The sequence below is a fragment of the Dasypus novemcinctus genome, chromosome 20 (assembly GCF_030445035.2).
Source record: "Dasypus novemcinctus isolate mDasNov1 chromosome 20, mDasNov1.1.hap2, whole genome shotgun sequence".
Lineage (NCBI taxonomy): Eukaryota > Metazoa > Chordata > Mammalia > Cingulata > Dasypodidae > Dasypus > Dasypus novemcinctus.
The window spans coordinates 46,441,767-46,730,124 of record NC_080692.1 but is presented as its reverse complement, the minus strand read 5'-3'; the positions used below and the strand labels follow the sequence as shown (position 1 = coordinate 46,730,124).

The 288,358-nt window shown below is 40.9% G+C and overlaps 3 protein-coding genes across 8 annotated transcripts; 2 read left to right on the top strand and 1 right to left on the bottom strand.

Moving 5' to 3' along the window:
• Window positions 1-17,750: 17,750 nt before the first annotated feature.
• On the top strand, window positions 17,751-66,854 carry KRAS (KRAS proto-oncogene, GTPase). Of its 4 annotated transcripts, XM_058282914.2 has the most exons (6): window positions 18,489-18,641; window positions 22,291-22,412; window positions 45,911-46,089; window positions 49,576-49,735; window positions 56,789-56,912; window positions 62,257-66,854. In XM_058282914.2, the coding sequence occupies exons 2-5, from the start codon at window positions 22,302-22,304 to the stop codon at window positions 56,906-56,908; spliced, it is 570 nt and encodes a 189-aa protein (XP_058138897.1). In that variant the 5' UTR covers window positions 18,489-18,641; window positions 22,291-22,301; the 3' UTR covers window positions 56,909-56,912; window positions 62,257-66,854. The 4 variants fall into 4 exon arrangements, with proteins under 4 accessions (XP_071066317.1, XP_058138898.1, XP_058138897.1 ...); XM_071210216.1 differs by lacking the exons at window positions 18,489-18,641; window positions 56,789-56,912 and adding an exon at window positions 17,751-17,974; XM_058282915.2 differs by lacking the exon at window positions 56,789-56,912 and having other exon boundaries at window positions 18,317-18,641.
• A 6,180-nt stretch (window positions 66,855-73,034) lies between these two features.
• On the top strand, window positions 73,035-150,645 carry DNAI7 (dynein axonemal intermediate chain 7). 3 transcript variants are annotated; one of them, XM_004479931.5, is made up of 16 exons: window positions 73,035-73,182; window positions 76,110-76,127; window positions 98,074-98,158; window positions 99,394-99,485; window positions 101,912-102,013; window positions 102,461-102,598; window positions 105,677-105,823; window positions 108,971-109,074; window positions 110,567-110,876; window positions 122,147-122,222; window positions 123,973-124,133; window positions 126,960-127,116; window positions 129,375-129,589; window positions 130,714-130,881; window positions 132,329-132,442; window positions 148,254-150,645. In XM_004479931.5, exons 1-16 carry the CDS (start codon window positions 73,180-73,182, stop codon window positions 148,527-148,529), a joined length of 2,166 nt encoding a protein of 721 aa, XP_004479988.1. In that variant the 5' UTR covers window positions 73,035-73,179; the 3' UTR covers window positions 148,530-150,645. The 3 variants fall into 3 exon arrangements, with proteins under 3 accessions (XP_004479988.1, XP_004479989.1, XP_023440814.1); XM_004479932.5 differs by lacking the exon at window positions 76,110-76,127; XM_023585046.3 differs by lacking the exons at window positions 76,110-76,127; window positions 98,074-98,158; window positions 99,394-99,485.
• On the bottom strand, window positions 144,524-275,600 carry IRAG2 (inositol 1,4,5-triphosphate receptor associated 2). Its single transcript, XM_023585047.2, has 39 exons — window positions 275,027-275,600; window positions 274,039-274,152; window positions 254,891-255,071; window positions 243,930-244,012; window positions 243,763-243,838; window positions 242,509-242,667; window positions 239,226-239,343; window positions 236,902-236,952; window positions 214,728-214,805; window positions 211,524-211,580; window positions 210,265-210,324; window positions 210,107-210,171; window positions 209,294-209,393; window positions 201,015-201,149; window positions 200,047-200,148; window positions 198,886-199,049; window positions 194,750-194,843; window positions 194,179-194,662; window positions 186,304-186,365; window positions 185,157-185,219; window positions 184,570-184,657; window positions 182,465-182,612; window positions 181,692-181,773; window positions 171,823-171,869; window positions 171,650-171,714; window positions 171,390-171,494; window positions 169,299-169,369; window positions 166,351-166,408; window positions 162,251-162,314; window positions 162,136-162,163; window positions 161,805-161,945; window positions 159,305-159,439; window positions 155,987-156,134; window positions 155,098-155,141; window positions 152,859-152,921; window positions 152,690-152,739; window positions 152,290-152,391; window positions 150,507-150,614; window positions 144,524-149,264 (listed from the first exon to the last, which is right to left on the bottom strand). The coding sequence occupies exons 1-39, from the start codon at window positions 275,598-275,600 to the stop codon at window positions 149,021-149,023; spliced, it is 4,611 nt and encodes a 1,536-aa protein (XP_023440815.2). The 3' UTR covers window positions 144,524-149,020.
• Between the last annotated feature and the right edge of the window lie 12,758 nt (window positions 275,601-288,358).

Sequence of the window (288,358 nt, the reverse complement as noted above, 5' to 3'; positions counted from 1 at the left end):
GTTTAGCTTTAGAATAGACGTCCACCCCTTCTTTCCAGGGGGCGCGTCCTTACCCACCGGCCGTCCCCACCGCTTGCTCCCTTTCCCTCCATTCCCAGCCGGGAGGTTTCATCCCAGTGGAGCAAGTGTCCTTCCATCGGTCCCATCGGTCCCATCGCCTCGAGAGGAAAATGCGCATCTCTGCGGGAGACCTGGCGTCACAACCAGCTCGTCGGCTTTTTCTCTTCCTCTCAGTCCCACCTGGTCCCTGCCCAGCCAGTACCCTGGGCCCCTCGTGTGCAGACACAGGCCGTGCCTCCCAACCCCCACCACAGCCCCCTGTCCTCTCAGGTGCCACCTTACCTGACCTTACCTTTAGATACCTGCGCCACCCTGGTCGCTTTCTAACTTTAAGAATGCCGTAGGGCCTATCTCCAGGGATTGCAGGAAAGTTCTTACTGAATTCAACATATACGTATTGAGCGCCAGGCACTGAGTAAGACTGAGCTGGAGCACGCTCAGAGCGGCTCCAGGGCCCAGATGCAACCTCAGTGTCTCTCCATCGCTGGCATATGCTCAGCATGTCGGGGTCCACGGATGGTCCATCAGGGGCGTCCAGGTGCCCGTTTCTGTAAAGAATTTTCTTATTCCTTCTTTTTCATCACGAGTGTAGGCACTGTCCTTTCTAGTCAAATATTAAAGTGAGATGAAGAAAAAGAAGGGGACAAATGGCAGTGTAAGCCCTTAGGAGAAGCAAAATCAGGGAAAGCAGGTCTAGGGGTTACTGAGTTACTTGGGCGACCTAATTTCTGAAAACTGCTCTAAATACTAAAGGGAAATTTTCCCATCAGAGAACAATCCAGAAAGTCAAAGCAGTGTTGCCAAAGCCTTTCATCTTATCTTTCCACTCGAAATAAGGGAGTGAGAAAGATGGGGACCCGGCTCCATGACTCGTGATGCCTCTACTTCACACTGTTCAAAAATAATTTCTGTTCTCCCCTGAAAACCCCCGGGCTTCAGCCAATCAAGAAAAACTTATTCTATCAGAAAGGAAAATTGCCTCCTGAAATGAAAGCAAATCATGCTACTGAAACATTAGATTACAAGTCCTTGTTCCCAAGTAAACACAGAAAAGGATTTTTTTTTTTTTAGAAAATGTTAGCTCCAAGCGTGTCTCTGACTCCCAGCATATTGTTGGCTCCCACAGATTCCTGCAGGAGCACCGCACAGATGGTGGATTGTGTGGGGATTCTTGAAGGGCCCTCTGTATGTTGATGACATTAGTTCCTGCACGTGAGTGGCAGAGCTTAATCTGCAAATAATAGACAACAGGACATTTAGTGGTAACACAGAATGCCATTTGGTCTATTAACATTTTCATTATGGAAAATGCAGAGTGGTGTGTAAAGTTCTGGGTAAATATGTTTATCTGCGTTAATGGCATGGATGCTTTGCAACAAAGACTTGCTGAATGTAAATTGAGGCTGATGGCAGTCATACATTATGTATAAGATCGAAGAGCTGTGCCACAGGAGCCTGTATTTCCTGGGTAACAAAACATTTAATATGGAGATTACACATATAATTTCTCCAGTCGACTCGAGAGGTTAAAACTGATGGATCCTACACTGAAGTAGAGCTGTCTGAAGAATTCATCCTGATTTGTTTTTCCACTGTAAAGGAGAAATGTTCATGCCTTTCATTCAGTAATGCGTTAGACTACAATTATTCGCATATTTAAGCATGGGTTAGAGCTGTTTCATGTAGCCACAAACGTTTTCTTAATATGCATGTGATAGTCATCCCTTTCATTTTTTCAGTTCAAATAGCAATGTTTCTGATGAAAAAATAATTTCAAACCACACATCTACCAAAATGATTTTGCTTCTTCTTTCATAAAATAATCATGTAGGAAAAGCAAAGAAGTCAATCTCTTTTGGGGTGAAAACATTCATACTTGAGAAGTGATTTGATAATAAAATGAGATTTTACATAACATCTTACATTTTTACAGACATATTTATTGGTGTTCTTTTGAGAAAAGAACTTTTTAAAAGAAAAAAATGCACATATCAAAGAATAGTTATGGGTAATTTGTTTTAGAGAAATAAAAAAAACTTGCTAAATAAAAAAGTAGAGCTTAACAAAAGACAAACGTGAAAGAATCAAGGTGAAGAAGTCTAGGGGGAAGTAGATGTGGTTCCGTGGTTGAGCACCAGCTTCCCACATACAAGGTCCAGAGTTCAATCCCCATTCCCGGTACCTTGGGAAAAAAAAAAAGCCTAGGGAAGGAATGTGAACGAAAATAAAAACAAAAAGGCTTTGCTTTGTATGAGCATAGGGCTGCAACCTAGAAATACAATCCAGAAGATATAAAGGAGAAAATAACAAATTATTCAAAAGGCAAAGAAAATAAAACCCAGCAAAAGCATCAGTGAACCTCTGTTTTAAAAATGGTATTTGCATCTTAATGTGGCCCATAGGATAGAAACTTTGTCCCACATTCTTGCTCCACCCCAGAAATTCTTTTCTACCACACTTAAGACATTAGTTGACAATTACTTCAGCATTTCTTACTTGTGCAGGGGCCCTACACTCTAGTAAAATCTTAGAAAACTGTTTATAATATATTTCACAGCAAAAAAAAAAAAAAAGCACACTGACAAGCTACCCCTCTCCCCACCCCTGCCTTTGGCTTTGTACCCTTTTGGACAGAACTAGGTATAAAAACAGTGCACTCTCTTTTACTCGACTGCTGCTGAGGCTAGGGGTAATACATAACCACCTTAGAGAATAACCAAGGCCAGATTGTACTCTGCAAGCGTTATGTTGGGAGGAGAGGATTTATATTTGGGGTATATAATCTGTGTGCATATCAGCATCTATATATTGGGCATCTGTATAAGTCAGTCAAAGGGGTGCTGAGGCAAAATACCAGAAATCTGTCAGCTTTTATAAAGGGTATCTATTTGGGGTAGGAGCTTACAGTTACCAGGCCATGAAGTGTAAGTTACTTCCCTCACCAAAGCCTGTGGCCGCGTGTTGGAGCAAGATGGCTGCCGATGGCTGCCAGGGTTCAGGCTTCCTCTCCCTCTTAAGGCTCTGTGGTTCCAGCTTCTTCCAATATCAGCTGTAGGCTGGGATAAGTCTCTTCTCTCTCCCAGTGTTTGTTTCTCTTTGGGCTCAGCTGCTCTGCTCTCTCCACAAGGCCAGCTGTAAACTGTCAGGTGAACAGCCCGTCTCTCTTCCTGGGGCCTCTGCCATGTCTAATGGAATCTTCTCTCTTTCCTCACATATCTGCTTCTCTGTGTATTTACTTCCTGGGGCTCTTCCTGGGGCTCTAGCTTGAAACTCCAAACTCTGTCCTCTGTCCTGTCTTCTCCCTGTGAGGCCCCACCCACCAAAGGGGCGGGGACACAACATCCTATTGACATGGCCCAAAGTCTTGATCATTATTTAATCAAGTAAGCATGAAACTTCTGAATCCAGTACAATCTAATGTACCCAGAGAAAGAGAACAATTTACAAGCATAATCCAATACCTATTTTTGGAATCATAAATAATATCAAACTGCTACAGCATCTATTCTATACCAGAAACCAAGCTACTCTCCAAGGAGGATGTAAAGATGAATGGAACACAATTATGTGCTCAAGGGGCTTACTCTCAAGGAGGGGAAAGTAAACATTATAAACCGCTATAATAAAGATGTACCTGATATGAAGCTTGGTTTGCCTAATATATTTATAGCTTTCAAAGAAAGACAGCTTAAATCGTTTCTTTTTTTTAAGCAGTTTTATTGAGATATTTTCACAGGCCATACCAAGGTGTACAATTAATGGCTTTTACTATAATCACAATGTTGTGCATTCATCATAACAAAAAATTTTAGACCAATTCCATTACTCCAAAAAGAAAAACTCCACCCTCTTTAGCAGTCACCTCTCAGTCCCACTATCCTTCCCCAGCCCTACCTAACCACTAATCTAATTCCATCTTTATAAATTGATTTATATTTACATTTTATATAAATGGAATCATGTAATATGTAGTCCTTTGTGTCCGTTTCTTTCACTTAGCATAATGTGCTTTGGTTTTGTTTTTCGCCTGATATTAACATCTTATAACATTAACATACATTGGTTCAGTTCCACAAAAAAACAGTCATATATGCAACATTACCCATATTTATATTTCGCAGGAGGTTTTACTGTGCTACACAGTCCCATATTACATTTTCTCGCCCTCCTTTTAGGAATATACATGGCTTTAGACGGTCTTTTTAAACCATTGTCATACCCATATAAAAGCCCTGGAATCGTGCGCTTGTGCATACATCCTGCATCCCATGCTCTGAAGATCAGATCTGAGGCCCACCTGTCCCCACAGGTGGTTAGGCACAGGACCTCTGCCCAGCACAGGAGCTCGAGCTGGCGAGTCACACCCTGGCTGGCTCCATCAAGTTCACCTCCCAGAAGTCTGAATGTGGGACATGCAGAGAGAATAAGTGTGCTGCTAAGGGGACTGGGGTTGAAGCAGAGATGGAAGGTTGCTAAGGCCCTGTGATAGCAGAAAACTAGAATAAGGCGCAACTGAGGGCGTGCTGCTGGAGCGGAGAGTGTGAGCTCGGCTAGCTGGACAGGGTGCTAGAGCTGCTTCTGAGGGTCGCAAGCCCTGCTGTATCCTGAAAAAACTTCTTGTTCTCCACTGACTGGGCTATTGAGACATTTGCTTGTTCTTTCTTTCACTTCCTGCAGAGCCTTACAATTAATTAGGGGGTATCCTGGGTGTGTCTTTCTTCCTTGCACACGGAAAAGACCTCTCCTGACACCAGGAAAACAAAGGAGCATTAACTGCGTGGTGGCAGAGGTTCTTCTCACTCAGGCAGTTTCCGTACCAGACGCATAGAAGAACTCAGATGTTTAAGGGAGTTTTGAATGAGAGAAATAAGTAAAGTATAATGAGAGTTAGGAGGAGTGAAATTTATTTCTCGTTGAGAGCATCAACCAGGCTTTATGGCACAGATGTCCTCTGAGTAGGGCCTCAAAGGTGAAAGGACACGTAGTTGGGGGTGAGGGGAGAGATTTCTCCCCCAAACATCGTCTCTAAGAATGGGACTTTTCAGGAAGCAGATGTGGCTCAACTGATAGAGCATTCACCTACCATATAGGAGGTCCAGGGTTCAAACCCAGGGCCTCCTGGCTCGTGTGGTGAGCTGGCCCATGCGCAGTGCTGCTGCGCACAGGAGTGCCGCGCCACGCAGGGGTGGCCCCCGCGTAGGGGAGCCCCACGTGCAAGGAGTGCACTTCTCAAGGACAGCCACCCTGTGCAAACACACAGCCCGTCCGGGAGTGGTGCCGCACACACAGAGAGCTGACGCAGCAAGATGACGCAACAAAAAAGAGACACAGATTCTGGTGCCACTGAGAGTACAAGCAGGCACAGAAGAACCCACAGCAAACGGACACAAGAGAACAAAGAACGCGGGGGCGGGGAGGGGGGAGGGAAGAGAAATAAAAAATAAATCTTTGAAAAAAAACAATTGGACTTTTCAAGTGTTTTTAGGGTATAGTAGGAAATGAGGCTGGAAAAGTAGATTCAGAGATAAATGTGATTCTGTAGGTCTTCTGTAGCCATTTACGATTTTAAATGAAAGGAAGATTCAGAATTGTGCTTCAAAAGGATTAATCTAAAAGTAGTATATGAGGTGGATTTGATGAGGGAAAAATCGTAGTTGGGAAGATCAGTTAGGAAGCCAGTTATAAAATCCAGGTGAGAGTTACTGGTTACTACTGAGTATCCATGTCACTGTTTTGCATTTACACACATCTTCATCATTTATTTATTGCATCTCTTCATGGCAGTCAGTTCCCCAGCAATACTATGCATCTCTCTTTGAAGCAATAGGATTGCAGGCAAGTTGCAAAATTCTGTCTAACAGCTTTTTCTTCAACAGGACATAAGGAAAATCAACCACTCCACACACTGTTTACTCTTGTGTAGAGATGTTACTGAAACCTAATCGGTACCAAATTATTTCACAAATAATACCTTCTTCTCAGCTCTTCAGAGAATTCTTAGATTTGAAAGAAAACGAGCAACAATCCACCTATGGATGCCGGGTGCACACGTTGATGCCTCAGTGCATAACTTCGGCCTTTGGAAATTTCATGCACTAGCATTTCCTCTGGGCCTGCATGTGTTGCTGCAGCCGATCGTCTAGCAGGGTGCTCACGACACACGGTTTTTATATGCTCTAACCCAGAAATATTTGAAAGGGATGGCCCCAGATTTTGTTAATATTTTCTTTCTTTTCTTTATTTGGCAGGATTTCTGATTTTCCTTTCAAAAAGTATGAGACTAACACTTCTCAATCTTTTTTCTCTGCGACACAAACGATCGAGGATAGCCACATTGATAATGCTGCCACGGAAACTAACTGCCTCTCCCACTTGAGAGCAGATGCCAATTCAAGCCAGCCTGAGAAGCACTGCGCTCGGGATAACCCTGAGTATGACTCAGTTGTTAAGCAATCTGAAACGCGAAGTACTCGAACGGTAGTTCCCGATGACTTGTCAATATCCTGGCTATAAACCCGCCTTGCTTCATGGAGAGCTGCTAGATGTGGTGCTGCTGTCATCACCAACCATCATTCAGAACTGGCGAGGTACACACACCACAAACCCCCATCCATCCACACACATAGTCACCTTCCCGATCTTAGATAGAGACTCATACTCCTGTCATTCTTCCTTCTGTGTTCTGAACTTTGATTTTTCAAACTCGATCAACAATTGCATACAATTACATAGAATTTGGTAGTTGATTTCATACACACACACAAGTACATTTAATCACAACAAATTTTTATTTAGGTTTGTTACTGTATTAGTCAAAGGGGTGCTGATGCAAAATACTAGAGATTGGTTGGTTTTTATAAAGGGTATTTATTTGGGGTAGGAGCTTATAGACACCAGGCCATAAAGCATAAGTTCCTTCCCCACAAAGTCAGCTGTAGACTATGAGGCTCTCTAGGCTTTGCCTCTCTCCACAAGGTCAGCTGTAGACTATCAGGTAAATGGCTCTGTCTCTTTCCCTGGGGCTCCAGCTTAAGACTTCAGCATCAAACTCCAACATCCAAATCCAACATTAGGAACCCTCAATTCTGTCCTTTGCCATGCCTTTTATCTGTAAGTCCCTACCCACCAAGGGGCAGGGATTTGATGTCCTGATGTCACAGCCCAATCAAAGCCCTAATCATAACGCTATCAGGCCCAGGTACAGATCAGATTACAAATGTAATCCAATATCTATTTTTGGAATTCATAACCATAACAAATTTCTACAATTACCAAGGGTTCAGTTTTTGTTTGCTTTGCTAAACCGATTTCAGGCTAATAGCCACTCTAAACCGTAAAGAAAAAAACAAGAAATACATTAAATATGCTCAAACATAGTTAAGTGCCTTCTCTCAGATAAAGGCAGGAGGAGAATTTGAACTCTGCTCAATTTTATCTATTATCAGAATTAATTTTGGTAATCCCATTGTTAACTTTTTAAAAATAATACATACTGCATAATATTCTCAAGCATGAGAAACAGCTGACTATGAAGTATCCATTTGTCCTTGCTGATGTAATAACTTGCTTTGGGTGATGTTCTAGAAGTACATATTTATTATATTTTAGCATATCTTCTTGGTTGGTCACATTCTTATTCATTCTGACATATCACAGTACATTTTAGGATTTCTTTATTTTTTCACTCCATAAATTCTGGGGGTATCTGCTAAGAGTTTAGTAACAGGAAATCATCAGTGAATAAAACGGACACAAATCCCAGCCCTTGTATAGCTTAGTTTCTAGTGGGGAGAAGACAGCCTGTGAAACATGTTGTGTGACAGGCAGTGATAAGTTGTATGAAGAAAAGAAAAGCAAATAAAGGGAAGAGAGAGGTCTGGAATGGAAGATGCGATTTTAAATAAAGTGGCCAGGGAAGACGGAGAAGGTAGCATTTCATCAAAGACCTAAAGAGGGCAAGGCAGCCTCCCACGTTCCGCAAATGAAAAGGCCTCGGCAAATGTGCAGGAGAGTCTGCCTGACAAGGGCAAGAGGAGTGGGAGGTGGCACTGGAGAGCCAGGTGGGGGCAGGCCCTTAGGTCACGTGGCAGGGTCTGCCTTTGCGTGAGATGGCGGGCCCTCTCCCTTCCCTTCCACATTCCCTGGACCGCCAGCTTCTGACCCTTCTCCATGGCTTTCTAGTAACAGGATCAAGAGCCGTCCGAGGCTCGAGGTGGCCACAGCTTATCTAAACATGGCGTCTTCAAAAAGTCCTGTTACAGCGAGTTCATACCCTCAGGAAAGTGGGGTAGGACGAGAGCATGTTGTTTTTTCTGGGGCATAGAATGCAACCGAGGGTCCACAATAGACAATTGGTAGAAGAAGTGATCACTCTGTCAGTGAGAACTAAGACATTCTCCCGAGTTTTCAGCACCTGATGACTGGTCTTATCTTTCTGGGACATTCACCAAGTGTGCATCTTGGCTTTCACTGGACCTTCGACAGGGCAGAACAATTTTTGGGAGCAAGAGGAGTAGGAGGTGGGGGTGGGGAAAGTGGCTTGCTTCAATCAACTGAGGACCTAGGGATTCTAAATTAGATGTTTGGTCCCAAAGAGTTAGATGCCCCTAGGCCCAGAATGCTGAAGTCAGGTACCAAGCACCTTACAACACATCCAACAACCGTGGTGAGGGAGGAGACAGAAACTAGGAAAACCAGGCTGTGATCAGTAGGTAGTCCAGTTAGCACCTCCCTGGAGAAATAGAAGGAAACAATTCTTTAAAATACCTCGGCATTCCAAAATTCTTAAAAGCAAAACCAACACTAAATGAAGTACTATTACATTAAGTAACTAGAAAACAGAAGTGAGAGACCTAAATTGACTTGCAGAGGCCTCGTTTAGAGTGGATTATTTGTCCTATTTTCTTTTTTTTTTTTAACTGGCTTTTTTTTTCTCTCCCCTTCCCAGTTGTCTGCTGTCTGTGTTCATTCACTGTGTGTTCTGTGTCTGCTTGTATTCTTGTCAGCAGCACCAGGAATCTGTGTTTCTTTTTGTTGCGTCAGCTTGCTGCATCAGCTCTCCGTGTGTGCGGTGCCACTCCTGGGCAGGCTGCAATTTCTTTCACGCTGGGTGGCTCTCCTTACGGGGCTCCTTGTGCATGGGGCTCCCCTACGCAGGGACACCTCTGTGTGGCAGGGTACTCCTTATGCACATCAGCACTGCGCATGGGCCAGCTGCACACGGGTCAAGGAGGCCCGGGGTTTGAACCGCGGACCTCCCATGTGGTAGACGGACACCCTATCCGTTGAGCCAAATCAGCTTCCCCTATTGTTTTCTTCATAAGAACTTATTAACACATCTTTAAGAGAACACTATGTGCCAAGCTTTTCCTGGGCATTGAGGAATCAATGGTCCTCGGCTCTCAAAATCTTTGTCAGTAGAGGAAACAGAGAAACAAATCAATGACCAAGATTATTTCAGAGATGGTAAGCGCTAAGCAAAGGAAGGGCCAGGCGGCTGTTTGAAAGCTCAGGAGGAGAGCAGAGGGCGGGAGCGCCGCGGTGGACTGGTGGGAAGCAGTGCCCGCAGGAGTGGTGAGTGACGCTGAAACCTGCAGGAGGGAGCGGCCGCCGGCAGTAGCGTGCCCGACGGAGGAAGCTGCCAGGGCCGGCACCTGCGACGGAATGAGCTTGGCAAAAAGGAAGTGGAGGCTCGCTGGAGCTTAGTGAGGCTAAAGGTCGTACAAGATGTGGTCGGCAGTAAGCAAAATCTAGGTCAGGCCGCCGCTTGAAGGAGTTTTGCAAGGAGAAGTGGTTGGAGAGCTCCATCGGATCACCTGATCCAATCTGCATTTTGAAGAGCATCGCTTGGGCTGCTCCACGGGGAGTGGACTGTAGGTGAACCAGAGCTGGGGCAAGGAGCTGCATTAGCAGATGATTGCAGTAATCTGGGGGATGGACTAAAGCGGTGGAAGTGAAGAAGCCGAGAAGGGGCAGATTCTATTTATTTAAAATAGTCTATGGAACTTGTCTGGTTTATAGGAAGAGTTCATTGCTCTGTTCTTGAGCACGGAGCCTGCAGAGATCCACCAAATAGTGCTAGCTCACAGGACTAGTAAATTAAGCCCGTAGGTCCTGTTATCCACTAAACCCCTCACCTAGGTCTTCTCCCCCTTCCCCTCTTCTCTGCAAATAGCTACCATTCTAATCTTCCTCAAACATTGCTTTCCTTATGTTTACCTGGCTGATAAGCACATATATGTATTCATGCAGCTATTGAGTAATTGCTGTGAACTGGGGCTGTATCGTGGGGGCAGGGTGCAGACATCTAACCCACAGCTCTTGCCTCTAGGAATTTAGAATTTAGTTGGGGAGACATGATTGACCCAAATGGAATAATAGAGAGGGAGATCAGGAAGAGATGGTGTAATTAGCAAAGTCTTTATAGAGGAGGTACGACTGTTCTAGACCTTGAAAGAGAGAATTTTAGCAAAGAGAAAAGAAAAAGAAACTGGGTGAAAAAGTGATATCCTATTTCTGTAGGACAGAGAGGGGATTGGCTTGAGGAGAAGAGAGCATCTGCTTTAGGAAGGTGGGAAACAAAGGCTCTGGCATGATGGTGTCAGAACTTGGACACTCTCAAAAGCTGGGCACCACGGATTTGAACTTGACTCAAATGGATATAAGGAATCATGAAAGATTTTTTTTTAGCAAGGTTCGGTCTTAACGAAGGCTTTCTGGTACCTGTGATCATTCCCTCCCCTAATTTCTAATTCCTTATCATCTTTAGCACTCATGCAGAGCTTAGCTTGTAACTCTTTATACCTTAAAAATATATATCCATCACGTGTGCAGTCTACCTAGAGTAGGTGCAGAGTTAAGTTTGATGATCAGAGAAACTTGTCAGGAAGATTAATTCAGCAACTGCCTATGGCCTGGATTGAAAAGCAGAAAGCCAGGAGGTGGGGAAAGCAGTGAGGAAGCTGCTCCAGAAATGCAGGTGTGAAGGAAGGACTGGAGAAGAGGCAGATATGAGAAAATACTTAGAAAATATAATCAAAAGGAATTGTGGTCAATTTGAAAGGAGACTGAGTTAAAAATTAATGTTTCCAAGTTTAAATGATTTGAAGGGCAGTTAGATGTCCTCCTACTCAAGTTAGATGTAAAAAATGGGAGAGGGAATTTGTTCGGAAGAATAAGATGGGGAATTTGATTTTGGACAAGCATTTGAGATGATGATAAGATACCTATTTAGAAATGGCCCAGGAAATTGATTAGATGAGAATGAGGTGACTATGAGAAGACTGGGCTGAAGTTTTGTTACAATTTCATTCACGTCAACAAATATTTATAGAGGACCCACTATGTGCTGAGAGCTTTGGGAATGTACAAATAGTGAACTCAAAGTCTAACAAAATGAGCGTCCAGAAAAGATAAGTCTTGGTCCCTCTCCAGGGGTACAAATTTGCCGCCTGAGAAAAACGGTTATACTGGGACATTCACAGTTGGCTCCTCCAGCTGAAGTGTCCCTTCTCTGTGTCCTGCTATTCTGTACCCAGACTGACACACAAACAAGGCAACTGTCTCTTCACCGGGAATAAAGAAGGCCCACCCCAATCAGCTGCACTGTCAAGGAAACTCATGCCCTAGAAAGGACCTTCCTCTTGCCCGATGACTGACAGAGGCAGTCAAATGCTCTCTTGTGAGCTCTCTAAGTGGTCAGTAGAAGCACAGAGAGAAGCAGAAGCTGAGACTGAAGATGAAAAAGAAGCAGAGAGATGCTGAGTCAGGAGACTAGAAACCTTACAAAAGCAGGGGCAATGGTTGCTTGCTCTGAGGGGATGAGTGGGGCAACAGAGCCTGCTCTGTTGGGGTCATAACACCTGAGTTGGTATTGGTTCTTCTGAGGGCCACAGAGACCCACAGGTTCTATGGTCATGGCAGGTGGAGTTCAGTGCCATGTCAGTTGGCCCTACTTTGGAGTTTGTGTTTCTGTGTGATGGAGCTGGACTCAGATGTGATCTTTGTTCACAAGCCTCTCCTGTTACTTTCACCGGAACTGTAGTTGGTGCTGGGGTTTAATGTATACCCAGAGGACCTGAATCTCTGGACTGACCACGTGATAGCCAGGCCCTGAGCCTCAAGAGACTTGCAGCTCTTACACTCTGGTTTTTTGGACTTACCCCACTCAGCTAACATGGAGGTGAAGAAGGTCAACCACCACACCAGGGAGCCAAGAGTGCCTATAACTGAAAGCAGGAGAATTGCATCCAGCATCCATGTGGAATCTAAGGCCCCTCTTGATATAGATGTGGAGTGGACACAACCATCCCAGGGTCCACAGGATGGAGGAATAGAGTATGGATTAGAGTGGACTTACTGATATTCTATTCATGAACTATTGTGATTAGTAATTGAAGAAAATGTGGCATTGGTATGGAGAAAGTGGCCACGGTGGCTGCTGAGGGTAGGGAGTGGGAGGGAGAGATGAGATGTGGGGGCATTTTTGGGACTTGGAGTTGTCCTTGGTGGTGCTGCAGGGACAGTTACCGGACATTGTATGTCCTCCCATGGCCCACTGGGTGGAACGTGGGAGAGTGTGGGCTATGATGTGGACCATTGACCATGAGGTGCAGCGGTGCTCAGAGATGTATTCACCAAATGCAATGAATGTCTCATGATGATGGAGGAGGTTGTTGTTATGGGGGGAGGAGTGGGGTGAGGGGGGTGGGAGGTATATGGGGACCTCATATTTTTTGAATGTAATATTAAAAAAATAAACACAAAAATAAAATAACACCTGAGTTGTTTCCTGAGCCCACCAGCGGCTCCCTGATCTATGGCGTGGTTTTCTAAACTTTCTGCAGTGCTCTGGGATAGCCCAGCATTTTATGTCCCCCAAGAGCCCAGCCGATCCAAGGGTACTCCTGTTGTTTTGGCTTTGACTGTCTCTGCAGAGGATGATGTCTATCATCTGAAGGATAGGATCGGTAGAGCTCCATAAGGAGAATCAGAAGGCTGTGCACACTGCACGTAGCTAGCTTCACACAGGACGGTCACCGTGGAGGGTAGAAGCTTCAGTTACATCTTAGGGCAACCCGGAATCCCATGCTTACACTTTTCGTTACTCTCTCTCTTTTTCCCCCCATTGTAACCATTGCATAGGACAGTGTGCTTGTCTTTGGGGAGAGCCAGGGAGGCTATTCAACACGGCGGCCAGCCTGGGGGAGAGGAGCCCCAGAAGACAGCTGCCAAGAGATGAGAATAATTTGAATATCTAGATCAGAGTTTCTCCAAGTGCAGCTTGCTAGCCAACAGTTTAGGATCACCTTAAAGGTAAAGATTTCTGGCCCCACTTAGACCAACTGAATGGAATCTCCGTGTGAGGGTCTAGGAACTCGCATCTCTAACCATCATGTCAGGTGATTCACGAAGTGCTTAAGTTAGGGAACCACTGCTCTGTGTTAAAAAAGGGAGTGGTGGCTGATATGGGCTGGGGGAGGGGGAGCTGTATGTTTCTTCATAAATAACCTGGGCTGTGCATGTAAGTTAACTATGTTCATTCAAGCTTACCTGGAATGTAAAAGATAGGTGTGAGAGGTATATGTTAATTCAAACTTACCTAGAGAGTTATGTGTTAAGTCAAGACGGGCTCTGATACTTAGAGAGTATGTGTTAACTCAAGGCCTATCTGATACTCAAATAAAGCACTTGAAGCTCTAAGAAACTAACAAGAAGTCCTTTTGCATGTAAACACCACCGTTTGACTCCCGACTCCTACATCCTCTGTGTAGAAGAACCCAAAGAGCCTATTCCGGGCTCAGGTTTTTGAGCAGGAAAGTTCCTGAGCCCAGCCGGTTGTTCATAAATTTTCCTTCCCAAAATCGTTACTGAGTCCTGGCCTTCCACAGGCGATCACTGAATCTCTCTGCTTCCCTCCTCTGAAGTATAGTCCATTGACGATTTATGGGGCACCCACTACAGGGAGAGCTCTGTATTAGCCGCTGAGAGAGAATACAAGAGCTCATCATGTACTTGATGTTGCACAAAATAAATCTGTGATTTACACTGCAAAGCAACATACAAATAAGAGCAGATTTATTCAGTTAACTCAAATCCATTGTGTACATTCCATACCCAGACACTTTTCTAGGCTCCATAGGTGTGGTTTATCAGCAAGGTGACCTGGGTGAGTTGATTTTGTACGACAAAGGTGACAGAAGATGTAAGGCACTCTTTCCCAGTAAGGGTGCGGAGTCACAGAGCTCAGGAGAGGGGTGTCATTCACTTAGTGTCCTACAACTATTTATCGAGTGCCTTATTTACATGAGAGCCGTCAGAGGCACTGGCAATCCAGCCCCAAGTAAAACAAGCAAAAATCTCTGCCCTCACTGAACTTAACGTCTGGTGAGAGAAAGAGACGAAAATGAATGTTCCATAGAGTATAGAATGTGAGACGTGCGCGGGAGAACGAGAAAGCAGGTGGAGAGCGAGGATTCAGGGGTGGGAGAGGGAGAAGCAGTAGCAACCAGGACCTTTAGGGAAGGCCTCCTTGCAGGAAGGCTTTCCAACAAAGGTTTCAAGCCGGTGAGGGAATAGGTGGCTGAACGGCGGACGAGTGCTCCAGACAGAGGGGTACGAGGGCCAGCTCCCTGCGGAGAAGCCTGCCTGGCCCAGCAAGGAACAGCAAGCAACAGTGTGTGCAGGGGGGAATAGGAGGTGAGAGTTCAGGGAGGCAAGGGGTGGGTGGGGCCACATCTCTCAGGCCTTCCGAAAGGACTTTATGTTAAGCCGGATGGAAGCCACTGGGTGGGGGGTGGGGGGAGCTGGGAGCAGAGGAGTGAAATCTGATACGAAGGATATGTCACATTTTAGCTATGCGAACTTGGGCTCAGTATTTAACCTCTCTGCTAATATGAACTAAAAATAATGAGCACACTCAGGGAGTTAAGAGCTAAAACATAGATCACAAAAAAATAGAATGAGGGGAGACAATGGGGAGCTGAGGCTTAATTTGTGCAGACTTGGTAATAGGGTTGATTGGAAATGTTTGGAAATGGGTCGAGGGGATGATAGCACATTAGAGTGAGTGGGATTAGTGGCACTGATATGTGGGTATGATTGTGGTTGAAAGGAAAGATTAGGGTTGTGCATGTCACTAGAAGAAAAGCTAAAGGATGAAACATGGGACTGTGCAGCATAGTGAACCGTATCGTAGATGATGAGTGTGGTCAGTAGGACAAATATAAGAACGTTCTTCCTTGAATTAGAACAAATGTAATTACTATTATAAGATGTTAATAATAGGGTGCTATTTGGGCAAACTATGGAATGTAGTGAATAGTAATATAGTAATATTTTCCATCAATTGTAAAAGGAAATGATGTTAATTGAAAGAAACCAGAAACAAAGTACTACAAATTGTTTGACTCCATTTATATAAAATGTAAATATAAATACATTTATAACAATAGAATTACATTAGCAGTTTTACGGGGCAGGGGAAGGATAGATGGATTGAGAGGTGAACACTCAGGGGTAGGGTTTTTCTTCTTGGAGAAATGAAAATGCTCTAAAATTGATTGTGGTAAAATGTGGTATATATATATACAGTGGAATACTATTTAGCTATAAGAAGTGAAATCAGGATGAATAGGACAGCATGGATGAAACTTGAGGATATTATGTCAAGTGAAGTAAGCCAGACACAAAAGGACAAATAATGTCTGGTCTCACTAATATGAATATAAATAGGATGAGTAAATTCACGGGGGTAAAGTCTAGATTAGAGGTTACTAGGAGATAGAATGTGGATTGAGAATGGGAGCTGATGCTTAATGTATGCAGAAATTTTTTTTTATCCTCCCCCTTGCAACTTTTTGCATGCTGTCTGCTCTCTGCGTCCGTTCGCTGTGCGTTCTTCTGTGTCTGTATTTATTTTTATTTATTTCCCCACCCCCTTTGCAGCTTGTTTGCTGCCTGCTCTCTGTGTCCAATCGCTACATGCTCTTCTGCATTGCTGCTTGTCTCCCTTTCTGTTGCGGCACTTTGCTGAATCGGTTCTCTGCAGAACTTGCAGGCCGTTGGCTCTCCAAGGAGGCCCCGGGTCGCAACCCAGGGCCTCCCATATGGTAGTCGGGAGCCCAAGTGATTGAGCCACAGCCGCTTCCCTGTATGCAGAAATTTTAAAAGGTTTATTGTAAAAGGATGGAAATAGATAGAGTTCATGTAACACATTATATTGAGAATACCTAACACTACTGGTTTATAAATGTCATTGTGGCTGAAAGGGGTAGTCTGTGGGTGTAAATGTCAATTGAAAGGAAACTAGGGAATAATCTATGGAATGCATGACATAGTGATTTCGGTGGTGGATGAAGTTCATGGTTAATAGTATAATATAAGAATGCTCTTCTTTTTCAAAGTGTTAAGAATATGGTGATATATGGGAAAATTACAATTTATTAACATAACTTATGGATGATAGTTAACAGTAATACTGTAATATTTTTGCACCAATGGCAAAAAAGATATTACATTGCTTCTAAGGGATAACAATAGTGGGGTATAAAGGGGTATGGGATTTTTCCTTTTGCAGCAATGAAAATGTTCTAAGATTGACTTAGGTGATGGCAGCACAATTCTGTCATGAAAATGAGACCCACTGAGTGTACACTATTGAATGGATTGTACAAAGCACGGGGCTGTATAACACAGAGAATTTAGTGGTGAGAGATGGACTGTGGTTAACAGAACAAATAGCATATTCTCTCATGAACTAGAACAAATACATAATACTAACACAGGGTGTTAATAATTAGGTGGGTTGGGGGAAAAATATACCAAATGTAAGATATGGGCTACAGTTAGCAGTAATATTTTGACAGTGCTCTTCCACAGTGTGTAAAAAATGTTTCACAATAATGTAAGATGGTGGTGGTGGCGTGATGTATGGGATAGGCCTCTTGGTTTTGTGAGTTCACAACTTTTACTATACACCTATTGTGTATGTATGTTATTAGAGTAAATGTCATACTCTAATAAAATTTTATTTAAAAAATTGATTGCGGTGAGGAACGCACAGCTCTGTGATTATACCAAAAGCCACTGAAATGTACATTTTAGATGAAGTGCATGGTATAAGAATATATCTCAAGAAAATTGCCTTACAAATTTAACCTCTCCGTATTTGTTTCCTCACCCGTAAAATAGAGAAAAATATTCTACACATGAGATGGCTGCAATGATTAAATAAGCTATGTGCAAAGCATTTTGCAAATACTTGTTCTAGAGCAGGTGCATTCCTTTCCCTTCACTGTCTTCTCCCAGGTAGCAGGGGGCTAGGCCAAGGAGACGGGAATGAGCCAGGCAGATTAACATTCCACGCAAAGAAGGAAGAAAAGGGTGACAACCGGTGTAAGGCCTTGGTTAACAGACAGACTAGTTAGGATTTAAACGAATTATTTTACTGGCGTTGGGCCATGTAGACCGTAGGGAGAGATCTGGAAGTAAAGACTCAAGATGGGGCGGTGGGGGGAGGGGGGGGAGGTGTCATATTAAATGTAGGTGCTAAACTGCCACGTCTCAGTCTTCAAAGTTCTCCTAACAATTTGTTTCCAGGTAGTTTATCAGAGCAGACTCTGCGTTTGTCGGCACTTTTAATTGCCCCATTGTTTAATGTGGCAACCTGTGACCTTAACTGATTAATCTTCAGTCTTCTAATTAATGTTTGAAGGCTCTCTTCAGGTCTAAAAGGTCAAGGGCACGTTTCCTTAAGAATAGTTTGTCTTCTGCTTGGGTTTTCCTGGGCAAGCAGTACATCTGAGGTCTCAGTTTAGAGTGACCTCGTGATGGCTTCAAAAATATCCAGGAAAACAATTGGGCGTTAACAGATCCCTGCTCGCTCTTTCCCCAAACGCGCCCTCCTCTCATTAAGGTTAGTAATTGAGGGGTTGGTCGAGCCTGGAGACCGATTCCCAGCTCCCGAGAGCCCGAGCAGGGAGGGATCACCCCGCGGTCGGGAAGCCCCGGGGTGGGTGGCTGTCTGCTCGTCTCCTCAGAGTCGCCGACGTCGCCTCCCCTATCGGCGCCTGCATTATTTACAGGCTCTACGCGATGGCCCACCCCGCGGCGGCAGGGTTTCGGTGGCGTCTCCGCGGAGCGACGCGCGGAGCCACCGCAGCCCCGGGCCGGGGTGAACCTGCGGCCGCCGGGCGGCTCTGCGGCCCCTCCCACCCGCCGCGGCGCCGCCCCGGGCCGCCCCGGCCTCCCCACGCCCGCCGCGCCCGCCGCCTCCCGCGCGCCGCTCGGCCCGCACCGCCCTCGGCCGCTCCCTGGCCGCGCTCGCCCGGAGAGGAGTCGAGCGCCGAGCGCATCGACCGCTCGGCCCTCCGCGGCCGCCCGGCCCGCCTCATCGGCGAGCTCGGCGCTCGACTTCGCTAGGCGGCGGCCGCGGCGGCTGAGGCGGCTGAGGCGGCGGCGGCGGCTGCTCGGCCCGGACTCCCGGCCCCCGCCATTTCGGACTGGGAGCGAGCGGCGCGGCGCACGCACGGCCGGCGGCGGCGGGGGCCAGAGGCTCGGCGGCTCCCCGGGGCGGGACAGAGGTAGGGCGCGGGGCCGCCCCGGGAGGGCCCCTGCCCCGGGTCCCGACCCTCCTCGCCGGCGCCGGGCGGGGCCGGCGGCTCCTGAATGAATGCGGGGGCTCGGGAGGGGCGCGCGGGGGGCGCGGGGCCGCGGCGGCGCGGGCCCTGGGCGGTGCGGGGCCGGGAGGGGGAGGCGCGGGGCGGCCGCCGCTTCTGCTGCTTCCTGGACGGGGAACCCCTTCCTTCCTCCTCCCCGAGAGCCGCGCCGGAGGCGGCGGGGGCAGCTCGCGGGCCGGCGGGCGGCGGGGCCCGGGGTGCGCGCCCGGCCCCCCTCCCCCTGGCCGCCTCCCCGCGGCTCCCGCACCCCTCTCCCCTCCCCGCACGCGCCCGCCGCGGCTTCTGCCCTCCCTGCTGCATCCAGCATCTCCCGGACGGAGGTGGAAACTTCTCCCTGGAGCGCAGGCTGGATGCCCGGTGGTCCCCGGAGGGGGGCGGGAAGGGGAGCCCGCGTTCTGGGAGAGCGCGGGGCAGGGCCGCGGGACCCCCGGTTCGGGTTATTGTGATGGGGAGAAAAGGCATCGGCAGCCGAGTTCCCGGCTACTCCCCTCCCCCCAGGCCTGGGCTGTGACATTGCCGCGGCCACAAAGGAGGCGGCGGAGGTAGAGGTGGTGGTGGAAGAACAGGTGGCCACCACCCTTCCCGTCCTGGACGAGCCTGTGAGCCACCGCGGGCAGGAAAAAGTTAACCCCGGCAGGTCTGTTTTGCGTCCAGTGGAAAGACGCGCAGGGAACCCGCAGAGCAGAGGCAGGGCTCCTTCCTGGCTGGCCGACGGATGGAGGCGGCAGAGCCCGAAGGGGACTCGGGGTTTGATTTGCCTCTCCTTTTCTTTCACCCCTCTCCCGCCTCGCTGACCCTCGCTCTCCACATTTGTTGTCCGTCCCGAGTTACTGCAGTCCTTCGTTTAACCGCCCTCAAGATTCTTTTTAACCGACTTACAAGATGAGTTAATCGTCCTAAATCAGCCACTGCCTGAAACCTCCTAGGCATGTGCATGTTATAGCCGAGGTCCTCAGTTAGCCTTTTTAAATCTGGCTCTCCATCGTATATAGAAAGGTATTTCTAATTTCTACACACTTTATCTGTTACGTTCCTAAGAAGCGATAAGGGAAAAAGGTCTGTTCCTGCTCATCACAGAGTTCACCATATGTGCCTGGTGTCACTCTTAGGTGACCAATGCTGCCTTGAACCTGATGGACTATAGAAATCAAATATGGTTGATTTGTCAATACTGCCCTTTGAGGCTGTAGCCGCCGTAGGCATACTTGGTTTTAAGAGAACTGGTAGATGGTAATTCTGTTCTTTGACAAGTAAAAGTGATTTTTTTTTTCTTAACAAAATTGTTGCGTTCTAGTCCCAGTTTCACCCCTTGCTAGCTTATGGAACTATGGGTGAGGGGAGACCCTTCTGGTCTGTGATCTTCAATAAGATTCCTTTGAAACCCAAGTTTGCTATGTGGATTTATGTATTACTTGGTTTTTAAAATCTGATTTGAGGATGTTTTCCCCCAGAAATAACGACTGCATAAACAAGCAGACTGAAAGGAAGTTTCACACACTCATATACAACTACACCCTAATCCAATATCTGCCCACAGGCTAGCAAACTTTTTAGTCTTATCGATGACTGTACCCTCTTAAAAATTAAAGAAGGTCCCCAAAAGCTTTGAGTTGTGTGGGATGTATCTATCAGTATGTACCATATTAGAAATTAAAGCTGAGAATTTAAATTTAATTCATTTTAAAATAGAAGTAATAAACCCAGTACATGGTGACATAAATAATTACATTGTGATTTTCAAAACAAAAATTAATGAGAAGGGTGGCATTGTTTCACAGTTTTGCAAATCTCTTTAATGTGTAACTTCATAGAAGCCATCTGGACTTATTTCTGCTGCTGCATTAAGTCTCTTGTGATCACATGTCTGGAAAACTCTTCTGAATACTTGTGAAAGAATGAGAGTGAAAGGGTCAGTAGCGCCCTGGAATATTATGAAAATGGTTTTGGCCTCTCAGACTCCCCGAAAGTCCTGAGGGATTTCTGGACCACACATTGAGAAGTGCTCTTCTAGGCTCTCCAGACGGTTTGGGGACTGGGCCTAGAGGTGCATTTTGGTAGGACTCTTCTCATCTATCCCATAGCTGTGACTTTCACTCAGAATCAAAAGCGGGGGCAAACAGTTCATAGTGACTCCCAGGTGACACGAGACAAGTAGCAAGTAAGGGCAGGTGGAGCAGAGATGGGGGCCTGGAGTTGTACTATATGAGTCTCTGAAACAAGTTTTCTGTGCTATGGTGCTCTTTGTGAGGCAGTTCAGGAATAAGATATTTTGGCAAGCCAGATTATCTTTTCGTGCATGTGTGTACCATTTTGGCTAATTCTTGGTCTTCTGTTAAATTGGCTGCTGCAAGTCTGTAGTGTTTATCTACAATATATACATGAGTGTGAATTTGGAAGTACTTGCCTTTGTACTATTAATATTTGGAAGCACTATTTGCATTTACTGCCATTCATTTTATGTTCCTTTTTTGTAATAATACCAGAGATTTATTGGGGGAAAGAAGATAAAATTCAATATACTCATTTTACTTCTAAAGGTTTGAAACTGCTGACTAAAAGTTTTACCCTAGTATCAGTAGATTTAATTTTCTGTTTTTTGTTAAACCTTGTAAGTTGTCAGTATTTATTGCACCTTTTGGGAGAGGGTGTATGAGAAGCAGAGAGTAAAAGTCCCCTGGATTACTGAGAAATATTCACTCATATCTTTTTAAAATTACCCCGTATTAACATTGTTTACCTTTAGATTTATATAATTATCTTTCTTGTGCAAATGTGCTGCTTTTGGCACTAAGATTACAGATTGTGGTTGATGATCAGATCACCTCTTCTGAATAGTTAATCCAGTGTTAATAAAGGTTTTTACACTTTTATTTTCCCCAGCAGAAAATTTACACATTAAAATACCATCAAATATTGTCTGCTGTGTGTCTACATTTTATTTCCCCATTGTGTGTCCAGCTTTATTTAACACCCCCTCTTGCCCCTATCTGATTCTTGCTACTTACCCAGAACTACTCTGCTGATGCATTTTTTAAAGTTTTTCTATAGGTTTTGGCTCCAGTAACGACACTCTTAGTATAAATACTTCTAACTTTGAGAGGCCACAGTCGACTGCAAACTGTCCCGATAGGAGTGGAGATAGCTGTCAACAAGTTTTGTGTGGGTGTGTCTACACTCTACAGGGTGTAGAGCCCTGTGCAGGATACTTGTACTGAGTGAAGCCATGCTGTGTTCTTTTGAGAGCCATTAACTGCTACAGAACAGCAGACTGGCTGTGTGGATAGAATAATCTGAATATAAGATATGAGAACTATCTACTCTGAATGCATTTTGTTCACATGTTGATGGGTGGAGTTTGTCCATGAAGTGCAATTCATTATAATACATGTCTGTAATCAGCTGAGGTTTTTGCCATTTAATTTTGTAAAGCATTTGGAAATAATTTTCGATGTAAAGATGCCTTTGTGTTAAGTTAATCAGGGTTTGGCTTATATTAATCTTATGTGTGATAAATGTTCTAATTCAGCCATGTTTTCATTATTTTTATTATAAGGCCTGCTGAAAATGACTGAATATAAACTTGTGGTAGTTGGAGCTGGTGGCGTAGGCAAGAGTGCCTTGACGATACAGCTAATACAGAATCACTTTGTCGATGAATATGATCCTACGATAGAGGTAAATCTTGTTTAAATAGTATGTATATTGATTTGTGTTAGCCCACCCAGTGGATACAAAAAGGTCACGTTTGTGAGTACCCATTACAAGGCAGTGGTACTGAAAGTAATTTTATTAAGTAATCTGAATATACTTGGATTTCAAAGCTTTAATTCTGAGGTTATATGTAACCTTAGATATGGAGAGCTATACTTCTCTTGGGAAAATATCAAGGTCCATTGTGTGCACTCTATGTCAGAATTGGTGCATTTTGATTGGAAGTGTATTTCAGAGTTTTGAGAGGGTGTAAACATGAATTTGTGTCTTCAATGTGTACCTAAAAGCCACGTGTTCATGTGGTTGTTATCTGTGCGATTCTTGGTATTTTTATTTCATGTGTAGACATTAGAATTGAATTCTACTGGTGAAATGTAATCATTTGATGGGTGATTTTAACAAATAGGTATAATTAGTAGTATTTCCCCTCAAAATTTGCCTCGGAGAGAACATACAGTTAACTGATGCATTTTAAAAAGCTCATTCTTTGTTTAGAAGTGATATATAAGGGATATAATGGTGCCATTGCCAATCTACTTTTGCTTTGAAGTCCTTTTTTAATTCATTCAAAGAAATGTTAGGGTTTTCTTTATTAGAATTTGATTAAGGAATAAGCCTTGGGCGATTTATTAGTTTCTTTTTTAGTTACATCAAAACTTACCAGAGTAAAGGTGAAACAGCAAAAGGGAAGATACCTTGAGAGAGAAATCAGGTAATATTTCCTACTGCCTTATGGCAGCACTATATTCAAATCATTCCAAGTAGATAAGTATTTATTTGATCCCAAAGATGTACAGGAGGGGATGTTCCATAACTGTTCTTGTTAACTCATTTCCAGAAGGTAATTGTTAGGATATTTTATGCATAACCTGAACCTCTGTGTTAAGTTTAACATGGGTGGATAGCACTTCATTTCATATGTTGAGGTTATTTGTTAGCCTTCTTTTATTTTGGGTTAAGCAATCCCAGTTTCTAATGTTAGATCTGATTTACCAATTTTTTTTAATTAGTTATGAAAAATTTCTTAGAACTTTCTCTAAATCCAAAGTTGTGAAATCTAGAACAGGTCAGCATGCCCTATTAAGATACTGTGCTGTGTAATGTCTTAAAGACACACTTTGCGCTGAGGTGGAATCTGAGGGCATTATCGGCCTTGGGAAGACGTTTATGCAGTTTATAACTTTGAGGATTGATTAGATAACTGTTCATAAGGAAATGTCAGATATTTTTGGTGCTATGAAAAAATGGAGAAAGAACATCTATTTGCAAAATGGGATATAAACATAGAATCAATTTTTACTTGGCTTCCAAGTTTAAGAATTTACATTAGTAAAGGGGAGCATTCTAATTGAAGTAGACAGCCTATGTAACAGCCTCTGTATATTTACTTGACAAATCATTTCAGTGCTATACTAGGTTGTTGGGTTTTTTCCCCCTCCCCTTTGAGGTGGATTGAATAGTTTACACATTTCAATTTATACTCCCAAAGCCAACATTGGCATATTCTACTATTTAAATCAGATGTAAAAGAAGTTTTAATAGAATTCAGGTTAAGCATGGAAGCTTTCCTAGGATTTTAGAAATGATATTAGCAGAAGTACTCTCCATCTTCTCTGAAAATCTGAGAAATTCCAATATACTCTCTTTCCTATCAGAGATACTGAATGCTATATGATTATGGGATAAAATAAGTTGGGAAACCTTTTGGTCAAAATTGTTAAAGTTCAATATAAATCTTGAAGAAACAAAGCTAGTAGTTAATCCTTTATTTTGCGGTAAGATAGAAAACGTTTATAAACTCAAACCTATAACTCTGAGTATCATTCTGCCAAACCAGAACGCTTAACTCTGGGAAACATTGATTACCTTTGAACTTTGAGACTGACGTTACTGCACTAGTTTAATCACCTGGGAAAAGGCATCTGTGAGTGTCTCTTATCTTCCAAGTTACAGCGCGTCTCTGAAGGAACTGAAACACTAAGTTCTCATGTAATTCAATTACAAGAAAGACTAAAGAATTTAGTAGTTCATTTTAATAGATAATTAAATGAAAATGTTGGTTCACTGTTTTTGTAAAAAAGTTTAAAAAGGAGTATAGGGGATTTCACTGTTGCCGTTAGATTTTGATTGGTGAATAATGTGGGTCAGAGGCAAAGTGAGAGAGGACATAGACTTTGCACATTTGGAATTCTCATAGGTTTTCCTGCAATTAAAACAAATGGGAAGAAATGTTATTTTATTTTTTAAATCAAGTTATGCCATATTTTCTAATGGTTTAGAATGTGTGAAGGTTTATGTTGTGAGGTACAGAAGGACGGTGGTCATTACTTCTTTCATTTTCTGGATAAAAATGGTTTCTGAAAGGTTGCAACCCACCTAGATACTTAGCTAGTAAATGCTAGAAATGGAATCTTGGTCTTCTGAGACCAACTCAAGCAGAATTTCTACTGTACCCTTGTATATACCTCTTGAAAAGCGAAAAATGCACTGTGTTTTAAACTAAGAAAACATTTACTATTTGGAAACTAATTCACATTTATCAATATACCAAAATTTGAACTTAACCTACTATCTAATTCTACTGGCATCTTAATGGCCAAGATCAAAGCCTTAAATTAGAATGTATTACAAAGGCACTACACATAGATAGAGCATGTTATATTTAAGGCTGTGCACATGATAATTACCTTTACTTCTATTCTGAAAGATTTTATCCTTATTTTTTATAAAGTCCACCAAAGAATTCCAAATAGATCGTGACAGTAATGAAATACTTAAATTAGCATGGAAAGATTATTAAAAACTTTAAGCCAACCCCCAAATACAATATATGAGGCTAGAAATACATGCTTTTATAATTTAGAGATAAAATGTTATTGTCAAAACATGTTCTCTGAAGTATTTTTCCAAGGTAAAATTTGGTGGAAAAAGGAAAATCTTGCCTTAAAGCAAAACAGGTAGTTATAGATGTAAAGAGCAGAAGGATTAGTTGATCAATTAGCAAATATATGTTGACTCTTTACTAGATAAAATGTGCTAGCAAAATAAAATATGGCAACATAATTTTCCCTAGTCTCTAATTCAATTACATGTTCCTGCTTCTGTTAATGTGACATTTATAATTTAGACAATTATAATGCACCCCTCTTTGATGAAAGTTTCCTACTTAATAAAGAAGAATGAATTCATAATTGGATTGATTTGTTTCATCTTTAGTGGGCTGTACTCACCAAAAGATTTATCAGGTTCTCCCCCCTCCCACATTAATTACTGAATTTCTTTTACTCTCAGAATAAGATATTTAGATTATGGAGAAAAAATTTGTAATGTTAAGCCAAGCCAGTTTTGCGAAGTGCTGTAAGAAAGCCTCATATAATGTTGTAAACTGCTACTTTTTTAGTTTTATACTCATGTCTCAGTAGTTCTCAATGGGGAGTAGATACTTTTGCTCCTCAGGGGACATTCAACAATATCTGGAGATATTTTTGGTTGTTATAACTGGAGAGGGGATGCTGCTACTAGCATCTATAGGGGGTAGAGGCCAAGGATGCTGTGCCTTAAGCACAGTGTCTTTCTTACAGTATACAGGAGACCCCCCCACAACAAAGAATTATCTGGCCCAAAATATTAATAGTGCTGCAGTTGAAACCCTGATATGTGTTACATAAAGCTTTAAACGTCCCTAAAATTGTCAAATTTAAGTCCCTGATATAAGGTTTATGTTAGATTTCCTAACATAGCAAAGATTTAAACTGTAATTACCTTTTGTAAACTAATAATACATAACTTACTCCAGTGTCCTTTTCAAACATTCTGTTTTAAAATGAGCTACACATGGCATTCTTGTTCTCTTCAAGGCTGTAGCCAGCCTTCCCCCCTTTCAAGTGAGTGCCCTCTACTGGCCAACTTTTATAATAAATAACAAATCCTCAATTTGGATACTTTTCAAATTTAAACTGATATACGCTATTTATAAATATGTAAAATTTATTAAAATAGTTTATTTTATATAATTAATTTTTAAAAATATATATTATCACTTGAATTCTCAGCTACAATTAATGTAAAGATTACTGTTGACTAGTTAGGGCTAGTTTTAATTTTTAACTAAAAATACAGGTGAGTATATTTAAAACTAATTAGTTATCTAGGTGAAGTAAGTAAGAAAGGAGATACAGCACTGTAGGAGGAAATTGGATGTTTCCATTGTTACTAACACTGCTGGAGTTTACTTTGAGGGAATAAAACCTTATGGTGGCTCTAAATGTCTTTGCATGTGCCCAGGAGATAAGTTACAGAACACAAAGTTTGGTATTGTTACATGAAGTACTAGGAAGGGCCTATTCAAAAGTGGCAAATTATCAGAGTTCACATTTTATAGATTTTCATGGGGCTGTGGAGTAGTGGTAGAGCATCTGATTTTTAGAATTAACTAACACAAAATCTAGACACTGTGTTTAGGTTGACTTAAGAAAAGTAAATATTAATTTAAGAATATTAAGGGGAATGGATGTAGTGCAGTAGTTGAGCACCTGCTTCTCATGTAAAAGGTTCTGCGTTCAATCTCCAGTACCTCCTAAAAAAAAAAGAATATTAAGCATTTACTTAGATGTGGATATTAAAAATTATGTGACATATTTTATTCTACCTTGGATCCATGTTTTACTCTGTCCTGGTAACAGAAATAACTGGGGAAAAAATTTTGTTTGCTATTTCTAAAGATAATTGTATCAATGCAACTAATTCCTTCATTCAGTGCCTATTTTGTGCTGTGCAGTCTTCCAGGAGATGCATTGAGAGCAAAAAGGACTAGATCCCTGCCTTCATGAAGGGTATTGGTCTTAGATGTATTTTGAAGAGCAGTATTTCTAGGCTGTGCTCCTAATTAGAGATGACTTAAGTTAGAGGCTTTATACTTTTGGAGGGCATTAATATTCTTACATCTCTTGCCTTTTTTATCTCAGTGCCTAGTTTTATGGAATGGTTACATTACTGTGATCTTAATATAATAAAATTAATAAAAATGTGTGGTAGAAATGAAATATTCGGGAGGATTAAGGAGAGATGATTACTGCCTATCTGAGGTAATTTTCCAACTTTTTATTTTGAAAAATTTCAAACATAGAAAACTAGTAAACAATGGTACAATGAATACAGGTTACATTTAAACTAGATTCATTAGTTAACATTTTGCCATATTTACTTTTTGTCTATAAATGTGTTTATATTTTGTATATATTTTATATTCTCTAACATTCATAAATGTGTATTTATTTTTGCTATTATTTATTTATTCTATTTGAGAATAAATTGCACATGTCATGACTAAGACTGTGGCCTGCTGGCCAAATCTGACCTGCTGCCTGCTTTTGTAAATAACATTTTTGGAGCACAGCCGTGTTTACGTGTTTTTACATATTGTCTATGGCTGCTTGTGCACTATAATGGCCGAGATGAGTAGTTGCAACAGAGATTCTATGACTCGCAAACCCTAAAAGTATTTATTGTCTGGCCCTTACAGAAAAAATTTGCTGATCATATTCTAACAAGAATATTTCCTTGTATGAGCAAAATGTGATGATCAAATTTAGGATATTTAACATTGAGGCAATACTGTTACCTAATATATAGTCCATATTCAAATATTGTCAGTTGTTCCAATAATATTTTAGCAAGCCCTTTTTTTCCTGCTCCATAATAAAAAATGTGTCACAGTTGTCATTTCTTAAAATCTATTTTATTCTAGAATAGTTTCTCAGCCTTTGTTTTTTTCTGACAAAGGTTGTTTTTTTTTTTTTTTTAAGAATTCAAGCCAGTTTTTTAGAATCCTCCAGTTTAAATGTATCTGTTTCCTCATGTTCTGATTCAAGTTAAACAGTTTTGGCAGGAATACTACATAAAGGATATTGTATCTTTCTCAAAGTATCACACCAGAAAGCACGTGATACTGATTTTTTCCACTATTGATGATGTTATGTTGATTATTGATTATTTGGGTAAGGTGATATCTATTAGATTTCTTTTTGTAAAGATATCTTTAGTTCCTTTATAATTGAGATATTGTGAAACTATAATTATACTGTTCTCCAGTATACTTATACCCAGTGGGATTTAGCATCCACTGATAATTCTTTCCTGAATAAATTGCTGTCCTGGTGGATGCTAAATGGTTATGTTCTAAATCTGTCATTACATCTACATTTATCTTTGTAGTCTGCCTAAATAAGAGCTCTCTTTTCTCTTCCATGTTCCTTCACTTACTTGTTTAGTTTGTTTTATTTGTTATCAGCGTGGGCTCAGTAGATTCTTTTTTTATTTAATTTGTTAAAGTCTGTTACTATAATTAGTGATTTTGATGCTCAAATTTCCTTTTGATATGGCCCGTGGAATTCTTCTCAGGTTGGTTCCCATGTCCTTTTAAAGTGCTCCCATCTGTTCTTGAGCTCTTCCTTACTTTCTGGCACATCCACATGCTCCAAGTTCACTTGTTTTTTTTTTCTTGTCCCAGACCTCTTCACCTTCCTCCATGTCTCCCTCTTCTCATGGTGAAAACTCTGGTTTTATCCTGTATAGATTTTATTTTATTTATTTTTTATTTTTTTGCTTGTCTCCCTTTTTGTTGCATCACCTTGCTGAGTCAGCTTTTCATGGTGCTTGCGGGCTGGCAGCACTCCGCAGCATGCGGCGAACCTGCCTTTACCAGGAGGCCCTGGGATGTGAACTCAGGGCCTCCCATATGGTAGGTGGGAGCCCAACTAATTGAGCCACAGCCGCTTCCCTATCCTGTATAGATTTTAATGTTAAACCTTTGATAAGCTGTGAAATAAGAATAAATTTGTCATAAATCCTGGTTCTTGAGGTAGAGCAAATTAATTTACCATTAGGTTAGCTCCTTAATTGTGAAATTGGGATTAAGTATTTTTTTCTAATGAGGAAAGTAGGAATCCCTTTTTCAATTTCAAAGTATCCTTAAACCATTTACGGAACCATTTAGGAGAAGATTGAGTTATTTGGCTACAAAAATTTAAGACATTTAAGAATAATGGTAGGTAAATGAAAGCATTGGAAAACTACTTGCAACATATATCAGTAAGCTTTTTCATATATGAATTAGAAAAAGGCAGATATCCAAATAGGAAAAAAAGTAAAAAGAGCTAAGGATATAAATAGCCAACCTATCTACTAAGAAAAAAAATAGCAAATTACTTATAACGTATTTAAAAATATGCTTACCTCACTAATTATTTTTTTCCTTTCAGATTGGCTAAGATTAGAATAAAAACTTAGTGCTAGGAAGGTAATGGAGAGTTGTGCACTCTATACTGTGGTGGGAGTATAAATTCTTACAAACTTTACAGAGGTTAATTTGGCAATATGTCTCAAAATTTAAGCTGCATGTCCTTTGACCAAATAATTCCACTTCTAGGAATTTATCCCAGGAATTTAATTGGATATTGTTTTAAGATGTATATGCAGGAATGTTTATTTGCAATGTTGTTTATAAGTTTTTTAAAGATGAAAGCAATCTAAATGTCTGAATAGGGAATATGTGAAGTAAATTATGATATGTCTTTCCAAATTATATTATACTGATGTTGAAAAGGATGAGGTAGAACTATATTGGCATATGGATCACAGCACACTGTATAGAGTATGATTCCATTTATCCAAAAAAAAACAAATGTGTACATAAAATACAGTAGGACATATACCAAACCATTAATTACTCTCCCAGTCTCTGTAAAGTTTAGACACAGAGATTAGCTTAATCTTAATGTTTAGGTTTTTGTTTTTTTTTTTAAATGAACATATACTGTTAGGGGTGAGGGGAAGAATTACTCATTCTGGGGGAAGAAAAAGTCACTAAAATGTTAGGTCGCTTCATTACTTTCTTCCCTCTTTTTAAAGCCTCAATAGATAGGATAACACAGATGTACTCTTGGGTTCAGGAAATTGGTATCAAGGCCAAATAATAATAACTGAGAGGTATATAATTAAAAACATGAAAATTATATTGGTATTTGTAATTATTAAGATCAGATCCACACTCCATCCAGCCCCACATCGTGACCTTGACATCAAGCAGTATTTTTATGGGAGAATGCCACTTGACTTCAATAGGTTACAGATGTATGCTTGTAATATCCTTATTTTCAGAATCTATTGTGTAAATTTTCCTTGATGTTATTCAGATTTTTTTACTCTTTTGGGAGTACACATTTTATTCTCTCTAGTCCTAAATTAAGATTCAACGTTCTCATAATTCCTAGTATCTAGCATTTGGTAATGAAGTCTTTGTTCTCTTTATCCTTACTTTTAATGAATGCCTTAATTTTTAACTGAAAATTCTGTCACGAGAACAAGCTCTTTAAAATCCTTGGTTACTAATCAAAGTAGAAATCCTTTATAACCCTAAACTTGCCTTAATTTTAGCTCTCAGTCCCTTTAGCCTGTTAAGCGCCAATATATTTATGTTTAAATATATCTACCAGTTTTGCAAAAGGTAGTCCAAGTCGGGATGCTCAAAGATTCTATAAGGACAGGACACTGTTTCTGTATAGTTCCTAATAGCCAGTAGCCTGTTCCCTACTTTTTTGACCTATAATGGCATTTACAAAGTAATATATAAAGTAATGGTTAACTTTTTTATAGCCACTCTCAATTTATAAAAGAATTTTCATGATCTTTATTCCTCACTGACATATCTGGTCTTATATGTTATTCACTTTTTAAAATATATATACATTTTTATTTTTATTTTTTTAAAAGATACGTAGATTACATAAGTGTTTCATAAAAATATAGGGGATTCCCATGTGCCCCGCTCCCTACCCCTGCCACATTTTCCCACATTAAGAAGATCCTTCATTAGTGTGGTAACATTTATTAAAATTGATGAACACATTTGGAACATTGCCACTAAGTGATGATTAATGTTTACATTGTAGTTTACACTCTCTCCTGCACATTTTTGTAAGTAATAACAAGATATATAATGACCTGTATCTATCATTGCAGTATCATTTAAGACAATTCCCAAGTCCCAAAAATGTCCCCAAATTACACCTATTTTTCCCTCTCCCTTTCCTCAGAACTTTCAGTGGCCATTGCCTCCACATCAATGATAAAAGTTCTTCCATTGCTAGAATCACAGTAAGTCTATTGTAGAATAACAGTAAGTCTACTCTAGTCCATCGTTCATTCCCCATTCCTGAGGATTCTGAGATGTATAAGCTTAGAGTAAATGAGAGATTAATTGGTTTGCCCAAGCCCGCAATACAAATAAGTGTAGTGCTCTGGTTGCCCATAGAGTGAAGATTTCTGAGTCCATCTTTATCTGGCCTAGACTTTTGTCCTGAATAACAAATCTGTATATTTGATCATCCCCACCACGATAACTTACAGATATACTGAATTCAACATACCTAAACTTGAATTAATCTTTTCCTCCACCCTTCACTCCCTTCTTTCTCCTTCTGTTCTCATCTCTAACCAAATAGCTCTGCAAATTTTTTTTTTCATTTTAAAAAGTTTATTGAAGTATATCATTCATACATGAATATACATAAATAAGTATATAGTAAAAGTTGTGAATTTACAAACATGCATAACATCATATCGGGCTCCTATACATCACTCTACCCACAAATACCTTGCATTGTTATGAAACACTTATAAGAAATTATGAAAGAGAATTGTCAAAGTATGACTACTGGCTATAGATTTGTTGTATTTTCCCCCAACCAGCCTTATTATTTTTGTTGTTATTGTTCATAAACCATATAATTTATCTAAAGTATACCAACATTGGCATTTGGTATAATCATCAAGTTGTGTATTCATCACATCAATCACTGTATCACTATTAGAGCATTTTCAATACTCCAACAGAAAAAAAGGAAACGTTTACAAACAACTTTTTACTAATTCTGCATTGGTGATTCTGTTTCCATTCTCTAACCACTATTTATTCTCTGAAGACTTATATTCCAGCTGTTAACTTCATGAGTTTGCTCATTATATTTAGTTTATAATAGTGAAATCATAAAGTATTTGTCCTTTCGTGCCTGGCTTTCTTCACCCAACACAATATCCTCCAGGTTCATCCATGTTGCCATAGGTTTCATGACTTCATTTTGTCTTATTGCTAAATAATATCCCATCGTGTATTATGTACCAGTTTGTTTATCCATTTGTCAGTTGATGGACACCTGGGTTGTTTCCATTTTTTGACAGTTGTGAATAATGTTACTGTGAACATCAGTGTGCAGATGTCTGTTTGTGTCACTGCTGTCAGATCTTCTGGGTACATACTTAGAAGCATAGCAGTATTTTCAGGTCACATGGTGGGTCTATATCTAACTTCCTTAAGAACTGCCAAACAAGACTTCCACAGTAGCTGTACCATTTTCCATTCCCACCAACAGTGAATAAACATTCCTGTCTCTACATCCTCTCCAGTACTTAGAGTTTTCTGTTTTGTTAATAGTGGCCATTCTGGTAGGTGTGAAATGATATCTTATTGTACCTTTGATTTGCATTTCCCTGATTACTAGTGATGTTGAACATTTTTTCATGTGTTTTTTCACCGTTTATATTTCTTCTTTAGAAAATGTCTGTTCAGGTCTTTTCCCCATTTTTTAATTGGGTCATTTGTCTTTTTCTTGTTAACTTGTAGGATCTCTTTATATATCATGAATATTAGACCCTTATCAGACATGATTTCCAAATATTTTCTCCCATTGACAGGGCTACCTTTTTGCCCTCTTCACAAAGTCCTTTGAGATGCATAAGTCTTTAATTTGACAAGGTCCCATTTATCTGTTTATCTATTTTTGTTGCTCATGTTTTGGGTGTAAGGTTTAAGGGACCCCCACCTACTGCTAGGTTTTATAGATGTTTCCCTATATTATCTTATAGTAATTTTATGGTCCTGGCTTTTATGTTTAGGCCTTTGATACATTTAGAGTTGATTCTTCTATAGGGAATGAGATAGGGGTCCTCTTTCATTCTTTTGGTTATGGATATCCAGTTCTTCCAGCACCATTTGTTGGAGAGACTGTTCCTGTCCCAGAAAAGTAGACATCATAGCCTTATCAAAAATCAGTTGACCATAGAGATGAGGATCTCTTTCTGAACTCTCAATTTGATTTCATTCATCAGTGTGTCTATCTTTGTGCTAATGACATGCTGTTTTGACCAATGTACCTTTATAAGACACTTCAAGGTCAGGAAGTTTGAGTCTTCCAACTTCACTCTTCTTTTTTTGGGATTTTTTTGTGTGGCTATTTGGTACCCCTTTCTTTTCCAAATAAATTTGGTAATTGGCTTTTCTATTTCTGTAAAGTGGGCTGTTGGAATTTTGATTAATATTCCATAAAATCTATAGATCAATTTGGGTAGAATCGAAATCTTCATGATGTTTGGTCTTCCAGTCCATGAACATGAATGTTCTTCAATTTGTTTAGGTCTTTTTCAATTTCTTTTAGTAGTGTTTTTATAGTGTTCTGAATATAGATCCTTTACATTCCAGATTATATTAATTACTACATATATGAGTCCTTTCGTTACCATTTTTTCTTGATTTTTTCAGTTTGCTCATTGTTAGTGTAGAGAAACACTACTGATTTTTGCTTGTTGATCTTACATTCTGCCACTTTGCTGAACCCACTTATTAGCTTTTATAGTTTTGTTGTAGATACTTCAGGATTTTCTAAATATGGGATTATGTCATCTGCAAATAGTGAGTTTTACTTCCTCTTTTCTGATTTGGATGCCTTTTATTTCTTTTTCTTGCTTAATGGCTCTAGCTAGGACTTCTAGCACAATGTCGAATAACAGTGGTAACAGGTAGGCATCCTTGTCTTGTTCCTGATCTTAGAGGGAAGGCTTTCAACCTCTCTCCATTAAGTACACAGTTGGCTGTGGGATTTTCATGCATGCTCTTTATTATATTGAGGACCTTTTCCTTCTCTACTTATATTTTGAAGTGTTTTTATCAGGATAGGATGCTAGATTTTATCAAATGCCTTTTCTGTATCAGTTGGGATGATCATGTGTTTTTTTTCCCCTTTGGTTTGTTAATATGTTGTATTACGTTAATTGATTTTCTTATGTTGAACCACCCTTGTTTACCAGGAATAATTCCCACTTGATTATGATGTATAATTCTTTTTATATGCTCCTGGATTCGATTTGCAAGTATTTTGTTGAGAATTTTTGCATCTTTTAGTATCTTTATCTGGATTTGCTATTAGGGTGATGTTGGCGTCATAAAATGTGTTGGGTAATTTTCCCTCCTTTTCAATTTTTGGAGGAGTTTAAACAGGATTGGTATTAATTCTTCTCAGAATGTTTGGTAGAATTCACCTGTGAAACTATCTGGTTCTGGGTTTTTTTTTTCTTGGAATATTTTGATGACGGATTCATTCTCTTGTGATTGGTTTGTTGAGTTTGCTGTATTTCTTGTAGAGTCAGTGTGTATTGTGCATTTCTAGGAATTTTTCCATTTCATCTAGATTATCTAATTTGTTGGCATACAGTTTCTTATAATATCCTCTTACAATCCTTTCTATTTCTGTGGGTTCAGTTATAATGACCCCCTTTCATTCCTGCTTTTATTTATTTGTCTCTTCTCTTTTTTCCTTTGCTAGTCTTGCTAAGGGTTTGTTGATTTTCATTTTTTCAAAAACAAGCTTTTGGTTTTGTTGATTTCTCTATCTTTTTTTTTTTTTCTCTCTCTCTCTCTCTCTCTCTGTTTCATTTATTTTTGCTCCAATCTTTGATATTTCTTTCTTTCTACTTGCTTTGGGATTGGTTTCCTTTTCTTTTTCTAGTTCCTATAATTATTCAGTTAGATCTTTGATTTTAGCTCTTCTTTTTTAATATAGATATTTAGAGCTATAAATTTTTATCTCAAGACATCTCTTAATTTCTCTGGCAATTTCTTCTCTGACCCACTGATTGTTTAGGGGTTTGTTGTTTAGCCTCTGTATTGGCAGATGTTCCCCTTTCCCACCTGTTATTGATACCCATCTTCATTCCATTATGATCAGAGAAGGTGCTTTGTATAATTTCAGTCTTCTTGAATTTATTGAGAGCGTGTTGTGGCCCAACATGTGGTCTATCGCAGAGAAAGACCCATGAGCACTTAAGAAAAATGTTTAACCTTCTGATTTGGGGTGCAGTGTTCTGTATATGTCTGTCAGGTCCAGCTTATTTACGTATCGTTCAAGTTGTCTTTTTCCTTGTTGGTCTTCTGTCTAGTTGTTCTATCTATTGATGTGAGTGGCATGTTGAAATCTCCAGTTATTATTGTAGAAACTTCTGTTTCTTCTTTCAGTTCTGCCAGAGTTTGCCTTGTGTATTTTGGGGCACCCTGGCTAGGTGCATAGATGTTTATGACGGTTATTTCATCTTGGTGAATTGTCCCTTTTATTAATATATAATGGCCTTCTGCATCTCTTAGAACTTTTTTTGCATTTAAAGTCTGTTTTATCTGACACCAAGATAGGTACCTCTGCTCTCTTTTTGTTATTGTTTGCATGAAATACATTCTTGGGTGTAAGGTGGGTATCCTGAAGACAGCATATGGATGGCCTGTGTTTTCTTATTCATTCTATCAGCCTATGTCTTTTGATTGGGGATTTTAATCCATTTAACATTCAGTGTTATAGTAAATGCTTTACTTACTTCAGCCATTTTATTTTTCGACTTTCATGTGCCATTTCTTATTTTTGCCCACCTTTTTACACTGTTTACCCTTTCTGATAGTCTTTACTTCTACACTCTCTTCCAGGCCTCTCTTCTCTTTTCTGCTTGCAGAACTTCCTTTAGTGTTTCCTGCAGATCTGGATTCTTGTTTATGAACTCTCTTAGTTTCTGTTTTTCTGTGAATATTTTAAACTCACAGTCATATTTGAAGGACAGTTTTGCCGAATTCTTTGCTGGCAGTTTTTCACTTTCAGTACCTGATTATACCATACCACGGCTTTCCTGCCTCCATGGTTTTTGAAAATATTCTTGCCTGTATGATGTTAATGCATGTTCTGTAAGTTCACAACTTTTACTATAAATGTATTGTTCATGTTTGTTCATTTATGAATGATCTACTTCAATAAATTGTTTTTAAAGTGAAAAAAAAGAAAATTCTTGGCTGGCAGTTTTTCTCTTTCAATACTGTAATTATGTCATACCACTGCTTTCTTGCCTCCATGGTTTTTGAAGAGAAATCCTCATCAAGTCTTATTGGATGTCCCTTGTATGTGATGTTTCTCTTTTCCCTTGCTCCTTTCAGAATTTTCTCTTCATCTTTGGCATTCTGCATATTTGTATCTGTATCTTGGGGTAGGTTTATTTGGATTCGTTCTAATTGGAATATTCTGTGCTTCCTGGACATGTAGATTCATGTCTTTCATGAGAGTTGGGGAAATTTTTAGCCATTATTTCCTCAAATACTCTTTCTGCACCTATTCTCTTCTCTTCTTCCTCTGGACATCCCATGACATGTATGTTGATGCATTTCGTGTTATCTTTCAACTCCCTGCTCATTTTTTTTCCCACTCTTTTCTCTCTCTGTTCTTCATTCTCTTCAACTTCAGTTATTCTTTCCTCTACACCAGATTCTTTATTCCATGATTTCAAATTTACTGTTGTGTGCCTCTATTTTATTTTTTAATCTCACTTATTGTGTCTTTCATTCCCATAAGCTCTATTATTTTCAATCCATGATTTCACATTTTTTTTTGTGCTCACTTGTGTCCTTTTTTTTTCTTTCTTTTCCCTAGTGTCGTCTTCGTGTCTTTTATCTCTTTAGCCATGTTATCCTTTCATCTCCATGACCTGATTTAGGAGATTTGTATGAACTTCACTGATGAGCTGTTTGAAGTCCTGTGTCTCATCTGGAGCTTTGATTTGTCCATTTGCCTGAGTCGTATCTTCCTTTTTCTTAGTATGGCTTGTAATTTTTGCTGATGTTTAGGCATCTGATTCTGATGCTGAGTTTACTCTGAAGTTCAGTTTCTCTCTCTTGCCTGGGGATTTACTGTTAAGTAGCTGTGTGCTATCATTGTTCTTTGACTCTTAGTTCAACTTGTTCTAGATATTTAGGATTTCCTCTGTTTAACTGCTCAAACCAGGGCTAAGGACCCAGGAATGGGGTGCAGGCCAGTTTCCAAGGGCCTTGGAGAGGATGTCAGTAAAGGCATCTGCTTGCCTCATTTATTTATTTATTATTTTTCCCTTTTCATGTACCTTTCTGGCATGGCCAGCAGATGGTATTCTTTGGCAGACTTCTTAGCTCAGACCCCAGGTGTTGGGGGGAATGCATTCAGTGTAACTCTAAGGGTGGAAGCAGTGTACAGAAGCAGTGTCCTCAGGGCTGGCCACAAGAACTTTATCAGAGGCTGTTCTCCTTTTGCAGGCAACACCCTCCCTCCTCCTGCCTCCTCAGCAACCAGCCTGGAGCAGTAGGGAGGGTGGTTGAGAAGATAAATGATCTTTAGCTCCCTGCAGGGTCTCAGTGCAAGCAGTGTCCCAGCCTCCCTGGTCTGGAAGTATGTGACCTTCCAACCAGCAGGCCAAGTTCATAGCAGACCAAGTTTGCTGGCCAAAATCTGAATTTGCTGTAGGCTGTGTCCCTCCCTCTCCCCTTTCTTGGGGAAGAGGACCCCTGCAAGCCCCATAGTCTGCAGGCTGCTGTTTGCTCTGAAGGAGGGGGAAAGGGCGCTAGCTGCTGCTTCTGCAGCTCTGCGCATGGGATTTTTCAGCCAGCTGAGACTCCTTTCCTTGGCCCCCTCTCTTCTCGGTGGTGTCTCAACTTCTCCTGGTGTCCTGAGCTCCAGAGCAGCCCCCCAGACAGTCTCCACTTGTCCTCTAGCTGTTTTTTCTGGGAGAGAAGTGATCCCCCTGTCTTTCTAATCCTCCATCGTTCTGGAAGCTACCAAATTATTTTTTTACTGATGTAGTTTGCATAGCATAAAATTCATGTTTTAAAGTGTACAGTTCAGTGATTTCTAGTAGTCTCAAGGTTGTACAATCATCACCACTAATACTAGAATACTTTTGTACCTTGAAAAGAAACCCCATACCCATTAGCATTCACTCCCCAATTACCTTGCCCCAGCCCCTGGCAGCCACTCATCTACTTTCTGTCTGTGGACTTGCTGGTTCTGAACATTTCATATAAAGGAAATGATGCATTGTTTGTGGCTTTTTGAGCCGGACTTCTTTCACTTAGGATAATGTTTTAAGGGTCATCCATGTAGCATGTATCAGTATATCATTCCTTATTGTTGTTGATTTTTTTTTGTTAGAAGTTTGCAGAAAGTACAGAATTCCTATACATATCCCCCCCTACAGTTTTCCCTATTAACATTTTGCATTAATGTGGTGCCTTTGTTACAATTGAGGAAACAGTACTATTATAAATCTACTATTAACTGTATTCTGTAGTTTAGGGTTCAGTCTTTGTGTTGTACAGTTCTAAAGCTTTTAAAAATTTTTATTATGGTAACATGCAACCTAAAATTTCCCATTTTAACTGCTTTTAAAAATACAATTCAGACTCTAGGTCTCGAGTTCGGCTTCTATGGGGTCGAAGCTGCTGAAAAAAGCTTCTGCCCTTCAGCGGCCCTCAGGGAGAAGAGCTGTGCTGTCGCCAAAAGCCCCACCTCCGCGCCGTGCTGTCTGCGTCCCCGGCCATGGGTGGCGGCAGCCGGGCGCCCGGGACTCTCTCGCTGCGTGCCGGGCCGCCCTCGGGATCCGCCCTGCTGGAGCCGCAGGGAAGGTGGCGCCCCGGCCCGGGTCTGGAGGAGTTGGCTCTGTCCGGCCCGCGGGCATGGGGAGTCTCCTCCCCACGCACTCCCTCCACTTTCTGCAGCCGGGACCGCCTCGGCAAGATGTTCTTCAAGAAGCCGCGCGGGGGCGTGAGGAAGTCCGCCCAGAGGGTGCTGGACACCAGAAGGACCTGCGCGTTGCCAGGGTTGCGGAGCGAGGCGAGACAGTGCTGGGCCTTCCCTCCCCTGGGAGTCCCTGAGGACTCTCCCTTGGGACCTGGCGCGGTGCGGGAGTAGAGGGCAGGGTGTCGCTCCTGCAAAGACCCGGGAGGGCGGATAATTTGGGGAAGAGAAAACTAGGTGATTGGGAAACACTGGTCGCCATCAACACAGTTATCTCATTTTGAGTTAATAGTCCGAAACTGGTTTTCAGAAAAATAATGATTCTAAAAACTTACATGTTCTTGAGACTTTCAAGAGACTTAGTGTTGTGGTTAATGGTGTTTATAGTATATGTTTGCCAGATGATTTTCACTATGTTCACCCGAAAAAGAAATAATTTAAAAATTCCTCATTCAGGCAATAAAAACCTTAATCTTTCATTTCAAGTTTCTTGGCTGATGAGGGCAACAAAAAGGTAGTTACACCTCTCTGGAAAGTGGGTGGTTCCCAAAAAGCTTGTGGAAAGAGCTCTGCCCCTTTTTTTTCCCTCTATTTATTTACCTTAGTTTCTTTTTTTTTTTTTGCTCGAATTTTTAAATTAAAGTTAGTAGATCACAAGGAATATTACATTAAAAAACATAAGAAAAAAACAAAAAAGCTAAGAGGTTCTCATATAACCCACTCCCCACCCCCCCATCATTTTTGAAATTATATATTTTTTGAAGATATATACATCACACACAAAAATATTGCATTAAGAAATATAAGAGGTCCCCATATACCCCCCACCCCACTCCTCCCACATCAACAACCTCCCCCATCGTGGCATACTCATCTCACTTAGTGAACACATTTTGGGGGACTGCTGCACCACAGAGATAATAGTTCACCCTGTAGTTTACACTCTCCGCCAGTACATTCAGTGGGTTATGGCAGGATATATAAACTCCAGCATCTGACCCTGCAACATCATTTAGGACAACTCAGAATCCCCAGAATGCCCCCACATCACATCTCTTCTACCCTCTCCCTGCCCTCAGCAATTACTGTGGCCACTTTCTCCACCTTGATGCTAAAATTTCTATTACTCATCACAGTAGTTTTAAAGTAGAATATCAGCAAGTCCACTCTATTCCGTATTTTATTCCTCCATATTTTATTCCTCCATTTTGTGGGCCCTGCCCTTTAATGCACCTTGTTCTTCATTAGGATCATTTAGAGGGAAAACTAGTATTTTTTTTTTTAAGATTTTTTTTTTTAATTCCCCTCCCCCCCCCCTTGTCTGTTCTCTGTGTCTGTTTGCTGCGTCTTGTTTCTTTGTCTGCTTCTGTTGTCATCAGCGGCAGGGGAAGTGTGGGCGGCGCCATTCCTCGGCAGGCTGCTCCCTCCTTCGCACTGGGCAGCTCTCCTTACGGGTGCACTCCTTGCGTGTGGGGCTCCCCTACGCGGGGGACACCCCTGTGTGGCAGGGCACTCCTTGCGCGCATCAGCACTGTGCATGGGCCAGCTCCACACGGGTCAAGGTGGCCCGGGACTTGAACCGCGGGCCTCCCATGTGGTAGACGGACGCCCTAACCACTGGGCCAAAGTCCGTTTCCCGGAAAACTAGTATTAATTATAGTTTATAGCTTCTTTTCTTCTCAATAATTGTATAGAATTCTATTTTTATTAAATTAAAATGTTCTTACCTCAGCTGCCCTCTACTTCTATTTTCCTGGCAGATCTAACAGTGCTGAGTTTATATACAGTACTTACCTGGTCCAGTGCTTGCATTTTTTAGATGAAGAAATTTGAGGTAAAGAGGAGAGTGAGGTTACCTTTGTTAATAGAGTTAAATGGCAGAACTGGGTTTAGAACCCAGGTAATTAATTCAGAGTTTGTTATCTCAAGCTGTCATCCTAGTGAGTGAGTGTTTTGGAAAGTGACGTTGTAAGTCAGTCTAGTATTTGAGGTGCATGTTTCCCAACTATATTGTTTACCCATACTATCACAAAATAACCCATACCTAAAGTTTATATAGTGCTTTACTGTTTACAAAGTGATTTTGCATAAATTAAAATTAAACCTCACAATAATTTCAAAGGTAGATATTATTATCCTCCATTTATAGAAATGAGAAAGCTGAGTTCAGAGAGAAGTTAAGTGGTTATATAGCTAGAAGGAGGCTGAGCCAGAACTGGAACCCAACTTTCCTGGTTCCAGTGCAATGTTTTTGCTGTTTTTTTACTCTTCTTACATTTATGACAGCTAATCTTTATGATACATAAGTTGAATTTATTCTTGTGGAATAGTAAGAAAGCAGTTAACTTCAACCTGGCAGTATAAAAAGCTCAGTTTTCATGAAAATAAAAATCTTCTGAATATTGTTCAGATTGTGCTGATTTTTTAAATTTTACTTGAGAGTTAAGTCATTGAATAAAAGATTTGGCTGAGAAAGTGGGACAAAGAAAGTTAAAGTTGCCCTACTTGGAGCATATTGTAGGTTGGGTAATGGCACAGCTATAAATTTGCGTTCCAGCAGGGTATTGAGATTTCTTAAGTTAACTATCATAGTTCTTTAGTTATAGGATGGTTAAGGAATAGTTTATATATACTTCTTCAGCATAGCGATTTTTTTTCCTTCAGGGAGAGATGGTCTAAATTAAGAGGTCACACATGTCATATATTTTATTGGGTCTGACTTCCTCTGTTTGAAAATGAAACAGTAATTAAAAAATCAAAAACCCTTTTGCCATTTAGTAATTTTTGGACTTTTTAAATGGAGCATATACTGGGGTGTGTATATATACATTTAAAATATCTTTAGGAACCTTCAACCAGAGAATATTGGGCTTTCAGATACCCTGCCCTTGAGTGGAGGAGGTCCATATAGTGAGATAACTATTTAGCACAGTAGTTTTCAGCCAGGGACAGTTTTATTGCTCCACTTGGGATAATTGGCAATGTCTGGAGACATTTTTGGTTGTCATAGCATGTTGGTAGTTAGTGAGTAGAGGTGAGGGATGCCACCAAACATATTTCAGGCACAAGGTAGTCCCTCAGAACAATTTCCTAGCCCAAAAAATGTCAGTAATTCTGAGGTTGAGAAACCTTGGCAGAACATAAAGTAAAAGATGGACCTCTAAATGCTGTACTTGGTTCTAATATATTAATTAAAGTGAATAAAATATTTTTTAAAATTACAGTTCAGTGGTATTTATTACATTGAATTACAATATTGTGCTACCATCACTATCATCCATTACTAAAACTTTTCCAATGCTCCAGAGACTCACTGTACCATTTCCAATCGCCACCTTACTTAATCCCTGGTAACCTGTTGTATTAATATTAGTTAACCAAAGGGGTGCTGATGGAAAATACCAGAAATAGCTTGGCTTTTATAAAGGGTATTTATTTGGGGTAGAAGCTTACAGTTCCAGGCCATAAAGCATAAATTACCTCCCTCACCAAAGTCTGTTGCCACGTGTTGGAGCAAGATGGCTTCCAACATCTGCCAAGAGTTCAGGCTTCCTGGGTTCCTCTATTCCCAGGGCTCATTTCCACACTTAGCAGCTCTGCTCATCTGTGTGCTTACTTCTCGGGTTCCAGCTCAAAATTCCAACTCCCTTCTTGTGGAGTGGTTTCTCTCTGAGTCCCTGCCCACCAAGGGGGTGGAAATGCAATGTCCTACTGACTTGGTCCAATCAACACCTTAATCATTATTTAACCAAGTAAAAGCGAAACCTCTGAACCCAGTATAATCTAATATGCCGAGAGGGACAGACCAGTTTACAAACACAATCCAATATCTATTTTTGGAATTCATAAACAATATCAAACTGCCACACCTTAATCTACATTTTCACTCTAATTTGTACATTCTAATTATTAAGTGGGGTATTTTTGCCCTTTAGTGTCTGGATTATTTCACTCAACGTGATGCCTCCTCAGGGTTCATGCATGTTCTAGCATATATCAGAATTTATGTTCTAGCATAAATCATAACTTCATTCATTTTCAGAGTGTTTATTATAGTCTGTCTTCCCCCATAACTCAGTTACTATTAAGCATAAAGCTTTGACCACCTGACTTTCAGAGTAGTGTTTTGGTGTTTTTTTAATTATAAAGGAAATAATTATGTGTTGAAAATACATTAGATTTATGAAAAGGTCTTTTATTTATACCAGGGGTTAGAAAATTTTTCTTCCTTAAATAAAGGGCCAGATAGTAAATATTTTTAGACTTTGCTGGCACATAGAGTCGTTGCCACCTGTTCTTTGTTTATTGTTGTTTGTGTGTTTTTTACAGTCATTTAAAAATGTAAAACTGTTCTTAGTCCATGGACCATACAAAATCAGGCATGTGCGATTTGGCGCACAGGTGATAGTTTGCTGTATCCTGAGCACCTCTAATCTTGGGAAAATTATTATATATGGCTAATTTTTTTTCTATCTCCAAATATTTCTTTTCTTATGGTTAACCTAAAGTTAGAACAACATCTTTTGATATATCATTTTTTTGTTGGGCTTGCTTTCTGCTTTGTCTTCAAACCTATCATTTCTTTTTAGATTACACTTTGCTGTTGAACTTTTATTTTTTTTAAAGGAGACCCGGGATTGAACCCAGGATCTTGTACATGGGAAGCAGATGTTCAACCACTGAGCTATATCCGCTCCCGTTTAATATTTTTATTCTTAAGTGTTTCCCAGGTTACACTGCCTTTTCATATACCTCAGTGACTGTGCTTTTAAAGATAAGAATTTTAGTTAAAATTAACTTTGGAAATAATGAAATTTTAGCCTAAACCTATTACTTCCAATCAGAGGCATTATTTACTAGTAGGTTTGTATGGATTACTTTTTAAAAAAACTAAATATGACTCAAAACTTTGCTTTTAATATTTTTTTAACTTGGGAAGGAAAAGATAGGAATGAGAGGTATTGGTGAATAGGGACTGCTCTTCCAGTTTCTCAGTCTCTTTGGTGGACTATCATGAAAACATATTGTGAAATATATGAAGAAACTACTAATGTTCCATCTTAGGTACTTTTGAAACACAAGTGTTTGAGAATTTTGTAAAAAGGACATTGAGGTACATTTTGGAGGCATTTTATATGGGCAGATGGTGAAGTAATCCCACAAACATGCCTTAAGTATTTAAGTAGACTTGGGTGGCTCCAAAAATAAGTTTTTATTTATTGGTGGAAATTTTTAGATTTAAAGAATAAGGAAAGTATCAACTATAAGGTTGAGTTAGTATTGAGATGTAAAGAATATGAGGTGACAGCAGTAGGTAAGGCAGAGACTTCAGTTGGTTTGGTTTACAAGCTCCAGTAGCCACATCTGAGTCCTGGGTTCACTCTTAGATCCTTTGTTCCAATTCTGATTCTACTTAAAACACTGGTTTCCAATTTATAATGTACAGGAGTTTTTATGTGTAGTCAATTAGAGGAATGGGCTAAAATAATAAAATGACATCCAAATGTTCAAGTCTTGGTTAAAGAGCTTTGTGGTTAAATTTAAAATACTCGTCCTTTTTTATGACTAGTGAAATAGTTAATTTTCATTATAGGTAATTTGGAAATGTTTAGTTTAAAAGTTAAACAAGAGATGATTCTCTTTACTCCCTCAATCAAAGGTATAGCCTTTAGCATTTTGATGTATATACCACAGTTTTTAAAATATGTGCACAGATATATTTAGACAAATGTGTACATATATTTTTTTGTATTCTCCTTATACTGTGAACTTTTTCAAATATTTTATCAAAACCTTAATTTGTCATAACCATTCTCTTTTTTTAGGATAGGATGGTCTATAAAGTGATTCATAAACTAAGTATATTTTATTATTACAGCCATGTGTGGAATAGTGCGAAATTGTGTCCTTATGCTTCCACCCATTATCAGCCCTGCCTCTTATTCCATAAGTTCACATTGCGCCATCCCCTTTCTGTATTGTTTTAGGTCTGTTTTGGCAGAGAGTGTGTGAAGTCATTTTGGTCTAAGTGTCACTCAGAAGTCAGAAGACATTCAGATTTTCATATCAAGATTCTGTTCAAGTTACCCACCCCCTTCCTTTACTCGGTCTCTTAGGGTCTTAGAGCTGTTATCATCTTTCCCTTTCCCCTTCCCCTTCCCCTTCTCTCTACCCCCTTCTCTCCCTCTCTCTTTTCAAATAGAAGCCCCACAGAATTTACAGATGAAAGAGTGATGTACTTTAGAGTTATAATGTCCAGTTGGCTGTTAGGTACTGGTTCCAGGTTTTTCAGAAGTGGATGAGTTTTTACCATTTTCTTGTATATTCCTTTGGTTTTTAGTAAAATAGGTACATGGCAATCGATTGTTAAGTTGATTTTTCTTGTCATCTAAATCAGCCTAAATAATAGAGTTGATAGATAAAACTAATTTTCTTTTATAGCCTATTGGAGTCTTTCCTTTTTGTTATTCTTATGTATATTTTCCTTGTTGAATCTATGTATAACACCTTTTTAAAAGTAAAAGGTGCACTGTAATAATCCAGACTGTGTTTCTCCTTTCTTAGGATTCCTACAGGAAACAAGTAGTAATTGATGGAGAAACCTGTCTCTTGGATATTCTCGACACAGCAGGTCAAGAGGAGTACAGTGCAATGAGGGACCAGTACATGAGGACTGGGGAGGGCTTTCTTTGTGTATTTGCCATAAATAATACTAAATCATTTGAAGATATTCACCATTATAGGTGGGTTTAAATCAAATGATCTAATTTTGAAACAATCCAAAAATGAAAAATTTTGAAGTTGAAAATTGCTTTACTAGTTTTGAGAAATAACAAATCGAAGATTTATATGATTATGGTAATTTTAGAATATTGCAAATCCCCAGTAGTTATTTCCATTGACTAGTTGGTCATTAGAAGTAAATGTCTTAAGGGGTTTTATAAAAAGCCATGTAACCATAGTAGAAAGGATATTTAACTTAAACCAGAATTGCTTTAAAACAAATAATCTTTTATCCTTTAGTATATTAGTTCTTTACTGAGGGTCTTTTCCAAATAATGCCAGAGCTCTCTTTTTGAAGATTCTAATATAGTTAATCTTGGATTAGGACCAAAGATTAGATACTTTCAGAAAGGTCTTCAGAGAATTTTGATACGACCTTCTGGTAAAGAAATGGTGTTCCAACAATATTCTCTGTAGCACAACAGTTACCTTTATTTTTGGGGGATAGGGGTGTTGAAATAAAACATGAAATATTTTAAAGAATGTGACTATATAGAAGATATTTAGAGAGTTAGGCAGTTACAATCTCTTTACTATTAAAGATTAAAAATTAAAAATTTTTTTTCAGACTTAACATACATACTATAATGTGGAATTATAAGGATTTGCCATGAATTAATTATTTAATTCACAGTAATTATAGCTAATAGTTACTGAGCACTTACTTTTATTCCAAGAAGGGTTCTAGTTTTTACGTATATTAATTGATTTAATCCTTTAAATACCTTTAGAGGAGGGAACTATTTTTAACCCTTTCCGGGTGAGGAAATAAGGGCAAATAGAACTTAAGTAATTTGCCTAACATCACACAGCTAGTAAGAGACAATCTGGATCACTTCCAGACCATCTTGCTCCAGAGTTTATGCTCTTAACCCCTTAGCAATATTGCCATCCAGAGTCTTTGTAAAGCTGAAGGTTAGGATATGTACTATAATGTATTTATATTCTGTTTTGTTCAAGGAAATAATTTTACTATTTTTATAAAAGTGCATACAATTCAAAAATATAATCTAAAGTAGTGAGAAAGATGAGGGAAAGAAAGGGTAGGGACCTAAAATGGAGCTTGGAATGCAGTAAGTAACAATGTCTATTTTAAATAGATGTGCTAATTTTAGAGTGAACCATATGGAACTGCTGGTAGTCAAGTTTTTGGTCTACAAAAATGGCAATTTCATATGATTCAATGAGTCAACCCTATGATAAAATACAAAGATAGAGTGGAAAAGAATTGAAGATCATTCCAGTTTCAGATGTTTAATTGTTGATTCAAGTACTCAGCACTTCACTATACTGCTCAGTATTTTATTGTCACATACATTATTAAAGAACAACATGCAGAAGTGGATGTGACTCAACTGATAAGAGTATCCACCTACCATTAGAGGGTCTAGGGTTCTATACGCAGGGCCTCCTCGTCCGTGTGGTTAGCTGGCCCACACGCAGTGCTGCCGCGTGCAAGGAGTGCCATGCCACGTAGGGGGGCCCCTGCATAGAAGTGCCCCCCACACAAGGAGTGCACCCCGAAAGGAGAGCTGCCCCACGTGAAAAAAGCGCAGCCCACCCAGGAGTGGTGCTGCACACACGGAGAGCTGATGCAGCAAGATGACGCAACAAAAAAGAGATGCGGTTGCCCATTGCTGCCTGATGATACAAAGTGGACGCAGAAGAACACACAGCGAATGGACACAGAAAACAGACAATGGGGGGGAAGGGGAAATAAATAAATAAATTTAAAAAAAAGAACAACTCAGAATATTAAATACAGTGAAGTTTGAATATCAGGGTTAAACTGAAGAAAAAAATAGCAAAACCTACACTGTATATTCTGTTCATTCAATTTTTCATAATGTCTGTCTGAGTTTTTCATCCTTAAAAAGGGTAATATTAATTGAAATATAAGAGCGGGAGCATCACATGCATATGTCAGAAATCATCAGTGGGTTAAAATAAATTATAAGGTGTAATACTGTATCAGGTTATAGATTGCATATAATTGACTTCAAGGAGTAATTGTAGTTTCCATTTATTGCACTGTGCATATATTATCTAATTAAAATTTTTAAATAATTTTTATGAGGTAGGAAATATCACCATTTATGAATGAGTTTCTGAGGATTTGAGCAGTCGAGTAACTTATCCCAGATTGCATAGTGGTAGGGCTGGGACTGAAGACTGTCTTTTTTGACTCAAACCCTCTGTGTTCTTAATCACCTTACTCTTGAGAAACAGGACTTAAACATTTTAGACCCATCATAAAAATGAAAAATATAAAAAATATCAAAAGCGATTTGACATGGTGGTACTCAAAAAGCATTAAAAATAACTAAGTATAATTAGTGTAAGATCTCTTGTGATTGAGTAAACATTAGCAATAAAATACCTAAAAAATTAAAATACAGCTCTGAAATTGTAAGTAATTGAATAATTGGTGTGGTAAGATTTTTTTAAAAAAGAATCTGACAATCTGCACAAAACTCCTTTTAAAATAATTATTGTATTAAATACATTTTAAATTGTTTCTTTAAGGGTTTAGAGTTTTCATTAAACTTCATATTAAACGAATACCCCTACTCGCTATGTTCTATAATATAGTGAGTTATCCTAATTAAGAGGTTTAAAACTGTTACTTAAAGTAACACTTACTACATCATGTTTACTCTGTAGTCTATAATAGAGGAAAAGAAATTTGGGTGGACAGTAGTATTTTTATAGATTAGTAAATGAGTGTAAATATGTTAATTAACTTACTAAATTTACTCAGCAATAATTAGAGGAACTGGGGATTTGAACCAGTTCTGACTCTTATCTACTGTGCTCCTTTTTTGCCTTGTTGCATCTTTGAAATTCACATAAAATTGTGAAGAGAGAGAGTTTTCACCGAAATTTAGACTTTAGGCAGAGCTTATATTGAAAAATAGCAGTATGTACCAGGGCTTTTAACAGATAAAACAGCATACTGACTTTAGTGTTGTCCTCTTGGAAATTAAAATTTCTCCACATGCCACTCACTTTCTTTGAGAAAGGAAACGGAAAATTTTGTTAATGCTGTAACTCACATCATTTTTGTAAAAATATTTCTAATACTATAAATGTATATAACATACATATATATAGTGATGTCTTAAGATTATAATTTTTGTAATTAGGCCTAGCACTTTTTCAGTCTAGAATTTTTCAGTATTTTTTTTATCATTATGATCTACCTGCATATGAACCTATTAGATTGTAGTTTTATTATATTTCTAAGTATTTGATCTTTTAAGGAGTCTATAAGGTCTCTGTTTAAAATGAAGAAAAAAAGAAGAGGAGAAGCAAGGAAAATATGATATGGTGGAAACTAAGGATTATGTATTAAAAATCTTTCAGCCAAATTTTATAAAACAAAAGTTGTGGACAAGTTAAGGATTTTACTAATGCCTCTGCTGTAACTTTTTTTTCTTCCCCAGAGAACAAATAAAAAGAGTTAAAGATTCTGAAGATGTACCTATGGTCCTAGTAGGAAATAAATGTGATTTGCCTTCTAGAACAGTAGACACAAAACAAGCTCAGGACTTAGCAAGAAGTTATGGAATTCCTTTTATTGAAACATCGGCAAAGACAAGACAGGTAAGTAAAACTTGTAACAAATATACATCTACTATTTTCTGGAGAATATATCAAGTGATTTTAATCATTGATTTTTATTTACTAATATATATTCTAATAACATCATTTTGGGAGCAGGAAGACAGGAACATTAATAAATCTATATACCTGGTAGTATATTTGACATACTATTTAATGTGATCAGTTTTTCTTTCCATTATGTCAAAATAGGATATAAAACAATGTTTATTTGATAAATCTTCTCTTGAGAATATGAGAAGGTAACACTTCTTAACCCATTATCTGGGATATTACTTTTCGCTTTGATTTTTTTCCTAAATTGGAAATTTCTCAACTCTGAACACATCTTACATTCAGGATTTAAGAAACGTGGAGATTTTTCGCTGATGTATACATGAAGGTAAAGCACTGGGAACAAATTTTGGGTTTCCTATTTTGGAAGTGCCATTAAAAGCATTCTGTTATATATGTTCATAGAATAAATTTTGTTCAATTTGAAAAATTTTACTTTGGCAGAAATATTTTTCAAAGGTATATTTTTGGAGGAGGTTTTCATTAAAGCAAGAGAATATTTTAGAAAGTAAACAGAAATTCTCAGTTATTCATGCACTGTGTTCTGACAAAAATTAATGCCAGATGGACCCTGAATTTTGTTTCCAAAAATACCTTTTTCTAGCAAAACAAATTAATTTAGGTTGATATATAAACCATTTGTATGAAATAAGAGTTTTTAACATATAGGAAAAATGCTAGAAAGGAATATATAAGTATATGATGGAATACAATTTTCATTTACTATGAGAGTGATCAATTTCTGATACATAGAAGATGAACATTTGTTTAGGGCTTTTCCTTTTTATGTATACTTATAAGCCCAGGAAATGGATCTGGTGGGATTTAACTTTTATAATGTTGAGTTTAAAAATTCTTGAATAACTTATTATTCATGAGTTAAACTCATGGTTAAAGGCACAAAAGCCAGCATTTTAGAAGTTTTATTGAATGTTATAGAGAGCTAAAAAATTTGAAAAAGTAAGTAAATCATCATTCAGCTGGTATATATGTCTACTTCTCATGTGTAAGAATATGTATACCTCTTCCCAGTTGTACAAATTTGGTACACAGTGAAGAAAAAGAATTTTATTGCTTTAAGTCTTTGTTTTGGGATTAAAAAACAGAATTTCTGTAGTTTGGCCACTTTTCTATAATACAAACATTCTGTGGCAGTTTTATTAAAACCTGTTGTATAGGTTAAAGAAAGACTTGATATATATCACATTGCTTTGCTTTAGAGGAATTAAGATTTCATTCAAATCTTAATCCCTCTTCCAAAGATGGGGAAGAGGTTTGATTTTTGTCTTGTCTTCTCTTTAGTGGTCTTCTCTGACCAGTCTCTCTACTTTTCCTCAGAAGGGGAGGTGCTCAAAATCATGATTGAAATATATATAACTTAGCTCCCAACATTTTCTTCTGAAATTTTTCAAATATAAAATTGAAAGAATTTTATAGAAAACACTTGAAAACTTACCATCTAGATTCTGCCATTAACTTTTTTACTATACTTGCATTACTTATAACTTAGAAAAGAATGTTTTTTAGACTACTGAACATTTTACATTTTATAACCAAGAGAAAAACTTACTAGACTTTGCCTCATGTTGTAAAGGGTTCCAGTAGCGCAGTAGTTCTTATGCTTGCATATCTGTATGAATCAACTTGACTTCTTATTAAAATCCAGGTTTTGCTTCAGTAGGTCTGGGTTGGAACCTGAGAGTCTCATTTCTTACAGGCTCCAGGTGATGCTGATTTTAGTGCATGGACCACACTGAGCACAAAGGCAATAGAGGACTATAAAATCTCCTGTTATTCTCACAATGTAGACTTCCACGTCTCATTTGATAAGAGCCTAAAGTAGCTATGTACTTTCCATGTTGTAGGATTACTTCTTCATAAGTGCTAATTGATTCTTGGTATTTAACATTGTTTTAAGATACTGTAGAATTCATAATCAGAAGACTATTTGGCTTCCTTTTAAAATAGATTTTGATTTTATAATGCTTTGTGACCTCATTGGGTATTTTGAAGATGTATGTATGTTCTGTGATAAAGAAATTTTCCTTGTAGACTTGTGGATCAACAAGTTACAGAAGAATATAATACCAAAGAATTCTTGTATTTTAACTTTCTAGCACTCAACCTTTCTTAAATTTAAGACCTGTTTTATTGATGTCTGTGTAATTTTTCTTGCTAAACGATAGCATAATTTCTCATCTTTGATTTCATTTTATTATTAAATGGACTTGTTGATTTGCTTAGAAATTAATTTGCTTTCAAAAAGTTTATTCATCTTCCTCTGTTGATATTAATCTGTTAAGCGCTTGCTTTTGGAAGACTTTAAAGAGGTCTTCTGAGTATTTGTAGAGATTATAAAGTGAAATGTGTAGGTTTTAATAAATTTTAATTATCCTGTTTCATGAATAAATTTTGAAGCTCTGCTTTCTGCAGAGTGTTTTCTTTGGTACCAGTCTGTTATTATGTTTATTGATTTGTTATTTGAACAAAGTAAATATGAATATCCTTGTATTTTATCAGCACCTACTAGTTTCATGTCCTATTTTTTTGTTCTCAATCATGAGCCTAAAATACAAATGCCAAAAAGTATTATATTTGGGTTAGTAGGAATAAAAATTTCATTTAGAAGTTCTTATAAATATGTCGGGCTGGAAGATTTTTTCTGTAAAGGGCAAAATAGTAAATACTTTAGGCTTTGCAAGTCACTAGCAGTATCTCTTATAGATTCTTTTTTTTATTTTTCACAACCCTTTAAAAGTATTACAAATATTATTAGCTTTGTGGACAGCACAAAAATAGGTTGTGACTGTATTTGGCCTGTGAGTTGTAGTTTGCTGATTATTGATTCCTTTGGGAACTTTACTGTGATTAATTAGATGGTAGAAGTTAGTCAGAATTTTGACTTAAAATTTTACGGGCTGACAGTAATTTTAAAGTGAAAATTCTTTATTCTGTGAAAGGGAAAAAGGAATTTTACTCTAGGACTTTAAGATAAGGATTACAGAATATATATTTTCTAACTTGATTACTTTGTAATTTTTAAAAGCCCATTATATGGCCAGAAAATAATAATTTATATTCTTTATAGTTATTTTAATCCACATCTAAAAGGCCAAATAAGTTTTTTCTTTTCTGCACTGTGCTGTATGTGGTCCTGTGTTCCTAATGTATTTTAGTATACATTTATCTTGGCAGGTAGTAACTGAAAGATTTTCTGGCCCCTCTGGGCAGTGCATGGCAGTCTTGGCCAAAAGCTATTGAAACTAAAACACTGATACCATGAGAATCAGTTGTGCATTTTCCATTCTGCAAGTTCCAAAGTGAGGAGGGATCAGTAAAGGGTATGACAACAGAATTCTCAGAGTATCTGCCACTCCTGATTCAGCTTTTTTGATTTCTATATGTCTCATTGTGAACACAATGTAAAAATTAATTTTATGAATTTTAAAATGTTGAGTGATTAATTTCCTGGTTTTGTAAATTTCTAGCTACTTAAAATTATTTGTCAGAAGACTTCCATTAAAGAACATTTCTGATCAAATTATTTTAACAAAGCAAATAAAAAAGCCACCTTATGTGCCATATGTCTACATGTAATAGTTTTACAGTTGAGTTTGTGTACATGAGATGAATACTTTGAACTTCAGCTTCTTCTGAGTTAAAAACCCATGAGACAAAACAATTACTGAGCACTTGTACACCATTCATAGCTTCCCAAGTGGTGCCTTTGGTTTTTAAAATTTATCTTGTTTCTCCCACTCATATACCCTAAAAGACTGGTATTCTTGCATCTGTATATAGTTGGGGCATTTGATGTGTTATTTTCTTGAAAGAATTTTGCAGATATTAAGCTATTGAAAAGGGTCAAAAACTTCACTAATGCTCTTAGTGAAAGCATTATAGGCACCAGGATATAGAATGATGCTATTTATTAACAATTTATTCAGTATGGAGTGTTCTTTTTCCATATTGTATTGTCAGGTAATAGCTGAGCTGAAATGTTGTCAAATCTCTTGGTTTTAAAAATACTTAAACTTGTTCTCTTTTGTTCCTACATAAATGTTTTCACTTGTTCCTGAAGATTAATAAGTGACATTTGAAAATTAGCCTATGTGGCAACAAGCCATGTGCTCAAGAATAAATCATTGCATGCCAGTTAGGAGCTTAGTGAGGGCCACAGTGGGTATTAAATAACAGTTTTGGCTATACTTGATTTTTTAAAATTACCTACAAATTTTGTAATATAAAACTGGTGATATCGCATAGGTTTATAATATATTTAGTTTCTTAAAATAAAAGCTAGTGCAGTAATTTAAGGTGCATACAAGGATATATAACAATGATTTCATGTTCTCTTGAAGTTAGTAGGACTGTAAAGCACATTATTAAGAAATAAGAATTACACTAAGTCTGAGAAAATACGGTTAATAGCTGGCTCTTTAAAATCTAATTTAAATTTTGTATTAGTAAAAATAAGAAATGGAAAAAGTCACTAAGGTATAAGTATTCTCAGTGCTAATTATATTAACCAGTCCTAACACTGAATTCTTGATGGTGGTTAGTAATCTCTTCTTCTAAATTACTGGCTTCCAATTCTCTCTCTGCATTGCTGGAAACAACAATCATCTCTTCTGGTATTGGTGATGGGGATGCTCATACTTAAGTAGATGCATTCAAATTGATTTTAGAAATAAATTGCTGTCAAAATTTGTTTCTGCTAAATTAGTAGAGGACCAATATCCTGATTTTTTCCTCCTCATGTGATGTTTTGATACTTTTACATTGACCTTGTATCTTTAGTTTAAAAAATGAATGTAAGTTTATATTCTTAAAAAATTTTAAGAAAATATGAGCTTTTACCTGGTTTATTTCTCTCTATATTTTTATTTTCTTGCATTGATTTTCTAATTGAAAGAGACTCATTTCTGAACATGGCAGCTCATACTTTAAAAAGGTAATTTTAATGCCTTAAATTATTTATCTTGCTTAATAATATAAATTTCTAATATATAATTTTTGTTCAAGGACTTACTAATAAAGTCTTTCCTCTTGAGAATTAATGATAAACTATTAAAAAACTATGGGTATAAGTGGGGATCTAATAAGTACCAATGTACTTAATGATTTCATAAAATGGCTAGAAATTTTTATTTCAGCTGGCTTAGTTATTGATCCCATTAAAAATAAGATACACATTTCTTGGGCTGTAGTGATTTTTGTTATGGTATTATATAGTTGACTGGAAATATATCACTGGATGGTATAGGTTAGTAACTTAAGATATAACCCTAATCAACACATTAAATGACTGCTTCTTAATTGAAACTTAATTTTATGAACTGTAGATCAAGGTTTTACTTTAAAGCAGGGACTCTTAACCAGGGATCTGTGAGCTTGAATTCAAATTAAAAAAAAACAACACTATTCTTGTGGGGATGTGTTGGTACGAGTGTGATATATTTATTAAATAATATACAGTATAGTGTGGACTTAGTTAGGGGTCCATTTTTTTCACCTGACTGGCAAAGGGGTCTGTGGAGCAAAAAAAGTTAAGAACCTCTGCTTTAAACATGAATTACTGTTCTGAAGCAGTTCTTAATCTACTCTTAGGATTTGTGAAAGTTAATATACCCTAAAGTATTGAGGCAGGGTCTTGTGTTTTGTTTTGTTTTTAATTGTTCTAGGCAACAGATGTAGGGATGACTTTCCTGCATGCAAAAATTTAAATTAAGCCCTAGCTGTTGGCTTCCTTCAATTACTTCTTAGATTTTCTGTGCCTGGTTAAATTTAAAACTACAAATTATACTTTTGACATATATTAGTTTTTAAGTGCTGGGTGTATTTTGTCACATTTGGTTCAATAGAAAGACTGATGTTACTAATCCCAGAGAGTTAAAATATGCCAATCCTCAAAGTAATTTATTCTTAAAATTAAAATTAGAACAGAATAAGCTTGATATTAAACATGCCATAAAACATATCAGCTTTTTAACATATATTATATGAATGAACACAAATTTTATATCTTTAAGTTGATTTGTACTACATGTAGATTAATAGTTCCATACATTTCTCTTTTAGATGTAAGCTCCTAATTTGTGGTATTTTTCTGGACAAGCTAGGAGTCCAGTTAACCAAGTACTTTCTCCCCTTTGGCTACTTCCTAGCTTTCTGGGCTGGAAGACTTCGTTGATCTTTATATGTCCCTATATGATTGTGCTTGTCATGGCTTTCTTAACATAGCCTTAAACAGGAGCAATCCCATTTGCTCCTTTAAATTATTTAAATTAGAAGGTTAGGAAGCCATTATGATTGGATACTTTATAAAAAATATTTTTAAGACTTGTAGTAAGGATACAAAATGCCTTGCTGCCATTTTGTGTGTGTATTTTAAACAGCTCATGATGTTTTTATATTTTGGTAGCCAGCCTGCATTTAATATTTTTATTTAAATAATGTAGTTATCCAGTCTTCTGACCCAACTTTATTTGGGATAATTTTTATATGTTTTGAATAAAAGTTCAAACATCCCGTTTTTATCCCCAGTGCCCCTGTAGCAAGTGGTGCAAATCAGCTATTTTCCCTAAGTGAAAGACATAATTTAAACCTATCTTCAGTTTAAACTTTGATCAAGTCCATGACTACCAAACTAGAATGAGTGCATTAATTGGAAACAACACAAATATCATATATGTAGTCTAGTTTTTCATTATTCCCCCCTAATTCCTAATTTAAGAAATATTTTTAAATCCTAAGGCCATTAAAAAACAAAACGGACTTTTTAAAAGGAACAAACCAGGATTCTAGCCCATATTTTAAAATTGCATCCTCAACCTAACATTATTTAAACAATCTAATGTCTTTTAAAAAAAAAAACTCAGGTAAAGCTCATAATTTCAGACTTTTTATACATGGCTGTCCCAATAAATCATGCTTACCAGTGAAACTAAGACTTTAAAGAAGTTGTGTTTTACAATGCAGAGAGTGGAGGATGCCTTTTATACATTGGTGAGAGAGATCCAACAATACAGATTGAAAAAAATCTGCAAAGAAGAAAAGACTCCTGGCTGTGTGAAAATTAAAAAATGCATTGTAATGTAATATGGTAAGTTCAGCATATTAATTTTGGCAGAAAGCAGATGTCTTTCAAAGGTAACATGAAGTAGCAACCATTTTGGAACTACTTAGGTATGGCATTCTAATTTGAAATCTTAAAAGAAATGTCGTTTGTTCCCATAATTAGTACCTGTATTTTAAATCTATTGGATGTTAATTATAATTGTGATAGTTTTGATGGCTATAGACCAGTAATCTATATTCCTCCTAGGGTCTGATGATTTAATTAGTCTTAAGCAGGTGAAGTATTTGCATACTGATATTTATCTTTACGTTTAAGGGAAATCAGACCCACCGTGTTGAGAAAATCAGCAGCTTTTGATTTTGTTTGTTTTTTGTTTTTTAAAGGAAGAGACTATAAGAAACAGAATAAAGTTGAATGGCCTAGAAAGGTGGGAAAAGGCCAATCTTCTGTGTTCCTTAACTCAGAGGCATAGACTTCCATCCACTTTTTTTTAAATATCCTCCCCCTTGTGGCTTTTTGCATGCTGTCTGCTCTCTGTGTCCATTCGCTGTGCATTCTTCTGTGTCTGTATTTATTTATTTCCCCTCCCCGGCTTGCTGTTTGCTCTCTGTGTCCATTTGCTGCACGCTTCTCTGTGTTCTTGTCTCCCTCTTTTTGTTGAGTCGGCTCTCCTCTGTGTCTGCGGGCTGGGTGACACTCTGGCACTTGCGGGTTGGGTGGCACACTGCAGCATGCGGGCAAACTTGCCTTCACAAGGAGTCCCCGGGACGCGAACCCAGGGCCTCCAGTATGGTAGACAGGAGACCAACTGACTGAGCCACAGCTGCTCGATACCCACTTTTTTGCCCATGAGAAATCTAGGAGTCTTAGGACGACTACTACCTTCTCTTGTCACCCCCATTTGGAAGCAGTTACACTTTGCTATTCTAACTATGTCTTCTATCACATCATTGGTTCAGGCCCCTATCATTGCTTATTAGGACTGCTATTATCTATTTGATATACCTGTTGCTGCTTTGACTCACAGTGCAACCAGAGAGAAATATTACTACTTACATGTAATTCTACTATCTTTAAATGCAGTCATCAACTTCTTGTTTCCTGTGGAATGAGATCTGTCATATATGAGCTTACCACCTTCCTACTTTTTGAGCCATTTTTGACCTTTTATTTAAAAACTCCATGTTCATCTGAATTTTTTTGTGCTTATATAAACAAACACATTAATTTGTTCTTACTGGGCCTTGAGTCTTGGCCCATACCATTGCTTTTGTTTGGAATGTCAATAATTTTATCTCCTAGTCCTATGAACAACTGCATTTAAATTTGCACAATTCTCCTATCTCTAAGAATCTTTCTTTTAAGCCATTTTGCTAGGCAGAGTGTCCCCATTGTATTCTTTCAGTATATTCTGTTCTTAACTACTATGCATATACCATGTTATATTGAAATGACCTCTTTATTAGTCAGCCAAAGGGGTCCTGATGCAAAATACCAGAAATAGGCTGGTTTTTATGAAGGGTATTTACTTGGGGTAGAAGCTTCCAGTCACAAGGCCATAAACAGTCCAACTCCAGATACCATAAGAGGTACTTTCTCACTCAGAGTCTGTTGCTACGTGTTGGCTCAAGATGGTGGGTGATGTCTGCAAGAGTTCAGGCCTCCTCCTTCTCCTGAGGCTCGGTGGTCCCACCTTCTTCCAATCCCAGCCGCGTGTATCTTTCCACATGTATCTGCTTCTCTGTGTGCTTAATCTATATATCCATATTGCTTAGCAAAGTTCCTGGCCCATAGCAACTGCCCAATAAAGGCTTTTGAGTGGAATCTCTCAATACCTCTTCCAAACCAACTCATACTAAATTGTTTTGCTCACAAAATACTCTATTCAATAGATGTCATGAAGTTCATGCCAAAGCTTAAGATTTTGATGCATATTATTTGTAATATATAGTGTTCTGTGAGAACATGAAATAAAATTAGAACTTTCAGGCTACTAAGGTATCATTTATTATACTTAATAAACTAAAAGTTGGTATTATGGTATGAATTTTAGGTTTGAAATCATTAATGTATCTCCTCAAAGTGTAAAATACACAACTGAAAAGTAGACTCAGTCCCAGAAGATATTATGTGACATACCAAACTGCTAAACTCAAAAACAGCAACAAAGCATAGCTGGCATTACTTTTTTATTAAGATTTATGAGCTCTTAATATTTTTTGACAGTCACTCTATAAAGCAATATTTCTTAAATTTGTTATTTGTGGTTAAATTTAACATAAACTTTGAAAAGTTCGACTTTTTACATAACAGTGACCATGACCAGACTTAAGTTGTGGTTTTAATTTTTAATTTTTTCCTTCTATTGTTTCACTAGTAGATGATTTTTAAAGTAGAGCTATTTAGAATAAAATATGTTTATGCTTTAATTTTCATTTAAAATAAAGCTTAAGCAGAATATACTATTTAAAAATTTCTAACTTGTGTGAACTATTTTCACAGTGACTATGCACTGTGAATGTCAAATAGTTGGACATGATTTGAATCCTTGTTTATTCAATGGACATGGATAGCATTTGTATAAAGAAAAATACTTTTAAATTTAAATAAAATTTTACAAAATTAATTTTATAATAAGTACATACAAATGGGTATTTTAGTCTTAAAAAGAATGGGTTTAAATTAAATAGTTGTTGGAATACTGCCTTTGTCTTTTACATGTGTGTATGAGGATGACTAGTTCTCACTTGAGGAAAAGTAATTAGCTACCCTATTGAGGCTAATTGTGACATTTCTCTAATCATTGAAATTACTTACTTTTAATAAGATTATATAGAAAGTAGAGTTCAGTGCAACATGAGCCTGAAGTTTTGTCAGGATCTTAGAAGAAAGTATTATCAGGGAAACGGATTTGGCCCAGTGGTTAGGGCGTCCGTCTACCACATGGGAGGTCTGCGGTTCAAACCCCGGGCCTCCTTGACCTGTGTGGAGCTGGCCCATGCGCAGTGCTGATGTGCGCAAGGAGTGCCCTCCCATGCAGGGGTGTCCCCGCGTAGGGGAGCCCCACGCGCAAGGAGTGCGCCCCGTAAGGAGAGCCGCCCAGCACGAAAGAAGGTGCAGCCTGCCCAGGAATGGTGCCGCCCACACTTCCCGTGCCACTGACAACAACAGAAGCGGACAAAGAAACAAGACGCAGCAAATAGACACCGAGAACAGACAACGGGGGGGGGGGGGATTAAATAAATAAATAAATCTTTAAAAAAAAAAAAAGAAAGAAAGCATTATCAAACTCTAGCTTACAGTGGATTGTCTCCTAAATACTCATATATTATTTTCCCCTTAGTATGTGCCTTCTCTATATCTATTTCATGGTTTTCCTTTTTATGTGTACCATTTTAGTATAATTGACATTTTTATTATAAAAGCAGTTCAGATGGAATAGGCTACATTAAGACTGTTTGATGAAAAGGAATTCATGAAGGGTAGGGAAGTTGGTTTAGATGCTCTTTTAAGATTTCATCCCATTCTCAGGTTTATGATTCCCAGTTAGTCAAGGGTTGGTGAGCTATAGAATAATTCTTTATTATTCATTGGACATTTCCCCCCTCCCTGTGTATTAAAGTTTTATTTACATATATATATAATTTTTTCTTTAAGGCTGCAGGGTGGTACCTTGATTGTATTGCTAATGAATTATTACTTTTCCTTCTTTGGGAGAAACATAAGTGTGTATGTTTGTATTATATCAGTAATGATCCTGGAAAGCAGGGAGCATCAGTAAGTACAGTTTGGAGGCTTGATTCACTAGTATTCAATCAGTAATGCTTATTTTTATCGTATAACTATTTTAAATGTTAGCAAGGCTCTCATTCCCTCTCAGTTTCTTTTAAAATATAGGGTTAGGCTTTTTTGAAGTAAAGACCTGTGAAAATTAGCTAAATATAACTTGAAAAAAAAATATCCTGAATTAATTGTTATAATTTTGAATGTAATATTAAGTAGTAGTCTTGAATGTAAGACTGGCAGATCTTAGTAATGCAGTAAAGGTGAAATCAGATCACTGTTAAAATTTTTAAATTATTTTCAAGGTAATATGATCTAATGATTGTATTTGTGTGATATTCAACAGAGGTCATTACAATTAGTAAAAACTCAATTTTTCATTGTTCTTAAAGTGGCTTGGTATGTACAACTTGTTTGGGTGTTTGATCCTAAGTCTCCCTCTAGTGTCTAGATTTGGAAGCAATGTTAGGTTAACAGTTTTGTTTTTATAGTTACTCCTCAGTTGAACAGATTTAAAAATACATAGAAGAGTATAAAATTTTTTGCTTTTTCTTATATTTATTTGCTTTTTAATAGCAGTATGACAAAAAGATAAGGATCTTTTGCAATCTAAGTATTGTATGGTTAAAAATCTATCTTGCTACCACTTTCAGAGTGCCATTTTTTCATCTTATGGATTGTTATTAGTTGGAAAATTATTTTGACTTGAAATCACTTTAACTGATTTAGATATCTTGCTTTGGTCACAAATAGATCTAAGTCACCATGAAGAAATGGAAAACTTTGAGATATGACATTTGTCTTTATATGGCTAGCTTTTGATTAATCTATACAAAACAAAAACAAAAACAATAATAAATAAAAGAAGCTCCTCCAAAATGTAAACTACAATACCAATCACCTGATTTGGTTAATTTCTCCACAAATCAGAGGTATTACAGTTTTCAGAGCAGTTTATCTTGTTTTGGCATCACTTTAAGCTTCTTTCTTACATATGAAGTTTATGAATTGAAACCGGTACCTTAATATATTATTATTTGAAAACTGTGTATTCAAATATACTCCTTGTAAAGTAATTAAATTTCGGTGAATTTTGCTGGATCCCAACTCAAATATTATTGTGGATATTTATCAAAATATAAAAATAGTATATACTTCCATGCCTTATATAAAGTCCAGAAACTCAAGGATAGTTGTTTAAATACACACAAACACAGAAATACAAATGCATTTGGATTTTGGTGACTGAGGTTTGACAATATGGAAAAATTAGTAGCAAATTACCTTCTGCTGGGAAAAAGTCATTTGTTAAGAAGCATATCTAAGATTTGATGCTATTGCATATCTTCACCTTTTGTGAAAAGCATGGTTTCTGTTTCTGTTGATAAAATATCCCTGAGAAGACATTTAAGAATCCTAAAAGTCTCATATATATTCAGTTGCCTGAAGAGAAACAAAGTTCCTTGTTCTTTTCCAATATTAATGTTTCCATTAGTAAAATATCCTAATATTTTACTAATCTTGTCAACTGTTTGCCTCAAGTCAAGCTATATATTTACATTTTAATACTTTTTATGTATTTCAGGGTGTTGACGATGCCTTCTATACATTAGTTCGAGAAATTCGAAAACACAAAGAAAAGATGAGCAAAGATGGTAAAAAGAAGAAAAAGAAGTCAAAGACAAAGTGTATAATTATGTAAATACAATTTGTACTTTTTTCTTAAGGCATACTTAAGTAAAAGTGGTAATTTTTGTATATTACACTAAATTATTAGCATTTGTTTTAGCATTACCTAATTTTTTTTTTCTGCTCCATGCAAACTGTTAGCTTTTCTCTTGAATGCTTACTTTTAAATGACAGTGGAAACTTTTTTCCTCTAAGTGCCAGTATTCCCTGAGTTTTGGTTTTTGAATTAGCAATGTCTGTGAAAAGAAACTGAATACCTGAGATTTCTCTCTTGGGGTTTTGGTGCATGCAGTTGACTATTTCCTATTTTTCTTACCAATTGTGAACTTCGGTGTGAAACAAATTAATGCAACTTTCAAATCATCCTTATTCTGTGATTTATCTAGGCACATACATGGATTAATTACTAATTGTAACTTCGTTTGAGACTTCATGATTGGTTTTACTAGAACATTGAGGGAACACAAACTTGTGGACTTCCTATAGATCCATTTTCTAGGTATGTCCTAGAGTTTCAGATAAACCTTAATGAATGTAAAGTTACACTGTTCACAGAGGTTCCCCCTTCCCCCCTTTCCATTGCTATTTGTCAGTCATTCCCCCAAGAATATTATATTTTTTCTATAAAAAGGGAAAAAATGGAAAAAAATGCAAGGCAATGGAAAATATTAAAAGATCATTTACTTTCCTCATTAGATAAATTCCTCTAAGGCTCCTAATAGCTTTTCCTGTTAATGCAGACCCCGGGTGTAATGGGAATGATAGCAACCATCTTGGGGCTATATTACATGCTATTAAATTTTTGTAGTAAGTAAAAAAAAATTAACATGTATAAAAAATACTCAAAGGAACTAAAGATAGTCTCCCTTTGTCAGAATGCTCTTACCATAACTTTAAATCTTTTTTGAACTTAAGTCTTTGAAAATAGTTTCAATTCTGGTAAAAATGTTAAAAATTGTTTGGGCCATTTAATTTATTTTAGTAGGTATTAAAGAGGCCAAGCTTGCTAGTCCAGGTCGCTGTGTCTTTGGGCTTCACTGAGTTTCCCAGCTCTAGACTCACCCCTCCAGTCATCAATGTTGTCATGCACTGATTGGTCCAAAATGGGAACTGGAGAGAGCTGGGTGGTTCAGCAGTGTACTTCTCACTGTGGAGTAGTGGTCCAGTGGTCCTGCTGACAGATCTGGAGCATCACTTTTGTTTAACAAAAGAGCAGATTTTTTTAAAAAAATGAAATGTTAAGAGTTGTGATGGGGGGAGTGGCAAGACCTTATTTTTAAACAGTGAAGAGTTTTAAAATCCCTGATTTTGGTGTGTTCTCTTAACAATGGCTAAAGTAACATTTCATAAACATTTTACAAGTCTGGTCCATCATTAAGAATATTAAATGGTTAAAAAAAATAGATAAATTAACAAAATGATTCCTTCAGTGATTCCTTTTTTTTTTTTTAATGTTAGTAATTAAAAATATTTGAAGGGGGATAGTGTGAAGTGAAAATATCTCTGGAGTAGGAGAAAGGAGACTTAGATTCTAGTTATGTGTTTTAGATCTCTGATTTTGGGCAACCACTTATTATCCATTTCTTCGTCCTAAAAGAAGCCATCTCAAAAACTCTTAGCTTTACAATTATGTGATTTACATTCATTTTACTTAAGGAGACACCTATATGTGAAGCTCAGCACAACCTGTAACTTTTACCTGTATTATCATCTTCAGTGCTGGTCTTAGGCAAAATTGTGCAAGAGGTAAAGTTTATTTTTCAATATTCCTTCTCCAGTTTCAGGATCCCCCCTTGCCATATTAGCATCATCTTACCTGCCCTAGCCTTCCAGATGCCCCACAACTTGATACTTTTTCTTCTAATACTTGTAATTCCCTTTAACCTCAAGACTTATTGCTGCTATGGATATGCCCATGAAGGCTTCCCATCAAATCACATCACAATGCCCTACATCTTATTTCCCCGGGGTTCAAGATAATCAGACATCATGGGATTTGCCTTAATAGCTTATCAGGTGGTTGTAGTAGCAATTTAATCTTGGTTCTTTCAATATCATCTTATTGCCTAGCCCAGTAGTGACTAAGGTTGGAATTTTCAAATCTGCTTTGAGTAAACAGAATCTTATCCAGTGGAAGGAGAATGTTCTAAAAGTAATCCTGAAAGAATTCCTTAAATATGTACAATTAGGACAAGCCCTGGTAACAGTGATACATTCCATTGTTTGATATTTAAAATCTTTCTCCAATGAAAAAATACTTTAAAATTTAATTTACAAAGCTTATTTTTTATCAGAATTCATTTATTCAACAAATATTTGAGTGCCTACTAGATGCCAGGCACTATGCAAGGCACTGGGGATATTATAGTATCCCCAGACCAGGGACATAATCCCTGTTCTTAAATAGCGCTTATATTCTAGAGTGGTCCATAATATCTTAGAGAGGCACTTGGCACATGACCCAGTGATAGCATCAATACATACTTTAGTTTTGCAAAGAAAGGGTTTGGTCTTTTAAGTTTTCTTCCTGTTCTAAATTTTTTTTTGTATGATTCAAATACAACTGTTTTAATCAAAATCTTTTATACAAATCACTTTATTTCATTGTTTTAAAGGCGTAAATATGATTATATTGATTCTTTATTTGGCATAACTATGTGATTCTACTGGGACAATTATAATACTTATTAAATTGTATATCAGCTAATAATATTAAAATTCCCAAATATGTAATATTCTAGTTTGTCTCTTTGTATGATTAAAATAGACTTTTAAAAAATTAAATCTTGAATTCTAAAATAGTTTCATCTGGGTACAAATAAAGAAGTGCCAAACTAATTCACAGAAAAGGAAACTTCTATTCTGTGTAAAAATCAGTATGATTTCTGAAATATTGTGCTAAACTACAGATTTATGGACACTGTCTAGGTAGGATGTTAGATTTATGCAGTACCTCCTCTTTCTTGTTTCTACACAAGAAAAAGAAATGGCCATACTTCAAGAGTTGCAGTGTGTAGCTGAGGGGATTTTAGGACTCTTGAATTTTTGATGTAGCGGGGCAATTTTTTTGTAAGGCAGTGGTAGTTGTCCTTTATTATATGAATTTTTAATGGTTTGACAAAAATGTTTGCTTTTAGTAGAGATTTTAAAGAGGGAGATAATCCTAGAAATAAAAACCATTGTATCATTACTACAGCCTTAAAGATAAAAATACTTATTGAAGTTGAAAAAATTGCTAAAATACATAGTCTTAGACATTAAAATGTTTGTGGAAGGATGTAGAAGTATATAATATAAATTTGAATGAACATTACCATTTAGGAATTGTAGGTTCTATTTTAACTGAGTCACACTGCATAGGAATTTTACAACCTAACTTACCAAAACCTTTGCCTCCATTGCACAGTTTTGTCCTAATAGATATAGAACGTTTTTGAGGCATGTTAAGTTGCACTTTGCACAAGTTCATCTCATTTGTATTTGTGATGTTTTTTCTTCTAAGCATTTTTTCAAACAATATATACACATTTAAGTTTTTTGTTGTCAATAAAAACTAAAGTCAATTTCCATTTGTCAAGAAATAATCTCTTGATAATTGTGTATTTTTTTTTAAACCTAGCAGTTATTTAAAGCTGAATTTTTATGAAATAACTTGTGTTAATATTGGGTCGCATGAATTCTGTATTGAGAAATTGAATTATATACAGCTGGTAGCTATAAATTCAATCAGCATATGAAAATTATTTTTTTTTTAATTAGAGAAATTGTAGGTTTACAGAAAAATCATGAATACAAAATTCCTATGTAAGTCCCCCATTAACATTTTGCATTAGTGTTGGTATCTTTGTTACAATTGAGGAATGAAAATTATTTTTCTCTAAAGTTATGTTCACATTAGTTCTTGAAGACTAAACTACATTAAGGTTTGTATTTTAGGTTAATAGTTCTAAGTGCCTATTTGGGATGATAGTAGGCAACTTAGATGAGTTCAGGGAAAAAAAAGTTATTACCTGCAGAAGTGTCAATTATAGAGGGTTCCTACCTCCCAGCCCTCCCTCCAAGAGCTAAATGGGTTATAGTTTCTCCAAAAGTTTCCAATTCCACTGTCTTGTGTTTTCATGTTGAAAATACTTTTGCTTTTTTCCTTTGAGTGCCAATTTCTTACTAGTACCATTTCTTAATGTAACATGTTTACCTGGAATGTATTTTAACTATTTTTGTATGTGTAAACAGAAACCTGCACATTTTGTACATTGTGCTTTTTTTTGTGGGACATATGCAGTGTGATCCAGTTGTTCTTTATCATTTGGTTGTGCTGACCTAGGAATGTTGGTCATATCAAACATTAAATTGAAAATTGACCACTCTTTTAATTAACTTTTCAATGTTTATAGGAGTATGTGCTGTGAAGTGATCTGAAATTTGTAATATTTTTTGTCATGAACTGTACTGCTCCTAATTATTGTAATGTAATAAAACTAGTTATGGTGACTATGATAGTGTCTATTTTCTTGATAGAAACTTGATTTGCCTTGCAATTGCCATGGAATACTTTAGAAGTCACAGGGTCTGTACTATACTTTTTTTTTTTCCAGATTGTAAGTTTCATAGTTCTTGATTTTTGAAGGGTGCTGTGAACATGAAAAGTTTTAAACATTTACCAAAACCATGTTAGGTTTTAGGTCCATAGTCATGTTAACTCATTTAGAAGCAGATGCAAAATAAATGTCTTGATGATGAGAGCAGAATAACTTTATTACTTTTTACCAAAGAAGTTAACTGATGCCTAACAGATGATTTAAGGGCCAAAAGGAGCCAGCAGCAAAACTGATAATGGAAATAAATAATTGAAGAGCCTATATTTATCTAATGCCAGTTACTGGCAGGGTGTTTTGAAGTCAGAAGTGAGTCTAACTCCATACATATTATTTCTATGACTGCATGTAAATCATTATGAGGTGCTATTTGTTGTGTAGTGAACCTTGAATATATACTATTAATGTACCACATTAGGTAAAAAATAAGTTAGTCCTTTAAAAGTTAAGGGGAATAAATGTTCAAGAAATTTTGCTGAGTGAAGTGTCTATTACATTACATTCTCTTGTCAATAAAATGGAGAAATGGGCTAAGAAAAACTGACTAAAACTTCATAAAGTTGAAAAAACATTGCCTTATATTTTCATTTCAAAATTGGGTCTTCATTAATAAATTTATAATATGTAGTTGGTGACATCATATAGCTAAATTAGTACTGTAGTGTAAAAATTGAGATAGTGTTGCTAAAGCTCTAAATACATAGAATTTTAGTTCAGTAAGGCAGCTCAAGTTTTTTTAATACATATATACCTTGTCCATTTTGAGTCAGTATTATTTTATATTTTGTATATATAAACAGCTGGCACTGATTTTCTGCCAAATTATAGTAATAATGATCAGTTAGTTTTGTCGACATCTGAATAATAGCGTTGTTTCATAGCTCTGTATTTCCTAAGAAAGTATAAGGCTTCTAGCTCTTTCATTACAAATTCACCCCGTCCAATCAGTTCTTTGATCTTCTCTGGGTCCTTCACATCTTTGTTTTTAAGGAAAACATTCTTTAGTCGCCTTTTAAAATAGTCCTCTCCTTTTGGATAGTCTCTTCCAAGATGCAGCAGCTTAAAAAGAAAGATTATAGATTTCTAAACAATCCATGTCATATAATAACATACAGTTGTAAATCTGGCAACATAACTACTTACATTTTTATAAAGATTCAATACTTCTCCTCTTAAAGAATTGGCCATTTTCATTTATCATGGAAAGTATCCACTTTTATGTATAACATACCTGATGAAAAGGAAAAATTTTTGCAAATGACTGCACTGTCAAAGTAAAAGGATTTTACAGATTGGGAAACTGGTAACTTTTTTACATTCAGTGTCTACTGAGCACTGGCACTGGGTTATGGCCCTGAACATGTCAGATGGAGATACCTGCTCTCAAAGAACTGCCATCTCCTAGCGGAGACATAATAAACAAGATAATTATTACCTGTGTGAAAAGTCATTTGAAGGAAATTAGGTAATGAGAGGGAGAAGATTGGAACATCAGAGACAGATGTATAGGTATACCTAGTTTTATGCCACAGAGGAATGAATCAGAGTTAAATATGAATCCCAGCTGCATAATGTTGTACAGATTACTTAACCTTTCTGAGCTTGGCTTTCTAAACATCGAAAGGAAGACTGTCTTTACCCTGCTATCCCAAGGCAAGGCTAGATAGATCATTCAGCGAACAGGGGCCATCAAATTAGCAAGATTGCTATCCTGAGAGAGGCTGAAGACTAGGAGGACCTAGCTGTGTGAGTCACGCAGGCTGGCAATTAATGGACTGGAAAGTAAGATTGGTGGTTAAGAGGGCACAGGAAAAATCCATAAGGGCTGGTGTCTATGAGCTTGAAATGAAATTCAAAAAAGCATTATTCTTGTGGGGACGTATTGGTGTGGGTGTGGTATACTTATTAAATCATTCACAGTATTGTGTGAACTTAGAGAGGGGTCCATGGAACAAAAAAGGGCAGGAACCAGTTTGATATGGTTATGAATTCCAAAAGTAGATTCTGGATTATGTTTGTGATCTGGTCTGTACCTGTGATTGAGATATGATTGGGGACTTAGTGAGGGGTCCGTGGAACAAAAAAGGGCAGGAACCCCTGTATAAGGGGGTGCATGAGGAATAGGCAACATCCAGTGGGAAAGATCATGCTTTTCTTGTGTAATTCCTTACATGCTACTAGGCAGAGGAGGTGACTTAAGGGCACCATGGCCGCCTAAACATAGAAAATAATGCGCCCTACTTAACTAGGGTAGTGGGGCTTAAATCATAAAATTCCTCACACCATAAGCATTAGTTCATGCTAGGCCCAAAGTAAATATTAAAGTAATTTATAGTCTCCCTTAAAATTCTGTAATTCCCATTTTCACCGGCAATGTGATTTAAGAAAACCATTATATACATTTTTATGTCCCTCAGTAGTCATATTTATTTTGAAAGTTTGTCTTGCAGAAAATTTGCAACACCAGTACTAATATTTTCCCTAAACCATTTAAGAAGTAGACCACTCATCCTATGGAACATAAACATAGCACTAAAAACATAGGTACACTGAAAGCTAATTTGAACCACTCAGATTACTCTGAATCGCTGGAGACTACCACAGTGATATTAAAAATGCTCCCCCCCCAAAAAAAAAAAAAAAAAAAACCAACGAGTTGGGTGTCAGGGAGGGATAAAAAAGGGGAATGAGGAATGTTTGGGGCAGTGTAGATGTTTACTATCTTGATTTTGGTGAAGGTTTCATAGGTGAATACATATAAGTTATAAATATAGTTTAAGTGCAGTTTATGTGTGCCAATTACACTTCAGTAAAACTATTAAAAAGTCACAGAGTAGATCATTCATTGCTGGTGGAAATGTAAAATGGTACAGCTGCTGTGAAAGACAGTTTGGCTTTCAAAGAACTGAAAGCAGGGACTGAAACATATTTACACACTGATGTTTATAGTGGCATTATTCACAATTGCCAAAAGATGGAAATAACCCAGTGTCCATCAACCAAAAAATGGATAAATAAAATATATAATGGAACATTATTCAGCCCTAAAAGGGAAAGAAGTCCTGATATATGCGACAACATGGATGAACCTTGATGACATGGTGAGTGTAATAAGCCAGACACAAATGTGTTATGATCTCACTGATTTGAAATAATTAGAATAAGCAAATTCAGAGAGTCAGAATCTAGAATATGGGTTACCAGGGGATGGAGTGAGGATAGAGAATGGGAAGTTAGGGCTTAAAATATCAAGTTCCTCTTTGGAACGATGGAAATGTTTTGGTAATGGATGGTGGTGAAGGTAGCATAACATTGTGAATGCATTTAACAGCACTGAAATATATATATTATCTGAATATGATTAAAAGGGGAATGTTAGATTGTATATGTGGTAATAGAGTTCAACTTTTTTTTAAATCCATGGAACTACACTACTCCGTAAACCCTAAGTTAAACTATGGACTTAACAGTACAGTTATAAAAATGTGCTATGATTAATTGTAACAAATATTCCACATCAGTGCAAAGTGTTAATAAGGTAGTAAATGAGAATTTGTTATTTTATGCATGATCAATCTGTAAACCCACAACTTTTCTAATATTAAACAATGATACACAAAAAAAGGACAAAATAGAGATGCTGGCAAAACTCTTGACGAGCTGGGCTGGGAGATGCTGAGATGCACATAGCAGTAGACCATGGGGCTGCCTGTTAGTGGGCGGAGTAGGGAGCTGAACCCACCACAAGCCAATAGCTGCACAAATATGGGGGGAAACTGGTGTAAGTTCTCATCTTAAATTTTCTTAAAATAGAGCTGAAAGTTTCCTATTGCCAGTGCAGCACCTAAGCAAAGAGCTGTTCCTTTCTTGCACAATTTCATAAATCTGCTTTTCTGGCTCCCCTTTCTTAGGAAAAACAAAAACTCTTAAGAACTAACTGCTTCCTTATATAATTCCCCTATAGCTAGGCGCTAATTCACAAGCACACAATGTAGCAGAACAAACTTTTCTTTCTGACTTCATTAGCAGCTTCTTTAGTTTTCTGGTTTTCTCCAAATTGCTTTTTTCTGCTTCTGAGCTTTCCTCAAAATTTGGTAATTCTTTCCTGTCTACTCTCAAGAGAAAAGGGACCAAAAAGCAATTGAGAAGACCTGCATACACGGTTGAAGCTTCTGGAGTCTGAGCTTCACGGAGGTGATCTGAGTGGGCCCTTTACGGTGAACTGCTGATGCGAGTATCTCGGGTCTGTTTGCCTGGTCGGATTCCCCATCCCCACAGAAGTGTGTGCAAGTCTTCTGAGGGTTTGCCTATTAAACGCCAAAGGGCGGAAGAGGAATGGGAGCCTTGCATTCAGCATTATGGATACCTAAATTTGCTTAATACCCACTTTCAGTGTGGCATGCCTAAGGATGCCATTGTTACTCTTCTCCATGAGGTCTCAGTGGCAGTAAAGGTGAAGAAAACTGGCAGAGAAAGGTAGTACAACGTTTTTATTGGTTCAGTTCTTGTAGAATTGTCTCAAATAGGTGAAGCATGTTTCTCTAAACTAGTTAAGGCCTAAAAGCTTCACACAAAAATTTATTTCAACATATCTGCCAGCACCAAGAGATTTTGCCCCTAAGGTTGGCATACTGCTTGGAAAAGGCCTGGAAGCTGTCCTCTAGAAGTGATTGGAAAGGAGATCACCTGCTCAGAAGGGGCAGGTACTATGCCTGTCTGAAGGTAGAGAGAATTAAGACGAGTCTTTTTTTACCACTTGGGAGAGGTATACCAGAGGAGAACCAAGCTTACTGGTATCACAGTGGCCCTAGAACCCAGTCCAGTCTTGGAATCTAACACACCCATAGCAGTTCGTCCTTTGCAGGAGGGTGAGAGGATGAGAGCTTGAGCAAGACCTCTCCCCCAGAGGCCCACCATGGGAAGGCAATTTAGGACTATCATAACACCTCACCCTCATTAATCCTAGTTTGAGTTGACTTAAGTTTTGCATCATAAACAAGTATTGCTGAAAAACTAATGTAAAACAAAAGCTTACCTCCATACTAAAAAGCTATGGTAAACTCAATCAAAATCCTATATGAAGTTGACATAATATTTTTATCTCATTAACAAGAATTTGAAAGTGGGATGTCATAACTATTACACAAATGGAATTACTGTTACTATAGGAATAACAATTGGCCCACAATCAAATACTAGCTCAGTTGGTACTGTAATAACAGTCAGTCTTTGAAGTTGGAAGTGACGGAGCATTACAAAATTACGATTCAAGGATGAGGATGTGTTGCCAGTAAATTTAAAAGTATTTCAGATCCTGGTATGCTAAAACAAGGCTTAGGTCCTAGAATCATATAGAGAATTCAAGTAGGCTTTGGAAGAACAGCCCACTTAACGTCTTCTAGTTTTCCTGTTGTTTTAAGGTGCCAGTGTTTTCTCTCCTGTGGGGAGGAGTCTGAAATCCTGGCGCTTATGCTATTGGTTAGTACAATGAGTCTGTGACCTTGGGCAAATAATTTCATGAGACTTGGCTGGGCCTCGGCGACCTTCACCTGTAAGGAAAACTTTACCCAGCAACTGCTTCACGTCATTCCCAACTTGCACATGCCTTGCACAAAAAGTAAACAATTCTACGCCCAGAGAGACGAATCCGAAGGTCGTGGATCCCCAAAGAACCAACCTATTCCGCGCCAACCTGCTGACCTCGTTACCTAAAACGACCACTGACTGTGAGCCCAGGCTCTGCCCCAGGGGCCTCCACCGCTGCGCCCCGGGCAGCGACCCGCCCCCTCCTCGAAACCCGCACGAAGTCTCGCCCCATCGCCCTCTGGGAGATCAGCGAGGGGAGCGCCCGTCCCGGCGGAAGACGCGAGAAACCTTCCCACTCGCGTCAGTCCTCGCCCGGGAAACCCTCAACCGCCCGGGCTCCCTGGATCCGCACAGCCCAGCGCCCGGGCCGCCGACTCACGCGCTTTCCGGCAGCCGCCGCCACCGCCGCAAAAGCCTCGGGCCGCTCGGGCTCCTCGCGACGTCAACCGCGCAGCCGGGCGGCGGGGGTGGGGAGACCTGTCAGGAAGGGGGCGGTGCCGACGGGAAGAACCCCAGCGCGGTTGCGCCGACCTGGGGCGCGAGGGGGCGGGGCCTGTCGCCTTGACAACCCGGGAGCGTTTACTCGCCCGGCTGGGAGCTGGGACCCGGAGGTGGCGGGGGTCGCTGCTGGCCGCAGCATGGTGAGCGAGCCAAGGGCGGGGGCCGGCTGAAGGGGCGAGCGCTGGTTCTGCTCCAGAGGGGTCAGGGCTCATGTTAGAGGGGGCGGGCGGGCTCCGGACAGACTCAGACTGGGGGGGGTCTGCCTCTCCTCCTTGCCGGCGGGGCTCGGGTCACGCGAACAGCGGGGAGTCCCGAACCGGTGTTGGCAAAGCGGCGGTGGCCGCGGGTATCCTACACCTCACTGCCGCTAAACGTAAAATTTGGTCCCAACTTTCAATAACAGACTTTCCCATTAAATTGCCCTTTTACCGCAACTTGGCGGAAATGAGCCTTTTTATGGTAACTCAGCGTTTAATTGAAAGCTGGTGCAATTTATTCCGCTTTGAAAAATTATTTTATATGATTCAAAGAAAAAACGACAACGCACAAGGCCAAGCTGGCGAGGATGACTTTACTCAGGGGCCGCTCTTCCAAGGAGAGAGAATTCAATTCCCTGGAAATAAAGGACAGCCGACTTTTTAAGTCCTGGGGGAGGGTTGGCTGAAAAGCCTGGAAGACGGTCAGGGGGGTGGGGATTTATTGAGGTTAGGTGAGTTTAGGACAGTTTGGTTCACCGAGATGGGTGAGGGATTTACCAGGTGTGATTAGGAACACCGGTTCGGAATTTTTCCCTTTTGAGATAATTGGGCTACCTAGAATCTGGCCACCTAGGCCCTGGAGTAGCCAGGGTTAGGGGAGAGGGGAGGAGGAGATCGGGGATGAGTTTAATATTTAGATATTTTCTCTCTCTCTCTCTCTTTTTTTTTTTTCCTGCAGTCTGAGTAGTTTTTCTCTGCCTTCCCGTGGGCTGCGCGGTTAGTTACAAGATAGGGCAGGACTGGTAGCGGGTAGAGGCACCAGGAGTAAGGCTGGCAGCTGGGTCAAGAGGAAGGAAAACAGTGTTGCTCAGTGGTCTTGTTTGGGGCTCTGAATTGTGATTCACGGTGCTTAGACTGCCCTGCATTTATTAAATATCATAAAGTGTCTCCTTTTCCTTTTTCTGCCCCAGCTCAACAGTCACATTTTCTCCAAATAGACAGGCCAACATGTAGCTATGCCATTATCTCCCTGGTCATTTTCTCATATGTAATTTCCATCAAGATTTCTTCTCATTAAAACCAGAGGTAGTGGAGAATGTAATTACTTAGTTAATTATTAATCAATTAAGGAAAAAGATGGAGTGCATTCTTTGTGCTTGGAACTGGACTGAAGCTAAAGGAAGATGACTATGGAAGCCGTGGTTATGGGAGACAACAAAACAAATTGATCACAATACGCTTTATAACTGTAACAATTGAAGTGTATATCATGGGGTAATCTAAAATAGGAAGTGAAAATCGGAGGGAAGAAAGATGGTGTTTAAGCTGTCTTAATATGCATTTGAGTTTACCATTAGTGTTGGGGAACAAATACAAAGTGGAGAGGGTTTCCGGCCAGGAGAACAGAATGCTAGTGGTCTTTAAGCAGAATTAAGATTGATAAATTGGAGAACAGTCAGCACCTGTTTGTTACTCTCCCCTGGGTTATTTAGGTTTCTTCCTCTTGGATCCCTTTACAGTATTTCCCGAAGTGTGGTCCTTGAGACATTTGCTTCTAGTACACTGGAGTACTTGTTAGACTTGCAGGTTCCTGGAACCCATTCCAGATCTACTGAATCACAAGGAGGTTGAGGAGGAAGATGTGTACACTTTGAGCCCCCCAGATATTCATTTTTAGCAGGCCTCCCATGTGACTCTTAGGGCCTCCACTTTGAGGACTACTGCAGTACGTGATGGTACGTCTGGTGGTTTACAGCAGGGCTGAGGATGTGTCCTCACCGAAGCTCATACTCAAAAGCAGTGTGTACGACAGTCAGCCCATCTTTGAAACGCGGCTACTGGACAATGGGGCAGTGCTGTTGACAAAGTCTGCCGCACAGTACTTATTTCAAGATGGAAATATATTAACTTTAATTAATAGCAAATATCATAGTAAAAATAGAACCCAAATGTATTGTCTCCAGCACTGCAGTGCCTTGTATGAAAATCATTAATAAATAGCTGTTAATGAATTAATGAAATACATGCAACTCGTCATGAAGATCTGATATACTGAATTGTTAATTTTTACATTTATATATACAGAAATGTATGGCTTGGACCAGCTTTTCTCATGGATAGCTCTTTCAGTGTGGGAAGTGTCTAATCTCATAGTCACAGATATACAAATCCCTACCAGAAATAAGAGACAGGTGGGCCTAATCAGGAAATTACAAGTGGTGGTATTGAAAAATATTTGTAATTGTAAATTTTTATTTTAATACCACAGTTTACAAAATAATTTCCAGAAAATGCAGATCTGATTTAAAATATACTGCTTAAAGAATCTTCATTTTGTTATGGCCTTGCCAGCTTTAAATAACTGATTCCTTTTCTATAAAAGTCAATCTAATTGTACTGGAAGGTTATTTCTTTATGAGATCATTCCTACACCTGCAAATTTGTCATTAGTACCAATAATTAGTCAATGATTTCTTGTTCTTTGAAAATCATTTAATCTAATGTCTTCTTGCCTGATACTCTATTTAGTGATAGGACATTTCTTCAAACATGGACTATTGGTTGATTCATCATAAGAAAAAGTTTAAAGTCTATTTATAAAAGATGCTTCCATGAATGAAATATCTTAGTTTTTCTAGATTTGTTTGTACTTTTGTCTGAATAGGTTAAAAAAACACCACCACCATTTTATTTTGGAATAATTTTAGATTTATAGGAAAGTTGTAAAGATGGTACAGAGAGTTCCCTATGCCCCTTACCCAACTTCCCCTAATTTTTAGCATCTTATATTACCATCATGCTTTGGTTAAAAGTATCTGAGTTCTTTTAAAGACTTATCAGGTTTTGTTCTTTTTTCCTCCAACTTTTAGGGTCCCAAAGCAAAAAAGGTGGGTAGAAATTATTTTCTCAAAATAGTTTCCTAAGCACTTAGGTTATACCAACAGAATTTTTAAATGTTTTTCTAATTAGTCTTTTTATAATTTATAGGGTTTACTAAGCTTACTTTGTAGACATTAATGCATCTCCACAATCATTTATTGGTTTGTCTGGACTTCTATGTTTTGCTTTGGATGGTGAAATCCTAGAAGGCATTCTTTTAAATCTGAAAATTCAGTGTTCCAAATTACTGTGGTGCATAATCATGTACATGTGGGTGCTAAATAAATGCTTTTGGATTATTCTGTTTATAGTGTTGTTTCCCATAGAGAACGGTAAGATTCTTCCTATAAAAATTGAAACCATATACAAGGAGCAAATCACGTGTTAATTATATTATTAATTTTTACTACTATTAATAACAGAGTTATTCTATTTTTAAGGATTATGGTTTCATGATGAAGTGAGTCTTTAAAGGGAATTTATAGTAAGGAAAACACTTCTTTCTGACTTTTTTAAATTTTGGATTTTTTTTTTTGAGGAAAAAACTAATGCATATGGTACAAAATTAAAAGCACTAAAAAATGGAAAATTTCTTTCAACCAAGTCTTTCCCAAAAGAACCACTTGAATCTTTCTATAAATTATCTCAACAGGAAAGGCTGTGTCTACACACATACACACCCACTCACACATACACCCCCCCACACACACACATCCTGTTTCTTTCCACATATGAGAGCTTTCAGTACCTTCCATTTTTACTTATTGTATTAGTCAGCCAAAGGGGTGCTAATGCAAAATACCAGAAATTGGTTGGTTTTTATAAAGGGTATTTATTTGGGGTAGGAGCTTATAGATATCAGGCCATAAAGCATAAGTTACTTCCCTCACCAAAGTCTATTTTCATGTGTTGGAGCAAGATAGCTGCTGACGTATGCCAGAGTTCAGGCTTCCTGGGTTCCCAGGGCTCTAGCTTAAGGCTTCAGCATCAAACTCCAACATCATAACTCCAACTTGACAAACCCTCCAACTCTGTCCTTTGCCATGCCTTTTATCTGTGAGTCCCCACCCACTAAAGTGTGGGGACTCAAAGCCCTACTGGCACAAGAGGTTTACATATAATTCCTTAAGTAAGTAAACCTATGAATCCAATATAATCTAATATGCCCAGAGGAAAAGATCAGTTTACAAGCATAATCCAATATTTTAAAAATTCATCAATAATATCAAACTGCTACACTCTACCCTCTGAATTCCAAAAAGACATTATAATATATTTTTTAAAAACTTAAATTAGTTACAATGCAAGTACTAAATCATATCACAATCAGTTTAAAGAGATACAGTTTGTGCTGGGGCAAAGTCCTGTCTGCTATAGACCTCTGAAACTTACAAAACAGTTCATCTACTTCTAATACACAAATGGACAGACAGGATAAACATTTTCATTACAATAAGGAGAAACTGGGAGAGAAACATGAGTCATGGGTCCTCTACAGTTCAGTAAACCTGCAGGGAATCCTCTGTTTGATTTCAAAGTCTGGGAGTCATTCTTAAGAAGATGGTTTCTTCTCCTTGGGGCCATATGGGGACCTACCCTTTCCTCCGGCTTGCCCAATGGTCTTTTTCTTGGTTCCACCCTCATCAAGCATCTGGGTGTCAACCAAGCTCCAGACCTCTCCCTTCATGAGTGTTGGGGTAATTGCCACACCTTACCCAATTTTGGGTTAGAGTCTTAACCCCCCTAATACAGTGAGATGAAGACAACATTCCCCCTAACCTTTGGCATACAGGCTCAATCCTCTCAGAGCAATAAGTTGACCACCTGGCCTTCCCTAACCTTTGGGGGATGGGTCCACCCCTCTCAGACCTGCGGGCTGCCGACTTTAACCACCCTAATCCTTGGGGAATGTGCTCCACCCTCTCTGTGAACTGGGGCAGCAAAACTCTCCCAGAACATCAAACAGGAACATCCACCTCTTCAACTGCTGGGGCAGACTTACCCTTTCTGTATGCATGGGTGGGGTTCCTCTCTTGGCCCAAGGTGAAGTCTTAATTCCAGATCTCAGCTTCCATGGTTTTCCTCTTAAAGCTGTTTCTCCTTCAATATCTCCTTTCCATTTCCCTTTTAGTTCAAGCTGGCAGTGGCTTTGCTCATAAAACTTTCTCAAAAACTTTGTTGGTTTAGCATGCAGGAAGCAGAGGTCCAAGCCATCAGACAGCAAGACTTTCCACAAGTCTTTCCAACATAACTGCATCTTCAATCTTGATTTACAAGTTTCAAGTCCTCCAGTGAGGCACTTTCATTTGGGAACTTGATTTCCAGAGGCTTGGAATTTCCAGAATCGGTTTTTGTTTTCTTTGTATCTGGCAGTTCAGTCCTCAGCATATCTCTCTCATCTAGCATTTTGCTATAAGCTGCAAGCAGAAGCCAAGCTGCATTCTCTGGGTTTACTTTGGAAATTTCTTGAGTTAAATGCCCAGGCTTGCCATTTTCAAATTCTGCTTTCCATGAAACACCAGGAGTTAATCTTGTTAATTTCCCTGCAACTTTAAAAAACATAGATTGCTTTTCTTCCAGTTTCCAATAATAGTTTCATCATTTACTTCTAAGGCATCATAAAAAGTCTCTTTAGCATCCATATTCTATCAACAGTCTCTTCAAAGCAATCTAGGTTTTTCCATCAAGCATCTCGCAGTTCCTACAAAAAATACCCCTTACCCATTTATAAAACTGTTCCAGCATTTTGATAATTGTGAAAGCACTACTCCACTCTTGGTACCAGATTCCATATTAGCCAAAGGGGTGCTGATGCTAAAAACCAGAAATGGATTGGTTTTTATAAAGGGTATTTATATGGGGTAGGAGCTTACAGATACCAGGCCATAAGCATAAGTTACTTCCCTCACCAAAGTCTATCGTGTTGGATCAAGATGGCTGCCAACATATGCCAGAGTTCAGGCTTCCTGGGTTGCTCTCTTCCCAGGGCTTACTTCTTTCCATGCTTAGGGTTTGTCTCTTCCTGGGGCTCTAGCTTAAGGCTTTGGCATCAAACTCCAACATCAAAAACCCTCCAACTCTGTCCTTTGCCATGCCTTGTATCTGTGAGTCCCCATCCACCGAAGTGTAAGAACTCAATGCTCTCTACTGGCACAAGAGGTTTACATAATTACTTAAGTAAACCTATGAATCCAATATAATCTAATATGTCCAGAGGAAAAGATCAGTTTACAAACATAATCCAATATTCATTTTTGGAATTCATCAATGATATCAAACTGCTACACTCATATTATAGTTCATTACTTCCGGGATACTAGTCTTTTCACATTTTCACAGCTCTGAAATTGAGATATATCTTACAGGTGATGGCATCTTTCTATCATTGTAGGACTAGATTGAGATCCATTTCTTCCAGAGAGGATATTTGCTTCTCTCAGTCACTTGGGATTACTACCAACATGATGCTACTTTATTATTTATTTATTTTCTGATATTACTTTAAATTCTCTGCTTGAGGTTTTTCAGACTACACTGAAAGTGTGAGTTCAAGCTGCAAATCCCCATGAACTGGTCGTGATTTAAATTCTTGGGGAAATTTTTTTTCTTCTATCCAATATCAAGGTTGAGACATGCAGATTTCCTTGCTCTCGATTTTTGTGTATGGGTTCATTTGTCTGTACCTATAACTAGCTGTATCCAAGCACCTCCTGTTAGACTCCCATCTGCGGCATTATTTCCTTTTCTTTGGTAGTAATAAATCAAAGATGTACCTTACATCTGATGACATCTTTGATTCTGTGGAATAAGTATAACCTTAGAGACCTTTATGCTTCAGCACATTGAGATTACTCCTTTTCACAGTTGTCATATTCCATTGAATATGTGTACCATGCTTTTTATGTTTCTATTATTTGCTCCCATAGCAAGGCAGGAATGAATTGTCTTAAAGTCTTTGTAAACATATGGAAGAATATTTACTCATCAGTTGAGCAGTATTGTAGGCATCAAGAAAACAGCAGAAAGCAAGAAAAAGGTCCTTGCCTCGTGAAGCTACAATTTTTGTGGGAAGGGGGAATAAATAACACAATTTCAGATAGCTTCGAATAAGCAGAAAATCAAGTAAAGGCTCAGCGATGAGGGAGGCTGGAGTAATGGTGATGTTCTGTTGTGTAGAGTTGTACTGCGTTGACCAGTGAGCCTGTGAGTGTGACGCTCTTTGGAAATAGGGTCTTTGTAGATTCCTCAAGTTAAGATGAGGCCATACCCTAAATCCAGCATGACTGGTATCCTTATAAAAGATGGAAATCTGGCCACAGTGACACAGATGCCCAGCGAGAATACTACATGGCAAGACAGGCAGAGGTTGAGGCACCTGCAAGCCAAGGAATGCCAAGGACTTCAGCCATCAGCAGGAGTCCCCCTTAAACCTTCAGAGGGAGCATGGCCCTGCTGACACCTGCATTTCAGACCTCCAGCCACCAGAACTTAGAATAAATTTCTGTTGTTTCAAGGCACCCAGTTTGTGGTAATTTGCCACAGTAGCCCTAGGAAACTAGCACAGTGGTCAGGGAAGTAAAATTTGAGAAGAGATCTGAGTGAAGCAATACCTATCGCTGGGGTGGGAAGGGGGGTGGTCAGCATTCTAGGCAGAAGAAACATCTGCAGCAGAGACCCCTAGTTGGGGATGACCTTGTTAAGAACGCCAGTGAGGTCAGAATAAAGGGGGATGGTGGAAACCGAAAGAGAAGATGTCCAGGTGGTAAGCAGGAGCGGTTCAGGTAGGGCCAGAGAGGCCATGGTGCAGTGTTTGGATTTTATCCTGAGCCTGATGGAAGCCTGGAAGGGTTGGAAGCAGAAGGAACGTGATTTGGTTTACATTCTAAAGGGTCCCTTTGACTGCCATGTGGAAATGAACTTCAGGGAAGCAAGAGTAGAAGAAGGAGGACCAGTTAGGTAGCTTTTGCAGTTGTTCCTGGGCAAGGGCATATTGCCTGATGACACAGAAGTCAAGGCCATGACATTGGGAAAAGAAAAAGCTTTAATGCAGGATTGACCAGCATGGAGACAGGAGCCTGACCTGGCTCAAATCTGTCTTCCCAAGTCTAAAGAGCTCACGGTTTTTATGGGATTCAAACAAAGGGACCTGTGGAGATGCTGATGTTATTTAAGTTGGTATATATATAGTTATATACATGTTATATATAAATAGTTAATAGGGTATGTGCATTTGTGGGCCAAGAAGTCCTTGAAAACTGTCAAAAGCCAGCGGGGTAAGCAAGAACTGACTGTAAAAGAGGGCAAGCGTTTGGTTACAGGGTACAACAGAGCTGTAAATCAGCATAGGATAGCAAGTAAAGGCATGGAAATAAGCTAAACAAACTGGCTGTAAATGAGGAGCAAGGAAGGCTTCTGCTTACAGCAGTGTTATAAATCCCTCAGTTAACATAAATTACAGTAATTAAGTCAGCTGTAGTCAGTGGTTACACTATCTCCCCAAGCAGGTCTTTCCTAGTCTATGGCAGAAGTGTTTACTTCTACCTACTTCTGAAAGGCAAGCACATTCTCAGGGCTACACAGAGATTCTCCAAGGGATACAAGGATGCAGAAAATTTTATGGAAATCAATTTCCAGATCATCAGTTTCCATATGTACCCTTTCCTGAGAAAATCTGCCAAGAAATCCTGCCTTTTTCGCCATTCCACAGTCACCCTTCTGCCTTACAAAGCATGAATCTCTCTCATCCATTCTAAATAAAACTGTGGTGCGTTGCCCCAGAGTGTGTGATGTGAACAAAGGGACAACTCAAAACACAGTGTTGGCAAAGCTATCCTTAATCAAGGCACCAGGGCTGCTGCTCACTGTCTTTTTGTAAGTGGTGAAGCATGGCATTAGAAGTATTGAGGTAATCTGAATTCCTATATATTGTAGTGTGGGGTGGTAGGAATGGTGATAATTTTTGTTTAGCAACACTGCACATGAGATTATCAAGCAGTGGTACAAAAAAACCTCCCAGTGTGATTTATTGATAAAACATCCAGACTCTAAAAATAATACCATTAATATTTTAATGAAGAAATATTAGGATATCAGTGAAAATATAAATGAACTTGATATTTTTGTGCAGACCTTCAATTTGCTTTGAAACTTCATATAACAATTTAAATTAGCATTGTTAATTATAAAAGCTGGGAAATTGAGTAAGACTGTAGAAATGGTTGTAATACCTAGTATACTGGTAAAAGATCCATCACCGCATTTATATTACATCAAAGTTGGCTTTCCGGCACCACTGTACTTCATAGAATACGTGAAATAGCAGAAGGTATTGATTAGATTGTGGTAAAATTTGCAGAAGGTAAGTTATGCCTGACAGATTGATGAATATGTAGATGATTTCCAGTTATTCCCAGTTAATAATTTATGACTACTATTCCAGTGAAGAAAATGGCATTGTTAAGGAAATTTTGATATGCAAATTCTTGTTCAGGAATACAATGGTGAAGAGATTTTACAAAATTTTGAGTATTTTTAAAAAACTGATTTTATTAGAATTGCTTGAAAATGGTATCCAAGTACCTCCAGGCGGGGAACTGTGATGAGTGGACAAAAGGAGGGCCCTTATTGCCCATATCTGTACTTTAAATCCTATTTTAATTTAGGAACACTACTGTTTACAGCAAGCTTTTTTCTAAAATTTTGAGTTCCATTGTCTATGGAGCATTCAGTCTTGACATATAAGTGGTATTAAGTTCAGCATGTTGAAGTTCCATCCTTTAGAAGCAATGTATGAGAAAATGGATCAACTCATACCTGGTTCATAATCAAAACTGTGATAGGTTGTGACAAGAACGGGCATGAACACATTTAGCTGAACTGAAAAATGAAGTCAGACTGTTTCTGATAAGAAAGTAAGACTGATATGGCTGAGTAGTTTCTCTTTGAAGAGTAGACTTCCCAGTTAGGTGATTGGTTGACATTTTCTATGCTTTGAATAAGGTAAAGCTCTACTGTCAAGGTTCTGATGAACTTATAATTAAAGCAAGTGATAAGATAAAGTAATTTAATCAAAAGTGTTATTTTGGTTTTTCCAAATCCAGCTTAAGATTTTTGGAACCAACTTTTTAAAGAAAACAACAAATAATGCTAACTAAAATGTATAAACAGAGATCAAAACTATCTTGTTAAAAAACACTCACAAACTGTTAAATCCCATGAGGGTATTTGCAGAACTGGGCAAAACTTGAGCTTTGTTCTTACTGGCAACAATGGAAGCCAAAGACTGTGGACAGATGTCTTCAGTGTGCTACAAAAAAAACCCCAAAAAAACAAAACAAAACAAACAACAACAACAACAAAACTACCAACCTAGAATTCTGTAGCACCTACATTTTTTATTAAAAAATAAGAGTGAAATAAAAAATGTTCTAGCAAACAAAAACCGACTTTGCCCCCAGCAGCTCATGTTATATTTGTAAAGAATAAAACAATAATCATCATAATAACATGTGGGTTTAAAAAGAGTTAAATAGCAATGCTTGACAATGACAACCCAGAGGATCGTCAACTGATGACTGGGTAAACAAAATGTGGTCTATCATACTATGGAATATCAGGCAATAAAAAGGAATGAAGGACCGATAGCTGCTTCAATGTGAATGGACCTTGAAAACTTTGTGCTAAGTGAAAGAAGCCAGTCACAAAAACCCACGTATTGTATGATTCCATTTATGTGAATAGAGACAGAAAGTAGATCTGTGGTTGCCTAGGATTGGGGGGCTCTGGGGAGATGGGGAGTGACTGCTAATGGGCATGTGATTTCTTTTTTGGATTGATGAGAATGTTCTAAAATTGACGGTGGTGATAGTTACAAAATCTCTGAATATACTAAAAGGCATCGAATTGCATACCTTAAAAAAGTGCTGTGTGTGAGATGTGAATTAGAGCTCAATAAAGCTGTTATTTTGTGTTCTAAGGATCTTTATAAGGCTAGCCAGTTGTGTCAAGGGCAAGTGACATCTGAGACATGAAAGCGCAGTTTATTAATACAATTCTAATAGCAGAGAGAAGTGGCACGCCTCACAGAGCCACGTGGAGACCATGTCAAGAGCAGGGGCTCAACCGAGTAGGCGGGGGCCAAAAGTTAGAGTGGACCTGGGAACTGTGCCCTAGAACACTGCATGGGTGGGGCTGGAGCGGTTGGTGCAGCAAGGGTGGGGATTGGGGACTTTGTGTTTGACTTAGCTGCAGCACTGACCGGGTAGGACAGGGGAGGAGAGGGAGAAGCTGTTTTTCTTGTATAAGCAGGTGTCAGGGCTGGTCATGAGGGACTTAAGAGGATCTGAGACGCTGAGGCGACGGGACAGGCTGAAGCCCCTGTGTTATTTTAATCCACCCTGTGACGCCTCCGCATCAGGGCTTGTAGGATTGAATAATGTTGGCTCTTTGTGTTGTGGAGGTGTTAAAGGTGAAGGGTATTGCTTGGTTTAGCCAGTGTATACCCATTTTAGAGTCTTAAGATTAGTATTAGAGTCTGGAATTGTGGTCGAAGCCGGTTGTTTAAGGACAGCCGAGTGAAATGCCCCGATGTGGGCACAGGGAGCCAACTTTCCAGTGCCCTGGAAGGTTGTCAACAGTTTGTATTTCTGGAGCCATTTTGGTTAAGACTCAGTTCCTTGACATTCATGCACCGTGAGGTCCAATGAATGGCATAGCGTCCCCCTTCCTTTGCCAAGAGATGGTCTAGAGCTAGGCGGTTGGTCTAGAGCTGTCCATGGCCATATGAGCCAAGGAGTCACACCGTGACTGCAAAAGGCTAAGGGGCTCGTGCGTGTTGTATATTCTGGATGGTTGTTAAGTGAACTTTTTAAGTTGAGTGTGTCGTGGTGAGGCTGCTCATCCAGTGCCAGTGGCGTCTCTGAGCGCTCCACTGAGGGTGGGGTGAACACCAAGCACGTGCGTCACCAGTGGCTGGGTGGTTCCCAGGCAGAGACTGTCGTGGGTGTGGTTTGGGCTACTATGGTTGGGTTTCTTAAGTGTCCTCCTCTGCCTCTGAGAGAGACAGGCTGAAATGCACAAGCAAGGGATTTGTTTTGGGTCACAGTAGATTGCAAAGGTAGTGTTGGAAAGGGGTTGGGGTTGGTTTGTAAAAAACCACCTTGGGGGGGTTGGTATTCAGGCCAAGAAGTGTTTATGCCTGGATGTATTCCGTACAGTTGTGGTTTGTGAGTTAAGATATTAAGCCTCCCCTATGGGTCCATTAGGGCTTTCCAGAGAACACTGTGAAAGGTGCAGTGGTGTTTGAGGATGTGGTGGTGGAGCCCATTTATTGCTTGTTGGGTGGTAGAGCATGGGGTGGGCAGTGTGGTGACAGGTCCAGCGATGGCAGATCCTAGAACCACAGTCGTGCCTTACTGCCTCTGTGTGTACCTTAGTGGTGGTGGTGGATGTGGGGGAGTAGGGGACTTGGGGGCACGAGGGTGGGCGGGGCGGAGCTCGTCCTGGCCCCTCGGTGCTGGCCGCCGTGCTTGTTGCAGAGGCAGCTGTGAGGTTCAGGGTGTTTGCATGCCGGCTGGAGGGAGACTTACAGGACAGTTCATGGGACGAGCAAGTCCTCCGCGTTGTGAGCTGTTGGTGCCCTGTGTGGTGTGGTTTTGTATATGTTGTTCGGCCTCCCAGTGCTCGTGTGCACCTCGGGGTGTTGCACTTGTGGGGCTTACACTTAGCGTTTGGTAGGCTGGTCTTGCTGCCGGGGGCTTCCTGGTGGCAGACGGCTATCTCGGGGAAGGGGAATCAGCGGGGAGGCGGGGGCTGTCATACTGGCAGAGGAGGTCAAGGGTAGGAACTGGGCTGGCGCAGCACAAGGAGGGCCTGGAAAGGGACAGTCCTAGGGGAGTCACGTCGTCTTGATGGTGGCCCATGACGAGGGGTGTTGTCCTTCCCAGCAGTGAACTCTGGGGCTGGGGTGATGCTGCCTGTGGTGGCCAGTCCGCTCAGAGGGGGCCTTCCCACTTGGCCGTCCACCAGGAAGAGGGGAGGGCCACGGTGTCCTGGCGAGGTGTATTTGCCAGGGGTGTTTGCAGTCAACCCTGCCGTTGCTGGACTCACAGATCTTTGTTAGGGTGCTAGAACGATCGAGTGCAGTCATCCGACCTCTGAGCTGCTTTTCAGTGGGTAACTGGGGGCCATTCCCTCCTGAGAGGGGCTAATTCTCTGCACATTTATACACTGCACTCACGGTGGCCTGACGACTTAAGGAAGAACAATCCAGGATTGCTCCTGCCCCGGAGAGGTCCATGAAAGCCTAGGCGTTATGACAGTGGAGTTGGGGGCAGGTGCGCCGCTAGTCTGTGGCCACTGGAGCTGGGTAGCTGTGGTCTGCCGGTTGTGGTGTTTACGCACTGATGCCATTGTATCCACTTTTTAAAAGGCTCCTCTTGATGGTAGTTTAGCCACGCCTGGCGGCATGCTGGCTGAGTAAGGTGTGAAAGCTTGCCAGCGTGTCTGCTTGGTCCAATCTGGGGGACAGCGTTGGCTGCGGGCCGTGCCGCCGCGTTTAAGACCAGTGGCTTGGCCAGCAACCAGATAAGCCACGGCAGCCGCGGCCGGGCTGAGCAGCTGTGTCCCACCGGCTCTGGTGTGATGCACCTGGCAGTTTCAGATTGCAGCATCACCACCAAGGGGGAAAGAGCAGGACTTAAATTCCTCTCTAGCTCCCAGGCTAGCCCCAGATGTGCTGAGAATGACCATGGAGTGGGCACCATTTGGGCATGGGTGGCAAATTCAAGTTTTGCTTTCACCTGGTGTTGTCATTTCCAGGTATGTCAAACATTGACCACTGTATTAGCCAAAGGGGTGCTGATGCAAAATACCAGAAATTGGTTGGTTTTTATGAAGGATATTTGGGGAGGAGCTTACAGATACCAGGCCATAACACGTAAGTTACTTCCCTCACCAGTCTATTTTCACGTGTTGGAACAAGATGTCTGCCGATGTCTGCCAGGGTTTGGGCTTCCTGGGTTCCTCCCTTCCAGGGTCCCTTCTCTCTGGGTTCAAGGTTCCTTCCTTTCCAGGGCTTGCTTCTTTCTCGCCTCAGGGTTCCTCTCTTCCTAGGACTGGCTTCTCTTTCCTCTGTGAGCTTACTTCCCTGGGCTGCAGCTTAAAGCTTCAGCCTCAAACTCCCAACTTCAAAACTCCAACATCAAAACCCCTCCACTCTGGGAAGCGGACTTGGCCCAGTGGTTAGGGCGTCCGCCTACCACATGGGAGGTCCGTGGTTTAAACCCCGGGCCTCCTTGACCCGTGTGGAGCTGGCCCATGTGCAGTGCTGATGCGCACAAGGAGTGCCCCCCACGTAGGGGAGCCCCACGCGCAGGGAGCGCGCCCCGTAAGGAGAGCCACCCAGCGCGAAAGAAAGTGCAGCCTGCCCAGGAATGGCACTGCACACGTGGAGAGCCGACACAACAAGATGACGCAACAAAAAGAGACACAGATTCCTGTGCCTCTGATAAGGATAGAAGCAGTCACAGTGCCTCTGATAAGGATAGAAGCAGTCACAGAAGAACACACAGCGAATGGACAGAGAGCAGACAACTGGGCGGGGGTGGGGAGGGGGAAGGGGAGAGAAATAAATTAAAAAAGACAAACAAAAACCTTCCACTCTGTCCTTTGTCATGCCTTTTATCTGTGAGTCCCCACTCACCAAGGGGTGGGAATGCAATGCCTTAATGATGTGACCCAATCAAAGCCCCAATCATAAGTCATACCCAGGTACAGACCAGGTCGCAAACAATCCAATATCTGTTTTTGGAATTCATAAGCACACCAAACTGCTATAACCAGGCAGGGTTTGTTTGCTCCTTGTACTGTAACCTAAACTGTATCACTGCCCCGGCCTGAGGCTTTAATTTCTTCCTCCTGTAAAGCATCAGGGAACTAGAGCGTTGTATCCATCCTTTACATCCTATATATAATGGTAAGGTTTCCGGGGCTGGAACTTCCCCGTGGGGTAGGGATGTCCAATTTTGAGCCCCTTCGGTGAACCTGCTGGGGATTGCATTTCACTCTTGACCCCATTGGGTGGCCACTGTCTGTATTGTAGCAAGACAATCGAGTGATAGAGAGGGGAGACGTGGTATTTATTGCTCTGATGAGGAGATAGTCATCTTGGACTGGAAAGAAAGAAAAGTTCCTGCGGTTCAGTGTCAGGGGATCTCCTTAGGGTGCGAGAAGAACTCCGGGTCTCTCTCGCCTAAATACTCAAAGAAATGATATGCCCCTTGTACCATCACAATTATTCTAAGCAACGACGGTCTCACCAGCTGTTGCCAACAGGCCACTGCCTTGGCAGTGGTGAGTGCCGTGGACTGTCTGCCCTTGCCCATGCCATCGACACCCAGGTGATTAGGGGAAGGGGCTGCTGGTCTTTAGGTAGCTGCAGGCGTTTCTGCTCCCCTTCAGGGGCTCCTTAACCTCCTCACGGGTCTTTTTCACGGGTTATCCCTGAGGTTTCAGGCACATCAGAGAGAAACTGAGGCTGGAAAGCTGCAGGCTCCTTAAGTAAGTTACATACTTTGGGGTCTTGAGGAAATTGCCTCATTGCAGTATTAAAGACTCCATATCTCATCTGCCTGCGTCTCTTCATCTTTTTGCACAAAAATTCTGTGTTACAGTTTCAGGGTCCTCCTTGTCTCCGGTGATCTTAAGCCACTGCATCTTTCCTGCACACACCCACGAGATTCCTGCCCATAGGCCTTGTTCCCCCCTTCAGAGGTGGCCGCCTCTCACTCTAGGGTGTCCCGGGCCCCCTTCGAGGAGTCTGGATCCCACCCAGATGGGGGGGCCTGTGCATGTTGCTGTGCAGTCGCCCTCGGTCAAGCCCAGGCACACTGTGCGGGCGTCACCCCTTCCTCAGCCATCGGCTGCCCTGCTCTGGGGTCTTGGACGTGTGCTTTGGCTGAGCTGGCCCTTACCCCGGGAGTTTACATTTTGTGCTGTGCGTTGCCATGGATGGGAGCCATGATCACCAATAGGGTTGGGAAACGGAGAGCAGCAGCAGTAAGGGGTGCAGCAAAGGGGAGGGGGTGTGCTATGATGGTTCCCAGAGAGCATGCCCTGTCACCGGTGAAAGCTTGGAGGGGAATGGGTCTAAGAGGAAAGTTGAACTTGGGCTCCTGAGCCTCGGTGTCATCCTCAGACACTGTGCAGTGCGTGGCGGGTTTCCCAGCCCTCCCATCAGATGAGAAGCGTTACCCGCCACCCATCCAGGTGCCATGTCACCTGGGGGGAGGTGGGAAGTGACTCACCTTCCTGCGCTGCTAGCTGGCAGTGAACTCCTACCTACCAGCTGGGGTTCTTTCGGAGGAAATAGCCAACAGCCTGGGCTTGGGGGCTCCTGGGGGGCCATAGCGCTTAAGCGTTCCCCTTGCCAGCCAAAGGTTCTGCTGGGCCAGGTTCTGGGCTTCCAGGGAGTTCTCGGAATGAGGCCTGCAAAACCCGCAGTTTCGGGTGGGAGGTCATGGCGACTCAAAATAGGCAACAAAATAGTGCCCAGATTGTCCACACACAAGGCGCCCTCCCAAATAAGTTCATCCAGTTGAGGAAGCTGGTATGTTACCAGGAGCAAGCGCGACGCTCGCCTGGAGTCCCCTGTTGCCACGGCCAGGCTACCCTGCCACCTACCCCCTTGTGTTAGAGGGATCTGTATGTGGGTGCGGCAAGGAGAGTGGCATCAGTGACGGATGTAAGAAGAGTTTATACAGGTCCTAGGACAGAGAGGAGTGGCACGCTGTAGCAGTTGGACATGGTTATTCCAAAAATAGATAGTGAGCTATGTTTATAATCTGGTCTGTCCCTGGGCATGATTAGGGCTTTGATTGGGCCACATTATTTGGCCCAATGACATGGGAAGAGACGGAGCCGTTCACCTCCTAGTCTACAGCTGACCTTGTGGAGAAAACAGGAGCTGAGCCCAGAGGAACCCAGGAAACCTGAACCCTGCCAGATGTCAGCAGCCATCTTGCTCCAACACGTGAAAATAGACTTTGTTGAGGGAAGTAACCTATGCTTTATGGCCTGGTATCCGTAAGCTCCTGCCTCAAATAAATACCCTTTATAAAAACCAACCGATTTCTGGTATTTTGCATCAGCTCCCCTTTGGCTGAATAACACACCTTCCTCACAGGGCCACATGGTGCACACCTACGTAGCGTGGGGCCCTACCAAGCAGGCAGGGGGCCCACGGTAACAGTGGACCTGGTAGCTTCATGTGGGTAGAGCTGTAGCAGTTGGTCAAGCAAGAGCAGGGATTGGGAGTTTGTATCTGACTTTAGCCCAAACCTAGGTGGGGCTGGGGGAGTGGAGGGAGTAGCTGTTTATCTTGTTTAAGCAGATTGTCAGGGATTGTGGAGGTTTGACATGGTTATAAATTCCAGGGATGGGTCTTGGATTGTGTTTGTGATCTGATCTGTACCTGGGCATGATTGAGTTATGATTAGGGCTTTGATTGGGCCATGTCATTAGGGCACTGAGTTCCCCATCCCTTGGTGGGTGGGGACTGTACACATAAAAGGCATGGCAAAGGACAAAGTAGGGGGTTTCTGATGTTGGAGTTTGATGTGAAGCCTTAAGCTGGAACCCCGGGGAAAGAGACAGAGCCGTTCACCTGATAGTCTACAGCTGACCTTGGGGAGAGAGGCAAAGCCTAGAGAGCCTCATAGTCTACAGCTGACCTTGTGGAGAAAACAGAGGAACTGAGCCCAGAGGAGCCCAGGAAGCCTGAACCCTCGCAGACGTCGGCTGCCATCTTGGTCCAACATGTGAAAACAGACTTTGGTGAGGGAAGTAACCTATACTTTATGGCCTGGTAGCTGTAAGCTCCTACCCCGAATAGATGCCCTTTATAAAAACAAACCAATTTCTGGTATTTTGCATCAGCAGCCCCTTTGGCTGACTAACACAGTGGTGTTCACTGGGGCCTCACAACAGGTCTGAGATGCTGAGGCGTCATTATAGTGCAAGTCCCTGTGACAGTTTGAAGTTCTTCTATGAATCCCAGAAAGAGAAAGATTGTGCTTCTGAACTAATGCATTCCAGTGGGTCTGAGGCCCTTGTGCTTGGGCTACAGGAGTGACACTGTGCCTCAGGTAGACTCTCCGCCCTCTTAATGGAGCTGATATAAACAGGAAAAGGAAGCTGCCGTGTAGGATCCTGCTGTGCGAGAGAAAGGACTTCACGCCCGGCCACAGCTGAGCTCAAGGAGAGAAGCCCCACGACATTCCTAGAGCAGAGGCCCAGGGAAGATGAGCCGTAGCCTGATAGCTCACGGCTGAACTGGGAAGAAAGTGGAGCCGTCAGGACCCGCAGAAGAGGCCCGGAAAGAGGCAGGCCCTGTGCCTCGTGCCCACAGCTGAGCTCTGGAGATGGTGACCTTGGCGGGGAAGGCAGAGGTCGGCGGCCATCTTGGCCACATGGCAGGACGCCAGGATCAACAGTAGCTGACTTTGGTGAGAAAGCATCTCAGAGCATGCCTTGGTTTGGGCATTTCACAGCCTTGAAATGGTAAGCTTTTATCCCACATTAATCCCCTTTATAAAAGCCAACACATTTCCGGTACTTGGCATTGGCATCGGCATCATCCCTTTGGCAAACTATGACAGTCACTATGTTATTTGAATCCACTACAGATAAATGACAACAATAGGGGAGGGATAAACCCAGTTAAAGTATTCTAAAGTCTTTGTGCTGTTTGGTAGGAGGATAAAGATATTGATTAACTTTAGACTTTGATATATTAGGCATATGTTGACTTTCTAGGGCATCCACTAAAATAATAGTGACAGAGTGTATATCTTCCGAACTAGTAGAGGGGAAATAGTAGAATGACAAAAAATAATCATTCAAAGATATGTTGAGAAGGAACAGAAAAAGAATGCAGGACAAATAACCCAAAATAAGATAGTGCATTTAAACCCAAATCAATAAATACATGGAATTTTAATGAACTAATTATAATTACTCTAGTTAGAAAGGTTGTCAGATTGGATAAAAAAATAAAACCCAACAATAGCCTTTTTGCAAACACCCATCTGAAGACTAGAGATACAAAAAATTTGAAAGTAAAATGATGGGAAAGGTTATAGCATGCAAATACTAGTATCAAATATAAGTTGGCATAACTATATCATTGTTAGACAAAATATACTTTAAGGCAAAGAGAACTGTGGATAAAAAGGGTCATTTTATAATGATAAAGATTTGATTACCAGGAAAATATAGTCTTAAATTTGTATCTATGTAATTAAAAAGGCTTGAAACATACAACACAGAAATTGGAAGAACTACCAGAAGAAATGGACAAGCCCTTGGTCATAGTGGAATATTACCTCTTTCAGTGATTGAGAGCAAGCATAAAAATTATCAGTATGGGGAAGCGGATGTGGCTCAAGCAGTTAGGCTCCTATCTACCATATAGGAGGTCCACGGTTAGATACACAGGGCTTCCTGGTGAAGGCAAGCTGGCCCACGTGGTTAGGTGACCCATGTGGAGTGCCACCCCATGCAGGAGTGCCAGCCAATGCGGAAAGCTGACACAGCAAGATAATGCAACAAAAAGAAACACAGAGGAGAGACAATAAGAAACTTAGCAGGCCAGGGAGCTGAGCTGGTGCAAGAGAATGATCACCTCTCTCCCACTCCAGAAGGTCCCAGGATCGGTTCCCAGAGCTGCCTAATGAGAAGACAAGCAGCCACAGAAGACACATAGCAAATGGACACAGAGAGCAGACAATGGGGGGAGGGGGGAGAAATAAATAAGTCTTAAAATATATATATACACACACACACACACACACACACACGGATTTAGGAGATTGGAACAACATTATGAATAAATATGACAAATTATACATATTTAGGACACAACACCCAACAGCTAGAGGATACTTTCTATATAAGCACACACAGAAAATTTTCCAAAATTGACAATAAAAACTATTCTTAAAGTTCAAAGAATAAACAATACAGAGCGGATATTATGACCTCAATGAAATTAAGCTAAAACTCAAAGATAAAAATCAATCTTAAACAGGAAGGCAGACTATGTTTTGAAATTTAAGAAACATACTAAAGTGGGTCAAAAAGAAACAATGGAAATTAGAAAATATTTTGAACTCAGTGATAAGGAAAAATATGAAAAATTGTGGAATGCCTCTAAAGCAATACTTAGAGGGTAATATGTAGCCCTAGATACTTATATCAGAAGAGGAAATGAAAGTTAATGAGCTAAGCATCCTCCTCAAAAAGTAAGGAAAAAAAAAACCACTAAAACTAAAGGCAAGGAAGAAGACAATAAGCACAAATAAATTAGTAATAAATAGAGAGGAACAATTACCTTATATTCTTTAAGTCTTTTCCTCAAACATCACCTGTTCCATGAGGCCCACCCTAACAACTCAATTTAAAATTGTAATTTATCCCTTCTCCAATCCACCCTCAGAATTCTGAAGCCCTCTTTCTTTCCTCTGTAGCACTTATCTCCCTCTAGAATGTTTTATAATTTACTTTTTCATTTTGTTTGTTTTCTGTCTTTTTATTTTCCTATTAGGATGTAAGTTCATAAGGGTAAGGATTTTTATCTGTTTTGTTTACCTATATATTCCAAATGCCTAGCACATGTTAAACTCTCAATATTTGTTAAAACGATTGATTAACAAGCCAATGATTTTTTTTCTCTGAAGATATCAGTAAGAGAAAAAGGGATTAAATAATAGTAGGAAAGAAACAGGAGATCTGGCTTTAATAAGGACATTTGAACAACTTTATGCCAATAAATTAGAAAACTTAGATGAATTGGGCAAATTTCCAGGAAAAAATAACTTGCATGAAGAAGTAGAAAACCTGAAAGTCCAGTAACCATTTAAGAAATTGAATCTGGTGAAAAATCTCCCCAGAAAAAAAATTCTAGGCCCACAAGGCTTTGCCAGCTAGTTCTTTATTAAAAGGCAAATAAATAATTTCATTTTTATACAAAATCTTCCAGAGTATGATAAACAGGGAATATACTTTAATTCATTTTGAGTATTTAACCTAACCTGAGGAGAGTAAAAGAAAGGGAAACTAAAGACTATTCAGGAACATAAAAGTAAAATTCCTAAACAAAATGTTAGCAAGCTAAACAAATGTTAGCAAGTTCAATATGTAAAATGATAGTAAATAATGACCCAACAAGAGTTGTTTTACTCTAAGAAATTAAATGAATGCAATTAGAATGAATTAGATACTCTGTTAATGTAATTTACCATATTAACAGATTAATATCTGTTACTCTGTACACTCTGGTAAAGGTGTCTACATTAAAAAATATCCTACATTAAAGCAAAATTACTGAAATTAAGAAGTAGTCTCGAACAATGATTGTGATACTATAAATTGGAATAACTATTTTGGAAAGTCTATTTAATTAAATTTGAAGATACATATACCTACCAGTTTTACTCCTAGGTGAGCCCTGTAGAGAAACTTACAGAAGAGCACCAGGATATATATATTGAAAGGTTTCTAGCAGCATTATTAATATCAGATATAATAAGTAAAGTTAGAAACAATCCATTATCTGAAGAATGGATAAACTAATTGGTTACAATTCTGCGGTGAAAATATACGGCTATAGCTGTATCTGTGGGCATGGACAAATGTTACAACCCAAAATGTTTTATCTAGAGAATGTAAATCATTATTATACGTAAAGCATAATTACTTTCATGTAGAATTCAAAAATAAGAAAGCAAACTGTGGCAGTTTGAGATATTATTTTATGAGTCCCAAAAAAAGAAAGATTATACTTGTAGACTACTCCTCTGGGTGTGATACCCTTTGTACTAAATTCAGCGGAGGGGCCTTTGATTAGATTACCTGTTCAGGTTAGGGCTTTTGATGGGCCTATGTCAGGGGGCGTGGCTCAGGTTGGGTCCCCGTCCCCCTGCTGGGTCTCATATAAACACGTTCACACAGACCAACACTTGGCAAGAGAGAGTGTGGTCGTTTTTGATCCTGCCCAGCGACAGAAAGGTTCCCTGAGAGTTTGCAGCCGACCTTGGGATGAGAGCAGAACAGCTGAGACTGGTAGAGAAGGTCTGGGAAGAAATGAGCCCTATGCCAGGAGAGAGACCGCAGGAGCGGGAGGCCTCAGGAGCCTGGGCCCACGGAACTCGGGAGGAAGAGGGAGCCTGGAGGGAAAGGAGAGGCCAGGAGGAGATTGCCCACCATCTTGAAAATAACTATGCAAGAGTAACTCAACCTTGAATGAATTATTTAACACTAATAAATGTATGGACACAGGAAATACATTTTTTCTGAAGTTAAATTTTCATGTATTTTTTTGTTACGTAAGTATGATAGGATTAAGAAAAGTCAAAGATATTATATTAGGATAAGATTCTGTGAGGGATGTGGAATGGAAATATGAAATCAAAGAGAAAGTTTAATATTTTTTATTGAAGAAGCATTTGTTCATATATATATATTCATTGAATGATGTTGACTAGCAAATTGCTATGGTATGTAGACTCCAATGGATATAGTTAAAAGAATGATAGCGTTAAAGAATGATCTAAGAGTTTTGTTTTACACATCATATACTGGAAAGTATAGTACAGTGGGGAGGAAGGTTCAACAAAGACATCTGAAAAAAGCGGGAACTGTGAGGGAAGCAGCAAAATTAGACAGTGGTAACCTAAAGGCCTAATGGAGAAAGTGTTTCAGAAGGAGGAAGAAATCAACTTTGTCAAATAACGGTGAAAGATGAGTAAAATGAGGGTTGGTGTTGGAAACACGGAGGTCTTAATGATCTTGACGACAGAGGTTTCAATGGAGCAGCAGAAATGAAAGACTAGAGTGGGCCGTGGAAGAGATGGGGTGGTAGAAGCGCTGGGCCAGTCCTTTTAGGTGGTCTGATATGAAAGGTCACAACTGGAGGGGAAAATGGAGAAGGCTGTGAAATCTAAGGAGCTTTGCTTTGTGTTTGTTATTTGGTATGCTGATGGAAACGATCCAGTGAAGAAGGAGAAATTGCTGAATGAGGAGAGGTGTTAACTGCAGGAGGAAAGTCTTAAATAGGCCAGAGGGGTAGGATTTAGAGTAAAGGGGCCTGTTGAGCCTTAAATAGCAGAAGGTACTTGAAGGTGCATACAGTTCTTCCATTGTGATGGGAATGAAGACAGATAAAAATGTAGATAGGTTCAAAGATTTGCTGTCTAAAGGAGATTATTCTCTTCTGCAAACTTCTGTTTTTTTCAGTGAAATAATAGTAAGGTCAACAGCTCAGAGTAGAGAATGAAATGGAAGTAAGAATACTAGGCAGTGCTTAGAGCCTTTTTAAAACTTGTGCTCATAAATTTGAGCCCGTGTGTTCTTCTCTGACAAAGCCCAGTTGCCGGGGTTACCAACCCAGAGCAGGTGTAAAGTTGAGTGTAAGTAGAATTTAGGGTTTTGCCAGCTGAGCTTCTCAGGGGATGGGGACAATAAGAGACGTGGGGATGTGTACGATAGTGATTATGGTGATGAACTCTGAAATGCAAGCTGGGTGAAGAAGAGGTGAAAGCGTGAGGGGGGTCAATGAACATAAAAACAGTGGTAGGGCCCATGGTTTGGAGATAGTAATGGGGCCAAAGAATTCTATGATCAAGTGGCCTGGCATAGGGGACCTAACAGGATAAAAGGTAGTCTTCCAAAAATCTACATCCTAAGGATAACTCCTGTTGATTCCTCTTAAGATTTAGAGGGTGCTCTTTCTTTTGTTTCTATACCCTTTTCTAGTAGAGACAGTGGAGGCAAGTGGTCATCTCCTAGGTGGCTCTTAAACCTGTGTCTGTAACCCTGACTTCTTTGCTGACCCTCAGTCCAGAGCCTGCAAGGGCTGCCTGCATGTTCCACCAGCACTTTATATGACCTATATGTAAACTCCTTTCCACAACTCATCTTTCAGACTCTTCTCTGACTCCTTCCTTTTCTTGCCTCCACTTTTAATCATTATGAAATACGTTAAGTCAGTTGGTAAGTATTTCCTGGGTCCGTTCTCTCGGCATGTCCACTGCCGTACTTTGATTTAAGCCCCCATCAGTGCTGGCCTCGGCCTTTGTCAGTGACCCCCAACATGGCCCCTTCTTCATCATCGCCTTTTCCAATACCAGGGTTACTTTCTCAAAGTCAGGTTCTTAACGGCCCTGCCCAAAAACCTTTGGGGCTTTTCCAGTTCCCTGAGAATCACGGCCCAGCTCTTCAGCATAGGCTCCAGCCTTTTTTCCAGCCTCATTTCCTTTGCCCCCTCTTTTGTAGGCGTCCTCTGGGCCCCCTGAGCTTGCTGAACTCTCCAGCCCCTGCCAGCCCTTCCTCTCCTGCCTGCGTTTCCCTCTTCTGGGGATATCTTCCCCTCATATCTGTATGTTAGAATCTTTCAAAGCACAAACTTCAATAAGTTTTTCTTGATCTCTGCTGTCACAAATAATTTCTCCTTCCTCCAAACTTGCAACATAACTCTATGTCTGCCAGTCATAGAGATGCTTTTTACTTTATAGAAATGTACAGTTTTCAAATTGCTTTTATGAATATTTCCATTTGTCCTTGTAACAACTAGGCAAGATTTTATTTAACACCTTTTGAAAGATGTAGAAGCTGGGATTGAGGGTATAAGTATGCACCTGTCACAGTTACCCTCCCTTGAGTAATGCATATGCTTGTTTGTCTTCTTTATTCCAAACTCCATCCTTCAGTGAACTGAGTCAGGGCTGTGCACATAATAGGCGTCTTACGTGATGAATGAATGTGTGAAAGATGAGTTTCATGAAAGCAAACGTGTTTTCCAAAATTGCTATTTGAGATGTTTTGCAAGTAATTTGGATTCATGTTAAGTGGATTTTTTGTGTGTGTGTTTTTTTTTTTAATGTTGTGGCTTTTGTTAAGTCTGATGGTAAGAAAAAGAAAATCACCAAAGCTGAGCGATTGAAGCAGCTGCAAGAAGAGGAGGAGAAACGACTGAAAGAGGAAGGTACAAAAATACATAGTGATACTACTGTCATACATAAGTAATGCTAACGATAGGTCAGTATTTCTATAATCCAGCCAATATTTTTTAAAACTTCTTTAGTTTTTCTAATCTAATCTGTTTTATAATACATACTTACTATTTAAAGGGTCCCAGAAAGATTGAAATTAGTGCACACCAATCACTTACAGGTATATCTTGAAGTAGAGATGCCAGATAAATACAGTATACCCAGTTAAATTTGAATTTCAGAGAAACAATGGATAACTTGGGATCATTGGTATTATACAATATTTGGGACATACTTATACTAAAACAAAAGTCCACTGTTCATCTGAAATCCAAATTTAATTGAGTGTCCTGTATTTTTACTTGCTAAATATTTATTGATGAAAATAGAGGCAACTAAGCTGATTATGAATGAAAATTCTGAAATGCAAATTCACTAAATATGGAAGATACACACTAGTAAGAAATATACATAGTGCCCAAGTTCTTTTGGTTTTGCAATGTATATTTGTCAGATTAACAGAGATCTTTTACTTGTTAGAAAATGACAATTAAAAATTAGTAAAAGTGTTGGTTAATCGAAACACCAAAAAAGTGATTTAAGAAATATGAACATTCCAAGTGGTTGTAGCTTGTAGCATTAAGAATCTCTGTGGATGAGATGCAGGTATTTAAGTCTGTCTGTCTTGCATTTTCATGTATACACATAAATCTTTTAGGTGAATCATAAGAATATCAAGATCTATATATTGGGGAATGTTTTATTATATTGGGTCAAGCTTATATTCTTTGATATATTTCATATTTTTTTTAGTAGTGTGAGCATGAGATTAAGGTAATTGCTACTAATAATGTAGATGTCACAAGACTATGACATTTTCCTGAAGACTTTAACTCCCCTTAATTATCCACAATAAATCTGTCATTTATTATTTGTTAAAATTGTTACGGAATTATTGACTCTTAACAGGTATTTGGAGAAGAGAACTATTGTCTGCTTTCTTTTTCTTTTCTTTTCTTTTTTTTTTTTGTTCCAGAAAGTGTGAGAGTTAATGTTTTTTTTTTAAATTTCAGCATTTTCCTCATTTCTACCACATAGTAAATGTTATGACTTCTATAATATATACCATTCCCACCACATCTTGAAAAAAATTTGGAATAATTTAAAGGCTTAAAATTCCAGTTGTTTAAACCCTGACAATTTTTGCTTGTTTGTTTTGGTTCTTTAGAGGAAGCCCGCTTGAAGCACGAGAAGGAGGAACTGGAAAGGCTTGAACTAAAACGTGTAGAAAAAGAAAAATGGCAAAAACTCGAAGCAAAAGTAAACATTAGTCATTTTTTAATGGAGGCTTAAACTCTATGGCTATTAGTGGCCATTAAATGTCATTCTCAGACCTATGTGGACAGTTTAACTCAATTAATTCTACCATAGAGTAAGTGTTGTTGCTTACATCACCCCCATTTCATGGTTGTGGAAACTGAGGCACAATTAAGCAGTCAGTAAGCGGCAGAACCAGGACACGGCCCTGCGCCATCTTGCGTCAAAGGCCACGCTTTTAACCATTAAACTATTTTCCCATCCTTTCTTATAGACTATTTAATAGGAACCGGAAAGAAAAATTCATTGAAATTCTACTCCTTTATTAGTTTTCCTTCTCTTTATCACCAGAATCTTCTGGCTCAGTGTTTCTCCAACATTTTGGTCTCCGGAGCAAACTCCATTAAACCATTAAAAATCCCAGAGGTCCCCAAGGCGCTTTTGTTTCCGTGATTTGCATCCATCCATATTTACTACATTAGAAAGTAAGATGGAAATTTTGAAAACATTTATTAGTTATTACACATTAAACATTGATAAGAACAAACATTAATTAACATAAACAAATATGTTCACATAACATACTTTTTAGAGAAATCACTGTTTTCAAAAAATTAGGGCAAGGAGTGGCTTTGTTTATATTTTTAAAATCTCTGTACTGTCTGGCTGAACATAAGACAGCTGGATTCTCATATCTGCTTGAGATTCCATCTGTTGCCTTGTGCTGTTTCTGTTGAAGTATATGAAGAAAATCTGGCCTCACATGGGGATGTAGCTGGAAAAAAGAGGAATATTTTAATTGCCTTTCAGATCATTGCTGAAATTCTTTTGATACTATACTAAAACTCAACCAGTGGTAGTGTCTTAATGTAGAATCTGAAACCATGTCATGAACTTGTCGTACTCTGGTGAATTAAAATCCATTATGCTGCCTTCCAGCCTGAGGAGATCTTGTATCCATGCACTACTTTGTAATGGCATTGGCTGTTTAGAAAAATTTGGTTTACTGAATTCTTTCTTTCCAAATTTTGACACGTTTCATTATTCAGAAAATCAAATCCATTAATATCATCTCTAGTCAAATCAGAAAAGTTTTTAAGTATAAGGAAACAAGTTTTCTAAAATTCTAATTTTTGCATGAAAGCTTGAATTTTTTCATTAGCAATGAATGTTTTGAATTGTTTCCTTGAAGAGACAGACTCAATTCATTCACTGTAGAGAGATGGTCTGCCAGAATATTTAAGTTTGCATGAATAACTATCTTTGGTCCATCATTCTTTCAAGTAAAAATCTGTTGCATATAAAAAGTGGCGAATTCAGCTCACAACTCAAATAATTGCCTGGGTTTTTTCTCAAGACAATGCTGTCCTCTGATATGCAGCAGAAGAGCTTTATGCATTCTTCCCATTTTATCACACAGATATTAAAAGGTTATGAGCATGAGGGTTGAGATGGAGTAAAATTAATAATTTTCACTTTGACAAGTGTGTGGCCATGAGGAATTTCACTGCTAGTTCAGTTTCTGCTTTAGCAATGTCAGGGCAAACATGTGCTCTGTGGAAAGGGCAACTAATGCCAAGTATTTTTATGAAAATAGGTTTGTTCTCACAGGTCCCCAAAGAGTCTTGATGACCCACCAGAAGTCTGCAGTTCATACTTTGCAAACCACTGTTATGGATGAATCCTTTTTTTAAAATAATTAATTAATTAATTTCTCTCCCCTTCTGCCCCTCCCCCCCATTTGTCTGCTCTGTGTCCATTCGCTGTGTGTTCTTCTGTGACTGCTTCTATCCTTAATCAGCGGCACGGGAATCTAGTTTCTTTTTGTTGCGTCAGCTCTCCATGTGTGTGGTGCCATTCCTGGGCAGGCTGCACTTTCTTTCATGCCGGGTGGCTCTCCTTATGGGGTGCACTCCTCGCACGTGGGGCTCCCCTGCGCGGCAGGGCACTCCTTGGGCGCATCAGCACTGCGCATGGGCCAGCTCCACACGGGTCAAGGAAGCCCGGGGTTTGAACCGCAGATCTCCCATGTCATAGGCGGATGCTTTATCCTTTGGGCCAAGTCCGCTTCCCTGGATGAATCCTTTTGAAAATATCAGTAGCATTCAAAATCGTTTTAGTATTCTTTTTTTTTTTTTTTTTTGAGGTACTGGGGCCAGGGCTTGAACCCTGGACCTCACTTGTGGGAAGCCGGCACTCAACCACCAAGCCTCCTTGGCCTCCCAAGCTTGTTTCATCATCTGTGTTGCTTGTTGTTTGTTTCTGTTTTTTTAGGACCTCCCATGTGGGAGGTGGGCAGTCAACCACTTGAGCCACATCTGCTCCCAGCATTCATTCTGAAACTATACACTTAGCCACATAAATTTTAGATGCTCTTTGTGAAACACAAAGCTAAAATTAAGACCAATCTATCTATCCCCATGTCATAGGATCGAGAAAGGAGAAATGAAGAACTTGAAGAACTTTATTTCTTAGAGTCGTGTTACCCTAAAGCAGAGAAATTGAAACGAGATATTAGAGTGCTTTCTCGGGTAAGACTGATTTACTTCTTCTTTTGAGCTAATGCTTTCGTATCACAAGAGTGAGTTTTTAGTTGGCCTAACTTGCCAATGGTGATTAGCAATTGGCAATAATCGGGGATGTAGAAATTAAATTAGCCCAAGGGTTGGCTTTTGCAAATACAGATGCATTAGATGATTAGAGAGGAAAACCAAACCAATTCCTAAATATTGTTTCAAAAATAAAAATATGATAGTAAGTAAAATTTCTGTTTATCTGAATTACTGAGAATTAGAAATTATTTTGATAAGAAATTTGGTTATTTTAGAGATATTTCAATTTGCTAGTTAAAGTCAAAATATGTTTTTGCCTAACTTGGGAAAACTGGGTTATGAGATCCCATAGTTCAAAAAATAGCGCTTTTTGTTCTTTGGTCGGGTGTTCATCACGGTGAGCCTTCAGAGATTCTTACTCCGCAGTGGAAGCACTACGTTCAGTGCGACGGGACTCCCGATCCGTCAGTCCCGCAGGAAGTTAATACTTTCATCAGTTTGTGGAAAGAGGAAACAAACGAGACTTTTGAGGAAGTGATTAAGAAGAGTAAACTAGTGCTAAATGTAAGTATTTAAATACTATTTAAATTACACATTGGCTGGTATTGGTTCCTACTGCTTCAGGACCCTCTGCTGAAAGAAGGGCATTTTCACTTCTATTTTTACACCTCCTAAAAGCCCCTTACCACCTGAGAAAAGGTCAGTATAAAATACTGTAAAACAGTGACTACAGTCTGTCTAATTTAAGCAATGACAACAAAAAATCACATTGCATACATTTATGTAGAGAATTTTGGGAAAAAACACAGTGGATGATTTTATCTTCAGCTGGAATTTCCACTATTCAGTCATACCGTAAATACATTTTTTTAAAAAATGTTTATCGTGTGCCAGGGACCTACTTTTTCAGACAGTGTGGTACAAAGATGAGAGCATCCTAACACCTGTTTCTGCAAATAGGGTGGATAGGCTAGCCTGAGAACCTTTCACTTTACAATGCACTCAAAAAGGCTGGGAAAAAAAATTTTTAATAACGTTTTTTTAAGTAAGTTTTTAAAGGCATTACCTGCTTCACAGGAAGGTAATGGGAAGTTTCGGCAGCCATAAAACAATTCAGAAAAGTAAGCTAAGCCAGGCACCGGAGAGTATCCATCTGCCAACTCTGGCGGCTTAACTTGGGCTTAAAAGGCCATCAGGAGGCAAAGCCTAGAGAAGCAGCAAGGTAGGGAGCTGATGGCTGACTCACATGTAGCTGGGAGCCTCAGCTGTGCTGTGGATAATAGGGAAAAAACCTGCTAAGGGAGAAGACAAGAAAACTTGTCGGACTCATCTTTAGCTTAGTGGAGGGGAAACGAAGCTATCTCCATTGAGAATTCTTAATCATGAGCTGGTCTTCACACAAGTTTGGGGCTGGAATTCATACTATCTGAATGATCCAATGATTCTAAAAGTCCCAAACCTAAAATTTAAAGTAGTCATGGCTTGCTGGTTCTCTGGCTCTGGTAGAAGAAAACAGATTCTCTCTGGAAAAACGCACCCTTAGACCCAGATCTCAAAGCATTCTTATGATGAAAGTCCCAAGAACTCCAAGCTCACAAACAAACAAAGAAAAACACTTTAGAAAACAGTCCAACCTGAATGAGCCGTGGAGAAACATCACAAAGCAAAATCTGAACTGCCAATACTGGAGACACAAGAATTATGTGAGTTTGAAATATAAATATATATTTATGTTTACAGAAATAAAGGAGGCTATTAAAAGTATGACTGAAGAATAAGATGTTTTTAATGTAGCTAGGCAGATTGACAAGAAAACTAAGTAAGGCTTATGCAAATGAAGAATTTAGAAATTAGAAAGTTGTGGCCAGGTTAAATAGCAGAAAGAATGCAGCCAGAGGAAAAAAGTAAATCAGAAGTTGGCTTGGGAGAATTTACTAGCATACGTCAGATACAGAGATAGAACATATGAAAGAACAGTTAGCAGACATATATGATAACAGACTATGACTTCTCTAAAAAAGCTAATAATGAATATATATATATATATACTGAAGAGGAATGCCTGAAGAAGATATAGAGAATGGAGGAGAGACAATATCAGAGATAATGGTGAAAATTATCCAGAATGGTTGAAAATAGAATCTAAAGATTCAAGCAGCCCTGTAAATCCCAAGTAGGAAAATTAAAAAGAAATCCACACTTAGACAAACCTACGTAATAACAGACACTAGGGAGGAATTCATGTCCCTCGTTCCTATCATTATCCTCTAATACCGTTAGCTCCTGGATCTCAATGTTTTCCTGCTGCTTTCCACTGCTGCCGTGCCTGTGAGATGAGGTAGCGCCATGCTCCCAACTCAGGAATTAAAGTGCGGAGATACACAGAGCGGGTGGGACTTAGCCGGCGCTTCTTACAGACGCAGTTCAGGTGTGCCCGTGCGCGCCGGGCACCCGGCCCTGTGTCCCTGCTTTCTACATGCATCGCCTTCCTCACCCCGGACCACAAGGTTAGCAGCTCATTTCACACGTGGAGAAACAGATTGAGCCCCTGCCTCCGACCCTGCTCGGAGCCCACCGAGGAAAGCGGGGTCTTCACCCCGACTTCCCAAAGGCCCCAGAAGCCTCCCCTGCGCCCCGAGCCGTCCCGCCAGCACCCTGGCAGCAGGGAGGCCGCTCGGCGGGTGCCGGGCCCCCCTCTGCTCTGCACCCTGCGGGAGGCCGCAGGAAGCCCTGCAGCTGGCCGGGGTGCTGGGCGCCTCCTGTTCCGAGAGCGGAGGTCCAGAAGAGCCGCGTGAGTTGGTGAGAAGGCGGAGAGGAAGAGGAAGCCGGGGCAGGCAGCCCGAGGGCAGGGGAAGAGCCGGGAGCAGGGACGGGGAGCGCGCGGGGCGCTCGCCAGGCGCGAGTGTGGGGTTTGCGGGTGCAGTAAACTCCCCCACGGCGCTTACTCTGGGCCGGCCTGTGCAGGTATCACCTCGTTTAATTTTCACAGTAAGCCTGCGAGGTGTGGAGGCAGAAGCCCGGAGAGGGTGCAGACGAGTGGGCTAGGACTCAAGGCCCCAGATCCTGCCTGAGTGCCGTCCTGCCCCCTCCCCTGCACTGCCCCCCTCAACTCAGAAATTCTCTCTACTGCTTGTGTCGGGCAGTGTTCAAAATTCACTTCTCCTACTTGCTAGCTGTGCCTCAGTTTCCTCGCTTGTAAAATGGGCACAATAGGAACATCTGCCTCATAGGGTTGTGATAGGATGAAATGAATTAAACCAGGTCCAGCGTCCATTCCTGTTAGTTCTTCTCCTCATCCTCCCCCTTCTCCTCCGCCTCCCCCTTCTTCTCCTTCTCCTTGTTATCCTCGTTGTTCCTATTCCACAGTCTTAGGTAATGGAAAGCCATGTCTTATTTGCAACTTGCTAATTACATTAATTACAGTGTAGCATAATTACAGCTCTAGTTGAGAATCCTTAAAAGGGAGTTTAGGGAGGAAATATTTCATTTTTCCATGATCTTATTAGAGAATAAATATGGAAAAGGATTTCTCAGTTCATTGAGTATCTATTTCTTAATTTAAAAATGATAGAACACCCCTCTTTTCACTTTTCCTCTGACTCTTTGTCCGAGAAGTAATGTAGAAATTCTTGTACTTTATAGTTAATTGAGAAATTGAAATCCATTTTACTGGAAACTCCATCATATGATTTGCAAGAGAAAAATATAGAGCAGTACCAAGGATCAATTCTAGAACTGCAGGAGCTCCTTCATCTCAAGTTTAACACAGCCACAGAAATACTTCTCAGAGTAAGTGTGAGATTTCGCTTATATGCTATTATTAACATATAAACGTTTTTAAATGGATGCTATATAATAAAATAATCTGGCATAATTTTTTCTTTTTGAGAAATTTAAAAGATATGAAAAAGTCACTAGAATAATATCAAGCACATGTATTTATCCAGGTGTAGCAATTGTCAATATTTTATTTTTAAAGAAATAAAACATTACAGATATAAAGTCCAGTTTTTCTTATACCTGTCAAGAGATACTAAGTTCACAAGGAAAACAAATTCACAAACCATTTCATATCAGCTAGTTGCACTACATAAATCAAGATTTTAATCATTGGTAGTCACTCTTTTTTTCTACAACTTTTTAGTTTGAAAGTTCCATATTCAACATAAAGAAAAGTTGAAAAACAGTACCATAGATAGCCTCATATACCTATACCTAGATTCAGTACTTTTTTTTAAAAAAAAGATTTGTTTATTTCTCTCCCCGTCCCCCCCCCCCCACCCCGGTTGTCTGTTCTCTGTGTCTGTTTGCTGCATCTTGTTTCTTTGTCTGCTTCTGCTGTTGTCAGCAGCACAGGTAGATTCAGTACTTTTAAAAATATATTTGCTCTATTTTCCCCCGTACTGTGTAAAAATACACTGTAGGGGAGCAGATGGTGGTTCAAGCAGTTGACAGCCTGCCTCCCACATGGGAGGTCCCGAGTTCAGTTCCTGGTGCCTCCTAAAAAAAAACAAAAACAAACAACAAGCAAAACAAACAAAAAAACCAACTCAAGGAAGCTGATGTGGCTTAGCAGTTAAGCACCAGCTTCCCACATCCAAGGTTCTGAGTTCAATTCCTGGCCCTCAGTACCTCATAAAACAAAAAACAAACAAAAAAACATTGTAAACATTGATGTTTCATTACCAAATATCTCTGCACTAATGTTAATCTCCAAATAACCACAAAGCTATTATAATACCTAAAACAGTGAGTAATAATTCCACAGTATCCTCTATATCAAGTCCACATTCAGATTTCCCCTAAGATCCCATAGATATCTTTTATGGCTGTTTTCACTGCGTTTCATTTTATTTTTTAAATCAGAAATCAATCCCCATTCATGCGTTGCTTTTGGCCATTGTGTCTCCAGGTCTCATTTGGCCTGGATAGAACACAGTTGGCTTAGTTTTCCAAGGCTGCTAAGACAAACACCACACGATGGGTTGGCTTCTCACAATTTTGGAGAATAGAAACCCCAAGTCAGTGTCCGCAGCCGCTCTCTCGTGGGGCCTGCAGCTTTGCGGTGTTGGCTTCCATGGTCCTGGGGTCACTGGCCTGCGCCCCACCCTCCTTCCCTCCCACGGGGAGCTGCCTGGCTCCCTGGCTCCTCCTGAGCTGTGACTCGGTTTCTCTGCTCGTAAGAGCATAGCTGTGTTGCTCAGCCCTCCTGATTCTATTTGGCCTCATCTAAACGAGGCCACACCATTAGCTCATAATAACATCTTCACCGTCCTGTGTACAAGTGGCTCCCACCCCCAGCACGGGGGTTCCTCAGCCCATGACGCGCCCCCAGCACAGTCCTCTCCACGGCCTTAGCAGAACGTGTGCTAATTACAGAAAGAACGCCAGAGCCATCTTACCTTCACCAAGTAAGTTGATTGTTCGCAGTAATATCGATATTATACATTTGCTACTATTTTATATATTTGTGGGAAAGGCAATTAAGGGAACATAATATTTAGTAGTCAAGATTTTCATTATAGGAGAAAAGAAATATAAAATAAAATATTAGAAAAAATCCTGAACTGATAAACTTGAATGGAAATAGCAGGATGAGCTAGGTTTCCTTTTATCCCATAATAAAGTCCCTGGACTAATTGGGGTAAATGACTGTTTCTGGGTTAGCCTCATGGGGTCACACCACAAGGGGCAAGGGCTAGCTTGAGCAGGTTCACATGGTCAAAAGTGGGGTAATCCCAACACAACGAAGAGTAATGACTGTAGTGATTGTAAATCATTGGACGAAAACATATCCATGAGTCTATAGTGGGTCTTGGAAGAAAAGTTGTTTCTAGAAAAATCATCCTTTTATAAACCCCAGTGTAATAATTGATTCAGATAAGGATACTCAACAGCTACCAAATGATTAGGTAAAAGGTTGTTGAAGACACATTATTCTCATAGTGCCGAAGTATTACCCCACAGGTGATTCATGGATTGGGAAAACCATAATTTGCAATGGGGAGACACGGTGGTCATCACCTTTGCAGCGCCACTCGTGGGCATATCATGTGCTCCCTGCTAAGATGCACTACAAAGAACATAGCACAGCCAGTGACGCCAGCTCCCAGCAGGGGCTCAGAATCTCATCGAACCCCTAGACCAGTTTCCAGTTTGAAAAAATAAGGGAGATAGAAGAGCAGGTTAAATAATACCATGAGGAAACAATCAGATAAATCCATAATAGGTTACAGTGCTATAAAACAATTTGCAAGCACACACACAAATGTGGTGAAACAATCTGTGTGTTTAAAAATTAACAATAAATACAATCCCCAATACTTGAAAGTTTTTCCATTGTAGCAACCAGTTATTGTGTTATTTAAAAACTTAAAGAGAGCTCATTTTTTGAGCAATAGACATCAAGTGATATTATTCTTCATTTAAAAATTCTTAAGAACATCCTTAAATTGTGTGTTCTTGGATTAGTAACATGCATGATTCTTCTGGAGTCCATCAAGTAGGTATTTTTGCCTTCTCATGCGGATATGTTTAGAAACAGGCTAACTTTGGCAGTATCACGGTCTGCATCTTAATATGGTAGAGATAAAGAAGCATGTGTACTTTTAGAATGAAAAGTTATGGTTCTGATGTTAAATTTTGAAACCAGTCACATTGAATAGTACTCTCCAGATGCTATCTGGGAACAGAAAGCAACTTTAGTCTTTAGATAGATTAGGAGAAACTAAGTGGTAAAAGGAAAATACATTTAACTAAGTCAATATGTTTGCAGGCTTTCACTAATTTTTAAAAATAATTCTTTATTTTGATTGAATCTTGCTACTAAGTTAGATAGTGAAAGGAATCCATACAGAAGGGATGAAATAACTTACCTAAGTTGCATAACTTATGAGGCCTCTAGCCCCTTCATAGTGTTTTCTTTTTCTCTTACAGCAGGCTAGTACGTTAGCAGATCTGGACAGTGGAAATATGGAAAAAATCATTAAAGATGACTGTGTTACCCTATACGTGTGGGCAAACCTCAAGAAGAACGCAAGGTGCTTCCGCGGGAGAACCCCCCTGTAGCTGGAGCGTATTAGAGTCAGACCGCGGCTGGGCAGAAGGTTACCTGCTCACGCCAGCAGGGGCTTGGGAGAGCCCTGGGCGGGGGCCAGCCAGACCTCGCCGTGCTCTGCGTTATCCTCAGGAAAACGCTGATGACGCTCCTTCATAGGGCTGGGTGGAGGGCCAAACGGCACTGTAAGTATACACTCGAAAAGTGTCAGGCCTTCCTCGCCTTCTCTTTTCCCATCTCCCCACTCCCAAAAAAGGAAGCAATTAGGTGCTGTCTGCATGGCAGCCTGGAACTTCAACAAATACATATTTAGCTTTGTGAACTCCTGAAGATAATTTTTGTTTTTGTGTTTTGGATATTAAGGTGATTTTTCCCAATTTTCAATCAAGCAACATCTTTCTGAAGATCGATGGCAATAATGGCAAATTCACGATCACTTGGCTGTTGCTTGATCATAATATTTCAAGTTAACTGAGTTAATATGGCAGAGAGTTTTAGGGGGAAAAATCACTCAAATAAAAGTTAGCAGGCCTAGGTTCTGGTCCCAACTCTAAAAAGACTAATCATATGACATCAGAAATGTTGTACTTTATACTCCATATTTAGTTAAAGGAAAGAATAAAATAATTTCCAGGTTTTATTTGCTACAAAATAGTCTGTGATTTTTAATTAGAATCAGAAACAATATATTACCTTTTTCATTATAAAATATATCATGTATGGAAGTGAGGATATAAAATGTATCACATTCCAAACAGTGAAGGAAATACAGTTTTAAAAGAATAAAATGAATAGCCCTGTTTTAATTATGCAGATTTAAGAAGAGAAGTAGTGGCATCTTCTAACAAGGAATAGTGAAGGTAGAAAAAGTTTGTTTTATTCTAATTAAATAGTGGTACAGATTGTACAAACGATGCGTTCAGTGTTAGACTTGCGTGTGAACTGCCTATGGGAGATCACAGTGCAACTGACTGAGGGCATTGTGAGAAACCCAAGTTGGAGGTCAGTTTCTGAGCCATCAACATATAGATCCATGGTCCTTAACTTTCTGGAAGTCACGGACTCTTCTGCACATCAAATAATTTACACGTGCTCCCACTCATGGAAGGCGTCTTTAGGTCTTCAAAGTCCTGCCCCCAGCTGGCACCAGGAAACAAGCAAGCCCGGTTAAGACACTTGGGGTGCGTGGTAGTTAAAGCAGCAGGAGGTAACCTCCTGGGAGAGCAGGTAGAGGAAGATGAGAAGAGAGCCCAGGAGGCGACCCGAGGCGCCACGTTTACGCCACGGTGGGTGGAAGGAGGACGTGCAGAGGGTTTTGAGAAGAAGACTGTCGGAACTGGGTTCCAATGCTGCAAAGAAAGCAAGTATCGCCAGAAAGCCAAAACTGGAATGAAATTAGAGAGGAATACAGATTTGCAACAAACCCAGAGTTTCCTAGGCCCTCATCTTTCTTTGTTAAAATTAATTATTAACAGGTACAAAAGTATCAGATTCTCGGAGACACAGATCGGCTTTGAGATTCCCAAGATACTGGCAACGAGCGACATAGCCCTGCGGCTGTTGCACACCCACTACGATCACGTTACCCCACTGCCCCCCGCGCCAGCACCCCCAGACGTGGCAGGTGCGCCCGCCACCCCGGAGCCGGGCAAGGATGAGGAGCAGAGCGCTGAGCCAGCAGCGGGCGCCGAGCTGCAGGAGGGGCCTGCGCCCGGAGAGGAGTCCCACACCGCCGGGGAGGACGAACTACGAGCCGAGGAGGACGGCGGTGCTGAAGGACGAGGGGTAGGACACATTTAAAGATACGTGTTTTCCCTTCTTGGAACAAGTACTATTAGACTCCCTAAAGCAGGCTCAAGACGTTCCCTCTACAGCTGGAAATCGTCTGAAAGCCAGTTACTTATCAACGGCTCACTTTTCAGTGTGTGTTTTCCTTTTTCTTAACTCCATTAAAAGTCACCTGTTGCGTCAGTTTCTCCAGTATCCTAAACTTCAACACAGGAATTGCTTATTTGTATATTAATGCTACTGGAACGCTCCCAAGCAATTTCATTTTTGTTTGTTTATTATATTTCCAGTGCACTTAAGAGAACGTGTCATTAAATGAAAACTTGGCAGTAAATACTTGCACAAACTGAAGGATTATCTTAAATTACTCTGTTACTTCCTCAGCTTTCGGTTGTGTAAGAATTTTATAAATGAATTTTCTTCATATATTACACTCCTTTAAAAACTTGACACCTTCAGATATATTATTTGTACAATTTAATAATCATATTCCTTCATTTGGTTTCTGCTCTTTTTCCTGTTTTCTTAGGATTTTATACTAATAACTTACAATATTGGAATAAATTGTCTCTTGAGAATTTAGTAACTTTCTCAGAACTAAGCAGGTTTTGCTTTGTTTCGTCCATAGCTCAATGTCACTTTAGGAGAAACTGGAAGTATCGGGTTTTCCTACAAAAGTGTTCCTGAAAAGTATTGGTTAATTTTGTTACCTTCTTTAAACACAAGTGAGGGTTAAGGATTAGACTGAATATAGAAATGAAATCAGAATAGGAATGATTAGATATTCTAAGAACATATTTGGTTGTACAGTTCCATTTAAATTACTATACCAGCATAAAAAATTATATAAAGACTATATAGCAATATAGAAAATGGTTATGACATAATGCTAAATAAAAAGAATTATATTTAGAGTATGAGTACAGCGATATAAAAATTAAAAAGGCATAAGAGGAGAAGAACCCACGATCCTGTATATAGCTAATGTTCGAGAGAAGGGAGAAAATGAACGACTTGTTTAAAAACTTGTCATTGTAGTTAAAATGTTCTTGAAGCAATAAGATAGTTTTTGGTTTTGTTCTGTTTTGTTTTGGAGGTACCAGGGCAAGAACTGAACGTGGGACCTCGTATGTGGGAAGCTGGCGCTCAACCACTGAGCCACATCAGCTCCCCTGAGTTGTTTTTTTTGTTTGTTTTGCTCATTTGTTTTTGTTTTTTTTGAGGCACCGGGAACTGAACCTGGGCCCTTCCATGTGTGTGGGAGGCAGGAGCTCAATGACTTGAGCCACATCTCCCAATAAGATAGATTTTTGTTTTCATTTTTTTAGATTTTATTTTATTTCCCCCCTGTTGTCTGCTTCTGTGTCCATTCTCTGTGTGTTCTTCTGCGTCTGCTTGTGTTATCCGGCAGCACTGGGAAACGGCGTGTCTTTTTTGTTGCATCATCTTATTGCGACAGCTCTTCGTGTATGGGGCACCACTCGGCTGTGCTTTTTTTTTTCATGCGGGGCGGCTCTCCTTGCGGGGTGCACTCCTTGTGCGTGGGGCACCCCTGCGTGGCACAGTACTCCTTGGGTGGCAGCACTGCACAGGGACCAGCTCACCACACAGGACAGGAGGCCGTGGAGATCGAACCCTGGACCTCCTATATGGTAGGCAGATGCTCTGTCAGTTGAGCCTCATCTGCTTCCCTAAGGTAGATTTTAAAGCAAACATTTTGTTTTACCTGTCAGGTAGCATGGCAGCATTCCTAGGGTTTAACAGTGTTTCTAGTTCTCTTCTTTTCCTGGACCTGGGAGGATTATGCTCCTTGACCCCCTTGGAGCTGAGCATGATTCTGTGACTTGTGTTAGCCAGAAAGATGTGAGTGGAAGTGACAAACTGATTTCTAAGGAAGGAAAAAAAATGGGCCCTGGACCTATGTTTGGTCTTGATATGATTTAAATAGTGGATAATTTCTCCACCACAAGTTCCTTGAGCATAATAATTTTTTTTTACAAAAACCCAATTGACATTTTACATAAGAATTTCACATTATTAACAAGAAAATTAGAAGATAGTTAGAAAATATATAATTGGAAATATTCCTTCAATTTACAAAGCAATTCTTTCTTATGCATGTGTGTCTTGTTTAAAGCAGCCCCAAACAGTGCTGTTTTATTGGAGTTCTTTTAATTCTGGAAATAGTTTTATATTAAAAAATATAAGGGAAGCGAATGTGACTCAACTGATAGAGCTTCTGCCTACCATATGGGAGGACCTGGGTTCGATCCCTGGGGCCTCCTGGTGAAAAAGAAGAAGAGAAAGTGTGCCTGTGTGGTGAGCCAGTGCCCTGCACAAGTGAGTCACGCAGCAAGATGATGATGCATCAAAAGAGAGACAAGGGGAGAGTCAAGGTGAAGCACAGCAGAAACCAGGAACTTAGGTCGTGCAATCGACAGGGAACCTCTCTCCACATCCAGGATCAAATCCCAGTGAATCCTAGAGGAGAGAAAATGAGAAGAGAAGACAACACAGACAGCAAAAACAGCAGGGTGGGAAGAGGGCAAGTGGGGAAAATAACTAAAAATGAATCTTAAAAAAAAAAAATCTTTAAAAATTATAAGCATATGCATCCATTCCAGTTCAAAACAGTAGAGTTAATGCATTTTTCTCAAGGTCTGTCCTCTATTACAATAGAGTTATCTCCTTCACTCCCAACCAGTGTGCCTGAAAGTACCAAACTAAACTTTCTTCCATTTGAATGGCTTTATCAATGTTTAACCACCTTTGGGTTTTTCTGTCATTATTTAGTGTTATTTTGGATAGTTTTCAACTATAATGATAACTGAAGGTATGTGAATGCTAATATTGAAAATGCAAAAGTACCAATGGAAAGCATTCCACTGGATAGTAAAATGCATGTTTTATGACATACTAAGACTGTCTTCAAAAAAAAAAAGTCTAGGAAATACAGAGAAAAATTCGCCAGGCTGTTAGTGATCTGGCATAAATAGTCTTCCTTCATGAAAGGCAGTGCAGACCTCTCCAGATCCTGGTAGGCTTGACCAAGAGTTACATGTCTGGTAAATGTGAGAACCTGGCAGGAGAACTTTATGATATGAGGGGATTTAAAAAGAAAAGTGTGTTTGCCTGAAGGATGAGAATAGCATTTAGCTAACACACCCATTTCCAGGAACCAGCCCTTTCACCCCCACTGCACAGGCTGTGCATGGAGGCGCGTATGTGTGTGTCTTTATCACCATTCCCCCCCAAATCACATCCTTCTAAGAAACCTGAGGCTAATGCTGAAGCATGGGTGGTCTGCACGGAAGCAGAAGATCCCATCCTCGTCATGGGTAGGTGCACAAGTGGAGGAGGGGCAGCTGTCTTCTGGGCTGAAGGAGGGTGCTGGGGGTGGGGGGCCCTGCATAGAGGAAAGAATCCCCCAACTCAGCCATTTGACTGAAATAGAAGCCTACACTTGCTACTAAGTCTGAACAGCGTAAATCACCTTTTAGAAGTGCCAGTAGATTGTAATTGGGGGGGCAGTGATCATTAGATTTGTAAATTTATTAGCAACTCAGAAGGGGGACAAAGATAATTTGGTGGAATTTGTGGGGAAAAAAAGAAAAGGTGGCTAGTGGTGGATAGAGCTGGGAGATCCAATATCTATATTAAAGAAGTTAAGAATGGATAAGCTAAGAATGGATAAGTAATTAAAGCAGTAATAGTACGGCAGCAAAGAGTGTCCACCTACCATATAGGAGGTACAGGGTTCAAATCCAGGGCTTCCTGGCCCGTGTGGTGAGCTGGCCCACATGCAGTGCTGCCGCATGCAAGGAGTGCCGTGCCACGCAGGGGTGTCCCCTATGTAGGAGAGCCCCATGCGCAAGGAGTGCGCCCTGCAAGGAGAGCCGCCCCGTGTGAAAAAAGCACAGGCTGCCCAGGAGTGGCTCCACACATGGAAAGCTGATGCGGCAAGATGACGCAACAAAAAGAGACACAGATTCCTGGTGCCACTGACAAGAATGAAAGCTGACACAGAAGAATACACAGCAAATGGACAGAGAGAGCAGACAGACAACGAGGCAGGGGGAAAGGGAGAGAAATAAATAAATCTTAAAAAAAAAAAAATAGAATAAAATTTCCTTGAGGTGAAAAAGAGTTATGTTTTTAGATTTAAAAGACCTGCTCAATTCAGGTGTAATAGCTTGATAAACTTCTTTTTTTTTTTTTAAGATTTATTTCTCTCCCTTCCCCCCTGCCCCAGTTGTCTGTTCTCTGTGTCCATTTGCTGCATGTTCTTTTTTTTTTTTTTTTTTTTTGTCTGCTTCTGTTGTTGTCAGCAGCATGGGAATCTGTGTTTCTTTTTTGTTGTTGTTGTTATTGTTGCGTCATCTTGCTGTGCCAGCTCTCCGTGTGTGAGGCGCCATTCCTGGGCAGGCTGCGCTTTCTGTCACCTGTACAATCCAGGTGAACAGCTCTGTCTCTCTTGCTGGGGTTTCTGCCATGTCTAAGGAGCCATCTCTGTTCCTCTGTGTCCTTCTCCTGGCTCAGGTCCTCTCTCCCTAGGGCTTGCTTCTGTGTCCTTCTCCTGGCTCAGGTCCTCTCTCCCTAGGGCTTGCTTCTGTGTCCTTCTCCTGGCTCAGGTCCTCTCTCCCTAGGGCTTGCTTCTGTGTCCTTCTCCTGGCTCAGGTCCTCTCTCCCTAGGGCTTGCTTCTGTGTCCTTCTCCTGGCTCAGGTCCTCTCTCCCTAGGGCTTGCTTCTCTTTCCTCTGTGTGCTGGCTTCCTGGGGCTGCAACCTCAAAACTCCAACATCGGGGAGCAGATGTGGCTCAACTGATAGGGCATCCACCTACCATATAGGAGGTCCTGGGTTCAAACCCAGGGCCTTCTGGTCTGTGCGGTGAGCTGGCCCACGCGTAGTGCTGCCATGTGCAAGGAGTGCCGCGCCACGCAGGGGTGGCCCCCGCATAGGGCAGCCCCATGGGCAAGGAGAGTCGCCCTGTGCTAAAAATAGCACAGCCCGCCCAGGAGTGGCGCTGCACACACAGAGAGCTGATGCAGCAAGATGACGCCGCAAAGAGAGACACGGATTTGGGAATGTGAGAGATAAATAAAAATAAAATCTTTGGAAAAAAACAGAACTCCAACATCAAAACCATCAACTCTGTCCTCTGTCCTTAACACCCCAATGATATGGCCCATTCAAAGCCCTAATCATAACTTAATCATGCCCAGGTACAGACCAGATCACAAACATAATCCAATATCTATTTCTGGAATTCATAACCATATCAAACTGCTACAACATGTCATAGAAGTTGAGCAACAAAACCCACAAACCTTATACTTTTGTCCAGGTAATTACTGATAATTTGCTTGGGAAATCTAATGCAAATATTAAGAAAAGTGCCTTAAAATAATTTAGGAACAATATTGATGTAGGCCTAAATTTCTAGAAGTCGTGGAGGATTTTAAACTGGGAAGACACTTGATGAGGTTTGCGTTTTGAAAGGACACTCTGTCTACAGTGTCAGCAGATTGGTGGGAGGTAGACCAGTTAGAGCACCCAGCTGATGGGCAAGAAATTAGAATCACCTGAGTTGATTCTTGGTGGAGGTGATGAGAAATAGATGGATGTGAAAAATGCGTAAGATGTAACATGGTCAAACCTTGGCGATAGATTGAATTGGGGGGTGGGAGAGAGATGCTAAAGCTAATTCCAAAGTTTTTATGGCTTATGCAGCTGAATTGCTAGAGATTTTATCTCTACACTTAAATGGGACCAAAGTCATCTATAGATTCAGTGCACGCCCCATCAAAATCCTAGTCTATCATTTTTTTCAATTTGACTAAGTATTAAGAAGAAAGGCATGAAAATAGCCAACTGGTAGAAAATTAGAGTAAAGGGGAGCTTTCACTATATAATTGAAAAAATAAATAGAGTATGAATGGATAGAACAGTGGAAAAGAATAGAGTTTCCAGAAACATATGATACAGGTGGCATTTTGGATCACTGAGGAAAGGATGAATTTAATAGAGTAAGTGGCACTGGAAGAGTTGGTTAAGATTTAAAATAAAATAGTTTTTTATTCTTCTTACTACCAACTAAAAATTTAAAAATCAGATAAGATTAAATATTTAAATATGAAACCAAAGTAAACTAATCAAACTTATAACAATAAAAGCCTCTGAAGAGAACACAGGAAAATTATTTTTATTTTTTTTTACTAAGCAGACCTTTCTTACATAGCAGTGTGTCAAAATAAGAAACAATTCAGGAAAAAGAGGGTAATCAGATTCAAATATTCGTATAGCCACATAAACCTCATCATAAACAAAGTAGAAAAATAACAGACTTGAGAAAAATCTTTTAATATATACAACAGTTAATATCTTAATATAAAGAACTCATATAAACCAGTAAGAAGAAAGTTCCCAATAGAAAATAAGGCAAATGATGTGAGCAGACAGTTGACAAAAGAAATACAACTTGCCAAATAAAAATATGAAGGCGAACTCAACCGTATTAGTAATCAAGTTAAAACTAACATTATATCACTCATCCTCCCCAGACTAAGTGTGTGGGGAAGGAGGGCTTTTCAGCAACTGTTGTCAGATGTGTCTTTCTGGAGGAGAGTTTGGTGCTGTTACGTGCCTATTACTAGTGATTCTTTTAATAATTTATTATTAGAAAATACAGGACAGGTAAATAAAAGTGGATGTGCCCAGGAGGTCATTGAAGTACTTTACAAACTGGTATATAACTTTACGCAAAATCCAATGTGTGTGAGAGAGAGAGAACGAGGGACTACCTGTAAGATCAGTATGCAAACACTCTACGTTTCGGGTTTACTAGAAAAAATTTCTCTCTTTCTACAACTTATTTTTTGTTGATTTGGGGTAAATTACTTACCTTTATATTTTAAGATTAGAATATTTTAATAATATATTTGTCATGGGTTACGAGTAATGCTTGATATGTGAGATAAACTTTATTAGATTAAAAATTTCAGATTTAGAAAATAATACAAATTATGTTACTTTCCTTTATCATGGGTCTATTAAGAACTTTGCCACTAGAGGGCACTTAATACCATATTTTAGTTGATTTTAATGCACAATAGTCAACTATAATAACGGTAATATTGTAGGTATTGGGTAGTATTCTCTTCCCAATTAACAAATTTTACAAAATATTTAGAAAAATCTGATTTCAGCACATTTATGGGAAAAGTGTTTTTTAAATGAGAATCACCTTCAGAAATATTTTAGTGCTCGAAGGGAATTGTATGAGTATGTGGATCTTTGAACTTTTTCAAGTTCAGAAGTGGTCTCTGTCTTTGAGATACTCTAAACAAATGAACAGGATTTAACTTAATATTAAAACGTTAGGCGCCGCTGTACACACACGAAATTATCAGCCAAAAGGTACTAAGTGCCTGCTGTCAGGAACTCAGCTTGGTCCTTGTTTTTCATGAGCTGACCGCTTTGTAGAGGGAAGAGTGACAGTTACCATACACTGTGATAAGTGCAATGAAAGAGATTATGCCTGTGTGTTAAGCGGATCAAAATGCATCTAAACTAAAAACAGGAAGTCTTCTCTGGGGAGTTGACATTTGAACTGAATCGTTTGATAGGGGAGGAGTTTAGATAAGAAGACGAGGAAGTTACTGTGGTCAGAGGGAAAAGAAGGCAGGCATGAAATAGCCTGAAAGGTTTGGCGGTCTCTTCTCACCGTGAGGGCGAGCATCGACGCTCCTTAACACTCAACACCGTTCAGCCCTCCACAAATGGACCTGAGCAGCCCGTTTTCTGGGTCGGAGCGTGGGTCGACTTAAATTTCTTTACTCACTTAAATGCCTCCTGAAGCCCTACCTCCGATGTGCAGGCACAGTTCTGGCCCAGGGACTGAGCAGAAAGGACAGGTAAGACTCCTGCTCTCATAGCTACCTCCAGGTCACGAGAACCCAAAATCGGTAAGAAAAACTGCAGTACGCCAGGTAGTAGTCAGTGCCATGAATGGACTTCAAGTTACATGACGGGAAGTGGCCGGTGGTAACGCAGCGGAAGCAGAGAGGATCCAGTGATCGCGTACTGAAGGCCAGGACGCAGGAATTCTCTGAGAAGGAAGATTTGTTACTACTGGCTGGGCCGGATGGACTCCTGTCCAAAAAGCCGAGCCCAGAGTAGGGCCGTTAGGTCGTTTTTATATAAGAGACACACGGGGTGGGGCCAGGAGAGGTTTAGGGGTCAAAAAGACTTTGTTAGTTTTTTTAGGGTTTAGGGGTTTGATTGAATACCAGCTAAGCTTGAATTAACATGTCCCCCACATTCCAGGTAAACTTGAATTAGCATATCCCCCACATTCCAGGTAAGCTTGAATTAACATAGCACCCACATTCCAGGTAAGTTTGAATTAGCATATCCCCCACATTCCAGGTAAGCTTGAATTAGCATATCACCCACATTCCATCCGGATGTAACTTCGAATACACATTCAGTCTACATCCTTTCTGAATATTCAAAGCCTATAGGGCCTATATCACTTAATTGGTTTTCTAGAAAGTAGGCACACTTAGATACAGAATTAGATAAGTTTGAGTTCATGCACAGGCTATACTAGTAACTTTAGACTGGACATTTAGGAAAGATCTGAGCGATGAGGTAATATTTAAGCTGAGACCTGAATGGCAAGAAGGAGACAGGTGCTTAACGACCAGGGCAAAGACACTCTCGCCCGAGGGCACTGGACTAGACCGCAAAGGTCGTAGGGCAAGAAGGAAGAGGGAAGGCCAGTAGGTGGAGGTGTGGTGGGCGAGGAGGGCGGGGTGGGAGACGGGGCCTGGCGAGAAGAGGTGATGGTAAGTGCCGTGGGAGGCCAGCGGCGGGCTGGCGGCGGAGCGGGACCCAGCGGATTCCGAGAAAGCTAATTCTGACTCCCGCGTGGAGAATGAGTCCTGCTGGCCAGGCGGAAGCCTGGGGGCCAGTTAGGAGGCCTGGCGGGAGGCGAGAGGCGCTGGTGAGGACGGAGGTGGTGGTAGGAGGCGTGACAAGGTAGGTATGTTGGGGATGTGGTTTAGAAGTAAAATAAGCAATTCTTGCTCTTTCTGAAATGGAGACGCAGTTGAGGGGAGCAGAGAATCAAGGGTTTTGCTCTGGCCGTGGTACGTGTAGGATACACAAAGGGAAATGTCCAGTAGGCAAGTGACTGTCTAGTGAATTCGGAGTCAAGGCGAAAGGCGGGCAAGCTGCCGTTTCCACGGTCAAGGGCAGGCTGCGCACAGTGTGTGGGGTGGAAAGAGCAGCAGCAGCACAGCCTGCACCTGCAGTTGGAGAAGGCGTATAAACCCGAGGAGAACCGGACCTCAGCAAGCACAGGATGCTGTCTGGACGTTTATCCAGAGCCAAGCTTGGGAAGCTCTATTTTAAAAACTATCTTCAATCCCTTATCAACAGCCAGCACCGGCTTTTTATTCTGAAGTGATAGTTAAATTTAAGTTATCTTTTTATGGGGGAAGAAAAAGGTTTCAGATCAATGAACTTCCTTGGTAAGGTTCTTCTTGTGATGGGCAATGAAATTTAAGACGTTCTGTCAAGTTTGTCAAGTCTTCTGTGCTGGCTCTTTGCAGATGTGCAGAGTCAAGCTTGCCTGCTTCCCCGATAACTGCTGACATCTGTCTCTTCAAATACTCACATGATTTTTTGTGCCTTTTAAATGGCTTAGTTTTCTTTTTACATTTAAATCTTTAATCCATCTGGGATTTATTTTAGTGTAAAGTGGGAAATAAAAATCTAAAAGTATTTTATTTCAAATCTTAACCAGCTGTCTCCAAACACTTAAGGTATAAATCTAAGCATTTCTCATCCATCTGAAATGCCGTGTGCTTAATTCCCAAGTGGATCCCAAGATCTGCTTCTGGAATCTCTATTCTGGTTACACCAATCTTATCCATGATCCAGGTTATGTGTTTATATCAAAATCAAGTTGCACATACTTTAGCATAATAGCCCATGTTGGCAGGACCTGCACATTGATCAGGTTACAATGAAAAGCCATTTGCTGGTGTTCGATGCGGTTCTTCCATATGACAAGCCAGTTCCTGGAAAGAGTGAGCCAATGTTTCATTGAACAGTTGTATTTTAGCTACCTTCTTTGCTTCATAGTCTGTCAATATTTCCAAGCAAACATCCCTTAAAAAATGTTATTTATCCACAAGTAAATCTGTAAATTTAGAGCAATACAAATGAAACGTCCAGTTAGTAATTTTTGAAACTTGCCAAAATAGTGTTAAAGTTTATCAAGACAAAAAAAATGTGTGGAAAAATAACCAATTTTGTAAAAGAATTACAATGAAAAAGGATTTTCATTACCAGTTATAAAACATGAAGAGAATATGAAAATAATTTTATTTTGTGTGGTGGTTGAGATGTGCAGCATGGTGGGGTTAACCGCCTTCGAGCCTCTGTGAGAATTCATGTGTAAAGTGACTGCGCTGTATCTGAGTTCAAAAGTTTGCTGGCTAGCATTCAGTTTGCAAATATTAACACACAGACCAATTTATTCTAATAACACTGCATTTATCTAGTGTTCTAGGGGTCTTTCCCTTCCATTATTTTGTTTGACCTTTTTAACAGTTATCTCCAGAAGCTTCAGTTTCCTTATCTGTAAAATGAAGATAATAACTATCTCTTAGGAATGTTTGCAACTTGTATTATACGCCTGGTGCCTCCTGGTAAAATGTTCTTCTTGTTGTTACTGGATCAGGAAGATCACAGCGGTAGGTAGTGACAGATTTAGATATCAAGTCTTGATCTTTTGGCCCTGTGTTGCAGTATTCTTTTTATTATACTAGGGTGTAATAAGATAATATCTTCTACATTACGAGGTGCCCTGCATCTTCGATTTCCTTGAGAGGCTTACCCAAAAGGAAGCTTTAGAATTACTCTTATCAGAGATCTAATTGCCCAAATCAAGCAAGAGCCACCCCTTTGCTTATACCAAAATGCACATACAAACGAAATTTCTTATAGTTTGCATTGCTTTCTGGTCTCCAGATTTTGCATTAGAGTTTTCAGCAGAGAATCTGAGCGTGCCGTTGTGACGTTCTGTAGAAATGTGCTCTCACTGTCATTGTTAAAATACTTTTGAGTTCAGTTTTACAGCAGACCAAGCCCAAGTTCAGGGCCAGGCCCGTGAAGTGGGAACTGGAACAAGAGAATGAATCTCAACTGACACAGACGCTGACGGCCCACCCCTGTGACCCTGTGTTTTTCATAGAGTTTTGTCCAGGAGGAAGCTGAAGCCACAAAATATCAAATGGAGATGAAATTATTAAGTGAAACTGTTATAGCAGGTATTCTTCTAAATGTTTTTGGAATTTAACGTTATTGGGATTTTCTGCTTGTAAACGAAATGCAGGGTCATTGTAAAGGCAAATCAGACATTGCAGACATTTTTAGTAAACCTTGGAACCACATCATAAAATGCTTTGTCGAAAAGTACTTTTTTTTCTCACCAAATAATATTTTGTGGACATTATTCTAAGTCAGAACTTTGGTAACCTCACACTTTTTAGTAACTGCGCAAAATTCCATTCAAATTGTGGAACAAAGTTATTTAAATAAGTCCCTATTGACAGACAATGAGGTTATTTCTAATTTTTTATTATTACAAACAGTGTTGCAGCAAACACACATACACACACAATGGGGAATTTCTCAACACTGAGTATTTACAAGTTTTTTGCACTGAATTTTGTTCGGGCAAGTAGCAATTGAGGGGTATCTTAGAAATTTGAAAATAATAGGGATAGCTTAGAAATTTGAAAATAATTGTAGATCTTTTGTTTAGAATGTTTAGACACCCTTTCTATTAACTTTATCATTGGGCTTCTTTCCCAATAACTCCTAAAAAAAATCTATTTTCTACATACCTGTTATCTATTTTTTACAACAGGCCTCTTGTTTACTTCTTTACTTTTCCTAACACACTTTTATTGATTTCAGCAGTCCCTAGGTTTATATTTTTTATAATTTTTCTATGACCCTTTCCAGGCAATCTTTCTGTTGGACATATGACAATAGTTAATGAGCCTCAGTTAGTGATACCTAGTTTCTCCAGATGGTGATCCCAAAATCATATCTATATCATAAACATCTAAATTTGGACACAGTGTTCCTTCTTGCTTCCTTTCAGATTAACGAGGTATTAAATAAATGTGAACACTAAAAGGTTGCAATAATTGCTTAACTGGAATTTTCATTGGTTATTTCCATTAATTTTCAGTGCCCATAAAAAGTGTTCTTCCTGGGGTTGAATGGGACCTCACATATATATTTTTAATGTAATATTATTACAAAGTCAATAAAAAAAAATACATATGTAAAAAAAAAAAAGTGTTCTTCCTTTAATGGGAGAGGAGAATTGTAATAATAAATACTAATAGTAATGTCTAAGTCTTCACTCTTTGTTTGGCACCAGTTCTGAGAACTATGTACACATTGACTCAGTTTCCTCATCCTCTACCTTCTGTAAGATAGATATGACTGTTATCTCCTTTTTGTAGGTGAAGAGGCTGTGGCTGGAGGGCTTAATCAGCATATCTTGTTCAAGGTCAAATATCCAGTCAGGGTAGAGCCAGGAGGCAGTGTGACCTCCCCCTCTTGCCCGCTCTAGACTGTTTTTAAAGGATTCTGGTGAAAGGGGCAATGCTCCCCGAGCTGTGTGACTTCAGCTGTTACTTCTGGTGGTGGGATTTCCCACAGAATCTCTAGTGAACATCAGAAAGTATTCAATCCAGTTTTTTAATCTTTTAAAAACTACCTTTAAAATTTATAATAAAAGTAACATGCTTATTGTATAAAAATTCCTAAAATGTTAATATACGAAATAGAAAAGAAGTCTTCCCTCCACCCCACCTTTACACACGCCTATTCCCATTTCCAAGGGTAACTATTAAGTTTCAAGTTAATCACATTTTGAAAAAGTTTAGTATCTAGTTAAATAAAAACTTATTTTACAGGTATTAAAATTTTTTCATATCCTTCTTAAAGTGCAAAAATGTTATGATCTATTTAGGAACTGTATTATCTGATTACTTTTAGCACAGTTGCTGCTGGTAAAGAATGCTCATGAAAAACCAGAATACTTTGAAGAGAATGAGGTTGACTTATGCCAGTTCACAGTTCTGGGTGGAGTGTACCACTTGGACATTTTGGAGCTTCCCCCACAATATAAACCAGTGAAGGGCTGGATGATGGTGGAAGTAGGTTGATTTTTTTTTTTTTAATTGAGGTGAAATTCATATAACAAAAAATTAACAATTTCAAAGTGAACCGTTAATTCAGTGACACTGAGTACCTTCACTGTTTTTGCAAGCACCCCCTCTATTTAGTTCCAAAGCATTTTCATCGCCCCCAAACAAAGCAGCGTGCCCAGTAAGCAGCTGCTCCCTCTGCCCTTTCCTGTCCCACAGTCTCTACCCTCTTTCCGATTCTGTTCTGTACCTAGTCTGGGTATTTCCTACAAATGGAATCATATGGAAACATATGACCCATTGTGTCATGCCTGGCTGCTTTCACAGTGCTTTCGAGATTTATCCCCCTTGTAGCGTGTTTCAGTACTTCCTAATTCCTTTTGCAGAGTAATATTCCATTATATGTATATATGAAGTTTGTTTTTACATTCCATAATGTATAAACAAACATACAGATGGACATTTACAGTTCATCTCATGATGGACGTTGGGCTCGTTTCCACCTTTTGACTCTTGTGAATAACGCTGCGATGAATATTCTTGTACAAAATCTTGCTCTGTTTTCAATTTGCCTGCAAGGGAAATTTCTGGGTCCTATGGTGATTCTATATTTAACTTTTTGAGGAACTCTCAAATAGTAGATTGATTCTTGAATCAAAATTTATTAGTAAAATAGTCTCTCATACTTTTACTTTATCTCTAATGATTTAACATCTAAAAGCTTTACCTCCCTTAAACATCAAGAAAAAAATCTAATTTTAAACTGCCTTTAATTTATAGGTACTGGAAATATGAATCCCATACTAGAGGAATTTTAAAATTCAAAATAATATGAATTTTAAAACTAAACTTCTTATCTGTTAATTTTATTGTGAACCTATGGTGCTGTGTTTAGATATCTGCCAATTTTGGCCTTAATGATAGTTTAGATCAGAGGCCTGCAAGTTCCTTCTGTTAAGGGCTAAATAATAAATATTTTAACATTTGTGGACCATACTGGCTCTTCGACAACTCCTCAACTTGGCCGATATAGCACAGAAACAGCCGAACGTAAACGAATGGGCATGGCTGAGTGCCAGTTAAATGGCATTTACAAATACGGTAGTGGGAAGGATTGACCAGTGGTCATACTTTGCCAACCCTGGTCTAGGCCAGTAGTTTTCAAGATGTGGACCCTTGACCAGAAGCATCAGCCTCGTCTGGGAACTTGATAGAAATGCAGATCTGTGGGCCCCACCCAGTCCCACAGAATCAGAAACCCTGGAGCTGGAGGCCCATCAGTCCGTGTTCGAGCAAAGCAGCCCCTGGAGTTTGAGGAGCACTGGCCTGGGTCCGTGGTGTGCCAAGTGTGGTCCCTGGGCCAGCGGCATTAGACGTACCTGGGGGCTTGTTAGTAAGTCATCATTTTGGAACCCACCTCAGACATCTTGAATCAGTGTCTGTATTTTCAAGAGCTCCCCAGGTGATTCCAAAGCACCTTAACCTTTGAGAAGCGCTGACCCAGGTAGTGCCAGTGCTGCGGACGCACGGAGCTCGCTCTGAGGAGCGAGGCTATTGCTGACAGCAGCGTTAGGCCTTCTTTCAAGGGGTCGTTCTCATCCGCTGTTCTAATAGTGATGCAGGCACTAGTATCGACTGGATTTAATTCAACTTTACCTCATGGTGGCTAGCGTCCCAGTGTTCATCAAGTGTAACCGTTACGCTGCCACAGTTCTCTTCTTGTCTCGTTTTTAAATTCTCTAGTACAACTTGTACACGGATTGCCAGGCTCTTTCCTACTTCCCAATTCCACCCATTAAAGACCTCTGTACATTCTTACATTAGGGCAGTGTATTCGTTTCCTGGCTGCTAAACCACTACCACACAGTGAGTTGGTTTAACATAGGAATGTAGTTGGCTTATGGTTTCAGAAGCTAGGAGGCTTGCCTCCTCTAGGGCCGGTACCTTCTGGCTGACCGGCAGTCTTCAGGGTTCCGTGGCTCTTCTGTCACCTGGCAGTATGTGGGGAGGCATCGTCTCCTTTCTACTCCACTTCCATTGAATCCTGTCTTCTGGTCGCTTCTGGTGACTCGTCTTTCCACATCTAATTCTTTGCTTACGAGGACTTCAGCCATAGTGGGTCAAGGCCCCCCTACTCAGTTTGCACACACCTTATCTAGCAACATCTTCAAGGGTCCTGTTTACAGGTGGGTTCACACCCACAGGAGCAGGGGTGGCGCCTGAACATGCCTTTCGTGGGCCTGGAGGAGGTAACTGCTCTCCATCTACCTTGAGGAATCTATTTGAATACTTCAATTATCTTTAATACTATGGGGATTCCTGCAAGCAAACTATCCCTTTGGTCTAAGTTGACCTTCAAACCTTTTTATCCGTAGAAAGGTCCTACCTGGGATGGGGTTTTCAAGGAACCATCCAAAGTGCTGCTGTTCTTAAATTTTGTCCCATGGTCTACTACCACCACCCCATGCTCTCCCGTTTGAACCCAAAGTCTCCTCCTCCTCCTCTCCTTCAACCAGAGGCCTTCCTCCCCTTTTTCAAGCCTTTTCAATAATCTCCTACTCATTCTACAATTTTGCACCATCCAATTATCTCTCTATTTTCTAACATTTTTAGTCTCCCCCTCTTCCCTGGATCTTTCTCTGCTACATTCAGAGAGGCACAGATCTTCCTTATCCCAGAAAATTTGGTGCCTGCTTAATTTATTTTCACCTATTCATTTCTAAATGGGTCCAAACTGCAATGCTTATTAAAAATAGCTATATAGTTTATTGACTGTAACTTTTTTAACTGTAACCAGTCAGCTTCTAACTTGGTATTGTTTGGGTCATTTTTTAGATACCCAAAGGAGGATTACAGAAATATGTATATCCTCCAGAAACTACAGAAGACTTTGAAACAGAAAATGTTTTTCCACCTATAGAGGTCATGCTTCAGGTTCATGAGAATGTAATATTTTTTGAAGAGCCTATGGTTGCAAGGTGGGATTCTGAAGGTACAGCACCTTTTTAAATCGTGTAATTAACAGAGGTGTAATAACATAAATCCTTAAATTGAAAGAGAAAATGCAGTGTGAAAACTGAGTTTCCAATATTACACATTTCTGTGCAAATTCTGTGGTCTCCGTTTTGTTTTTCTTGATGGAAATGGATAGGGTTAGAGTTCAAAAAAGTGTTAAATTTTATAAGTATTGGTTACTAAAGTGTTTCTATCTGTCATAGTTTATGAACAATTATTTTATGGTTATAACATGTTAAAAAATAAGGAAATGAACTGCAATATTAAGATAGTTTAGCAAATCAATAAGCAAACCAATGAAAAGCCTATTTGTTGAAATAATCAACATTTGATTATCATAATGTTAATGATTTGTAAAGTGCAAATCTTAAGTTACAAACACATATTAGGGATGGGGAAGGAGAATGGGAAACCTGGGAGGGAGAAAAACTAGCCACCCTGTGCCTTTTTATAACCATGGGAGGGTTGCTTATTCAAAATGTTAACTAAATATTAATAGGATCAGAAGTATGAATGGAGTTATAAGCTGATGGCTTGCTAATCATTAACAAATACCAAGTATTGAGTAGGCTGGCTGAAATTTGGAAGATTTCAGTCTCGTGAATTAATGTATGAAGTTTTGAGACTTCTAGTTTTGTTTTTAACATTAATTATTTTACATCCATTCATTTTGTGAAGGAATTTACATACTTAGTTATAGGTTAGGAGTAGATAGGCTCACTGACGCACAGAGGTATTACTTAATCTACTTAATTAGTTTCTGGAACTTCTTTAGTTATTGAGAGTCTTCTACCCAGAAGAGTCAATGTTTTTTTAATTTAAACTTTTTTATAAGTGCCCCAATGCTCCACATTCTTGTATAAAGATTGCGACAAGATGTTATGTATGTTCCAGAAATAGTTTGTATTTTAAAAACAGTATATTCCTAACAATTCATCTAACTATCTTCCTTTTGTGTTGCATTAGAGGCTTGACTTCTCTTTAATGGTAATGCCCCTAAATATTTATCACATTAAAAATTATTCCCACTAAATTAGAATTAAGCACAGTAAGTTTTCTCACATGATTCAGGAAAATAGATATAACTTGTTTCAAACTTGACTTTATAATTACAGGAGGAAATGGTCAAATTTCCCTGTAATTTTTAAACTACAGGGAAATTTTGCTGTGGAATACTTGAAATTTTGAGGACTTATTTATGAATTTTAAAGGTGCAGTATTTAAATGTGTTAAATAAATAGGCAATACTTAAGTTTTACTTTTACAAATTAAAATAATTTAGCTAACTTATAAACAAAAAGAGGCATTATAAATAACTTAGGGGAAACGGACTTGGCCCAGTGGTTAGGGCATCCGTCTACCACATGGGAGGTCCAGGGTTCAAACCCCGGGCCTTCTTGACCCGTGTGGAGCTGGCCCATGCGCAGTGCTGATGCGCGCAAGGAGTGCCCTGCCACGCAGGGGTGTCCCCCGCGTAGGGGAGCCCCATGCACAAGGAGTGCGCCCCGTAAGGAGAGCCGCCCAGCGTGAAAGAAAGTGCAGCCTGCCCAGGAATGGCGCCGCCCACACTTCCCATGCCTCTGACGACAACAGAAGCGGACAAAGAAACAAGACGCAGCAAATAGACACAGAACAGACAACCCGGGGAAGGGGCGGGGGGCGGGAATTAAAAATAAATAAATCTTTAAAAATAAAATAAAATAAATAAATAACTTAGTTGCCAATAAATGCCTATAATATTGAATTTAAGCATAAGAACTAGTCAATGGAAACTTCCACACGAGAAGGCGAAAGAGAGCCGGCTAGAAGTAGAAACTGTATTACGGGAAGATAGGACGAGACCAATCTGGCCCTTTGCTCTATAAAAGTGTGGGGAACAGTTAGAGCTACATGAAATAGTGGCTTCCTCTGGAGCCTTCAGCATCATGGAAGAGGCAGAAAGGAAGAGCACCCTAGCTCAGTGTGGCGAGGCGCCGTACTAGACACAAGGGGCTAGAGCCGGGCAGGGGCGCCGGCGATCTGGGGTCAGGAAGGCGTCCCAGAGGCTGGACCCCTGAAGAGGGGCGTCCTGGGGAGTTGGACTGATGCCGTAGGCAGCGAGCACCTCCCATCAGTGCCTCCTGCTTGTTGAGATTCTGTAGAGCTCCACTGATATCCATTACAACGTGGGTGAGTCCCTCAACTTCTTTTCAAATAGGAAAACCAGAAAAGTCATTTTCTTCACTTCTTATAAAGGTAAACGCTGGAGAACCGATGGCATCCGCAATGTGTCTTACAACTCAGAGGAAAGACTCGTGACATTCAGCCTGGAAGCTTTCGGCCCTGTTACCTTGATTCAGGATTCTCATATTAACATGCCATATCTGTCTTGGGAACTGAGGCCACTGCAAGCGAACGAAGTCCTTTTGACTATGACCACGGTATTTACTGAGCTCCAAATACAAATCAAGGTGAATTCTTGTTATGGGATATCATATCAAAGAGAGTGTGTCAAAGCTAGCAATCCCTGTGGATTTATATTTTGGAAATATATCATTTATCAAAAACAGAAAATGTACCATTAGGATCAGTTTTTAAATGGCGTTTTAATTGAATAATTAGATTGGCAATAACATGTAAGAGGTGAGTCTCAAACTTGTACCCTAAAGTTACTAGGGATCGATCAATGAACAAGGCCACAAGCTCACTTGCAGGATGTATCTCAGAGGTTTTGGTTCATCCTAAAGTGGCTCCCTGCTCTTTATCATGTGGCACTTGAAATCCCACTCTGAGGTTGGCCTCTGTCCCGATGCAGCCTCTACCACTCATCAGTCAGAAGTTCCCTAGCCTGAAGTTTACAGACTGACAGTAAATTAGTCGTTGCCTAGGGTGCGGTGGCAATGGGGATTAACACTGAATGTTCTAAAGCTGATTGTATAGTGACGGCTGTACCACTTGGTAGAGTTCCTAGGGCCACCGAATTGTGCACTCGAAATGATTGAACTTTATGATATTTAAAACACACCTCAATAAAGTTAAGAAAAAGAGAGAGCCTAGAATTGCTTACGAGTATGGACGAGGACTAGAATATCATCAGACTTTACTTTTAATGCCAGATCAAGATAAGAACTCGGAATACCTTCACATTGCCACTTGGCCAAACTTTAAAACTGGATAATAACTTTACACCATTATATTAAATCTTAGACGAGTTTAAAAAAAAGTATGATCCTTAAAAGTTATCATCATGATTGCTATCAAATGGCTATTTTAGCGCAATATCAATTTATGCATTATTTTATCTTAATGTATAAAATTGGGGGAGACCTGAAAAATCCTCTTTAGTCCAGTTCTTTGATGGTTTCAGGAAGCTCAGAGAGGGTTAGGTAAACTGCTTAAGGAAACACAGGACTTTGAGGCAGAACTTCTAGATTAGGCCTAAAACATATCCACCATGCATTCTTTTAAATATAAAGTGATACATGATTTTAAAAAATCGTATAATGAACAAAAAGACTGGACCTGAAATGATACTGAAGTAATAATTTCTTTACCTTTGCTTATAAAAGCTTCTCTTTTTTTCTTTGGAAACTAGGAAAACCTGTGCACATTAGCATCAATCAAACTAAAAAACAAAGAGCATTTCTCTATTTTGCAAGGCAAATGGATGACTCCTATTACTTTCGCTACTGCTTTGAAAGAAGTTGGACTGAATATCTTCCCTACTAGCCTCTCTCATTTTTATGTTGTTGTAAACAATAAGGCAAGCACAAATCTCTCCAATATTAATGTAATGGTCATTTAGAATGTTAACAGGTATTAACTTTTAAATAAATCTTAAGGTACGTCATGGGTTTTAATGTTCTTATTCGGTTATATAAGGTTATAGGAAGAAAGGAAGGAACAAGTGGCAAGCCAGGGGCTGAATCGAGGATCTCCTCATGGTTAATGATCCTTCCCTAGAATTTCATATTGATTTCATATTGATGAATAGAGCCTCTCCACAGCTGATCCGTTTAGAGGGGAGGTAGTCTGATCAACTTGCCATTTTGTATATTTTCTTCCTTCTTCAGTGACTGACCCTGTAAGATTTCTTAAAAGGGTAAATGATACCGCACTTTCCCAAATATGATAGGTCATGCAAAATTAAACCTGCTCAAGCATGACAGAGCTACAGCCTCCACTCCAGTGTGTCCCGACAGCCTCCTGATCACATTCAGCCTCGCGGTGCTCAAGGCGTTAGTTAAGATCCTTCCATGGTATTCTGTGAGCTCCTTGGGGACAGGGGACTTTTCTTAATCAAAGTCAATTCTTATAGCATCTAGCATATATTCCTGGAACACAGTAGACGTTTAGTGAGCACCTGTGATATAAGAATTAAGGTGTTTCTAATCATGAAAGATGTGTTAGCCTCAAGAACCACTTTGGCTGTCTTATAAAAGGTTTTCTAAGCAAAATAAAAATGTAATAAGTTGAATTTTAAAATGTATTCATTTTAATTAACATGTGTCTGAATATACCAGAAAATGACAATATAGGTATACATTCATGTAACATTTGAAAATAATCATATAGATAAGGGCATATGAATAGGAAAAAAATCTGGTTGTAATACCTCAGATTGCCTGTTATTTTAAAACTGCTGAATGTAGTATACTGTTCATTTTCTTCTATTCAAGAAATATTTTTTAAAGCATCTATATACCAGGCTTTGTTTTAGAAGATTAGGATGCATCAATGTATACAACAAAGACACCTGCCTTTGAGGAGCTTTGTGGAGGCAGAAATAAACAATAAACATAAACGAACTAAATAACCCAGTATGTTAAAAGGTAGTAAGTGTTCTGGAAAAAAAGGAAAGGTAGAACAGAAATAGTGGATGGGACACCTTACAATATTATCTAGGGTGCTGTGGGTCTCAGTGAGAAGGGAGGAACTGAGCAGAACTTGAAGGTCGGGATTGAGCCAAGTGGATATGGAGGAGAACAGCCTCCGGTAGAGAGAACAGCTGGAGCTGAAGCCCTGAGGACATAGCCTGGTGCACGTGAGGCTGGAGGACAGGAGGGAGGGCAGGCTGCCTAGAACTGAGACGGTAATGGGGGTGTGTGAGTAGGGGCCTCCCACACAACGTGGTTCCACCGCAGAAGGGAAGGGACGGTGGGGAGACCTGTTAGGAGTCTCTGAAATTCTCTTTGTTTTCCTACTGACAGGTTCCTATGGTAGAGATGAAAGCTTACCGACAAATGGCCCTGCTAAGTTGTTCTTTTGCATTTAGTTGGAGCAAATGGAATGTGCACTGTGATTCTAACAAAGTCATTTTTAAGGTATGGTCAAAGGAAAGCTGTACCAGAAAATGTATACTGGCAAGGGTGACTTTCTTTATAGCAGTTGGAGGGGAGAGATAGAACTCAACTCCGAGGAAAGAAAGGTCAACAAGCTCTTTCCATTTTTAAATAATAACCATTCCAACGAATGGGAGATTGTATCTCATTGTGGTTTTGATTTGCAATTGCCTAATGGCTAATAATGTTGAGAAAAATCTTTTCATGTGCTTATTGACCATTTGTATATCTTCTCTGGAGAAATGTCTATTCAAGTCCTTTGCTTATTTTTTAATTGGTTGGTTGTTTTTTTTTTGCTGTTTTGTTATAGGAGCTCTTTATATCATTTAGGTATTAAACCCTTATCAGATACATGGATTCCAAATATTTTTTCCCATTCTGGGGGTTGTCTTTTTCACTTTTTGATAATGTCCTTTGATGCACAAAAGTTTCTAATTTTGCTGAAGTCTAATTTATGTGTTTTGCCTTTTTTTTTGCTCGTGCTTTTTGTGTAAAGTCTAAGAATTCAATGCCTAATACAATGTCCTGAAGATATTATTTCCCTATATTTTCTTCAAAGTCCATTAGAGTTTTAGTTCATTGATCAATTCTGAGTTAATGTTGTGTGTGGTATGAGGTAGTCCACTTTGATTCTTTGCATGTGGATATCCAGTTTTCCCAGCACCAGCTGAAGAGACTGTTCTTTCCATAAGGAATGGATTTGACTCCCTTGTCAAAAATCAATTGGCCATAGATGTGTGGTTTTATTTCTGTACTCTTGATTCTATTCTACTAGTCTAAAGGTCTATCCTTCTGCCAGTACCTACTGTTTTCATTACTATAGCTTTGTAACGAGTTTTCAAATGGGAAATGTGACTTTATCTGACTTTGGTATAGGGTGATGTTGACCTAAAAGAATGAATTAGGAAATGTTCCCTCCTAAAATTTTGGAAGAATTTGAGGAGGATTTGAGTTAATTCTTCTTTGAATGCTTGGTAAAATTCACCAGTGAAGCAATCTGGTCCTGGACTTGGTTGATTTTTTATTTGTTACAATTTTTTCTTGAGTCAAAGTAGGTAATTTGTGTGTTTTTAGGAATTTCCCAGTTCATCTAGGTTGCCTCTTTGCGTTTCATAATATCCTCTTACATTCCTTTTCTTCCCCCTGTAAGATCAGTAGTAATATCCCGCTTTTCATTTCTGATTTTTATTTGCAGACTTTCTCTTTTTTTGGTCAGTCTAACTAATGGTTTGTTGATGTTATTGATCTTTTCAGAGAATGAACTTTTGGTTTCATTGGTTCTATTGTTTTTCTATCCTCTACTTCATTTATCTCTGCTCCAATCTTTGTTATGCACTTCTGTCGCTCATTTTAGGTTTGTTTTTCCCATCTTCTTCTAGTTTATGGGATTTGAGATCTTTTTTAATGTGTAAACATTTAGAGCTACAAATTTCCCTCTGAACACTGCCTTTGCTGTATCCCTAAAATATTGGTATATTGTATTTCCTTTTCCATGAGTCTCAAGATATTTCCTAATTTCCCCATGTGATTTCTTCTTTGATGCATTGGTTGCTTAAGTATGTGCTGTTTAATTTCCACATATTTGTGGATTTTTGTCATTGTTTCTAGCTTCATTCCATTGTCTTTGGAAAAGATACTTTGTATTATTTCGATCTTTACAAATTTTAAATTTGACTTGTTTTGTGACCTCACATAAGAGCTATACTAGAGAATGATCCATTTGCACTCGAGAAGAATGTGTATTCTGCTCTTGCTTGATGAAGTTTTCTATGTGTGTCTGTTAGGTGTAGTTGATTTATAGCAACATTCAAATCTCTTATTTCCTCATTGTTTTTCTGTCTAGAAGCTCTACCCATTTAGTGGTGTATTGAAATATCCTTCAACTAATATTGAACAATCTATTTTCTCCTTCAAATCAATTAATGTGCTTCATTTATTTTCTTGTTAGATTCATGTATGTTTATAATTTACATTTTCTTAATGAATTGACCCCTTTATCAATATATAGTACTCTTCTTTGTCCCTTTTAAAAGTCCATTTTGTCCAATATTAGTTTGACCACACCTGCTTGCTCTCTTGATTGATATTTGCAAGGAATATTTTTCTCTCTCCTTTCATTTCCAGCCTACTGTGACTTTCAATTGAAGGTAAATCTCTTGTAAACTGTCTAGATGTGTTGTGCTTTTTATCCATTCTGCTAAACTGTGCCTTTTGACTGGAGAGCTGAATGCACTAAGATGTAAAATAACCACGGATAGTACAGGATTTTCTTCTACCATTTTACTGTTTGTTTTTGGAATTCTTACACCTTTTTGTCCCTCACTCAATTCTTCTATTACTGCCTACTTTTTAAAATTTAATTGTTCTTTTGTAGTAAACCCTTCAGAATCCTTTCTCATTTTCTTCTGTGTATATTTTTTCTGATATTTTCCTCATGGTTACCATTGGGACATAAATTTAACCTCCTAAGTTTCTTTTTTGTTTTAGTTTTTTTTTTTTTTTTTAATGAGAGAATTTGTGGGTTTACAGAAAAATCATGTAGAAAGTACAAAGATCCCACTAACAACTCCCCCACACATACACACACAGTTTCCCTATCAACACTTTGCATCACTGCGCTATTTTTGTTACAGTTGATGAAACAATATTGCTATGATTACAATTTTAAAATACAGTTCACTATTTGTGTTATACAGTTCTGTGGTTTCTTAAAAGTTTTATTCTCGTACCATATAAACAAACTAAAATTCCTCATTTTAATCACTGAGCAATGGTGCTATGAACATTGTGTGCAAATATCTGTTTGAGTCTCTGCTTTCAGTTCTTTTGGGTATATACCTAGAAGTGGGATAGCTGACTCATATGGTAATTCTGTGCTTAACTTTCTGAGGAAATGGGAAACTTCATCAGAAGCAACACCATTTTACATGGCCACAAACAATGCACGAGCGCTTCAAATTCTCCACATCCTCTCCAACTCTTGTTATTTTCTGCTTTTTAACTAGTGGCCACTCTAGTGGGTGTGCATGTTATTTTATTGTGGTTTTGAATTGCATTTTCTTAATTGGCTGGTGATGTTGAGCATCTTTTCATGTGCTTATTGGCCATTTGTATATCTGTGGAGAAATGTCTATTCATGTCTGTGCCTATTTTTTAGATTGGGCTTTTTGTTACTGAGTTGTAAGAATTTTTACATATTCTAGATATTAATATTAAACCCTTATTGGATATGGGGGTTTCCAAATTTTTTCTCCCTTTCTGTAGATTGTCTTTTTGCTTTCATTAAGTCCTTTAATGCATAAAATTTTTAAATTTTGATGAAGTCCCATTTCTCTATTTTTTTTTCTTTTTATTGCTCATGCTTTTGGTGGAAAGTCTAGGAAACCACTGCCTAACACAAAGTCCTAAATATGAGTCCTTATTGTTTTCTTTTAGGGGCTTTATAGATTTGGTTCTTATATTTAGGATCTAGGTCCATTTTGATTTAATTTTTGTATATGGTGTAGGTTAGGGATCCACTTTGATTCTTTTACATGTAGGTATCCAGTTTTGACAGCACCCATTTGTTGAAGAGACTCTTCTCTCTGCATTAAGTGAACTTGGTACCCTTGTCAAAAATCAGTTGGCCATAGATGTGTGCACTTATTTCTGTGCTTTCAATTCTATTCCATGGCTATATATGTCTGGCCTTCTTCCAGCACCATGCTGTTTTGATTACTGTACCTTTGTGAGAAGTTTAACATTGGGAGGTTTGAGTCCTCCAACTTTGTTCTTTTTTCAAGATGTTTTGGCTGTTTGGGAACACTTACTCTTCCATATAAATTTGATTATTGGTTTTTCCATTTCTGCAAAGAAGGCTTATGGAATTTTGATTGGGATTGCATTGAATCTACCAATGATTCTGGTAGAATTGACATCTTAACAATATTTAGTCCTCTAATCCATGAACATAGAATGTCCTTCCATGTATTTAGGTCATCTTTGACTTCTTTCAACAATGTTTTATAGATTTCCATGCATAAGTCCTTTACCTACTTGTTTAAATGTATTCTTAGATATTTGATTCTTTCAGTTGCTTTTGTAAATGTGTTGCCAGATATTCTCTAGGTTCTTGGCTATGTTACCAAAAAGACTATTAAGTACACACCAGTTCAGTTAGGCCAGTAGTTTATTAAGGTACTCAGAGAAGAAAACTGGGGGGAAAAAATGATTATGGGTGCCTGGCATACAGGCAGAGAGAAAAAAATGGCTAGGAAGGGCTAAAAGGGCTGATGTACAGACTACAAGTCCCATTACAGATTACAAGTCCTCACTACAGACTACAAGTCCCAGGGCTACTTGCATGGTGGTCCAGGCAGGGAGAGAAAGGTCCTAACAGGCTGACTTAGCTTCCGTGCTTGCTTTTAAATCATTAATTATTCCGCCCCTTTGTTAACGTCTGGGAAGGAATTCCACTTGTTTGCTGTTTTGATTGGCCACCCCACCTGTCAATTGCCTGGGGGCGGGTCAGTGACAAGGCCCCTTGATCCTGGATGACACCCCGTTCCGAATGGGGGTCCTCGCAGAGGTCTTCCGGCGGCCATCTTGTGGGGTCTCCATGGCCACGTGTTTCACGGCCGTGTTTTTCTGCCAGCTCCCAGGTTCATCTCTTTATTCCCTAATCTGGCCTGCCTCAAATGGGTTTTTCCCCTTGATTTCTTTATATTGTTCATTACTACTGTATAGAAAATGCATGTTGATCCTGTACCTACCAGTTCGCTGAATTTATTTGCTCTAGTTCCTTTCTTGTGAATTTTTCAGGATATTCTACATATAGTGACAGTGGGCATCCTTGTCTTTTTCCTGATATCAGGGGGGAAAGCTTTCAGTCTTCCGCGACTGAGTATGATTTTAACTATGGATTTTTCATATATGCTTTTTATGTTAAGTTTCCTTCTGTTCCTAGTTTGAGTGTTTTTTATCAAGAAGGATGGTAGATATTGTCAAATGCCACTCCTCCAGTAATTACAATGAACATGTGTTTTTTCCCCCCTTTGTTCTACTAATGTATATTACATTAGCTGATTTCCTTATGCTGAAAACTATACTTAGATACCTGGAATAAATCCCCCTTGATCATGGTATATAATTCTTTTAATCTGCTGTTGCTAGGATTTTGAGGATTTTTTGCATCTGTATTAATAAGGTATATTGATCCGTAATTTTCTTTTCTCATGGTATCTTTATTTGTCTTTGGTATCAGTGGGATGTTGGCTTCATGGAATGAAATAGAAAGTGTTCCTTTTTCTTTAAATCTTGGAAGAGACTGATTCAATTTCTGTGCTTGTTATTGTATGTTGAGATCTTCTGTTTCTTCTTGAGTTATGCAAGTAGTTTGTGTGTTTCTAGGAATTTGTCCATTTCATCTAGGTGCTCTAATTTGTTGCATGTAATTATTCGTAGTATCCTTGTATTTCTGTGGGGTTGGTAATAAATATCCCTGCCCCGTTTTATTTCAGATTTTAGTTATTTACATCCTATCTCTTTTTTGTCTGCCTAGCTAAAAGCTTGTTGATTTTGTTGATTTTTTTAAAAAACTAACTTTTGGTTTTGTTTGATTATCTCTATTGTTTTTATTTTTTTAAGATTTATTTATCCGCACCCCACCCCCCGCCCCACTGCACGCGCTCACTGTCTGCTGTGTCCATTTGCTACGCATTCTTTTGTGTCTGCTTGTCTTCTCTTTTCGTCTTCTCTTTAGGAGGCACCGGGAACCTATCCTGGAACCCTATCCCGGGACTTTCCCATGTAGGAGAAAGACATTCAACCGCTGGAGCCACCTCAGCTACCTGGTTTGTTGTGTCTCTGTCTTTCCTGTATTTTATGTTGTTGTTGTTGTATCACTTTGCTGCACCAGCTCTCCGCCCTGCACAGGCCAGATCACTTTTACCAGGAGTCCCCAGGAACCAAACCGGGGGCCCTCCATATGGGAGATGGAAGCACAATTGCTTGAGCCACATTCGCTTCCCTCCCTATTGATTTTTATTCTCTATTTCATTTTTCTCTGCTCCCATCTTTATTTCCTTTCTGCTTACTTTGGGTTTAGTTTGCTCTTATCATAGTCCCTTCAGCTGTGAAGTTAGATCTCTGATTTGAGATCTCTCTTGATCCAAATTTTGGAGTGTGTTTTTATATTTTATTTCATTTATCTTGTGAAAAGATAACATAGGAACATGGGGTAAAGTATAGAAGGTACAAGCATAAGCAGTGAAAATTGTTTCCTTTCTAACCCCACTGTTCCCAACACACACTCTCCTTGAAGCAGCTATTTTTATTACTTGCTTGTACTTCTTTCCAGAGATAGTCTATGCATATACAAGCATATATGTATGCATTCTAGTGTAGCATATTAAACTTACTGCCCTGTACTTTTTTAAACTTTTAATTTGGAAATCTTTTCAAACTTACAGGGCAGTTACAAACATAATACAAACCACATTCCCTTATCTTCCCAGATATCCCAAACCACCAATTTTAACATTTTGCTCTATTTACCATATCATTCTGTCTGTGTACCTATAATCTGTCAATCTCTCCATCTATTTACGAATAACTGCCCAGTTTCTGAACACCTGAATATAAATTGTATACATCATGCTCCATGAAAATGTAATATTGCCATATACAGTTCCTAAGAACAAGGATATTTATTCACTTATGTAACTACCTTAATTGCAGTTATCAAGTTCAAGAAATTTAACATTTGTCTATAGCTTACAGACTATATTGTAATTTTTTATATAGCCCTCAAATGTCTTTTTGGCCTTTTCTGTTCCATTATTAGATCCTGCCCAAGATCACATATTTAATTTAACATCATCTCTTGCTCATTCTTTTTTAAAATTGTACGAACATATACAACATAAGCTTCCCCATCTCTACCACTCCCAAGCATACCATTCAGTAGGCTTACTCATAATTACACTGTTGCTAAAACCTTCCAATCTTCCCAGAAACCCTAACTCATTATGCATTAACTCCCCATTGCTCCTATGCTCCGAGTACTCTGTCTGCCTCTATGAGCTTGCATTTTCCCCAATATTTTCTATAGTTACCACAGGGCTTAAATTTTTATTAAAGATTTATTTAGCACATTAAATATGTCATCCTACTGCAGTCTTGTCTCCATGGTTTCTGATGAAATGTCAGCACATAATCTTATTGGGGCTCCCTTGTGCCACATGCTTCTCTTTTGCAAGTTTCAGAATTTGCTTTTTTTCTCTTTTCTTTGTCCATGGCTGAGCTTTATTATTGTCCTGAAGGTGAAGGAATTTGCTCTTTATCTTTGGCATTTGAAAGCTTGACTGTAATAACGTGGCACAGTGAGGGTCTATTTGGGTTTATTCTGTTTGGAGTTAATTGACCATCTTGGAGGTGAATTTTCATATCTTTAATTAATTTGGGGAAGTATCTAGCCATTATTTCTTTGACAATTCCCTCTCTGCCTCTCCTTCTGGGATTCCCACAAAGGATATATTGGTATGCTTGATTATGACCCACAGGTTCCTCCAGCTCTGTTCACTTTCCTCTTTTGCTACTCAGACTGGCTGATTTCAATTGTCTTATCTTCAAGATCTCTAATTCTTTCTTCTACCAGCTCCAATCTGCTATTGAACCCCTCTTGGGAATTTTCAGTTTCTGTTCCTGTGGTCTTCAGGTCTGTTTGGTACCTTTTCATAATTTTCATCTGTCTATTGATACTCTTTTCATTAATCTATTGTTTTCCTGATTCTTTTAGTTCTTTGAGCATTTTTAGGACATTTCAAGTGTCTGGGCTTCTTCACTGATGGTTTCTAATGCTTTTTTATTCTGTTCCTTTTCATAGACCATTATTTCCTGTGTGTTTTGTAATCTTTTGTTTCAACCTGGATATTTTGTTGTCTCTGGAATTTAGACACTGGGACATCTCTTCCTTATGCTTGTATCCCTCTATTGTTATGACAGAGATTTCTGTCAATGCTAGGAACATATAAAAAAAAAAAAACAAAAAAAAGAGAACACCTTTCCCAATCTTTCTACATTGGCCTGTATGAGTATTCTCCTTCAGAACTTCTCCATACAATGAATTTATAGAATCACTGAGCAAAAGCATAGGGATTCTCTGGTCTTTTCTGTACATGTGTCTTGTGCTGAGCATACAGTCCTTTGAGTCCTCTGTTTATAGAGACCCAACTATTCCTTTTGCCCCCAGGAAACTCTGCTCCTCATGGTTCTGGGTACTTCACCGTATGTCCCACAGCCAGCAATCTATTGCCCAGTCAGCTGCAAGTTCACTGTTCTCCTACAGTGCAGGGCATGTACTGGAATGGGTTAGCCCATAATTAGTGGCCTGGTTCAGTTGCACAGGCTGCCACCAGACTTGCACACATACATGTGTACCCTGTGTGTGTGCAAGGGTAACTCTGCTGTCTCCAGCACTGGGACCAGGGACCCACCCTCAGAGTGTGGGCCAGCTCTGTGACAAGCTGGTGAGAGGATCAGGGAGGAGCTAGCAAGGTAACACGAGGTTTTTTTTTAATTTGGCCTTTGTCCAGTTGCTGCAAACTTCAGCTGTTTTCTGAAGCTGGATAAAGATGTTTCTGCCAATTCTTTTTGGTTGTTCAAAGCTTCTATGGAGGGGCAGAGCCTTGGACAATCTCCCTCTGCCATCTTGACCAGGTCAGGGCCCAGCAACCTTTTTAAGTGGGATGGAGGAAAAGCACTGGAAGGTAATGTGGGCGGTTGATCACTGGAATGGGTGAGGGATTTAGTGAGGCTGCAGTTAGGAACACTTGCTTTGGAATGTTTCCCAAACCAAAGCTACTGGGTCTGTTATGGCTGTAGAGAGGAGGAGAGGACAAGGACAGTCTTTCAGGTCTGGGGAAGGGGAGGGAAGGAGACATTAGGGAGGAGTTTGATTTTTAGAAGCATTAGGGTCTAAAGTTGTCTTTTCACCCATTTTCCCTGCAGCACCACAGGTGCGATATTAGTGTCAAGGTAGTCAGGGCAGCCCGATCGAAACAGTCTTGGTCGGTATAAAAGGTGAAAACACACAAACTACTTTGTCTTCCAAAAGAAAATAAGGTATTTAAAAGCTAAGTGAATGTAGACCATGACTTCTCCTCTGAAGTGGTGGAAAAATTAACATTCAAAATGTAGTTTAAAAACTTCAAACATTTTACTTTGTCAAGAATGTAAAGGCCGTGACTTCATTGTCCATTGAGACACCAAACGCTGCTGATCTCAGGTCAGGGTCCTTATATCTACTCAAGAAAATACAGAAGCCTGTACCGTGACTACATCTGTGTTTCACAAAAGCTCTCCTTTGAAGTCTCGGCCTCCAAAACAACCTTCTGCTTCATTGACTACTCCCTGGTAAAGACAGGTACTGGGGACTTCTGGGAAGATAGAAGATTAGACAGACAACTCACTTCTCTTTGAAAGATAAAAACAGCTAGAGGACAGGCAGAAACTGCCTTTAAAAAAATGTTCTATGGCTTAAGACACCAGGGGAGGCCTGGACACCACCCAGGTGAGAGAGGGGCAAAGAAGAAGAAAAAAGAATCTTGATGGGAAAAGGCTGTGTGTAAAAGCTGAAGCTGCCAGCACACATACCCCTACGGGTGGAGCAGACAGCTTTGAGTCTTCCAGCTGATTCAGCTTTTGGCCGACAGATTTTGTGTGCTGTGACCCCCAAACTCTTCCAGGCCAGGTGTGGCCTTGCCATTGTTTTGTCTTGGGAGAACTGCAGGAACTAAAGAGACCCAACCCACTCAAGTACCCTCCCTACTGGCCAGAACTGGTTGCTGAGGATGCAGGAGAGACTGGAATTATTTCCCATCCAGGAAAAGGAAGGGTGCTGCTGGCAAAGGGAGGAGGACAACTTCTGAGAAAGTTTTATTTGCAAGGCTCTGAATAACCCTGAGGCAGGATCCTCTAACACACTGTTCCAGTCAGGGTTCCAGTGAACATATTCTGACCAGGACTTGAGAGGAGAGGTCTGCTGAAGAGCAACATTTGCTAGCAGACCAAGGAGGTGCATGCAAAGGACATAAAAGTAAATAAAAGATGGCTTTTTGGAACTTTACAGCCTCCCTCCCTAAAGCCACTGGAAGTGGGTCTTCAACCCGTTGCTGGGGTCCATGGCCCGGATTTCAGCAGTTCAACAGGGATAATAATAAAGAGCTAGAATAGGTGGTACCAAGATTCAGAGAACAGCAGTAACACACAGCCTCCTGCCACTAAATCCCTAAACAAGAGAGGAAGTGAGCACCAGAGTAAACTCACCATTGTAACCAGATGCCTAGACATCAGCAAAAAATTACAAGCCATACTTAGAAAAAGGAAGATATGGCTCAAGCAAATGAAAATATCAAAGTCCCAGATAAATCTCTTAAATCATATCAATGAGTTGAAAGTCAATATAGCTAAAGAGATAAAGGACATCAGGAGGACATAGGCAAGCAAAGAAGAATTTGAAAACCTGAATAGCAAAATAACAAAGCTTATGGGAATGAAAGACACAATATGTAAGATGAAAAACACAGAGGCATATACCAGACTCAAAATCATAGAAGGAAGAATAAGTTTTGTAGAACTCAGAACAGCTGAAATTGAAGAGAGAGAAAAGAATGAAAAAAATGAACAGGAACTAAGGGCGTTGAATGATAACATTAAGCACAACATACATGTCATGGAAGTTCCAGAAGAGAAGGAAAAGGGGCAGAGAGAGTATTTGAGGATGTAATTGCTGAAAATTTCTCAGTTCTCATGAAAGAAATGCATTTACATGTCCAAGAAGCACAGTGTACTCCAATCAGAATAAATGCAAATTGACCTACTCCAAGACACATACTACTCCGAATGTCAAATGCTAAAAATAAGGAGACAATTCTGAAAGCAACAAGGGAGAAGCAAAACATCACATACAGGGGACACCCAGTAAGACTTACTGCGTATTTCTCATCAGAAACCATGAAAGTGAGAAGACAGTGGTATGATATAATTGGGATGCTGAAAAAGAAAAATCTCCAGCCAAGAGTTCTTTATCCAGCAAAATTGTCTTTAAATGTGAAGGTGAATTTAAAGTATTCACGCATACACACACAACACAGAAACTAAGAGAGGTCATAAAAAAGAATCCAGCTTTGCAGGAAGCACTAAAGGAAGCCCTAATGCCCAAAAGAAAAAAAAACAGAAAAGTGAGTATAGAAGGGAAGACTAGTAAAAAGGTAACCAAGAGAGTAAAATGACAGATAAAAATAACATTTTACATATGAAAGCCAAAGAATGGAAGTAAATAATGCATTGACAGTGATATCACTGAATGTGAATGGATTAAACTCCACAATTAAAAAGATAGGCTGACAGAATGAATAAAAACATGAGTCATCCATATGCTGCCTACAAGAGACTCATCTTAGATCCAGGGATACAAATTGCCTGAAAGTGAAATATTGGAAAAATACACACACAAACAATAACCAAAAGAGCAGTGACAGCTATATTAATATTGGACAAAACATTTAAATGCAAAAAAAATTATTATGAGATGTAAAAGGTCACTGTATATTAATAAAAGGGACAATCCACCAGTATGAAGTAACAATCATAAATATCTATGGACCTAACAAGGATGCCCCAAAATACTTGAGGCAAACTCTGGCAAAACTGAAAGGAGAAATGGGCATCTACAAAAATAGTAGGAGACTTCACATGCCACTCACATCAATAGAACTGGACATATGATCAACAAGGAAACAGAACTTGATGAACAATATGATAAACAAGTTAGACATAACAGACTTTGTATCCCAATTCAGCAGGTTATACATTCTTTTCAAGTATTCACAGATCTTTCTCCATGGTAGACCATATCTTGGGTCACAAAGCAGGTCTCAATAAATATAAAAAGAGTGAAATAATAAAAAGTGCCTTCTGAGATCATAATGGAATGAAGCTGGAAATCAATAAGAAACAGGGAAAGGGAAAATTCGCAAATACCCTAAAACCCAAGCCAGGTAAAGATACTACAAGAAAAGAAAATTATAGCCCAATCTCTTTAATGAACATAGATGCAAAAATTCTCAAAAAAATGCTTGCAAATAGAATCCAACAGCATAGTAAAAGAATTACACACTAAAAAGAAGTGGGATTTATTCCAGATATGTAAGGGTAGTTCACCACAAGAAAATTAATGTAATACACCATATTAACAAATTGAAGGGAAAATAAACCCAAAACATGATCATCTCAATTGACACAGAAAAGGCATTTGACAAAAATCCAGCATCTTTTCTTGATAGGAGTAGGAGGAAAGTTCCTCAATATGATAAAGGGCATATATGAAATTCCCACAGCCAACATTATTCTCAGTGGGGAAAGGTTGAAAGCTTTCCCTCTAAGATTGGCAACAGGACAAGGATGCCCACTGTCACCACTGTTATTCAACATTGTGCTAGAAGTTCTAGCAAGAGCCATTAGACAAGAAAAAACAAAAGGCATCAAAGTAGAAACTGAAGTAAACTCTCACTATTCACCAATGACATGATCCCCTATTTAGAAAATTCTGAAATGCTTATGACAATGTTACTTGAGCAAATAAATGAGTTCAAAAGTGGCAGGATCCAAGATCAACAAGCAAAAATCAGTAAAGTTTCTGTACACTAGTATTGAACAATCTGAAGCAGAAATAAGAGGAAAAAATTCCATTTACAATAGCAACAAAAATACTCAAATACCTAGGAATCAATTTAACCAAAGATGTAAAAGAACTTATATTCGGAAAACTACAAAACATTGCTAAAAGAAATCAAAGAAGACCTAAACAAATGGAAAGACATTCTCTGTACATGGATTGGAAGACTAAATATCATGAGGATGTCAATCCTACCCAAACTGGCTTATAGATTCAGTGCAGTACAATCAAAACAGCCTACAGCAATATCTTCCACATCATGGGGATTGGGGTGTGGCACCACCACAATCTGGAAAATCTGCATAAAAATTTTTGGCCCTCTCTTTATAACAGAGAAGAAGTCTGAAGTTTTTCTTTTTCATTTACAGCATGTTTACATTACATTATTGTAAAATTTGGGTACATTTATGGTATTAAAATGTTGATAAACAATATTACACATATATTTTATGCATTTCTGAGTTTCTAAACTTTTTCTGTGTCACCTGCTGGCCTTTGTGTTTCATTTGCAGCTCTTGCAAATATCATCCAAAATTTTCATTTAATTTCTTATGCCAGCCCACAATATATCAAAACCATTTTTTGGAAAGTCATGATGTCAAAGAGACAAGAAATAGAAAAGGAAATTACCGAATTTATTTGGAAAGGAAAAGGCACTCCAGTAGCAACACAGAAGGACCCTCACTGCCTGACCTTGAACCAAAGCTACAGTGGTCTAAACAGCATGGTATCTGCATAAAGATAGACACATCGATCAGTGGAATAGAACTGAGAGCCCAGAAATAGACCCTCACTTCTGTGGCCAACTGGTTTTTGAGAAACCTACCAAGTCCATGTTCCCTTAGGGACAAAACCATGTCTTCAACAAATGGTGCTGGGAGAACTGGATATCCACAACCAAAGAATGAAAGAGGACCCCTGTCACTCCCTAAACCAAAAAGCAGGACCATAAAACTCCCAGAAGATAATGTAGGAAAACATCTTCAAGCTCTGGTGGTAGGTGGGGGGTCTCTTAAATCTTATACCAAAAGCTTGAGCAAAATTAAACACTATCCTCAAACACTTTTGCACCTCAAAGGACTTTGTCAAAAGGGTGAAAATGCAGCTGACTTAATGGGAGAAGATATTTGGCAATCATATGTGATAAGGGTTTAATATCCATGATATACAAAGAGATCATAGAACCCAACAATAAAAAGACAAACTAACCAATTAAAAAATGTCCAAAAGATTTGAAAAGACAATTGTCTAAAGAAGAAATACAAATGGAAACACATGAAAAAATATTCAACATCACTAGTGATTAGGGATATGCATATCAAAACTACAATGAGACATCATTTCACACCTATTAGAATGGCCACTATTAAAAAGTGAGAAAACTACAAGTGTTGGAGAGGATGTGGAGAGATAGGAATGCTTATTCACTGTTGGTGGGAATGGAGAGTGGTATAGCTGCTGTGGAGAACTGTTTGGCAGTTCCTAAGGAAGCTGAATATAGATATTCCACGTGACTCTGCAATACCACTACTGGGTATATACCCAGAAGAACTGAGAGCAGTGACATGAACAGACAGCTGCACACTGATGTTCACAGCATTATACACAACTGGCAACCCAGGTGTCCATTAACCCATGAGTGGGTGAACAATTTGTGCCGCATGCACACAATGGAATATTATGCAGCTGTAAGAAATGAAGTCGTGATGCACATGACAACATGGATGAACCTGGAGAACATTATGTTCAGTGAAGCACATCAGACACAAAAGGACAAATACTATATGATTGTGCTATTATGAACTACATGTATTGTGTAAACTCATGGAGTTAATAACTAGAATATAGGTCACCAGAAAATAGAATGTTAGAGAACGGAAATCTGAGGTTTAATCTTTGCAGAATTGGTAAAAAGGTATTTGTAAATCTTTGGAAATGCATAGAAATGGTGAAAGTATATCATTGTACCTACCAGTGCTAATATATGGGTATGACAGTGATTGAAAGGTAGAAGTCTCAGGTGATGTATATTACTAGAAGAAAAGCTAAAAAATGTAACATGGGACTGTATAACAGTGAAACCTTGTGTGAAATAAGAGTATGGGTAATAGTACATATATGACTGTTTTTCTTTGAAACAAAATCAATATATAGTAGTGTTACATGATGTTAATATAAGGCAAAAATACAACCAAAGCAAACTATGGACAGTAATGTATAGTAATATATTATTAATCTTCCACAAAGGCTTAAAAAAGGAAATATACTAAGTGAAAGAAACTAGACATAGAGTATTACATATTGATTCCATCAATAGAAAATATAAATACAAATAAGAGAGACAAACAGAAGAGCAGCTGTGTACCACAGGGGAAGGAGAGAGAGATTGAGAGGTGATTATTAAGGGGTAGAGCTTTTGCCTGGTTTTTGTTCTTTATTATTATTATTGGAATAATGAAAATGCTCTAATAATGATTAAAGTGATGAATGCACAACTCTGATTATACCAAATGTCACTGATTATACACTTTGGATGGCTTGTATGCTTTATGAATATGTACTAATAAAATTGATTTTTTTTAAAAGCAGGAAAAAAAAAGAATAAATGACTACTACTTAAAAAAAAAAGGTATCCAATTCTAAAAGCTAATTGAGAGATATTGTAGCATAAATGTGCTCCCATCGTTTTTATCTTGTTTCATGCGTTTTGCCCAGTAGAGTCTAATTAGGTCCTTCAGGACAGGGTTTTGCTCATGCAGATATTTTTGCATACATTTTCGTGTTTGTTCTTTGTCAGTTTTATCTCCCTGTTATACCCCCAGCATTTGGAACAGTATCTGGAACACGATAGGTGCTCAGTAAACGTTTTTTGAATTACTATATGTAGATAAATGCCATGGATAACAAAATATAAACAGTTTTATGGTTAAAAAGAATAATAATAATAACGGGACATTAAGAATGTTTCTTTCAACTTTAGCAATTTGGGGGACCAAGCTGGGCCTTCAAATGATATTCTATTACCAAAATACCTCACAGAAGAGAAACTGTTAACAGGCTTTTCTAAAAACTTTTTAGGTGGCGGAACACCTTTCCGAGGAGCCGATTCCACCTTCCAGCTGGGACCTTTTACTGTTCACTAGCGAGAGAGCACAAAGACTCAAGATCACCGAGTACAGCCAGGCGTACTCGGAAGCCCTGAAGGCGGGAACCGAGTTCCACTCCAATCTGTTTCACCTGGTGAAGGATTTCTCCTCTGAAGCAGCAATAGAGAAAGTTAGGAGCACCAACTGCCTCCTGATTGACTCTGTATGCCAAATGCTACTCTCTATTAGATTACTCAGCTATTCTTAATTCCCCGATCATTTCTTTTCAGCAAGAAAAATCAAGTCTCTTGAAAAAAAAGATCAGGTATTTCCTCAGTAAAGTGTAATGAATGAACATGTTTCAAAGTGACTGTTAAAACGGTCTAATGAGCATTTTACTCAAATTTTCTTTTCAACTGAGTGCTTTTCTTTCCCTATCGCTTGAGCCATTGAGAATATCAGTTTTCACTGTATGAAGATTTGAATGGTATTTTATTTCAATAAAGCTTAACAAACAAAACAATATATAATATTTCTTCCTTGGAAAAAAACTCATTAAAATATCACAGGCAGGCTTCTTCCTCGTTGTATTTCAGTTGGGGAGGTAATTGCAAAAAGAAGGGTATGCATAATAAAATAGCTTCCTGTCCCCCTGAGAACCTGGGTCCATGCTCGACCTTCCCAGCTAAAAGTGACTTTACAAAGTTCAGATACTGAAAACTTTGAAAATGAAGATACATGTACTAGGCTGCGGTACAGTCACACTGGCGGTGGCCCGTTGTGCTGGAGTCGGGTAAAAGGCCACAAGGCATGTTCCAGAGACATCCAGGAGTCCCCGTCCTGCGTGGGAGCGGCATCCACTGGTTTTTGGAAAAACCGGCCTGTAAGGAAGCTCATCAAGGCTGCAAAGAGCACAATGAATGCAACAGAAATCCAGAGCGGCTTATTAGCCTTTCTGATGGAAGTCTTGAGACTGGTTGCCCAGGAAGATACTGTGTCATAACTACAAGGAAAAAACAAACACGTAATCTGGTCATCCCATCACGTCTTAATGGAAACACCCCTTTTGCTCACAATACTAACCAAGGCTTCCGTCAGCTCTCTATACCATCAATACCACCTTAAAAAAAGCAGACAAAAAGTCATCCTGCTCTGGGCCACAATCTGTCCCCCTCATATTAGAATTAAAGAAATGATGTAGCATGACAGTGATGTGGGCTGTGAGTGGGAGGCTCTTTGTCTCTTCGGAGATAACCTAAGCTGTCTGACTTGTGGGTGTGAAACGGTAAGAGGCTGTAGTGCTGCCCTTGGTGACCATGGCAACGACTCCAGTCCCAGGAAACAGTTTAACAATGCAAGGTCTATAAACTTTAAGTATTCAGGGGAAATGCAAACCAAATATGCTAAAAGCTTATCTAGAATGTCTGAAGTCCATGCTAAAAGCTTACCTAAGATGTGGAAGATATATATGCTAATTCAAGCCTATTGGAAACTAAAACAAAAGGACCATTTAACCTTTCCTCTCTGTATAAAAGAAACTCGAAAGTCTTGTTCAGGGCTCAGATTTTGCAACAGGAAGCTCCCGAGTCTGGCTGGCCGTCAATAAACCATTTTTCCTTCTCAAAATCATTCCTGAGTCCTGGCCTCTCTATACGCAAATAATTGAACCTCTCTCAAATTCTACAACAACGAGAATCTGAAAATAATGTATTTAGTCATTATTTAACTGCTAGCGAATTCCTACTAGTATTTATCTCATTCTTTCATTCAGGTAAGGCAACAGATGGGCCTACAGTAGAACTAAAAATTTAAACTTTTTTTTTTTTAAGAAACACCCACACACATAAAAAGTATTATAGCATCATTTAGGTCTTTGAAAATAGTTAACTTTATGCTGGACACTGCACTAAACACTTTACATGTGTGCTTCATTTCATCCTGACAGTTAAACAATGGCATAGGTACTATTTTCATCCCTATTTTTTTGGATGAAGAAACTGGTGCTCAGAAATGGATGGACTTGGCAGGGAACACAGCTGGTTAGAGGCTGGAATTTGAACCCAGTTCCTTACTGTAAACTCTCCTGCCTCCCATAACATGTTCAGGGAGAACTACTGTCGACTACACAAGTCTGTTAGTCACCTTAAACTTGACAGTTTGATAGGTCTGTTGGTAACTTGCTTAAGGTTAATACTTCCTTCCCCATTCCACCAAAATGGTATTATTTAGCAAGTGGACAACGTACACTGAAGAAACATCCCATTTTGATGGATTATTTCTCTTTTCAGAAAGACTTGGCTTCCTTGTCCTTTCTACTGTTTCTTCTCCAGGTGGTTCTGAGTCGTCTTTAGTTCTGCAAATAAATTTTATGTTTTTGAAACTAAGGATTATGTGGTATGTTTACTTATAAAATATTATATTTTACTGTATAACTCAAGAGGCTCACAAATACATTTACTTCAGGAAGCTCTGATAAATATCTCATTCAAATCGCTACATTTACATTTTTTTTACCATTTTTAGATATTCGATTTTTTAATTTAAAAAATAACTTCCTCTATTTAGAAAAATTAATATTTGTTGTAGAAACTTGGAATACTTGCCAAAGAACATATAAAAGTTGATCTCACTGCTCATAGTTAACTAATGTTAATGTTTGATTTCTTTCTTGCATCTAAATATTTTTATCCACATTTTAAAAGACAAATATGGACGCTATACTCATTTTTTTCATTCAATATATAGTACAATTTTGCTTAGTCAATATCATTAAATATTCTTCTAGAACATCATTTTTAGTATTTTATTAACAGGTGATTTTACTTTTCTGTAGTTTTTTTGTTCTTTTTTAGGAGGAACGGAGATTGACCTGGGACCTCATACATGGGAAGCAGGTGCTCAACCACTGAGCCACACATGCTCCCTTTTGTAGGATTTTTAATCGGTGCTAACGGAGCAACATCAAAAGTGTCATTTCTTCTTTCTCTAAAAATCTTAATTTGAAAAGTCTTCATGAAAATATTCTCAAAGTAAAACTAGTTAAACTAATATTTGATAATGTGGAAATAGCCATTGGACAGAGAGTATTTTGAATAAAATTTTATTATCTAAAGAAAGTTGCCTCCATTGGAACCTGTTCACTGATGAGTTCCTCGCTGGATTTGAATTTTGAATATGAGGGCTCCTAATGCCTTCACCACTGCCAAGGGGAACTCTGTCTCAAAGATTTTCTTTTCAGTCAGACCCCTAGCGGGACTTTAGTTTCCTTTGTTAAGGGCAATAAGGCTCAAAGGCAGAATCACTTGTGTTCCTGTAAAGTTCTCAGGTCTTGATCTTTTGTTTACAAAGACTTCTCAGTGGAAACCAGAGTAACAAAAAGCAAAACATTAGATTATAATCTATTGATGGAATCTGTTTTTTCCCCCTACCCAGATCAGAAAAGATCCATTATATGTTATCTATGGCTAAGAAGAGTTTGCAGTACATGTAATTGACTCCCCAAGTTACTGAAAAACAAAAACAAAAAGAAAAAAGCCCAAGGACTTTGGAGGGTAGGCGCTGTGTTCTGCTCATCTTCATCTCTTAAATTCACTGCAGTAGGCACTCAGTGATCACGTGTAACGTGAACATAAAACCATTTTGTTAAAACCTCGTAATTTTCCAGATAAGAAAACTGAGACCAAGCGAGGTTAAGCAAAGTGTCCAGGGCTGCCCAGGGGCTTTGAGGCAGCATTGCTGCAAGTCCCTCTCGTTGCCTTCTACTCTCACTGTAGAGGAATATTTTGTTTAATTTGCTAGAGTTTTATGGTTCCTTTATAGAAATGGAAGATAGAAATTATCTTCCCAAGTCTGGCAAATTCCAGCGTCCTTTCCAAACCTTGCAGTCTGAGTCTGCGAGAATTAATGCATCCACAAAAATCATTTCCATGGGCTCTTTCACAATGAATCCTCTTTCTGATGATCATACCACTCCCCGCTGTTGATGGCCCCGCTCACACCAAGGTTAACAAACACTCAGTTTCACTTACTTTGGTTCACCTTTTTCTTCCTCAGCATCTGCCCAGGAATAGGTGCTAATAAATCGATGTAGTGAGGGACGGTGCTCACTCTGCTTTGACCCCAAGATGCGCCTAAATGAAGACGATAACAGCGCCCGTCAAGGCAAGGACACTCAGCTGTTATCAGTGTATCTCCTAAGGCTTAAGTTGGTGCAGAAATTATAAGTCCTAATTGTTTTTTCTTGGCACATTCATTTGCCTCCGATTTCATGATAAAACAACCTCATCATCATATACCAATTTTTAAAATTATTCTGCTTATAATCTGTGCAAATAAAATATTACTGTATCACTTATTTCAAGCTCTCATTTACTTTAGCCCAGTTATAAAAGTTAAGTTCCCGAAGAGCACCTGTAATATCCCACTTACCAACTGCTTGATCTCCTACTGAATCGGTCATTATTTTCCATGCCAGCCATCTTGAGAGGTTCAGATGTGCAAGAAATGAAAAAATAAGAATTTAGTGGAGTTAATATTTTTCCACATGAAAATGAATTTACTTTGGACTAAGAATAAGAAGGCTTAAGAATTTACTTACCATTCCTGCATTTCCAATATTTCTAGGCAAAGTGGCAATTGTCACTCTTCGAAGAGAAGGTGGCTGCACAAAGGGGAAGAGTGTACATTTAAAGTATTCTTAAATTTTACTCGAGTGCAGCACTGATGAATATTCTTGTGCACAAACATCCATGCACTTGACCTTTGCTTAGTTAAATAGCAAGCACATTTTAAAGGTTTTTGCTATAGTTAAATTACCTTCCAGAAATTTTTTATCAACTTATATTCCACCTTCCTTAACATTGGGTTAATAAAATTTTTGCCAGTCAAATGAGGAATATATGGATTCCTGTTTTGATTTGCATTTATTTGACCTGTACTACTGTTGAATATTGTTTCTGTATGTTGAATAACCATGTATATTTCTGCTTAAGAAGCACCGTTTATTTTGTTCACGGTATTTCTGGCAGAACTTTTCTTCATTTCTAAGGCAGCAAAAATCTAATCATCTCTTCTCTTTTTCTCCTACTCTTTCATGCTTAGAAAGGTTTTCCCCAACCTAAGAGGAGGAAAATATGCATCTATGTTTATAGGTTCTTTTTTCTCATGGTCCCATTTTTTCCATTTAACACATTGAAGAATGGGCCTGATATGTTAATAAATGGGTTGTTTATTTATCAGGCTTCAGCTTTGCACAGGAAAAACCTTAAGTATTATGTGGTTCTTAAAGTTCAAATAAGAAATTTGAGTGTAAAAATATTTTTAATGCAGTAAATACACTAATATAAAGGCATTTTATAGGGAATCTTGTTCTTAAACTACCACCCATAATTATTTTCATAGATTAGTAGAGCATCAAAAATATCAAATTGGTTTTCAAAAACCCTGGGTTCTAATCATCGTTCTGCTACTGCCTGATCTCGAGTAATCGTTCAACTTCTTTGCCTCTCTGTTTCTACATCCAAAGGAAGGGTTTGAATGGAATGATTTAAAGTCACATGTGCAAAAATTTTGTACATCTGTGAAGTTCAGAGACTGCTGGTTAAAAGTCAATCCTGTTCTCTTTTTACTCTGTAACAAACCTCTTGACTTTTACCCAGGCACACAGCCACCAGTGTAAAATCTGTATTTCCCAGGCTCATTTAGTAGGCAAAGATGATAAGGAAATGTTTTGTGGGGCTTCCAGGAGGTATTTTTAGACAGAACACCTGCTTTTGCTTCTTCCTCTTTCCGGGAATACGGCTGGTTGTAATGACGTGGGGCTGGTTCTGAAGAAGCCACCTTAGACCGCGAAGTGGAAGTCAGGCTCTGAGAGTGGTGGAGCAGCAAGAGAGAAAGAGCCTGTGGGTCTTGTGAAGCTGCGCGCCCATCGCCGGGCTGCCTATTTCTAACTGCTGTTTTACAGGAGAGAGCAACCGGTACACTGGCCTCCCTGACGCTGGCATGCTAACTTAGCGGTACACAAATACAGAAGTATAAAAGCATACTCTAAATACCTGCACGCAAACATCCTCGTTATTCATAGATTCATAGGTCCCAAATTAGGGAATTGTCTACTTGCCATAAAATTTATTTGTAACTTCCAAATCGGTGCTTGCCATGCCTCACAGTCATTCGTGAATGCGCACGCACAGACCTGTGCAGAGCAGAAGGCATTGCCGTCCCAGCTCGGCCTTCTCGTTTACGCTCTTGCACCATCACAGAAACGAGCCCATTCCACTGTGTATTTAGTGCTATGTTTGAGAAATATATATATATATATTTGCATTTTTTTGTATTTTAAATAGTGAGTTCGCAGTTGAAAGTGGCCCCCAAGCATAGCGCTGAAGTGTGAAGAGTGCTCCTGAGCACAAGAAGGCTGCGGTGTGCCTTATGGAGCACACGATGAGTTAGCCACGCCCCCTTCAGGCCTGAGTGACAGGACTGCCCCTGTGAGTCCCATGTGAACAATCAGTGCTTTAAGTACGGCACCTTTAAGTAGAAACACACACAAAAGCAAGTCACGTACTGATCAGTTAATAAAAACCTTATGACCAGAGGCTCCCAGGAACCTTACCCTACACCTGCCTGAGGAGCAGTGGTTCATATTCACAACTTCAGTGTTTGCGGAGACTGCAAAATGTTACAGTAAATTATGTACAGTCAATTGACTGTAGATGAATTAAAATCCCTGTTCTGTAACTTAAATTTCAAGCCATTCAGCTTTAAACAATATGTAAAACAATCTTACTTACAAGCATTTGATGGACATTCGACTTAGGAAGAGAATTAGTAATTACCTTGGAGTTTAGAGAAGATGAACGTTTTTTAATTTGGCAGTCATCTGTAGGGAAAAACAAGTTTTAGAAATTACTTACACAACTTACATTAAAGGAATTGCCTTAATTCTTTAGAAAGAAAAGCAATGGTCAAAAAAAAGTCTTATTTAAGGTCTGAGAAATTACTGATCAAAATAAATATCTGCCTATCATTTGTTTGCTGAGTCTCAACAATGCCCGTCTGAACAGTTGAAGCACAGCGCTCTCTGCCGTTGGAGATGACCACAAAGCCTCCCAGCACAGAGGAGGCACTGAGTGAATGGCTGCTGAATGAATTTGCCCAAAAACGCAGAGCAGACGAGTATGGAACTTTTTTACTTTTCTAGAAGAGGGGAACATCGTCGAAATAGAATTCTATTCAGAAAGTGCATTCTGCTTATTTAAAATAACACTACTGTAAGGCTTGTAGAAACTATGTTCAGATATTTTCCATGGCTTAGTATTTCCCCATTTCTCCATCCATCCTTCAGCTTAAGTGCCAGGGTCACCCCTCTTTTGAGGAATACAAAATCATCGTATTCCAGTTATTTCACCTTGCTTTGCACGAGGAGGAAGAGCCAATACTAACGTTTCTTAAAAGGCCAACATAATCAACTAGATTAAATATATTCTTTCATCTCAGCCATCTAAATTGATTTAGTGCGTTTTGGGTATTATTTCCAGAGAATTCTCGTTTCCCCATACTTTCCTAACTGACACCTCACTTTTGACTATATAAATAACAGGAATGAGTTATTCTTCTAATATAACCTTAACCAAAGGATCTTATATTAAAGATGTAATAAGACTTAATAAAAGAGGATGAAGGAAAATATTAGAAAAACTATAATCTTAAACTTTTATTTATTACCTTCATCTTCAAGGGGGTTAAAAGACCTTTCATTCTGCAAAAGAACCTGTTTCAGTTCCTCCAGTTCAGCATGCTCTTTGGCATACATTCTCTTCAAATTTTCCACATGCTGAATCATCACTTCAACTGCTTTACTAACCCGGCTTTCCTAGTAGGGATGGAAAAAGAAGGGAAATTCACACTGAAAATACTGTTCTCAATACCCAGTTAAAGATGGTGATTGAACATATGCATGAGCCTTCACTCCATCTCCACATTCCATTAAAATGACAAACAAGGTGTTTTTAAAGCATGAACCCATATGGGCAAATAGAACAGAAAGAGAGAGAATAGCAATAAAACTTTGAAAGCAGGATAGTAGGAGGACTAGTGATAAATACCTTACAAGACCTGAAAAAGCTGAAACCTAGAAAACCTAGAAGCAACACCATTTACATCACAGAGAGCCCCAAAGGCTCAAGAATTAGTGGCACCAGTGCCCTGGAAGCAAGTTTGAAGGTGAGTATGGAAACATAAGAACTAGTTGAAAATCTATGTAGAAAGCAATTAGTCCCACAGATTCTCTCTTGTACGATGCCCAGTAGAACTTACCCTATACCATTTTGGCAGAAGATTAAAGACTGAATTACTGGAGAGAATTAGAGGGTCTAATGATCAGGAAATGCCAGATAGTTGAGTGCATGAGTATACCAAACTGAAAACAACAGATTTCAGCAAAAGATTCTGTGCCTACATTGAATATTGAGATCTCCCAGACTTATTCCTCCTCCTAGCTCCCAAACACTGGCAGCCAGGCTTACATCCTCCTCAAGGCATGCAGTTGGAAGGTTTTTTCCCTAGGGAATCTGACATCCCAAGAAGATAGTCCTAAAAATACTGACATTAGGGATACCCCAGTAAAACTTCCTACTGACATGAAGCTCAGTAAGAATCTCCCCACCCAACATACACAGAGCTCCATGTTAGCTGCCAAACACATCACAAGACATGGGAGGAAAGTTTCTAGCATGAAAGATGGAAACCAAAACTCAGGGTAAAAAGCAAACTGGAGGAAACAGACTGCAAGAAAATTAAAATTTCAAGGGAACTGCCAAATATCCTCAGTGTGCTAAAAGTAATTATTGCATCATTAAATAAGATCAAAATATTATTAAAAAGGAACAGAGAACAACAAAAAAAGAGCTTCTGGAAATAAAAAATATGACAATGAAAATCTCAAGAGTTTCAAGATAAAGTTGAGGACCTCTCACTGAAACCAGAGTAAAAGACCAAGTGGTAGAAAAGAGGTGGCATCCAAACAGTAGGAATTTGAGAAAGTATAGAAAACATGAGGGGAAAAATAACTAAAGAAATAATGCAAGAAAGTTTCCGGAACTGAAGGACATAATTTGCCCGCTTGAAAATGCCTGCAACAGTGGATGAAAATACATCCACAGTAAAGGAGGGCAGTAGGAAAAACAAGCTATCCTAAGCTTCTGGAAAGGAGGTAGGAAAGGCCTAAGAGTAAGAAGGGCATTGGACCTCAACAGCAAAACCAGAGCAAAGAACGAAATGCAGCAATGCGATGGAAAGTCTATGGGAAATGAATTCCAACCTAGAACCCTTCACCCAGCCAGACAATTAAGTATGAGGCTAGAGAAGATGCATTTCAGTTATAAAACATCTAGAGTAGGTCTGAGAGAATGGGAGGAGATGAATTGGAGACAGTGGCACAATTCTTTTGAGGAGCTCTGCTATAAATGGGAGCAGAGAAAGAGAATTGGCAGCAAAAGAGAAAGGACCGACAAAGGATTTTTTATGTTTATGTTTGTTTTATTTCCCATCTTAGAAACTACATATTTGTGATGGAAATGATTCAGAAGAGTGGGGAAAATTGAAGATGGAGACCAGAGGGGAGGATGGGGACCCAAAGTTCTAAGTTAGAGGGGATGGGATCTCACATACAGGTAGGATGGTTGGCCTTAGATAGGATTAGGGACAAGTCATCTTACGGGTTCAGGAGCTTGTAGGTTTGGAGCTTGTGGCAGTTGTCTTTTGATAGTTTCAATTTTCACAGGGAGGTGGGGAGCAAAGTATTCGTCGACAGAGAAGATGGGGGGGCAGATGATGACGGTTCCAGGAGAAAGTAGGAGGTGTGAACTTGACATTTAGAAGAGAAGGAGGCTGAATGATGGGAGGGCCCAGAAATCCACTTGAGGTTTGTGATGATGAATTTAAAGAGAGCTCAAACAGTACAGCAGTGTGATTTTGTTTTCCAGCCACGCAGACACAGAACAGATGGAGAAGTAGATGTAATCAGGATTGTAGATTTGTCAAATGAGTAAGACAAAACAAGAGAATAAAAAGTTTTGAGGGTGCATGCAAGGCAGTGAATGCTGTGTTTGCCATGGAATTTAAGCTTGGTAAGGAAAGAAGAGAAGACAGCAGGTTGAGGGCTGTGAAAAGTTGTATGGGGGCAGAAATTGATCAGATCACTGAGTATTCATCTTTGTAGTGGGAATTCAATAGGTAATGCCTAACACTGAAAATCAGTCACTATGTGGTGGTGGTATAAGCATGTTATTTAGAGATGTGGCTATAAAAACAAAACAAAGAAACCAACAAACCAAAGAATTGAGAGTTGTTGCTATGAAATGTGGGGAATGAAATAAAAAAGACTTTTAGAATTATTTGACTTTTTAAAATTGCATGCATAATTTTAATAAAAAGTTTTAAAATGTGTAACAAGTGTTCAACCTGAAACTACCATCATAGTCAAATGCCTCCTTAAGAAAATATCATATATTAACAAATCCATTTGGTATATATTCAAAAATTCAAGTCTCCACAGAGTAGCCAAAAAGATTTTTGAAATTTCTATTCTGTACAAATAAGTGTGCAAAGAAGTATGTACAAGGATTTCATTTAGTATTCTATATAATAGCAAAAAATCTAGAACATCCTGAAAAGATCAATTATAAGGGATTAGTTAAATAATTATCAACCAATAGAATATCATAAAATGATGATATAGGTATAAATCTTTATATCATGTAGGAAGTTGTCCATGTGAATGAAAAAGCAAATTTTAACATTGTACAGTGGGTGGGTCTAGAAGGATAGATTGCATACTTTTTTGAAGTATGGTCACTGGCTAATGCTGTTATGAGTGATTTTTCTTACATTTTTTTTTGTACATTTTCCATTTTTCTATATTCAACATGTATGTCATACTATAAACAAGTATATCAAAAATTTCTGCCTAGAACTGTAACCCATTGCCTCAGGGAAAAGAAATCCTAGTATTTCATTGAAACTAGAGAAATGGAGACAAGTTACCTGATTAATGGCACCCAACATCTCAGCCCTACTGGCCACTCGAGCTGTGCACTGGTTAAGGAACATTATACTCTTCTCTAGCTTCTTTATAATTTCCTGGGCCTGGTTGTCATCTTCACACAGAGGTGTTAAACACTGCATAGAGAGGAAGATATTAAAAGATATTGGGGGGAAGCGGATTTGGCTCAACTGATAGAGTATCCGCCTATCTCCATATGGGAGGTCCAGGGTTCAAACCCAGGGCCTCCTGACCCATGTTGTCAGCTGGCCCACGCGCAGTACTGATGCGCGCAAGGAGTGCCATGACACGCAGGAGTGTCCCCTGTGTAGGGGAGCCACACACTCAAGGAGTGTGCCCTGCAAGGAGAGCCGCCCCACGCAAAAAAAGTGCAGCCTGCCCGGGAGTGGCGCCGCACACACGGAGAGCTGATGCAGCAAAATGATGCAACAAAGAGAGACACAGATTCCTGGTACCGCTGATAAGAATGCTAGCAGACATAGAAGAACACACAGCAAATGGACACAGAGAGCAGACAATGGAGGGGGTCAGGGGGAGAGAAATTTTTTTAAAAAGGATATTGGGGGAAGCGGATGTGGCTCAAGCAATTGAGCTCCCATCTACCACACAGGAGGTCCAGGTTTGGTTCCCAGTGCCTCCTGCAGAAGATAAGCAAGACAGCAACCTGGCATGACAGGCAGGCAGAGCGAGCTGACACAACAAGATGATGCAACAAGGAGACACAATGAGGAAAGACAATGAGAGACAACAAAGCAGGAAGTTGAGGTGGCTCAAGTGACTGAGCGCCTTTCTCCCACATGGGAGGTCCCCGGTTCAGTTCCTGGTGTCTCGTAAACAGAAGCCAAGCAGACACAGAGAGTACACAGCAAAGAGAGAGCAAACAGCAAGTACAAACAATAGGGGGGCGGGGAATAAATTTAAAAAAGAAATCTTTAAAAAATAAAAAAAATAGATATCAGACCCAAACATTTAGCGAGTGATTCTAACATTAAGTTGAAAATGCAGGTGTACATTCAAATCTTGATTACCTTGGTAGAGAGTAAAAAGAAGCCACAAAGAATAATGAGTGATAATCAAAATATTAATCTTCCTTGACTGTCTGGTAGACATATGCAAGTGCTCATAAACTTTTTATACCTATTCTTGATTCCTTCTTCTTTAGGTTCCAAATTTGACATCCTTCTTTTGCATTCACATCTTTCTTCATCAGTTAATAGAATACGATGTAATTAAGTGGTGATAGTGAAGAGATTATGCTTATAAATGAGTTGGATATATTGTATAAGGAGCATAGTTTGAACTTTTGAGAAAAGGAGTGAAAATAGATGGAATTAGATTTGGCTCTGACTGCTACACTTGCTCTTCCGTCACTGACAATGATTGAGCAGATTGGTCAATTATGCCTTCATTGCCTTATGAATATTCCTCTCAAATGTGTGCCCTGCATCTAAATGATACCCTTCCCTGATAAAGAAACAACCTTCTCACTTGGGTAGATACTGAATCAAGAGAACAGCAGATTTGGAAGCAAACAATCCACCACTATTAGCCATGAGCAAATCTCCAAGTCTTGCCCAAATCTAAAATGCCACAGACAGTAAGAGATACTAAGAATGAAAAAGTGCTGACACTAAAATTATATGGCACCAATGACTGTAAATTGTATCCTCATTTCAGAAATGTTAATATATCAACCCTTCTGATTTGCTGTTTCTTCATCTTTTGGATGGAGATGATGATACTCTCCCTTCCAGGAATACTAGAGGTAATAGATCCCAAGTGCTTAATGAACGGTGACTACTTTCAAAACAGACTGATATGCTCACCAACTGGGATAACCATTGTCAGACAGTTTTCTACTGTAGTTAAAATAATCACCTCTAGCTGGGAAGGGAAGAGCAGATGTTAGTTGTTAGCAAAACCGAATACAGTTCCTCAATTTTTCTTCTCATCATCCAAAATTAACCCTCTTAATTTTCCAGCCAATATCTAAACTTATGGTAACTTCACAAGATGGAAGGATAACAGTCATTGTTACACTTCCACAGCCCCACTGAAACAATCCCGTCATCCTCTTAGGGCCCAATCGATGGACTTTTCCATCATCTGGCAAGCCTGAAATCATCACCATTCTCTTTCTTCGGTTAATCATAAAAGGAAATTGACTTTTGATTCTCCTCTCTGATGCTTAAAATTACTCAGTTTTCTGCATGACTACTCCACTGCCTGAAATCTAGTTGAAAATCCAGAGAGAAGGCAGATGATGCTCACAGTCTACCTGAAAAGGCAGCTTCTGTTTAATTGCCAATACTCTACTCTTCGTGAATCTTTTGTTTCGGCCTGATCTTGGATTTGCACTTCCTGTTAATTTGGACCAGGCAGGGCTTGGTGCCTGGTATTAGTTTTAATAATACAAGTAAACTCATATGTAATTATGAAAATATGACCAAATGCGTAGTCCCCAAATGTTCTCATTCTAACCTCCAGTAACTTTAAACAGTCAGTGATCTCCTTCTTCAGGTTTTCTTCTGCCAAGTCACGGGACCGCTCTTCAAGCTTCACTCTTTTCTCCAAGGTAAACCAGTCACACTTAAATCCCAAAGACAGTCTGAGAAATTCTGCCTGTTGTCAAAATAAGGAGAGAGTAAAGACAAAACAAACAGATGTGGTCAAATATCCTCTCTGCCCAGCCACAGAACTGGCATGCAGAGGCTTTACCTGCACCTAGTGCCAAGCCAGCCAAGCAACTATAGTACTTGGGTCTGAAATATTTTCTTATGAAATAAAGAAAAAAAATGTGCTTTACACTCACCTCCACTTCCTTCTCACTAGCAGAAATGCTGTAGGATAAAACAAAGAATTTACTCCAAACATGATTCAACAGAAAAGCAAAAAAAATGTTAACAAGCTATGTGAGAAGAGCTTACTTATCACTTTGTCTAAAGTTGACTGATTTCACAGTGGTTACGGGAAGAGGGGTAGCAGCAGAGTCTATTAAAAGACAATAAAGTATTATTTAGTTAAAAAGGCTTAACATCTAAAGGTGCATTAGATCAAATGTGCTCACAAACTTTTTATATCTATTCTGGATTCCTTCCTTCTTTAGGTTCCAAATACAAAGATATTTCGTTGAAGTAAGTCTAATACCGTAGTCAGCTAGGAATGTGCTCACTTAAATGATAAGCCAATGTTATGCCATGCTAGTGGGATCACGGTGACATTAAAATCATCAGCCGACACGCCAACATAATAGTCTTTAAGACCTGTGAATGTCCCAGAGTCAAGGGACAGTCCACACTGTTCTCCTTGCATCTGAATGTTAATTTAACTCGATCCCGTGGCTAAATGCACACCTTCCTCTAGTACTTTGGTCCTTCTTCAGATTGAGACCACAGCAGCACAGCAGGAGTAGTGGAAGTAGTAGTAGTGATAATAGCAGTTATGGTAACAATCACAATAAACATGACATTAACCATTTTTTGCTGTTTACTATAAGCCAATCCCAGAAGAAGTTTCTTCACACATATTAACAATACTCTACATGACAACTTTGTAAAAAGGATAATGGATTAGTTATTAGGAACATTGGATATAGGAAAACATGGTTTAAATCCTAGCTTTGACCCTTAGAACTCTGTGACCTTGAACAAATCACACCTTCATTAAACCATCTACAAAATAAGGATGGTATTATTTTTATCTAGTAACTGTGGTGGTTTGGAGTTGAATGTACCCCAGAAAAGCATGTCCCTAAATCTAACCCATGCCTGTGGGTGTCCATTGTAAGTAGGACCTTTTGATGAGGCTACTGCAGTTAAGGTGTAGCCCAGCCCCATCAGGAGGGCTCTTAATCCTATTACGAGAGTCCTGTATCAGTGGAATGAAATTCAGAGAGAGAAAGCCACAGGGAGCAGCCAGAAGCTGAAATTAAATTAAATGGAACCCTGAAGAAAATGGGCAGGCCAGGAAAGGCTGCTTGTGCCTTGCCATGTGACAGAGGAGCCAAGGACCAAGGATCAGTGGCAGCCAGCCCCAGGATATCACAGTCTTCATGGAGAGAGTACTGCCTCGATGACACCTTGATTTGGACATTTCCCAGCCTCAGAACTGCGAGCTACTAAATTCCCATTGTTTAACCTGAACCGTTTCCTACTACTGGCTTAACAACTTCAATAGCACACGTAACTATATTCTTATACCCCTTTGTCCCCCACCTTTGTGTAGCTCATGTCACAAATTATATATATTGTATATATATTTATACACACACACACATTATGAGCCTAAAACCATTAATTTATCATTACGTATTATATATTTGCCTTTTAGATCCTACAGAAAGTAAAAAGTAGAGTTACAAATAAAAGCTGTAATAGTACTGGTATTTATATTTACCCAAATGCCATTATCTTTATCAGAAATCTTTATTTCTTCATGTGGCTCCAGCCCACTGTCTAATGCCCTTTCCTTGCAATCTGCAGAACTCCCCTTAGCGCATCCTGTAGGACTAACCCGGTGGTAACAAAATTCTCGGCTTTTGCTTATCTGGGAATGTCTTCATCCCTCCATTGTTTTTGAGAGTTTTGCCAGAAGCAGAATTCTTGGTTGGCAATTTTCTGCTCTCAGCATTTTAAATGTGTCTTCCCACTGCTTTCTTGCCTTCATGGTTTCCTATGAGAAACTGGCACTTAATCTTATTGAGGCTTCCTTGTATGTGACCCACTGCTTTTTGCTTGTGGCTTTCAGAATTCTGTCTTTATTGTTGGTATTTAATGGTTTGATTAAGGCAAGGCATAGTGTGGGTCTATTTGGGTTTATCCTGTTTGGAGTTTGTTGAGCATCTTTTTAAATTTGGGGAGTTTTCAGTCATTGTTTCTTTGAATAGTCTCCCTATTCCTTTCTTTCTTTCTTCTCCTGGGACTCCCATAATGCATGTATTGGTAGGTTCAGTGGTTTCCCACAGTTTTCTCTGACTGTTCACTCTTCTTCATTCACTCCTCTTTCTGCTCCTGGGAGTGACTGATTTCAATGGTCTTATTTTCAAGCTCACTGATTCTTTCTTCTGTGAGCTCTGATAAGTTGTGAACCCCTCAAGGGAGTTGTGGTTTGCTTTTTCAATTTCTGTTACTGTGGTCTTCAGCTCTGTTTGGTTCCTTTTCATAATTTCCATCTCTGTATTGCTATTTTGTGTTCATCTCTCATTTTCCTCATCTTCTTTAATTCTTTGTCCATGTTTTCCTTTAGCTCTATGAGCATATTTTGGACAATTTTTTAGTTTTTGGAATGTCCCAGTTCTGATCTTTCTCATTCATGGTTTTTAATGCTTTAATCTTCTTCTTTGCCTGGGTATTGCTTCTTGTTTCTTTGAATGTTTTGTAATCTTTTGTCGAAGCCTGGATATTTTGATATGCTTAGGCATTTTTGCTGGAATTTTTAAACCCTGGGTGAGGTGTCAGTTTCTTAAGCTAGTAGATGACAAGGCTTATATCAGAGCTTTCCTTGACTGTCAAGAGCTAATCAAAAAAAAAAAAAGAGGGAAAACAAGAAAATACCTTTCCAGTTTTGAAAATTGGCTTGTTCAAGTGCTCTCCTTCAGAACTCACCCGTATAATGACTAGAGAACAGCTCCCGACCTCCCTGATCCTTTCTGCACATGCTCGTCTTGGGCATACACATGTGATCCTAGGAAGTCCCCATTTACACAGATGTGAATGCCCCCTCTTCCCTAGGAAACATTTTCCTCCGGGTCCCACACACTACACTCTATGTCCCACAGCCAGCAGGCCCTTGCCTGGGGCAGCCCGACTTGACTGCTCTCCCACTGCCTTCTGTAGGGGAGTTCAGAGAACCGCCTTCTATATGCACGGCAAGTTCTGGGACAGCAAATCCCTTAAGCCACAGATTAGATTAGACCAGACAGATTAGACCAGACACACAGGCTTCTCGCAGGTGCGCGAAGGCTGCTCTGCCCCTGTGGAACTGGGACAGGGGTCCATGCTGAAAGCACAGGACAGCCCATACCAAACCAGTGGAGGGTCGGGGAGGAGCTGGCCAGGGTCCACGAGTTCCTACCACCTGTAAGTTTCTTGATTAGGCGCTTGTTCTGTTACTCAATCCTTTGTTTTCTGGAGCTTTTAGAAAGATGTTTCTGGCAGTTCTTGCTGGTTTTTCCAAGGTTTTTGTAGGCGGATAGAGCCCTGAAACATCTTACTCAGCCATCTTGATCAGTGCAGGGCTCCTATTAGTTTTTTTTTGTTTTTTTGTTTTTTTTTTAAAAAACTCATTGTTTCCATTTTGCAGACAAGGAAACTGAGGCTGAAGGTTAAGTAGCTTTCCAAGGTTACATAGTTAGCCAGAGATTGATCATTTCTGGAGTCTCTGTAACTTCAAAGCCTTAGTTCTGCTCATCATTCTATCTTAACAGAGCTGGGCTAAGGAGGGAAGCAGATTAGTACTTATTCTGTAAATATTGGTTTATTGACTCTTTGATGAGATTCTTAAAAAGAACTCAAAGTGAAGCTTAGAATTTCAAAGCAATATTAGTTTGAGTCTTAGTTAACAATAGGGCACTAGACAGTACAAGTCCTTTGGGGTGGTGGGAGGGCAGTAGCCAAGGCAGACAGAGAAGAGATGAGTGGGGAGCAAAAGCAAATATTCCTCTGGGGTCTAATAGTCACTGCAATGTAAATGCAGCTTTTGGAAGGTGATACAGATGGAATCGGGAATCAGTCCTATTGTCAGATCTCATCCAAAGGTATAGAATTTGTAGGTTCCACATCTTTTTTAAAAAATACATTCTTTTTTTTTAAAGATACTTCATTTATATAAAATGTTACATTAAAAAATATAAGGACATATATGATATACTTCAATTAAATATATATATATATCTATATATAAGGGATTCTGAGATGCCCCATTCCCCCTACCTCCCAAGGTTTCATATCTTTACTTAGAAAGATTTCATCCATAAAAATATTAGCAGAGAGCAAAGGTCACATCGGGGTTGGGAGAGAGCATTCCTTACCTCCTGCAGCACATTCTTTTCTATGCTCTCCTATTGTTTCTGGTTCCTCTTTGGCTTCCTAAAATCGTAAATAGATTTTATGGCTGTGCATAGAGTGGAAACCATTTATAACCAATCATTTACCAACTTTCCATCTACTCCTAATCACACTCTGACAAAAATATTAAACCCTCTAAAGTAGTTAAGGAATGATACTAGGGGTAGGGGAAAAAAGACCCACTCCAGGGGGTTTCCAGTCTAGTTGAGGCAAGAAAGCACATAAATATATAAACACCTTCAAAAATGATACAAATTGCCACAAAGCAAAATAGGGTTAATTGCCAAATCAATGAGCTATAGATAAATAAGCACTCTGAATAGAAAGATAAAAGGGCATCCTCATTTGAGTAGCATGGACAGGCTCTGCAGACAAGGAACTTAAGCTGGAACTTGTAGTAGGATTAGATAAATAAAGAGGCAAGGTGGGGGTGATCTAGGGATATCACAAGCAACTTTTTAAATGGGTTGTTGGGGGTTTATTGTGGCAAAGAAAGCTGCTAGGATTGAATGATATTAGGCTTTTACTAATGAATATGTTTTAGGGTCAGTGTAGTGGATTGAACAGTGCTTCTTTACTCCCCAACCTAATGCCCTCCTGATACCTGTGGGTGTGACCTCATCTGGAAAGTCTTCAGATATAATCTAGTGAAGGTGTGGTCATATTGGAGTAAGGTGGGCCTGAACCAATGGCTGGGGTCCTTACACGAAAAACACAGGCTCACAGAGGGAGAAGCACCATGTGAAGCTGGAGGTGGGTTGGAGTGGTTGATCTCTAAGTCAAGGAACATCAAGGATTGCCAGCAAGCACCAGAAGGTAGGAGAGAGGCATGGAGCTTCTTCCTCAAAACCTCCATGAGAATCACGACCTGCTGGCACCTTGATTTCAGACTTCTGCCCTCCAGAACTGTGAGGAAATTAACTTCTGTTGTTTTAAGCCACCCAGTTCATGGCTATTTGTTACGGCATCTCTAGGTAACGAATTCAGTCGCCAGACCTATAAATGCGTCTGCATAATAAGTCACCATATTAGTAGGGTTATGCTATACCATCTGGGGGAATCTAATGGGAAAACCATAGGTATACAATCATTTTTATGATTTTATTCATACAGCATTCTCCGATTAATGGAAATATTTAGGACACTGAAGAAATTTTCCATTAAAATATAAGAGTCTTAGACAAATTTCTTGATAAAGCCACTGATGCCAAGTCAGGTAATTTTAGACAGTTGAAACTAAAGTTTTGGAAAAAAAAGAAACAAATGCAATAGTACAGGGAATAAGCACTGGATTGTTCCTACCAATACTAGAAAGTTCTCAAAATTTCTGAGTCCTCCCTCAATCCCCTGACCTAATCCAGCCATAGGATTTTTTCCTCTTCTGCCCTTCCAGCCAGGCTTCTAGCAGGAGTCCATGGTTGCTCTTTGCTATTCCATATTTCCCATTCACATTCATCTAAGTGAGCTTTCTTCACTACTCAGACACATGAGCTATTTAAATGAAAGAAACCTCACCAATAAGGAGCTGAGAAATGCCAAGTCAACCAAAAAGGGCTTGTAAAAAAAATAAAAACAAAAAACCCTCCTGATTGATTTTATTAGGGTTCTGAACTTTTTAACTTACTGACTTAAAAAAAAAAAAGAACCAAATAGTTATTTTAGAGCTTGTCAAGGAAAAAGGAATCTCTACAATCCTTGGCTAAGAATTTCCCCCACAATTCAACTACAGCCGAGCTGATCAGGGCTAGGCTAGGGTGCGTGGGGCTGTCTCCAAGTCCATCGTGAGCAAGATCCCAGTGTTGGAGCAGGGCAAATCCCTTACTAAGATACTAAGTTCTACAGGAGAAAAACCAAATCTGATGTTAATCCCCTCATAAAACTCTTCCAATGGTAAAGGGATAGAGCTTGTGGGAAGAAATCCAAACCTTTAGACATGATTTAATATGCCCTTCCTTATCTGATCCCTGCCTAATCTTCCTATTTTTTCCACCACACCCCCGCACGTAGCAACAATGCCAATAGCTAGCACGTATATAGCACTTATTCCAAGCACTTTAGACACATTAATTCATCAAATCCTACCAATGACCCCATTAAATGGGAGGAGTTATTGTCCCTGTTTTAGAGATGAGGAAATTGAGATACAGATGGATTAAATGACTGTCCCCAAAACACAGAGTTTATAGATAGAACTACCTATAATTGGATTTGGCTCCAGGGTCCACCCTTGACTTCTATATATTAATATTTCTATAATATTTTATAATTTGTCTTTATTATATCAAACTCTCAATGTACCATTTGCCCTAACCATGCCTTCCCCAAGGGTATCATGCTGTGCCCACGCTTTCGGCTTCTCTCGGTCTCTGTGCACCTGTTTGCCTTGCCTGGAACACTAGTGGTCTAGATGAGTCATATCAGTTTTCCAGCACTCAACCCACAGTGTACTGCCTCCATTACAACCTCTCTGACTGCCCACCCCAAGCATTAGCATTTTTTTTTTCGTGTCACTAATCACTCTCTAATTACTGGATAATTGTCATCTTCACCTGATTAGAATATAACTTCTTTAATAGCTATCACTGTTTTATTCGACTTTATTTATTAAGGTATTCTTTCATTTAAGCAGTCCTCTATTGGTAGATATGTAGCTTGTTTCCAGTACACATTTAATGAGTAAATGAATGAGTAAGCAAACAATCCATGTGGAGTCAGCTCTGACTAGCATCTGACCTTACATGAATCCAAAGATGCCTCAGCTTCAACTTCTTTGTGCATAAAATACTGGCATAATTAAATTCTCTTAATTTCATAATATTTTGAAATGCTATAAAGAGATAATGCTTAAAGGGACAGCTGTACCACTGTAATGTATCATTACTTTTACTGTTATCATGTGTACTTTTCTTACCATTTTTAGTACGGTTTTGTCCTCACTCATAGAGCCTTGGAGTGGAATATTCTCATGAGCTGGACTGGTGCCTATGATAAAAAGGAAACACACTAAACAGTTGGGAGAGCAGTAACAAGTAAAAGTGGAAGAAATAAGAAGGGTATCAATATGAATAGGCCAATTAATAACCCAGGCTTAACATGAGACAAATCATGCACTACAAAAATTCATGTGTCCACAGAGCAATGAAAGCTCAAAGGAAGCTCGACCATATAAGATCTCTCAGCAGACTCGAACATCTAGACGCCTTTAGATTAGTGGATTTTTTTTAAGGCTGCTGCTTTTTTCCACCAAAAATATTACTAGTGTAATAATAGAAACAGGATGAAGGAAACATGAGCAATTAGTAACTTTTTTATAGCTTGACAAACAGGTTTTTTTAAAAAATGAAATCTGCAAGGCTGATAACAAAGTATGACATCCTTCCAACAAACTGGATAAACTGTCGTTTAAGTAAGAGTACAGTCACCAAGGGCAGCAGCTACAGATAGATTTTGCTTCTTTAATTTTTAATGGAAAAACGTTTAAAACATAGATTTTTAAAAATTTATATACAAATAAGAACAAAGTGGTAGCCATTTTCTTCAGGGATAAACAAGTTTTCCCCCATGGAAATGTTTTTAGTTTTTCTTTAAATTTTAAGACAGGTAATGATTCTTATGGCCAATAATTAAAAAGTGTATGTTGTTGCATAGTGAAACTTTTCCCTCTTATCCTTGTCAGATACCCATTCTTCCTCTCCACAATGGTATTAACTTTTGTCTAGCCTTGGAGAGGCAAACATAATTTTTTCCTGTCCTTTTTTTCCACAAATTTTTGCATGTCCTTCATAATGTTCTATACCTTGCTTTTTTCAAGAAACAATATTTCTTGGATATAATTTTAAGTAAAGATTTTACTTATAAAGCTTTATGGATGCAATTAATCCACCATATAGATAGACCAAAATATATTAACCAGTCTTCTATTGCTTGATAGCTACATTGCTTCTGATATTTTGCTGTTTCAGACTACAGGGTGGTAGACTATCTTACGCGTATGCCATTTTGAATGCATGGGATTTGTGTATTTAGAAGTTTTAGAGATATTGCAAAATTTCCCTCCATATTGGTTACAATAATTTATATTTCCTACTGCAATCTATGTGAACTCTTCCCCTCCCTCCCCCCCCACAACCTTACCAACACACAGTGTAATCAGACTTTTGCATCATTGTCTATCTGCAAGGGGAAAAATGGTATCTCGATGTAGACTTACATAAAAATGTTTTTATTGGGTGTAAGGTGGTACATAGAGATTGTTCAAATAGTCTGTGGAAAGGGTTCCTTTCTGCAGTTGTGTGGCTACTCCAGTTTAGCACCTATGTCTCTCAAGTGTAAATGTCTAGTTCAAACCAGAGAATGGGTACATTACCCTGGACTGATTTGGGGAAGTAGCAAAGGGAGTCTGTGCTTCCCAAGAGTGCCAGCTGCAGCATAGCTCACTGGAAAGGTCAAAAATAACAATTTTCTTTCCAGAGGCAAGTGGCAGAAAAGAAGTTAACATACCATCTTGTTAATTCTCGTGCCTACCAAATGGACCATCCCAAACTGATCCTTCCGACCTGATAGACTATAATTAGGTTTCTGAGAAGTTCCTAAGCACGTAATGCAACAACTGTGCCACAGGTGTGACCCAGTTGTGTCAAATCAATCTCTGCCATTAGGAAATATTTAAGTACCCTTAAAATATATTGTAATATATATGGGATATTTTGTGTTTTTATATATATAAATATATATATGTATATGTTATCACAATAAAAACGAATATGTATATATTTAGTATTTTTGGCTCTCTCTAAGGAATTGAAGAGCAATACTGGTAACATCTCATTCATGAAAGCCATAGCCACCTCTTGTACTCTTTTTCTCGCCTGACTAATTAGATCTTCAAAATGCTTTTATAAAATATTATTACTGCGCTACTGAGGATACTCGCCCCCATCAGCTTACAGGTTTGCCCGGTGTTTTAGAATGGAAACTACGTTTGCACCCTTCAACAGCCTACCTTTGATCCCTGTCACGGCAGATGCTGATCTGGTCTTCTCTTTCTCACAGAGTGCTTTAGAGTCAAGGTCACCCGAAGCCATATTCAAATTTTCTGAGCCAGAATCTACCAAGAGGAAGAAACTCACTGCATGAATACTGTGCAAATGCAGAATTTGCCTGTGTTCTTCTCATTTGCACACACCTCGGCGGGTCCCAGGACATCAGGCTGGTCATTTTCATTCTACGCTCTAAGTTTCTATTTTTTCTCAGGCCACTCACCACTTGAAGTTATAGAACTGTCCATGGATGAAATGTGTCCAGGTGGTGGTAATGGGGAATATTCCCTGTCAAGAGGGTAGAAAAAATATTTTGGAGCGTCAGGTCCAAAGAATTCCCTTAAAAATTATATGTATATACATACAAATTTGCACCCACAAAACAAACAGGCCTACCTGGACTGTGGCAGGGTCTCAGAAGAGACGCGTCCAACACCATTCTCCTTAAGAAGGAAAAAAAGGAGATATAAGTTCAACAACTTGACATTTTCCATTCCAGAGAGTTTGTTTTAAACAAACAGTTTCATATGATTTTAAACAAATTCATATTTACTTTGCTCTTTTGGAGAGGATATGGGAATGAGGTGGTATAGGGCATACTCATACACGTAATTCCTCAAAGCTGTATTTCAAAAAAAAAAAATCCAATTTTAAGTATATGTACAAGCCTGCTATTTTTAAAGAAAAGCCTAATAAATTTGGGAGCAAAACAAATTCTAACCTTAAAGGGCAGCTAGAGTTTCTTTCTTGAAGTTAATCAAGTTTTCTTTAAACAGAACATTCTACATAGGCATAAAACAACATTTCTATTTTTGGAAATATTACTCACCCTAAAACTTTGAACCTGTTGATTTAAACATGATCCTCGATTTTCAGCCTAGGCAAATTGTACATGTCAGACAACTCATATCTCAAGGATCTGAAGGTTTAAATCTAAGTCGGCACCTATTACTTGGTGCTCAAAATGAGCTGAATGAAACTGTGGTCCCGGCCTGCTAAGGCAAGTGCTTGAAAGTCTCATTGGAGCCGTTCAATCTCTGCTGGGAATTCCTACTTTAGGACTTCAGGGTTAAGAAGTTCATTAAGTCTTCTTCAAAAAGTACTGTAGGAATGTAATTTTTTTTAAAATGAATAAGCTTCTTTTCATTATTACTGAATTTATTTAGGAAAAGAAAACAAATTAGAATTTAACCAATTAAAACTGAAATCATCCTGACATATCAAAAGCTCCCACAGACGATGTAAGAAGGAAGACATTTAATATTCTATAATTGAGCATAGACCTCCTTCTTTAACTACGATGACCAGCAGCAGGAGTCCGTGGAGGAATGCTGCATATCATACAAAGTGCTAGAACCTATCCAAGAAGAGACTTACAGAGTCACAGAAAGGTCAAGGTTTAAGGAGAGTGTGCTGGGCTTGTAGTTACCCAGTACTATAATCGAGCCTGGGTGTGGTTACTGTGTTAAAATAAACAAACGTCCTTTTCTGTATCATCTCAGTTAATTCTCCTGACAATACTACACAGCAGGCTTTGGTAAGAGAAGATTTGCTTACTGCAGGTAAGGAAACTGAGGTCCATGACATAATTTCTCAAGAGGATTCCAAAGAGTGGCGCCAGCCTTCACAACAGATTGGATTAAATACAATGTCCTCTCCACATCGTCGGAGCAAAAACGAATGCAGGCTAATGGATTAGACTGGTTGGTTTAAGCATAAACTTTTAAAAGTGTCGCCTCAGACATCTAGAAATATCCACAAATTTAGCGAGCAAGGTTTTACACAAGTCCCCCCCTTTATCAGGATATCCATCCATTTCCTCTCTCTTTCCATGTGGTCACTGCTTGAAATGGCTTTGGGTCAGATTACATGTAATTGAATCATGATATCAATTTAATTTAACTCAATGGGCTTCTGTCCAAGGCCCACTCTTTGCCAGAAACAGTGACAAGACACACAGACAAAACACAGGACCATCCTGGAGGAGCTCGCAGGCCAGATGAGATTAGAAACTAAGGCTTTATAATCCAGTGTCCCCCAGAGAGACCTGATGGACACAGGACAGTTAACAGATCAGGTGTATCTGCCTTAAATTCTGAAGAGTAATTAATTGTACCTTACACCTTGTATGTAGTTAAATGATGTTGGTCCTATTTTTAAAATATTTAAACAGGCTGTTAGTAATCACAATATGCTTATTTAACTATAATATGTAAACAAGAAACGAAGCTATAAAAATTGGAAAAAAATCAAATATTCTTCAGCTCATTGAGTATCATGTTTCATAAAAATCAACAAGAACTGATTCTTTAACAATTAAAAAACTGGTCCATTTAATATTACATATATAAAAATTGTCACTCTGTGCGGCTTGAAGCAGCACTATTGCACTATGACTATATAAAGCTAACTTCGTCAGAAAAGACGTCATCTTGAAGTTAGGTTTGAAAGAGAATTACAGAGCAAATTTGGCTCAATGGATAGAGCGTCCGCCTACCACATAGGAGGTCCAGGGTTCAAACCCAGGGCCTCCTGACCCGTGTGGTGAGCTGGCCCATGTGCAGTCCTGATGCACTCAAGGAGTGCCGTGCCACGCAGGAGTGTCCCCTGCCACCCCACATGCAAGGAGTGTGCCCTGTAAGGAGAGCCGCCCCGTGTGGAAAAAGTGCAGCCTGGCCAGGAGTGTTGCTGCACACATGGAGAGCTGATGCAGCAGGATGACGCAACAAAAAAGAGACATAGATTACTGGTGCCCCTGACAAGAATATAAGTGGACACAGAAGAATACACAGTGAATGGACACAGAGAGCAGACAACTGGTGGGGGAGGGAAGGGCGGGGGCAGAGAAGGGGAGAGAAATAAAAAAAAATAAATCTTAAAAAAAAAAAATTATGTTTTTATTTCCTATTTTATTCCATTAAACCAGTTTCCAGTATGGAGGGAGAGGGAACACATCATTTCTGCAAATCTTTGTTAGGGAAAAAAAAAGGTGCATGATTATTTATGGTCAAAATAATAAATACAGCAAAAATACACTTTGTCTCCATTATATTATAGATGATTCCCATATGATGTGATGCTCTCCGTGTAAGCCCTTCTTTTCTTTTATACCTCATATGTGAAATGTTTTGGGGAGAAGCCTTTTGATAAATATATTTATTAATTGAACAATAATTCTGTGATTTTGGAGAAATCTCATATATTTAGTAGCCATACATCCCTACACTATTCTAGAACAGTTGCAATGTAAGCAACTGAATATTACTTTCAAATTATTAATCTTCATAAATTTCAGTGATCAGAAAACAACCTGTTACACAGTAAACTTCAATCCTAGATTCTCATAAATTGGATCTAACAACATAATTTCCCCTTCTTACAATAATAATCAGAGTAAAGAAGCTTTGGGTTTTTTTTTTCCAAAATTAGTTTCAAATTTAGGATTACGTTAATGAAAGTTGGAGATACAGTCCTCCAGGTATGTGGGTTTGGGGTGCGGTAGAACTCGGATAAAACTTTCTACCACTGTGCTGTTTTCTTTCCAGTTTCAGAAGTCACCCCCTAGAAAGAAGAGAGAAAAAAAAATCCCCCCTCTTCAAGTCAACACCCCTGATCCACGGAATATAACCTGTGCACACGCACCATGAGACCTGGGCAGATCATGAAAATATCCTGAATATATTTTACAACCAAGGAAATAAATCAAGAGGTTGAGTAAGAGCAAGAAAAAGAAATTTCAGGTGAGAGATGTACTCACACACCGAAGCTGGCTCAAGAGCGTGCACTAGCACATGTCCGGAGCAGGAGGGCTGCGCTCCCCGGCCCCGCCACTCCAATGCCAGGCTGCACACTTGACAGGGAAATCCAGGGTCCAGCCTGTTTGCTTTTCACGGCAAGAGCCAAGTGCAGGGCGGGGCACCGAGCCATTCAGGGAACAGAGCGAGACAGATTCTCCCATGGGCTGGGCCCGCAAACGCAGGTGACACATACACAAAAGCAGTATTATTTCAATATTTCAGGAGAACCATATGAAGAACAACGAGAAGTAACTCTAAGATATTATAAGGGCAATTAGTTGTCCTAGCTCATCTCCCAGGACCACTTTATTTTTCCTCTTCTAGATAAAATGCTGCTTTAGTACAGAGATTTGAGGATAAATCCTTCCAGTCAGAAATATTCAAGTTGCCAAGGTCATTTTTACTATCTGACCTAGTTTAGACAATGTGAGTCAAATAAGTTAATATGACTTTCTGAGAACTTATTTTTATTCTCCCTTCATTGAATAGAAGCATCTATATAGGACTATTTCATTCTAATAATTTTTTTTAAAAAAAGAAGCAAAAAACCTTGACTTGACTCAGTGCCGCTTTCAATGGTCTTGGAGAGAACGCATGTCAAAGTGAACTCTAACAGATTACAACTGCTAGAACCTCAACAACTGAATTTCCTCATAGACTTTTTTTTTTTCCATTTCTAACTAAGAGCACACCACACCCTCGCATCCAGAGGCCACACCCAGCACGCTGAGGTTCATTTATAATACAGTTATCAGTCAACTTTTACACGTCCCGATTTTGCAACTGGCAATGTTATTTCTTCTCCAAGGTTATGAATGCTGCGCCCACGCACAGCCTGGGAGGATCGGGCAGGCCCTGGCCAGAGAGGCTTCCGAGGTATTTTTAAATTAATCCTGTACTTGGCCTTGTAAATCACCTCTTCCCAGTGATAGCCTATCTCAGACCCAAGCGTGTAATAACCTGACGGAGACCACAAAGGAATGGCAAGACAACAGTGGGTGTTCGTGATGTTTTTGAAAGGCCAAAGGAGAGAGAAAGTCTTCTCCTTAGCCTAGAAGGAACCCTCTGGCACTCAGGCTGCCAGCGGTTCTGATACTGGGTGGCCGTAACAGCTCCCGCTTTCTGAGCATTTGCTAGGAGCCAGGTACTTTACGTAGGTCGCAAAGTGTCTGGGTCGGGTCACGGGGGAGGGTGGAGAAGGCAGAGGGCAGCATTAGTTTTGTTGGCACAGAATTGTCATGCAACTTCTTAACTCGTGGACAATGTAGGGATATGAACAGATACCTAACCACACGTCCGGTGATGCAGACGCCCAGAAAAACCTTGGCCTAAAACTTGATTTCTGCCACAACTGGTGTTCAGACTCAAGGGTGAGAGCAGCGAATGAGGGAGAGGATGGACAGCTAGAACCTGGAGAGAGGACGCCAAGAGCGAGAAGGATTCAGGACGTGTGGGCCAGGTGGGGCCTGGGTACTGCAGGGGGCAGAGGCACTGAATTCAGTGCCCACCAGCCCGACTCCACTGTCTACGCGCCTTGAAAAGTCGAGGATAATTTAAGCGACCGCACCGCGGAGTCCACCGCACTGGCCATGGAGAGGACCTTCCCACAGGTCCAGACCCAGAGTTCCGAGGAGATCAGTCTGGCGTGGGCGGGGCAGTTGACAACAAACAGAAAGCACTGCAGAGACGGGCGTGGGAGCCACCGTCCTTTCCCCAGCGCGTGGCAAGAGAGCAGGTGTCCTCACTGGAGACCCACTGGTTGGTGAAGCTGAGGATCACTGGTGTGCGCCCTTGGAGATTCTTGGGAATACTGGGAAGAGCCCCCATGAAAAAGACAGGTTTTTCCAATCATCAGGAAGTCAGGAGCTAGAGTGTTGAGATTTGCCTTTCTTCTAAATACGACCTACTTGGACTGTCGAACTGTCTCCATGGAATGGCTGGGCCAGAACTTAGCCGTGGCACATATGTGTATATGTGTAATACACATGTGTGTACATGTATGTGTGGATCCAAACCCTCACAAGAACCCTGGGAGGCACTATTTCCATTTCATGGGTGACACGAGCAGATTCAGAGAAGTCGGGAAACTTGTCCAAATTCAAACAGCTAGTAAGAAATAGAGTCAGCAGTTTTCAAATCCTGCCTGATTCTTAGGATTTTTAGAATTTAAGAATTAGAATTCTAAGATTTCAAATATGAAACCAGACAGAATCGACTAATGAACCCTTGTGTACCCCTCACGCAGATCAACAATTATCAGCCTACGGCCAATCTAGTTTCATAGATGCTCTCACCTCTTAAACCTACTCCTGTATTATTTTTCTCCTGCATTGTTTTGAAGCAAATACAAGACATCAAAGCATTTCATCCATCAATATTTCAATATAAATCTCTAAAAGAAAAAGACGGGGGACAATGTGTTTCCTTCTCTTTCCTCTCTACACCAAAAGATTCCAAATAAACTAATTACTTGGGTTAATAAAGTAGCTCTGTTCTCCCACCAGGAATGCCCCAAACTGGACCCCAGGTTTGCTATGGGATATGGAAAATGATGGCGATTGACATAACCATTTAGAGCTCCTTTCCAGACATGAAACTTGTTACAGCCCTTGGCTCACTTAGAGACCATCTATGAACACAGATGCTCACTGTCACCTCCCACTGTGCCTGCTGACGAGGCTGAATCACATAGCTTACTCTATGGATATAGGGGAGGGTGCGAAAACAAATCTCCAGTCCTCAGGAACACCAGGCCAAGCAACAAAAGGTGGGGAAGGTCAGAAAGCAAGAGGGCAAGGCTGCTGCTTCAACAGGCCCATTGAGTGCTCCCTCTAAATCTTCTAAATGGACCTTGTAGGGAGTACAAAAATAAGTAAATAGTCAAACAACAATATTCATGGGCTAGCTACTTGAACCCCAAACCTGTGCTAGGTGCTAGAGGTTCACAGGTTAATAACCAAATATGGGCACTGTACTTCATGTTTATAATCAGCTACAGGAATAAATATAAGAAAACATAAGTAGAAGGCAGTCAGAATCCTGGTAAGAAAGGGAGGAGCAAGAATTCCTGGCCTCTAAAGGAAGAGAGTGAACAGATTCTTCTCTGAGTGGGCGAGCTAACAAATGAGAATGAGGCCCCCAAGCCAGGACTTTCCAGGGTCCCAGGGAAGCAGATTCAGGGAAGGAAATCTGTCTCCCAACTTCTAATCCAGCATGATTTCCACCTCAAGAAGGCCTGGAGAAACCTGACTGTCAAGGTTTCATGGAAGTTGGTTTTTCAACTGGGCCTTGACAATAAAATAGAATTTTGAGAAGAGCAGAAGTACACAGCTCGAGGCAGAGAAAACAGCATACACAGTATTTGCGGTATGTGCTGGCCATATATGCTCCCTCGTTTGACTGACCGGTAGGGACAACTATGAGGCAGCAATGGGGAAATAGGGGTGGAAAGGTAGGTCATGACCAAATTATGGAGGGTATGAATACCAGGTCACGTTGTTTGTCAAATATCCGATATTGTAACCAAGGAGTTAAGAAGATGCCACCATTTTAGGGCCCGCTGGGATGAACACTGATCATGGGTTTTATAATTTTTCTTTTATTTTATGTTCTAATCCCTCTGTACTTATTAGTAAGGAAAAGGCTTAGAAAAGCTGAACTTTCTATTTGTTTAGAGATGGGGATGGGAGCACAAAGGGTTGGGCAGGTGGGGGCTTGCTCAAAGGACAGAGTGGCGCGCGTAGCCAACAGGTTGCATAGTGACCTGGAGTACAAATGGGGAGACTTGGTACCAGCCACAAAGGGCAGCCAACAGAGTTCCTGGAGCCTACGGCACAAAGGTCACAGAAGGCAGCAGTGACATCATCATGGCACCCATACATGTCCCCAGAAGCTTCTGACAGGAGTTCCTATTGTGTTCCCTACTAAGCTTTTATTTCTTAATGAGTGTCAAGATCACAGACAACTCAAATTACATATCCCAGTGAAGGTGGATTAGGAGATCCTTGTTAGATACATAAGGCAGCACATTTCTTAGCTGAAAAAACACTCTCAAGTTAACTATGAGTGACCATTACACTCGCAATGTCTAAATTCTGTGTGGAAAGGGCATGTCCTTTGAGGCAAGATAAAACTGAATGTGAATCCCAGGTTTGCTACTTTCTGGTTGAGTGATCTTGGGCAAGTTTCTCACCTCCTTGAACTTCAGTTGCCTTGTCTATAAAAAACAGAGTCCATCTACCGTTCAAAATGGTGGAGAAGATTAATAAGATGACATGTGGAAATACTTTCCTACACTGTACCTGGTATACAACTGATGCTTCATTCTTTCCCTTTCTTGGTGAAATCAGTGCCAGATAAAGGGGAAACTAGCAAAAGCAAAATATCCGTAAGCTTCCAAGTTCAACCTCCTTTATTAAAACTTTGTAAGAATTGCTAAATCTTAGCAAAACATATTTTCCTTTTTCTTTCTTTTTCTTAGCCATTCAAATAAGTACTGAAGAACAGAAAATGTCAGATACACATGATTAAAAGGAAAAATAAGAACTCATACAACCCAATAATAAAAAGACAAATATCCCAATTAAAAAAATGGGCAATGATCTGAATAGACATGTCTCCAAAGAAGACATATGGTCAATAAGGACATGAAAAAATGGTCAACATCATTAGTCTTAGGAAAACGAAAATGAAAACCACAATGAGTTGCCATTTCACACCCACTAGGATGGCAATAATACACAGAAAAGAGTTGGCAAGGATGTGGAGAGACCGGGACCCTTACACTTTCCTCATGGGAATGTATAGTGGTATAGCTACATTGGAAATTAATTTGGCAGTTCCTCAAAATGTTAAACACAGAGCCATAATATGACCCAGCAGTTCTACACCTACATATATATCCAAAAGGATTGAAAACATATGTCCACACAAAAACCTGCACATGGGGAAGCGGATTTGGCTCAACAGATAGAGCGTCCGCCTACCACATGGGTGGTCCAGGGTTCAAACCCAGGGCCTCCTGACCCATGTAGTGAGCTGGCCCATGCGCAGTGCTGATGGGCGCAAGGAGTACCCTGCGACAGAGGGGTGTCCCCCCATAGGGAAGCCCCATGCGCAAGGAGTGCACCCCATAAGGAGAGCTGTCCCATGCCAAAAAAAGCACAGCCTGCTCAGGAGTGGCTCCATATACATGGAGAGCTGACGTGGCAAGATGACATAACAGAGAGATGCAGATTCCCAGTGCCGCTGACAAGCATACAAGCAGACACAGAAGAATGCACAGTGAATGGACACAGAGAGCAGACAACTGGGGGTTGGGGGGGTGGAGGGAGGCAGGATGGGGAGAGAAATAAAAAATAAATCTTAAAAAAAAAACACCTATGCATGAAATGTCCATAGCTAGCTGCATTATCCATCATAGACTAAAGAGGAAACAACACAAATGTCTGTCAATTGATGAATGAACCAAATATAGTCTATATATAGATTGGAGTATTATTTGACCATAAAATGAAGTGAAATTCTGATATTTGCTACAAAATGGCTGAACTTCATGCTAAGTGAAGGAAGCCAACGACGAAAGACCATGTATTGCATGATACCGCTTACATGGAATGTCAAGAACAGGCAAATCCATACGGACAGAAAGTAGGTTTGTTGTCTAGGGCTGGGAAATAGGGAATGACTGCTAATAGGCACAGGATTTCTTTGGGCATTGAAATATCCTAAAAGTGATTGTGATCATGGTTGCACAACTCTGTGAATATTTTAGCAACCATTTAATTGTAAGATTTAAATCAGTGAATTTCCTGGTATGTGAATTACATCTCAGTAAAGCTTTTTTTTAAAGGAAGCATGATGGCTTGCCAGATACCGAAACAAAACTGTCTGCTCCACTCGATTGCCAGCCTCAGCCTGCAGCCTGACAAAGGGCTCATTCCCAGGGGCTCTAGCTCCGTCGCCACGCCCTGGGCAGCTCCCCACGGGCCCTTCTCAGCCATGGATCCTCTTCTTAGACAGAGAAGCGCTGTTTGCACCTGCTTCCCCTACTTTTATACACAGTCAGCTTCTCCAAGATTGCCTTGACTTGCCCTGAATTCTGAGAGTGGAGGGGCCCTGCACCAGCTTACAGCTGTGAGTGAATAAGTCCCCAGGCAGCCTTCCTCTGAACAGAAAGTTCCTCTGAACAGAAAGTTCAAATCTCCATGTGGTCCTCCAGATCTCCACGTGGTCACAGACCCCCGAGCTGACTCCGCAGGAGGCACGCACACCCTGCCCACCCCCAACGGCAGGATTTTAATTCTCTGATGTCAAAGGTTGACGTTTCTCCTGAGTCCTTTTTTGCAGTATAAAACTCTTACTTGCTATAAGAGTTCCCGCAATGCTTTTTTAAAAAAAGAACAGCTGTAAAGAGAACTGGGCTCGGGGATCAGTAAAACTGAAATTGAAATCGAGCGCCGTACTCACTTCCACCCCGGGGTCATGGCTCATCCTGACGCGATCTGAAAGGCCGGCTCGTGGGTGGGGGCCTCCTCTGGGGCCTGGGCACCTGGCCGGGGAGCAGAGAGGAACCCATTTTTAGCAGATATTACAATACGACAGTTCCCCTTATCCCCACCCCGAGTTTTACTTTCTAATTAAGCTCGTGGCTTCAGGAAAAAGAGCGCTCACCTTCTCCAAGGAGAGGCCAGCTAAAAATGAAAATGATGAATTTGTAATGCAAATTCTCGCCTCTCACCCTCAATACAGAAAGGAAATTTCTTTGGGGCAGATATTGCCCCACAAGTGTCAGCTGACATGCCTGTGCCTTTCCTAAGGGAGATGGGTATACTTAAGAAAGGCAGGTGGGCACGAAGAGCCGCTGGAGAGAGTGGAGGAAACGGAGAGGAACAGGTTTCCCCAGACTGACTAGTCTTGAGTGTAAAAGAAACAAATTATGAACAAAACCTGTCTACGTTAATTTAGCAATCTGGAGTATATTCTTGAAAACTGGGAAAGAGTTTACGTAGCCTAACTTATCTTTTAATGAGGAAACTCAAAAAGGCAAGGAAACGATTACACAAGAAATGAGAAGTCTGTTTAAAATTGCCGGTTTGCAGAAAGTTAGAGAAGTTGCACAAATAAAGCAAAGATGTTGTGATGTCAGAATATCAGAATCTCAAACTGATTAAGATGTCGGGCAATGAGAGCAGGCCGCCCGTGAAGAGGAGGGCAGGTAAATTTTTGCTCCTTTAACTTACTCGTGTTCTCTTGCCACATTCAAAGTACGATCCTTTATTTCTCCATATTTGGGCCTTTCACTTGAAGCCTGGACTCGGCTGGCTACACAGGAGAAGGGTGTCAGTCCCAGTCCTGGAATCCCTGTGAGGCTGTCCAGATGTAAGGCATCTGCAACAGAGGAGATGAGAACAAAAATAAAGATTAATTTCTGGTTCCGACTATACTAAAATATAAATTCTTCCACTCTCGAGTGATTGAACCATTTCTGAAAAAGCAAAATCCAATCCAATTCTGTTAACTCCTAACATAAATCCTGGATGCCTAATTACGTGGGGAGGAAATACCAAACGTAAAAAACAAAAACAAAAGGCAACTCGAGGCCAACCAACTGCAGCTTGCAGGCCAACGCTAGCCTGCCTCCTGTTTTGTAAGTAAAATCGTATTGCCACGCAGCCACATTGCATTTTGCCCATGACTGCTTTTGCGCAAAATAGCGGAGTTGAGCAGACGGGACAGGGACCGTGTGGCCTCTAAAACCTAAAATATTTCCTATCTGGTCACTTATGAAATACGTTTGCCCACTCCTGAAGAAAAGAGAATGAGATGGTGTGATAAGAACACAGTGAAGGGGGGTGGGATGAGAAACCACTCTTATTGGGAAACTTGTTAGATGTGTCCAGAGTTTAGGAAGCAGCAGAGTTTACTGGAAAGCACATAGACTTTGGCATCGGTCAGATTTTTTTTGGTTCAAATCCTGGCTCTGCCACATATCAGTTGTGTGACCTTGAATAACTAACTAATCTACCCGGAGCCTCCGTTTCCTTCCATAAAAGTGGCACAGGATCTTGGGCTAATCACACATGCCATGTTCCTTGGAGTCTCCTCATCTCTAAAATGAGAGCGACATTAGCCTTTACCTCCTAGGAATGTGGGAGGATGAAATGCTCAGGGCACAGACCCGTGCTGGTTCACAGCAAGCGCCATTTACACCTTGTGTTTTCGTCGTTGTTGCTCGGTTGTTACTGTCACTAAGTCTTACTATGAATAAAATACCTTCTGGAAAGCACTAGGTAATTGTCTGGCACAAAAATTACCACTCCCTAAAAGGCAGTTTTCCTTCTCCAGCTTAAATGATCCATAAATCACGCCAGTTTCTTATTCCTTCTAAATTTCCCTTTTGATATTTGGTCCATTTCTTTTCAGGACCAGCTACGAACTTTTGCTTTCAACTGCATCCAGATGGCGATGAGAGTTGCTTCTTTGAGCATTTGCAAGGGTAAAGCTCATTCCCCTTGGCCTCCTGGCATTCAGTAAAAGTCCAGAATTTGAACCTCAACCTGCTTTTCCTTTTCTAAACTTATATTCTACTATAACCCAGCCCAAATGCTTTTTAAAAAAAAATTTTATTGTCTTTTTTTAAAAAGATAGATGACATAAAACATTACATTAAAAAACGTAAGAGGTTCCCATATACCACCCCACCCCTGCTCCTTCCACATCAACATCCCCTTTCGTCAGTGAGGCGCATTCATAGCATTTGGGGAACACACCCTGGAGCACTGCCGCACCGCATGCACCATAGCTCACACTGTAGTTCACACTGTCCCCCAGTCCATCCTGTGGGTTACAGAAAAAACAAAAACAACAATAAAAACAGAAGCAAGAATGCAGAAGCCTTAAGTGTTTGAAGAAGGGTCAAAACTGGACAAGTCATCTTGGAATAAGGAGAATTTGGCAGGACAGTTTGACTCTTCTTTAAACACTAAAGGCTTTTGCACTCTTGCTCCTCTGTTTTTATTGTTGTTGTTTCTGTTTTTTAATTGGCATCTTTTCCCCATTCTTCTGGCTTTTCCAAATCCAGCTGAGTTCAACTCTCACCTCTTCTATGGTTCTTTCTCTGATGACTGCCCTATCTCCCCACTAGCCTGTGAGCTTTCTCATGGCTTATTCTCTACTAAATGGAACACAATGTCTTGCACAGAGGAGGTACTCACATATATCCTGGCTGACTGGATTCAGGATCATTAAGTACTCAACAACTCTTCATGTACAAATATGACTGCAATCAATTGTTTCCCCTTTCGATTTGGTGGGGTCAGCTGTAGGAGAGGCTACCCCTGCTCACCTGGGCGCCAGCAGGGGTGGGGCAAGGTCAGGAGAGGCTGATGTATTCTTGCCTCTTGACCACTAGAGAGTTTGCAGCCACTCTGTTTCTGAAGAGAAAATCAAGGGTTGTTAGCTGTTTAAAGGGGCATAACATCACATATTTCACAATCTAATCTCATCTCCTTTAAAGGTGGAAAAATTCTCTCTGCTCTCAAATGACCCTGCGAGAGCAGTCAGGAAAAAAAAAATCAATATCAGGTAAAAACACTTTCACGGTCTTGATCAAAAGGTATACCACACAAGTATAATTCTTACTAAAATCATAGCTCAATAATTTAATAGAATTATAACGTATCATCGATTCCCAAGAACCAACACGTTGACATTAACACTTTATTGTCCCCAAGGCTTTGAGGAGAGAGGTAGAGATGGGGCAAGTTTAGCTGTAGATTCTTTCTCCTGGTGTCTACTGTTTCACCTGGAATCCCTCAAAGGAAAGGAGCACAGTGGAGAGATCTACCAGGTTATACTGGACTTAGACTGCTATTGGGGCCAGGAGTTGATGCTCAACTGGGAATTAACCAATTTCAAAAAGCTTAAACTTACCAGTTGTTCTTGAAGCAGCTGCTGGCTTTTATCAGACTGAGGAAACGCCTCATCTAAACAGCTCTGTTGTGGCAAATTGTAGAGCAGATTCAAAATCCAAATGGCGAAAGGGTCAAAGACACAGAACACACAGCCTTAAGATATACAATCCCTGAGGTCCACAAACCTGATCGCCTTTTTATCGTGTATTCTAGTTTAAGGGAACACGCTGATCATTGCAAACCTCTTGTTGCATATTCCCCCTTGCTTGACCTGGGAATGAAATCCAAGGAGCAGAAGCAAGGTGCTGGGTGGGGACAAAAGAAGCTCACTGGTGACTTAAGTCGAAAGAGTGAAAATGATGCCTGTGAAAATTTTGCCACCATGCAAGTGCGGCCTTGGTCCCAGGGATAGGTATCGATCTGTCATAGTTTTACTGTCATAGAAAATGTTGTCAGTGTTCTCAAGATGAGAAAGCATGTTTAGAAATGGGCCTTTATCCAGCTCAACTTATCACAGGGGACTTTTTAGGCGCTCTGCCTGTTTTCATCTCCCACATAAATAATTTTTTTCTTCTTAAACAGATGTGCCTTCACTGCGGTGGAAACAGACGGCATATCACGCCCCCCTTCTTTCGTCCTCCTCCACCCCCTTCCTCCAGTGCCAGCCTTCCTGTACCCTCATGTTCTTCATTTACGAATCAAAAGGTGGGAGAAATTCACCAAACTTCATAAGGGGAAGAAATATGTTCAACTCTACTGTGGATATCTTTCAGTTATCCAGATGGAATTTAATACCAATAGGAGAAAAAGAGAAAATAACCATAGCTTACTGAAGAGCACTTAAGATTTCAGCCTATGATTATAAACTGAAGGATGCATCCTGGCTATCAAAAAGGAGATGCTGAAGACGAAAAAACTTGCTCTTTGCTAAGAAGATATGGTGGCTGGGCAAAGGTAAATTCTGAAATGCTTCCTCTTTGTAAGATATTCTCAGGAGGCACTCACTAATTTTAAGTTCTCCCCATTTGTTTGGTTAAATGTTTTCAGAGCATAAGAGAACAAAGCCCACCAGCATTTGGCCTCTATGCTGGTTATTTAATTGTATGGTTAAAGGTATGCTTAGTCGACATCTTCCCCAGGTAAACACACAGGTGGCGGTGACTTACCTGAAACAGCAGGCCATGGGGTCGCCCTTCATTTAACTCCTTTCCCAGTGACTCGGTAGTTGCTACAAAGAGAATTTATGACCACCTCAATTTAACAATTTCCAAATCCCCCCTTCCCTTAGTTTATCTCATTGCTTTGTACACTTTTAACAGCTTTAAATTTGGGGCATGAAGGAAAGGAGAGGTTTACAGAAGAAGGAAAACAATGACTTTGGAGAACGGCTTTCTCAACTCATGAGAATGGAAAGGCAAGAAAACAAAGCAGCCAGGAGTAGCTGAACCGCTATTACCCTTGGCCATTTATAATTAACCTTGTTAGAGACAAGAGAATTGTTTTCCAGAAGTGGGCAGAGAATTATTCGATCTTAAAATGGGAATGCACCTTAGAGGTCATTCAGTCCAGTCTCCTTCTGGTGCAGAAATCCTCTCTGCCATAAGCCTCTGCGTGAGCTACTGGTGATAGGAACACAGCCCCGTTCATGCCCTGGAATCCTGCACGCAGAACCGAGCTCCCGAGGTTTGAAAAGCTAATCGGGCAGTCTTGGAGCTAAGAATCATGGGCCAGTGTTCAATTCCCTGTACTCTTTCATGAAAAAAATATTTTTTTGTCTTTTTATTTAACTAAATACCGCTTCACGGTAATCACCAAATTCTCATCTCTGGAATAATGGAAATGGGAAAAAAATACCAGTCGTAATTCTGAGTTACACAGTGCCATATTATTTATTTGACCACCCGTACTCTCTGAAACACAGCCAAGAACCAGAAAATAAACCCAAGTCTTTTGAACAACCAAAATAGACGCTGATGTCCATGCCCTTTATTCAAGCGGCGAATCTTCACACTTCAGCTCAGACAGAGCGCTCTGAATTTATACACAGTTCTCACAAGCTTGACTGTTCCTTCAGCCCACAGAAGATGAAAGCAAAAATTAAACAAGGAGAGGGAACTCAGCTAGATGGAGGCATATTAATAGCTACCACTAGATAAATATTTTATCTCTAATGGCTAGGGAAATTGACTAACAGCAGATTCTCTGGTACCTGAAAAACATAGAAATCTGTGCTTCTTATTTTTAAGACCAACAATTTTATATCCTGACAGGCTGAAGAAATTCTAAACAATGGAAATAATGCTAATGTATGTGAAAAGAAGTACGTAATCTAACTTTAAATTCTTTTTCAGGAAAAAAAAATGTTTTAAAAGCTTCAATTATGCAGAAAATTCACTTTTACAAAACCATCTCATAGAAATATTTTTTGTAAAAATAACATTTCTCAGCTAAGCATGACATGTTACTTGACCCAGTGGGAAGAAATATATTTTTGAAATAGATTTCTAACTAACTTAATTCAAAATTATTTGATTGCTATTACTTAGACTGTAGTAAAGATTAGATTTTTAAAAATTCTCTGCCTTAACTGCATGAAGAACCAAGGCCCTGTGTCCTCCCGACCTCTAGCCAAGCCACGGCGAGCGAAGGTTGAGCCGCCGCCATCCCTGCGATTCCCAAGGTCACGCATCTATTACAGGCTGCCTTTGCATTACCAAGCAAAGCCGTGTTCCAGAAGAAATCATGAGTTCGTATCAGACTACCTAGGCTGCCCATCTGCTTTCCCACCAGGCAACCTCATGTTTTAGAAATAGTCTGTCTTAAAGCATTCAAATTAGAAACCTTATTTCAACAGATGTTTTGTTCAATGTGTAGCAACTATTTCCATATGTTCCATAAGGCAAAACGAGCCAGCTTATGACCCCAATTTGCATTCACTTTTGCATCCTTCTTCACGTGTTTGGAGTTGGACCTACAATATCTCCAGGACATTTAGGCTTCGCATGGAAGCAAGTAGAACAATGGCCACTGTGTCCCCTGCTGTTACGCATCTGTGAGGTGGGATGGGACCTGGTGTCTTGGATACACTGCCTCTGAAAGAAGCTGGGATAAAGAACTTTCTAAATGACTATGCAGTACGACTTCCAGGCAAAAGCCCCACCATTAAGTGACTGTGGAAAATCATAACATTAGAGCTGGAATAACATTAGTTATCAACAACAACAAGCATTTATGTTCTAACACAACACACATGTTCCGGGAAAAAAACCTCATGTTCTGTAAAATTGTGCACTAAAATCTCAGGAAAACAAATACCCCCAAAATAATAAAATAATATATTGACAAACCATAGATTAGAAGAAACTATTCACAATTCATATATCTAACATATCTGTCTGTCTGTCTGTCTATCTATCTATCTATCTATCTATCTATCTGTCTGTCTGTCTGTCTGTCTGTCTGTCTGTCTCCAAGATAGGGAAAGAAACTTTACAACTCAATAATAAAAAAAGAAACAGCCTAAACTTAAAAAATGGGCAAAGACTGCAACACTTCACAGAGATGATATAAAATGGCTACTCAGGACATGAAAAGTGCTCAACATCATTTGCCATCAGAAAAAAGTAAATTAATGCCACCATGAGCTAACACAGCCCATCCAATGGAATGGCTGAAATGAAAATGATTGCCACCACCAAACTGGAAAAGATGGGAAGCAACTGGAACTCGCACCCATTGCTGGTGGGAGCGTGAAATGCTTACAGACACTTTGGAAAACTGATCGACAGTTTCTTACAAAGATAGAGCCACGATACACCATGACCTAGCAAAGCCACTTCTGGTTCCTTACCCAAGTGAAATGAAAATCGATGTCTGCACAAAGCCCTGTTCTTGAATGTTCTTAGCAGCTTAAGCCATAATAACCCAAAACTAATGATTCAGATATCCAACCAAAGGAGAAAAGAAACTGCAGACTATTCCTACAAAGGAATATTACTTAACCATTAAAAAGTGACTGCTACTGCTAAACACAACATAGATGAATCACAAAAAAATACTATGCTGAGAGAAAGAGGGCAGGCATAAAAGAAGGCATGCACTGTATAAATCAATTCTAGAATAGGCAAAACTAACCCACTGTGATAGACTCCAGAATACTGGTTGCTCGTTATGGCATGGGGTGAGGGAGGGGAACCGATCAGGAAGGAGTGCCAGAGAATTTTCTGCGGCGATAGAAGTTCTGTGTTTTAATATGCATTTGTCAAACTGGTTGAAGAATACACTTAGGATCTGAGCATTTTACAGTATGTTAATTATACCTCAATAAAAAAAGAATTAAACAATTAGGACAAGAAAAAAAAATAACGGGATTTATGGGATAAGTAGGATAAGGGAGAGACCATTACAAATATTTGTGACATTGTAACCCAGGCACTACCGAAACCAGTTCTTAAATTCTTGGTACCCAGGAAGATAACTTGGATTGCCCAGACACACAGCTCAAAATGGCTAAAGGCCGTCCTGCAGACACTAAAAACACAGGAAACAGCAGAGTGGGAATGCTGGTGACACTGTAAAGGGAACAGAGCTGGTGGGGTGCTACGAAAGTGAAGGTGGAAGTGGAACTCTGCTGTTACGGTGGGCACAGGAGGGTGTGGCTCTCTGGGGAGGGAGACCCAGCTGCAGACACTTATTTTTAATTTTCTTAAAATAGAGCAGAAAGAGCTCCTGCTGCCCATACAACAGCCAACTTGAGGGCTCTCTCCTTTCTGGCTGAAGGTTCTATTTCTGTTCCTACTAATCCAGGCCCCATTTTCTAGGAAAATTGTGAGTGAATCCATATAATTTTCATACTCCCCATTTACCAATCATTAATGAGGTAATTCTGTTACAGAAACACAGTCCAGCAGAAAAGACTGGACCTCCTATGGGCAAGCACTAAGTATTGTTTTGCATGTGTTGTGTTCTTTATAATTCACAACTGCATTTCATGGGAGAGGACACTAAGGCTCAGAGAGGTAAAGTAATTTGTCCAGTGTCATCCAGCTGCTCGTTAGGTAGACATAGAATCTGAAGTTCTAAGCGTTTGTTGAACCCGTGTTTGTTGAACTTCAAAGCCCAGCTGTTACTCAACATACTATACGGCCCCCTACGTTATTTCATCCATACCTGTGTTTTCCATTTGGGGAAACTTATACCTCTATCCCATCAAAGGGGTTGAGTAAGCTGTACCTGGGCTCTGGTTTTCTCACTGGTCTTCGCCCCACACCTTCTGTCTTTAAGTGTCTTAAGCACTGGACCCACCTTTCTTGGTTCATTTCCCGCTCCCTCACTGCTCAGGGCACGCGGCTCTCACCTCGAAGGCATCCTCAAAGCTTTACGATCGTTACCTGCCCCGTACCTCGTGGCCTCCAAGCTAAGGGCAGTGCAAGCTAGAAGAGAGCTCCCGTGAAATCATGGAGCGGAAGGCATTCTCTAATCTAAGAAGTTCAGATACAGATACCGCGTTCAAATCAAGAATTACAACACCCAGGACCATCTCAGAATCTTCCCTCCAAGGAAATATTTATGGTTACTAAAGCTACTTCCCTCATTGTCTATTCAATGAAGATTTCCTGTCCGATCATGACACATAGCAAAGGGATGATAGCTTGGGTTAGATCAATTAGTCTGTGTTTCCTGTACATAAGATTCACATGAATCCATTGTATGCCCACCCTAGAACCAAGCTTTTTTCCTTCCTTTTTAAGCAAAAACATCCATTTATACAATCACTACTGTCTGTTACCAAGATACACAGGTAAAAGTGAAGGTAATAAACAGAAGAAAGAAAACAAGACACGATTCAAGAAATTTAACAGTTCTAATGGCAAATTTGTGGGCAAGCATGTACACTAATTACCTCATAAATCATTCCAGTCCTGGTGGCGACTGAAACTTGAACAATATTATTTATCCAGCATTAAGTTAAGTATTTCTGGTCAACTGTTATAAACAACTTCCCACTTCCACTTTCTGAATATTGTCATCGACTGTTGGAAGGAACCACGTCCCCAAACAATTTGTTGACAAACAGTTCTTAGATCCAAAAGCAAATGTCTTCAACACTTCACGAGTTGAATAAGCTAATCAGAGCGTTTCAGAAGAGCTAAATGAATTTACGTTATTTCTGTTTCCTGACTCAGAATTCAAACAGCGTGGGGTGGCAGCGGTCGTGGTGGAAGGTGTGTGGATGTGTTAGCGTGATAACTGCTAAGATAGTTGCTTGTAATCTGTCTGGAAAACCTACTACAAAGAACATTTCAAAACGAAGTGGTCTATTAAATTTCCTTCTTCTCCCAAAAGTTAATGTTTAAGGGCATTATTAAAAAGACCGAAAATTTTAAAAGATCTCCAATAAAGATAATGACATGGGTAAATACCAGATTACTGTGGTTTTTACTTGTGATTCCACTTTTTACTTCCTACAGCATCGAAAAGGCAAATATATCATATGTCAAGATAAATCAATGGATATAACTCATTGTGACAAGAACTACATAAAGGTTGGGGTGAAGGCTATGGGAACATGGTTTATGCCAGCTACGGAACTGAAGTGTGTTAAGTTGGCATAAGCAAATTGAGACTGCTATAGACTTAGGATGTTAAATTTGAGCCCCATGGTAACCACAAAGAAAATATCACAGAATATGCAAACTCACAGAGACAAAAAGTAGAGTACAGGTTACCTGGGGTAGGGGCAAAGGTAACGGGATGTTAATGCAAAATGAGTAGAGGGCTTTTGTTTGGGGTGAAGGGAAAGTTCTAGTAATGAATGGTGGTGAGGGTACTGCAACATCATGAATGTCATTAATCCTACTGAATGGTATGCCTGGGAGGGGTTGGGATGAGAGATTTATATTTGTATGTATGTTTCCACAATTTAAAAAGAAGAAAGAGAAACTGAAGAGATAATGACAATTAAATGCAATACATGATGGTGGGTAGGATCTAAGAATAGAGGAGAAAAGGCTCAAAAGGATATTATTAGGACATAAGAACAAATTGGAATATAGAAGGCAAGCCTTATATCAATATTAAATTTCTTGAACTTGCTAGCTGCACTTACGGTGATTACAAAAGCAACTCTTCTTTTCATAGGAAATGCACAAGACAGTATTATTCTGTTCAAGGAGTATGATATGTGCAACCTGCTCTCAAATGTTCAGAAAATGATTGAAGGATAAAGAGAGAGAGGGGGAGAAAAAAAGGGACAGACACACAGAAAGAAAGAATGAATGAATGATGCAGTAAAGGTGGCAAAATGTTAAAATGGGTGGATCTCGTTTTTGGGGTGGGGCTACGTTGGAGATCTCAGGATGGGGTTTGTATGATTTTGCAACTGTCCTGTGAGTTTTTAAATAATTTCAAAGTAAAAAGTTTTTCTAAAAAAGACCTTCATAACCAAATGGTCTTAAGAGCAGGTCTTGACATGTGTGACTGACTTCTTAGGACATCAGAAGATTCCTACAAGGAATGGAGTTCATAAATCAAGGCGGGTGGTGGGCAACTCAAGACAAAAAGGAAGCGTTACCTTAATTTCTCCCAACAGAAAAAAAGTACATGTATTCAACCCAGAACAGCGTTCATATTCTTCTTTTAATAATATTTGAACCAATAATGCCTTGAGGATAAACTGGGAAGATGACAGCAAGATCATGTCAAGGAGTACACAGTGGGATAGGTTACAAAAGACGGCTCTTCCAAGAAGGATTACAAGGAAATGATGGCGCATGGAAAGAGGAGATAACACTAGTAGTGTATATGGCTATGGGGTATAATGTTAATTTAATCAAACAATAAATAGAACTGGACCAAAAGGTTAGTCTTCTAAGCATGGTCTAAAGAAGACGCACCTTAACCAAATTTGGAATGCCTGCAGTATCTCAACACCAACAGTTCTAACCACAAGGGACCTTCTCCAACGCCCTTTGAGCAATGATAAAATAACTTGTAGATTAAGAGATTTAAAGCATACCTTACTTTGTCTGACACAGTTAGTTAAAATAAACTGATACTTAAAGTTATGAAAAACTGGCAAGTTCTACAGGTTTAAATATAATTTTTTTATAAAAAGGTTGTAAGACTAAAGTTGCTATTTTAAAACTAGACAATTCCTTAAACTCTTAAGCACCTTTCTCAGATGATGACAGTAGAAAGAGTACAATAAATCCGAAACATAGAAAGTCTGAAAATTTTCATCTCTAGCTTACCGTAAGGTTCTATTTAGTTGTCTATTTACCCAAACTTTATAAAAACTTTCTATAAAAGATTTATATTCCTAGAGCAAGAAGCTTTGAGTTGAACAAAAGCAATTGTCTGATAAATAGTGAACTAAAGTAAGTTTTACTTTTGCCATACTATGTTTCTAGAATAAACCAAGTATATAAATGATCTGACATCTGTAATTTGACAGTTCTCTCTCCCATAAATCCTTTGTAAGAGCTTTCACACTTCTTGTAATTCAGAACAATGATACATAATCCAATTTTAAAAGCACAATAGAAATCCCTTAAAAATAAAATTTAAAAAGCATTTTCACATCCATTTACTATTTTGATACCTATTGAATTCATAATTATTATCTCAAACCGCAAAAATTACTACTTTAAAAAAAGAAGGAGGGAAGGGCCTTTTGTACCATAGGATGACTCATAAATTCAGGGGAGAATACGAAAGCTGCAAGTTCCAATGACCCATGCATACAACATTCTCTCGTTCGCTTCTAGAGATATTGAGCAGCTTTATTTTTTAACTTTTCAAGAAATAGCCGCCAGGAACATGTCCAGGTCATCCTTTAAAAAAAAAAAAACAACCCAGAAGGCAAGTTAATGGTTAACTCACTCTGCTGAGCTGCCCGAGACAGCCCTGCCTGCCGGAACCCTTTCGCGACTCCAAGTGCAAGAAGAGCAGGCGGCTGGAAGGCAGCGCGGGGGCTGGGGTCCCTTGGCCCCATCGCAGGGCGGACTTAATTGCGACCCCAGCCCATACCGACTACTCACTTTTCAGCTTTCTTGCCTTCGGGGCAGGGGTCTGGCCCGCGTCCAGCAGCGCAGCATTTGAAAGCTGGGGGTCCCGCGGCCCCAGTGGACCCCGTGGAGGCTCGGCTCCCCCGCTGGTGGCCCGGGCAGCCTCCACCTGGCGGGGGTGGGGGGACAGTCCACGCTGGCTTCCAGCAGCGTGGCCGGGGGAGCCAGCCCGCGAGGGCTCCCCTGCCTGAGTGCCCGAAACTGCAAATGTGCTTCGCTCCCCGGGGCAGCGCCAACCCCGGCCCGCACTTCTGCAATCCCGGGCTCGCCCTCCCGCGCTCGTCTCCAGCCGGCGGAGCCCTGCGCCCCCGGGCCGCCCCTCCTGCGCCGTGGCCTCTTGCCTCAGCAGGCTGTTGACACCGCCTCTGTTACAACTCCCCCAGAACTTCCTCCGCCGCTGCCAGTCGCTGCACTGACTCCGCAGTTCCTCTTTGGGTGGTTTTTTTTTTTTTGGTTGCTATGTTCCTCCTTCACTGTTCCTTCAGGGCTCTAAGACCATCGAGGGAGCCTCTCCCTGCGCAGCGCAGAGCCGGGGGCACCCTACCTGCTCCCCTGCGCGCCCTGGCCCTCGGCTGGCCTCCCGCAGCGTCTGCCCGAGGGTGGCTTCCTGGTTGTCGGTGGCTTCGAGGTGTCTCTGCCTGGAGTTAAAAAAAAAAAAAAGTCCAAACCACAAGCTGTCAGTGACATTTCAACCAAGAGTCATCCCTGGGAAACTGTGACAAATTCAAACCTAATGCAGTTCCTCAGAGAGCAGAGGAAAAAGTAAAAGTATTTGCATATGTATCAATGCCTCAAAAGGCACCGTGTTTAAAAAGGCCACTGTACTTAAAAAGGCCACAGCCCTTGCCCTACTTTACGCTTAGGGACATTTGGGCGCATGTTCTACCCTGGTATCTCCAGCTCCTCCCTCGTGGGACCCGGTTTCCTGCAAATGACATTCCCGGTACTTAGGGCGGGTTGCCATGAGCTTAGAGGATGGCACTCCAAGGGGGACAGGTTCAATAGCCACACACGGCTGCCAGCCTTTACAGAAAAAGGAAGGAAGGAAAGGAGAAAAAAGACATGGAAAGAGAGAAGAAGAGCCTTCCTCCTTCAGGCTGCGCATCGTGGTGTATGCGTGTCTGGGCCACAGACGAAGCCTCCGTTGTTACTTCTACTCTGATGTCACCTCTACTCCATCGTCACCTCTACTGCAATCCTCTTTTTCTGGACACCTTTGTCTTCCCTTCTTCCTCACCCCAGACCTTTTGGGGTCCTTATGCTGCCCCTCTTTTGGATCCAATCCTAATCCCCCAAATACATAAAAATCCACCAGCTCTGTTAGCTGGTGATGTTTATTTTGAGCCACATAATAACATAGCACTGATTATCATGTCTGATTCAGACAAAGACCGTAGCTCAAAGAGAAGACAAACTTTAGGAGTTTGAAAGCTGCGAGGAAGACCATTGCAGGTTCAGGCCTTTCTGTGTGCCTCGTGAAGGATCACCTAGAGTCAGAAGCCCGCTGTACATCGGCATGAATCCAGCCTGGTTACAAGAAGAACGGCGGGAGAGAAAGGGATGGTCTGGTAGTACGCTCCACCATTACAGCGAGCAAGCAGACCCCACACAAAAACAAAAACCATCTCCATCTCCATGCCCACTCAGCTGAGCATCGTTCAGCTGCTGATCAAGTCACTGGTTATTTCTTATCTACTTTTCCCTTTTCCAGGAATAGCCTAAGTTCTCAAGGGTGTCCGTCATCTCAAAGGAAAACAAAAGGACCGTAAGTACTCTTAAAAACCATATTTTTATAATACTAAAGCATGCAGTCACTTATATATATCTTCACCTATAAGACAATATCTTTTACAATCTTCATGAAGCATGTCTTAGAAATGGCTTTTTGAAAAAATTAGATAGTACCATCTGTTAAAGCTATTCAACAGATGTTGAACCTTTAAGGATTTTTCTGCCATTATCTCATTATGTTAAGAGGTGTATACATGTTTTGAAAGCCAACCATTCTCCTTGCTACTATGTTCTGATGATAAATCTTGATTTCTTCCCCCAACCCCTTGCCAAGTTTGCCTCTCCCCCTGGCTTTGCCACCTGTAACTAGAATCCTGTGCATCTAACTTTTCAGACCAAAGCCCTCTGAGTCAAGGCCGAGTCCTGGCTTTTCTGTGTTCACACAGCCCATCCAGCAGCACGTGAGAGCTGATCTAGCCTCAAAACAGCATCGGAATCCAGCCATTTCTTGCCTCCTCCACTACGGCAGCCCTGGCCAAGCCACACCCCTCTCCTGGACCACTGTCACGGCTCCTAACGCAGGGGCTTTTGGGACCCTGGCCCAGTATATATTTCATATTTCAACCCAGTACACACACACGCAAACACGTATAGCCGAAACAAAAATTTTACAAAACATTACTTATCCTATTATGCATTGTACCCTGAACATTTTTTATTCTGCCACATTTATTAAAAACACTGTTCACAGCCCAGCTGATGGATTTCAGGATCTCTAAATGGTGATCTGCTTTGGAAACACACTGATCTCACCGGCCTCAATGCTTTCACTCTCACCCCCCAATAGACAAGTGTGCCCGGCAGTCAAAATGACCTGAGTGATCACACAAGCAGAATAAAATCCAAACTCCTACGCGGCAACTGCAAGGCTGCAGGTGCCTGACCCCTGCCTGTCTCTCTGGCCTCATTTCCTCCCACCACCCAGGACTCACCCGCTCCAGCAGCTTCTGGCTGTTGCTCAAACTTAGTGCTCCTACTGCAACCTCAGGGCCTTTGCACCAGCCGTGTCCTCTGCCCGGGACACCCGGGCTGTCCTTTCTAACGTAGATCCTCCTGGCCCCATCAGTCTGTCTTCTTACCTTGGAATTCTCTACCTGTCCCTTGCCACTCCTGGCACCCTGCTATACTGTAAGTTTGTGTCTTTTCTGTGTCTCCTGCTAGATGCTAGCTTCATAGAGGCAGGTTTGGGGCCCTGTTTACCCACAATCTCCTAGTGCCTGGCAAAGAGCAGCGACTCAGTGGACAGTCTGAGAACGATGACTGGGCCTTCTTGCAGAGCCCGCGGAGAGGGCTTCTCCTTCTGCGGCTTCTCCCTGGTCCTTGGATCTCTCCACTCCTCAGCACTGGAGCCTGTGTCTCTTGGGCCAGAAGCCACCTCCTTTTCAGCGAACAGGGGTTTATTATTTACCTAATGACCATTTTCTACCCCAGATAAGCACAGAATTCTCTCTCAACCCCACCTAACACTCACTCATTTTCTTCTTCGTAGTTAAAATTGCATTTAAATCGTGCTGTGTATAGCCTCCGATTGGCTTCGACTGTTTTAAATTGTAAGCATCTGGAGGGCAGGGGCCACAACCATCTGTACGTTGGTGAGGAGTATTGTCCAATACGAGATTCCCAGAATATTTTCAACAAATATTTTATCAAGTGATTTTCACCCGTAGCTGGTGGGAGGTGAAGAGCGCAGGCTTTGAAGTTGGACAAACCAGGTCTGAGTCCCAGCCGGGTGCCTTGAGCATGTCATCGAGCCTCTCTGGAGAAGGACGTCTGTTGAATTCCCAGCACTGTGCCTGGCGAAGCGGAAGCAGGCTCCCAGCCATGGCCACACTGGGCTGCTCTCCCGTGCGGTGGGACCCCGGGGGCGGGAGAACCACCCGGAGTGACCAGTGCAGGCCCCTCCGCGGAGCTCTCTGGTGCCGAAGAGAAGACTGTCGAGCGCCCGTCGAGGCGATGCTCTCTGCCTAAGGAAGCTGGCGGCTGCCTCACCCACGCGTTTTCACCGCTGTGGGGGGTCTGGCCTCCCTCTTCTTAGGGAAAGCAGATCATTTTTCTTGAGCATTCCTTTCAGTATTACGCTCTCTCTGGTGTTTAGGGGAATAAAATAGTATCTTCTCTACTTATTTTCTTTAAACCTACCTTGGTCTCTAACTACATTTTTTACTTTATTCAAGTTCAGTATATCCTCATGTTCATGCATTCATTCAATTAGCGTTTCTTAAGTGAGTGCTAAGTATGGTACTAGCAGCTGTATAAAAAGCGGTCAGAAGATATAGTCGCTTTCCTCACTTAGCATGTGATTTATGGAGTATACTAATTGCCAGACTTTCCCCAGAATCATAAGAATTGAGGTGAGAGGAAGGGTAAGATAGCAGGTTACCTAACACTTAGAAGCCTCTGTCCTCTCTTGGTTTACCTGACATTTAATTGACTAGTGGTCCATGCAGAATGCTGCATACAGAGGTGGACCAGAAAGCCTGAAGCCTGGGCGGCTGGCTCTGGAGAGCTGGCTACTAGCTCTCATACCCCGGGCCCTTCATCTGTTCGCTTTTCCTCCAGGACTCAGTCATCTGCAAATCGATGAGTCTTTCCAAAGGCCCGTGAAGGCAACTTTGGTTAAAAGAATTCTATATACTCTAATTCCAAATTCCTTCTCAGGAGAAAATAACACATTATACTGGTTTCCTCAGATATTAAAGCAACTTTGAATAGACAAGCCAATTTCACACTATTTTACAATGCAAAATGGTCACACAGAATGTCTTCTCAGAAAAAGAGTTCTGTGGAATCAATATATACATGTTGAAAAAGGTAAGCCAATGTCATGGTGCAATCACAGACCTGCCATGTATGTGCAGCATGGGTTTCTTATATATAAATGATCATCACCTGGAAAGGAATTCTTTCCTGAAACAAAAATATTCCAGTCTGAATCTCTTCAAAATCTCTATTAATTGGACAAACTCTTTTTCGAGATATTCTTTGTGGTTTCCCAAGCTGTTCAGTATCAATACGCAAAGATTTAGCTTCTCTTCTAGGACATGTTTGAATTCCTACAAGAAAAGTCATAAAACACATTCTGGCATGCTGCAGTGTTAAATATAAACAAATGACAGAGGGAACATGAAATGCTGTGGACATTCCCATCTCAATGGCATTCACAGTTACTATACCCCCAAATTATAATTGCTCATATACCAATTCTCAATTGCCCAGAGATTGATTATCCCAATTTAATGAGTGTTTACTGAGTGCCTAAAATTGTGTTTTATTTTCTGTTTATTATAGTAAGTGGGTCTCTGGCCCTTTCATCCCTTATCAACACTTTCTTTTGAACAGGCTGAGACAAGAAAATGCAATAAAATGGGTATCTGTTGTTTAGCTATTCAAAAGCAACTTTAAAAAATTAGGTTGACAAAGAGGTTGAAATATAGAGTCCAGAGTTTTCAGAATTTATTTCTGTCTTTAGCTTCACTTGGTAGCTAAGGGATGCTAGGATCAAGCTCTATAAATAATAGGCAACAGAAAAATGACAGAGAGAGGTTCCTTGTATATGCTTCCTTTCTAACAAAACTGGGAGTAGCTACATGAGCTTTTCCCAAAGTTCTACTGATTTCTGGGATAATAAAACTCTCAGAGTCTCAAAAATGAGATTCTTTCGCACAAAAATCATCTGCCAAAAATGGTAATAGACCAAGGAAATATCCAAGTTTGGACTAGCCAGATCTCACAAGGATCCACATAGAATGTGCATTTTCACTAGATCGTTTATTTGTTCTTTGTATCTCCATCCCAAGAAACAGACCTGACCACGCATGCGCACCCTCACTCCCCCTCACTCACTCTCTTCCCTCATCCTCACTCTTATACTCACCTACACACTCACACTCATACACCCCAGACACACACTCCCCACATGCCCTCAGACCAGGAGAGAAGGCCACCATGATGTCCTGGAACTGGTACTGTGTGGAATAGGTATTATTCCCTGGGCTAAGAAAGCAGAAGAAAACCTGCAAGTCTACACAGCTCAAAATGCGGGCCACTGACCCTACGCTTGCTCTCCCGCTTCTCGTCCAGAGTCAGTTCTGGATCAGTCACCCACCGAAGCAAGGAGGCAGGAAGGGCTGCAGCTTCAGGAAGCTTTTCATGCTGAAAAGCAGTTTTGCGTCTTCAGCTGGGAGTCCAGGGGCAATGCACATGCTCAGATAACAAGCAATCTAGACCACGTTCCATGGGGAACACAGAAAGTTCTGCATCATGTAACCCAAAAAGAGAGCAGAGAGGGGGAGCAGGCATAGCTCAGTGCTTGAGCCCCTGTTTCCCATGGGTGAGGTCCTGGGTTCAATCCCCGGTTCCTCCTTAAAAAGAAAGAAGACACCCGAGAGCGCTCTCCCCCACTGCCATCCAGTGGCCCTCCCTGACCTGTGGTGACACCGTGCTTACACGCTAACTTTCTTCAGGTGCTTTGTGTACTCTGAGCACAGACAGAATAATTCCCCCAGTGAGGACCTACCCATTCTCATTTTCCTTTTAAATAGAAGGAAAAGAGCATTTCCATTGTTTTGGGTTTTTTTTCATTCCTCACTTCAAACTAGATGCTACCCACTATATGTTAGATTCTGTGAAAGGGATTGGAAATAACCAGCATGAAGACATAATTCTCCACTTTTCTGGCCATCTAGTTTCCAGTGAAAAATGAAAATGGAAAAAGACCTTCTAGCCATTAACCAGAAAAAAATTGAGAGGGAAACTGACCAACACAGGTCCTCAGCCCTTCAATACTAAAGATAAATTTGGAAAAAATAAACTGAGGTGATTCATATCAAATGGTCCTGATTGACTCAGACTAGACGATCAACCTCAGGAAGGTTAGAGGAAACTTTCATTTTGTAGTAGGGCCAGCTTGGGTCTCAGCAGTGCAGATGTGCTTGTGCTAGCACAGGGCCCCCAGGCAGTCATCTGCAGATGTTCCTAGGCAGAGCAAATCAACAGAACTTGGGGGCATCGTACAATACCAGCTTCTGAACTGTAGCTGTGAGCTCTACTCTCCGTTGTTCAGCTTCTCTCAACACTACCCACATTCCTTGGTCTGTCATCGTATGCGGAGAAGTCAAGCTGATTAAACTGCACTGCCGTCCAGCCTCACTGTTCTGAAACAACGACCAGAATGAACACGAGCCTGTCACGCTAATAAAGAACATCTGTCATTTTTATTTTGTGAAAACGATGCCCTTGGGTCGGTGTAATTACCACAATCAAATAGTTTTGAAATAGTTGTTGTGAAATCCTCTTACACCCTGACAAGACTTTTCTCTCTAGGATTGCTTCAACTGAACATTTATTCGCTCTTAGGAAAGCTGTTATTCAATAAAAACTTTCACATGTGGGTGATATAAATTGCTGTGGCTCGAATTCTAGTACGAAAATAGTGGAAGGTAAAGACATTCACAGGAACAATTCCATCAAGCCCACCCAGCGCCTGAGGGTCTCCCCGCCTCCCTCCTCTTGACGCCCCCTCTGATGTTTCATAGAGCACTCTCCTATAGTTCTCTCAAAGTTTGCGTCCTGTCATATTTTAGATACATGAGAATTTTCAGCTTTCTTCTTGTATCTGTTGGGAAAGGGTCAAAAGGCTCTTATTTCCAGATTTCCATTAGAAGGCAAACTTCTAAGCGGATTTGGTCCAACAGATAGGGCGTCCGCCTGCCACATCGAAGGTTCAGGGTTCAAACCCCGGGCCTCCTTGACCCGTGTGGAGCTGCCCATGCACAGTGCTGATGCGTGCAAGGAGTGCCATGCCACACAGGGGTGTCCTCCACGTAGGGGAGCCCCACGCGCAAGGAGTGCACCCCGTAGGGAGAGTTGCCCAGTGTGAAAGAAAGTGCAGCCTGCCCAGGAATGGCGCTGCACACACGGAGAGCTGACACAGCAAGATGATGCAACAAAAAGAAACACAGATTCCCGTGCCGCTGATAAGGATAGAAGCGGTCACAGAAGAACACAGCAAATGGACACGAGAGCAGACAACTGAGGCTGGGAAGGGGAGAGAAATTAAAAAAAATAAATCTAAAAAAAAAATCTTCTTAGTTCAGAGGTGCTGGCTGGCTCCCTGCTGAGCTCAGCGTGCTGGGGAGTTCCTCCCCGGTGGGCTCTCCTCCAGCTGGTGAATTCTTAATCTGCTCTCATTCTGGAACTGGGCACTCCTGAGGCGGGTCACCTGGACTGATCTTGAGATAAATGAGGCCAGTCATTTATCCAGGAGACTCTTAGACTGAAGATGAGGAACCCAGGGGAGACGAAAGCGTGAGCTTTTTTTTGGAGAAGGAGATTCAGGATATGCAAGGTAAGTTTGGGCAGAAGGCGGGGAAGGATCTCCACTGCGCTGACCCGACTTGACGACGGGGGTGCCAGGCTGATCACCAGGAGAAGAGCCGGGGCGGCCGCACATCCAGGTGCTTAGTCACCTGGAGTGGAGAAGAGGAAGCAGTGTGGGAGCAGGCTGACCAAGGCGCTGCGGGCGCCCCACGCCCGGGCGCAGAGCAGCTGCTGCCTTTGACCGGGTCCTTCAGGGCTCGGGGAACCGCACCCCACTCTGGTGAGCCCCTGAATTCCACCTAACGTCTGGCTCAACGAGGAGGGAGCGTGGCCATGCTGTGACACCTGGAAATTGGCAGGTGGATGGTCGATCCCTGCCCGAGGGATTAAGCCCCCACCCCCCGCCCAGATCGCCATGTGGTGACCTCAGGACGCTGATGATTTTATTAGAAGGGGCACCCTGGGGGGAGAGGGGGTGACGAGCCGATTCCACTCCTCACCTAGGGCTTCCCTAGGAGACTTGACTGAGCAGGTGCATGGGCAGGGGTGCCCGTGCTGGGGGGCTGGCAGCCGTGGTGGCTGGCAGGGGAGCAGAGCACAGCCCCGGGGACCCCAAGGCCTGCAGGAGGGGCCGCCCCTTCCGCTTGGTGCCCCCCACTCTCCAAGCCAGGTTCTTGGGGCTCCTAGAGCAAGGGGTCCCAGGCACATCATAGGCGGGAACTGAGAACTGTGGGGAAGATAAACTGGACTGAGGGCCCCGGGCTGGGCGGGGAGCCCCTGTCCGACCCCAGGGGCAGGCAGGAGAGGAGGGGGAGCCTGCAGACCGCCCCCTCCCTTGACCTTGCTGACAAGTCTGGCCCCAGGGACCCAACTACTCTGACTTCACTAAATTAAAAATGGCCTAGGGGTGGGACCAAGGTCCTGCCACCCCCCCCCCAGGGACCGAAGGCCACATGCCTCAGGGCAGACACGATTTGGGGACAGCGAACCAACCTTGGCTGCACTTTTGGGTACAGGCTCCAAGGCCACTGCCATTCCAGGAGGCACAAAGGGGGAGGTTTGGGGCACCCCCCTCCCCCATAAGGGACAGCGGTTCCCTACTCCCCATGGGTGGCCCTCTGGGGAGGTGACTTCATGCGCCGCTGCACCTCCCAGGGGCGACCAAGAGGATGGGACCGTGAGGATCCCGTCCCAGCCAGCACAGCTGGGTGGGGGGCAGAGCGGGCACCCTGCGCCCACCTCCTCGCCGCATTGCACGGCAGCGGCAATTCTCCCTGTGCCCCCGAAGGGCCCTTCACCCGGGACGTCCTCCCTCCTCCATCTCGGTCCCTAATAGCCCAGCGTGGCCAGAGAGAAACGAGGGCAGGGTGCGGTGGCTAACCCGGGGTGCCGGGACTAAGAGCGGCCGTGCCCCTCGGCACCCTGGCGCGGGCGGAAGTCCCTGGGCGTCCACGGCCTCCGTGTGCAGGCGTCGCCCGGGCCGATGTCCTCACGACTCCACCCTGGGAGGCAGGCCAGGCTCAACCCGCTTCCCCGTGACGAGGCTCATCATTTACCTTCACTGGACAGCCACAGGGGTACACCGACGCCCCCACGCTCCGCCTCCAGGGGTGGGGCGGGATGTGAACAAGCTTCCCCTGCCCAAAGACTCCAAGACTTCCATTAAACCGGTGGCATCGCGTTGGTGGCCGGAGCAAGGAGCAAACCGTGCAGGGACTGCACGCACGGCGACCTGGGCTCTGACAGTCCAGCTGGGCCATACATTCCAACACGATACGAGGTGCAGCCCGGCAGGTCACCTTCTTAGGCTGGCTATAAGCCAGAGGCCAGCACCAGAACCCTGACCTGACACGGGACAAATTACCATTCCTAAAGTCACCCCCCTCCATAAAGGAGGCCCAGCGGCTGACCAGGTTATCGGCATATTGGTGCCAGCATATTCCTGGCTCGGTGGCCTCCTGGCACCCCTGTATCAGGTGGCGCGGAAAGCAGGTACGTTCCACTGGGAGCGGAGGAGGAACAGCGGCAGGAGGAAAAGGGCTGTTCCAGCCGCCCAGCCTCAGGGACCTTTGGAGCCCAAGTGTCCGTTCGAGCTACAGGTTCCGGCCCCCTGGACTCACGCCGGCAGGTCTCTTTGGCAGGAGGAAGGAGCAGGAGGCATCTGCAGACCCCTGGGGACAGCCAAGCAGCTCCCGACACAGCGCTATCCCCCTGAAAGGTCACTGCTGGCGTGCTCTTGGGCCTTGGAGGACACGATGACCAAGGGCTCCAGGTCCCCTCGAGGCCAGAAATTACACCGTGCTCCAGGCCGTGGGGAACCGGAACCTTCACCCAGGCAGGCCCAGCGGCAGAGCCTCACAGACAGAAGTGGTAGATTCGGAATGTCCTTCCTGGGCCCCCCGGAGGCGACGCACCTGCGGGGGTGGGTGACAGGGGGCCCTCCACTGTGATCCTGCTGCCTTCCCAGATGAGGACTCTTCCCTCTTGCCCTGGCAGATGGGGGCCCCCAGCGCCCCTCCAGATGCTTGGCGTTGGGCCCTGATGGATTGGCCAAGCTGGAGCCGTCTGTGTCCACTGGGCAGCACTTGCTGTGTCCCTTACCCAGGGCAGGCTAGCCACACCTCTGCTCTGCACAAAGTGCCCAGAGAGCTGCACGGGGAGCCCAGGAACACTCGGACACGGGCAGCTCTTTCCTGACTTGAGGGTCATTGCTGTGGCTTAGCAGGCTGGTCAGGCTCATGGGGGGACGCAGCTGGAGACGCAAAGGCTCCCAGTGTGGGGAAGGGGCCTTTGGAAGCACGTGGGGGCGTGAAAAGGCACCACCAAGGTGGCTGCACGTGGCAAGGGCCTGTGTCAGGAGCATCTTGGGAAGGACCTGGCTGGACAAGGATGGCCCGAGCTGCTCTTTGCAGCTGTCGAGGCTGGAGGCCTTCCTGGGAGAGAGGCAGAGGACGAGACGGCGAACTTGCCCTCGGTGACACCCGTGAAGTAGCTGGATTTCCCTTGGGCGCTTCCACTGTGCGGTGGACTCACCACTGGACTGGACGTGGAAATCGACATAATGTAATTAAGGGCCCAGGAACGAGCAGTATCACCTCCACGAAGAGAGGCCTAACCTGCTGTTTCCCAACGTGAGAGGTGTCAGCCGCACACCAGAGCACACAAGGGCGTTTAGAGCTATCCCAGGGGCACACCCGGCCAGCGGGCGGTACCAGGTCTGTGCTTGGCTTGGCTGCAGCAGACACCTGTCCAGGCAGTGGCCTTGCCTCTCCGGTTTGCCGTGCAGACACCATGCACTTAGGGTGCCTTGGACAAGTGGCACTGCCACCCATCGGGTGCCCAGATGGTCTCTCTGACCAGGCCCCCACGTCACCGCACAATGCACTCAGAGAAGGGCCCAGCTCGTGCACTCAGTGGCGCTGCCCGCCTCACCCAGAACCCACAGGAGCCGGCCTGTGGAGAACGGTCACTAACCAGGAGCTGGGCGGCCTCGCCCGGCAGCCTCTTGCTGGATGGACGGTCTGCCTTACTTGGGCCTCCGGAAGCTGAACGCGCAGTTCCTTAGAAGGGAAGCACGCCTCATCCCACCTCCTCATGCCAGGCAGGGGCGGGGACACCAGCTGTGCCCACCAAGATGAGGACTGGCCCCAGAGGGGGCGGAGGACGCACACTGGGGCTCTCCTTTCCAGCCACTGTTGGCTCGTCCTCCTTCTTACCCCCTTCCCCCTTCACACAACACCCAGGCAGAGGGGTGGGACGGAGAAGCGGGCCTGCAAGTGCTTCACACGGAGGGGGCCATGCAGCGGGCCGGGCCCTGGGCGGACACGGGCCCACTGGAGTCAGGGCCCACCCCTGGCTGGTCCACCAGGCCCCCGGGAATGGCGGGGGACACCTTCAAGGCGCCCCGACAACGCCTGTCTAAGAGGGGAAGGCGGGAGTGGGCCGGAAGATTCGGGAAACACACACAGGTCAGTGGAACGGGGCGAGGTTACGGCTCAGGGCCGGGAGCGGATGGACGGGGGCCTTAGAGGAAAGAGGCGTTCCTGCAGACAGGTCAAGCAGAGCGCCCGCCGCCGGCTGCGCTGCGGGACCACCTGCCGGAGCCAGGGCCTGCCCTCTGCTGCGCCTGCAGCCTGGCCCCAGAGGCCACCTGGAGGCACACAGCCGTGCAGCGAGGCCTGCCCGTCCACCGCCAGGCCGCCAGCTGAGGCCCCCTCCTCCTCCCTCTTTGCGGACCCCAGACTGACACTCAAGGGGTTGACTATCCTGCCCCCATTTGGAGGGACCCAGGAGGCCCTTCACTTAGGGCACAGCTGCTGGCGACGCGCTCCTCTCCACACCCCGAACAAGCGTGGGGTGCCACGGCCCGCGCAGCCCCCTTCCCGCTCCCATCCCGAGAGGCCGGCGCCTGCTGGGGCAGCGCGCGCTGGGCCCGCAGGTTTCCACGTAGGTCACTGGACAGCGACAGGGCGCCGCGCCCCACTTTGCCACGTTCCCCGTGAGAATCCCCCGTCCGCCTGTGCCGTGGCGCTTGCTCGTCGCGCTGCCCTAGACGTCCTCTTAGGCCGAGGGGGGGCCCGCGGGCCGCTGCGAGCACCTCCCGCTGGAAATGGGGGTGACTGACACCCCACGGCGAGCCCGCGGCTGCAGCGTGGACGGACAGATCTACGTGGGCCTCTCGCGGTCTCCGGGGCGAGGCGCGGTGTGGACGCAGGCGTCCCGACGGGCCTGCTCCCCCTCCCCAGGGCGCCACGGCTGCCGGGGTTCCCGACCCTCCCCGGGGGCCCGGAGGCGCCACCTGCAAACCACCGCGGGCGGGGCTGCTGCTGCCGAGGGAGCACGGGGGCTGCGGGGGAGTCGCGGCCACCTGCACAGGGCCACCTGCACAAGGGCCACCTGCACAGGGCCACCCACCCAGGGGCCACCTGCCCAACGACCACCTGTCCAGTGTCCACCTGTACAAGGGCCACACCCCAGGGGCCACCTGCCCAGTGGCCACCCACCCAGGGGCCATCTGCCCAGGGTCCACCTGCCCAAGGGCCACCCCCCAGGGGCCACCTGCCCAGCAGCCACCCACCCGGGGGCCACCTGCCCAGTGTCCACCTGCCCAGAGTCACCCGCCCAGGGGCCACCTGCCCAACGACCACCTGCCCAGTGTCCACCTGCACAAGGGCCACCCCCCCCCCCAGGGGCCACCTCCCCAGTATCCACCTGCCCAAGGGCCACCCGCCCAGGGGCCACCTACTCAGCAGCCACCTGACCAGCAGCCACCCACCCAGCAGCCACCTGCCCCTTGCCTGCCCCACCTCCTCTGTTGCACAGCACTGTTTGGGTCCAGTCCTGGGAGAGGCCAGGTCTAATGGAAGGGCAGGAATTCTCAGGGGCGGCCCAGCCCTCTGGGGGGATAAATACTCAGCCTCAGCACCCGGCAGTCTCTCCCCCTGGGCGCAGAGCGGGGCACACGCGGCCACCCCCCACCAGCGCCAGCCTGAGCAGCTGGCCTCCCTGGCCACCGGCCGCGATGAAACCCTTCCCCTGCCCTTTTGTGCTAAGTACAGGGTGGTCATTTGCGGCAGGCTTCGGTTGTGCCCTAGCCTGCGTTCCCAGGACACCGTGTAGCGACCGCTCCACGGATGGACCATTTTTGGAACCAGAGCCCTGCAGCCGAGAATCGCCATTCCGAAGCACAGAGCTCTGCAGGCTGGCACCCGATCCTGCCACTGCCTTGGAGGGCAAAGGCTAAACACACCCCCCCACGGCAGGGCTGCCACAGTTGCGCTCAGCCCGGCAGTGGCGCTTGGTTTCAGAGACCCAGCAAAATGCCGCGGATTTGAAAGAAAACACCAGGAAGGCAGAGCCTCGGCAGGGCGTCCAGGCTGCCCGAACGGTGTCAGGCGCAGGTGACACGTGTTATTCCTGCGTCCCTGGCAGGAGCAATTCACCGACATGTGCCCCAAAGACACCCTTCCTCTCCTACCGAGGCCCTCTCGCAGCTGGGCATGGAGGACTCTAACCGGGCCATCGTCACTGCAACGGGGAGGCCATCAGAGGGAAAAGAAGGCAGTGTGCTCTAAAAGCGCCTTCTAATAGAGCAAGCACAAAACCGGTAAGCACAAAGGGGCAGAAATAGAGCAGGGACCTTTTCATCTTTCCATCCCACATGTGAGAGTTGGATTGTTTTCTCCTGCATTGTGAATAGTCTACCAAACAACCTGTGATTTTATAAAAAGTCATCATTCCTTTGCCATTTTAAAATGAACAAAAAACAGAAAGCCTTTAGTTTCTGTTCATAAGGTAGTAATCAGTATCATTAAAGTAAGTTGCTAAAATTTTATCCTAAAGCAAATAAAATAATGTTGTTTCTGGGCATTCTTATTTTTGTTAAATACGTTTTACTTTGGGGGTTTGGGGAAATGCTACGAGTTAGCTCATGAATCTCCACTGCTACCTTCAGGTCCCCAGTCTGGGAATCGGTGCAGGTGTTCCGTCCTAAAAAGATCAAGAACAGAACATGGGAGCAGATGTGGCTCAAGCAGTTGAGCGCCTGCTTCCCACACGGGAGGTCCTGGGTTCGGTCCCCAGTGCCTCCTAAAAACAAAAACAAACAACAAGCAAACATATGAAAAAATCAACTCAGGGGACCCGATGTGCTCGGTGGTTGGACACTGGGTTCTCACATACGAGGTCCGGAGTTCAATCCCCAGCACCTTAAAAAAAAAAATCCAGAACATAAAGATGCCTAAATTCCAATGTGTGGAGCACACACTCCCACATTTCTGTGCTTGTAGGTTTTAGCCCTAACTTGGAAAAGGTCCTTTCTCCCAGGCTAAGAGACTTTGAACTTGAATTCTAAGAACTATCAGCAGATTCACTCAAAATGTCACAGGAAGTTTTCAGCAAGCTTTGGAACTTCACTCATAGTAAGCTATCCCATACGGCGATCATTTGTTAAACTTTCCATCCAGTGACAATTACCTACCTCTGCAGATGCTGCAAGAGCAAGTTCACAAAGCAAAGATTTTCCTCCAGCAGGGCCGGTACTATGTCGCTCCCCACCGACATTCACCTGGATCCCTCGTCTTGAAAGCACAGAGACAACAGTCCCGTTTAGTTAGGCGTGCCTCGACCTCATGTTAAGTCACCAGAAGAGTGCTCCTGTGTCACCAAACGATCCCAAGCACCCCTCGCACCAAGGATAGCCCAGTGTGCTTAGGAACACAGAGAAATAAGAGATGGTCTCTGTCCTCTAGGAGCTGCACGGACTGGTGAATCTGGATTGCTCAAAAAATTGGGTCACACTTTTGTTTCTGAAGAATGGGCACAACAGTTAAAAATTAGAAAATTTCGCTGGGCTTCTCTTCAAAAATGCAGAAGATGGGACCACCCTGGGTCTGTAGATCGTGGCAGCAATTGGCTGGAGCATGGTGGCTTGGCCCCTGTGCCTCCAGCTGGGTTCTGCACTTCTCCCGTTTGCCACTCACACAACACAGACGTGTGCACCTTCCCACAGGCTCTCCTCAGTTTTGGTATCTGAGTGGCTCCTGTGGACTCCTGGACTAGTGCATCACACACCCCAGAATCAAACACTTTTAATGTAGGATGATGTGCGTGAGGAACGTGGCAAGGACAATGTATTATGTATGCACACAAAAGGCTTACTCTGTCTCATGGTAACGAAAAAGCAAGGGAGGGTCAGGGAAAACTCTTAAAACACTTCTCATGGAGGAAAGTAGAGAAAATATCACATGCAACGATACAGAAGAAAATAAGTGAGGGGTTGTTCTATACTCACACGATGAGTTCCTGCTGTAAGTGCTGTAACTGATCAGCCAGCTTGCTTTTATCCTCTCGTAAATTCTGGAATCACATCCAAGGTCAGGCTGTATATGTTACTCTAGCAGGAAATTGACATTTACATTTAACAACCCCCACCTTGCAATTCTGGTATACCTCTATAATGCTTCCATATTCTGTGATGGTTGACTTAAGTTCTTCTATACTTAAATCTTTCTGAAAAGTAGAAGAGAGAATTAACAGCAGATATGAATAGGGCCACCAAATGATATTTATTAGACCGTATCGGTCTGAGCCCGAGAAGAACTCTGCCTGCCCAGTTGTCATGAGATCTTCTACCAGTCTCACTATTTGAAAACTTAGCTGAGGGTATGTGTGATTAAAATTACATAAGCAGTAAGAGAACAGCAAGCTAGCTCTATCCAGCTGAGGCCATTTATGTTTGGTGTTGACCAGATGAACTCAATCCCTGGAAAGGTGATTGTTAAGCCCCAGTCAAAACTATAATCATCATCATGATGAATTTAAGAAAAACAACCAGCCCTTTACCTGAAAATTAAGGCTTCTGATTTTATCTAGTTCAAGCTATGCCTCAGCTCCACAGCCAGCGGATGGGACGTGTGAGTTATCGTCTCATCCGTGTGAGAGCTCTGTGGCTGTCACATGGCTCGTGCCCAGCCAAGGCTGAATGAGTGCTGGGCAGGAGTGGAAAGTGCTAGAAAGGCCAGGGGCTCGAGGGGCTGTCCTGACGTGGGTGGTACAGGATCCCAGTCCACGCCACCAGGCCTTGAGTGTCTCCTCTGAAACTTCCTCATTTGCAGGGAGAGGAAAAGGAGAGTGACAAACCTTGCTTCCCTTCACTTTCCTGCGTTGGAGCATGGACATTTACTAACCTATGCTGTGTCCTTTCTGTCCCTGCAGCTCCCTGGCCAGCATCTCTGTGTCTTTGTTAGCAGACAGGCTGTGGTCACAGAAGACAGGATAGAGAGAAGGATTGTCTCTCTCCCGCTCTCCCCCTCACCCCTTCACAGACTAGGTAGCACATAACTTAAGGATATCTTCTTCTTCTACCCTAAAATGAATGGATGCACCCTCATTGGTGCAGTTATGAATTAAAACTGCAGCACCATCATCTAGCTGGTGACTGGTCAACCGCCACACTGATATTTGTGGCATCAATGGACGTACGCCATAAGAATTTAGAGACGATGCGTTTAAAGAGTGTTCCAGATGGGAAGAAGCCAGTAGTCTTCACTCCAAACATTTTTATGAAGTACTGTAAAGGGAAGTGATGTGACAAAATATTCTAATCCGGTGTTTTAATAAGGGTGAAGCTATACAAATGACCATCTCCTCTATGATTTGGAAAGATCGAGCCAATCCCTCAAGCCTTCCTGAGGAGGGACGGTACCAACCTTCTGCAAACTTGCATCTTTATTAAGCAGTGTGTTCTCATATGTGTGTAACTGCATCTGAAAAGAAACACATTTAGGGGAGGCCACTGGGGCACTGTTTTGGTGAGGAATAGTGCAGGAGAATCATGCCACAAAGGCAGACATGTTTCTGAAGCACCTTTAACGCATGCATATTTTTCACATTACAAGGAACTTTCACATGCATCCTCACGAGGACCCCCAAGGTAGGTCCTACCCTCACTTTACTGGAGGAAGCACCGCTGTCATGACCCACCCACCGTCACACCCTGGGAAGCGGCAGGGCTGAGCCTAGAATGGGAGTCTAAGCTCTAGCCATGTGCCGTCCCACCATCCCACACTTTATATAACAAGAGGAATATAATAAGAACCTTTGCTTTTTTGGTGAAAATTTAAATCTAGATAGGCTTGAGCATAGCTGCCATATGGACATATAGAAGACTTTCCTTTAAAAAGATATTTCAAAAACATTCGAGACTTCTTTTCACAAAAATATGAAGCATATATCAGTCTTATTCAAACTGAAGGCAAACTTGTTGACATATACTTCTAAATGTAATTGATAAATAAGTAAATTGAGAACCTGGAAAAATAAGCAAATAGTCAGAAGTAGGTAATCATCATAATCATAATTTGATATCCCTTTAAATTCTAATGGCATTTTCTCCTAACTATCTCAGCTGAGTTCCCAAGAGACTTGGGAAGTAAGTAGGAAATATCATACCCTTTTAGCAGATGAGAAAATTGATATCTAAAGAGGTTGACTAGTTGTTTGAAATTAAAAAGCTTTGTAGAGAAGACAGGACTTGAGCCCATGTCTTCTGGTCCTTTCTACTAGTTTATCACAGTGTGTTTCCTAAAGATGGTCGTTCCTGATGTAAAATAAAATTTGATGTCTGAGTATAACTGTTGGATCTTTGCTAGAAGACTTGAAAAAGTCACAGATAGACATGAAATTTAGACAGATTAAGTACATTAATTGGGAAAAGAATGATCTCTTCAACAAACGGTGCTGGGAAAACTGGGTATCCACTTACAAAAGGATGGAGTTGGGCCCCTCCCTCACACAATATACAAAAATGAATTCTAAGTGGATCAAGGACCTAAACATAAGAGTTAAAACCTCAAGACTCTTAGAAAAAAACATATGGGAAACCTTCAAAACCTTGGATTTAGTAGTGATTTCTTAGATATGACAACAAAAGCATGAGTAACAAAAGAAAAAATAGATAAAATGGACCTCAGCAATATTTTAAAACTTCTATATGTCAAAGGATACTACCAAGAAAATGAAAAGGTAATCTTCATAATGGGAAAAATAATTGATACCATATTCTGATAAGGTTTTAATATCCAGAATATATAAAGAACTGCTACAACTCAACAACAAAAGGTAAATAATTCAATATAAAAATGGGCCAAGGACTTGAATGGACTTTTCTCCCAAGAAGATATACAAATGACCAATAAGCTCATGAATATATGCTCAACATCATTGGTCACCAGGGAAATGAAAATTAAAACCACAATGAAATGCCACTTCATACCCAGTAGGATGGGTGATATTTTTTAAAAAATAGAATAAAATAATACGTGTTGGCGAGGATGCAGAGAACTAGAACCTTTGTACATTGCTTGGATGGCATTGTAAAATGGTACAGCTACTGTGGAAATCGGTTTTGTGATTTCTCAGAAAGTTGAAAACAGAATTACCATATGGCCCACCAATTCCACCCCTTGGTATATACCCAAAAGAAATGAAAGCAGGGACTTGAACAGCTATTTGTACACCAATGATTATAGCAACATTTTTCACAATTGCCAAAAAAGGGAAACAACCCATGTCCATCAAGAGATGAAAGATAAAAAAAAAAAAATGTGGTTTATATATACACTGGGATATTATTCAGCTGTAAAGAGGAATGAAGTTCTGATGCATGCCACAACATAAATTTTGAAGATACCATATTGAGTTAAATAAGTCAGACCCAAAACACAAGTATTGTATTACTTTGCTTATATGAAGTACGTGGAAGAAGCAAACGTCTAGAGAAAGATAGTATAGTTTGCCATGGGGCTGAGGTGAGGGTGCAGAGAAAGGAAATTATTACTTCATGGGTGCAGAATTTCTGTCTGAGATGATGAAAAAGTTGGGGTAATGGTAGCACAATATTGTGAGTGTAATTAATGAAAATGAATTGTACACTTGAAAGTGAAATTTTGAGTTGCACGTATGTTAATGCAATGAAAAGTTAATTTTAAAAAAGAAGAATAAGATACAATATCTGAATCTTTCTTTAGAGACCTATAAAAACAAAAGGTGCTAAAGTAGATGCTGCACTATAATAAAAAGGATAAACAGAGACAAGGGTTGGCAATGATGTGGAGAAACTGGAACCCTTTTACATTGCTTGTGGAATGTAAAATGGTACAGTCACTTTGGAAATCCATTTGGCAATTTCTCAAAAGGTTAACCAATAGAGTTACTATGTGACCCAGTAAGTCCACTCTTAAGTGTATACCCAGAAGAAGTGAAAACACGTTTAGCAAAAATGTGTGCACGAATGTTCACGGCAACATTATCCATAATAGCCCAAAGCAGAAACGACGCAAAGCCATCAATTGACAAATGGATAAATGCAATGTGATATATCTACACGATGGAATATTATTTGGCAATACAAAAGAAAAAAAGTACTGATACGTGCTATCACATGAAAGAAACCAATTGCAGAAGACCACGTATTATCTGAATCCATTTATATGAAAAGCCCAGAATGAGCAAGCCTACAGGGATGGACAGCAGGTTAGCGGTTGCCCAGCCTAGGGGTGAGGTGACGGCGAGTGGAGGGAATGAGGGGTAACTGCTACAGGGTCTGGTGTTTCTTTTGGGGATGATGAAAATGATTTACAAATTGATTTTGGAGTTGGTTGCATAACTGTGAATATCTAAAAACCACTGATTTGTATACTTTAAATTGGTGACTTTCATGGCACTTGAATTACATATCAATTAATAGCTGGTAAACATATTAGAAACTGCTTTTTACATAATTCATAAATTATAAAGAATATAAATTTTAGAATTCATAGCCAAGGTTATTGTGCCAATGAGTATATACACCTTTATAGGGTAATATTGTTCAACAGAAGAAAATACTTTACCAGAATTTGGGAAGTGCTTACTTGGTGCACTGTCTCAGTTTTAGAAAACTCCTGAATCTTCTTTTCCAGTCTATCTATATCCATGATGTTCTTTGTATTCTAATGTACAAGAAAACAGCATTCTTGGATTTAGCACCAGGAAAAATAGAACATCACAACCAAAAGCTGTTTTAGGAAGTGATATTTTCACCGTTAACATTTTTTGTATTCATTTTATACTAAGTGACAAAACTTTAGACTTTATCCAAAAACGTGACATTCAAGAATACCCTCAGTGGTCCCTTTTACGTCCCACTCCACCTAAGCTTCCCACGTGCATGGTCCTACCTTCGAACTGTGACCCCTTCGTTGTCTTAATTTCAAGCATCCCACTCTTCAACCACCACCTCCTCTTTCCCAATCACTTCCTTGAACAAACAGGACTAACGAGCCTTCTATTTCCGCTGGAGCCTGCCTTTCACTGATCCTACCACCTTTTCACTACTCTTCAACCTCCTTGTCAACTCAGGCACCTCTTGACTCAGCTTAAATTTGTCCATGATCACTCATTAGAATAATTCCATTCCACACCCCCTGGATTCTGTTGCGTCTCCCCTGATGCTTAGTATTTGCTTAAAATTCAGTTTGCCACTTCCTCCATGCCAGCACCCTATCAGAGAAGCATGGTTAAAGAAAGAACACAAACTGACAGGTCACACGTTAAGTTCACGACCCTTAACCTCAAGGTTGACTGGTGACCACATCACAGATCGCTAGTCCACGCACACTGCCATTCGCCTAATTCATGGGTCTGCAGACTACAGCCCTCGCTGTGGAACAAAACCACCTGTGTTTGTAAATAAAATTTTATTAGAACACGACCATGCTCACTTGCTCATGTCTGTGGCTGCTTTCCTACTACAGTGGCAGTCAAGAAGTCATAACAAAGGTCTCTTGGCCATCAAAGCCTAAAATATTTACTATCTGCTCCTTTCCAAAAAAGAGTTTGGCAACAGCTACCCTGTATAACTGTTTTGTACCTTCTGTCCCCAACTTCCAATACCTTCTCCAACAACCAAACTTACAGCGAAAGGCTTTGCTTCCTATTTCACTGAGACAAGTGAACAATATTTCATGAATATGTATTAACTACCTGTGGATAAACTCTAAAGCATTTGCTGATCTGGGCACCTCTGCCTACTTCCTAGCTTCAGCCCAAGCCCGTCTGCTCTAGCCTGGATTGTTAGTCAACCTGCTGAAGTAAATCCAGGAGTTCTGAACCGCAGAAAGACCTGAAACTGGCACTCCAGAGAGATGGATGAACAGTTTTATTATGTGCGGGCCCAGAGAAGAGTCAATCTCCACATTCTAAGCCCCGTTTTTCTGTTTTCATAGGATTATATAGGATTTTATGCGGGATCTGCACAACTTTTGCTCATTGGGAAATGCGTTGCTAGGTGAAATTTTGCAAACAGGAGGGTTACAGAGGCAGAATGCAGCTGTGAGGTTGCAGGCTGATTTACAGAAGCCGGGAGGTGGGGGAAGAGTCGCTTATTTGATATCTTCCTTCTAGGCCATGTTTTCACAGGCTGTTTTACAGAAATAGGGGCAGGAGTTATTTATTTGATACTCTCCTGCAAGGCCATGCCCTCACAGGCTGATCCACAGAAGCCGGGGCAGGAGTGACTTGTTAGGTATTTTGCAAGGTTATGCTTTTTGTTTTTCAACAAACCTAGCAGCCAGAGTTCTTGTTAAAAAAGAAATCAGTTCATGTCCCTCCTCCATTCAAAACCCTGCAGCAGCTGCCATCAGGCGCAGAGTTTGGCGGGGGCGCCCTGCTGCTCGCTTACCCGGGGTGCGGCCTCGAGCAGAGGGGTGGGCTGCAGCCTCCCGGCCTTGCGCTTGCTGCTTGCTGTCCTGCACCCCTCTTCCCACAGACATACCCCCTGTCCAGTGTTAAGTGTGGCTCACTTCTCAGCACTGCGTGTCCTAACTAACCTCCTTCAAAGTCCATCACCGCCCCACTGCTGTGTTCTGCTTTCCTTTTCTCTGCATCAAACATGTTATATCCACGTGGGGTCCTTTGCTTCTGCTGGTATCTTGAGCAATTAGAACTGGACCTGCATACCAGAGGTTTCCTGATGAATTCCATTGCAGTGCTGCTCTCTACAGGACATAGGATTTTTACCTTCTCAAGGAATCTTACCTTGCAGTTTCATCTATAGGTATTTCCTAACAAAAATCAATTCATGCAATGATATCTCATAATGAATGTTTTTAAATCTTTTCTGCTACCTCAATTCTAAATTGGTTTGGTATGAGCCTTTGATGCCAGTCACTCATCCTAAATGCATGGGGGTTTGTAAAACAATCATGCATGAAAAACAGCACTCCCACGTATGATTCCACCACTGACACTTTGCCTTTGGCACTGAACATTTGTTACAACTGATGACAGCACATTTTTATAGTTGTGCCATTAATTAAAGTCTGTGGTTTAACTTAGGGATCACTGTTTGTGTAATATATTTCCAAAGATATTTTTAAAATTTTATTCCATTATTATTTATACAATCTAACATTTTCCCTTTTGAACCTGAGGCGGGATAGATTAGGGAATAAAAAGATGAATCTGGGACCTGGCCGTGAAACACGTGGCCACGGAGACCCCACAAGATGGCCGCCGGAAGACGTTTGTGAGGACCCCATTCGGATGGGATGTCATCTGGGATCAAGGAGAAGCTCCTGATATTATCAAGGGGCCTTGTCTCTGGCCTCCCTGCTGGGCAGCTGATGGATGGGGTAACCAATCAAAACAGCAAACAACCGGGATTTCTCCCTCGACATTAGCAAAGGGGTGGAATAATTAATGGTTTAAAAAGCCAGCACAGAAGCTAAATCGGCCTGTTATGACCTTTCTCTCCCTGCCTGGACCAGCATGCGAGTAGACCTGGGAATTGTCATCTGTAATGAGGACTTGAGTCTGTAAATCAGCCCTTTTAGCCCTTTTTAGCCCTTTTCCTCTCTCCACCGCAACCAACTTGCAAGCATACCTGGGACCCATAATCTGTTATTTTCTCCCATTTCTGTTTTCTCATTTTCTTAATAAACTATTGGCCTAACTGAACTGCTGTGTTCTTAAATTCTTTTTTGTAGCATAGCCAAGAACCTAGAGAAAATCTGGCAACAAACCTAGTTAGATATATATTTCAGTGCTATTAATAGGTTCACAATGCTGTGCTACCATCACCATCATCCACTGCCAAAACATTTCCATCATTCCAAATAGGAACATGGTACATTTTAAGCCTTAACTTCCCATCCTCTATCCTCACCCCATCCCCTTGTAACCTATATTCTAGATTCTTATTCTTTGAGTTTGCTTATTCTAATTGTTTCAAGTCAGTGAAATTATATAATATTTATCCTTTTGTGTTGGGCTTATTTCACTCAACATGATGTCTTCAAGGTTCAGCTACGTTATTGCATGCACCAGGACTTCATTCCTTTTTATGGTTGAGTAACAGTCCATTGTTTATATGTATCACATTTCATTTATCTGTTCATTGGTTGATGGACACTTGGATTGTTTTCATCTTTTGGCAATTGTGAACAATACCACTATGAACATTGATGAACAAATATCTGCTTGAGTCACTGTTTTCAGTTCTTTGGGGAATATGGCTAGGACTGGGGTTCCCAGGTTATTTGTTAGTTCTACACTTAGCTTTCTGAGGATCCGCCAAACTGTCTTCCACAGCAGCTGCACAATTTTACATTGTCATCCACAATGACTGTTCCTATTTCTCCACATCTTCTCGAATATTAATTATTTGCCATTTTTAAAAAATAGTAGCCATTCTAATGGGTGTGAAATGTTATCTCATTGTGGTTTTGAATTGCATTTCCCTGATGCTAATGACGTTGAGCCTCTTTTCGTGTGCTTTCTCGTCATTTGTGTATCTTCTTTGGAGAGATGTCTGCTCATGTCTTTTCCCCATTTTAAAAATGATGTTGTCTTTTTTGTTGGTAAGTTGAAGGATTTCTTCATATTACTTGATATTAAACCTTTATCAGCTATGCGTTTTCCAAATACTGCCTCCCACTGTGTCTATTTACTGTCATGATAAAGCCTTTTGAGGACAAAAAGTTATTTATTTTAATGAGATCCCATTTATTTTTTTCTTTTGTTGCTTGTGTTTTATGCATAAAGTCTAAGAAACAATTACCTAATATAAGGTCCTGAAGATGTTTCCCTATGTCTTCTTCCAGGACATTGATAGTTCTAGTACTTGTATTTAGGTCTTTGGTCCATTTTGAGTTGATTTTTGTATATGGTGTGAAGCAAGGACCCTTCTTTTTTTCCTCAAATGGAGAGCCAGTTTTCCCAGCACCATTTGTTGAAGGGACTATTCTTTCCCAGCTGAGTGATATTTGTCCCTTTGTCAAAAACCAGTTGGCCATAGAATTGTGTTATGCATGACTGTTTTGTAAGTTCACAACTTGTCTTATAAAAAATATGTGTATTTTTAAAAAGGTGGACAGACCAAAAAATCAGTTGGCCATAAATAAGAGGATTTATTTGTGAGCTCTCAATTCTGTTCCATTGATCTATATGTCTGTCCTTGTGCTAAGACCATGCTGATTTGATTTCTATGGCTTCATAATAAATTGTAAGATCAGAAAGTGTGAATCCTCCAACTTCATTCTTCTTTTTCAAATGTCTTTAGCTTTTCAGGGTTCCTTACCCTTCCTTATAAATCTGATATTGGCTTTTCCATTTCAGAAAAGAAGGTTGTTGGAATTTTGATTGGGATTGCACTGAATGTATAAATGCTTTGTGTAATATTGACATCTTAAAGATAGTCTTCTAATCCATGAACATAGAATATCCTTACATTTCTTTAGACCTTTAATTTGTTTTAGCAATGTTTTGCAGTTTTCACAACTCCTGTACATCCTTGGTTCAATTTATTCCTAAATATTTGTTTCCTTTAGTTGATATTGGGAATGGAATTTTTTTCTTGATATTTTCTTCTGATTGTTCATTGCTTTTGTATAGAAACACTATTGATTTTTGGGTGTTGACCTTGTACCCCAGCATATTGCTGAATTCACTTATTAGCTCTAGGAGCTCTGTTGTGGAATTTTCTGAATTTTCTTTATATAGGGCCACATCATCTGCAAATAAGAAAAGTTTTACTTCTCCCTTTCCAGTTTAGATACCTCGTATTTCTTTTTCTTGCCTAATTGCTCTAGCAAGAACTTCCAATACAATGCTGCATAATCACAGTAACAGTGGGCATCCTTCTCTTGTTCCTGATATTAAAGGTAAAGTTTTTAGACTTTTCATATATGCCCTTTTATCAAGTACTTTCCTTCTATTCCTAGTGTTTGTTTGTGTTTTTTTTGGCAGCATATAAGCCATTTTCACCATTTCCATTTATTAGAGGCTTCTGCACTCAATAACTTCTCTCCTTTTCATGAAATCCCTCCATGCCATCCTCATTTACATAGTTTCATGCCTTGCATGTTCATTCCTCTAACAGCCTCTTGTAACTATTCCTAGTGTTCTAAGTGTTTTTATCAAAAAATGGTGAGAGCTTCTAGGAAGATGCCAGACTAGAAAGACACAGGACTCTCTTCTCCTTTGGAAAAATAGCTAGAAGACAGGCTGAAACAGCCTGGGAAAGATCTTCTATGGTTTAGGACACCAGGTGAAGGCTGGACATCTCCCAGAGGAGAGTGGGACAAAGGAGGGGAATCATGATGACAGAACTGTGAGTTGAAACCAGCAGCTGCTGCTGCCAGCACCCTTCCCCATACTAAAGACACTTGAGAATACTCATGCCTCTGGACCTGCAGCTACAAACAAAAGGGGTTCCAGGGATCCACCAGCACCCCCACCCCCAAAAGGGGAGAGAGAGGGACACAGCCTAAGGCTGATGCAGCTTCTGACCCACAAATTTGGTTGGACCACACCATGGTTTGCCCTGGGAGCAGGCACAGAACTGGAGAAATACAACACTCTCAACCTCCCTCTCTTCTAGCCGGGACTGATAGGTGAGGACATACCTCCCCAGGAAAGGGGAGGGACACAGCCTAAGTCTGGTTCAGCTTTTTTTTTTTTTTTAAAGATTTATTTATTTAATTCCCCCCCCTCCCCCAGTTGTCTGTTCTCTGTGTCTATTTGCTGCAGTCTTGTTTCTTTGTCCGCTTCTGTTGTCATCAGCAGCACGGGAAGTGTGGGCGGCACCATTCCTGGGCAGGCTGCACTTTCTTTCACACTGGGCGGCTCTCCTTACAGGCGCACTCCTAGCGCGTGGGGCTCCCCTATGCAGGGGACACCCCTGCGTGGCAGGGCACTCCCTGCGCGCATCAGCATTGCGCATGGGCCAGCTCCACACGGGTCAAGGAGGCCAGGTGTTTGAACCATGGACCTTCCCATGTGGTAGACGGACGCCCTAACCACTAGGCCAAGTCCGTTTCCCTGGTTCAGCTTTTGACCCACAAATTTGGGTCTATTACATCCCACGAGCCCTTCTGGACCAGGCAGGGACTTGCCATTGTTTGCCTTGGAAGACAGCAAAGGGCTAAAGATATATGACCCTCCCAATCTCCTTTCTCTCCTAATCATGACTGATTGTTGAGGACACAAAGGGGAGTGGAAATATTTCCTACCCAGGAAAAAGGAATGGGCTGCCAGAGGTTAGAGAACTGCCTCTGAGAAAGTTTGAATTACAAGCCTCTTAGCCTCCATGCAGGAAGCTGTATCACACTCATCTAGCCTGTGCTGCAACAAAGACACTCCCACCAGGTATTGAACTGAGAGGGCTGCCAAAGAGTGCCATCTGCTGGCAGAACAAGGAAGTGCACATGAGAAAATTAAAAGTAAGAGAGGCTTTTTCCAGCCTTTATAGCCTCCCTCCCCAAGGCCCTAGGAAGCAGGTCTGCAACTCATTACTTGGTCCAGAGCCCAGTTTTGGAGGTTGAATCCTAACAATCCAGGTTGAGCCAAGAACCAAAAAGCAGCAGTAACACACAGCCTCCCACCAGTAAATCCCTGCAAAAGAGAAAGGAATTGAACGTCTGAATAAACTTAATCCTAATCAGATGCCTAGACATCAGCAAAGAGCCATACTAAGAGAATAGATGACATGGCCCAAGGAAAGGAATATATCAAAACCCCAGAAGAGACACAGGATTTGAGAGAACTAATCAGGAAGATGTGCACAAATTTCCAAAACTGAATTAATGAGTTGAAAGACAATATGGCTAAAGAGATAGACAACATCAAGAAGACACCAAGCAAGACAAAGAAGAATTTGAATTCCTCAACAGAAAAGTAACAGAGCTCATGGGAATGAAAGACACAATAGCAGAGATCAGAAACACATTAAAGGCTTACAACAGCAGACTCGAAGCGAACGAAGAAAGAGTAAATGATACCAAAGACAGAAAAGCTAAAATTAAGAGAGAAAAGAATAGAAGGAGAAAAGAATGAAAAAAAATGATCAGGCATTCAGAGAGTCGATAACAATATGAAATGCAACAACATATATGTCATCGGAGTTCCAGAAGGAGAAAAGAAAGGAAAAGAGCAGAAAGGGTATTTGAGGAAATAGTAGCTGAAAATGTCCCAACTTTCATGAAATAAATGAACTTACATGTCCAAGAAGCACACAATATCCAATCAGAATAAATCCAAATAGACCTACTCCAAAACACATACTATCCAGAATGTCAAATGTCAAAGAAAAATAGAAAATTCTCAGAGCAGCAAGAGAGAAGCAAACCATCACACACAAGGGATGCCCAGTAAGACTTAGGATGGATTTCTCAGTAGAAACCCTGGAGGCAAGAAGACAGTGGTATGATACAATTAGGATACTGAAAGAAAAAAACTACCAACTGAGAATTCTTTATCCAGCAAACCTGTCCTTCAAATATGAAGATGAGTATAAACTATTTACAAATAAACAGAAACTAAGAGAGTCCATAAAAAAGAATCCACCTTTGCAAGAAATATTAAAGGAAGCCTTAGAACCTGAAATAAAAAGACAGAAGAGAGAGACCTGGAGGAGAGTATAGAAGAAAAAATAGCAGAAAGGGTAACTAAGAATAAAAAGACAGATAAAAATATGATATGACATATGAAAACCAAAGAATAAATTGGTGGAAGTAAATAATGCATTTGTAGTAATATCATTTAATGTGAAAGGATTAAACTCTCCAATCAAAAATACAGGCTAGCAGAATGGATACAAAGAACATGAGTCATCCATATATTGCTTGTAAGAAACTCAGCTTAGACCAGGGGTACAAACCAGCTACAACTGAAAGGCTGGAAAAGGAAACTCCAGAAAAATAGTAACCAAAAAAGAGCAGGGGTAGCTATACTAACACCAGACAAAACAGACTTTAAATGCAAAAAGTTAGAAGAGACAAAGAAGCTCATTATATATTAATAAAAGAGACAATCCAACAGGAAAAAATAACAGTCATAAATGTCTATGCAGCTAACCAGAGTGCCCCAAAATACGTGAGACAAACTCTGGCATAACTGAAGAGAGAAACAGAAATCTCTCCAATAATTGTTGGAAACTTCGACATCCCACTCACATCATTAGATAGAACTAGACAGAAGATCAACAGGAAAACAGAGAACTTGAACAATACGATAAATGGTTTAGACCTAACAGACATATACTGAACACTGCATCCAAACTCAATGGGTTATACATTCTTCTCAAGTGCCCATGAATCTTTCTCCAGTATAGACCACATGTTAGGGCAGAATGCAGCTCTCAATAAATATAAAAATACTGAAATTATACAAAGCACTTTCTCAGATCATAATGAAATGAAACTGGAAATCAATAATAGATGGGAAAAAAATAAATTTGCAAATGTGTGAAGGCTAAACGACACACTCCTAAATAATTAATGAGTCAAAGAAGAAATTACAAGTGAAATCATTAAATATATTGAGGCAAATGAAAATGAGAATACAACTTATCAAAACTTAAGGTATGTGTGAAACAGCTGTGGCTTAATCAGTTGGGCCCCCATCAACCATATGGGAGGCCCTGGGTTTGTGTCTCAGGGCCTCCTTGTGAAGGGAGGCTGGCCTGCACGCCCTGGAGAGCTGCCCAGTCTGCAAGCACTGTGGAGACCCACCGGCCCACAGGCGTCACAGAAAGCCGACTCAGCAAGGTGACTCAACAAAAAAGGGAGACAAACAAAAAACTACAAAAGAGCACACAGTAAATGGACAGAGAGAGCAGACAGCAAGCAAACCACAAGGGGAGAGGGGAAATAAAATAAATAAATATGATGCAGAAGAATGCACAGCAAATGGACACAGAGAGCAGACAGCATGCAAAAAGCCACCGGGGGTGGGGGGGTGGGGCGGAGAGGATAAAAAACACTTACAGTATGCAAAGAAAACTAGCAAGAGGTGGCAGAGTAAGGAACTCCTGGAGTCAGCTCACGCTACAGGAAGTTAATAATCACCCAGAGCTATCTAAACCACCTGTTTGGGGGCTCCAGGAGACCAGAAGAGCATCCTGCAACATCCTTGAAAAAATGGAAGAAGACTGCCCATCTGCAGAGAATATTCATAAGTGGAGCACTCCAGGCCCTGGAGGCCAGTGCCCATCCTCCACTGGTGGCACAAGCTGCCTCGGGAGCTGTTCTGCAGCTAGAATTGGAAGCTTCACTTCCCAAAAATGGGGAAGGAAGAGACAGTTGGACACCAACTTCAGCTACTGATTAGTAAATTTGGCCTGCTAAAGTGTTACCCTAAGAACAGCTCAAGTTTGAAACTGTCCAAGTCACAAAGAGGCCAGTAGCCTGCCATCTTAACTCTATGCCTAGCACGAGGGGAAGCGGGGTGAATTGAAAATCACAGTGCTAGTAGAAGGAAGCTAGTAGCTTCCTTCCATCCAGTTCAGATTACACCTCTAGCATAAGCTCCAGCCCTGCCTCTGGCAGGGAGGAACCTGGGGGAACCTGTGCCAGCCTCTCTGGAAAAATACAGGCCATGCCACAGAGGCTAGTGGGTGATTCTCCTACTTTGGCAGTGCAAGCCGCCTCAGGAGCTATTCTGTGACTGGAATTAAAAACTCCATATCCTGAAAACAGGGGAGAAAGAGACAGTTAGCCAAGGATTTCAAATACTGATCAGCAAATTCAGTATAACCCTAAGAACAGCTAAAGTTTGAACCTGTCCAAGTGGGAAAGAGGCTGATGGCTGCCATTTTGACTCTGCCCCTGGCATGAGGGGAAGCCAGGCTGACTGAAAATCACAGTGATGATAGAGACCAGTTTCTTTCACACAGATTGGCTTGCAGCCTTAGCCTAGGCTTCAGTCACACCTCTAGCAGGGAGGAAGCTGGTGGTCCCTGCACCAGCCTCTCCAGGTAACTGCAGGTACCTTCGGCTGCCACAGACTGAATAGTCAGAAGCCTACTGGGGCACCTGGAGTTATTTTGGACCCACAGGGCATAGATTGCTGCCCACACCTAAAGCTACATTCCCATGCCAAGCAGGGGTGTGGGGCATCATCAGTCTCTCTGGACAGCTACAGCCTAGGCATGCATGACTTGGATTATTACACATGACTGTGGCTCTGGGCAAAGGAAAATGGTGGGAGAAGCTTCATCAGTCCCTGGCCCAAAGAGGGCAGCTTGAGCCTCCACAGCTTACAGTACCAACTACATCCTTGGCTCCTACTGCACAACCAGGAAGGGAGAAAAGGCAAGAAAGCCCTAATCTAAAGAGAAAAACTGCACCCAGAATACTCTAGTAAGCCAGATGCCGAGACACCAAAAATAATTTAAAATCCACACCAAGAAAGAGAATGATATGGCCCAGTTAAAGGAATAAGGTAAGCCTCCAGATCACATAAAGGAGTTGAGACAACTAATCATAGATATTCAAACAAATCTCCTTAATAAATTCCATGAGATGGCCAAACAAATTAAGGATATTAAGAAGACATTGAATGAACACAAAGAAGAATTTGAAAGCATACATAGAAAAGTAGCAGATCTTATGGGAATAAAAGACATAATAAATGAAATTAAAAATACACTGGAATCATATAATAGCAGGCTTTTTTTTCATTTTTATCTTAAGATACATAAATCACACAAAATGATACATTAAAAAATATGAGGTTCCCATATACCTCACTCCCCCCCCACTCCTCCCACATCGACAACTTCTTTCATTAGTGTGATACATTCATTGCATTTGATGAGTACATTTTAGAGTATTGCTACACAGCATGGATTACAGTTTATGTTGTGGTTTACACTCTCTCCCAGTCCATTCAGTAGGTGTAGAAGTTTGATATAATTGATGAATTCCAAAAAGAAATATTGGATTGTTTGTAATCTGATCTGTACCCGGGCATGACTGAGTTATCATTAGGGTGTGGAGTCCCCCCCAGTCCCCACCCCTTGGTGGGCGGAGACTCACAGATAAAAGGCAAAGGACAGAGTTGGAGCTTTTGATGCTGGGATTTCTGATGTTACAGTTTGATGCTGAAGACCCGGGAAGTCAGCACCCAGAGGAAAGAGAAGCCAGCATCAGGAAGGAAGGAACCTTAAACCCAGAGAAAAGCAAGCCCCAGGAACATAGGAACCCAGGAAGCCTGAACCCTCACAGACATCATCAGCCATCTTGCTCCAAATAGACTTTGGTGAGGGAAGTAATTTATGCTTTATGACCTGGTATCTGTAAGCTCCTACCCCAAATAAATACCCTTTATAAAAACCAACCAGTTTCTGGCAATTTGCACCAGCACCCCTTTGGCTGACTGATACAGTGGGTTATGGCAGGATATATAATGTCCTTCATCTGTCCCTGCAACATCATTCAGGACAACTTGAAGTCCCGAAAACGCCCCCATATCATACCCTTTTTCCTCTCCCTGCCTTCAGCAACTCCCGTTGCTATCTCATCGATGATATAATTTCTTCCATTGCTAGAGTCACAATAATTCTATAGTAGAATACCAGTAAGTCCACTCTAATCCATATTTTATTCCTCCATCCTGAGGACCCTGAGATGGTGATGTCCACTCCACCTCTAAGTTGAGAGGGGACTTAGATAATAGCAGATTTGAGAAGGCAGAAAAAGGATTGGTGAGCTTGAAGAAATGAATTCTGAAATGAACATACAAAAGAACAGATGAAGAAAAGAATGGAAAAAAATGAACGCGGTCTCGGGAACTAAATAACAGCAAGAGACATGCAAACATTTCTGTCATGAGTTTTCCAGAAAGAGAAGGGAAGGGAAGAGGGGCAGAAGGAATATTTGAAATAATAATGGTAGAAAATTTCCCAACCCAATTGAAGGACATGGATATCCATGTCCAAGAAGCACAATGTACTCCCATCCATATAAATCTGAATAGATCAACTCCAAGACATATACCAATCAGAATGTCAAATGCCAAACACAAAGAGAGAATTCTGAGAGCAGCAAGAAAGTAGCAATGCATAGCATGTAAGAGACACCTAATAAGATTAAGTGCTGATTTCTCACCAGAAACCATAGAGGCAAGAAGACAGTGGTATGATATACTTAAGATAGTGCAAGAGAAGAACTTCCAGCCAAGAATCTAATAACTGGCAAAATGGTCTTTCAAAAATGAGGGTGAGTTTAGAATATTCACAGATAAACAGAAATGGAGAATTTCTAACAAAGAGACTGGTATTGCAGGAAACACTGAAGGGTGTGCTACAGCCTGAAAAGAAAAGATAGGACAGAGAGGCCTGGAAGAGAGTCTAGAAATGAAGATTATATCAATAACAGTAACTAAAAATGTCAAAAGAGTAGTGAAAAGAAGATGTGACAGAAAACCCAAATACTCAGGAATAAACTTAACCAATGATGTAAAGCATTGTATTCAGAAAACTACAACTCATTGTTAAATCAAGAAAGACCTAAAAATTGGAAGAACATTTCATGCTCATGAATTGGAAGTTAGAAGACATCATTAAGATGTTAATTCTCAATTGATATACAGATTTGGTGCAATCCCAATAAAAATTCCCCCAGAATTTTTTAAATAAGTGAAAAACATGATTATAAAATTTATCTGGAAGTTTAAGGGGTCCTGAATAACCAGAACCATCTTAAAAAGGAAAAGTGAAGTTGGAGGACTCTCATTCTGGACTTTAAATCATATTACCAAACTACAGTGGTAAAAACTGCATGGTACTGGCATAAAGACAGACACATAGACCAATGGAACCAAATTCATGATTCAGAAGCAGACGCTCACATCTATGGTCGAGTGATTTTTTTTAAAAAAAGATTTATTTATTTATTTATTTATTCCCCTCCCCCCCACCCTGGTTGTCTGTTCTCTGTGTTTATTTGCTGCATCTTCTTTGTCCGCTTCTGTCAGCAGTGGCACGGAAATCTGCGTTTCTTTTCATTGCATCATCTCATTGTGTCAGCTCTCCGTGTGGGCAGTGCCATTCTTAGGCAGGCTGCACTTTCTTCCACGCCGGGTGGCTCTCCTTACAGGGTGCACTCCTTTGTGTGTGGGTCTCCCCTACGCGGGGGACACCCCGGTGTGGCAGGGCACTCCTTTTGAGCATCAGCACTGCACACGGGTCAAGGAGGCCCAGGGTTTGAACCACAGACCTCCCATGTGGTAGACAGACGCCCTAACAACTGGGCCAAGTCCACCCCCCTGGTCGAGTGATTTTTGACTAGCTTGTCAAACCCACTGAGCTCAGGCAAACAGTTCATTCAACAAATGGTGCTAAGAGAATTGGATATCCAAAGCCAAAATAAGGAAAGAGGACCCCTTATAAAAAATTAACTCAAAATGGGGCAAAAACCTAAATATAAAAGCAAGAACCATAAAGCTTCTAGAAGAAAATGTAGGAAAGTATCTTCAAGACCTGGTGGTAGGTGGTGGATTCTTAAAGGAGATAAGAGGAGGACTGAAATGGACTACTGATGTTTAATGTATGTAAAAGATTTAATTAACTTTACTGTAAAAGTTTGGAAATGTATAGAGTTGATGGTAACACATTGTAGTGAGTAAGAGCTGGTTTATAAATAGGAATGTGGCTGAAAAGGGTAGTCTAGGGATGTAAATGCCTATTGAGAGAAAGCTAGAGAATAAGCTAAGGACTGAATAGCATAGTAAACCAGAGGTGGATGAGAATTGTCGTTGATGGTACAGATGCAAGAGTGTCCTTTGTGAGCTAGAGCAGGTGAACATCACTATTGCTGGGTGGTGGGAATGTGGAGAAGCATGGGAAAAATACAACTGGAGGGACCTAGGGACTGTGGTTAAGAGTAATAATGTAATATTCATGCATTTATGCCAAAAATGTACTTTGTTGATAATGGAGGAGTATGGAAAAAGGGTACCAAATGTACACCATGGCTCTGGTAATAATCTGATTATCCCATAATCTGTAACAAATGTTCCACTATGATTCATGTGTTGATAGAGGGATGTTTAGGAATTGTGCACGTCCATGACTGTTTTGTAAGTTTTCAACTTCTGTCATAAAAATATATTTTAAAAATAATAATAGGGTGGGTTGGGGGGAAAATATACCAAATGTAAGGTAAGGACTATAGTTAGTAAGATTTCGACAATATTCTTTCCTGATTTGTAACAAATGTCTCACAACAATGCAAGGTGTTGGTAAATTGATGTATGAAATTGCTGTATCATGATATGTGTGTTTGCTTTGTAAGTTCACAACTTTTACTATACACTTATGGTTTATGTATGTGCATGTAAAAATGATATAATAATAATAATAAAGTGGGTTTGGGGAAAATACTTTGGTTAGTAGTACTATTTTGAGGATGCTCTGTAATCTTTAGTTAAAAATGCTTCGCAACAATGCAAGGTGTTGGTGTAGGATGAGGTGTGAGAGCCCTGCATGTTGTTATGCATGTTTGTTTTGTAAGTTCACAACTATTACTATACACTTGTTGTTTTTGTATGTTTATGTATGAGTGATATACTTCAATAATTTTTTTTAAAACATGAAAAAAAAAACAATGGGATACAGCGAAGGCAGTCTGAGAGGGAAATTTATAGCCTGAAATGCCTATATTAAAAAAGAAGAGCTAAATTCAAAGACTTAACTGAACAACTAGAGAAACTAGAAAAAGAACAGCAAATCAACCCCAAAGCAAGCAGAAGGAAAGAAATAATAAAGAAAAGAGCAGAAATAAATTGGGAACAAAAATCAACAGAGAAAATCAACAAAAACCAAAAGTTGGTTCTTTGAGAAGATCAGTAAAATTGACAAACCCTTATCTAGACTAACAAAGAAAAAAAAGAGAAGATGCAAATAAATACAATCAGAAATGAAAGGGGTGAAGTTACAACTGACCCCACAGAAATAAAAAAGATTACAAGAGGATATTATGAGAAACCGTGTGCCAACAAATTAAACAACCTAGATGAAATAGACAAATTCCTAGAAATGCACAAACAACCTACACTGATGCTACAAGAAATACAAGAACTTAACAAACCAATCACATTTAAGCAGATTGCTGGGAGATTTTTGATAATGGATTCAAAGAAATGTCCAGTACCGAATGGCTTCACAGGTAAATTCTACCAAGTATTTCAAAAAGAATTAACACCAATCCTATTTCAACTCTTCCAAAAAATTGAAGAGGAGGGAAAATACCCATCACATTTTATGAAGCCACCATCACCCTAATACCAAAGCCAGATAAAGATACTATAAGAAAAGAATATTACGGACTAATTTCTCTAATGAACATAGATGCAAAAATTCTCAACACAATACTTGCAAATTGAATCCAACAGCATATCAAAAGACTTATACATCACGACAAAGTGGGATTTATTACTGGTATGGAAGATTGGTTCAACATAAGAAAATTAATTAGCGGTGGACTTGGCCCACTGGTTACATCGTCCGTCTACCACATGGGAGGTCCATGGTTCAAACCCTGGGCCTCCTTGACCCACGTGGAGCTGGCCCATGTGCAGTGCTGATGCGCGCAAGGAGTGCCCTGCCACGCAGGGGTGTCCCTGGCGTAAGGGAGCCCCACGTGCAAGGAGTGCACCCCGTAAGGAGAGCCGCCCAGCACAAAAGAAAGTGCAGCCTGCCCAGGAATGGTGCTGCATACACGGAGAGCTGACACAAGATGACGCAACCAAAAGAAACACAGATTCCCGTGCCACTAACAACAACAGAAGTGGACAAAGAAGACGCAGCAAATAAACACAGAGAACAGACAACTGGGGTGGTGGGGGGAAGGGGAGAGAAATAGATAAATAAATAAAAAGAAGAACTTAAAAAAAAAAGAAAGAAAATCAATCAACGTGATATACCCTATGAATAAACTGAAGGAAAAAAACCCATATAATTATCTCAATGGATGCAGAAAAGGCATTCAACAAAATCTAGCATCCTTTTTTGATAAAAAACTTTTCAAAAGATAGGAATAGAAGGAAAATTCCTCAATATGACAAAAGACATATATGAAAAACCCACAGCCAGCAATATACTCTATGGGGAAAGGTTGAAAGCTTTCCCTCTAACATCAGAAACAAGACAAGGATGCCCACTGTCATCACTGTTATTCAATATTGTACTAGAAGTTCTACCTAGGGCAATTAGACAAGAAAAAATAGTAAAGGCATCCAAACAAAGGCATCACTATTCGCAAATGACATGATCCTATATTTAGAAAATTCAGAAGTACCCACCAAAAAGCTATTTGAACTAATGAAAGAGTCTAGCAAGTGGCAGGATATAAGATCAACATACAAAAATCAGTAATGTTTTTGTACACTAGTACTGAACAATCTGAGTAGAAAGTCAGAGGAAAATTTCCATTTACAATAGCAACCAAAAGACTCACATACATGGGAATTAACTTAACCAAAGGAGTACTGGACCAATATGTAGAAAACTACAGAACGCTAAACGTTATCAATGAAGATCTCAACAAATAGAAAGACATTCTGTGTTCATGGATTGGAAGACTAAATATTGTGAAGATGTCGATCCTACCCAAAATGGTTTATAGATTCAATGTAATACCAATCAAAATTCCAACAGCTTACTTTACAGAATTAGAAAAGGCAATTACCATATTCATTTGGAAAGGAAAGTGACACAACAAAAAAGAAATACAGATTCCCATGCCACTGATAACAACAGAAGCGGACAAAGAAGATGACACAGCACATAGACACAGAGAACAGACAACCAGGGCAGGGGGAAGGGGAGAGAAATAAATAAATCTTTAAAAAAAAAAAAAAGAGAACTACAAGTGTTGGAGAGGATGTGGATAGACAGGAACAATTATTCACTGTTGGTGGGAGTGCAGAATGGTACCTGTGGAGGGTTTTTTGGCAGTTCCTAAAGAAGCTGAATATAAACTTGCCACATGACCCGGAAATATTAATACCCAGAAGAGCTACGAGCAAGGGCATGAACAGACATCTGCATACCGATGTTCACAGCAGCATTATTCATGATTGCAAAAAGTTGGAAACAGCCCAAGTGTCCATCAACAGATGAATGGATAAACAAACTGTGGTGTGTATTCACACAATGGAATATTATGCAGCTGTAAGAAGAGACCAGGTCATAAAGCATATGACAACACAGATGAACCTGGAGGATGTGAAGTAAGCCAGACACAAAAAGACAAAGACTGTATGATAGCATTACTATGAACCAAATATACTGTGTAATATATCGTAGAGTCAAAAAAAAATTTATATGCATCCAATACATTTAATTGAGAAAAGTATATTTTTATTCAACTGTATTTTATTTTTTAAATTATTGCTTATATTTTTAATTATTAAATGTACAAAATAAAGTTAAAAAAATTAAGGAGCCATCCCCTACCACCCCCCCAAAAAAGAAAAGAAATGGTACTGTATTTTGTTAAATGCCTTTTCTGCTTCAGTTGTGAAAATCAAGTGGCTTTTCTCCTTTGGTCTATTAATGTGGTATATTACATTAACTGCTTTTATGCTGCATCAGCCTTGCATACCAGGATAAATACCACTTGATCTTGGTGTGTAATTCTTCTAATATGCTGTTGGATTCAGTTTGCTAATATTTTGTTGAAGATTTTTGCAGCTCTACTCATAAAATACAGTGGTCTGTAGTTTCCTTATCTTCTGGTATCTTTACCTGGTTTTGGTATGAGGGTGATGTTGGTGTCATGGAATGAGTTAGGGAGGGTGGCAGTTTGAGATTATGTTTGTGAATTCCCCCCAAAGGATTATGTTTGTAAACTGGTCTGTTTCTCTGGGTGTGATGCCCTTTGTATTAGATTTGATGAGGGGCCTCTGATTAAGTTTACTTGATAAAATCAATTTAGGGCTTCTAATTGGGCTATGTCAGTAAGGTGTAGCTTGGGTTGAGTCCCTGCCCCCTTTGATCTAGATAAACACACTCACTCAAGAAGTCACAGGGAGGAAGACATGTAAGGAGAGAACTTGGTCATTTCAGTCCTGCCATGTGACAGACAGCAGAAGGCTCAAACAGTAAAGCCCCAGGAAAAAAGATGAGCCATTTGCCTGATAGTTTGCCACTGAAGAGAACAGAGCAGCTGAGCAGCTGAGAAGGCCCAAGAAACCAGGCAGAGATCACTCGCCATCTTGCTTCAAGCCTTGCGTTGGACTCTTTAGGACCTTGTAATTGTAAGCTTTTATCCCAAATAAATACCCTTTATAAAAGCCAACAGATTTCTGGTACATTGCATCAGCACCCCTTTGGCTGTCTAATATAGGGAGTTTTCCCTCCTCTTCAAAATTTTGGAAGAGTTTGAGCAGAATTAGAGCTAATTCTTGGAATGTGTCATAGTATTGCCCTGTGAAGTCATTTGGTCCCAGACTTTCTTTGTTGGGAGGTTTTTGATGACTGATTCAACCTCTTTACTAGTAAGAGGTTTGCTGAGATCATTTATTTCTTCTTGAGTAATATAGGTAATTTTTGTGTTTCTAAGAATTTGTCCATGTCATGTAAGTTATCTAACTTATTGGTATATAGATGTTCATAGTATCCACTTATAGTCCCTTTTATTTCAGCAGAGTCAGTAGTAATATCTCCCTTTTCATTTCTGATTTTTATTATTTGTATCCTCTCTCTTTTTAATTTCTCAGTCTAGCTAAAGTTTTGTGGATTATGTTGCACTTTTTAAAGAACCAACTTTAGGTTTTGTTGATTTCCTCTATTGTTTTTGTTGTTGCTCAAATGTGGCCTTTCTCTAAGTCAAACTTAGCTCATAAACATATTACCTTCCCCCCAGTGTGGGTCACAACTCCCAGGGATGAGCCTTCTTGGCACCTAGCAATTGTTACCAAGGGCCAACTACCAATGCACTTAGAAAAAGACCTTGACCATAAGGGGGAAGTGGTAAATACAAATTAGTTCTTATGACTAAGAGATTTCAAAGTGAGAGAGGGGTCATTCCAGAGGTTACGCAGTGAGAGGGGGTCATTCCTGAGGTAACACTTATGCACATCTCAGCAGGATCTCATTGGCTGCCGCGGTAAATATTGCCTCAAATAGCAGGGCTCCTGAGGGCTCTAGAAATATCCAGACAAAATTGGCAGGGCAGATAGCTCAGGCATATGATACTATGTTAGTCAGCCAAAGGGGTGCTGATGCAAAATATCAGAAATATGTTGGCTTTTATAAAGGGTAGTTTTTGGGGGTAGAAGCTTACAATTACAGGCCATAAAGCATAAGTTACTTCCTTCACCAAAGTCTGTTGCCACATGTTGGAGCAAGATGGCTGATGATATCTACAAGGGTCCAGGTTTCCTGTGTTCCTCTCTTCCCTGGGGCTCTGGGCTCAGTTCCTCTGCTTGCTCCACAAGGCCAGCTGTAGACTATCAGGCAAATGGCTCATCTTTCTCCCCGGGCTTCTGCCATGTCTAAGGAGCTGTCTCTATTCCTCTGTGTTCTTCTCCTGTGTTTACTTCCCAGGATCCAGTATCAAAACTCCAACCTCCCTTCTCTACTGTGCAGTTTCTCAGTGAGTCCCCACCCACCATGGGGGCAGGGACTCAATGTCCTACTGACATAAGCCAATCAAAGACTTAATCATTACTTAATCAAGTAAAAGTAAAACCTCTAAATCCAATACACTCTAATATGCCCAGAGGGAAAAACCAGTTTATAAACATAATCCAATATTTCTTTCTGGAATCCATCAATAATATCAAACTGCTGCAGGTACCCTGCCAGTGTGCCTTACCTTGGAATTTTTGCTCTTCAGTGTGACAGAGATGGACTCACTTGTGGTTTCCCTACACAAGGCTTTTCTGCCCCTTCTATCTGAAGCTTTAGTTAGTACTACACTTGATAGGTATATGTCCAAGAGGCTTAAATCTTTGGTCTGACCATGTGCCAATTGGGTCCTCAATCTCAGCAGAGTTGCAACACCTACTCTCTAGTTCATTGGACTCACCCCGGATAACTAACAAGGTGATGATGATGGACAACACCCACCCCAAGGAACAGAGAGCGTCTCCAACTGCAAGCAAGACAGTCCCATCCATCTGCCCCATGGGATCTAAGCCCCTCTCAATTAGAGGCAGAGTGGGCAAGACCATCCCAAAATTGTCAAGATTGGGGACTGAACAATAGACTAAAGTAGACTTACTATTATTCTACTATAGACTTATTGTTTTTCTAGCAATGGAAGAACAATTATCATTGATGTGGAGGCAGGGGCCACTGGAGGGTCTGAGGGGAAGAAGAGGGAAAAATAGGGTAATATGGGGGCATTTTAAGGACATTGGATTTGTCCTGCATGACATTGCAATGACAGAACAGGGCATTATATATTTTGTCATAACTTACAAAATTGTGTGGGACAGAGTGTAAACTACAATGTAAACTATAATGGCAAGGCTCCAATAGGTGTTCATCAGCTGTAGCAAATGTACCGCACTAATGAAGGATGCCGTTAATGTTGGAAAGTGTAGGAGGGGTAGGGAGTGGGGCATATGGGAATCTCATATATTTTTAACGTAACATTTATATAATCTAAAATTCTTTAAAATAGATAAAACTAAAAGAAGAAATAAAGAAAGGGACATAGACTGGCTCCAAAACGTCCTGTGGAGGGGTCAGAAGGGTACCAAAAACTTCCCCAGCAGCTCCCCAAAGCTGAGCTTTCCTGCCCTTTCCAGCAAACGCAGCCCTTCAGCTAACTTTCCCTGGCGATGCTGAGGATGCCCTGCATCTTTAAATTTCCACCGCCTCCACCCAGTCCAGGGAGGGTGGAAACAATGGCTGCTGCCATCTTAGTCCGGGAAGGGTTGACACAACAGCTGCCTTGAGAGTCAGTCCAGGACCTGACTTCACGAATGAAGAGCCATGGTCGGTGTCCTCGAGCTCCCTACTCCACCATCTTCCCTGAATACATGATTTTTAAAATATCTACTTGGCCTTCGTTTTGAACAGACCTGCAGGATGTTGAGCACAGTTTAATGGATATCTCTGAAAGTTTTATAGAGAGCCAAAATTTAAAATTGGGCATAACACGTGATATTCAAAAGACCTGTAGGGAGCCGTCCCTCCACAACAATAACTTACTGTTAGCTATATTATCTGTTCTCCCAATGCTCGAATTCTGTTGCTTAAAAAAGTGCCTAAAATTACACTTTGGGAGTTGTACTAAGATCTCCCAACCTATGTGAAGTACATTATGGTTCACTAAATGGCTTCACATGCATTATCTCAGTTAGTCTCCAAAATAACTGTATAGAGCAGATATTATTAGCCCAGAAAAGCTAAATGGCTTTCCCAACGTCATACTCTCAGTCAATTTAAGATCTGGGTCTGCGGCTCAAAACTTCTGCCTCCAAGTTTAGTTTTATTTCCATGGAAAATTATCAAGTAACATTCACTCTTTCCTTTTTGATTTGGATATTTTCAGATGGATTCACTTCATCTTAAATCTGAATTTCTTCAGCCCCATTTCTTTCACGGATAATTACAAAAGGAATAATGTAACCTTTCCAGACCTGAAAATCCTTTCAACTCTTCTTCTTTCTAAATCTGATAAATCAGCCTGATCTTTGGCCCTCAGGAGTCTAAATATTGTTACTGAGTCTATTGAGCAAATGGTTATAACCCACAGTTGTATAACTTTGATGTGTTTGTGTGAGTCTTCAACGATTTCAACATACCTCTTCTTGGAGAATCCGAATCTTAAGAATCAGAGCACGATTTTCTTTCTCCTGATTCATTAAGAGAAAAGTAATTAAAATATATTTGCAAAGTTCATTAAAATATCACATATTTACCTCCAAGGCTATGGTCCTTCTTTTCCTTTATTAACTTTAAATATGGCATTGACATATTGCAAACAAGCCTGGTCTGAAAATATTCTCAATACAGGGTTAACCCTTTGGCTTGCAGTTTCTTGAGGAGCTGTGAGAAGTCACCCTTCTCTGTGACTCAATCTAACTATGGAATTTTGAGAGGGGAAAAATGAAAATCAAGAAAAGAAGCAACCTGGTTTCTTTCCCTGCTACCTTACTTCTATCCACTTATGACAGGTAATTTTGAACTTAGCTATTAAACAGCATCTGAAATCACAAAGAGTTCTAACTTTCTCTTTGAAGTTGTGGATATACCCTGATTCAAGGTTTCCAGAACATAAGAACATCAAAAAACTATTTTATAATTCACAGCCCTAAATTCAGGACCATCAGAAAATACCTGGATATATGTCAAACTGTTAACAGCAAATCTTATGGATAGAATGCTGTAAAGAATTTGTGGGATTTTAAGTTTTTCCTTGGTTAATATGCATTTCCTTATTTTTATAAGATGAATCGGTGTTACGTTTATAATATCAAAGTAAAGAGGAAAATACCTCAGACTAGGGCTTAATCAATTCAAGAATGGATGCACACGTACACAACACCAGCTCAGAATCAGAAGACCTGAGTTCTCATTGACTTTACCATTTATAAGCAAGCGGCTTTGAGTAATCCAAATCTCTCTAGACTTTGCTTATCCCTCTATTTAAAAATAAATTTTAACAGATGAAGACACAGCCACTTTTGCTCTTACCTCACAGGATTTCTATGATAACCAATGAGATAAAATTTAAAAATTCTTTTGAAATTGCTAAACACTATAAAACGCAGAGGATTAGGATTGCCTCTCTAGGACTCAGCACTTTCAACAAGAGCAGTGATCATTCTTGAGCTCCAGGAGCACAAAGGAGGGCAGGGAATGCTCTGCACGTATTAGGTCACTTAGCCTTGCCAGGCCTACGGCAGGCAGTGCCGTCACCTCCACTTTGCATATGAGGACAGCGAGACTTCCAGAGGGTAAGTGCAATTGGCCTCAAGTTCCTCAGCCCTCCAGCCAGGCTGGGAACTCAGGCAGCCTGACGTCCGCTTCTCCACGATGCCTTCAAGGAGAAAGCCCCTAGGGGTACCCATAGAGCAGGGGCTCCTCACCTTTTTTGTTCCATGGGCCCCTTTGCCAGGCAGGTGAAAACCGCAGATCCCTCACTGGGTCCACATTATACTGTGTATCATTTAATAAATACATCACACCCCCACCAGTGGGTCCCCCCAAGAATCATGTTTTCTTTCATTTCAGTTCAAGCTCCCGGAACCCTGGTCAAGAAGCCCTGCTCTTTAGGGTCTTTCCTGTAACGCATTCATAGAGACTCGCAGGGTCACGAGGGACCTGACACTCACTGTGTCAAGTCCCCACTTTTTCCACAGGTGCAAGAGCTGAGCTAAACGGAGCTGTGGGTTGCGGGCGGTGACAAGTGACTGAAAACCGGCTGGAAGCCTCACTTTCCTGGTGACCTACAGACTCTAAAAACTGCTTTTCATCTGGTGCCTAAAAACAGCTAAGTCTGAATGACTCTCAGTCACCCCCACCCCAGAGTTAACAAGGTGGGACGTGGATGGGGTTTATCAGGCTTTTGAAGACTGTTACTGAGACTCTATGGAAGAGTTTAACATTCTCAATGAAAACGGCTACTTCTCTGGAGCTGGAGTTAAAGCTCAGTCTAAATGACTTTTTGCTCTAAATTTCAAGCCTGTGCTTATTTAGCAAAAGGAATGATTTATGGAATTCTTCAGTAACCTGTAAGTCCCGAGAGAGCTAATTTCTTTCACTTGACTCCCTGAATGAGAGGTGAAGGTTTCACAAGTGAAATTTGAAAAGAAGAATTCAACTGTGTTTTAATATCAGCTATTTATGAATTCTCCTGTTAACTTCAGGAGACATTCTGGAGATTTTCTAGGTCTTCACAAACCGACAGGAACATGACTGAGCGATATATAAAGTATTTAATTTTGGTCGAAAAGGAAAGTGCAGGGTTTTTTGTTGTTGTTTTATCCTGCCTGCCATTACTTTTCTGTGGTGTTCCCAAGTCATTTACCAGCCTGTTGACTTCTGATTTTTGCCCCCGAATAAACCGTCTTGTATTTCAGTCAGGGAAACTGTATGACAATTTCAAATTACTTGGAAAACGTACTAGTTGTTTCTTCTGGGCAACAGCCTCGGCCTTCTGCTCCTCTGCAGCACTCACACTAATTTTCAGTTCCTCCAATTCTTCTTTTAACAGATTTGTTCTCATAATAGCCTGGTGGGCACTGCGGGGGTGGAAGGGGAGACAAAGAGAAAAACCTCAAATGTAACTGTCAAAGATACTAGCAAAGACAAGGGCTATTTTTGAACCAACGTTGAAAATCACTCAAGGCTTAAATCACATGCCAACAATAGTCAAAATATCCCCATGATCTTTTACGGTCCTTGGAAAAGAAAGGGATTTGGGAAGGAGCATGGTGGGGGAAGGGGAGAGGGACAAATATATCCCTGAAGCTAAAGATCTAGAGAGTCCCCCTGAAATTTTTTCCATTCTTGGCTAGATTGCATGGCTCTTTCCTTCTTCTAATAAGACCTAAAATGAGTTCATGCAGTTCTACAACCAGGCTGCAGGCACTGGAGTAGGCAGTAGGGAATGAGGCGTGGTTCTTGCCCTGGTAGAGTTTACCAACTAGTGAGGGAGGGGACAACTAACCAAATAATTACAGATCCTCTCTATATGACCTGTTCTCTAGGGAAGCTTGTTATGGCACTGGTGACAATAGCACAACACTGGAAATATCCCAAGTGACTAACACAGGGAAGTGATGAAATGCATCATGGTCATCCCTATCATCCTGGAACTACCTACTGGTATCTCCAACTAGATTGTAAACCATTTTCTGAGCAGGAACTTAAAGAAAGTACAATTCCTTCCCTTACTAAGGGATTTCACTGCTCATTCAACAAATATTTACTGAGCTCTAATTCTGTGCCACTCATTGTGCTGGTCATAAAGACGACAAAAGTGAACCAAATCATGAGATCTCTAACCCTCAGGGAGTTTATACTCCAGAAGGGAAAACAGCCCTAAATAAAAGATGGTGTGAGAAGAATGAAGGTTTGGGGTGAACCCCAATCCTGTGGGAAAGGCAGGCAGCCCAGAGAATACGGGAGCGAGAGGGAGAGCCTGCCAAGGGGGCTGCAAACATACATTCTTGGAACATAGAAAGGAAAACAGGAAGTTGATGAGGCGGGGTCCCTGGCGTGAAGGGCTGTGTAATCCAGGTTAAGGAATTTGGATTTTATCCTAATTACAAACAGGGATCCTTGAAGTGTTTAAAGCAGAGGCTTGCAGGGTCCAGACTGGCTTTAGAAAGCATTCTGGCTAGAGGGGCAGAAGTTCTGGAAAAGGCAGGGGTCTGCTGGGGTAATGCAGGTGGAAGGTGGCGTTGGCTTGGACCAAGAGGCAAGTGTAGGTTGAGAGTCATGAAAGAGGCAAAATTAGGAGGCTTGCTGTTTGATTTAGAAATGAAGAAAGAGGAAGAAAAAGGAAAGGAGACAAAGGCTTCTGGCTTGCGGACAACTGGAGGATGGTAATGTTGGTTTATGGTAGGCATTTTACTGAGGCCAGGGGAACCAAGATGATTAACTCGCCGTTTCCCCCACCAACAAGGTCACGGGTGGCGAACAAGGCAAATTATCTTCTGATGTGACGACTGCACTTCATTAAAAATGTGCTGTGGGGGCCCCAAGGAGATAGAGGCTCTTCCAAAAAGGGAAGTAAAGAAAGGGTACAAAGCTTAATTAACTTCGTGACACTGGCATTCTAGCTAACCATCCAAGCCTCCAGCCTTTCTGTCCATTCTGTGTTGCCCAGTTCCTTTTCTAGACTATTTCTTTACTGCTAAAGTTAGCTAGAGTCTCCTTCTATTGCTTGTAATCAACAACTCTGACTGGTATAGTCATACAAGGCATAGTTCTCTTCGAGAAATGTTGAATTACTATATTTCAAATATATTATACTTGTGGTATAGAGAGAATTTGAGGTAAGCATATTTTTAATTCTGTAAAAGTGGCTGAGAGCCTGGACTAGGCCAGGTCAAAATTTTTGAGGGTAAGAGTTCATGGTGAACTGTCACTCCCAGTTATCCTAGAACTTAGCTATTAAGAATTCCATTGCATGTCCTCCCTCCCATGGCCCACTGGTGGAATGTGAGAGAGTGTGGGCTATGATATGGACCATTGACCATGAGGTACAGCAGTGCTCAGAGATGTATTCACCAAATGCAATGAATGTCTCATGATGATGGAGGAGATTGTTATGGGGGAAGGAGTGGGAGGTATAGGGGACCTCATATTTTTTGAATGTAATATTAAAAAATAAAGACAAAAAAAAAAAAATTCCAGCACCGACAACATCTGCAAATGCAGACTTTGCTCCTTGAGGGGAGAAGGTTGTTGATTTTTTTAAAGAATATTTCCCACCCATGTTACCGGTGTTTGATACTTTATCTGGTATGCCTCTTGGGTCCTTCATCCCTTTTTATCTTAAGCTGAGGTCATGAATTTTCCCATCTTAGCCTCCCTCTAGGCCACACTTACCTTGAGGCAAACTGTAAGCCTGACTCACAGTGAATTTCTCTCACTGCTTATCATGGGACTTGGCTTAAGAGTAAGAGTTCAACTCAGAGCCACACTGGACCTATAGATGGATTAGACTTAGACAGACAGTACTAACTTGGATGACTTGGAGAGCATCACTGCTAGAAAAGAACTGAAACACCTAGCTAGTGGGAATAAAAAATGGTACAGCCACTTTGGAAAACAGTTTGGCAGTTCCTCCAAAAGTTAAGCCTGGCGTTACCATATGACTCAGCGCCTCTACTTGTAGGAATATACCCATGAGAACTGAAAACTCATGCCCACACAAAAACGTGTGCACAAATGTTCGTAGCAGCATTGCTCATAAAAATCCCCCACTGTGGACACAGCCGTATGTCTGTCAACTGATAACCGGGTAAACAAAATGTGACACGTACATACATTGGAATATTATTCAGGCATGAAAAGGAACAAAATACTGATATGTGCTATGTCAGTCATGCGAAGTAAAATAAACCAGACACAAAGGGCCACATAGTATATGATTCCATTTATATGGAATGTTCAAAATAAGCAAATCCATAGGGATAAATTAGGTTGCCAGGGGGTGGGGGTGGGGAGGAAGAATTGGGGCTAAAAGCTAATAAGTATGGGGTTTCCAGATGGAAATGCTCCAGAATTAGAGAACAGTGATGATCACACAACCTTGTGACTGTTCCAAAGACCACGGAATTGTATACTTTAAAAGGGTGACGGCTAAAGCATGTGAATTTTAACTCAACTTTTAAAAGAGAAACAAAAGAAAAGAACTGAAAGCTCCCAGCATGCAGCTGGGCGCCCCGGTTCACCTTTTTATCTGGGCGCGCAGCTCAGTACAGTCCTCTGATAACTGGCTGTTAGCTTCTTCCAAGGCTTCTAATGCCAATTTAAACTTGCTATTTTCCTCTTCCAATTTCTGCTTATTGAAATGCAGGTCTGCTACATAGGTAATCAAATCAGACATCTCTCTGCAAGTAAAATGAGTGAGAATAATATTCCACCTCTCTAATCCCTCTAATCAAAATAAGGCTTACATATTCTCTTGCAAGATTTTCTCCTATATTCTCATCTATCACCATAAACAACAGTCATTTATCCAATAAATATTTACTCAAGCATTTAGTACAACAGCATCAAAGATTTTTCGGCAACTGCCAGGTGTGCCCCATTTGTGCAATTTCCATGGCTTTCATTTATTCCTCCTCACACCACTCTCAGCTCGTGCCTCCTCCTACAGGGAACAGCTCCTATTTCTGGGTGATAGGAGATCCAGAAAGAAACTGGCACATTGTTCTTCCAATCAAGGGGCCTTGGCAATTTTTAAGAGGCCTTTAACTAGGCAACCTTTAAAGCCTGTGGCTCACGAGCGAGGAGTCTCCCCGCTGAGGTTTGGTGCAGCTAGCCCATGTTTGTGAGTGTCCCGCCTGCCCCCCACATTCGATCATGAACCCTTGGAAGTCTGGACTGCATTTTCCTGGAGTCCCAGATATCCCCTTCCTCTTTGTCGTCTCATCCCAACACTCAGCACAAGGTTCCTTCTCCACCTTTTGGGGTGGATAAATTTGAAGGGGCAAAAATACATAATGGAGGAGCAGGATCACCTCTCCTCAACAGCTGACACTCACATGTTCAGTGGAAAATAGCTTTTTTTCATGTCCCCCCCAAAAAATCTATTAAACAGGTACTTTAAAAAAATCCCCAGAAGAGTTTGAAGTTAATATCATAACCTATCTCAAATGGAATTTGTATTCTATAGGAAACACATAAAGTTAGAGAAGGAGAAGGGTTTCCCGAGTGCGCACATGGTAACTTCAGATGACCGGTCTTAAAATAATTTTTCTTAGTGAAAAATGAAAATGAAAAAAGAGCGTCTTAGTGAAACCAGTTCTAATGCAGAGTGTACAGAAGTTAAGAATAAATTATGTGAACTCTACCGCAAAAAAGGAGAGCTAAATACAAATATCTTTATCATAAGTAAAATATGTAGATCTATGAAATAAATAAGAAAGAGGATTAAGAAAAGTTGGGGTGCTTCGGAAAGCTTTATAAGTAAGAATGCTTACAGGGTTCCTTTAGAGACCTCTCCGCCCAAAGCCTCGAAGCTTCCCAATGTAGAACCTGTTATTGTAGTCGTCTTCACTGAAACACGTGCAAGAGAGTTTTGTGAAAATCTCATTATCTCCAAACCACAAGAAAATGGCAGAACAATCCTGAAGAAACATACGCAAACTCACGCCACCTGGTCTTATGCCGTCCTGTTGTTCAAAAAGAGACTCGTCCGTGCTGCAGCTTAATCCACTGCTCGCTCCCTCCCTGCAAGCAAAACACAAAACCAGCAAGAGCTGCACTCATTTTCCACACGTGCTCTGTGCTCTCCGACACAGGCGTTTTTTCCTGAGTTTTGAAACTATATATTCATTGAGCAACTCTTTGGGGCCCAACACTGTTCCAGGTACTTAGAAAAGAAACATAAGGCATTAGGCCCACCTTCCATGAACTTTTACTCATATGAAAAAGAAGATGCACACAAAAACAGGTAGGTGGCGAGGCGAAGCAGGTGTGACTAGGGGACAGAAGTCCCTGGAGATTCAGGGTGATAAGAGGTAGCTTGTAGAGGTAGCAAGGTGGTGGGGCTCAAGGCTTGGGAAGGGGCACACCTACGAGTATTTTGGGATGTTCTCCCTTTCCCTTGGAGAAACGAGCTGAACTTGGGTTAATTGTACTTTCCTAGCTCTAACCTCCAAAATAAACACCCTACAATTCTAACCATTTCTGTTTAAAGAGAATACTATGAGTTTAGGTTTTGGTCCTGAATCTTTCTAAAAACCAAATTTTTAGCTTCTCTCTCTGGAGCAGCCACAGCATTCCTAAATCTGTACTTGCATCTCATTTCTTTTCAGGGTGAGGTGTCTGTGGGAAGGTGGCTGAGCAGAGGAATTCACACAGTATCCTTGCGAGTCCTATTTATGTGCCATCACCATGAGGGGAGTCTGCTCTCCTGTTTTATAGTTATACCTGCTGTGTCTCTTCTTTTCCTTTTCATATTGGCTAGAAAAACAAGCTTTTCTCATGCCTTCACTCTGTGAACGTATTATTGTTATTATAAAATAACTTATGTATTTCAGAAAAATTCATAGGAAAAGGGGAAGAAAGTATTAAAACCACTAAGCAGAAAAAAAATCAGAGTTAACATTTTGGCATCGATTCTTCCTCACTTTTTCCTATGCACATTTTTTCTTTACAAAAATGGGGTTGTACTACCTACACAGATCTATGACCTATTTTGGAAATAAACACATACCATTTTTCTCCTGTCAAATATTCACCTAATTATAATTTTGACTGTCTATTGAGTGTTCCAGTGGGTGGAAGTACTACAGTTTATTTTTCCATCCCCTATTTTAAAATATTTAGGTTGTTCCTGTTTATCAATCTCATCAACAACCTACTACACATATATTAGAGCATATGACTGGCCATTTTTCTTGAGGTGCATTACTAGATCAAAGGGATTAAATATTTTTAAGAATTTTGATATGTATTCTGAAATTGCTCTAAAAAAAAAAACAAAACAAAACAAAATGAACAAAACTGGGCCAATTTGCACTGCCGCCAAGATATAAGTGGGCTAATTTCTCCACGCGCCTAGCAACATGGGATAGAATCTGACTTTTGAAAGACAAAAATGGTATGTCCTCTTTATTTGCAGAGCTTTGATTATTAGTAAGTTTAAATGTTTTTAGATAGTTCTTCCGCCTTCATGATTGCATGTCAATAGCATTGTTATATTTCCTTAAGTCATTTATACATTCTAGCCCTACTTGAAATCTAGCAACATGTGTCACCCACCGTGCTTGAAGTTTTATTAAAGAAAATCCCTAAATGTTTCAGCTGCAAGTTGAAGACGTGGTAACCGAGTAAGAGGCACAGCCGTTAGGATTCCGGGGAGAGAAGACGCCGTTCTCCAGCGCCTACAGAGGAGCACGCGCCATCTTGGTGGCCTTCTCCTTGCCCCTTTTCTATCCCACTAGGCTTTCCTTTCTCTTTAGCCTCATTACCTTCTGGGCTTCCAAATTACGCACTGCCTAGCCTCACAGACTGTCCAAGGGAATTCACTCTTTCAAATAAAAGACAACCGTTAAGAATTTAGAAGAGAGAGACCATTATTTATCAAAAGGAAATGATTTTCAAATTGGGAAACGCTCCCTTTTTCCCTAAAAGGCAGTTTATATAGTAAATACAATGAGGTTACACAAGAAAAAATATGATTGGTTAAGGAAAAAAAAAAGTGAGAAAAGTAAATCTTGTAAGGGGATGGAATGCTCAGGGACTATTGACAAAAAATTATTTGCTCTCTCCCCCAACTCCTACACTCCCTCTCCTTCCACAGGCATACTCTGCCACCCTCACCCCTACCCCTCAGTTCCCAACGAAATCCTGGTTTCAGGGGGAATCAAGGCTCAGGCTCAAAGAACGTTCTATCGTCCTAGTAGCTGTGCAAGGTCAGAGAGTCCAAGATAACTTGTCTCCAGATAACGTTTCTTAGGTGGGTGTGGGCGATTTCAAGATGCACGGACAAGTTAGCATGCACTTTGGTCCTGTACAGATAAGGTGGCCTTTGCTTTAGACGCAGATGGACAAGTTGCCTCTAGGCCCTTGCCAGTTCATGTAGCGGTTTCCCGCTTCTGACCATTGTCTCTCCCAGGGAGTGTCATCACCATGTGTGACAGCTTCAGATGCTCGGAGTTTCTCCAAGAATCTTGGCGTTTGCATTCTTTCTTTCTGGATGATTCTATCAGGAGTCCTGAGGATACCACCCTGTACGGTGGTTGAAGTGTCGCTCTTCTGTCTGCATGTGAGTGGGGTTAGGTAACTAGACCAGGATCGGCATGGGACAAACTTACCCATGGAACCTAAAGTGGACTTACTGATTGTGAAGAATCAGTGCTCATGGGACTCAGTCCTTTGGTGGTTGAAGGTGACTGAGAGTCATTGTTCATTGCATGATTGTCTGTCCTGAGGACTCAGAGCAGAATACATCCTTAAATACAATTATAAATATAATGGACGTGTTGACTTTAAGCACTCCATTGTACCATCCCAATTTCCTTACATTAACATCACCAAATAAAAGAAAGAAAAACTGTGCATTTAACTGAACGAAAATATAGTTAATCCTGGGAAATGGATGTGGCTCAAGCAATTGAGCTCCCACATACCACATGGGGGTCTGGGGTTCAGTTGCCAGGGCCCTCGGGAGAAGAAGAGTAAGACAGCCAACTGGTGCAACAAGACGATGCAACAAGAAGACCCAAATAGGAAAGACGATGAGAAACACAATAAAACAGTGAGCTATGGTGGCTCAAGCTACTGAGCACCTCTCTCCCACATGGAAGGTTCCATGTTCAGATCCCTGGTGCCTCCTAAAGAGAAGACGAGCAGACAGCAAGTATAAACAACAAGGAGGGGAATAAATAAATTTTTTAAAAAAGAAACAGCTAATCCTTTGTACTATGTTATTATTATAGCTCCTTATTTCACCACAACCTTCCAATCATTAACACTCCCCATAATTATTATTACACATTGAATTCAGAGAAAAAACTAGGAGCTAATCATTTATATCCACGTTATTCTTGAGAATGCACTATTTCTATAAACACACTGCCTCCTGTTTTCTTCTCCTTCGGTGGGAAACTAATGGTGCATCTCAGAAAATCTTAATTTCTATGCTATTACAAGCAAGGAGACAAGCTATCCTTGAGAATGAGCAAAGAGAAAGGTCAATTTTTACCAGACAAATGTGAAATTTTATATTAAATGCATTTTAAATCTATTTGTTTAGAAATAACTTGAAGTCAGCAAAGCTTCCCAACAAGAGTGCATTTCACCTTCTCACAGCCATGGGAGATGGGAAACCACTGTCTGAGAAGAAATGCACCAGGATGACCCACTTTTCCTTAAGGATGGAGCTGTCCTACTAAGAACAAAGGGAAAGGTCAAGGGCAGCAAAGGGAAAGGTCAAGGACAGCAAAGGCAAAGCACCAAGTGAGAGAATCGGTCCTTGCCTCTCCCCGATTTGTCCCTTTAGTCTTCTAAATGCTCCTCAGGATTGACTCCCAAGCTCCACCCAACAGAATTCTGGTTCAAGGCGTCGGCCCCTTGTGACTCCTCCCTTGGGGTCCAGCGCCATCGAGCAGGGCATCTCAAACTGGGCAAGTAGGAACCAGAGCCTCAATAGCCATTTGGTAATAGCCACTTAGAAAGAAACTTAGAGGATGTCCACGTGGGAAGTGACCGTGATTGGTGGGCATTTACGGTTCTTGTTACATAGCAGATCTTAAACAGCAGGGCACGGATGGATATTGGTTAGTGTGATACGCTTACCCACTTCCAACAGGCTTTCTCTACTGGACCGAAAGCGTCAGTGGTGCATCAACTTCAGTTCTATTGGGTCTTGGACGATCCATGCCCTGTGATCAATGGTTTTGTCTTTTGCAAAGTCCCTGTTATTCTCAGCCAGGGGTTGCTCCTGGCAACATCAGATATAACCGCCTTTTTATTTTATTTAACAGTCCCCCCCTTAGGCCATTTTCCAATTCTCTCATTGTAAACTTGCCTAAACCCTCCAGGCACCACAAGTGATTTCCTTTTTTGTTGAGTGGTCCTAGTAGACTTCAGGCGAGTCATTTTGTCCCTTTTCTTTTTATTTTTTTTATGGCAGCAAGTTTTGCTGGGTGGTTGTTCGACTACATTTCAGACCTTTGGTGTGGAGTTACTCAGTTGAGTGGATTAAAGTGAGAACCCTCTCTCTGAGACAGGATTTTTTTTTTTTTGGTCCACTAGAAACAGTCACATTTCTATCTCTTTTTCCTTTTGATTAACTATCTTAAGAGCAGCCATCTGTCATAAGGATGACAAGGAATTTGAACACCATCTGTACAAGAATTAAAAACATACAGACCTATCAGCACAATTAAAAGCATTATTCCAAAGGGTAGATAGTTGTCCCCATATTCTACTTAACCGAGAACAAAGGTCACTGAAACGGTGGAGCTGACTGATCTTATGAAACCCTTTACTTGGTCCTTTAAGATAGTTAGGTCAGATATCTAGTCATATATGGTGAAATGAGCATCATTTTCAACTATGACATTCCAGTCAAAGCTCAGGTTATGTAGCCAGTGTCTCCAATTATGTCCTGCTTTCTTATTGAATTTATGCAAATAATTATATTCTTTTGAAAATAAGAATATTCAATAAGAGTTTCTGAAACCTAGGGGGATCAGGCAGGGAGATAAAGATACATGTTTTTTGAGCCATAGAGAGCTAAGGGAAAAGCAAAAAAGATTTTCTGTATCTAGAAAATAGAACAGTAGAATATCCACAATGTTCCAAACAAAATCCATAATCATTCTTCATCAATTCATTCAGTCTAAGTAATTAATTCTTGTTCCGCTCGATCTGGTGTTAGCAGCTGCATGAGTCCATAAGCTTTCCACTAGATTTCTGGAAATCCTGCCTTAGTCCTGTGGTATGGTTCTAAGCTCCTTCAGCAAGGTCATTAGAAGCCAGACTTGGTGGCGGACTTGGCCCAGTGGTTAGGGCGTCCGTCTACCACACGGGAGGTCCGCAGTTCAAACCCCGGGCCTCCTTGACCCGTGTGGAGCTGGCCCATGTGCAGTGCTGATGCGCGCAAGGAGTGCCCTGCCACTCAGGGGTGTCCCCGCGTAGGGGAGCCCCACGCACAAGGAGTGCACCCATAAGGAGAGCTGCCCAGCGCAAAAGAAAGCTCAGCCTGCCCAGGAATGGTGCCACACACACGGAGAGCTGACACAAGATGACGCGACGAAAAGAAACACAGATTCCTGTGCCGCTGACAACAACAGAAGTGGACAAAGAAGACACAGCAAATAGACACAGAGAATGGACAACTGGGCGGGGGGGGGGGGGGGGGGGAAGGGGAGAGAAATAAATAAATAAAAATAAATCTTTAAAAAAAAAAAAGAAGCCAGACTTTTCACAGGTCTCTGCGACAGTCCCTTTTGATTGAAGATAAAGCAATCTCTGGCCTGTAGCTGACTACTAGTGTTTCCAGGAAAGCACCAGAATAAAGCTAAATACTATCTGTGGATTGCAGAAGTCTTAAGACACAAAAGACCAAGGATGGCCATGGCTAATGTATTAGTTTTACAAAAGTGAAATCTCCAGTAAGAGTTCATTACAAAATATTGCAATTGAGAAGGCAATTTGGTTGTTTCTGTAACATGTAACACATTTTTAAGTATAACTGAAATTATGTGTAACAACATTATACTGTTGCCTAATATTAGGCAGAGCAATCCCAGGACATCTAATGGACAGTAAGGACATTGACAAATTTCTAGGAAGTTCATATAATATCTGGTGTGTGTGTGTATATATACATATATATAAATGATACTTTATCCACACATATATAACTGACAGGAAGGTAGAACACATCACATGCAATTTATAACACATTAAATAAACCTAATTATTTCTAGCACCTCTCTTTTTTCACAATGTGAAAGAACAAAACCTTCTACAGTGTTCTATATTGATTCAGGGTTTCTCTTACATTTTCCTCTTTCTCATCCTGCAGCAACCAGTTATTTTACTTTAGGACAAAACTACTTTCTTTTTTCTTAATAAAAAAATGTCATGTAAACCTTACATGTTTAAGTTACCAAAACGATCTTGAAAACTGTCTTCAGCTACAGCCTACAAAACACAATCACTGTCAAAACAAAACTTTTCCGAGTAATGACTCAATTTGGTTAAATGCAAGCATCTAATAAGATGTCAGAGCAGCTTATTGGATCGTTAAACCCGAATGTATTTAGGAAGAACATCTCTAAAAACAGGTGCTGTTTTTATACTTAACCTGGTAACTCAGAAGACAAAGCATTTTCCTTTTAAATTATCAGTGTTAAAGGAGTGAACAGAGAGAGGACTTTAGCTTCAAATGTTGAGCCATAAGTCAGAGAAACACTCAGAAATGCAGAAAGCCAAGCTCCCATACAGAAAACGCACTGGTTTATGTCGAAGAGCTAGCTTTCTGCCGTTACCACTGTTAAAAAAAAAAAAAAAATCAAGGTTTTCTGTGTATCTGGTAAACAGGCGATATTGGAATCATTTCTTTTAGAAACTTCTGAATATCAAAGAACGCCACCCCACTGCCCGCCTTGATGGAGTGCAGGAACCTCTGTCAAGGGCACCTCTGTCAAGTCTGGCCTTGTCTAAGCTAAAAGTTCCCTCTTCTGGCCACCGTAGCTCCCAGTTCTCCAGTATAAACCACCCCCCCCACCACCACCTTCTTTTTTAAGAAAGCCTATGAGGAACCCATTTTAAACTGCGTCTTTCAGATGCTCAGGGCTCACTTTCTTTACAAGCAATCTCGTTTTCAATGTCCCTCCTCCTTGAAATACAAATATTGTCCTTTTTAACTTTTTGCCTTGAAGGGACCTCTATTTTTGTATTGATTGTCATTTAAGTGGCAATCAGGAATTCTCATAATTTTTATTTATACTCATAATTTTTATTCCATTTTATTCCTAAACTTCCCTTTTGAAGTTGCTACAATTTTATGAGTTTTTATTTCTATTCTGATCCAGAGTTCTTTCAAAATGTTTAGCTAATTTCACAAGCTCAACTAGAGGAGGGACTCCTCACTCAAGTCTGTGTTTTAACCAACCCCCAAGGTCAGATTTAAGTCCACTGACCAATAGTGAGGACAACGCCCCTTCAAATCCCTCAAGTCCTCCCGTAAAAGATCAGACTTCGGTGAACGCCAAGACCTGGGACAATTGTTCCCTACAATCCCAGATGGATTTATCTGTTTTAATTACAAGAAAATTAGATTATTGACCAAGATTTTGAGGGAAAGCCTTTGGTATGGCTTCTAAATTCTTAGCAATTTGGCAGCCCTCTAGGGGAGCAGCCCTACCTACAGCATTTGTAAGGTCCCTTATATCATATTTTGGCTTTTCCCATTTAGCTGCATCAATCTTTTTTTTTTCTTCACCCAGTCTCAAAGCCATATATATAAATTCAAAAAGGTCAGGCAATCCTGGACCATAAGTTCCAATTAGAAATCTAAATTCCTCATAAAAATTTTTTTTGATCTGTTTTAGGGTTGGGAACTTCCTCTCCACTTTTGACCAGGGGCTAAAAGGTGCCGAGCGCGCCATTCCAGCAGGCTCAGGAGGTCTGGGCTTACGGGCCCTGCCATGTTGTTCTGGACCTTCCGGGAGGGCAGCTGACTCGTGGGGAACGTGGGGCAGGCCAGGCAGAGGACACAAGCCAGGAGCCCAAGGGGAGCAGGAGGAGCAGCGCAGAACGCTCAGCAGCAGCCAGCCTGACTCTGCAGTCAGGTGGTCACCAAAGCTAGATTTTAATTTTTTTCTTTAGCTCACTGAAAAAATCCTTTAAGGAAGCAATTTTGGAAACAGATACTCCTTTGACTGATTCAGCACATCAATTCAAGAACGCATTCCATTGCTTCTGGAGAATTCTCAGTCCCATCTTTTCCACCTCCAAGGTACAGGACCTTGTCCTTGGAAAAAGTCATTACAGCTCCACGTGGCCCTTAGTTCCAGATATGCTGGAGGGGTCCTGGGAGGGTCTTTTTCACCCTCTTGAGAGCAGGTAGAGCCCCTAATGTTGTCAACCAAGAAACAACAAACTAAGCGTCAAGGCAACAGAGGCATTTATTTGGGGTCTGAGAGTTGCAATTTGGGGAGCACAGGTTCAGGTGGCACCCCAAATTGTGTCCCATCTTGGCATTTCCAGGCGAGAATTGTAAAGAAAAAGAAGAAAATAAGTTGTTAGTGGTTGCTGGGTGTTTGGGGTACTCCACACGTCCTTCAGGTTGGCAGTTGACTGAGTTCTCTATCTTGTGGTTTGTTTATGGTGTCTGGATGTCCTTAGGGTTTTTTGTTTGCTTTTTAATGTATATATTTATTTTTAAAAGATACACAGATTGCACAAAATGTTATATTAAAAAATATAGGAGGTTCCCATATGCCCCACTTCCCACACCGCCCCCTTTTCCCACATCAACAACTTCTTTCATTAGCGTGCTACATTCATTGCATTTGATGAGTACATTTGGGAGCACTGCTACACGGCATGGATTATAGTTTATGTTGTAGTTGACGCTCTCCCAGTCCATTCAGTGGGTTATGGCAGGACAGGTAAGGTCCTGCCTCTGTCCCTGCAACATCATTCAGGACAACTCCAAGTCCCGAAAATGTCCCCATATCACACCTCCTTTTCCCTCTTCCTGCCTTCAGTAACTCCCGTGGCCACTGTCTCCACATCAATGATATAATCTCTTCCATTGCTAGGGTCACAATAATTCCATAGTAGAATACCAGGAAGTCCACTCTAATGCATATTTTATTCCCTAATCCTGAGGCCCCTGGAATGGTGATGCCCACTCCACCTCTAAATCAAGAAGGGGGCTTAGATCCCACATGGCTGGTGGGTGGAGTTCTCCTGCTTGCAGCTGAAGACTCTCTCGGTTCCCTGGTGTGGTGGCTGACCATCTCACCTCCCTGCCTGCTGACCTGGGTAAGTCCACTGGACTGGAGAGTAGCGCTGCAGCTCCGCTGAGGCTCAGGGCCCAGCCGGCACACTGTCCTCAGGGCTTAGGAGCACTGCTGCTTGAGGTGTGCAGACTTTGCAGTTTGGGGCTGAGACTTGTTTAAGAGTAACCTCCAGAATAACCCCCAACTCCATTTTAAACCTCTTCGCCTTCGTGACTCTATTTCATGTGATTTCTTCCTACAATACCAAGCTTTCAAAGTCTGCCGCTTACCAAGAGGACTCAGTCTAAGGGAGATAAAGTTCTCAGGGAGCTCGACACAATTCGTGGAGCTCGCGACCCAAGAGGTGCTTGCCAGGGAACTCCGAGAGCCGGGGCCTCGAGCGGCGAGCAAAGGGCTCTTATGGGGACCCTCACCTCGCCCACCTGCCGTCGTCGAGTTCGGTGGCAGCCACCTCACACCCCAGCCTCGTCGCCCAACTGTCAAATAAAGGGCAAAGTTTAGGAACGTAGAAAAGAGAGACCATTTCTTTACCACAAGCAGACAATCTGCAAATTCAGGAGCACTCAAAAGCAGCGTCTTTTTACCCTAAGAGACAGCTTGTATAGTAAATACAATGAGACTGCACAAAGGAAAATATGAGGGTTATGCAAAAACAATAAGAAAAGCAAACCTTGTAAGGTAAGAGTTCTTAACCTATTTTTGTTCCACGGACCCCTTTGCCAGTCAGGTGAAAACCATGGACCCCTTACCAAGTCCTCACTATACTGTGTATTATTTAATAAATCTATCACACCTGCACCACACGTCCCCACAAGAATCATGGTTTGTTGAATTTCAATTCAAGCCCACGGGTCCCCCTGATTAAGAACCCCTGTTATAAGGGGAGGCTACTGATGAAAATTATTTGTTATCTACCCCCCCATCCTCCTCCACCCCCAGTTCTCAATAAAATCCTAGTTTCAGGGAAATCAAGGCTCAGTTCAAATAATGTCAGAACATTCTTGAAGTCATGTAAGCTCAGAGAGTCAGAGAAAGCCTGTCTCACAGATAACTTGTCTTAGGCATGTGTGAATAACTTCAACATATACAGACCAGAGAGCTTTTCTTTTAGCCACATATAGATAGGTTGGCCTTTGCTTCAGACATGTATGGACAAGTTGTCTCCAGGCCCTTGCCAATTTCTTTAACAACTCTTAGATGAAATGCATTTGGAGATTGGAAAGTTAGCATCATTTAATCCTTGGACAGCTACACCACCTCAATTCTTTGTGAGAATAAGATAATATGTGCTCCTCCCCATCACAACAAATGAATGCTATCAGAATTAACACTCTAGAGTGTGGGCTCACAAAGTGTGACCCTCCCATCAGTAGCATCAGCATCACTTGGAAACTTGTTAGCAATGCAAATTATCAGGCCCCAACCCAGACCTGAATCACAGAGGTAGGGCTTGCAATGGGGTTTGACACTGCTCAGAGGATTCTGATGCATGCTGAAGTGTGAGCAGCGCTGTGCTATGGTATTTGCATCATCTCAGGAAACAAGGATTAGTATTCATGATAATTGATTTTTAGACTCAAAGTGCATAACTGCATGCAAAGTGAACTATGGTTACCATTTGCTTCTACAGTAGGCCATCCATTCTTTCATGACAGCACGGAAAGCTTCCAGATCCACCTGCGGGTCTCTCTTTTCAGGATCAAGCATGTTCCACAGCTCCTCAAGGCCACTGTCTTCAGAATCTTGACTAGTTGTTTGTCTCAGGAATTCTATTATTTTGGCGACTCCCACTGAGCCTTAGGAAGAAGAAAAGAAATTAGTTTTGAAAGATGGGGAAAGACATTTTTTAAACTAAGGGCTTAACTTTTCCAGAAAACATGCCATAACCCTCACAGTGCTGTTGGGCTGGACTGGTATAAGGGAAGAGTACTGGCCTTAATTGAAGCCAACAGGAACTACCATCAAATCTTAACTCTGGAACTCACCAGCTGTGTGGCTTTGGGAAAATTACTCAGCCTTGCAGAATCTGTCTCCTTATTTGTGTGAGAGTAAGGATGATGCGTACCTCTCAGAGATGTTGTGGGGTTTAAATATGATGATAGTACATCATCAATAATCACTTGTAGTAGGTGAACAAAATGGTACTTTACCTTTGTTTCTCACTCTTTTCTTCAAGAGTATTTCATTTTTTCTCTGCCTAGATGAAATTTCAGTCTCAAGTAAGTACCTATTGTTAGATGCGGTCAGTCCTACTATCACATTCAGAAATTAAAATCATCCAGGGCCTATCTCTAAATGGGCGACCAATTGCAGTTCCTTGAACTACTCCTAGGAGCTCCACATCCACCTTCTTGCTGCTGGAGAACCTTCAAACTTTTATATGACCCTATTGGGCAAGACCAAGATGACCTCTTGCTGACCCAGTCTTACATTTGTTCCCCTCTGGTCCATGAGAAATCCTAATGCATCATTTGTCCAAAGAAGCTCTAGCAAGACAGACCTATCCTAAGCAGAAGCAATTCTCCTGGTGCTCGAGGCTGTCAGGTTACTCACACGCGTCGTGAACCAGTCCTCAGTGTCCCCTAACTTCAGGCAACACATTTCAAGCTCTCCACATGACCTGATGGAAGCTTCTGGAGACAACTTAGAGAAACTAGGAGCTCACGGAGCCCTTGCTGGCCTCTCCCCAACCCCGCACTGGCATGGCCTGGAGCCAGCCTGCACTCCCAGTGTGAAGCCCTGGTCCTGCTTCCAGAGGGAGCAGACTAACTTGTTCACGACTAGGTGCATGTATGTCTGTGCCAACCTGCCCGGTAGTGACCTGAATTGCTGAACCAGGACAGTCATCATAGACTCGCCATTCTGGAACTTGCCTTGTGCCTAGAGACGGCATATAGAACTCTCCTAGAGAGCACAGAGGGAAAACAGTCAAATAGCTGCAGCCTGGGGCAGGGAGGTGGGGGCTTGTTTGCTGGTGTGGAGTGGACAGTGTGATGCCTGGGACCAGGAGGAAACATGGTTTCCTGTAGGAAATGGGACATTTGGGCCTGTGGAAACAGTGGAAGTCCTAGGGGCACATGCTTGTATGCAGAGGACAAGATGCATGTGCAGAGAAGACCCTGTGCTTTTGCCCCAGACTATTCTTGACTGTTTGAAGCTCTGGGGACCCCAGAAAATCCTGTTCTTAAAAACTAATCCATTGCTATGCGTATAAACCTTGTGTAGGTTCATTCAAAGGCCTTTATTAGTTTGCATGACCCAGGGTGGGTCTTAATCCTCTCACTGGAGCCCTTTATAAGCAGAGGAATAAAAAGCCACAGATACTTGGAAAAAGCTGCAGAGACCAAGAGGAACCCAGTGGCTGAGATAGAGGGTTCCAGAGGCTGGAATCAGTGGCACACAGAGGCACGTAGAGAGGCCCCAAAAGCTTTTAGTAAACTAAAACTCTTATTTTGGGGACAGCTAAACTCTGAAGGAGAACATTCACAGAGCCAACTCTGCAATAATTGAGAAAAGTGCTTTTTCTCTTCTTCTTTATTTTTGTTTCTCATTCTTTTCTTCAGAAGTAATCTGCTTTTTCTCCACCTTAGATGAAATTTCAATCTCAAGTCAGTACTCCACTCCTAGCATTCAAGGAAATCTGTCTTAATACTAGATGGATACAACCTTAAGAAACAGATGTCTCAGTGTCTAAATTTCAGAAAGAATGCAATAAAATGTAAAAATATACAGTTTGTGGCAAAAGACTGCAAAACATACAAAAAACAGAAATCATGGCCCATGCAAAAAAAAATAAAATCATATCCAAGAGGAGAACAAGACCTATTTAAAGACTTTTAAAATATATGGTCCCAAATATGCCTCAAATAGCTAAACAGAAATATGGACAAAGAATTGAAGGAAAATCAGGAAAACTATAGATGAACACAAAGAGAATATCAATAAAAAGATAGAAATCATGAAAAAGAACCAAACTGAGCTGAAGAGCACAATAAGAGAAATAAAAATTCTCTAGAGGGTTTCAATAGAAGATTGGAGCTGTCAGAAAAAGACCCAGTGAACTTGAAGATAAGACCATTGAAACCAGTTTGTCTGAGAAGAAGAAAGGGAAAAATAAATGAAGAAAAGTGAATTGAGCCGCAGAGGTCTGTGGTATCCATCAAGCATACCAATATATACTTTGTGGTGGTCCCAGAAAGAAAGGAAAAAATATTGGAAGAAATAATGGTTAAAATTTTCCAAAGTTAACAGATATAATAAATACACATATTCCCAAAGCTCAATGAAAAAAAATAGCATAAATTCAAATAGGTGCAAATCACAACATATCATAACCAAACTGCCAAATGCCAAAGACAAAAATTTCTGAAAGCCACAAGAGAGAAGCAACATGTCATTTACAAGGGAGCCTCAATAAGGTGAAATGCCAATTTCTCATCAGAAACCATGAAGGTGAGAAGACAAAGTGCTGAGAGGGAAAAATTGCCAAAACAAGAATTATATATTTGACATAAATTCTTTCATAAGTGAAGGAGAGGGACTGTGGAAAGTTGCAGAGCATGAAGTTCTAGAAATCAGTCCCTCACCCAGAACAACAATTAAACAGGCAGGAACTGTCAGAATCCACTATTTTGAAACTCTGGAATCTAGTAGAACACTGCAGTATCCAGGGAAGAGCGGGAGGAAAAGTCTGTAAACACAGTAAAATGCACATCCCCCTTGGTGGCAACCATTGCCCATTCCCCATTCACTGCTCAGGGCTGGCAGCAGTGAGGTGCTCATTTCCATCCCTTGGCACAGCTTTCTGCAATCAGGGTGGAATATAAAGACCTACTTCCCCAAGCTCCAGCAGTGTGCAGTTTCCTCACTGATCACTGCTTTTGATGATCTGTCAGATGGCTGAAGGCTCAACTCAGAGGGCAGCCATTGTTCCAACCCATGCCAGGCAAAAGCAACAGAAGAGACTGAAAGACAGTACACCTCCTCAAAATGATGGGAAACAGTTAAAGGGCTGCACTTACTGGGTCATCAAAACACAGCTTCAAAGAACCAGAGGCTTCTTGGCTCCTCCCTCATTCACTCCCCAGGGCACTTTGGAGCCAGCGGGTGCTTCCTCTGTGGGTCTCTAACCTTGTTCTGGCTGAGAAAGACTGACTTGGGAAACTCCTTTCCAGTATACCTCCCCATCCCAGAATTTACCATCCAAGCAAAAGCAGCTTGAGACAGTGAGCACAGTGTAGGAAACAGTTGAGTGGGGTGGTCTAAAGCAAAGGCTTTAAGTCTTGCAGTGGAAAACCCAGGAGACAGGGAAGGTCTGTTACTTGGGGAGTAGAGAGGGCATTCAAACTCATGTAAACATGGGAACTTGTAAGGCAAGCACAAGCCCAGGACAAGACACAGGCCCAGAAAAGATAGGGAGGTCCCCGTACTTTGCATTCACCTTGGACTGACCTTCTTGATAGGATGGCTGAATCCTGAGGGAGAACAGCAGACAATGAAAAGCCAATTGGCAAAGTTTGTGAAAGGTGTTCTTTGTATTGTTTGGTTTTGTTAGCTCTAGAACTCAAGAAAATCTGACATATCAGTAATTGAATACAAACTCCAGAAACACGCAGCTCAAGAACTAAATCCCAGAGCTAACATTTTAAATATTAAAATGTACAGTGCAACAAAAGGTTAAAAGAAAAACAAAGAAATAGGGAATGATTGCCCATCCAAAGGAAGAGGATAAAAATCCAGAATATGCCAACAAGAAAAACAAACTGGATATACTAGAAAGGGACTTTTTATACAGAGAAAGAAATAAAGGATATCAGGGGAAAAATGACTGAACAATATAAGAATCTCAGAAAAAGATAGAAATTTTAAAAAGGAATCAAGCAGAACTACTGGAGTTGAAGACCACAATAACTGAAATGAAAAATACCAAGAGGTGTTCAACAGCAGGTTGAAGAGGGCAGAAGAAAGAATCAGTGAACTCAAAGACAAGAAAACTGAAATGAGTTGTGCTGAGCAGAAAGATAAAAGAATTAGGAAAACCAGAAACAGTTTATGAGGCATGTGAGACACCATCAAGCATACCAATATATGCATTATGTGAGTTCCAAAGGGAGAAGAGGAGGGAAAGGAACAGAAAAAATATTCAAAGAAATGGCAGAAAACTTCCCAAGTTGCCAAAAGACATGAATATGCACATCCAAGAAGGCCATCTAATAATAAACAAGAAGAACTTAAAGAGAAATACTTTCAGACATATGGTGGTCAAGATGTTGAATGCAAAGGACAAGGAGAGAGTTCTGAGCATTGCAAGAGAACTCTTTTATGTACAAGGGAGTCCTAATTAGATTAAGTGCTGACTTCTTATCAGAAACCATGGAGGTAAGGAGGCAATGCATTAAAATACATAGTGCTGAAAGAAAACAACTGTCAACCAAGAGTTTTGTATCAGACAAGGTATTTTTTCAAAATGAGGGAAAGATTAAGACATTCTCAGACAAACAAAAGCTGAGGAAGTTCATCACCACTAGACCTGCCCTATAAGCAATGCTAAAGGAAGTTCTAATTACTGAAAGGAAAAACAATAGACAGTGGATCAAAGTGGTGTAAAGAAATAAAGATCTCTGGCATAGGTAAACATTTTAGTAATTACAAATGCCAGAACTACTTTAATCTAGATTTTGGTATATATTCCAGCTCATATTCTTTACAGGGGTGAAAATGCAAATGCAGAAAGATAAATATGGTTCTTGGATATACAAAGTACAAAAATATAATTTGTAGATAGTGTACAAAAAAAGTGGGGAACAGAGGGAAATAGTAACAGTGTATGTACATGCTAAAGTTAAGTGGGCTTCATACAAAAAATGTATGTTATATATATATGTTACATATATATATGGGATGTTAAATTTTTACTCCATGGTATCCATAAAGAAAATATATGAAAAATATATCCAGGAAGAAAGGAACAAGAACTCAATATGGTATAATACAAAACGTCAAAGTCATTTGAAAGTAGATATTAACCAAAGAATTAAGACTCGAAAAAGGTATGACTTGCAAAGACTCAATAGTGAAATGGCAGAAAAAAAGTCCTGCATTATCAGTAGTTAATTAAATATAAATGGAATAAATTCTCCAGCCAAAAGGCAGATATGGGCAGAACTATATGCCCATATAGTTCTGAACTATATGCTATATAAAAAAGACTCACCTTAAATTCAAAACATAGCAGGTTGAAAGGGAAAGAATAGAAAATTATGTACCATGCAAATAGTAACAAAAAACAGAACTGGGATAATTGTACTAACATGAAATTAGAGAGACTTTAAATCAAAAACAGTCCAAGGGACAAGAAGGTAATTATAAACTGATAAAGTGGTCAATTCAACAAGAAGACATAGCAATTATAAATATCTATGCAATAGCATGGCCTCAAAATACATGAAGAAATATTGACAAAATAGACATTTCTCATTGAAGGGGAAAATAGACAACTCTAATTAATAGCAGTCGACTTTAATATACCACTTTTGATAATGAATAAAACATCTAGATGGAAAGCCAATAAGGAAGTACAAGACTGGAATGCTGCTCTAACACAACAAGCCTTAAGAGACATATTTAGAAAAAGTATCCCTAAGAACAGAAGAATACACATTCTTTTCACGTACACATGGATAGTTCTCAAGGAAGGACCATATCTCAGGTAACAAAACAATTCTCAATAATTTAAAAAATACTGAAGTCATACAATGTTTCTCTTCTGACCACAATGGAATGAAATTAGAAACTAATAAAAGAGGGGAGAAAGGGAAAATTTGCAAATATGTGGAAATTTTTTTAAAGTACTCTCCAAACAACCAATTGGTTAAAGAGGAAATCACAAGGGAAATTAGGAAATATCTTAAAGCAAATGAAAACAAAATGCAACATACCAAAACCTATAGGAAGCAGCAAAGGCAGTGCTGAGAGGGAAATGCTGACATTAAAAAAGAAGAAAATTTTCAAATCAGATATCTAGTTTGAAAACTGGAAGAACTAGAAAAAGAGTAACAAACTAAACCCACATTTTAAAAGAAGGTAGGAAATTAAAAAAGATTAGAGTGGAAAAAAATGAAATAGAGAATCTTCTCTAAAAAGTAAAATTGACAAAACTTTAGCTAGACTGATGAAGAAAGAGAGCACACAAATGACTAAAATTAGAAATAAGAAGAGGGACATTGTTGCCAACCTGAAATAAAAAGGACAAGAGGATAGTATAAACAATTGTATGTCAATAAATTGGATAATGTAGATGAAATGGGCAAATCCTAGAAACACAAAAACTATCTACACTGACAAAGGAAGAAACAGACGATCTCAACAAACCAATGAGTAGAAAAGAGTTTGAATCAATAATCAAAAACCTCCCAAAAATAAAAAGCCCAAAACCAGATGATTTCATCAGGAATCTTACCAAACATTCCAAGAAGAATTAACACAAATCCTGTTTAAACTCTTCCAAAAAAATGGAAGAGGAGAGAACATTCACTAATTCACTCTCTAAGGCTAAAGTCATGCCCATACCAAAGCCAAAGATACCATGAGGGAAAAACTATTTATCAATATCTCTCATGAATATATATGCAAAAATCCTCAACAGAAATATTATCAAACCAAATCCAACAGCACATTAAAAAAAATTGTACACCATGGTTCAAGTGGGAGTTATCTCAGTTATCCAGGGGTGGTTCAACATAAGAAACTCAATCAGTATAATATGCCACATTAACAGAATTAAAATAAAAACTCTTAATCATCTCAGTTGATGTTGAAAAGGAATTTGACAAAATCTAACCCCCCATCTTGACATAACACTAGGAAAAATAGAACTAGGAAGGAAATTCCTCAACAGATAAAGGGCATGTATGAAAAACCCACAGCTAACATCATATTCAATGGTGAACGACTGGAAGCTTTCCTTCTAAGATTAGGAACAAGTCAAGGATGCCCAATGTCTCCACTATTATTCAACATTGTACTGGAAATTCTGACCAGAGCAATTAGGCAGAAAATAAATAAAAGCATCCAGATTAGAAAGGAAGAGGTGAATCTTCCAAATTTGTGGATGACATGACCCTATATATAGAAAATCCTGAAAATTCCACAACAAAGTTCCTAGAGCTAATACATGAATTCAGCAAAATGGCAGGTTCCAAGATCAGTAGTGTTTCTATACAGTAGCAATGAACAATCAGTAGAAGAAATCCAGAAAAAAAAAATTCCATTTACAATAGTAACTAAAAGAATCCATACCTAAGGAATAAATGCAACCAAGGATATAAAGGACTTACAGACAGAAAACAACTAGACATTGCTAAAAGAAATTTTTTAAAGACGTAAAATAAATGGAGGGACATTCTGTGTTCATGGACTAGAAGACTAAATATTGTTAAGATGTTAATTAGACCAAAAGCAATTTACAGATTCAATGAAATCCCAATAAAAATTCTAACAGCCTTCTTTAAAGAAATGGAAAAACCAATCATCAAATTTATATGGAGGACTAAGGGGCCCCAAATAACAAAAACCATCTTGCAACAGAAGAAAGAATTTGGAGGACTCACACTTTCTCCTCTTAACGCTTACTGCAGAGCCAAGTAACCAAAACATCATAATATGCAAGGTTACCTGTTTAAGATGCTTAAGGGGGTGTGTGTGTGTGGGGTGCATCTGACACAGGGCAAGCTTCTAGGGAGTGTGTGAGTGCTCATTTTGTCATAGTGGGGTATATCATTGGGTGGAGACCCATACAATGAGAATGAAGGTATACCCACATCATGGGGAGGACTGATGTTCTCAAACAGAGGGAATTGTATCTCTTGAGAGAATTGGTGGCTCCTAATAGGTTAAGGCAGTCAAGTATGTCAAGCCCTCAACATTGTTGCAAGTATCTCTGAATATGGTCCTTCAAGTAATAAAGATTGATTGTCATGGTGGGCCCTGAGGGGAGGGGGAAAGAGGTGTTGAATAGATGGAATCAGTGTAACTGTGGGGCAATTGAAGTGTTCCACAAGATCATGCAATGATGGATATAGGACATGTTAAATTACACCAAAAATGTATGAAAGTCTATAGGCTAAAATATAAGCCATAATGTAAAACATAACTAAAAATTTAAAAATTTGTATAGTTGAAAATATAAACCATAATGTAAACTCAAATGGAACCATGTTTGAAAGCTATTGTTTCAATATCTGTACATCAGCTACAGCAAATATAATATGAACATGTAAAAAGATCATTGTTGGGGAAGGGACAAAGGGTTTGATGTTGGATATGTGGAAGTACCATATATTGTATATGTGAATTACTGTGATCTAAAACTTATGTGAAGACAATAATTAGGAAAAAAAAAAAAAAAAGGATGTAGACACCTAGGAAGAAATGGAAGAAATTGCCTTGCCACTGTACATATAGGGCAACACCTATAACAGTGATGAAAGGCAAAATGTCAAAAACAAAGCTTTTTCATTGTTTCATTTTTTGATACCCCAATTTATTTTTCCTTTATTTTTCTAAATTACTATGTATTCTATATCTAACCTTTAAACCCATCACTATATTCCATTTTACTATTAATGGAACCTGGCAATATATTAGGCTTCCTTTTTAAAGAAATTTTGGACAACAGAGAGGTTCAACTATGGCAGGGAGGAACACTGGTGTGGGGTGTTATTGATAGGGGGCACATGGTTGGGAGGAAGTTCTCCAGGATATGTATACAGGGTACATAAAAATGTTTGGATATTTTTGTAGTGGTTTCAGTTAAAAATGACAACTGAGAGAGTGCAGAGTTCCTAGGCAAAGGAGCTCTATCACATTCCCCAATGGAATAGCAACAATCCTCCAAGTGCAATGGCAAAGACCAATAAAGACTAATGGTCCAACAATGAGCCCTTGATATTGATGGCTCCAATTATGAGCCTGTGTACCTGAAATATGAACTAGGCCTAGAGCTGCAGGGTGCCTAAGAGTTACCTCCTGAGAACCTCCATGTTGCTCAAATGTGGCCACTCTCTAAGCCAAACTCAGCATGTAAATGCATTACCTTCCCCCCAGTGTGGGATATGACTCCCGGGGATGAGCCTCCCTGGTGCTGAGCGATTACTACCAAGCACCAGCTAATGATGTAACTAGAAAAAGACCTTGAATAAAAGGGTCAACTCAGAACAGCAGAATATCTCAGCCTACATATAATATCAGGTGTTAAAAACTGCTTTTTGACCTTGGATAAAAGGGGGAAATGGAAAGGACAAAGGATTCCATATGGCTATGAGTCTCCAAAAAAGAGTAGGGCAGTCATCAGAGGGGTAATGCTTACACATGCCTCTGTAGGGTACCAGAGACAGCCAAAGTAGATAGAAACCCAGGTACTGGGTCTTCTGAGGGCTACAGAGACCCACAGGTTCTATGGTTTTGGTAGATTGTTCTGGAGTTCAGGGCATGTCAGCTGGTCTTACTTTGGAATTTGTGTTCCTGCGTATGATGGAGTTGGACTCAGATATGACCTTTGACACATGCCTCTTCTGTTACTCTTACTGGACCTGTGGTTGGTATTTGGGTTGGTATATACTCAGGAGACCTGAATCTCTGGACTGTCCATGTGACAGCCAGGCCCCAAGCCTCAGCAGACTTGCAACTCCTACCCTCTGGTTTATTGGACTTACCCTGGCCAGCTAACAGGGAGGTGAAGAAGATCAACCACCACACCAGGGAGCCAAGAGTGACTACGACTGCAAGCAGAAGAATTGCACCCATCATCTACATGGAATCTAAGCCCCCTCTTGATGTAGAGGGGGACTGGACATAACCATCCCAGGGTCCACAGGATGGAGGAATAGAGTATAGATCAGAGTGGACTTACTGGTGCTCTGCTGGGGAACTATTGTGATTAGTAAGGGAAGAAATTGTAATACTGATGTGGAGATAGTGGCCACGGTAGCTGCTGATGGTAGGGAGAGGGAAGAAGAGATATGATGTGAGTGCATTTTCAGGATTTGGAGTTGTCCTGGGTTGTGCTGCAGGGACAGATGCTGGACATTGTGTGTCCTGCCATGGCCCCCTGGGTGGAATGGGGGAGAGTGTAGACTACAATGTAGACCACTGTCCATGTGGTGCAGCAGTGCTCCAAAATGTATTCACCAGGTGAGTGAATGTGCCACAATGATGGAAGAGGTTGTTGATGTGGGAGGAGTGGGGTAAGGGGGATGGGGAGTGTATGGGGACCTCATATTTTTTTAATATAACATTTAAAAGAAAAAAACCCAAAACATCATAATAGTGGCAAAAAAGAAACATATAGACCAAGGGAATTGAATTAAGAGTTCAGAAATCAATGCTCACATAAATGGGCAATTGAATTTTGACAAGGGTGCCGAGTCTACTCAATCTGGAAAAAAATAGTCTCTTCAATAAATTGTGCTAGGAAACATGGATCTCCATTTGCAAAAGAATGAAAGTGGGCCCATATATCATACCATATAGAAATATCAACACAAAATGTATCATCAACTTAAAAATAATTTCTAGAACTATGAAACTCCTAGAAGAAAACATAGGGAAGAATCTTCAGGACCTTGTGTTAGGCAATGATTTCTTAGACTTTACACACAAAGCATAAGCAAAAATATATAAAAAAATAAACAGGACCTCATCAAAATTAAAATCTTTTGTTCAAAGCACTTTGTCATGAAATTAAACTAACAACTGATACAACGGGAGAAAAGATTTTGAAATCACATATCTGGTAAGGTTTTAATATACAGACTATATAAAGAAATCCTTCAACACAACAAAAAGACAAACAACCCAATTAAAATATAGGCAAAAGACATGAATAGATATTTCTCCAAATAAGATATACAAAGAGCCAAAAAGAATACGAAAAGATGCTCAATATCATTACTCAATAGGGAAATGCAAACCAAATTTACAGTGAGATATATTTGCTACCCATTAGAATGGCTACTATTTAAAGATCAGAAAATTACTAGTGTTGGAGAAGATGTGGAGAAATAGGAACACTCATTTATTACTGGTGGGAATATAAAATAGTCCAGCCACTCCAGAAGATATTTTGGCAGTCTCAGTAAATTTAGAATTACCATATGACCTGGCAATTGCATCGCTAGGTATATTCCTAAAAGAACTGAAAGCAGGGACATGAACAGATATGTGCACACAAATGTTCATAGCAGCATTATTCACAATTGCCAAAAGATGGAAGCAATCCAAATGTTCATCAACTGAAGAATGGATAAACAAAATGTGGTATATACACAATGGAATATTATCAGCCTTAAAAAGGAATGAAGATCTAATACATGTGACAACATGGATGAAAGGTGAAGACATCATGTTGAATGAAGTAAGCCAGGCACAGAAGGACACATACTGAATGATCTCACTGGTATGATATAGAGTAAGCACTGAGAGTCAAAATCTAGTACATACCGGCATACCTCATTTTATTGTTATTTGCTTTATTGCACTTTGCTAATACTGCACTGTTAACAAATGTAAAATTTGTGGCAACTCTGCATTAAGGAAGTCTACCAATGCCAATTCCCCAGTACCACGTGTACACTTCATGTCTCTGTGTCACGTTTTGGTAATTTTTGCAATATTTCAAACTTTTTCATTATTATTATATCTGTCATGGCAATCTGTCATCTTTGATGCTACTATTGTAATTTGTGTGGGAGGGCACCACAAATAGTGCCCATTTAACTTAATCAATAAATCAATAAATGCTGTGTGTTCTGACTGCTCCACTGACCCACTATTCTTACCTCTCTCTCCCTCTCCTTGGGACTCCTCATTCTCTGAGACACAACATTGGAATTAAGCTGGTTAATAACCCTACAATTGCCTCTACGTGCTCAAGTGAAAGGAGGAGTTATGCATCTCTCATTTCAAGGCATGTTGAAATCTGAGACAGCAGAAAGCTACACCTCTTGTACCAAACATTTAGCCAAATTATGAAGGCAAAGCAAAAGTTCTTGAAGGAAATGAAAAGCACTGCTCCAGTGAATGCACAGATGGTAAGAAAGTGAAATGGCCTTATTTCTGACATGGTAAAAGTTTGAGAGGTCTGGATGGAAGATCAAACCAGGGGAAGTGGACTTGGCCCAGTGAATAGGGCGTCCATCTACCACATGGGAGGTCCACGGTTCAAACCCCAGGCCTCCTTGACCCGTGTGCAGCTGGCTCACGTGCAGTGCTGATGCACGCAAGGAGTGCCCTGCCACGCAGGGGTGTCCCCTGCGTAGGGGAGCCCCACGTGCAGGGAGTGCACCCTGTAAGGAGAGCCGCCCAGCACGAAAGAAAGTGCAGCCTGCCCAGGAATGGTGCCGCACACATGGAGAGCTGACACAGCAAGATGATGCAACAAAAAGTAACACAGATTCCCGTGCCGCTGAAAACAACAGAAGCGGACAAAGAAGAACATGCAGCAAATGGACACAGAGAACAGACAATGGGGGGGGAGGGGAATGGGATAGAAATAAATAAATCTTTTAAAAAAAAAAAGAAACACATTTCATAAGGCTATAGCTACCATACATAGTGATTCCTCTGATGGATCTGGGCTAAGCTCAATGGAAAACCTTCTGGAAATGATCCACCATTCTAGATATCATTAAGAACGTTCATGATTCACAAGAGGTCTACATATCAACATCTTTAGGAGCTTGGAATAAGTTGATTCCAACCCTCATGGATGACTTTGAGGGGTGTATAAGACTTCAGTGGGGGAAGTAACTGCAGATGTGGTAGAAATAGTAAGAGAACTAGAACTAGAAGTGGAGCCTGCTATCTCACGCTGCTATCTCGTGATCAGACTTCAATGGATGAAGAATTGCTTCTTACAGATGATCAAAGAAAGTGGTTTCTTGAAATGGAATCTACTCTCAGTGAAGCTGCTGAGAACATTGCTGAAATGACAACAAAGAATTTGAACTATTACACTAAGTAAGCTGACAGAGCAAGTGGCAGGGTTTGAGAGGATCGACTCCAGTTTGGGGTAAAGTGCTATCAAGCAGCATCACATGCTACCGGGAAATCTTTCTTGAAAGGAAGAGTCAATCAGTGCAACCAACTTCATTGCTGTCTTATTTTAAGACATTGCCACAGCCCTCCAACCCTCAGGAGCCACCGCTGATTAGTAGCAGCAGCCGTCAACACCGAGGCAAGAGCGCCCACTAGCAGAAAGATTACAACTCGCTGAAGGCTCAGATGATGGTCACCAAATTTGAGCAATTAAGTATTTTTCAAGTATATACACTGATTTTTAGATATAATGCTACTGCACACTTAACAGACAATATAGAGTAAAAATAATTTTTGGGGAAGCCAGAAAATTCATGTGACACACTTTATTGCAATATTTGCTTTATTGTGGAAATCTGGCACTAGGCCTGCAATATTTCCAAAGTTTACCTGTAGTCTCCTGGGAGACAGGGAGAGGGCGGTTAGGGAATGGTTTACTATGTGTAGAGTTTCTATTTGGGACGATGGAAAATTTTGGTGATGGATGGTGGTGATGGTAGCACAGCATTGTGAGTACAATTGACAGCACTGAAAGGTACATATGAATGGGAGTAAAAGGGGAAATTTCATGTTGTAGAAAGGGTACTAGAATAAAATTTTAAAAAAAACATCCTTGGAATAGCTCAACACAAACAGTGAACCCTAAGCTTAACCATGAGTTAGAATAGTACAATTATAAAAAATGTGTTTTCATCAATTGAAACAAATAGTCCACACCAATGCAAGGTGTTAACAACAGGGGAGTATATGAGAATCCTGTATTTTATGCACGATTGTTCTGAAAACCCACAACTTCTCTAATAAAGAAAATCAGCAATAGCTTCCTAATCCTTCTCACGACTGCCTCTAACTATCAACGTTCAACCAATGTCTAGGAAATGTGTGTCAGTGATTATAACTTACAAGGACAACAAGAGAACAGTCTGTGTTTGGAGGTGACCTTTCTCACTGAAAGCAAAAATTACAACCAGCAATCAAGACATCTTTTAACGCTTTCCAAACTGTTTGATGGTCATAAAACCACCTAAAGTAATAAGAGGAAATAAACCTGAAATCCATTTTCAGAGTCTAGATAAAACTCATAATATATTACTATGTAGCTGACTATATGCAGACCATAAATTGTGTTATTTCAACTGTCTAATATGGGAACATACTAGATATTAACTCTCATGTTGAATAATAATAGCTAACATTTATTAATTAGATTTTATGTGCCAGAAAACTTATCTAAGTACTTTGGAGATATGGTCTCAATTTGTCTAACTCTATAGCATAGATATCATTGTTATCCCTAATTTATAAATTATAAAACCAAGACCAGAGAGGTTAAGTTATTTACAAAAGGCCACACAGCTAATAAATCATAGAGATTGGTCTGGTAGTAGGTTTCCTGGGTTTGGAACCTAACTCCCAACAGCAATGCTATGATAAAACAAGTGATGGATATTTCAGAGTTTTATGAATTCACAAAAGAGTACTAGATAACTATAATCCTGAATGGGACATGAAAGAATTATTCTATTTCCCTGGGGTTTAATGTTCCAAACAAGGCATTGGTGAACTAAATAAGAATAAAATGATTCTAAACATGCCAGTACTGCACACCAAATCTCAGGCATATTCAGAGTACTATAAAAATTAAAACGTATATATCTTAGAAGATATGTTTTGGGACCCTTTTCCATTCTATGATGTGCACTTAATTCAATAGCAACGTTTTATGTATAGGTACCACTCTAGACTGGGGGGGGGGGGGCCGGGGGGGGAGATAGTGGCCAACTTGGGGGGTATCCTACTGACCAACTCAGGGACATTTGAGCATCAGTCTCAACAGTGATAATAAGAGATATTTCATTGAATAAGTATCCATAAATTCATATAAATTAATTAGCGGGGGAACAGGAAAAACTCAGAGTAGATATACAAGTAATACGTATAGAAAGAATTATGGAGATACAAAAGTCAGCACAAGGCAACCACCATACCAACAACTGATATAGGCAAGAACTAGTAATGGATGCTGAAACTAGTAAGTGATGTTTTGAGGAGGAACCGGATATTTACATAGTCTCACATTATCTTTTCATATGCTATGCAATTACAAAAGGAAAAAGAGTACCTTTACCGTGGAGAAGGCTGGCAGATACCACATTAGCCAAGTGGTCAAAGTTTAAAATGCTGACATATTGTACTGAGCAGGACACATCACTTCTGTAGTATGCCTGCCAAAAATATTTAACCTGAATCTCATCAAGAGGCAACATTAGACGTTCTACAAAGTTCCTAGCATGTACTCATCACAAATCTTAAGTTCATGAAAGACAGAGTCTGAGGAACTGTTCCAGATTAGAGGAGACTAAAGAACTGTGACAACTAAATGCAATGTGTGATTTTAGATTGGATCCTGGACCAGGAAGTAAAAAAGCTATAATGAATATTATTAGGACAACTGAGAAAATTTGAATAGAGAATTATGGATGAGATGATAATATCATATCAATATTAAATATTCTGATTTCGATCATTCTACTCTGGTTATGTAAGTAAATGTCCTTGCTTAAGCTTGTACTTATACACACCAAAGTGCTGAAGGTTAAAGAAGCACACAATCTGCAACTTACTCTCAAGTGGTTCAGAATTCCTGAATGCAAAAATTGGTGAAACTGTGTAAAGGATTTTTGCAAATTATTTGTACTTTTCTTGTAACTTTTCTGTTTGTTTGAAATTATATCAAAAGGAAAAGTTACAGAAAGGAAAAAAAGAGGAAAGAGAAAGGGGTTGGAGAGGGAAGGAGAGAGAGAAAAGGGAGGAAGGAAGAGAGGGAGGGACTCAGTAACCAGCATGAAGAGGCTCCTACTGTCCAATGACAGGAAAATTTGAGCATCAATAAGAATAATAATTATAATTGTTGGAACACATCAAACATATCAAAATCATGAATTCAAAATAATACACACTCAAAACATCACTGGTCGTCTTTGGAAGATATTAGAGAACTAATTTACTGCTTGGAATACTGGTAGAGAAAGGGAAAGAATCAAGCTTTTCTCTTGCCTCTCCTTTAGGAAATGAGACTCTCCATTGCCAAACAGTTGATGAAGCAGCTCAAAGTTTCTTTTTATAGATGTATTTCAGCTTATAAATTAGGAAAGAATGATAGAATTAGAATATTACTATTTGAATCACTTCATGGGAGAATAGATTTAGGCCTTCATCATTGATATTTGCTTTCTGATGAAAATACATAACACCATCTATGACGTATTCTTGCTCAAAAAATCTAATATAAATCTGATCAAATCTCTAAATATAGGTATCAAGGGAGTAGCTTAAATGTTATTATAATAACACCATCACTAGAATTCAGACTGTGGGCAACGTTATGGAATAAAAGAACCAATTTAACAAATAAAATGGAAAAAAAAAAGCAGATGGAGAGGGAGCATAGAGATAAGCTCTTGTAATTTAACCAATTATAATTTATTCAGGCAATAAAACTGTTTTTAAAAGTTACATATGGCATAAATGAAGAAATTTGAACATTGACTAGATATATGATGATATTAAGAAATTATGTTGAATATTGAATTCCCATCCTGGGGAGTTCTGCTACATTCACTAATAGAACAGCAAGAATCCCCGAGTACAAGGGCAATGTCTAGTAAGGAAGACAGACCATTGTGCCAGGCTGTTGACATTGATGATTGTATTTATGAACTTTAATTGTGAAATTGAAACTTAGCTTAGTATTATATACTACCTAAGAGTTACCTCTCTCTAAATCAAAGTCAGCATATAAATGCACTACCTTCCCCCCAATGTAGGACATAACTTCTGGGGATGAGCCTCCCTGGCTCTGAGGAATTATTAACCAACATCAACTAACAAAGCATCTGGAAAAAATCTTGACCAAAAGGGGGAAATGGTAAATACAAATGATTTTTTATGGCTAAGATATTTCAAAGTGAGTTGGGAGGTTATTACTGCCACAGAAAACAGTGCCTCAAATAGCGGGGCTCCTGAGGACTCTAGAGATATCCAGAAACCATAAGCCAGGCACATAGTTCAGGAATTCAGCACACGGTCAGTAGGCCTTACTTTGGAATTTATGCTCCCCAGTGTAACAGAGTTAGACTCATTTCTAAGATCTCTACACATGGCTCTTCTGCCCCTTTTATTTGAACCCATAATTAGCACTATACCTGATAAATATCCAGATACTTAAATCTTTTGTCCTTCCACATGCCAATTGAGCCCTGAATTTCAGCAGAGTTGCAATATCTACTCTCCAGTTCATTGGACTCACCCAGGACAACTAACAAGGAGATAATGGTGGAAAATGCCCATCCCAAGGAAAAGAGATGTCTGCAACTGCAAGCAAGAAAGCTACATCCATCTGCCCCATGGGATCTAAGCTTCCTCTCAATTAGAGACAGAGTGGGCATCATCATCCCAAAATCCTCAAGATTGCAGAGTGAAAATGGACTAGAGCAGACTTATTATTCTACTATAGTCTTGCTTTTATTCTAGTAATGGAAGAACTCTTATCATTGATGTAAGGGCAGTGCCCACCAGAGGTTCTGAGGGATGGGAGAGGGAAGAATAGGTATAATATGGGGGCATTTTCATGATATTAGAATTGTCCCGCATGACACTGCAATGATGGATACAGGCCATTGTATATTTTGTCATAACTTACAAAACTGTGTGGGGCAAAGTGTAAACTATAACGAACTGTAGTCCATGGTTAGCAGCAGTGCTTCAATATGGGTTCATCAATTGTAACAAATGTGCCACACTAATGAGGGATGTTAATATAGGAAAGTGGGGGAGGGGGGAGGGAGGGGGGCATATAGGAATCCCTTATATTTCTTATGTAATATTTATGTAATCTAAACCTTCTTTAAAAATAAAATAATAATTATATAAAAATGTTACATATGGCACAAATGAAATTTGAACATTGACTAGATATATTAAGAAATTATGTTAATTTTAGTCATGATAATGGCATTGTTGTGTTTAAAATCAAAATCAGGGTCCTTAGCTTTTTTGAAATATATACTGAAATATAATATTTTCAGATAACATAACATGTCTTTTGATGCTCCAAAAACCCACAGCAGAGGAGAAGAAAATTGGGTGGGTGAAAGATTCTTTATACTAATCTATTTCTGTGTATGTTTGAAATGTTCAAAAATAAAACTTTTTAACAATCCAAATAAAAGAAAACCATATTCACAGGGAAAACTGGGGAAGATATACAACAAATCACTAACAGTGGTTACTTAGGAAAATAAGGATTTACAGATTATTTTTCCTTTCTTTTTGCTTGTCTACATATTAATTGTATTACACTGACCATGAATTATTTATGGACTAAAAATTACTTGTGGAAATTTTTCAAGGACCACATCTTTTAAAAAAAAGAAGTGAAAATAAAATCTAAAGTTAACTTCAAATTTGAGTTAACCCTGTATGATAGTTTTCTACGTTCGATACACGTACTTCTTGTGAGGCAGCACTTGGGACATGTAAGTGCTCCAAATTCAGTTGCATCCACCATGAGTAGAGACACAGACACACGAGTCATCTCCCTTTCTCTTGCACTGGAAAGACCTGAAGTCTTGGTGAGCACTAGCAATCACTAGCGCAATTTCCACTCACCTCTTTGCTTCGTGTCACATGCATGAAAAATACTTGTGAGTAACTCTTCCTCATGGTTCCTGTCGATGCCGTGCATTATATCTACTTTGTCATCACCAGTTCCCAGCTCCCATCCTATTAGAAGAAAAAGTCTGCAAATCCAGGCACTTTCTCGAGCTGTGATTCGTTGATAATTTTTTGGTTTAACAAAGGAAACATTTTAATCAACAGCAGTCCAGGATACTGTTTACTTGAATAGGATGATCACAGGTCTCTAGAGAGGTGATCTACTGCTCATGAGTCTTTTACTTACAAAGGTGGGGGAATGGAGGTTTAAAGGAGAGGAAAACGATCGTTGCTGCCCTGTAATATTTAATGCATGTTGTGATACAGCAAATAATTGAACACAAATAGAGACATTTTAAAGAAAATCAGAGGGGAAGCAGATACCAGTGCAACAGAAAATGTGTGATTTTACATGGTTTTGTTTTTCTGTGCTCTCAAAGCAATCCCCTAACCAGAAGCCTCTAAATTTCAATGAGCCTGCAAAATTTACATCCTCCCCTGGCCTACCTTAGACTGCTTCCTGCAACAGAACACACAGTCTTACGGACACATATTTTACCCTACACAAAGGAATGCTAAAATGGTAGTTTTCACCACGTCAGCTGAGAACTGTGTGAATTGTAACTCCCCATACCTGGGTATTTCCATCATGACAGTCTAGTGTGGCCACAAAAAAAGTTTATATTCAGGTCAATAGAGAAATAGCACATGGCTAGGATTAGAAATACAATCCAGATTTATCTTTCATAAGTACTCATATTTCACATGCAAGGGTTTTTTATTTTAAGAGGAAAAAAAGAAAAAACATACTAAAAATAGAAAGGGAAGGATGGATATTTCCATCTAAACTTCCATAATGTGAATTTTTTGTACTTTGGGTATTCTAAAATTGATACATTCATTGCTTTATTGGAAGAACAAACATTCAAGAAAGAGTATTTACCTTCTTCATTCAGAGAGAATTTTTTCACCTCTGAATCCTGAGGAATAAAAAATTCAGAGCTTTGATCAGAGGTGGAATCAAAATCAGATGTTGGGGCGCTGAAATCATGTCCACGGCAAAAGCTTTTCAAATCCTTGTTAGAGGAGGACTCCCCTTTCCTGATCTGTGGCGTCAAGGACGTGAAATCCCGGGAGCACCACGCTCTCGGCCTCGAGGTGTCTGCAGAACTCGTGAGGATGACAGAGTACGTGGGGTGCTCTGGAGAGCTGACACGAGAGGCGGGTGGGGTTCTCGGGGAGCCCAGCTGAGGAGATGAAGAGACCGTGCCTTCTTTCTCAGAACCTGAGGACCGAGTCCCGGGCGCAGGACTGCGAGCAGCAGCCATTTGCTTCAGCACTTCCTCGAGATCTTTCTTACTGTTAGTCCGGGGACTGTCGAAACTGCTAGATTGGTATCTGATAATCTGTCGAATCGGATTTGAAACCGCTTCTCCCTCTTGGATGGCTCTGATTTTTCTGCAAATGCTTTCCACTGGGTTATGCCTCTTCTCAGTTACTTTCCTTGCAGAAGCCATTTTTGCTTCACTCCAGGGACACAGATGAAGTAGCTAAAGGACAGGCAGAAGTAGGCATGTATTTAGTGGCAAGCATTGTCCTAACAATTATTGAGCAATACTTTATTTATTCCTAAATTGCCTTTGAAGAGATCAAGATGCCCAGTGCATCACACAACACTCTAGTTGAGTTAGCACTCAAATTTCTAGAAAATAAAAATAGCTAGCATTTACAAAGGACTTACCATATGCCAGACATGATCCTAAGGGCTTGTACATGTATCAACCCATTTCATTCCCAAAATAATGCTAAGATTACCGTGGTCCCCACTCAGGCAGAGAGAACAAGGGACTTGCCCTGGTGACGATGCTTTGGATTGGGGTCATCTAAACTGGGACCAGCTGGCTAATTCTAAATATGCTGTGTGCCCATAAAAAGGAACCTGCCCCGAGTCACAGCAGGTAAGTGTCAGATCCCAGGTATGAAGCCAGGCAGTCCAGCTGCAGACACCGTCCTCTTTTCTGCAAGGCTTTTCATCTGATGATACGTCACACCTGGCGACGGTGGGGCGGATGCTACCAGCTCCCACCTGCGTACCCAGCAGGCGCACTGTTTTGGCGCTCATCCAGGGGGCACTTACGAAGTGAGCCCTCCGTTAGGTATTTTACATGTCCTGTGTCTAAGCTTCATGCAACCCTTTTAGATACATGGAAATCTCTCTTTTTACAGATAAGGAAACTGAGGCTTGAAAAGGTGTCAGGTCACTTATGGACAGTCGCAACTCTAAGATTTGAACCAAAATATGCCTGATTCCAGCATAACGTTATTTAAAGATAAAATATAAAGATCGATGGCCTTTCCAAAAAAAAAAAAAAAAGCTCTTATATCTCATAAGGCAGACAATATGGAATTTGAAACAAATCCAAGATTTTTGCCAAAAGTAGCACAATTTAAAATAATCTAGCCAAAGAGCTAAGACATTAGAATTTGAAAGTTAGGATTTTTACAAAAATTTCCATCCATAGACTAAAAAAAGAAAACCCTGTAACAGAGAACGCTTCAAGTGTACAGAGCTATAATTGGAATCTAGAAAAAGTGGAACAAAGAAGAAAGAAGAAGTGAAGGGAGAGGGGAAGAGGACTCACCTGTGAACAAAGGCGGTTGAAGGGACCGGGGGCCTGCCTTCCAGGCCTCCAGCTGACGGGGGGTGAGACCGCAGGCGCTCAGGCTGCTTTTCTGGGACAAGGGAAGAGAGTTCACCTGGCTGTGACCTCCCTGTGGGTTACAGCTTTGCTCTGCTAGAGCCGAGAGCTGCGGCAGCTCCTGGGCCTGGGTCCTCAGCCTCCTCCCCCCACCCCCACCCCGGCCTCCCCGCATCACCGGTGCTGCTGCGGGGTGTGGGTGCCGCGCAGGCGCCAGGGAAGGCCGGGCTTTGGGGGCATTTCCAACCGACCCCGGCAGATGCTCCTCGCACACAAGACGACATTTCTATTTGCTTTCCCAAAGCAGTGTTCCTCTACCATCTTTTTTCTAAACTCCTGGGATTCACCTACGTGCACCCCACTTGGCAGTTTATGAGCGAAACCTTTTAAGAAGTCCACTTAGGACACTGGCTCTCTGGGCGCTAGAAAAGCTTCACAAGATTTACTTGTGCATTTTCTAATATAGAGCAGAACACTTGTGGGAGCTCAATAAATAAGATGTGACGGTAAAGACTTCAAAATTTCTCCAAATACAGCTTGGCACTTTCCTGACAAAACCTCTGTTTTAGTTTTAGACCCTGGTAGGAAAGGTTAGCCATAATCTGTCACAACACTTAAAAATACAAGCCTAACTGGCTTTATGCAGTAACTGTCTTTGAAAAAGCATTAGGTGGAAATTTAAAATGGAAAGTGATGTGGACTAGGAGAAATCAGTAGCTTAGGGGCTCTCTTTTAAGAAGAATCCCCCCCTCATTTATGTGTTTCATCTGACTGGGTATTCTGTAAAGACGGTGCACCTGTAGAAATCCTCGTGGAAAAACTGCTGCTTTTCCTTCACAGTTTTCTGATTCTCAGCCACATTCCATATCATTCGGCTCTTCAGACTTTCAACCAATATTTAGTAAGTGCCTGCTGAGCTACGTGCTATGATGGAAATTTCGGGGAATAGGATGATGAGCAAAACAAAAACAAAGCATCTGCTCTCCTAAAGCATGTAGTCTGTGGGAGATACAGATATGAATCAAGAAGGCCTACTCGTGTTGCCAGATGAAATGCAGGACACCCAGGGAAATTTAGATTTCAGATAAACAATGGCCAGTTTTATGGCCAAAGGGACATACTGGGAGTTTCCTATCTTTGTTTGCTAAATCTGGTAACTTTAAAGCCTACACATAAGTAATTGCACCCTAGAAGAGCAAGTGCCAGGGGCTTTGACTGCATGGATATGGGGATATCCTAGCCTGGGAGTGAAGACAGGGAAATTTGGGGGATTTGTTATGTCATGTACTACACATTATGCTCTTCATATTGTTTGCTAAATCCATGGCTTTAAACAGAAAAAAAAGTGGAACTATAAATTTGCTATAGGAATTTCTCCTTGGATTCACATTAGCTAAATGTACTATGATAATGTTACAGGAAAACAGTTTATTGGCACCTCAAAAAGTTAAACATAGATTTACTATATGAACCTTATATGAAATATCTAGAGAGAGAGTTGACTAGAAGTTTAGAAGTTGCCAGGAGCAGGCCAGGGGCAGGAAGTGGACGTGGGGCGGAGAGAAGGGTGGAATGGGGAGTCAGCGCTTACAGCTTGCTGAATACAGAGGACCTTCACGAGGCGATGAACAGGCTTTGGAAATGAACGGTTACGATGATAGCCCAAGACAGTGAATGTAATTACCACCACAGAACTGTATTTTGAAATGGTTAAGAAACATGTTTTGTGATATATGTGACACTAAAAATGTAAATTAAAAAAGAGATGCTAGTAAAGAATAAAAGTATTGTTAAATTTAAAAATAGCATAGATGGGAAGCGGATTATGGCTCAGCGGATAGAGCGTCTACCTACCACACGGGAGGTCCAGGGTTCAAACCCAGGGCCTCCTTGACCCGTGTGGAGCTGGCCCATGCGCAGTGCTGATGCACGCAAGGAGTGCCTTGCCACGCAGGGGTGTCCTCCTGCGCGCATAAGGAGTGCACCCTATAAGGAGAGCCGCCCAGTGTGAAAAAAGTACAGCCTGCCCAGGAGTGGTGCCATACATACAGAGAGCTGACGCAACAAGATGATGCAACAAAGAGAGACACAGATTCCTGGTGCTGCTGACAAGAATATAAGCGGACACAGAAGAACACACAGTGAGTGGACACAGAAAGCAGACAACTGAGGGGGGGGGTGCGGGGAAGGGGAGAAAAATACAAAAATAAAAATAAAAAAATCTTTTTTAAAAATAGCCTAGAGATTACCCAAACCAATCATTTTAACTAATCTTATTTCCCTCTCTCTCCTGTTGATTAAATTATGGCTCGTTGTTCTTGAAGACTGGAGTCCCTTGCTTGTTGTTGCCTTGATTGTCTTGTGGTAGCTAGTGAAAACTCTTGAATTGACACATTTAAACCATTTCCCTGTAACACAATAACTAAAAGCCTCTGATCCTGGCAACACCTATAAAAACAAGTCTAATTTGTTTCTTACCTAAAGTTAGATTATTCACTATGTATCTAATTTGCATCACTGATGCAGCTGCAGAGTGCAACCTTAACCTCTAAGACCTTTGCACTTTGAGATTTACAGGAATCTTCTGCACCTGTCCCGACTTCCTAAAGGCATCTTAAGTTCGTTAGAAAAAGCTCACCACGTAGGTACAGCAGAGAAGATGTTTCATACTCTTTAGGAGTTTATAGACAAACAGCACAAGGGCATAACGTGTGTTTATAAATACCCATATTCTTCAGCCATTAAAAAACAGCTAAACTTTACCACAAAGAAAGGCATGAAATTTGTACAGACATCCAAAAGTAGCATCCTTGAACAGATTTCAGTGATTCAGAAAATTCTTTAGAAAGCCTTCTGGGAATGGGGTGGAGCTCAGTGGTCAAGCCCCTGCTTCGCATATCTGAGGTCCCAGGTTCAACTCCCAGTACCTCCTTTAAAAAAAGCCTTTCAATCAAATTCTGATTCAAGAAAGAGTATGTTGGTAATGTAATTCTTTCCTTTACCAACCATTTTTATTTCTTCTGCCTTTACTAATAGTTATTCCCGGAGCACTGGACTTTCAAGCTTTAGATGAGGTAGGGTTATTTTAAAAAATCATTATTTAATTATGCATTCTAGGCAACTTTTTCATGACTTATGTAAGTGAGCCCTGCTTGATGACTTACAGCCTTAAATAATGAATGTACATATTTTATTTATGTGTGTATGTATATATGTAGGTAGATAAACAAGGAATTCCTGTTGTTAAGAGCCCTTCAAAAACAATTAGATGCTGCTATCTCTTAATCAAAACATAAGGTGAAACACCTGTTCACTAAAATTTTCCCAGGAAATATTCTTTTGTGAGCCCAGGAGGGCAAAGTATGGTGATCTACATAACCAGTGGATTTTATATTTGCCACATTGCACCATTTTAGTCTCTTTGTGAAATTACTTTATCTGATAAAATAACACTTTCTCCTGCCCTCTCTAGGATAGATAATAGCAGCTGTTAATCAAAACGATTTGCAAACCACATGTCACAGATTTGGTAAATGTTTAGTGAATTTGTCATCTGCAAACCTTTGTGGTTATTAATAAATGCCAGCTGGTATAAAACGGAGCGCTCTCCTCCCACTGTTCAGTTAACCTTGTTATATTAAGCTTCTGGACTGGGTCACAGCAAGCCTTGTTCTGAATCTCTCTTATTGGAACGATTCCTGAAATAGCATGGTCGCATATGCTTCTGAGAACTGGCATCTTTTGCATGTCTGTGTTCTTCTGTTGCAGTTATTTTCTGATGTCTGGTTTTCTTCTCAAAGACAAGAAGGCCTAAGAGAAATCTCTTTCTCCAAGAATTCAGGTGTTCCCAGGTTCCTACTGTCTACAGAGCATCACTACTTTCCCCTATCCCACCCAGTGAAATGACCAAACCTGAAAGCAACAGTTAAGGACTAAATATCCAAAACCCCTCTGAAAACAAGGCTTCTGCGAAACCTACCTTTATCACTCTCATCTACCCATTTCCCCCTGACTTTCTCAGTTATCTTTTTGTTTTCTTCTAGATTTAAGTTTGCCCTTATTTCTGCTGAACCTCTCTACTGGGAGACTTTTGTCCCATTTGCCACAAACATATCCAGCTTGGAGTTGGGGTGAGGAGACAGTAGGGCAGCTGACATCTGGAACTGCTTTTCCCAAAACAATTAGAGCAGGGCTTTCTTGCCCTTAGATTACTAAGGCCATGGCCAAAGTTTAGTTATTGGCTTGGGAGAAACTCACCACGTTATCTGCACTCCACCTTACCAGCTCGCCAAGAACCATCTTCTGAAAACTGACCAGACCAGAGCCTGCAGGGTCAGGTGACTGGGTGGAGCGAATCCCCACGCAGCGGTGGGGTGGGGAGGAAGAGGAGGCTGCGGGAAGGGGCGCCATCAGCTGCACCTGCCGCTTTGGGGCGAGTGAAGGAGGCCATCAGCTGCACCTGCCGCTTGGGGTCGAGGAGCTACTGAGAGGGGGTTGACTTGTGGGAAGACCAAGGCTGGCAGCTTTGAGTGTATGGACAGCCCACCACGGGAATAACAAAATCAAGATCGCCCAGGACAGAATCTCTCTGTAATCAGATGAAGGAAAAGTTGTCTTTTTAAATTAAATTTCATAGGTTTTTAAAGGGCCAGGTACTATATGGCTTTTTAATTAGAGCAGCTGAAGGTTTACAGAAAAATCACGCAGAGATATCAGTCCTCCCTCCTCCCCCCCCCCCAGCTATATGACTTTTAAACATTAATGATGTCATCACTGTCTTACATATGACAGGACCTGGTTTGGGAGATAAGGTCTATAAATTATTCAAAGTACACAGTTAAGCAAGGAGCTCCATGAGTGTTACATAAACCAGGCTAGGAGAGGTCAGGGTTCAGCGAGTGCAGTGTGGGTTGAGAAGCATTTATAAAGGAGATGGCGCTGAAGCCCTGCGTTAAAGAATAAAATGTTTTGGATATTGGAAGCTTGGAAAGACCCATGAGGTGGGAAGAGACAATAAAAGCGCAGTGGAGAGACGAAGCTTGGGGTGGTTTGGTGCCACTGGGAAAGCAGGCTGTTGGAGGAGGGGTAAGGTGAGGAGGGTGGGGAGGGAGGAGACGAGAGGGGTAAGGTGAGGAGGGTGAGGAGGGGTGAGGTGAGGAGGGTGGGGAGGGTGAGGAGGGGTGAGGTGAGGAGGGGGTAAGGTGAGGAGGGGTGAGGTGAGGAGGGCGAGGAGGGCAAGGAAGGGTGAGGAGGGAGGAGGTGAGGAGGGAGGAGGTGAGGAGGGGTGAGGTGAGGAGGGGTGAGGTGAGGAGGGCGAGGAGGGCAAGGAAGGGTGAGGAGGGGTGAGGAGGGAGGAGGTGAGGAGGGGTGAGGTGAGGAGGGGTGAGGTGAGAAGGGTGAGGAGGGGGTAGGGTGAGGAGGGAGGAGGGGAGGGGAGGCGCTGGGGCGGCGGCTGTGAACCTGGGCACTGGGTTTGGACAGGTGGGAGGCAGCTAGATTAGAAATGAGCGTGTCGATGTGGGAGGGGGGGGGAGGGGGTATAACGGAAACTCTTATATTTTTAATGTAACACTTTTTGTCATCTATGTATCTTCGAAAATACAATTTGCAAAAATAATGGGAGTGGGGTGGGGAGTGGGTTATATGGGAACCTCTTATGTTTTTTAATGTAACGTTCTTTGTGATCTATTAACCTTAAAAAAATAATTAAAAAATAAAAACGTAAAAAAAACAGAGTGAACTCTTCTGAGACGCCATTTCCTGTCCGAGGAAGCAACACTCAGCAGGGCCAAACTCGGGCCCCAAACCCGGACCGGGGGGCTCGGGGCTCGCACAGCCCAAGGCCAGGCCAGGCGCCCCGGGGCTGCGCTTCCGCTGCCCGCCGGGAGGGGGCGCCGGCCCCGCCCAGGGCGCCCTTGCAGGCGCCTCCGCCCCGGCTTCGCCACCTTCTCCCGGGTCCCCGCCGCCCCGCCCCGCGGCGCTCTGGGCGTCTGTCTGGACAACTCGGCCTGCACGTGCGCTGCTTCCCGGGCTCCTCTCTGGAAGGGGGCAGGGGGCGGCGTGCAGGCTTGGGGGCTGGAGAGGGGCCGCCTGGGTGCCAGTTCCGGGGTGTCTCTTACTAGCCTTGGGCCTTGCCCGGGCTCCTGCACGCTCTGTGCCTCCGCTTCTTGGTCTGTAAACTCGCATCCAGGCCCTCCGGAGCCCCTGGGCTTGTGTGGGGGGTGCTAGGGCCCGCCTGGTACCCCACGTCCTGCGGGCTGTGATGACACCATTTTGTCTTATTTTTTAAAGATTTACTTTGTATTTATTTCTCTCCCTTCCCTCCGCCCCCAGTTGTCTGCTCTCTCTGTCCACTGGCTGATTGTTCTTCTGTGACGGCTTCTATCCTTGTCAGCGGCACTGGGAATCTGTGTCTCTTTTTGTTGCATCATCTTGCTGTGTCAGCTCTCCGTGTGTGCGGTGCCATTCCTGGGCAGGCTGCACTTTTTTCATGCGGGGCGGCTCTCCTTGTGGGACGCACTCCTTGCGTGTGGGGCTCCCCTACTGTAGGGGACACCCCTGTGTGGCACGGCACTCCTTGCGCGCATCAGCACTGCGCATGGGCCAGCTCATCACACAGGTCAGGGAGGCCTGGGGTTTGAACCCTGGACCTCCCACATGGTAGGTGGATGCGCTATCCATTGAGCCAAGTCCGCTTCCCGATGACGCCGTTTTAAAGCTCCTTTAGCTCGTCCAGGTATTAAAACACAGAATTGTGCCTTGAAAGGAATGGCCGGTGAGTGCATCCTCCCGTTCGACCTGCTCTGCTCTCAGTTCCCACGACACGGTCTATTCCAGCATCCCTGCTGGTGACGGCTCGTCCAGCCGCAGACCCCAAAACCAGCACCCCCAGCGAGTGCCTCTCCCGGTCAGAGTGGAAGCCGGCGTAGAGGCGGAGACAGCATTCACGCCCTGAACCCGCTGGACCGTGTCGCCTGCCGGGCAGGCTGTGCCAGGCGAGTGTGCCAACCCGAGGGCCTCGAGCAGCGCCGTGTCCTCGCGCCGTGCGGCTGGTGCCGGCCTTGTGGTTCCCAGGGGACACCCAGGGCACGGGCCCTCTGCCTGGGCGTCACCCATGAGGGCGGGCCCCGGACATTTGGGAGCTGGTCGTGCCTGTCCCTGACCCAGAGAGCAGACCATGCGGCCTCTACCAAAAAACGGAAGCGAGGGGAAAGGGCTCAAGTGCAGACTTGACGGAAAGCAACCCAAGGTGGGGCTTCGTGTGCGGCCTGTAGACAGAGAAGATGGCACAGTGGCGTTTCCTGGGCTGTGAGCCACGCCGGCCGGCCAGGGTCCCCAGGATTGCCAGGCCTGAAAGCAGCTGGCTTGTCATAATCAGGGGCCCTCCGAGGCAGGCCTTGGCCAGTCTTCAAATGGCCTTTCACGGAAACTAGACCTCGGCCTATAAACGGGTCAGAAAATACCTATTTAAACGGCCTACATCCCCTTCTCTGTATTGCTACCCTCGGTGCTGTTAGATGGTCAAGTCCATAGTTTTCCATACCACGCTGGACCTCTGGGATTGAGCGCGGATCCAGAGGACTCGTTCCGTCTTACTAAAAGTGCACCTCTGCCTGCGTGGGGAGATGGGGGAGGAGGCGTCCTGTTACGAGCAGAGAGGAAGAAAGGGAAGAAAGCAGCTCAGGCAGCGGAATCTTGCGCTTCGGTACAGGCAGGGCCCAACATAGCCAGCATTTCCCCCCAAGACCTACGCTATGCAAAACGTACAATTGCTTATGCGCTCTGCGGTGTGCTTATGTTTTGGGCGTCATTCTGTTTAAATTGCTTCCCTTACGTTAGCCAAAGCAGGGCCCTCAGGAAGCCCGTTCTCGTGAATTTACTGTCCCAGGAAGAAAGGAATTGAGTTTAGTGCTCTACGGGCGCCATTCTAAAAAGAAGTAACACGAAGTGGACACTTGGGAAGAAAACTTGGCAATTATGATTTATTTTCTGGGGGGAGGTGGAAAAGAAGAAGGGCCTGGAAGTGGTCATCTGTCACCCTCTGGAAGTGGCTGCACCGACTGCGCCCACCCAGCCTCCCAGCCCTGGGGCCCCCGCTGAATGTGGCCGGTAGGGGCCCCCGCAGGACAGAGGCGGGGGTGCCGGAGGCTGGCCTAGGACAGGGGTCGTCCACTCCCATGAAGTATCCAGAATAAGCAAATCCACAGAGACTGAGTAAATCAGAGGCCACCATGGGGCAGGGGAAATGGGAAGTTACTGCTTAATCGGACAGAGATCCTGCCTGGGGTGAAGAAAAGTTTTGGTAATGGATGATGGTGAAGGTAGCACAGCATTGTGAATGTAATTTATGCCACTGAATTGTATACGTAAAAATGGTTAAAATGGCAAATTTTGTGTTACATATGTTACCACAATAAAATGGAAAAAAAAACATTTATAATAATTTTTAAAAAGACAAGCAAAACTAAACTAAAAAGTATGCCTAAGGGACCATAACTGATACACTCGGAGAAAGATAAAATTTGTGTTCTCTTATTCTGTTAGTTGTCATGTTCATTTATACAGCCAAGTTACACAAGGGGCACAACACCTCATTAAAATTTGAATATATTTTTATTTTTTAAGCTCCATATAGCATTTCTTTCTGGTTACGTACATGCAGCTAAATAAAAAATACAGATGTGACTAAAGGAGGGAGAGCACAAACATTTGCTTAAAAATTTTGATAGCTATTGTCAAATTGGCCTCCATGGAGGTAATACCAATTTATGGTCTCACCTGTAATCCATGAGCCTGCTTGGTTCCCACACCTGTACTGACACCAGGTGAGGATTTTGCTGATCTCATAGGTGAAATAAAAAGTCATTTGTATTTCCATTTCTCTGTTGTATTTGTTTGTGTCATTTGGTCATTTTTTCGGGAGGGTTTCAATTTCATCAATTCCCAAACGCTCTTTATGAAATGTGCCTAAACTGTTTCTGATTTTAAAACATACTATACAAACACAAAACAAAACACATGCATGCATAAATGCAGAAGAAACTGGAGACAATGATAAACTTGGGATGGGTGCCTGGGGGTCTAGGGGACAGAGGTAGAAGGGAAAGTTGATTTTTTTTGTGTATTGCTTGTACCGTATTCATGTGCAATGTCACCTATTTAAGTAAATGAATAAAAAATTGATTTTAAAAACTGAAGTCATACTCTGAATAATAATGAATATATATTCATTATATAACAGATTTGTAAGATAAATGAACAAAAAATTGATTAAAAAAACTGAAGTCATACTCTTTGAATGAATATACAATGAATATATATTTAGTATATAACATAGATTTGTACGATAATGTTGTTTACAACATCAAAAGCTGCCCTTTAGTTCCGCAGAACAGCACGTCGATGCCCAGGTATGAAAATGCGGAGCAGTAGCTCCCTCTGCTGGTGACCGGTTGACATTTAATGACCCAAAAACTATTCCTGTAAGATTTGTTTTATGCTCCATTGTGTGATTACTAAGGGATGCTCAAATAGTGAATGCTTCATAAAAATGATAATAGTTTACATCAAAACTTTAAATATATCTATGTGCAATTTTCTAAAGTTACAAAATCACATTTTTGTGGAAATCCACAATTTTAGTGTTTTAACAATTGTCTGGGTGCAGAGCTCTGCTTTTGATGAGGGAATATTAATATCAAAATAACTCTTTTTAACAGAAACTACCAACAATATGTATACAAGCAGGCACCACTGTGACCATTTGTCTTGTCAGTCTGTATATTTTCACCATCTTCACTGCCATTCATTCAACAAATATTGGGTACTTTGTGTGCCCCAGGTAATGTTCTAGGGTGACAGATACACAGCAAGCAAAACAAACTTTCTGCCCACATTGAGCTTACTTCCCAGAGAAGGAGACAGAAAATTAATATAATTAATAAAATATATAGAATGTTACAGTGATATTTGCTAACAGGATATTGAGAGGGAGGGTTGGAATTGTGAATGGAGTAGCTGAGGGAGGGTCCCTGGAGGGATTTTGACTGAAGACTAGAAGGAAATGAAGGAGCTAGCCTTGAGATACCTGTCGGCAAGCGCGCCAGGCGGAAGGGAGAGCAGGTGCAAAGGGAGGGGCAAGCTGCCAGGACTGTTCGAGAAATAGCAAGGAGGCCAGCGTGGCTGTGCAGTGAGTAAAGGAGAGAGCCACAAGAGGAGATGCCAGAGCATCAATGAGAGAACCCTTGGAGGTTCTAGGAAGGACACTGGCTTTTATTCTGAATGAGCCAGGAAGCCAGTGAAGGATTTTAAGCAGAGGTGGGACATGCTCTGAATAAATGAAGAAACTGAGGTGAGTCAAGGGCAGAAACTGGGGGACTAGTTAGATGGTTATAGCCATCATCCAGGAACAGTTCCGACAAGAAGCCGTTGGTGTTTTAGTCTGCTGGGCTGCCGAAAGCCACATACCAGATATGGGGATTTACTGGCTTACAAGCCTACAGTCCTGAGGCTGTGAAAATGTTCAAACCAAGGCATCATCAAGATGACACCTTGTCCTGAAGACCAGCTGCCAGTGATCCGGGCTCCTCTGTCACATGGTGGCGTCTGCTGCACTGTCCCTTCTCTCCTGCGTTTCAGCGCTTCGGCTTCTTGCTGCCATGGCTTTCTCGCTCGGCTCCTGTGTCCTTCTCCGTGTCCCTCTCTCTGTATGCATCCTGTTTATAAAGGACTTGAGTAAGAGGATTAAGACCCACCCCCGGCCACGCCCTAACTGAAGTGACCTCATCAGAAGGTACCACTTACCATACGTCCACACAGGAATGGACCAACTATAAGAACACACTTTTCGGGGGTCTGACAGGGTGTGCTGGCAGACTCAGTGAAGGGTGTGAGAGAGCAAGGATGACTTTGGCCTGAGCAACTGGAGGAACGTTGCCCGTTAAGTGATGATTTAGAGAGAGGAACGAATACTGGGAGCTTCATTTTAGACTGCTGAGCTTGAGGTGCTGTCAAATATACCCCCCATTGTCTGCTCTCTCTGTCCATTCACTGTGTGTTCTTCTGTGTCTGCTTGTCTTCTCATTAGGCAGCTCTAGGAACCGATCCTGGGACCTTCTGGAGTATGAGAGAGGTGATCATTCTCTTGCACCACCTCAGCTCCCTGACCTGCTGCATCTCTTACTGTCTCTCCTCTGTGTCTCTTTTTGTTGCGTCACCTTGCTGCGCCAGCTCTGCACATGGGCCAGTACTCCTGAATGGGGCAGCACTCCTGCACGGGGCGGTACTTTGCGCGGGCCAGCACTCCGCACAGGCCAGCACTCCATGTGGGCCAGCTTGCCACACAGGCCAGCTTGCCTTCACCAGGAGGCCCTGGGTATCGAACTCTGGACCTCCTATATGGTAGACGGGAGCCCAATTGCTTGAGCCACATCCGCTTCCCTAGTGGTGATATCTTGATAAGAGCAATTTCATTATAATGTGTTCAACAGGGAAGGGAAGGCAAGAAATTAGAGACTGTGAGTATGGATACTACTCTTTAAGAGATTTGCTGTGAAAAGAAGGAAAGAAGTGGGCAC

Coding starts and splice junctions, on each gene's coding strand:
- KRAS (XM_058282913.2), top strand. CDS start 22,302: ATGACTGAATATAAACTTGTGGTAGTTGGAGCTGGTGGCGTAGGCAAG. Junction 22,413..45,910: donor AATATGATCCTACGATAGAG/GTAAATCTTGTT, acceptor CTCCTTTCTTAG/GATTCCTACAGGAAACAAGT. Junction 46,090..49,575: donor GAAGATATTCACCATTATAG/GTGGGTTTAAAT, acceptor TTTCTTCCCCAG/AGAACAAATAAAAAGAGTTA.
- DNAI7 (XM_004479931.5), top strand. Junction 102,599..105,676: donor AGAGTAAACTAGTGCTAAAT/GTAAGTATTTAA, acceptor TGTACTTTATAG/TTAATTGAGAAATTGAAATC. Junction 109,075..110,566: donor AACCTCAAGAAGAACGCAAG/GTGCTTCCGCGG, acceptor AATTATTAACAG/GTACAAAAGTATCAGATTCT.
- IRAG2 (XM_023585047.2), bottom strand. CDS start 275,600: ATGGCTTCTGCAAGGAAAGTAACTGAGAAGAGGCATAACCCAGTGGAA. Junction 194,663..194,749: donor CAGGGCGCGCAGGGGAGCAG/GTAGGGTGCCCC, acceptor GGAGGAACATAG/CAACCAAAAAAAAAAAAACC. Junction 166,409..169,298: donor ACAAAACCGTACTAAAAATG/GTAAGAAAAGTA, acceptor TTACGATTTTAG/GAAGCCAAAGAGGAACCAGA.